Source organism: Salmo salar, chromosome ssa09 (genome assembly GCF_905237065.1).
Source record: "Salmo salar chromosome ssa09, Ssal_v3.1, whole genome shotgun sequence".
NCBI classification, from domain to species: Eukaryota; Metazoa; Chordata; class Actinopteri; order Salmoniformes; family Salmonidae; genus Salmo; species Salmo salar.
The window spans coordinates 65,761,175-66,049,532 of NC_059450.1; the positions used below are offsets into that span (position 1 = coordinate 65,761,175).

At 42.5% G+C, this 288,358-nt stretch overlaps 10 protein-coding genes across 14 annotated transcripts; 5 read left to right on the forward strand and 5 right to left on the reverse strand.

Moving 5' to 3' along the window:
- Positions 1-9,755: 9,755 nt before the first annotated feature.
- On the reverse strand, positions 9,756-14,232 carry LOC106611630 (leptin receptor overlapping transcript-like 1). The gene is made up of 4 exons (XM_014212035.2): positions 13,941-14,232; positions 13,077-13,152; positions 12,775-12,961; positions 9,756-12,428 (listed from the first exon to the last, which is right to left on the reverse strand). Exons 1-4 carry the CDS (start codon positions 13,954-13,956, stop codon positions 12,312-12,314), a joined length of 396 nt encoding a protein of 131 aa, XP_014067510.1. The 5' UTR covers positions 13,957-14,232; the 3' UTR covers positions 9,756-12,311.
- Positions 14,233-14,357: 125 nt separating this feature from the next.
- On the forward strand, positions 14,358-24,449 carry LOC106611629 (signal recognition particle subunit SRP72). The gene is made up of 19 exons (XM_014212034.2): positions 14,358-14,527; positions 15,247-15,367; positions 15,519-15,642; positions 17,415-17,558; positions 17,679-17,790; positions 17,901-17,932; positions 18,062-18,186; positions 18,293-18,350; positions 18,503-18,634; positions 18,769-18,897; positions 19,436-19,508; positions 19,740-19,804; positions 19,914-20,009; positions 20,665-20,768; positions 20,873-20,950; positions 21,158-21,295; positions 21,407-21,447; positions 21,579-21,738; positions 23,644-24,449. The coding sequence occupies exons 1-19, from the start codon at positions 14,416-14,418 to the stop codon at positions 23,834-23,836; spliced, it is 2,037 nt and encodes a 678-aa protein (XP_014067509.1). The 5' UTR covers positions 14,358-14,415; the 3' UTR covers positions 23,837-24,449.
- Positions 24,450-27,085: 2,636 nt separating this feature from the next.
- Positions 27,086-32,974, forward strand: LOC106611631 (ADP-ribosylation factor-like protein 9). The gene is made up of 4 exons (XM_014212036.2): positions 27,086-27,460; positions 30,973-31,141; positions 31,341-31,516; positions 31,842-32,974. Exons 1-4 carry the CDS (start codon positions 27,263-27,265, stop codon positions 32,019-32,021), a joined length of 723 nt encoding a protein of 240 aa, XP_014067511.1. The 5' UTR covers positions 27,086-27,262; the 3' UTR covers positions 32,022-32,974.
- Positions 32,975-33,154: 180 nt separating this feature from the next.
- spmap2l (sperm microtubule associated protein 2 like) lies at positions 33,155-36,776 on the forward strand. The gene is made up of 8 exons (XM_014212114.2): positions 33,155-33,361; positions 33,522-33,552; positions 33,703-33,759; positions 33,962-34,096; positions 35,164-35,286; positions 35,793-35,934; positions 36,189-36,323; positions 36,555-36,776. The coding sequence occupies exons 1-8, from the start codon at positions 33,343-33,345 to the stop codon at positions 36,663-36,665; spliced, it is 753 nt and encodes a 250-aa protein (XP_014067589.1). The 5' UTR covers positions 33,155-33,342; the 3' UTR covers positions 36,666-36,776.
- A 2,814-nt stretch (positions 36,777-39,590) lies between these two features.
- On the reverse strand, positions 39,591-43,108 carry hopx (HOP homeobox). The gene is made up of 2 exons (XM_014212038.2): positions 42,521-43,108; positions 39,591-39,896 (listed from the first exon to the last, which is right to left on the reverse strand). The coding sequence occupies exons 1-2, from the start codon at positions 42,668-42,670 to the stop codon at positions 39,819-39,821; spliced, it is 228 nt and encodes a 75-aa protein (XP_014067513.1). The 5' UTR covers positions 42,671-43,108; the 3' UTR covers positions 39,591-39,818.
- Positions 43,109-51,939: 8,831 nt separating this feature from the next.
- On the reverse strand, positions 51,940-71,384 carry sec24b (SEC24 homolog B, COPII coat complex component). 2 transcript variants are annotated; one of them, XM_014212039.2, is made up of 24 exons: positions 71,101-71,384; positions 69,679-70,341; positions 69,392-69,541; positions 68,548-68,667; positions 66,617-66,700; positions 66,280-66,443; positions 63,690-63,874; positions 63,299-63,401; positions 62,354-62,480; positions 62,148-62,257; positions 61,836-61,948; positions 60,912-61,030; positions 60,499-60,554; positions 60,015-60,221; positions 59,775-59,898; positions 59,352-59,510; positions 58,578-58,751; positions 58,279-58,389; positions 57,944-58,119; positions 57,637-57,774; positions 56,726-56,830; positions 55,787-55,879; positions 55,161-55,264; positions 51,940-52,922 (listed from the first exon to the last, which is right to left on the reverse strand). In XM_014212039.2, exons 1-24 carry the CDS (start codon positions 71,144-71,146, stop codon positions 52,808-52,810), a joined length of 3,546 nt encoding a protein of 1,181 aa, XP_014067514.1. In that variant the 5' UTR covers positions 71,147-71,384; the 3' UTR covers positions 51,940-52,807. The 2 variants fall into 2 exon arrangements, with proteins under 2 accessions (XP_014067514.1, XP_014067515.1); XM_014212040.2 differs by lacking the exon at positions 68,548-68,667.
- Positions 71,385-71,626: 242 nt separating this feature from the next.
- LOC106611636 (thiosulfate sulfurtransferase/rhodanese-like domain-containing protein 2) lies at positions 71,627-77,740 on the reverse strand. 2 transcript variants are annotated; one of them, XM_014212045.2, is made up of 9 exons: positions 77,580-77,740; positions 76,327-76,598; positions 76,143-76,251; positions 75,938-76,060; positions 72,974-73,079; positions 72,739-72,854; positions 72,463-72,621; positions 72,204-72,342; positions 71,627-72,019 (listed from the first exon to the last, which is right to left on the reverse strand). In XM_014212045.2, the coding sequence occupies exons 1-9, from the start codon at positions 77,721-77,723 to the stop codon at positions 71,793-71,795; spliced, it is 1,395 nt and encodes a 464-aa protein (XP_014067520.1). In that variant the 5' UTR covers positions 77,724-77,740; the 3' UTR covers positions 71,627-71,792. The 2 variants fall into 2 exon arrangements, with proteins under 2 accessions (XP_014067520.1, XP_014067522.1); XM_014212047.2 differs by lacking the exon at positions 77,580-77,740 and adding an exon at positions 77,206-77,488.
- Positions 77,600-84,995, forward strand: LOC106611634 (nuclear cap-binding protein subunit 1-like). 2 transcript variants are annotated; one of them, XM_014212041.2, is made up of 22 exons: positions 77,600-77,864; positions 78,576-78,664; positions 78,813-78,913; positions 79,040-79,196; positions 79,326-79,433; positions 79,534-79,655; positions 79,839-79,908; positions 79,991-80,206; positions 80,332-80,429; positions 80,535-80,598; positions 80,694-80,804; positions 81,084-81,211; positions 81,323-81,397; positions 81,524-81,627; positions 82,033-82,155; positions 82,283-82,385; positions 82,602-82,695; positions 82,850-82,953; positions 83,149-83,266; positions 83,723-83,866; positions 84,079-84,192; positions 84,305-84,995. In XM_014212041.2, exons 1-22 carry the CDS (start codon positions 77,831-77,833, stop codon positions 84,416-84,418), a joined length of 2,391 nt encoding a protein of 796 aa, XP_014067516.1. In that variant the 5' UTR covers positions 77,600-77,830; the 3' UTR covers positions 84,419-84,995. The 2 variants fall into 2 exon arrangements, with proteins under 2 accessions (XP_014067516.1, XP_014067517.1); XM_014212042.2 differs by having other exon boundaries at positions 83,726-83,866.
- A 285-nt stretch (positions 84,996-85,280) lies between these two features.
- slc49a3 (solute carrier family 49 member 3) lies at positions 85,281-109,781 on the reverse strand. The gene is made up of 10 exons (XM_014212043.2): positions 109,451-109,781; positions 99,161-99,319; positions 98,431-98,647; positions 98,028-98,104; positions 97,788-97,925; positions 93,088-93,204; positions 92,813-92,965; positions 91,570-91,727; positions 91,347-91,459; positions 85,281-85,943 (listed from the first exon to the last, which is right to left on the reverse strand). Exons 1-10 carry the CDS (start codon positions 109,592-109,594, stop codon positions 85,783-85,785), a joined length of 1,437 nt encoding a protein of 478 aa, XP_014067518.1. The 5' UTR covers positions 109,595-109,781; the 3' UTR covers positions 85,281-85,782.
- Positions 109,782-115,323: 5,542 nt separating this feature from the next.
- On the forward strand, positions 115,324-159,274 carry LOC106611637 (polycomb group RING finger protein 3). 2 transcript variants are annotated; one of them, XM_045723883.1, is made up of 11 exons: positions 115,324-115,444; positions 124,345-124,458; positions 137,322-137,425; positions 137,758-137,875; positions 138,435-138,531; positions 141,761-141,816; positions 142,180-142,290; positions 146,274-146,365; positions 153,543-153,680; positions 157,946-158,026; positions 158,433-159,274. In XM_045723883.1, the coding sequence occupies exons 3-11, from the start codon at positions 137,411-137,413 to the stop codon at positions 158,478-158,480; spliced, it is 756 nt and encodes a 251-aa protein (XP_045579839.1). In that variant the 5' UTR covers positions 115,324-115,444; positions 124,345-124,458; positions 137,322-137,410; the 3' UTR covers positions 158,481-159,274. The 2 variants fall into 2 exon arrangements, with proteins under 2 accessions (XP_045579839.1, XP_014067523.1); XM_014212048.2 differs by lacking the exon at positions 124,345-124,458.
- The last annotated feature ends 129,084 nt before the right edge of the window (positions 159,275-288,358 follow it).

Sequence of the window (288,358 nt, forward strand, 5' to 3'; positions counted from 1 at the left end):
TGTTTTCACATTCAAACACAAATTCAACTCATAGCAAGTAATTGTAGTAGACAGGGTTCCAAAAGTGACTCAGAGGTATATGTTACTCAACACCTGGAATGACATATGGAGGGATGGGTACAACTCTATTGCACACAATTCCATAGTAAATCCAAAAGGATTATAACAAGCCAAAATGAGAGGACTAGAAATTCAAAAGTAAGGGAATCATACATTCCTGAGGGTCATATACATTCATGGTGACCTACAATTACACAACGGTTTTAACTTTAAACCTCTGAGATTTTTGTTGGGATCTCAAAGTCATAAAAAAAAACATCACATTCTCTTGTGATTTACCGACCATTTGCAAGAATATTGGCGATTTTTACACCTTAATTAACAATGAAACATGTAAGACGTCAAATCAAGCACTACTTCTTGCCAGGGTAAATAGCCAATTTTGCTAAAACTAGGCCTACGGTCCTCTGCATAACACGTAAAAAGCCCATCTGTCTTCTAGACACACTAAGAGTTGGAGGTGCGCTGACATACGTCTTATACAGCAGTAAACTGAGTCTTTTCTCCCCACCAGCTGAAGGTTGTAATGATCCATCCTACGTCACTTCACCGTGTGCACCCTGTGGCCTGGCTGCCTGACTAGCTGGCCCGTGGCGGGCGTCCCGTCACCCCCCGGTCACCCCGCCAGCTGTAAAATAAGCTGCTGCCACTCACCAACAGTGGAGGTCAACGGTGTGTCAACAATTCTCCACGTCGAGCCATGAGTCCCCACCAACCCCTTCTCTCTTTGCACCCCGAGCTCTGAAGGAGCCCCTATCCTCTTTGTTTGGAGAGCGCTCATTGAAGCTGGACAAAAGGGAGCTGCTGAGGTTGAGGGGCTGTGGGTGCTTACTAGCACACTGGATATCAACGCCACTACTATCCTCACTTGACAGAGCCACTCACTTGTTTTTACGGAGCAACTGTTCCGCGGGTGATGTCATTGTGAGTTTAAGAGTTTAAGACTAAGAATAACATCTTGCTTTCGGTAGTGTTGGTGCCACAGGGATGTTCGTGTGGAAGCATAGCGCTATGTGGGTGTCACAGTTTGGCCTGGCAGCCCCACTCCAAATCCCAACACCTAACCCCTTGTGTGTGTTTACACACTCCAGGGTTAAACATTTACATATCCCTCTAAACACAGTGTCAAACAACCACATCATTCCACTCTGTTTTGCATTAACATACAGACGACGACGTTTGTCTTTTCCTCCGAGAGAGACAGAAAAAGCCCCCCAAACATCCACAATAATGAATCTGGTCTAACCGAAACGTGAGACCTTTCAGTAAACAACTTTCACCTCGTTTAGGGTGAAACCTCATCCGTGAGATCGTGAGGAACCAGACAGGTCTCAACGTTCTGGCGATATTTTCTCTTTAATGAGCAAGAAACCTCTGCCAGGAGCCATATGTCTGTCGCTTGTTAGAACCAGAGGTCAGGAACGAGTTGAGAAGTGAAGTGTTTTCTGAAGAGACACATAGAGGCATTCCTTAACATGAACCCTGTGTCCCCCCGTAAAGTGGCCTATTTACAAACAATCAAACAACTCCCAGCCACTTCTATTTATAACTGCTAGGTATGGACTTCATACTTAGACAAGCAGCCGAATAGACAAACGCGCATTTCAGACACAGCAAAATACAAGTCTCTGGGTCTCACTTTTTTTTATTGGATTTATCCTGGTGTAAATGTACATGTGTTTTCCCTGGCTGCGACTAAGGTTAAACATAAAAATGCTATTCTTGTAATACTTATAATGATGCCATTAATAAACCCTATAAAGAGTGCTCTTAGAGGTTGGGTTCTGCATGGTCGGGTTTATAACTTTTTATTGTGTGCAAATTCAACGAGTTTCCAGCTGCCACACATAGTTAATCCTTGGCTACACCTTTGCCTTCCAGAACACCTTAAGGTCATGTGACTTTACACCTGGCGGTGACACGGCAGCTTTTGAATCCTCTTGTGGGTGACATGGAAATGAACTAGACCATGTCTTCGAAACAAACCCCTGGCGAATTGTGAATGAGAGGAGTGAACGTGCATCGGCACGTGTTGTTTTCTGCTCATCAGCTAGAGTCATCATCAGGATTGGCAGAGTGACAAGACAATCTCAGGTGTTTTTATACGTTTTTCCTTGTTAATTACTATGTTCCACCAGTGTGTCTGGAAATAGACAATGACAGGAAAGTGTGGCCAAATAGGAAAGCACTGTGCAAAAGACAATAGACTGTGACACAGCTGCTTATCACTCTCCAGTATAGTCATGGTCATGGAGTGCTTTCAAGACAGGTAGCCCAGCGGTTAAGAGCGTTTGGACAGTAACCAGAAGGTTTTTGGTTCGAATCCCAGAGACAACTAGGAGAAAAATCAGTCAATGTGCCCTTGAACAAGGCACTTAACCCCAATTGCTCCTGTAAGTTGCTCTGGATAAGAGCATCTGCTAAATGACTAAAATGTAAATGTCAAATGTACGACAGGTAAACAAACAAAAACAACAGAACGGTGAGGTTAAATGGTTCTTCACAACAGTTGGGTAGCAAGCAACAAACAGCCAAAACTGAGGAGTGCCTACGCTGGGTTGAAGAGAAAGAAAATATTTCATGGTTTTCTAACCTCAGGGAGGTTTTTGGTATCCGTCGACAGCGTGCCCCCTCTGAGAACGCAAAATAAACTATAGGTGAGCCCAGCCAAAGGCAATGAACATAAACCACACACACACACACCTACACAATTTACAGTGAGAAGAAAAAGCATTCTGGAAAATTCTACATCTGCTTTCTCTGCAAACTTTCATATAAGTAATGGTATGATATTTTTTATCTCCCTCAAATTTAAGAGTCACAACATGAGTCCGGTCTCCCGTGTGTGAATCGACCGTATAAATCATGTCAAATGGTAATAGATTTTAGCATGGTCGCTTGTCTCGCTTCCTATATCTCCAGCGGCTCGGCTAACTTCCTTTTCTCTCAGGCTCACTAGAGACTACACTAGAGGCGAAAGAAACGTACACCTATTTAGGCGAGGTGATGGCTAGCGGAGTAGAACATTTGAAAAACTAAAGGAGAGCCGCACACTCTAGGAGCTCAGATGCAAAAATGTAATAACCTAATGTCCAACGTTTCGACAGACAAGCTATCTTCATCAGGGTATAATGACAAACACTGCAGAGTGATTCGTTTATATGGTGTCAAAGGACACACACAGGTGTCTGTAATCATGGCCGGGTGTGGCCTGATATCATTGGATAATGCTCAGATATAAAAATAACATACCAAAAACATGAATGGATAGCATATGATCATAGATACAATTTGGCTACATAGGCCTACAAACATTTATAATAGCAAACTCACAATAATCACAAGAATGGCTTCAGATCAAAGTCTGCATTGAGACCGATAGGAGCAAGGGTCTTTAAATTAAAGATCTAGGCAACCTCTCATTTTAACAATAAATTGTCGAGGTCATCCCCACTCCTAGGGAGGGTGACATGTTCGATGCCGATATTACGAACGGATGAAATAGAGTGGTTTGCTTCCAAAAAATGGGCCGCAACTGGATAAGTCAAGTTTAGGGCTAGTCAGAAGGGAACAAAGCAAGGAGACCACTAGCAAACACCTACTCCAGTCATTAGTCATCACTTTCCACTGGTTTAGAAGAGCACCCCGTTGCCTGGAACACAGCAATACAGATCACAGACTGCCTGAGAAAACCAGAGAGATCCATGCCCAAGAAATATCCAAATTTACTTAACATAAGATTCCCTAGATCCTAGGCAGTCATATTACTCATGCCATGTCCATTTAGACCAGTGCTGCACAACTCCTGTCTGTAGTCAGGGTATATTAGTAGTACCTTCTCATTCATTCTAAACCTTGCAAGCGAACTAGCAGTCAAACTCATCTATTAGTAACACACAGCAAAAGGCAACTCTCTACAGCCCCTGAAGACTAGAAATGTGCAACCCGTGGCCCATGGTTTGGACAAAGGCAGTGTAGGCTATGCTTACTTGGTGGGGTGTGAACTGGCTGGGCAAGTCCTCATACAGCCCTCTCCATTTGTCTACCTGGGTTTGCAGGTCAGCCATCTCATCTGATTCCCATTGGGGAATTCTGCAGAATTGGAAAGTGAAGGAAACAAGTTCACATCAACATGTGTGACTGAGAACATCCTGTGTCTATAACCGCTGTTCCCAATTACATTAGCTATGTCTAAGATAACTGTTATGGGCCCTGTTTTGCTGTGTATCACATAACTGAACTGACTGTCAATGGTATGACCGAGGAAGAACAACTGATCAAAGATAAGTTGTTAAAGGAGGCCCAAGCTCATTGAGGACAAATTGCTGTTACCTGTCACAGTGCTGGCTGTCAGTGTCCACTAGGGGGCAGCACAGGATCTGGGTGTGGCTCTCTGAGCCCTGTGAGCTCCACCTCAACTCCTCTACCTCCTTCTCCAACCGGTTCACCTGCTGAAACAGAGCTGTCTTCTCCTTTGACAGGCAGTCTTGGAGTCTGGAGGTTTTACTCAGATATCAAATCTGGTGTTATGTACTTACTGTGTCTGTCCATCTGTCTGTCTGAGCTACATAACCAATGACAACAGAGTGATGGGTAGAGCATAGCTACCTCTTGACGCAGCACATCCAGTAGCGCTGCTGTTCACGGCCACTCAAACTACTCAGCCGCCTCCTGGAGCTTCCTCAGGCTGCCCTCGATTTCCCGCTGCAGTTCCTGCACCTTCCTCTGGTTGGCGCTGCACAATTTGTCATTGTCACACTGCAGTTCCTGACATTTCCTCTAATGGGTGCCGCGCAACTCCTCCATCTCCTGAGTGCTGGCGCCGTAGCGGCACTTGAAGCGCTTTCAGCTCCCATATCTTACTATCGGACAAAAACACATTAAGAGTGTTAAAAGTGAACTTATTAATAACCTCTATGGGATCGGTGTCGCCCCCCGCGGACGGTTGAGCTAACATAGGCTAAAGTGATTAGCATGTGGTTCTAAGTGTTAAAAGTGAATTTATTACGGTGCTATTTGCATTTAGAGATGTTTCTAATATGTGGTGTTAAAAAAATCTATTTTGCAGCATCCTTCCTGAATGTTGCATGAACAGCCAATATATCCAACCAACATGTTACCCCCCTGCTGACGTCATTTTCTTGCACTATCAATCATGAAAACATTATTTTTAGAAAGACTATGATTCCCCAGTTTATCTTTCACGGGCAAACAATGAATTTCAGCTCAAGGAAGGGTTTTGAGCTGAGCTCATGTGAAACTCCCCTCTCTCCATCATCCCCATAGTGCCAGAGTACCGCTAGAATCACGATGTGATAACGTATTCTGACCGTCAGCCAACTTTCCAAACTGGGGATTCGAAGTCAGCGAATTACGGCACAGCGTGTGTGTTTTCGCTGACTTAGAATCACAAATTCAAACTCAATGTTTTTCTTTGACGTGTGACAATATGACTAGCTGGAGATATGTTCGACATGTTTTTAAAACAGTGGGGTACGGCTTCACTTTGTGTTTGCAGGAGATGGTAATCAAAAGTTAGGAGTTTCGTACATTTTTATGTGTCTTTGCTTAGACTGGCTTTACTACATTATGTCCATTTGTACAGCTGGCTTAATACTGCTGCCATTTAAAAAAAAGTATGTCTTATGTGTTAAACATTCAGGGGGTTGGGTACACACACACAGCCATTTTACTTACCATTTCCCACAGTGCAGAGCAGTGTAGGCCTACCTGTACAGCTGCGCTTGAAGGCCCCTTCGTAAGTGCAGCCCTCTGCAGGGCCTCAGTGTGCAGCTCCTCCACCAGGCCTTGCAGCTGCACCTCCAAGCTATGCCAGTGCCATAGCTCCGAGTGGTGCTGTTCCAGCTGTAGGCCCAGCAGCGCAGCGTCTCTGGAGCTCTCCTACACCACAAGATGCACCCGTTGCTGCAAGAACACAACCAGCTCCTTGGTGAGGGCCGCATAAACCACGCACACAGAAACACAACACAAAAGATATGTATTCAACACATGCTATGGTAAAGACTCTTTCAGAAATGGGAGGAATGTTCATGACATTTCCCTCTACTGCACCATTAGTATTCACGTCATCCACTAGACAGATTCTGGAGGTGTTACTAGAGTATTTTCCATAAACACCTATAGATAAAGGTGGCTAGCGAGCCCATACTTAATAGTTGAAAATAATTAAGATTTGACAGGAATGTGTCAAGGCATTTTGTATTATAGCTTCGATTGCATCGGAATGTATTGTTTTTTGCATTGAGATTCTACGTTTTGCCAATTGAAGGTAGATTCTTAGAAAGATATACAAAAGTAAATGATTCCTAATCCATGCAATTAAGATCACTTTATTCATCAATTGTACACAATGTCGAACCTGTTCATGATAAATCCTGTAGAGCAGATGGTCATGTTTGAACATTAGCTATGTTGATCTGCTCCTGTTGGCAGAGCTGTGCGGACAGAGCCTCCTGCTCATTCTGCAAGCTCCTCTCTCACTGGGCACCAGGCATTCCCCCTTCAGCACTGCCATACCAAAAGAAGACGACCCTGTGACTGGAAATCTTATCTCCCCCTTAACCACCATCCCTCCACATCAGAGGACAACTTTCTCTTATGTATTCAAATGATTCTCTCAGTCACTATACAGTAGGTTTGGAATTTGAACACTAAAATGTGATAGTGCTTAACTAGAATATATATATATATATATATATATATATATATATATATATATATATATATATATATATAAATACAACACATTTTCAGTGCGGCCCATATACAGTACCAGTCAAAAGTTTGGACACACCTACTCAATCAAGGGTTTTTCTTTATTTTTACTATTTTCTACGTTGTAGAATAATAGTGAAGACATCAAAACTGTGAAATAACAGCTACAATAGTCATTTACAACATATCTATATATATATTTATTTATTTATTCGATAAATGTTTTGCACAGTATATTACAATACATTGCTTTTAATGCATCTCAATCACAGCCTGATACTTCTAAATGATTAGCCAAAATGGATCATCTTAAGTAGTTGACCTGTTAGTCCTAGTTACCATAGTTACCCAATAACTACCGATACCTACCTTATTCACTTGGTTGTCAGGTATTGGGTATGAAAGCAGTCTCCCTTATTCCCTTTCCTCCCTTACTGTGGTTCACTCACCCTAATTCTTCCAATTGTGATCATATGAGTGTTAGCAATAACTGTACCTACATGCCTATTTCTATGTCAGTTTGACATTCAGAGTGGTCTAGACCAGGGGTGTCAAACATATGGCCCACGGGCCAAGGGGGTCCAATCCGGCCTGTGGTTGTTTTTTTAAAACCAAAACAAAACTGTGTAGAAATGATAATGGACCTACATTCATACAGTTTCTTGACTGTTTCCAGATCGCTAAAGATCACGAAAATGAAAGCTGGACAGTCATGGAGTATCGGAAATTCAAAAAACGATGGATAGAGAAAAACTGTTTGCAGATCTTGACGTTGAGGAAATATAACACATTTTCAGTGCGGCCCATATACAGTACCAGTCAAAAGTTTGGACACACCTACTCAATCAAGGGTTTTTCTTTATTTTTACTATTTTCTACGTTGTAGAATAATAGTGAAGACATCAAAACTGTGAAATAACAGCTACAATAGTCATTTACAACATTAACAATGACTACACTGTATTTCTGATCAATTTGATGTTATTTTAATGGACAAAAGATTTGCTTTTCTTTCAAAAACAAGGACATTTCTAAATGACCCCAAACTTTTGAACGGTAGTGTGTGTTATATATATATATATATATATATATATATATATATATATATATATATATATATATATATATAAAAACTCAGCAAAAAAAGAAACATCTGTTTTTCAGGACACTGTCTTTCAAAGATAATTTGTAAAAATCCAAATAACTTCACAGATCTTCATTGTAAAGGGTTTACACACTGTTTCCCATGCTTGTTCAATGAAACATAAACAATTAATGAACATGCACCTGTGGAACAGTCGTTAAGACACTAACAGCTTACAGACGGTAGGCAATTAAGGTCACAGTTATGAAAACTTAGGACACTAAAGAGGCCTTTCTACTGACTCTGAAAAACACCAAAAGAAAGATGCCCAAGGTCCCTGCTCATCTGCGTGAACGTACCTTAGGCATGGTGCAAGGAGGCATGAGGACTGCAGATGTGGCCAGGGCAATAAATTGCAATGTCCGTACTGTGAGACGCCTAAGACAGCGCTACAGGAGACAGGACGGACAGCTGATCATCCTCGCAGTGGCAGACCATGTGTAACAACACCTGCACAGGATCGGTACATCCGAACATCACACCTGCAGGACAGGTACAGGATGGCAACAACAACTGCCCAAGGTACACCAGGAATGCACAATCCCTCCATCAGTCCTCAGACTGTCCAAAATAGGCTGAAAGAGGCTGGACTGAGGGCTTGTAGGCCTGTTGTAAGGCAGGTCCTCACCAGACATCACTGGCAACAACGTCGCCTATGGGCAAAAACCCACGGTCGCTGGACCAGACAGAACCGGCAAAAAGTGCTCTTCACTGACAAGTCGCGGTTTTGTCTCACCATGGGGTGATGGTCGGATTCGCGTTTATCGTCGAAGGAATGAGCGTTACACCGAGGCCTGTACTCTGGAGCGGGATCGATTTGGAGGTGGAGGATCCGTCATGGTCTGGGGTGGTGTGTGACAGCATCATCGGACTGAGCTTGTTGTCATTGCAGGCAATCTCAACGCTGTGCGTTACAGGGAAGACATCCTCCTCCCTCATGTGGTACCCTTCCTGCAGGCTCATCCTGACATGACCCTCCAGCATGATAATGCCACCAGCCATACTGCTCGTTCTGTGTGTGATTTCCTGCAAGACAGGAATGTCAGTGTTCTGCCATGGCCAGCGAAGAGCCCAGATCTCAATCCCATTTTGCACGTCTGGGACCTGTTGGATCGGAGGGTGAGGGCCTAGGGCCATTCCCCCCAGAAATGTCCGGAAACTTGCAGGTGCCTTGGTGGAAGAGTGGGGTGCAGTCCATGAGGAGGAGATGCACTGCAGTACTTAATGCAGCTGGTGGCCACAAGAGATACTGACTGTTACTTTTGATTCTGACCCCCCCCCCCCCTCCTCCACCCCTTTGTTCAGGGACACATTATTCCATTTCTGTTAGTCACGTCTGTGGAACTTGTTCAGTTTATGTCCCAGTTGTTGAATCTTGTTATGTTCATACAAATATTTACACATGTTAAGTTTGCTTTAAATAAACGCAGTTGACAGTGAGAGGATGTTTCTTTTTTGCTGAGTTTATATACGAATCAGCTTATGTATTGCTTTGTTTCATGTGTCAGTTTCTTGCCAGGTGGGGGAGACAAAGCACAGCTATTCCTTATTTGTTAGTACTTGATTGCCTGCTTCCATGTGAGGTTAATAAACATGTCAATCACTACCTTACATCACACACACACACACACACACACACGTGGAACATATAAATTAAACTGTTTAGAATCAATGGTCGGATCCTTGTGAGATATGAAGGTTCAGTGTTCAAGGAAGAACCATTAAATAACTGAGGCTCTTCAAAAGTCTCATACCGAATGCAACTTGGACGTGTTGATATTGGAGATTGATCAATAATTAATTTAATGACAAGATGTTCAAAAATGGCATTTATTTAGAAAAGAAAACCACCATGCTGACTTCTGCCTCCGAACACAAAACTCGTAGATAGAAAATGGCAATTGGACATCTACACAGTGTCTGCTAAAACGAATAAATAAAATATTTCAGGTCTGTGAAACAACACATCTTTCATAAAAGAGATCAGTGACAAACCCATCCCATGATTAGAATGACCTGATTCAGCAGTTCGTTTGTTTGAATTATATTGGAATTTGTTGGACATTTCTCAAACTTTCACTATGCAGTACTCGGTCTATAACAATCATTTTGTGGTTTAAAACAGTATGGAATACCTTAGATGTCCAAAAACTGTAGATATACCATCAGTGCATTGCTGTAGGCATAAACATACAGTATCAGTCAAAGGTTTGGAGACACCTACTCATTCAAGGGTTTTTCTTAATTTTTTACTATTTTCTACACTGTAGAAATAATAGTGAAGACATCAAAACTATGAAATAACATATATAGAATCATGTAGTAACAAAAAAAGTGTTTAAAAAAACAAATATATTTTATATTTGAGATTCTTCAAAGTAGCCACCCTTTCCCTTGATGACAGGTTTGCACACTGCCAAGAGCTTGCAAAGCTGTCATCAAGGCAAAGGGTGGCTACCTTGAAGAATCTCTCAAATATATTTATTTGTTTAACACTTTTTTGGTTACTACATGATTCCATATGTGTTATTTCATAGTGTTGATGTCTTCACTATTATTCTACAATGTAGAAAATAGTAAAAATAAAGAAAAACCTTGGAATGAGTAAGTGTGTCCAAACTTGACTTGTACTGTATATTTGATGTAATAAAAGTTCCAGTTTCAATTTGACTTACTAAAAGGATAACAAAAACACCATTTGCTGTGACATTACCTTTGTTAATTAAGGTAATAAATATTATTTAAAAGTTCAGCTAAACACAAAGGTGCAAAAGAGTTTTCATTATGATACAATTAATACAATCACTATCTTCACTGAGGTTGTGGTCTCTGGAAGACTGGAAATAAGAATGTGACAAACTTACTGACAAACTGAGTGACACAAAGAGATAACCGATTCATAAGCGCTTCCGGTTATTTCTGGAATATTTGTCTCTTCCAGAGACCACTTTTCACAAAGATAACTGTTTCTCCCGCAAAATAAAAAGAAAAGAAAGAGATCATAAACACTCAATCCTTCCACCCAGATGAACAAACCAGTGCACATGGGGTGACAGCTGCTTAATACCTTGGTTAGCTATGACTAATTCAGTTAAATGTAACAAACTCCAAAGCTGCAGCACTGTTCACTGAGACCTTTAACTAATGACAAACTACACTGAGAGAATGTATCAGCACACCCAATGCAGCATACAAAAACCACATTAAAAACTCGTTTTGGCCTATACGGCGAGCTCATTTCCTTCAACAAGAGGACGCGTGTACATTTTAGTGCAGCTGTACAAAATATAGGCCAAAATAGGATGTGACTTGGTAAACACTGGGGTTCATCCACATTTATCTTTGAAACATAATTACAGTGCAGCCTTTGTTTCCAGCTCCAGGTATAGAAACCAATAGAATACCTGGTAAATCCAGGCCTAGCAGTATTACCCATGGTTATAAGTAGCCTAGATCTTAAATTGGCCATGTTTCCACCGGCTAGCCCTAATCCTGAGCTGTCTAACGAAGGATTTTGATGATTTCTAAACCTTGCTCGAACAAATCAATGCTGACTTTGTTTTAGAGAGAAAAGACGACACTGGGTTACAATGATTTCTAGACATTTTTCAAAAGGGACAGAATATGCTACACTAGGCTAAACAACAAAGCACAAGAGGCCAGTATCAAATTAACTTATTTGAATAGCTAAGTCATTAGAATTGATCACTGAAATGGGCGACAGTGCATTGTATAATGTATTATATCAATATACGCTGTATGTACGTTAGTATTGAACGGTTTCAATCTGAGAGACTAAAGCTCACAGCTTCAATATGCTCTTCAAAAACAACACATACTCCATACAAAATATCCTGTGCTGTCAGCCCTTGGAGGGAGCAACTTACGTCAAAACTGACCAGCATGCTATTGTACACAGTCAATCCCAAAGGAGTAACAACATTTGTCAGTTAGATATCTTTTTCACAGGAAAAGCTTCCACCTTTCAGACAATCACAATCCCTCACATAGGTCAATCTGAGTCCAGGTTTACATTAAGTTTGACATTTTTGCATTTTCACAGATAAGATGGACAATTATGATTTCAACATTAGAAAGATTTTGACTCTCAAAAGATAAGTCTGTACAGTACATGAATGGAGAAGACTCAAACATGGAGCAAATAAAAAGTACAAATCAAAAAGTCACCACAACCACCTGAAGTCAGTCTGACGTTTCGCATGACAGTTAAATCAAATTATTGCACTGGTTTAATGTGTCTATGGATGGGCGGTCATAAATATACAACAAACAACAATAATAGTAATCATAATGACAATAATAACAATTCTAGTAATATAAACAGTTCAGACTTAGTCCCACACCCCCAATTTTACCACTGCTGCCAACTAAAGTCGTCGTTTGATCCGAAGACCAAGAAGAATCCCAGAATGGTTGCGAAGATCACTACATTGCCTGTTAACACAAGCGCACATGCTCCCCAGGCAATCTGTAAACAAACATGAATAACTCAGTCCGCACATGTTACAAAATTCTGCATTGCACACTTTCAATCTGTAGTTTGGACTGAGCAAAACAGAGTCCTTTTTAAACTGTTGTTTAGTAATGGAGTTCAGTAATGGAGCATTTATTGTTATTACACAAATGGTAGCCTATAACATTTAAAAGGAATGGTCCTTATTCCATTTGTGTAACAAGAAAAATGCATGCAAATAGAAAGCAATTACTTTAACAGCAAAGCTAACGCAATGTTGTAACTGCAGAGGTATAAGTGCAAAGTGTTGCCAAACACCACTTAGCCTACACATGCAAAAATCCCCAAAATGTGTACTTACGACATCAGCTCTGGCGAAAATGATTGGCAGGCCGAAAGCTGAAACCACTATGCCTGTTGTGAGAAATAAAGCCAGCTCTTTGCAGGCGTTGCTTGCCGAATCTGTGTCGTCAACAATTCTCCGGGAGATGCTGTAAGGGATTGGGGCGAGGATGTAGAAGAAGAGGAGGAACAAGGGCCAGTATTTACTGTGAAGAGAGAAGTTCCCATCAGTTATGACTGAAAAAATACTAAATCTGGGCAGCATCATATTACAAAGGCCTGCATCATGACAGTCAGGTTGAATATGATGGAGATACTTACTCATACACTGGAAGGGCACATCCTAGCATCAGGAACATGAGTCCAATGGCCCCACCAAAGGACAGGCTGATCAGAGCTAGAAATGAGTGGTAAAGAAACTAAGCAGCTGTGTGTGTGTGTGTGTGTGTGTGTGTGTGTAAGACTAAATCCTTTGGTCATAATTGATCATCTGACCGTTGGCCTAATGCTTGGGTGAGGGGATGCTTGATTTGTAAACTCCTGCATGTCATGTTATTTAGCTAGTAGCTAGCTAGCTGGTGAGGATTGAGACAATGCTATAGCTAGCTAGTTGGTGAGGAGAGACAATGCAATTGCTATCGAAGTATAGCTAATCTTAGCTTGAAGTCATCGTTGTATAGCTAGCTAGCTTGATAGCATCCTTAGTTTGTTGGCGCTATCTTCATTACCTGGCTTGACATAACAACCAATCAATCAATAACAACACAGGAGGTTTGGCAGGAAGGCAAATATCGTCTCATTTCATTGATTCAGAATGGCAATCATTAGCTAACTAGCTTAGTTGACCATTCGAAACTACGCTACCAGAACTAGCCTGGTGCCAAGCTAGCTAACATTAGCTATACTGCTTCTCTCGTTGATATGTAGCTAGCTAGCTAAGTGGCAAAATATGTATTTAGAAAGTTAGCTAGCTACACTACTATTTATCGGCCTGTCAAAGCTAGTAGACGTTAACTAGCAAATAATGGCGTTAGCTTAGCCGGCTAACTAGCTAGTACTCAGTTGTTAGCTTAATAGCTAGCTGCACATCCATCCTTTCAGCGTTTATATATATTTGTTGTATTTATTACTTTTGTTGCAATCCAGTTAATATATTATCTTAAAGTATGATAGTAACTTCCTCACCTTTAATTCCGGCCATTTCTGTAGAACATAAACTTGTCACACAGTCCACGACAACAATACACCCTTGCTACTGGATCAAACAGTCCGTGCATACGATTTCAAAGAGCTGTCTGTAGCTAGCATCGCGCGCATGTGCGAAACCCGTCACTCAAAACAAGAAATTTGACAAAACAAGAAATAGACAACAATCAATTTATCGCAGACAAAATCATCTGACTTATGCATTTGTATGCTTAAACCCCACCCTGTATCAGTATCTATACATTAGCTCATTATCCTTGTGTTGATGAGAGAGTTTATTCTTAATACTCTGTTAATATCAATGCCATTTTTAATAAGCTAGTATATTATGCTGTATTATGATGTTTGTCTTTGTAAATGCATGGGGATTCCTCACTTGTTTTGTTTTCTTTAGGTACAGTTGTGATTCTATCAACCCGGAAGAAGCACATTTTGCTTCCGGCTGTAGTTTCGCATGCTGCGAAACATGTCGAGTGGAGGAGGCACCGTTGCTTCGCTGTGGACTGAAGTGAATCGCTGTGGACAGAATGGAGACTTCACTCGGGCCCTCAAAGCTGTCAACAAAAGTAGGATTTTGCTCTTGTTCACATGTTTGTAACTGTCAAGCTATTATCTATTGTTTAAGGTCTGACTAGTTTGCTAGCCAGTTGGCTAACATAGCTAGCTACAGCTGTTAGCACTTAGCTAAAGCGTTACCTATGAGAAATAAGCAACTATATGTTACTCAAGCTAATCACTAACTAGTTTCTGTTTGAGTCATTTTACCAACTGACGAGTCGGAGTCTAGCGTAGATGTTGTTGAGGACAGTAATATCACATTTTGACCAACATTAATTATTCAACACTGTGACGTGTCCCAATTTAGCTAACTACTAGCTTAGCCACATTATTGCAACTACCGTGCTATACGCTTAGTTATCACCTTTTTTATTTATTTTACCTTTATTTAACTAGGCAAGTCAGATAAGACGGCCTACCGGGGAACAGTGGCTTAACTGCGTTGTTTAGGGGCAGAAAAACAGATTTTTACCTTGTCAGCTCGGGCTGTCCCAACGCTCTAACAACTAACGTTAGGCTGGCTACCTGCCGCCCCGTCAAACCTTAGGTAGCAGCCTTGTATCTACCAGGAAACTGTGATTAATAGATTTGAGCAAAAATATTTTTCCACGTACACTACAAATTGAGATTTTATTAAGTTATAGCTAACTAGTTTGATGGCGTTGACCTGAAGAAAAAGTATACCTTTTTATGTAAATTGTAATCCCGAAGTGCATTTCTTCCACAGTTTTGCATGAAGTCAAGGAAGACGTGACAGCTCTTCACTGTAAAATAGTTTGCCTGGTGCAGAATTGCAGCTTCAAAGAGGCACTGAATGTCATGAACACTTATTCAAAAGTACTTGGCAGGTATGTTGAATATGACAAATGACTGGATCATATTGTTACATTTTGATAATCTCGTAGCAATGCACAATCTATAAATACTTGACTTGGTCAGAGAAATTCCTGGTTGTACCCTTTTCCAATGTTGAACACTTATTTTTTTGTTCTTCCTCAGTGAGCTTATTGTGTTTGAAAAAGCATACTGTGAGTACCGATTGAACAGAGTTGAAAGTGCCCTGAAGACCATTGAAAGTGTTTCAGAACAAACAGACAAGCTCAAGGAACTCTATGGCCAAGTGGTAAGACTTTTTGAAAATAAGACATTACATGAGTTGTTGTTAACGCTGCTTGGCTGTCTACCCCTCAGTGGATAATCCTGCCAGCCACAGAAAACTGGCCCAATGTACTGGCCTCAGGTCATCACTAGTTACCTCAGCCACAAAGTAATAATTATCAAATCAAATTTTGTCACATGTGCCAAATACAACAGGTGTAGACCTTACTGTGAAATGCTCCCTCACCAGCAATGCAGTTCAAGAAATAGTTAAGAAAATATTTACTAAAATAAAGTAAAAATAAAAAGTGCCACAATAGAATTACATAACAATAACAAGGCTATATACAGGGGGCCCGGTACCGCATAAATGTGCAGGGGTACAGGTTAGTCGAGGTAATTTGTACATGTATTTAGAGGTAAAGTGACAATTCATAGATGATAAACAGAGAGTAGCAGCAGTGTAAAAACAAAGGGGATGGTCCGGGTGGCCATTTGATTAACTGTTCAGACGTCTTATGGCTTGGGGTTTGAAGCTGTTAAGGAGCCTTTTGGATCTAGACTTGGCGCTTCGGTACCGTTTGCCGTGTGGTAGCAGAGAGAACAGTCTATGACTGGTGTGGCTGGAGTGTTTGACAATTTCTGGGGCCTTCCTCTGACACCGCCTGGTATAGAGGTCCTGGGGAGAAGGTGTTGTCATGCCCTCTTCACAACTGTCTTGGTGTGTTTGGACCTTGAAAGTGTGTTGGTGATGTGGACACCAAAGAACTTGAAACTCTCCACCCACTCCACTTGAACCTAATTTATGTAAATGGGGGCCTGTTTGGCCCACCTTTTTCTCTAGTTCGCAGGCATCTTCTTTGTCTTTCTCACGTTGTGGGAGAGGTTCTTGTCCTGGCACCACACTGACAGGTCTTTGACCTCTTCCCTATAGGCTGTCTCATAGTTGTCGGTGATTGGGCCTACCACAGTTGTCATCAGAACTTAATGATGGTGTTGGAGTTGTGCTTTGCCACGCAGTTGTGGGTGAACAGGGAGTACAGGAGGGGACTAAGCACACACCCCTGAGGGAACCGGTGTTGAGGATCAGCGTGGCAGATGTTGTTGCCTACCCTTACCACCTGGGGGTGGCCCGTCAGGAAGTCCAGGATCCAGTTGCAGAGGGAGGTGTTTAGTCCAAGGGTCCTTAGCTTAGTGTTGAGCTTTGTGGGCACTATGGTGTTGAATGCTGAGCTGTAGTCACTGAACAGCATTCTCACATAGGTGTTCCTTTTGTCCAGGTGGGAAAGGGCCGTATGGATTGAGATTGCATCATCTGTGGATCTGTTGGGGTGGTATGCGAGTTGGAGTGGGTCTAGGGTTTCATGGCTACCGATGTGAGTGCTACGGGGCGTTAGTCATTTAGGCCGGTTACCTTCACATTCTTGGGCACAGGAACTATGGTGGTCTGCTTGAAACGTGGGTATTAGACTCGGTCAGAGCGAGGTTGAAAATGTCAGTGAAGACACTTGCCAGTTGGTCTACGCATGCTCTGAGTACACGCCCTGGTTTTGAGTTTGTTTTCCAGTGATTGCACGTTGGCCAATACAACCGATGGTAGTGGTGATTTACCAACTCGCCTACGAATCCTAACAAGGCATCCCAACCTTCTCCCTCGGTCTCTCCGCCTTTTCTTCACGCGAATGACGGGTATTTGAACCTGTTCTCTGGAAAGCAGTATATCCTTAGCGTCAGACTTATTAAATCAATTGTGGTAACTGGTGACAACCCTGGCCTCCCCTTTTGTTCTCACCTTAGCTGTACCGTATGGAGCGCTATGATGAGTGCAAGGCTGTCTACACAGACCTGATCAGGAACTCCCAGGATGAATACGAAGAGGAGAGGAAGACCAACCTATCAGCCGTGGTGGCTGCTATGAGCACATGGGAGAAGGCTTCTCCGGTGGGTCTTCTACACACAATTAGAACAGACTTCTATTTATAATGGTCCTCTGAGACACTTGGTTATTGAAGCCCTGGCATCCTTAATCTTCCCAAATGTCATTCCACCCTGTTTTTGCAGGATGACCTTGGCCTGTCTGAGACTACATACGAGCTGAGCTACAACGCTGCCTGTACTCTAATTGGTCGAGGCCAGCTCACGGAGGCTCTGAACAAACTACAGGAAGCAGAAGGTCAGGGCCACAGACATATTGCAATTCATCCTGCTACATAATGTAGCACTTAAGGTTTTTGTCCAGCCCTTTCGTGGTTAATGTTGACCATTTTTGTTATTTTTTTCCAGAGCTTTGTCGGGTTTTCTTCTCAGAGGATTCGGTGAGTGCTCTATGCCTGTGAAATGCATATGTTCACAATGTCATGGCTGAGCGTACAGACAGAAATGTCACCAACTGTTATTTCTTTTTTCAAGTTCTGATTCGTAATTGGCTTGTCTGGTTCATGCAGGATATAACTGAGGAGGACGTCGAGTCGGAGCTGGCTGTCATCCACTCCCAGATGGCCTACATTATGCAGTTACAGGGTCGGACAGAGGAGGCGCTGCAGCTCTATAACCAAGTCATCAAGCTCAAGTGAGTGTTTATCCAAAGTGGAATCAATTGTAACTGATGTGCAAATGTAGGCACAGGAAGAGAATAGCGGAAGAGTTGTCTCATTCATTTTTTTGTTGAATCCAAGGCCGTCAGATGTGGGACTTCTAGCTGTGACTGCTAACAACATCATTACAATAAACAAGGTGGGTTCATGCATGAACATTCCCTGTACTGCTAGGAACGACTAAACATTGAAACAGGCTTAGCTGTTATTGACCGTGTTCTCTTATTGTTTGAACCCATGGTTTTGATCCTGGGCCAGAGCTGTTGCTCATATCCCTTTTTTCTCCTGCAGGACCAAAACGTGTTTGACTCTAAGAAGAAGGTGAAACTGACAAATGCCGATGGCGTTGAGTACAAGCTGGCCAAAAAGCAGCTGCAGGCCATTGAATTCAACAAAGCCCTGTTGGCTATGTACACTAACCAGGTATCGGATTTGAGTACATTAACTCTTCAGTTGTATTTTGACACGTAGTTATACACACTCATGGCACAGTCTGAATAGGTTAGACTGGAAATCCAAACAGTCATTGATGACTTGCGTTACATTATACCCCACAGGCGGACCAGTGCAGAAAGCTGTCGTCAGGCCTCCAGTCCCAGAACCCAGGCCACCCGCGGCCAGTTTTGATCCAGGTGGCTCAGCTGTGCAGAGAGAAGCAACACTCGAAGGCCATAGAGCTGCTTCAGGTACTCACTGTGGGCCAATCCTAACTTGAGATACGTGTAGTTGATGTATGAATATAAATAGGACATTGAAAGCTCTTCCTTTGCCTCCCGAGTGGCGCAGCGATCTAAGGCACTGCATCGCAGTGCTAGAGGCGTCACTACAGATCCGGGTTTGATCCTGGGCTGTGTCGCAGCTGGCCGTGAACGGGAGACCCATGAGGCGGCGCACAATTGGCCCAGCGTCGTCCGGGTCAGGGGAGGGTTTGGCCATGTTGGACGGTGTTTCCTCCGACACATTGGTGCAACTGGCTTCCAGGTTAAGCGAGCAGTGTGTCAAGAAGCAGTACAGCTTTGCAGGGTCATGTTTCGGAGGACGCATTGCTCTCGACCATCGCCTCACCCGAGTCTGTACAGGAGTTGCAGTGATGGGACAAGACTGTAACTAACAATTTGGGTATCACAAAATTGGGGATAAAAGGGGGTAAAAAGTGCACACACACAAAATAAATCTCTTCCTTATCCTGCAAGTATAATGCTAACTGTGTGATTGTTTTTAAAGCGTTTCTCAGACCAGCACCCAGACAGTGCATCTGGTATCAAATTGACGATGGCACAACTCTATTTGACTCAAGGTAAACTTCTTTTTCCAAATCCCATTTTTTTTTGTCACTGGGTAATAACCCCAAAAATAGGCCTATTGAAGATAAATTGGATTAGATTAGTGCTAAACATTGCCTTTACTGATGCCTGGTACTGTTATCTTTTCATTTGTTTTGGCAGCATTTAGTTCTATTGTCTTTGCGCATATGACAGACTACAAGTTAACCTCATAATAAATAAATGTATCGCTGTCTTCTCCAAAGGTCACGTTACAAAAGCATGTGACATCTTGAGGTCGATCGAAGATTTCAAGCACAAACAGGGGATGGTTAGTTTTTATACTCTTTCTATTGTTCTTAATCTAATCATTAGATGTAACATTTTCTGAACAAGCATTACAAGGATCAAAAGACTAAGAAATTGACATTGTTTCACAGATCTCAGCTCTGGTATCAATGTACAGCCACGAAGAGGACATCGACAGCGCAATTGATGTCTTCAGCCAAGCTATTCAGTACTACCAATCTGAACAGGTATTATACCCCTTTGACATGGACTGTGACGTCTTGAAAGCACCTCGGCTATGGCATGTTTGTTTGTCTGAAAGGGTACACTATGGCTTTTTAAATGCCGCCACGAAACCTTCTCTGCAGATGGTTTTGAAGTGCCACTGAATGGACATTTAACTTGTCTGTAGAGGAATTCCACTTCTGAAGCGGGACTAACGTCCATCACTAGGCTACCTGTCAATCAAATGATCTCGTGCTGCCTGTGCTCACCCTGCTGCCTGCACGCAGACCACTCGCTCCTAAGAAAAGTACTTTGACGTTCGTTAAATACAGTGACTTAACAATACATTTAGTAGAAAGAAAACACATCTGTGTACCCTAACATAAAAAAAAAAACATTAATCAGCAAGGTTTATTGTTGTCAGGGGAACAATACTGAACATCCTATGCAGGAGCAGAATTCTGTTTGGAAAAGTTAGATGCTTCTGATGCGGCCCTTTTTTTAAATGTCTGAAAGGTTATCAATTGACGCTATCGACCCATTACTAGCGGCTTCCTATGTATGAAAGGGGTATCAGTAGACGAGTACCTTTTTTAGATTCATCACGAAGTCAATGTAACTTTGACAATGTGCTGCCATAGTAGCACTTCATTGTCAACTTGTCTTCTGCCATCCCAGCCTGGTTCCTCTGTTCACCTGGCGCTCGTACGAGAGGCCGCTGATTTCAAGCTGAAGTACGGACGGAAAAAGGAAGCCATCAGTGACCTGGAACAACTGTGGAAGTGAGCGATGTTCTGTTTCTGTTGTGCGGTGGTGACGCTGGTGAATGTTTTGCTTGCTTTACGTTTGGTATTCAATGTAATAACTAGTCCCCCTCGCTCCACAGGCAAAACACCAATGACATCCACACTTTGGCACAACTTATTTCGGCTTATTCTTTGGTGGATCAAGATAAAGCCAAGTCGTATCCTTTCTTTGCTCTCAGTATTTTAAACTACACATAAGTATGAGTCTGAGTATTTGAATGACTATCGCTGATTAGTGCAGTTTTAAATTCACAGTCGATGCGTTTTTTTATTTATTTTTTATTTTATAACCATTGTTATCATAAAGTACATAGAACTGCCTAGTAAATGGAAAGGCATGTTATATCCTTAGCCCGTTGTCCCAGCCTCAGCAAGCACCTCCCCTCCCCTGAAAGCATGTCGTTCAACGTGGACGTAGATGAGCTGGAGAACTCTCACGGAGCCAACTATGTCAGAAAGAAGGCTGCTAAAGTAACGGGGGAGAACCTACCCAAAGAACAAGGGTGGGGAGACGTGAAGCTTTTTAAAACACTTAATTAAGCTGCATACTACCTGTTCTATACATTCTGTGTACATAAGTTTTCTCTCACTATCAATTTTATCTCATTCTACAGCCAGGGGGATGTTAAAAAGAAGAAGAAGAAGAAAAAGAAGGGTATTGCAAGTTGTGTTGTATGTGAATATCTGCATGCTGTGTGACCCAAATAACTGTCTTATCTGATTTAAATAAAGTCAGCATCTCTGAATGGGATGGGGAATCACTGTTTTTCTCCTGCCTCTGTCTAGGCAAACTGCCCAAGAACTACGACCCAACGGCGAACCCTGACCCGGAGAGATGGCTGCCCATGAGAGAGCGCACCTACTACCGGGGCAGGAAGAAGGGCAAGAAGAAGGAACAAGTGGGTAAAGGCACACAGGGGGCCACGTCAGGAGCTGCGTCCGACCTGTGAGTAACGCCTCCGTGTCTCTTATTGTTGGTCACTCTTAATGTATATGAATCTAATAGTTTAATTCAGGAAAAATCAACGCAACCCTGTCTGATTCCCGATTTTGTTCAAGTGGCAGCTTTTTATATACAGTCGTGGCCAAAGGTTTTGAGAATGACACAAATATTAATTTCCATAAGGTTTGCTGCTTCAGTGTCTTTAGATATTTTTGTCAGATGTTACAATGGAATACTGAAGTATAATTACAAGCATTTCATAAGTGTCAAAGGCTTTTATTGACAATTAAATGAAATTGATGCAAAGAGTCAATATTTGCGGTGTTGACCCTTTTTTTTCAAGACCTCTGCAATCCGCCCTGGCATGCTGTCAATTAACTTGTGGGCCACCTCCTGGGTGATGGCAGCCCATTCTTGCATATTCAATGCTTGGAGTTTGTCAGAATTTGTGGGTTTTTGTTTGTCCACCTGCCTCTTGAGGATTGACCACAAGTTCTCAATGGGATTAAGGTCTGGGGAGTTTCCTGGCCATGGACCCAAAATATCTATGTTTTGTTCCCCGAGCCACTTAGTTATCACTTTTGCCTTATGGCAAGGTGCTCCATCATGCTGGAAAAGGCATTGTTTGTCACAAAACTGTTCCTGGATGGTTGCTCTCATAGAATGTTGGTACCATTCTTTATTCATGGCTGTGTTCTTAGGCAAAATTGTGAGTGAGCCCACTCGCTTGGCTGAGAAGCAACCCCACACATGAATGGTCTCAGGATGCTTTACTTGTTGGCATGACACAGGACTGATGGTAGCGCTCACCTTGTCTTCTCCGGACAAGCTTTTTTCCAGATGCCCCAAACAATAAAGGGGATTCATCAGAGGAAATTACTTTACCCCAGTCCTCAGCAGTCCAATCCCTGTACCTTTTGCAGTGTATCAGTGTGTCCCTGATGTTTTTCCTGGAGAGAAGTGGCTTTTTTGCTGCCCTTCTTGACACCAGGCCATCCTCCAAAAGTCTTTGCCTCACTGTGCATGCAGATGCACTCACACCTGCCTGCTGCCATTCCTGAGCAAGCTCTGTACTGGTGGTGCCCCGATCCCACAGCTGAATCAACTTTAGGATTGGTCCTGGCGCTTGCTGGACTTTCTTGGGCGCCCTGAAGCCTTCTTCACAACATTTGAACCGCTCTCCTTGAAGTTCTTGATGATCCGATAAATGGTTGATTTAGGTGCAATCTTACTGGCAGCAATATCCTTGCCTGTGAAGCACTTTCTGTGCAAAGCAATGATGACGGCACGTGTTTCCTTGCAGGTAACCATGGTTGACAGAGGAAGAATAATGATTCCAAGCACCACCCTCCTTTTGAAGCTTCCAGTCTGTTATTCAAACTCAATCAGCATGACAGAGTGATCTCCAGCCTTGTCCTCGTCAACACTCACACCTGTAACAAGAGAATCACTGACATGTCAGCTGGTCCTTTTTTGGCAGGGCTGAAATGCAGTGGAAATGTTTTTGGGGGATTCAGTTCATTTGCATGGCAAAGAGGGACTTTGCAATTCATCTGATCACTCTTCATAACATTCTGGAGTATATGCAAATTGCCATCATACAAACTGAGGCAGCAGACTGTGAAAATTAATATTTGTGTCATTCTCAAAACTTTTGGCCACGACTGTATAGTTAACCCGCCCTAATGTTGGAAACAAACATCATTATTATGTTGTCATCCAGAGTCATTATGTTCCTAGCAATAGCACACAATATTTTACTTAAAGCAGGTTTTTAAAGGACCAAAGCTGCTTCGTGTTTTCATTTTTTCCATGGGAAAAAAATGTAATACCGGTATTGTCACAGCTCTACTTTTTACCTGTACTGCTGTATTTGGCCGGTAACACATTATTCTTCTGTGTTTCCAGGGATGCCAGTAAGACTGCCAGCAGCCCCCCCACCTCCCCCCGGCCAGGGTCAGCCCAAGCCTCTGCCTCCACCTCGGCCCCCGCTGCCAGCAACGTGGTCCCTCCACGACAGCAGAAGCCCGCTACCACAGGGCCAGGGGCCCGCAAGAAGGCACCTCAGAAGAAGAAGAAAGGAGGCAAGGGTGGCTGGTAGACTGGAAGAACGCTGCAGATATGGAGCAACACATTGGCAACCACCACCACACAGCCCAGAACACACAGAATCATGTGCTTTGTCATTTAAGTTGATTAGCTTGTTTTTTTTTTAAACCACAAACATTGTCCAATTTGTAGTTGTTGAATAGGTTGTGATGAATTGAGTAATGGGCCTCAATTCCCTGCCTGGTTCCTTCGCGGTTAGATTTTTTGTTTTTATGCAGAAACAATTGTCGGCGAACTAATGGAAATGGCCAGAGACCTTATTTGTTTGTTGTAGGCAAGTGGGTTCTCTAGGTATAATTTGTATGTTCTGTGCATAGGAAATTCACAGTTTTTTTCTGTTCTCTGAGCCTGAGTTTTTGGAAACTGACGTAAACTAATTTCCTTGACTTGCCCACTCAAAAAGGGGCACACTTTGTATGCAAAAGTTAGTATATATTTCTTTCCTGCAATGGTTTCGGCTAAAGTAAAAATACATTTTTTTTTTATTATTGGGTAGCAGTACGTCATTTGCGTATTGTTTTAGGAAAAATGATGAAAGCAAATGATTTTGGCCAAAATGTGTGTCCCATTGTTATGTCTTAATAAATAGGCTCCCTTAACTGAAACTGATCTTTGTTAATTTGTCTTTGGAAAGTCTTATCAATTTAGATTTTTTTTTTTTACCTTTTTTTTACCTTTTTTTTTTTTACTAGCCAAGTCAGTTAAGAACAAATTCTTATGCGACAGATTTTTACCTTGTCAGCTCGGGGATTCGATCTTGCAACCTTTCGGTTACTAGTACAACACTCTAACCACTAGGCTACCTGCCAACCCATCAATGATGTGTATATACAGTGCTAATGGAAAGTATTCAGACCCCATGACTTTCAACATTTTATTACGTTACAGCTTTATTCTAAAATGTATTAAATATTTGTTTCCTCAATCTACACACAATAACCCATAATGACACAGCAAAAACAGTATTTTATGTATTTTAATGTAAATTTTATTACATACCTTATTTACATAAGTATTCAGACCCTTTGCTATGAGACTTGAAATTTAGCTCGGGCGCATCCTGTTTCCATTGATCATTCTTGAGATGTTTCTACAACTTGATTGGAGTCCACCTGTGGTACATTCAATTGATTGGACATGATTTGGAAAGGCACACCTGGCTGTGCAAGGTCCCACAGTTGACAGTGCATGTCAGCAAAATCAAAACCATTCGGTCAAAGGATTTGTCCGTAGAGCTCCGAGCCAGGTTTGTGTCGAGGCACAGATCTGGGGAAGTGTACCAAAACATTTCTGCAGCATTGAAGGTCTCCAAGAACACAGTGGCCTCCATCATTCTTAAATGGAAGAAGTTTGGAACCACCAAGACTCTTCCTAGTGCTGGCTGCCTGGCCAAACTTCACAATCGGGGGAGAAGGGCCTTGGTCAGGGAGGTGACCAAGAACCTGATGGTCACTCTGACAGAGCTCCAGAGGAGAACCTTCCAGAAGGACAACCATCTCTGCAGCACTCCACCAATCAGGCCTTTATGGTAGAGTAGCCAGACGGAAGCCACTCCTCAGTAAAAGGCACATGACAGCCTGCTTGGACTTTGCCAAAAGGCACCTAAAGGACTCTCAGACCATAAGAAACATTCTCTGATCGGATGAAACCAAGATTGAACTTTTTGACCTGAATGCCAAGCGTCACGTCTGGAGGAAACCTCGCAGCATCTCTACGGTGAAGAATGGTGGTGGCAGCATCATGCTGTGGGGATGTTTTTCAGCGGCAGGGACTGGAAGACTAGTCAGGATCTAGGGAAAGATGAACAGAGCAAAGTACAGAGAGATCCTTGATGAAAACCTGTTCAGGACAGCAGACTAGGGCGAAGGTTCACCTTCCAACAGGACAACGCAGGAGGAGTGGTTTCGGGCCAAGTCTCTGAATGTCCTTGAGTGGCCCAGCCAGAGCCCGGACTTGAACCTGATTGAACATCTCTGGAGAAACCTGAAAATGGCTGTGCAGTGACGCTCCACATCCAACCTGACAGGGGTTGAGAGGATCTGCAGAGAAGAATGGGAGAAACTCCCCAAATACAGGTGTGCCAAGCTTGTAGTGTCATACCCAAGAAGACTCAAGGCTGTAATCGCTTGCAAAGGTGCTTCAACAAAGTACTGAGTAAAGGGTCTGAATACTTATGTAAATGTGTTATTTCTGTTTTTTGCAAAAATGTCTAAGCAAAAACAGGTTGTCATTATGGGGTATTGTGTGTAGATTCATAATAGAAAAAAAACATTGAATCAATTTTAGAATAAGGCTGTAACGTAACATAATGTGGAAAAAGTCAAGGGGTCTGAATACTTTCCGAATGCACTGTATCCTGGATTTCTATCGTATGTATTGGCCAATGAGAGGCTTTGAAGCCACCGGTCAGATATATTGGCACTCAGAAGAAGCAGTCCTTCATAGGAATAAATGGAATTCTACAGTATTTCAATTCAATGTTTCAAGGACAAAAATACATGTATTGTTGTAGTGGGGACAGTAACATTAATACTTAATATTTTTTAAATCCTGTCAATTGTTTTTTTAATGTTTAGTTCACAATGTAATAAGTATGCATTAAAGGTGTCTGTACTAGAATAAACATGTCAAAAACAAATGTAGAGATTAATAAATGCATTTCTAAAGCTTCTAACTTATTTTTTTTACCAATAGAGTGCTAAGATGGAAGCAGGGTGGCTTCAACACAACCCACGTTAGTCATCTAGTGTATACATGTCATTCGTTTTTACCCAGTTTTTTGGTCATTGAACATCCCATCAGCATTGTACGCAGTGTGCCCTCTTCGAAATCCAGCGCTACCTGGTGGACTTACTATGGAACTGCAAACAAGAAAGAATAATTTAGCTGCATCATTCATGTTGCTGATTTTCTATCTGTTATTTTTCAGTCCTACTTTTGAAATTGTGATGCTACTACTGCGTTTAGACGAGCAGCTCAATTCGGTTATTTGTTTTCACTAATTGGACCAATCAGACCAAGGTACCTGTGCAAAGTCTCTACATGTCAATCAAACTGATGAGCCGAAACAACTCTCATGAGAAGATTAAGTCTTCTCGGCAGTTCGAGTGTAATGTAGCAGTGACTGGCTGCATTGTACAACGGTCATGTCTTGCGTTTGATGTTTTTTATTTGGAAAATGTATTATATTGTATCTATATATATATTCATATATTCTAGCTCCTGCAAACATTATTTTCTGTATGCGCCTTAACGTTACTTCCTGTGTGCTCTAAGCACCCGGATATCCCCTATCGCATTGAGAGCTTAATCTACTTGTTGAAACTGAGGGATACAATTTTATTGATACGTAACGATTATCACGATGTATAAAGACATGTGAAACAGTTCTTCAAGATTTCGTAACATTGTTTCGAACATGCCTGTTGTCAGAGAAGCTGCGGTCGTGGGTCTTGCTCTTGCAGTAACCGGAGGGGTTGCGTATGTCATCTGGACTTATGTGTCTTCGGGGGAAAAGCCAAAACAAGAACCAGTGAAAATAGAAAAGGAGACTAGGAAAGAAACTGCACAAAAAGCACCAGAACCCGCAAAGCAAACACCAACAATCGTAACAGAGGTACTTATTGTTCATATTGTTCTTACAAAATGTATATTTTGAGGCACGCCTACTTGACGTATGTTTGTGGTTGCTATTGGAAATTACCTCACCGCCACAGAAAAGTACTTGTGTACATATTAAACAAGTTAGACTTTTCAAACTAGAGACTTGCAAATATTCTGTGCAGTTTATAATAAATAGGGTCCATAGACAGGCAATATAGCGGTTGTATACAAGGGCGCCACTTTGGTTTTAGAAGTCGGGGGGCCGGGGCATAACCTGGTTGAACGTTTTTTGGCATCTAATGCTAATTTCCTGCGTTTTTACATAATCCAATATGCTGTCTCTATTTGAACAAAAAGTAAGCAGAAATGGCCACAGTCATCAAGCTAGGTAAGATATCATTATTAAATATGTTTAAGTGATTAATAAGACTGAACTAGGTCAATATTTTCTATTTTATTTCCAAACCTTTTCCTTGGGAATTGAAAAAAATGAATGGTGGGAACTGGGAAGGAAATTGTGTTGGGAGAGAGTTGAGTTATTGACTTGACTGGTGTGGGTCGGGCGTGCTGGCTGGTCGGTCTGGCTGAAATTTGATACTGAGGATCTCTTAATAAAAACAATCAAAAGTCTGTATTTTTTTCAAGTTATTCATTTGTTAGGATATTGGTTTAAAATTCACCTCAGCTCCATCACAAACTGGTCGTCCCTGGCTGCCTGACCCTGCTGAGACCCCTGTCACCATCTGATCTGTGTTCTTAACTGACTTGCCTAGTTAAATAAAGGTAAAATAAATAAAAGATGAAGCATGACAAAGAATTACCTTAGTGTACATTTATACATTATATTATCCAAGAATAGAATTAATGGTTCAATAATGGAAATGGCCATTATTCCCAGATCCTAGACTGTAGCTTTAAGCTTAAACTGCTGTCCTGTAGCTATGCCCATCAATTCAAGATGGAACTTTGTATCATTCACTGATATTGTTAATATACTGCAAAATTCACTTGAGCTCCGTAGACTGGTCTTCCCTGGCTGTGTGATCCTGCTGTGACCCCAGTCACCATCTGATTCTACTAAGACATGATGAGCAGTGTTGTGTACTGACTGTGCACTCAAGGTCTCCCATCCCACGGGATGCCTGCGGGACCTGCGGGTCCCGACAGAGATCATTGCGGCACGGTCGGCATTTTTCATGCTGTGGGCGGTCAGACAGATGACTTTTGGATGAAAGCATTTTTGTATCCACAGATTATTTGGAAACGGTCCTCTTTCTGCTTTGTATGCGATAGCCTACCTATTGTATTAAAAGCAAATTTTTCGCATTATTCACACACTCAGAATTTCCTGCTTCAAGGTCTGCCATCCTTAAGTGGCCTACCTCTCCTAGTTGATAATGAGAGTTCAATTACGCTTAGTATGTGTGGTCTCGTTAAAATAGAGTAGGCTGCATACCTATGCAGAGAATTACGTGGCAGTTAATTTAAATATGAAATTAACTTAAATATGATTAGACTAGTTTACTAAATTGTCTGTAAATAAATAGGCTTGATAATGGAGTGAAGGAGGGCGCTCAACCAATGTGAGTCGAAGTGCAATCAAAAAATGTAATCATCATTGAAAAAGAAAAGGCACATAAGTTAGGCTACTATGGTGAGCGAGCGTTGCACCTTTTCATTTTCAATATTGATTTATTAACCATTTTATTTGTCTCTGCCTGCAAATTGCCCTCCTAAAAGCTAGGCTGTATCCTATAAGCCTATGAAAAAATGTAGTAAGTGTCGCTGTCATCATTCTTGCTGCTTCCAGTTCAGTAGACATACCTGTGAGATCAGGTGTGGTCTCAATTAAATAGAGTAGGCTTATAGCCTATACATGGGCGGAGAAGCACGGGCAGTTATCTTTCCAAGGAAATGTACTTCCTAAATAGCTTACTACGTTGCCTAGAAATAGGCCTAAATATTGATCACATATTTCTCAGTCTGAAAATCTTCCCACTCCTAAAAGGTAACTATAAAAATAACTCAAGAGAATGTGGAAGTCTTTCCTACTCTGCTCTCTTCAAACTACATCTAGCATATTGACTGATTTGGCCCAGTAATACAGATAGCCTAATATAAGAGCCATGTGAGAATCTCTAGTAATTTAACTATTTCTTAAGTAATTTTTGCATTTGATATTGCCTATAGGGTGCAAAATTAATGGGACCATAGCTGGCATGTGAGCTGCGTCACATACGCCTAAAATAACATTGCGGGACTGCAGTTTGGTTTGGGACCAGTTCTTGGGGTAGCGGGTGGGAGTCAGCCAGAAAGCCAACAGCTGACGCGGATTCCAGTATGAAAAGCTGTGGATGGGGGCGGGAGCGGAATGAAGAAATCGGTCCTGCGCAGACCTCTACTGTGCACCATGACAGTGAAGCCTTTAACGTTAGAGCTGTTTATTACTGTGTCAGTGTGAAAAGTAAGGAATTAGCTCGGGAAACTGACAGATCAATAACGTTACATTGCCATACTGACTAATAAAAACGTACATTGCACTGAAAAAATGCCAGAATATCAATCTTCAATCTTTTGGCTGATGGTTCCATCATTTGATTCAGGTCTAGTGTGATTGAGGCAAAAATAATAGCTAACTTTAGCCAACTTTTTGCCAGCTCTCTCTAACTGTACATCAACTTCTGTTGAAACGGGACCAAACAAAGGACCAAACAAAGGCTACAAAACATTTCTATACAAACAACTGCTGTTAGCTATATGAGGTGGCTATTATTACTATCTATCTGACAGATAGCTAGAGGTTAGAGCTGACCTGGCTGTGCTAGCTAATAGCTAACGTAACTAATTGATTCACCTCAGTTGAGAGGGGATGAAACATTAGCTAGCGTTACATGTCAGTTACAATACTAGCTCAGCACTGCAAAAAAACACTCATTTTTGTGTTAAAAGTTAAACCTCAGTTACCTTGCCAGCTACATCAGTCAACTAAAGAGTATCCCGTTTCTGCTCTGCTTGCCTTTACAACTCGGCGAACGAGCGCAACACATACACACTGAACCATGCTCAACTCTCCCGTGCTGTTCCAGACAGCAGGATAGTTAATGGCGTTTTGTATAAGCTAACCTGTAACACCCAGTAAAGGTAACATAATGATCACACATCTGGTGTACAAACTGTAGCTAGGTCCAAGTCTTATCTTGACATTATAATCTTGCCACACTGTTTTTTCATACACTAGTCTATTCTTACTCAGGCAGTGGTTAGCTCCTACTGACCACATGCTGTTGTAATGTGACAGTTCAGTTAAGCCCCCTTCAGTCTCTTTGACTTCTATGTGATGGAAAACTAAGGCTGAAGTAAAGATCATTGTGGGCTTAAATCGATGGTTTAAGCTTTATAAATGTTCACATGATTCCGGATCAGCACTTACGGAAAAGTATTAATATACAATGTTTAAATATATTATTATCTGGGTTGTGTTAACTTGTGTATCTGATGTGCTTTTATTACTATGTGCCATCTTAGACAAAGGCCACAGGAAAGCAAGTCCTGGTGCTTGGCCTCGAAGGGGCAGGGAAGACCAGCTTGCTTCACTGCTTTGCCTCGGGGAGTCTGGAGCAGGATGTAGCCCCAACACAGGGGTTCAATGCCGTCTCCATCAATAGAGAGGACCTGCAGATTGAGTTCCTAGAAAGTAAATGCAACTTGCACATGACAATATTGAGTGCAGTTACTGATAATTATCTGGATGACCATGATATGAAGAACCAACATCAAGTTCATCACTACATATGCATTCACAGTATTTTCTTGTCTTTAATAAATGTTAAATGACTTACTGCTCTGATACCTTATGGTGAAGAAATGAACTAAAAACATGCCATCTATTGCAGTTGGTGGCACAGAGAATCTGCAGCCCTATTGGAAGAGGTACATGTGCAAGGCTATGGTGCTCGTGTTTGTGGTGGACTCTTCCAATGCCGCCCAGTTCCCTTTGGCTAAGAGGCATCTCCACGAGCTGCTCGAAACAGACCTCTACCTTCCCTTAGTGGTACTAGCCAACAAGCAGGTGAGACTGACATACTGATTTAGGATTTGCATCTCAATTGTCTTTCCTTGATTCCTCACGTCTTCTCCCCTCGCCTCCATCTCAAAACGCGTTGAAGGAGAATGTCAGAGGGGAGTAACCTTGGATCTTTTTCAAGCATTTTAAGAATGAGATGAGGAAGGACGTGAGGAACCCAGGACAGGTATGTGAGAACGAGCCAAGAGTTGCATTTCAATAGTCTTGTGGCGTTTCCTTTCCTCGTCGCCTCTTTTTCATCCTTGTGAGATACTGCACCTGCTCCAGTGTCTCACCTTGGGTTTGTTCCCGTTATTCCCCTTATCTCCAGGATAACCAGGGGGCCTGCAGTATCACAACACTCCATGAAGCCCTGTCCCTGGAGGAGGTGGGGGACCAGCGCAAGCTCTTCCTCATCGGCACCCATGTAAGGAAGGGGGACACCGAGGTGAATTCTGCTGTGCAGGACGCACGGGACCTGATCATTCAAATGGTGCAGGATGGTAGATAGACTCACTCTAGTCATCAGCTATGAATGACCCACTGGCTGAGAGGTGATAGGTTACTTTAGTTTCACCCCTGTCCTGGCTTGCCTTCATTTGTTTTGATAGCACTAGCTACAATCTCTACTGACAGACTGCATGATAGTGAAAGGCCTCATTCACATCCAAAGAAGCCATAAGCTGACAAGGTTCTTATGGTCAAACTCATTCACTGGCAATTGTATTAGCACAAATGAACAAAAGCACAGAGTTTATCATTTACTTGCCTCTGTAGTTTTTCACTTTCAGAGACAGTAATTCAAGGATGGTGTCAACATCCTTACCTATAGGGATTGAATTGATAATGCTTTGTTATCAAAGATTATTCTCTTAGAGCTATCTACAACTTGCAGAGCATAATGCAGGTTCATTTTAGACAAATGGCTGCTAGGTAGTATGTTGAAGACTCGATTGTGGTACATAGGATTATTTTTGTTTATATTTTGCATAGGAACGGGATATATTGACTATATTGTCTTAAAGGGACCTTGCTACATAGTTATATTTTCTTAAAACCAATGTGATATTTATTTAAACAAAGCAATCATCCCAAAAATTATTTTGAAGAACTGAACAATTCCAAAGTATCGTTTTTCACTTGTCTGGGCATTTGGCTAGCAATGTTTTGCCTTGGAGTAGGTTGAAGGGTTTACATGCACTAAGGAATAAATCTACATGTGAGCACAAAATGTGCTAGTCATTTTCATGTTCATCACTTGTAAAACTACCGGTATAATCTTGAGTAATAAGCAGGTATGAAGTGCACTACTGAATTTCAAAAACCAATGTAACAATTATTTGTATGGCATGACTATAACAGACCTCCAAACTGTTTCTGTCATTTAAGCATCAAATACCTCATTTTTTCCCACTCTTTCTGTTTTGTCACACCTGGTGATGTAAATAAAAACCTGGTTATAAATACCTGTGTGGCTCAAATTGTTGTCTATAGGCTTATGCTGACATTTAGTTCTCACTCCTCAAATATAAATGTCTACATGTTTATTTTTTGAGTTAAAATACAGCTAACCATAAATATGTATGTCATTGTTGACCTCAGATATCACTTTTCATTTGACATCCTGTATCAGAACTCTTAACAAAGAAGATGGACGCACTCCCAAGAGGGGCTTGTACACTCCGGTTTCAACCCGCCACACTCAAGTAGTCCAGTCCTGCCATGTGATAAGTTGCTAGGGACTCCCAATGCCATAGCAACAACACAGACCATTGTGACCCAGCAGGTGAATTCAACCGGGTACATTTATAAAGACTTTCCATCAGGCAGATATGGTATCTGGGAAAAAAGGTACGTATGGGGGGACCATGTTGCCCGAATGCTTATGTTGAACACAATTTTAATGTTATCCTTAAATGTTTAGTATTTAAACAAAATGGAATTTCCATTTTTATCATAAGGGGCTAAACCCAATTGCGTATTATTCTCTGAACAATCCTCTCTTTTGTAGGACTTGAATCCAGATCATGTCCATCAAACAGGTGCACATCTTTTCTTTATGAATTCCTTGTTTTCAGATCAAACTGATGTGCACAAAAGCAAGGTACTACAACTACTGCCCAGTTGTTGGTAGTCTTTGTATTGTCAAGATATATTTTAACAGGTAATAATGAAATGAAACATTCTTGTAGGATTCTGGAACTTGCACAACACAAAGAATACAAAACAGTGTGGGTCACAACACCTTGGTGAGTAGGCTACTTTTTGAGTATTGGTATTTGCAAATAATTGTATGCTCATTACATTTTTTTAATGTTTCTATGATAAGTAAACATTCAAGTACTTTTTTGTTTATATGTTAGCATTCATAGTGGAGATGTTTATTTGACCGATTTCCCCTATACAGTCTATGGATTTCCCCCCTGAAAGTTGATTTCCTCATTGATCTAGTCCAAAGCTTACCTGGGGCAATCAGGAGTCAATATGGCCTCTGTCTTACTCAGCGCTGGGTGCCGTTCCAACAGAGCGAATCCAATACCTAGCTAAGCACAAAAGAGACTTCTCTGCATGGGAGGACCGCCTGAGGTAATGTATACTAATTACACCCAGGCTGAACATTATTGATGACTCTCTCAAAAAAGTATGAGCCAACAGTTTGAAATAAAAAAAAGCACTGTAAGTAGTTATACTCGATACACTACCATTATATTGTGCAGTGTCACCACAAAACGGTGAAAATGTTTGCTAAGTCTTATATTGGTCTGCTCTATAAGCATGCGTAATATACAGTACATTTGGCTCTGAGCTCAAGCGCAGGAATGGTCCTCCAGAGTGAAAAGGGATGTAAAGGCTACTTGCCAATTTCCTGCGTCCTCATTGGAGGTGACTGCTACAGAGATGTCAATTCGAAATCGAGAAATGTTTGTTAGTCAGGTTCAGACAGACCTGTATTAGATAACCTACTTTTTTTTTGTATTATCATTCAGCTGCTAAGCTAAACGCGCAAGCAACATTAGACAAATCATTCAATCAAAATTCTTCTCAGGAAGCCCTGCCTTGTAAGCTATTTGTTGAATTGAAGCTATTTGTTGAATTGAAGAAGGCAGCATTTGCCAGTAAGTGAGAATGAATGGCCGGTTTGGCCACAGGCAAGCTGCCATCATTGTTTCTGTGCTCATTGAATTTATGTTTTAATGTGCTGCAGTTTGTTTTTTGTGGTTTTGACAGAGAAACAATGCCCAAGTGTTCCAAGTAGTTGTAGTTGCACCACATAACCTCACCAACCTACTAGAAATTGGAGACAGATATTTGGCATTCTTCAAATGTTCAGTTTATGACTAAACCATTAAGTCTAATGAGATTACGGAAAAAGTGAATTTAGCTGCCTGGGTGCTGCCTGCAGGCAACAGAGGTGGTATGTCACCCTCACAATGTGTCATGATCTATATCTCGCATAAATGTGAAATGAAATTGTTCAGTTTCAACACAGTCCGATCTGTCTATTCACCCCTCTAAAACGTTGCATCATTAGTGATGCATTTCATCCTTTCAATTGTCCATTGAGACAGGAGGTCAAGTTTTTTACCCTCTGGCATGATGAGACTTCTTTTAGCCCAAAGAAATGGACGGTAATTGCTTGTACTTTCCTGCAGGAAAGACGAGGAGGTGATCTCCTCCAGGAAGACACTACGTTCTTCCTCCAAGACAGCCCAGTACGAGCGCGTTGTCCGCCTGTCAACACCTAAGACCAGGTCCCGAAGCTCCCAGGAAATGGGGTAAAATCCACAAGAAAACGTGACTATAACAAAATGTGCCAAGTCCACATTGTTAAATACTAGAGTATACGCAAGCATGCCACTTGGCCCAGATCCTCCTTGGCCTAAGAAGCCGATATTTTGACATGTGTTATTTCAGTTGCGAGCTGTGGCTCTGGGAGAGAGAGGAGACGATGATGAGATAATAGGGGCTATTGTCCAAAGCTTAGGCCCCTGGGACATTCAGAGACGGCCACGGAAGTCTTTTAATAAATCTTAAAGCGCAGCAGCGCACATTTGGCCTCAAGCCTTCTAGAAAGGACTCTCAGGCCTGCACACTGGAGTGAATATAAAAAATAATATGCCTGTTTGTTTTCATGCCTCTGTGGAACACACTCCCATGGGAATGGTCTGAAAAGATGAGAGGTTTTAGTTCAGGGCAGAGGGCTATGTTGTTGTGTTATTGTTTGTTTTATGGTGATCTTGCGTATAGAAATAGAAATATTAGAATCTCTGTGGTTCCACAGGCCTCCTCACACGTCGTGTTGTGAGTACAGCTGCCCTATCTGGCACATAGACCCCAGAGTGAGAACTGCTGAGATCACTCCACGGCTACTACAGCTAGCCAATCCCAAAGCGAACCACCTCAACTTCAAAAGCGACAGGGAGGTAAGTGCCTAGAAATAAAAGTAAGTTAATCATTCAGTTCAATGTAATTGAAAGTGTTGCCAAAGGTGTATATCAAAGGTTTACAGTTGCTGTACCTTTGGATAACATTTGGAAAACTAATTCAGAACTGGGGGGAGGGGGAGGGGGTTGCCTTCAAGGGTTGAGGTCGTTTTCACAACTGCATGTTTGATTGGGAAACCACACATAAGTCGGTGATTCATCTTTTACTTCTTTACTTCTTTTTTTTGTTGAAGAAAGTGGAGACATACATTTCCTATGCTGCCAAAACGGCTCAGACCACTCATAGGCTGGACCAGCTCTCGCTACCCAAGTTGAGGGACAGTAAAATGTTCTTTGAGCGAGGACATCCAGAGGACTCCATTTGGCCAGTGAGCTCATCGCCTTTACTGTCACCCACACAACACGCTGGAAAACAGTTAAATTCCTAGACCTAGAATGATGCTCTGCACCAATGTGTAACATTGTCTCAATGTTGTTGTGATGTGAGATGTTTTTATTTTCTATCATTTGAAGAAAGATGTGACGTGAGAAAGAGTATGCTTTCATAGAAGTTTACTAGATCCTTGGAGAGAACTCACTGAAACATTCATTCTCAACAGGTGTCAAGGGGTGCCCGTCAGGCCACAGCAACTTTACGACTTCAAACTCTATCAGCTCCTAAGGGACTTAATAAGGACTACATCCCTCTGAGAGACCTGCCACCTTTATGAGCTTGCTTCTCCGTCAAGGTCCATGTTGGTGCACAATGTACTAGGAAAATGGCCGCTGAAAAAAGCAAAATAAATGGGTACAGAGTAGTACTCGAGGGGTCTCTAATAAGACAACGTCTTGTGCTTTTTAAAATCTGTTTGGCGCCAGGGCCGAGATGGGAAAACCGGACATTTTTGTCCCTCACTGGTTTTGCAATCATGTGCATTGAGATGTGTGCTTGGAGCTCTTTTTGACAAAATCGAAGCAATACATTACATTGTCTTTAGCAAACAGCCAAACCAAACTGTTGCTTTGCTCCAGTAGGCTCTCTTTCCAGAAGAATGTGTTTTCGTCTTTTGAAATGAGAGCAAAGGTATGATAAAAGGATCCACATGTGTTTCTACATTTCAATCACTCTGGGTTCTCTGTTTATATCAAAACCACCTGTTGTAAAGATTCCTCACGTGTTTTCCTTGAGATAGTGAAATCTCATAGATTGACTCAAAACCACATTCTCGCCCCAGGAGCTTTAAATGTCAGCCTCCCAGTCTATATGACCACTGTTTAATTTACAAAAGGCACCATGCCCTCTGTTTGAAATACACCGTAATCCCGGTTACACTACAGGCACATGTGAGCATTACCTAAAAGTGGACACAATGGCTTTCAATGGGGCCATGTGGATTTAGAGCGGTGCAGGAGGGTTGGTGGAGCCGCCATGAGTGTAGTGCCCGAGCGGAGAGGCGAACAGACCTCGGAGGCTAGACTTCAAATCAGATCCAAGCGTCCAACTGGGACCTAATCTTGGATAAGCCAGCAATGATCGTGACCTTGGACTGCAGGATAAAGAGGGATAGAGTGGAAGGTGGAGGAGGCCGAGGAGGAAGGAGGAGTGTAATGACCGTTGGTGCCTCCCACTGGTTGACTCACTTCCCATGGAGCACCTGTTCCTAAAGAGAAGCTCTGATCTATGCTGCTGGTTATCTGTCTGTGTGTGGCAGCCAGCTCTGACACATTCATCAAGCTCCAGCTGGCACTGATAGGCTCTGAGTGGGGTGGCTGTCTCACTGTCTGGATACCGCCAGTTAGATGAGATGTTGACGCTTGCAGAGTATTAGTGAGACTGATCTGGTTTTGGCAGAGAACTGCAACGCTATATTAAACTACACTTTTTATAAAGGGTTTCGAAATGGTCCGTAAGTAGTTTATAGACAGTTCATTATGGATGTAGTAATTGGTAATAAACTGTGTGTGTAAATATATCCCCTCTTTAAACACCTGAATGAAGATCACATTTTTAACTACTGAGTGAAACTAGCTACTTTCACATTTAGCCACTTAAACCCTTTGAAGAGCAGTCTGCACACATCTATTTCCTATCAACTCTTCACTGCCTCAATAGTTAAGTATGCAAACAAATGTCATGGTCCATTTTGTGTCTTATCGGCCTTGTTAGATCTTCTCATATTATCCTTGACTATTCAAGGCTTCACTCAAATACCCTTTGATCAAATCAAATCAAAACTATGTGGTAGGCCTACATCTTCAACCCCCCCCCCCCTTCCCCACACACACACACACTTCCTCCTAATGCAGGGATAACAACAAACCAAGACATCCTCACTTGCCCCTTTTGGTTGAACTTTAAATAAAGTGAAAATCGACAAGAAAATGTAATCCTTGTGAGAACTGTTGTCGCTCATACATTGAAGCACATGTGAATCGTATTAGTCTAGCAGCTTCTTGAGTCCTGGAAAGTGCGGTTTGGACAGAGTGCAGTTTGGACACTTCTGGAGTCAGTTCCTGGGGCCAGCTGGACCACTGAATCTTCCAGGCTCTGACGCTCACCAGTCTTGGGGTGACAGATTCCACACAGGCCTGCTAAGTCCTCTTAGCAACAGACAATGCAGGGCCCATTCAAATTCCCTACACACCACATTGGCCTCTTATAGAACGCTAACGGCCTTTCATTCCACTGAATTGTAGTTCGGAAATTACATAACAAGCGGTATAGCGTTATTTTCCTGATATATTTTCCAGCTATCAGTACATATCGATAAAGGTGGGGTATAATCTTTTCTCTGATCTTCAAATATCCATTTCTTTATTGGTTTGTTTACTTATTTTAGTTGTTTTGCAGCTGCAACACAAATCATAAGATGGCACGCAATGATTTAAGAGTGTCGTGCACAAAGGGACAATGTGCGTTCAGCTGGAACTTGATGAATGTTCTGCATTTGGTGTATTCGCTGCTCCACTCTCAACAAACTCACTTGTTTTTCCTCTTTGGGTGTGACTCTTTTTTTTACACAGTCAGCTGAACAGGCGAAACAAAACAGACCGGGACAGGAAGAAAAGTATTTACCACTGTGTGTGTGCAGTGTGTACAGCCAGGCCACACAGCTATCTGTTATAACACACTGTAAAACAGAGGGGAGTTTTGTTAGGACCAGAAGTACCTGAGTTAGTATACATTTTTGTTGGGCCTGTTATGTCGGCAGTTCCCACAATCAGTCCATCATTACCCTAAGTTTGTTGGCAGGATATCACTCCCTTCTCTCTTTCCTTCACCTGTTATTTCCCCTAGACAGATATTTAGAAGCTGGGACATCTGAACCGACAAGTAGGTGGCATCACCTGCTGGTGGTTGCTCTTAACCCCAGCTTACTTGTCGAAAGCCTTTCCCTCCAAATTTGCCATCGTCCCTGTTTACAGGGCCAGCTGATTCCGTTGAATCTGTCGTAAAATGAGTGCTGCCTCACATCTTTTATAGTCCTATGAAAGCCCAATGTTATCCCGCTCCCTGCTGAGAGACACACAAAACAAAGCCTCACAGCAATGTCCCCCCCCGCCAACTCTTCCCGTCATTGTACCCTACTTCCTCATTGCGTTCAGCAGCCCCCTTATACAGATGACATGAAGCATGAAAGCAGGCTACCATAACGTAAATTATAATATAATATATGTTTATTTATTATTATATGTAAACATGGCGGTTATATTGGCAAAAAAAACAATTACTCACATTACACTTTACATTCAGTAAATGAAAATAGCTTAGATACAAAAGAGAGAGAATGCTTCAAGGAAAGGGGGATTGGTCAGTAAGGGCGTGGTGGGCGGGTCGGAGGAGCAACGGGACGAGGGGAGAGGTTTCCTACGCCATTCCAATCTCAGTCTTTCACTGATCCCAGTTGAGCTGGAAGGCCCTCGGCCTGTCTCCACTGTGCGTTGCGTAGCCTAAACCATTTCTGAAACAAACAAAAAGAGCCCAAGGGAGGTGTCAGAGACAGATGACGGCACAGACACGGCATTGTTGCTATTGTTCAACCAGGTATTAGTTCCAAATACAATTATTATTGGTCAATTTGTTTAAAACCTGAACTGACCTGGGTGAGGTAATGGCGGGTTACAAACTCAGTTAAGTCATTGTGAATTGAATATTCCTGAGAAGTGACATTCTTCCCCTAGGTGTTTTTCCTTATGCAGGGCGATGAGGTTCCTAAAGCAACACCCAGGGCTGCTTACATCTAAATGTTCAACTGAAACAAACAAACTCTGATTTTTAGGAGGGAATTTCTGAAGCAGTATTTTTCCAGCTAGGTAATTGGGAGAGTAGTCAATTACACTCAGACAACGTTGTGGACAATTAGTTATGTCTGGAAACAGGGTTTGTGCTGTGTCATCGACTGTTAAATGCATTCTCAACTGTGATTTCCCCACTCTATCTGAATGATGCCATCATTGTTGTGGATTCTCTTGACAACTTGGAATTCCAAACAATGACAGAATGTCATGGATGGTCAAGTCATTAAGCAAAATCGTGGATGATGAAAATTGTTATTGTGGGCCAATATAATATTATAATTTTTTTTAGCAATAACCCAGTTGAGAATAATTGGTACATTTCCAAATGAAAACCTACCTATGATTCTCATTTGAAATGTCCATGCCCTAAAGTGATCAGAATAGCCTATATCAAACCTGTCACGGGTGCTCATTCACAGCTGACTATAAGTATTAATTGACACTGTATAGCTAAATTGTGCTTCATTTTTGTTCTCCCAGATGGATTACACAGAGAAATCACTGCAATAAACTCCACATGACCCCATTGCCTCCGTGTGCTTTAGAAAGCACAGAAGGTCTAATAATGAGGTACTGTATGAAACACCTTGTAAAGAGGTAGAAACATGTTGGAAATGTTCTTTATGTACGAGAGGGAGTGGTAACAGAGTGTGCCCTTTCCCTTAGGTGTACTGTAAGATCTATCAAACATCCAGTGCTTTTTCAAACTGTATGAGACAACAGTAGGTGGATAAAAACATCCGCTGTCAATGAAGTCAAAGGGCCAAGTACTCAACCTCACCCAAAACCACATTTGCCTAGTCAAGTTGGCTGGGTTTCTTCCAACTTTGTGCACTCACAATGGAAAAACTCAGTCACCAGCGGAGAGAGCAGGCCAAACCCGTTTGCGGAGGAGAGAGAGGGACAACCTTTTGAGAGTCATGTGTCATACTGGCTCCCATGATCTGTACATGTAGTTGTTGATGATCCTCCATTTGATCATGCAAATAATGTGCAGGACAAAATCTGCTCAAGGCAATGGGTTGGTTACGTTGTTCGCTGTCACACACACCACTGTATCTGAAACGTGCGTATAAAATGATCCCAGCTCACGTCTTCCTCCAAAACAACAGCAAATGAACGTATGTGAAGCCTAAAACGGATCGTGAACCTTGAAACTGAACATTGTTTCTCCGTCGACTATGCTAAAAGGACAATAAACAACAGAGTGCATTACAACAAGCATCCTAAATTCGGAATTATAAGAACTAGCCTCTGCGTAAGTGGAATGCTATTATATAGAGATGTCTGCATAACTTCACCATGTTCTTGACACCTTGGACTATCACTGACCCAGCCTTCAAGCAAAGGATAGGCCTTACCCTGAAACGCTGCATATGTTTATGTCATACTATATGGATACTCAATGGCTTGGTTATGGCATAATCAAGAGTCTTGTCCAACAACAAATGTTGACTCAATTAAACGTATGTTGTGACTGAATCCAAAACTGATCCAACTTGCGACGTTATGTAAGGACCACTGGTGTTCAGATTTATTATTAGAATGTTTGGAATTTCCGTGATAAGTAAATACTCTCTTTAAAACTGTCCTCCTCGCGTTATTTTGTGGACTGTGACATGGCATGCGAACCAAAGAGCCGTCACTGGACGCGCGCGCTGTCAGCACTGTCCGAATCACGCTATTCTATTTTGACATCTTTGCCACTGAACACAAAATATAGTTAGGCTACACATTTGGGTAGCCTAATAGATGTCGATAATATCTCATCAAAACAACGATCATTCTTCTGCCCACTCTCATCTGCGCGCCATTACGCATATTCAGTGAAATACCAATTGCCTCTCTTTGGAAATTGCTACATAGTATTTGTTCAATGGTGCGTGGAAAAAAAATTAGAAAAAACGCACACTGGGGTAGCCTGCGCCAGCGCAGAAATGTATCAATACTAAGTTATATGTACAACAACATTGTAGCCAATAGCCTATAGGTTCCCAAAAATGTGTAACTCTCTAAATGATGTTTCTTTTCAAGATAAACAAGGTATTCATTTGATTGTTGACATTATATTACACATTGAAACGACAGACACATTACACACGAACCTAATTTGAGTGTTGACAATAAATGCGTGTGGATCATTTTAGGCCGTTTCTAGCCAATTCACCCCATCCGCAGCAAAGTTTATTTCCTCGCAACATTGTTTGCATCATACAAAACGAATCTCTTCATAGAGCGTAACATTTTCATTGTTGAAACAACATCGAGAACATCATTGAACACTCACCGCTGTCTCTTCCTCGGTTAGTCCGCTTTCAGCTGCGATCAACATGAGCGTCGACTCGTCGGGATGCTTGCTGACTCTGGTGAAATTCTCCTCCAGAATTTTGATCTGGTCCTCCGCTAACTGCATACTTTCCATTCCATTTGAAGCCATGTTCCCTCTCCAAAAGAGCTCTCAGCCACAGAATTCGTTTTTATATGATATAGGCTCAAAATTACAGCAGTTCGTGGTATAAGCTCCAATGCAAATGACGTCCGTTTGCCAGTAAATACCAGTGGCAACTAGGAAATAATGCTGGAGATAAGGACCAACAGCAGTCGCTTAGCAATTACAGCCCCTGAAAAACTAACAACAAAAACGCATGTCACACTGACTGAATGTCGACCGTGTGAAAGCTCTACTACTGTCAACAGTGGCTCTCTCAGAGCGTTTAACAGAACACACCCCTTCTATATGAAATTCAATTAAAGTTTTACGCAACAGAGTATGAACTAGTTTTAAAGTGACATACTCATATATGAATACACATACAGAAGTTTAGATATTTCCACAAAGCTTCCTTTAGCTTATTTCTCTAAACTCAACTGCCGATAAGCCTGGTCTCTCCTCACTATATGCAAGGAATACATGACGCTGTGCGCTGGAGGTGCTGCCCCAGCTGCACCTGTAACCTATCTAAAGGGCCTGCTTAATGCATGGGCTTACCGGGGCTGAAGCCCCTGTGCCCAGGCCTGTGGGGGGCCCAAGAGACAAAAAATACATAAACAAAAAAGAACACAGTGGCCTCCATCAATCTTAAAAGGAAGAAGTTTGGAACCACCAAGACCCTTCCTAGAGCTGGCCGCACGGCCTAACTTCGCAATCGGGGGAGAAGGGCCTTGGTCAGCGAGGTGACCAGGAACCCGATGGTCACTTTAACAGAGCTCTAGAGTTCCTCTGTAAGGATGGGAGAACCTTTCAGAAGGACAACCATTTCTGCAGCACTCCACCAATCAGGCCTTTATGGGTGAGTGACCAGATGGAAGCCACTCCTCAGTAAAAGGCACATGACAGCCCGCTTGGAGTTTGCCAAAAGGCACCTAAAGACTCTCAGACCATGAGAAACAAGATTCTCTGATCGGATGAAACCAAGATTGAACTCTTTGGCCTGAATGCCAAGCATCACGTCTGGAGGAAACCTGGCACCATCGCTACGGTGAAGTATGGTGGTGGCAGCATCATGCTGTGGGGATGTTTTTCAGCGGCAGGGACTGGGAGACTAGTCAGGATCGAGGGAAAGATGAACGGAGTAAAGTACAGAGAGATCCTTGATGAAAACCTGCTCCAGAGCACTCAGGACCTCAGACTGGAGCGAAGGTTCACCTTCCAACAGAACAACCCAGGAGTGGCTTCGGGACAAGTCTCTGAATGTCCTTGAGTGGCCCAGCCAGAGCCCGGACTTGAACCCGATCAAACATCTCTGGAGAGACCTGCAAATAGCTGTGCAATAATGCTCCACATCCAACCTGACAGAGCTTGAGAGGATTTGCAGAGAAGGATGGGAGAAACTCCCCAAATACAGGTGTGCCAAGCTTGTAGCGTCATACCCAAGAGGAATTTATGCTGAAATCGCTGCCAAAGTGCTTCAACAAAGTCTGAATACTTATGTAAATGTGATATTTCAGGTTTCTTTTGTCATAAGTTAGCAAACATTTCTATAAACCTGTTTTTGCTTTGTCATTATGGGGTATTGTGTGTAGATTGATCAATTTTAGAATAAAGCTGTAACATAACAAAATGTGGAAAAAGTCAAGGGATCGGAATACATTCCAAAGGCACTGTATAGCCTAAGTTAACTATGTGCGTACTATCTTAGGACACCATAAACCAGGAGGACCATGTAGCAAACCCTTAAATCATTACAATGGAGGCTTCATTTATTTATTATTTCCTGAGTTTCCCTTTGAGGTGGTGATTTGGCAATAATTGCAATTACAACAGAAATTGTCTTGTGGTGTTGTTGATTTTCTCAGAGGAAAACAGTCAATACTGCCACACAAATGTTCACCGGTTTCAAAAGCAGGTTCCTTTTAATGCTATTTTTAGATTCAGATTTGGCCAATCATTTTAAGTTACTCTCACTGAACAGCTGGAAAAGAGGGACACAAACCCATTGATACGGCCCAGCCTTGCCTGTATATAGGTGCTAAATAGATTATTTATGTTGCCCATATCTTTAGTGTTTGCAGTACTCTGCACCTGTTAGGTCATATTTTATAGTGTAACTAAAATGCCTTGAAAAGTTATTACCGATAAAATCATGAGCAGCATTATTGATTGGCAAACAAAAATCTTTGCCTTGGTACCGACAGATATAAATGTTATGACATCAACCTGTCAATTTAGGACTATTATATCACAAGGCGTATATCCATATTTGTTTCAAGTAATGAAAGAGAGAGCTGCATTTGATTTGTATTACTCACTAGCCTGTTTGACAGGTTGTACAAGCCACAATCACTGATAAGTGAACAATTCAAATAGAAATAACCACCATGCATTTTGATAGGCAACAATATTGAACTGAGCTTTTTTGAATTCAGGGACACCAATGTACCCAGCCCAACAAGCAGTTTGTCCACTTCAGCAGGCCCACTGTAGATATGCAAAGATATGGTAATTGCTTTTGAGTTCAAAATGGATATGAGGCCTGTCTAAATATATCAGGGGTTAGGACCTCCCTGCCAGTAGAATGAGTTGTGTGCGTGTGACTAATAAGCATATCCTCTCCTGACTTACACAACAATGCCCTCTATTTTCTCAAATTCAATTACATTCAACTAAATGAAATGACATATCATAACGAAAATGATCAACTGAGACCAAAATAATCAAATCAAATGAATTAAAACAAATTTAAGTGGAATGGATAACATGAGCTTGATCCTGTGGTTGTGCTTAGTAGAAATACAGAGGTTGAGTAACTCATAGTCACACGTTACCGTCTTCTACTGGGACCAGAGTCATGTCTTATGGCTTGAAGCGAGACTATTGCTACATGCGGGTCAGAGGTAAGGTGTTGTTTTGAAACATAATTAGGGTGGCAAATTCCTAAGACAATCACCCATCACTGAGGACATAGACATGACTGAGACGGGATAACCCTTTAGTAGAGATGTGGGTATTTACTAGTGAATGAGAGGGTGATGTCACGTGACACAACTACAGTGGGGGGAAAAAAGTATTTGATCCCCTGCTGATTTTGTACGTTTGCCCACTTACGAAGAAATGATCGGTCTATAATTTTAATGGTAGGTTTATATGAACAGGGAGAGACAGAATAACAACAAAAAAATCCAGAAAAACACGTCAAAAATGTTATAAAATGATTTGCTTTTTAATGAGGGAAATAAGTATTTGACCCCTCTGCAAAACATGACTTAGTACTTGGTGGCAAAACCCTTGTTGGCAATCACAGAGGTCAGACGTTTCTTGTAGTTGGCCACCAGGTTTGCACACATCTCAGGAGGGATTTTGTCCCACTCCTCTTTGCAGATCTTCTCCAAGTCATTAAGGTTTCGAGGCTGACGTTTGGCAACTCGAACCTTCAGCTCCCTCCACAGATTTTCTATGGGATTAAGATCTGGAGACTGGCTAGGCCACTCCAGGACCTTAATGTGCTTCTTCTTGAGCTACTCCTTTGTTGCCTTGGCCGTGTGTTTTGGATCATTGTCATACTGGAATACCCATCCACGACCCATTTTCAATGCCCTGGCTGAGGGAAGGAGGTTCTCACCCAAGATTTGACAGTACATGGCCCCGTCAAATGATGCGGTGAAGTTGTCCTGTCACCTTAGCAGAAAAACACCCCCAAAGCATAATGTTTCCACCTCCATGTTTGACGGTGGGGATGGTGTTCTTTGGGTCATAGGCAGCATTCCTCCTCCTCCAAACACGGCGAGTTCAGTTGATGCCAAAGAGCTCCATTTTGGTCTCATCTGACCACAACACTTTCAGCAGTTGTCCTCTGAATCATTCAGATGTTCATTGGCAAACTTCAGACGGGCATGTATATGTATTCTTGAGCAGGGGGACCTTGCGGGCGCTGCAGGATTTCAGTCCTTCACGGCGTAGTGTGTTACCAATTGTTTTCTTGGTGACAATGGTCCCAGCTGCCTTGAGATCATTGACAAGATCCTCCCGTGTAGTTCTGGGCTGATTCCTCACCGTTCTCATGATCATTGCAACCCCGCGAGGTGAGATCTTGCATGGAGCCCCAGGCCGAGGGATATTGACAGTTCTTTTGTGTTTCTTCCATTTGCGAATAATCGCACCAAATGTTGTCACCTTCTCACCAAGCTGCTTGGCGATGGTCTTGTAGCCCATTCCAGTCTTGTGTAGGTCTACAATCTTGTCCCTGACATCCTTGGAGAGCTCTTTGGTCTTGGCCATGGTGGAGAGTTTGGAATCTGATTGATTGATTGCTTCTGTGGACAGATGTCTTTTTTACAGTTAACAAGCTGCAGTTAGGAGCACTCCCTTTAACAGTGTGCCCCTAATCTCAGCTCGTTACCTGTATAAAAGACACCTGGGAGCCAGAAATCTTTCTGATTGAGAGGGGGTCAAATACTTATTTCCCTTATTAAAATGCAAATCAATTTAACTTTTTTGACATGCGTTTTTCTGGATATTTTTGTTGTTATTCTGTCTCTCACTGTTCAAATAAACCTGCCATTAAAATTATAGACTGATCCTTTCTTTATCAGTGGGAAAACATACAAAATCAGCAGGGGATCAAATACTTTTTTCCCCCACTGTATGTTACCATGTTTGGTAACTAACACGCTGTACGGTTTGACTCTGACATGATTCCGCATAATGTTGTGGTAAGAAAAACAATGCTTGTGTGATAACATTCCATGACAATTACTACCAGCTGTTAGACTTACTGTTGATGAGTGAATGATTCAATTATTTATTCTCATAGCAGTCCCATGACATAGGACTGTCACGAGTCACTACAGAGATTTGTTGCATCAGACACTATTCTACTGTTATGACAGCCTAATGTTGACAGGTCTCTTGAGTCATCTACATATTTTTTTACTGCATACCAACACTTACACTAGATTGGTTTTGAGATGTATTGTTGTCTCTAAATAAATTGGACAAAAATAAGAAAAGCAAAACAGGATGTTCAACTATCCACACTGGCCCTACAGCACATCCTTACGACCACCCTTCTACAACAGGAGGGTGAATAAGGAAAGATACCCAAATAATAATAAAGGAAGTCTAAAACAAACACCAAACTCTATTTCCAGAAAAGGAAATATGTTCGTACAGTATGCAAAAAACAACAACAATAAATCTGTAGATGGACTGACATGTAGTAGGCCATACCACTACTAAATCTCTAAGGCCTCCGGGAGGTTGAGAAAACAGACCCCTGCTCATCTCCCCCTGGCTTTAACCCCCTGAGCCAAACATCTTGTTTCCATTAAAGAGCATCTGTAATGGCCTCAGAGTCACTCTGGAAGGAGCTCCTGCACAAGCCGGGCCGTATCACATGGGCCTTACATGACAGTATTGTAGTCCGGTTCTCCCCTCCGACTTCCCTCGTGCATCCCCCCTTCAGAAAAAGAAACATCTGGAAATTAGGAATCAAATTCGCCTGGACCTGGTGAAGGAAATGAGGCTGCTGAATTATGGAGGAGTGTTGGGCTGGGGACAGAGTGAGAAGCATTGGAGCGTGCTCGTTTGGTCTGCTCTCGGTGGTGGCACACTCAGCTCCTTCATGGAGGAAGCACTAAAGAAGGCTGCAATAAATCGTCAAGCTGGGAAGCCAGACTTTGTGGAAATGACAGGAAGTGACTTCCTGTGGTCTTAGTAAGCTGGCCAATGAAGAAGATGTGTATAAGGGTGGAGTGGCTCTGTTTTAAACAGTGCGAAGGCAGGATGTCTTACGCAATTGGGCAGCTTTATTCATTGTGATGTCAAGATGGGGCCAATATAGGCTACCGCTCTAGGCCCCAGGGTAGGGACCGAGTTGAGTCTTACTATTACTTATTCTGCTGGCCAAGCACAACAATAGCTACTGTCACACAGATGGAGGCAAGGGCGTCATGCACCCCAAAAATCTGAGGGGCACAAAGTACGTGAGGGGGGCTAGTTGGAGAATTTTGCAATTTTCCCCTGAAACACCAGTAAGTTCTCCTGCAATCTAGAGCCATAATCATTGTTTAATTGTAGGTGAAAAAAAATGTATATTTTTCTGCATATCTAAGCATACCTCGAGTGGTCTGTACCCACCAGACTGCTTCTCTGCATCTCTGCTTACATCTGGGTAAAATATGTAAGCACAGAGCTGTTGTAAAATATGTTTTACTGCTGCTCTTTAATTACTTGTTACTTTTATCTCTTATTCTTGTCCATATTTTTTAAACTGCATTGTTGGTTGGGGGCTTGTAAGTAAGCATTTCACTGTAAGGTCTACACCTGTTGTATTCGGTGCATGTGACTAATAGCAATTGATTTGAAGATGGAAAGGAATGCGTCTTATTCAGTAAATTTGTATTATTGCTTGCTTTTCTACCAACCTTGCCAGCAGGCATGCCAGCTAAAATAGTTAAACAAAATAGGTAGTCTAACTGGGCTAGCTAAAGCCAACATCATAAAATTTCCAAGTGGCTAGTAGTATTACAAAGAACAAACAAACACACTTGTTTTTTTAAAGGACAAATGGGCATGATGCCTCTGGATGGAGGCACTGCTATTCCTTTGCTGCATTTCCAAAACAAAGAAACAATGTAGTGTTTAATCCAAATGACATAGCTTTGAAATTCAATAAATCTTGGTAGGCTATCTATTCTGAACACTCAACTCTATTTGACTTACCCAAGCTGCCTTTCGTGAGAGAAATATTGTATTGACTGAGTAAGCAACAAAATTGATATACTCTGGGCCCCCATGTCTCTATGAGAGCCTCCTGCCAACAGCGCTATGGGAGTCTCTCACAAGTCGTTCTGCATATGGTTAATGTTTAGAAGTCAGGCCTGTTCAAGGAGTGCTCATCAAAATAAACTCCCAGCCGACTCTCTCTCTGACGGTTGGAGAGGTTGATTGAGGGGGGAGGAGGTGTTTGTGTCAAGCTGCGGGAAAGCTGAACAAACACTGTTGTTTGTACTGCCCATTAAACCATACACAAATAGAGGTGATGAGGCTTGCATGAATTGCATATGATGACCTCGATAACAGAGCGTCATGAGCTCCCTTTTGTTCACGGTAATGCAAACATTGAGTGTTGTAAAGAAGTTGGTTTGTGTATTTCAACCGCTAACAGCAGATGTGGAAGCGGTCTGTTCATTACCATGGAACAATAAGCTATTACTATGTCGTCAAGTCTATTACTTCACAATATGCTACCATGTGAAAATAAACAAGGCTCTTGGTTAGATGCTTTTAGCTGCAGAAGAGGTATAAAAAGGAGACTTCTGGGTATTATCTGGGGTTCAACTGCAGTTTTTCACTGGACTACAAAGAATACTTTTTTCTGTATTTTGACAACCACTACTGTCTGCAGTTTATCCTGTCAAACAATACTCCATTGTAAGATTACAAGACAAGCACAGAGCATACCTTTCGCTGAAGCCAAGATTACACCTCAAAACCATAAGCAGCGTATCACTAGTAGATAGTTCTTACCACATGAGATAAGGGGCCTGTGTGTGTAACAACTTCAGTTTGCTTTAAGGAGACAAAGTGGAAGAAAGGAGGGAGAAAAGCATATATTTAAACGGTGGTCTCAAATCAGGTGTACGTTTGCAGTAATAGCCACCACAGGGACATGAAGCTACTGTAGAAACTCATTTTCTGGATATCAAGATGGGAAAATGGAGTCATGATTCAAGGCTGAATGGGAAAACTGTGACATCATGCCCCATGAAAATATCTGAGGTACTGTGGTGGTGGGGAAAGTGGGTGTGTCCGGGGGCGTCCAGTCAAAACGGGTGTTTAAATATAGCTGGTCAACAGCAGTAGTTTGTTAGTGAGGGGCTCATGAATTGTGCTGTGACACCTCACTGAGTAGGTTCAGTTGAAAAGCAAAGGAAATACCATTAGACTTGATGTGCTTTTTCAAGAACTGTGTGTGTGTGCGCACATACTTGGAACACTGCAATGACGAAACATTTGTGCACTAATTGAATGGTCAAATTACTTTTTGCCATCTTTTTGATGCGTGAAAAGCAACAAGTACTGTATGTTCTATGTAAAATGATTTGTGGTTTGCCTCAAAAGTAAATGAAAAAAAACTTCATGCAATGGAGAAAAACATTATTTCCAGTTGGATGGTGATAAAGAAAGAGTATAATGTTGTTATTATGGCTTGCTAAAATAACTTAACCCCGTAGGAACCAGAGATGTCTGCAAATGGACCAGGAAGGCCCAAGGAGTCCGCGAGGGAGGCAGGACGGCTCATTTCTTTGTATATTTACAGTGTTATCTTTAGTACATCTGAGGTATGCCCCCCCCCTTTTTGAGTTAGTGTATTTTCCAAGACTAGGTTGACTAACTTTGAAAATGAGTCGTTTACATTGGTCTAATTTCTGAGAACACAAAAGGATGGATGTTAATACCGTTTCCTTTTCATGGATAAAGCTAAAGGATTCCTAGATCATTTTATACTACTGAGAGTGAGACATTATACATAGCTGGTGAAATAAAGCAGGGGACTTAGTAACAGAACTGCTTTTTAAAGTATGCAGCGCAGATACAAATCCTTATAGTGATTAGCAAAGTGGTTCATTGAATATGTCAAATATGTAACATTCCTAACCTTTCCATCAAGGAAACAGTCCATTCCATTTCTTTTAACCATTGTGGCTTTTCTCAGTAGTCCTCTGAACAAAAAAATGCAATATGCCTCTAATTTTCCTGTGATAGGCATCTTAGAGAAATCAGTAGGGAATGTAGATGTGTTTAGCCAAGATAATTCACTTAGCCAAAAGAAATGCAAAGTCCCTGCCAGTCACTTCACCATAGTTGTGTCCCCCAAAGCAAAACAGTTTGTCACATGATACAACTGTTAATATTCCCTACAAACCATGAATGAAACATTGATGAGCGCCCTCTAATGTAGCAGACAAATTCTGCAACACCTGAAGGGTAAACTACAAAGCAGGATTAATGAGTTAGCCAGATAAACAACCAGAAATAACTTGATTTTCTGGTTCATTAAGAAAGATAAACTTAGATATGTGTTTTTGGTTACTGAGTCATTAGACCATGCCCAATTCAAGCTTATATTTCTAAAGAATAAAAAGTCATTTCAGAATATTTCCACAAGTTAACTGGCTCATTGATCCTGCTTTCTAGTATAACTCATTGATCCTGCTTTCTAGTATACCACTCTACAAAATATGTGAATGAAAAATCAAGTGAAATACTGTTTCATTTTATTTAATAAGCTGGTAAATTATAAATTATCGCACATAAAATATTATTTTCAATAGTTACAAAGTGGATAGCAACGTCTGGTAGCGGATCAAAAAACAAGAGGGCGGCAGTTTACAAAGGTTTCAGTTTCATCTGACGACACAGGATTTGAACAGCTGGGAGAGGAGTCGAGGTGCAGAGGAGGGGTATTCAACCACTGTTGACTAGCATCCTGTTAAGCAGAGGGTAGCCAATTACCCGACTAGCAGCAGCAAACACAATGGTAACAGAGGTAGCTCCAGAACACACTGAAAACAAAGAAGGGGGATGCTGTACTCTTATGTCAATGAGTTTGAAGAGGGAGGAAATGGGAGAAGGATGTGGAGGATGTATGACAATAAAAATAAAAAAGTGGATCATACCACAACATGCGGGGGGCGCATCAGAGAAGGGTCAACTTAATCAGATGAGGAGGAAGTAGCATCTTTGGCTTTCCCTTGGAGAGAGATGCTACGTGGAGCTACGACAGCGGCTGAGAGACGATAGGGGAAAGGTTCAGCGAGCTGGTTGAAGAAGCAGCCCGTTCAGAGCGCACCACTTGATCTGTGAGTCCAACGGCCTATTACTTCACTTCAACTCCAGAAGTCATCTTCACTTTGTCACTGATTTTTCATTTTCTTTCTGGTCCTTCCACCTGCCTCCCCCGGGTCATAGGCCATGGTTGACCGGACCACTAGGGTGGGTGGGGTTGGGTTGGTTGTGTTGTCCCCTCTACGTTAAGTCTGAGGGAACTTCCTGTTTACCATGTGCCACGTTCATTGTTTTTTTGTTTTTTTTTTCTACACAAGGCCCAAAGGGCCTTCTGCTCTGTGTATTCTACTTGGACATCTGTTGCTGGATGTGGAGCAGGAACTCGTAGTAGGAGAAAGCTGATTCCGACCGGTCCTCTACCAAGTGCTGGAAAAAGCTGGTCTTAGCTGAAGCATCATCCCTACGGGGAGAAGTAATGAAATGAATAAGCATGTGAAATAAGAAGGAGCGCATATAGTCCGAATACATATACATTCTATTGAAATTACTTTGATACTCTAAAAAAGGCCTCTTTGAATTTGTAAGACTTCCATTTGGTATGAAGAATTGTCCTCTGGCCTGTAGACATTTGTAGCAAACAGATCCTCACAGCAGCGTAGAGGTGCTGACTAACGGTGAATAAACTGTAAGCAATAAAAACAAAGAGTCGCACACTATGTATAAATTACTGGGAGTTTATACATAGTGTGCAACACTCTGTTTTTATAGCTTATAGTGCAACAATGCACCAGCATGACGTAAGAACACCTGATCGTTCCATGACAGACTGACCAGGTGAATCAAGGTGAAAGCTATGATCCCTTACTTATTTCACTTGTTAAATCCAGTTCAATCAGTGTAGATTAAGGGGAGGAGACAAGTTAAATCTTTTTTAAGCCTTGAGACATGGATTGTGTGCAGTCGTGGCCAAAAGTTTTGAGAATGACACAAATATTCATTTTCACGAAGTCTGCATGGTGGCAATTTGCATAAACTCCAGAATGTTATGAAGAGCGATGAGATGAATTGCAAAGTCCCTCTTTGCCATGCAAATGAACTGAATCCCCAAAAAACATTTCCACTGCATTTCAGCCCTGCCACAAAAGGACCAGCTGACGTCATGTCAGTGATTCTCTCGTTAACACAGGTGTGAGTGCTGATGAGGACAAGGCTGAAGATCACTCTGTCATGCTGATTGAGTTCGAATAACAGACTGGAAGCTTCAAAAGGAGGGTGGTGCTTGGAATCATTGTTCCAAGCACCACGTGCCCTCATCATTGTTTTGCACAAAAAGGGCTTCACAGGCAAGGATATTGCTGCCAGTAAGATTGCACCTAAATCAACCATTTATCGGATCATCAAGAACTTCAAGGAGAGCGGTTCAATTGTTGTGAAGAAGGCTTCAGGGCGAACAAGAAAGTCCAGCAAGCGCCAGGACCATCTCCTAAAGTTGATTCATCTGCGGGATCGGGGCACCACCAGTACAGAGCTTGCTCAGAAATGGCAGCAGGCAGGTGTGAGTGCATCTGCACGCACAGTGAGGCGAAGACTTTTGGAGGATGGCCTGGTGTCAAGGCAGCAGCAAAGAAGCCACTTCTCTCCAGGAAAAACATCAGGGACAGACTGATATTCTGCAAAAGGTACAGGGATTGGACTGCTGAGGACGAGGGTAAAGTAATTTTCTCTGATGAATCCCCTTTCCGATTTTTTGGGGCATCTGGAAAAAAGCTTGTCCGGAGAAGACAAGGTGAGCGCTACCATCAGTCCTGTGTCATGCCAACAGTAAAGCATCCCGAGACCATTCATGTGTGGGGTTGCTTCTCAGCCAAGGGAGTGGGCTCACTCACAATTTTGCCTAAGAACACAGCCATGAATAAAGAATGGTACCAACACATCCTCCGAGAGCAACTTCTTCCAACCATGCAGGAACAGTTTGGTGACAAACAATGCCTTTTCCAGCATGATGGAGCACCTTGCCATAAGGCAAAAGTGATAACTAAGTGGCTCGGGGAACAAAACATAGATATTCTGGGTCCATGGCCAGGAAACTCCCCAGGCCTTAATCCCATTGAGAACTTGTGGTCAATCCTCAAGAGGCGGGCGGACAAACAAAAACCCACAAATTCTGACAAACTCCAAGCATTGATTGTGCAAGAATGGGCTGCCATCAGTCAGGATGTGGCCCAGAAGTTGATTGACAGCATGCCAGGGCGGATTGCAGAGGTCTTGAAAAAGAAGGGTCAACACTGCAAATATTGACTCTTTGCATCAACTTCATATAATTGTCAGTAAAAGCATTTGACACTGAAATGCTTGTAATTATACTTCAGTATTCCATAGTAACGTCTGACAAAAATATCTAAAGACACTGAAGCAGCAAACTTTGTGAAAATTAAAAATTTGTGTCATTCTCAAAACTTTTGGCCACGACTGTATGTGTGCCATATAGAAGAAGGTGAATGGGCAAGGCAAAATAATTAAGTGCCAGGCGCACCAGTTTAAAAAGGGGGTTACAACTCAATACTAGGAAGGTGTTCCTAACGTTTTGTACACTCACTATGTGGTCACCGATGGCTTCCTACACGACACGGACCCAGGCACTCACTAGCAACAAACACACATAAGCGTCAATGGATCAGACCAGGGGTACTTGACTTACTTCACGATGTGAAGTGTTGAGCTGAAGGTTCGCGAGTCCTGTAGCCAGGCGAGGAGTGCGCGTAGTCGTTCAGACAGAGGAGTTTCCAGCTCAGGAATTTGGGTCTGGTATTCATAAGAGACAAAGAAGAAAAAAACTAAGACCCACAGCTTTGTTTTTACTACTCAAGACAGTCTACACGGTGTGTGTCTGTGTGTGAAAAAACTAAAGATAACTAGTAGTTGGTTTCAATCCCAGATCTCCACAAGTCTGATGTGTTTGTGATTTAGTGAAATATGGAAGTGTGGTTCGGAATGTGAAGCAGGCCTGTGGTTTAGGGATGTGTTGGTCTTTTCCCGAAAGATGGAATCAAAAAAGCAAACAAAACCTCGACAATTGCTACTTGGCCTGTGTTTGGTTGTAACACACCCACGTTGTGTGGTATTACATTATTTAGGTAGCCACGGGCCTTTTGTCAAAAAAGTAGAACCAAATAAACAAACCGACTAAAATGTAAATTACTCCCTGGCTGAACTGACTAAGTACAGTACTATTTCATTGTGAAGCACCAGCTGGACACAGCACAGAGTTATACACAGCAATAAATGTGTCACATTGTGTCTAATGAATGTTAGTGCCCCACTAACCATGTTAGGGGGTATTGAAGCATGGTTTGGGCAACCCAGCACGTCTCGAATGAACATATCATTACAGCATTTCCCAATCCACAAGTAAAACACCTGGAGAAGAGAACAGAAAGGAAGTTAATGAAGAGTACATTTCTACACGGGACAGTAACAAGGATCCTTCTTCAAATACATGAATCTTTCCTCCATTCCCTTCCTTGAGGTAAACACTGATCTACACCGAGTGTGAAAACCATTATGGACACCTGCTCATTCCATGACATAGACTGACCAGGTGAAAGCTATGATCCCTTATTTATGTCACTTGTTAAATCCACCTTAAAAATCAGTGTAGACGAAGGGGAAGAGACAGGTTAAAAATAATTGCCTTGGATTGTGTATGTGTGCTATTCAGAGGGTGAATGGGCAAGACAAAAGATTTAAACAACAATCGGATAAAAAAAAAAAAAAAACGCAAAAACACGCGCTAAAAACCTATATGTAACATGAATCATTCCAGAATACCACAAGAACACACATCCTTAATTAACCTAATGAACGAGACAGGGGCGACATCTCCACCCATAATTCAGACACTTGAAAACCTGTTATCACAGATCCCGGCCGAACTCATGTCCTTAATTAACCAAACGAATGAGACGGCGACATCTCCCATAATTGCGACAGATGAAAATCTGTTATCACAGATCCCAGCCGAACTCATATCCTTAATTAAGTGCCTTTGAGCGGTGTATGTATAGTAGGTGCCAGGCACACCGGTTTAAGTGTGTCAAGAACTGCAACGCTGCGATATTGCCTTCACCGAGCCAACCTTGTCAGATCTGTTATCATCATGGAGGAACGGATGGAGGAGTTTATTGCTAAAAAGTCCTCAAACAGAGACGAGGTCCATTTTTTCAGGGACTTCAGTCATTTGACTGAGAACATAGCAGGACTTACGCTGCCACAGTCCATGAGGAAAGCGCCTTCTCTGGTCAGCTTCTCAGCCGTAAGGTGCAGCAGATGGGGCTGGGGCACTATGCAGTCGTTCAGGTGGAGCGCCCCCTGTGGACAGAAAAGGGTAAAGCAGTCTACCTTTTAGTATACCGTAATTTCCGGACTATTGAGCGCACCCGAATATAAACCGCACCCACTGAATTTTTTATTTATTTTGAACATAAATAAGCCGCACATGTCTATAAGCCGCAGGTGCCTACCGGTACATTGAAACAAATGAACTTTACACAGGCTTTAACGAAACACGGCTTGTAACAAAAATAAATAGGCTTTAACGAAACACGGCTTGTAACAACAACAAAAAATAATTAGCAGTAAACAGTAGCCTACCAAGAAAGTCATTGCTCCAGACCAAGCTCCCGTGCAGCAGCTCTATTTCCTTTTCCAACAGCCAGATCAATCGCCTTCAACTTGAAAGCTGCATCATATGCATTTCTCTGTGTCTTTGCCATGATGAGGGTGACAAAATGACTACCGTAATCAGAATGATGGGACGTTTGAGCGCACTCAATTTAATCTAAACAGTAAACAAAAGTTGTTTGACCTTAGACCAATGAAATTGCCGAACGGGTTAATGAAAGCTTCATGCCGCCAAAAAACTGAGCACGTCACAGAATGTTTTATTTTTTATAATTTTTATTTTTTAAAGTGGGAAGAATCCATATATTAGCCGCATCATTGTTTAAGCCGCGAGGTTCAAAGCCTGGGAAAAAAGTAGCGGCTTATAGTCCGGAAATTACGGTACTTGTGACCCACCAGGTAAAACAAAACCAACGTGTCCAGCTAGGAACCAGTGGAATGCTGGAGAGATGAATCAGTTGTTCAAAGCAGAGCGGGCTGTGTTGACCTCTCACCTGGTCTGAAATGGTGTCCAGGCGGTAGAGGTCGGGGTGGACCGTGCGCATGATCTGCTGCAGCGGCTGGCTCTTGAACTCGCACATGGCGAAGACGCGCTCGTCCAGCTTGGTGCTGGTCCCTGTGCGCAGTGCTTTCTGTTAGGTGGAGAGAAAGGAGAAGAAGGAAGGGGAAAGAGGAGGAGAGGAGGGAGCACAGATTCATGAGAAGGGATAGCATTGACAGCTTGAACGGCTTCTGACTAGTGACGGAGACATACGGCGCATACAAAAGCTCTGTGTGTGTGTGTGTGTTGGTCAGACAGACCTGTTTGAGTAATGCCAGCACGTAGAGGGGGAAGAGACAGAGGGCCGCAGGGGCGATGAGACCAGACTGCTGCAGATTCGAGACGGTGTTCTTGTACGCACTCAGGGAGTCCACCACCGCATTCACCAGGGCATCTCGGGCGTCCGACAGGCTTGACGATATCGACCGGTCAATGGCTGTTCATAGGAATACAAAATAAAAATGTATGAATAAAAAAAAACGGATCTCATGAACAAATGCAGCATATATATATATATATATATATATATATATATATATATATATATATATATATATATATACACACACACACACACACACACACACACACTCACCCATGTTGGCTAGGAGGCAGGTGATGGCCTGAACGTCAGCCCCGGCATATACATCACTCAGCTGGCTGACCACTGGCAGACACAGAGTATGGACCCTGATCCGCCTCTTCCCTAGGAGGACGGAGGGAGTGGGGGATAGGAGCAGAGATGAGGGTAGATGAATTTGTCTTTGTTAGGCGATATTAAAATAACAACTCTTTGTACTAGAACTGGGACTAATTATTCATTATTTATGTAAAAGTCGGGAATGACTTCTCCAAATATTTCCACAATGAATGAAACGGTGAGATGGTGTTCACCTTTGCTGGAGGTGTACAGCAGCGCAGCCTGGAAGCAGGCCAGTGAGGTGTCGGCCATGCTCTCCTCTATAGACATCTGCACAGCGAAGCCCGAGTCTGGGTTGACATTGGCCAGGGACAGCAGGTCCGTCGAGCGCACAAAGAAGTTCCCATGGAATGTGTGGATGGACAAGCCTGTTGACCAAGGAGACATACAAAGTAATGATGACCGCTAAATCGATCTAGAAATTGTCAAGAAATGTGTACTGTTTGGCCTCCCAAGTGGCGCAGTGCTCTAAGGCACAGCATCGCAGTGCTAGAGGCGTCACTACAGACCCGGGTTCGACCCCAGGCTGTGTCGCAGCCGGCCGCGACTGGGAGACCCATGAGGCATTGTCCGGGTTAGGGGAGGGTTTGGCCGGGCCGGGATGTCCTTGTCCTATCGCACTCTAGCGACTCCTTGTGGTGGGCCGGGCACAATGCACGCCGACTTCGGTCGCCAGTTGTACGGTGTTTCCTCCGACACATTGGTGCGGCTGGCTTCCGGGTTAAGCGAGCAGTGTGTGGCTTGGCAGGGTCGTGTTTCTCGACCTTTGTCTCTCACGAGTCCATACGGGAGTTGCAGCGATGGGACAATTGGATATGATGAAATTGGGGAAGAAAAACACGTAAAAAAATACTAACAAATTTGTGGAGTGACCTCAGTACCTTTCAGAAAAAGATTTAAAAAAACTACTCAGACAATACAAAACAAAATATACCATTTGAAGAAACAAACTAACAAAATAGACCTACCTTTGGTGCAGCGTATCCTCATGACAGCCTCGAAGCCAATCTTCCTGGTGAGGTAGCGCTCCAGATCCTTCTGGAACTTGTCCAGCTGGGCCGGGTTGTGAACGTGGTGCAACGAGGGGTAGTAGAAGATACTACCCGCTGAGTATTTAGACACACACGCTGGCCCGAGAAAAAAAAAAAATATATATATATTTTTTTTTAAAGAAGTAGAAAAAGAAAAGGATAGAAAGAAGGAAAGAAAGAAAGATAGAGGGAAAAAAAGAGAATGCGGTGTGTAGCCTTAGGTTGACTCTAATGACTGCTGTATTCTATTTTGCCAAAACCATTCTCTTTAAGACGCCAGTCTCTTTCTCAACTTTTAGCATTTTCCTAAACAGTAACCTGTCTATTATATAATCTAAGGAATGGACTATCACGTCTTACCTAGTGAGGCCAGGTCAGAGTACTGGGAGCTGAGGAGGAATAGGTCGACTCCTATCTGCTGACCAGAACAGTCCAGGGCCAGCTTCTTGTAGAAGTCTGTGGCTGGGCCCAGGTGTTGGACCCCCTATCACAACATAACATACAGAACAGACTTAATAGACAACTGGAACCTTACATTACAGAACCATATGTTCTGACAGTATGTGTGTCATGCCTGTGTGTGCGACTCAGCACTCATACCTTGGTGCTGGACCTCTGGTTGGGGTCCTCCCGGGACTGCAGCAGGCCGGCACCCAGCGTGGGTAGCTGGGTCTGGAACACGGAGACGCGGCCCCCTGTGGAGGACATGAGCTTGTAGGCAGCCTGCAGTGCCGGGCCCAGGGCACTGTGGGTCTCCCTGGTCTGGCTAAACATGCCGGGTAGGGAGGTCAACAGGACCCTCACCAGCTGTGAGGGGGAGTGGGAGAGAAAATGAGAGCGAGAAGAGAGATCAGAGGGAGAGAGAACAGTCAAAATGACTAAAGATGCACTCACACACCAGCATCAGAAAACAAATTGACTATCACACTAAAGCAACCATACATGGTCAGAAACACAAAGACTCTCACCCTCCAGTCATAATTATTATTACAAAAAAAAAAAAAAAAAAAAAAAAAATCAGCCTGTGATGACACTGGTAAACACAAATAGTTCCACACATTCTCAGTCAAAGAAAAACCTTTACCGCTCTGCTTTCCTTCAGGTTCACCAGTAGACTGTCGTGGGTTGGAATGAAGATATCTACAAAAACAGAACAAAGATAATTTACTGCATCACCACAGCTCACATTCCATGTCCTGGGATAATTCACTTGGAGAAATGACTATATTCACCAGCAGAAGGACAAGTCATTACATCTCTACAGTACACATTATTTTTACCATTAGTGAATAAGTGACATGTCGGTTTGAGGGAGAGGAGGGTGTAGTCAGTCTGCAGTCAACAACACCTTTGCCTTGCCAAGAGCTATTTGTTGTTTGGTAAGACAACGACATGTTGGCTCGAGCACAAACCGACTGGCACCCAGGCTGGGGATTTTTAGGCAGTGGACCTAAAGACGGAGGAGAGCTGACTGAAACACACACACAGAACACACACCGTCGATGTCGGAGACCACCAGCATCTGGGGCTGCGAGAGGCTCTCGTGAAGGTTGTAGAAGTGGATGGTGCTGTTGAAGGTGATGAAGCCCACTCGGGTACGCGTGTCCCCCGGCATCCTGAGACACAGAACAGACACCCCCCGGAGAGTTAGCCTAGCCGCGGCATGTAACAGTACTGTACAACGGAACAGGTCAAGAAAATGGCAGAATAACTCTCTGGTTTGAGAGATACCAGATGTGTGTGAGTGTGGAGTTCTGGTGAACTCTTTTTCACGTCAGAATGTGGGATTATGGAGTTCAAGTTGACGTGACTGAGATTTTCCAGACATCGGAACCAGCAGTGAACCTTCGTCAGAGCTAGTTTTGTATAGTTGCAACAAAGAACAGGATAATTTCCTGGGGAAAAACAGGAAGGACAGTCCTGCTAAAGTATTTCATGTTTCTCTTTTCTTTTTTTCTGGCAAGAGTTCAAGTATATACACTTCAAAATGGTTTGCTCCCTGTGGAACTGTCCGATTAAATTTGGATTTGACCAAATCTTATTGTTCACCATGTGTATGAATGTTGACGGACTTAACTACTAAAACAGAAAGCAACAGAGCGATCACCCTTTACTTTTATATGCCTCCGGTTCTTACGCACTTGCAAGCCGGCCAATACTAGTATGACTTTTATAGTAGGGCTTGACCTGTTTCACATTTGATCCATGGCTTTTATTAGTTGATTTTTCTTTGAAATGGAGCCTTGACTACTTAATAGTAGGAGTGTGAGCAGGAAAGGCCTTTGTCAGACACATATAAACTGACTGGAAAACTATAGCTTCTGCACCGGTTATCTAAGTGAATTTATCAGGAGTCAACAGTAGTGCTATAAGCAACTCAGATCATATTGAACACATGAATCCAGGTGCGAAGCTACTTACTTGTCCAGGTTCTCCAGTAAAGTCTGACAGAAGACGTCCAGGTAGCCTGCATCCACCGCATTGTGAGACACATCCAGCACAAACAGGTACACTGCAGGCTGAGGGGGCCGCAGCTGGGGACAAAACATGCTTTACTCAAAACATTCAACCAGTTCACATCTGCAGACTGACAGTCTGATATTGGAAAGCACAGTGCCTTGCCATTGGTGACTGCATGAATCTGATGGAGACCTGCCCTCTAGAGGATTGTGGGCAAACTGTTTCTGGATGAATGAACACTGATCTAAAAAAAAAATCAAAATAATCACTCACCATGTAATCTGAAGAGGCTATGAACTCCACAGTGGAGTTCTGCACCTCTGGCCTCTTGTGGGGCTCTCCATAGGAGCGGGTCACGGGATTGTACATGAACTCATCGGGAACTGCGAGGGTGAGAATATGCGCGTTCAAGTCATATTTAACGTCTCGCATTTTGGACGGTGCTGCCCTAAGTACACATTGAATAGAGGGATCCGTACCATCGTTGACCCTGTAGCAGAGGCTGCATTTCCATCTCCTCTGGTCCAGGAAGGAGACGAAGGGGTTAATGTAGGTACGACAGGAGCGACATCTCACTATGGTGCTGGACGTGATCACTGGGAGTTGCTATGGATGGAGAAAGAGAGAAAAAAAAATACTATTTATTTTTTTAACTAGGCAAGTCAGTTAAAGAACAAATTCTTATTACAATGATGGCCTACCCGGGCCAAACCCGGACGACGCTGGGCCAATTGTGCGCCGCCCTATGGGGCTCCCAACCACGGCTGGATGTGATACAGCCTGGATTTGAACCAGGGACTGTAGTGACGCCTCTAGCACTGAGATGCAGTGCCTTAGACCGCTGCGCCACTCGGGAGCCCAAAGATGAAGACGACTGTTGATTTGTGGTTTGTTACTCATTAAATGATTTATGAAAATGTGTTCTACATTCTACATCTGATCAAACCTGCGTCTGCAATCTATAGAAGAGGATTCCTTCTGTAAAGTCCTTATATCAACAGTCTGCTTTTTGTACTTTTACCACCTTGCACTTGGACACTTTCAATGAAACTAAAATCATGGCTTTCTGCACCTCCTCACCCTCCAGCTCATCCTGCCTTGCCTCCTGCTTTTCTGTTTCTGAACTCAGGTCAACTTCCTATGACATACTGACAGGGTGTTATTAAGGGGCACTGAACGCCAGTCAATATAAATAACCACTAAAGTGTCTTATTCCAGGATATTCACTCAATTCCACAACAAAACATTTGTGCTATGTTCAATGTAGCGTTTCAATTCAATTGCACTTCCAAGTTGGTAGCTTCCTGAAATGTCAGTTGCTTACACCTAACCAAACCTCTCAGATCTACACCAGCGCATAGGAGTTAGGGGCTAGAGGATGTTTGTGGACAGGGCCCGGGTATTAGGGCTGGGTGTCTTCTTACTGCGAGGTCTCTGAAGGGGTGCAGGAGGAGGCCCAGGGGCAGCCGGGCTTTATTCAGCAGGGCCTGGGTCTGTGGGATGTTGGTCAGGGTACACCTGAATGTGCTGTGGAGGCCAGAGAGAAGAGCTTTTAGCACAGCTTTGTAAAGGCATGAGCTAATAAGTTCAATTGAGTGAGCGGGGACTATGGAGGTACAATGCAGTGTGGAGATAGAGGAGAAGTACATTTGAAATCAACAAATGTTCCCAATATGCGTTTTGCTTGATCCTATAAATAAACTTGGGATCGCACTTGTCATTCCTAGTGTTTCAGTTTACACTGAATATTGTCCGTTAGTGTTGTGTCCAGATACCAGCATATCCTCAAACCCACAAACTTCCCCTGCCCCTTACTCCGGGCTGCAGTTGGCCTTCTTGAGGTCAGCGTTGAGGTTGGGTTCGGGGGCATCCAAGGGCCGGTGGGGCAGAAGGTTCCTCTCCTGCAGCAGGTTGACGGGCCGCAGCGCCTCCACCTCTAGCTCTGGCACACCGCTCAGTCCCCCCAGGGCCGCAGACAGCTGGGACATGTTAGGGAAGGGCTGCATGGACAAACAGGAGGTAGTTAGTCTAACAGTCACTAGGGACAGGTAGATCATTACCACAAGGGTCAGGTGTGGAGCAGAGATGAACACGATAGAAAGGAACCGATATCCACAACACTAATATGCCCCCAGAGAAATGTATTGACATGGAGTGTCTTAGTAGGCCAACTCCTTTTCATGCATTTCATGAGGGACCATATTAAAATTACACAATAAGGCCCGGGGGGGTGTGGTATATGGCCAATATAGCACGGCTAAGGGCTGTTCTTATGCACAACGCAATGAGAAGGGCCTGGATACAGCCCTTAGCCGTGGTATATTGGCCATACACCACAAACCCCCGAGGTGCCCTATTGCTATTATACAACTGGTTAGCAATGTAATTAGAGCAGTAAAAATAAATGTTTTGTCATTCCTGTGGTGTACTATAAACAGGGTGGTTCTAGCCCTGAACGCTGATTGGCTGACAGCCGTATACCATGGGTGTGACAAAACATTTATTTTTACTGCTATAAATACGTTGGTAACCAGTTTATAATAGCAATAAGGCACCTCTGGGGTTTGTGGAATATGGCCAATATACCACGGCTAAGGGCTGTATCCAGGCACTCCGGGTTTCTTCGTGCATAAGAACAGCCCTTAGCCGTGGTATATTGGCCATATACCACACCCCCTCGTACAGTGGGGGAAAATAGTATTTGATCCCCTGCTGATTTTGTACGTTTGCCCACTGATAAAGGATCAGTTTATAATTTTAATGGTATGTTTATTTGAACAGTGAGAGACAGAATAACAACAAAAAAATCCTGAAAAACGCATGTCTAAAATGTTATAAATTGATTTGCATTTTAATGAGGGAAATAAGTATTTGACCCACTCTCAATCAGAAAGATTTCTGGCTCCCAGGTGTCTTTTATACAGGTAACGAGCTGAGATTAGGAGCACACTGTTAAAGGGAGTGCTCCTAACCGCAGCTTGTTAACTGTAAAAAAGACATCTGTCCACTGAAGCAATCAATCAGATTCCAAACTCTCCACCATGGCCAAGACCAAAGAGCTCTCCAAGGATGTCAGGGACAAGATTGTAGACCTACACAAGGCTGGAATGGGCTACAAGACCATCGCCAAGCAGCTTGGTGAGAAGGTGACAACATTTGGTGCGATTATTCGCAAATGGAAGAAACACAAAAGAACTGTCAATATCCTTCGGCCTGGGGCTCCATGCAAGATCTCACCTCGTGGAGTTGCAATGATCATGAGAACGGTGAGGAATCAGCCCAGAACTACACGGGAGGATCTTGTCAATGATCTCAAGGCAGCTGGGACCATAGTCACCAAGAAAACAATTGGTAACACACTACGCAGTGAAGGACTGAAATCCTGCAGCGCCCGCAAGGTCCCCCTGCTCAAGTATACATATACATGCCCGTCTGAAGTTTGCCAATGAACATCTGAATGATTCAGAGGACAACTGGTGAAAGTGTTGTGGTCAGATGAGACTAAAATGGAGCTCTTTGGCATCAACTGAACTCGCCGTGTTTGGAGGAGGAGGAATGCTGCCTATGACCCAAAGAACACCATCTCCACCGTCAAACATGGAGGTGGAAACATTATGCTTTGGGGGTGTTTTTCTGCTAAGGGGACAGAACAACTTCACTGCATCAAAGGGACGATGGACGGGGCCATGTAGCGTCAAATCTTGGGTGAGAACATCCTTCCCTCAGCCAGGCTCATTGAAAATGGGTCGTGGATGGGTATTCCAGCATAACAATGACCCAAAACACATGGCCAAGGCAACAAAGGAGTGGCTCAAGAAGAAGCACATTGAGGTCCTGGAGTGGCCTAGCCTGTCTCCAGACCTTAATCCCATAGAAAATCTGTGGAGGGAGCTGAAAGTTCAAGTTGCCAAACGTCAGCCTCGAAACCTTAATGATTTGGAGAAGATCTGCAAAGAGGAGTGGGACAAAATCCCTCCTGAGATGTGTGCAAACCTGGTGGCCAACTACAAGAAACGTCTGACCTCTGTGATTGCCAACAAGGGTTTGCCACCAAGTACTAAGTCATGTTTTGCAGAGGGGTCAAATACTTATTTCCCTCATTAAAATGCAAATCATTTTATTACATTTTTTACATGTGTTTTTCTGGATTTTTGTTGTTATTCTGTTTCTCACTGTTCAAATAAACCTACTATTAAAATTATAGACTGATCATTTCTTTATCAGTGGGCAAATGTACAAAATCAGCAGGGGATCAAATAATATTTCCCCCCACTATACCTTATTGCTTAAATATACCAACGCTGTCAGCCAATCAGCATTCAGGGCTTGAACCACCCAATTTATTTAGAATATATATTATCTTTTAGTCATACACAACCAGGTGAGTTGTACCAGAATATCTTACCTGGGACAAATGCTGGTAGCCAGTTTGGTTGTACCTGCCGTGTGAGGGGGAGGAGCCTGTCCTGGGGGACGGCCTCTGCTGATAAGCTGGCTGCATGCTGGGGTAGCCATAGCCAAAGGGCGGGGCTTGTTTGGTCATGTCGGCAGAGGGGGGAATGGAGGACTCTAGAAATAGAGTGACAAGCATTAGGGTTGAATGTACCAATTGATAACTGCCTGCCCACTTAGTGCATTTAGGGTTGCGGTTGAGCAGAGAGAAATGTGGCAGCAGAAACATTCAATTGTGTCAAATGCCTCAAAGTAGAGCTGGATTTTTAAGAGCCGAGTACAGTATGTACCTGGGTAGCTGCCGCCTTCCAGGGAGTCGTAGCTGTTGGGCACCGGGGACGCACTGCCAGTGGTAGTTGAGGAACTATCACCACCTGACAGCGGGGATGGTGGGGGAAGGAAGAGAAAAACAGTTTTGAGGAGCTGCTCTCTAACTTTAAAAGTTTATTACAGCTCACATGCAGGCGGGAGAAAAATGACACATGAAAGATGGACAAGTTAGGCGTGTGTAAGCAGGGGAGGAGGACTGTGATGCTGATGAAATAGGAAAATAAGTGAAGCCATAGACAGACAGGCAGCAGTTCACCATCATCTCTCTAGGCTGTACACATCCAGCCTTCCCTTCCAGACCTCTGAGAGAAGACATTTTAGGTCTCGCCACCCACACCCACGCACTGGAAGCTCTGAACGAGTCGTTTAATCCAATTGGGCAAAACGGAGGGCTGTGACAGTGAACCAAGATAGCGCTGCCTCATTGGATGAGCTCCAATTATCACAGGCAGCTAAATCTGCCTGCCACCTCAGTGGATTAAGTGCTCTAGATATTAAAGAACCTGGGCCTGGGGAAACATGTATTATGACTGACAAGCCCTCCTACCACATGGGAATTCAGCTAATTAAACATATCAAAATGACAAAAAAAAGCTAAGTAGGCCTAAACAAAACGACAGCCAAGCAATGGAGAGTGACTGAATGATGATTGGCCAAATTTACAGAGAATGATAAGAAACCACTCGGGAAGAAATAGGACAAACAGAGAAACATCAGTGGCAAAAAAATTTGCATGAAAATGACATCCGAGGGCGTTTGGAGTGCAAGGGCAGAGGAGAAAGAGTTAAGGCATAGCACACTTAAATTAACCAAGTTGCTAATGAGTGTTAGCTGCTAGCGCTGACATGCCTCAGCCTCTACCCTTTTCCCATTGGAGACCAGTGAGCAGCAGAGAGCCTGTTGGCCCGTGGTAACAGGGGACATGCTAAATATAAAAAGCTGTTAACCTCTAGACAATAACACACTACCCAAGGGTGGGACCCACCAGCGCCTCTAGGACACTCATCAACACCTTCTCATTGAAACACTGCATGTACGCTGATAACAAAATATGAAATGTGGTATGAATAATATCATTATCAGGATAGCATAACTATGGAAGTTGCTAAGATTTCAGGTTCCAAACAAAGTGGAGGCTATTGACTGGCCCAGATAGGGGTCTATTGAAAATTGTGTTAAATGTTTAGAGCAGACATAATTTATCTAAATGCAAAACCAATCATGCAAAAATCTATTGTTTTTCAGGAGGATACAATTTGGAAATTCCAATGGGAAGCAATAAGGTTATTATTCATTCAGAGACCAGTTAGATCCCTTCCTGTAATTGAAATGCAGACAGACATTCCCAAATGGTTCGTGGGTGAGAGGAAAACTGAGGACATGATTGGAAAGGACAGGAACGAGTGCGTAGCCTGAATGTCAAGAAGACTAAACAGATTCTAAAACAGCTAATTTACTCTCAAACACTACACCGTACTCACATTGTTTGAACTTCTTTGTGATGAAGTTAGGATAACTGATCAGATGCTTCACACCATTCTGACTGCCATGCTTCTGTGATTTTAGTTACAACGAGCTCACATCACTAACATCAAATATCTATTGGGAACACTGTGATAATGTTGGGAGAAGATATGGCGTAGATGTTGAATGCGTGGACGCCGTCAGATGGGCAGCAGAGAGAGATGGATCTGCAAGTGGGGGGGCAGGCAAGCTGCTGGAGATGGGCAGAGGTGGCTTTGAGACATGAGTATGAATGCAAAGTGCCTGGGGTTGAAAGGAAAGTAAGTGGGTTGATGTGAGGGTCGGGTTGGTTGGGTGGTTATTGGAGTTGGGCTGGGATGAGGGGCGGGCGGGCAGGCAGGGATGGGAATAAAAGCTATAAGCAGACCTGCTTCCTCATCCTCCTCCTCATCAACATCCTCATCGGAGCTGGATGACAAGGGGGCAGCGTTGGTGGAGGCGTTGGCAGAGCTAGCGCCACTATTGGCTACATATCCGTAGTGCATGCCTGTAGAGGGGTGGGAGAGGGTACAAAACAGAACAACCGTCAACTATGTGGAGGGGAGGAGGGGGCGAGGACGGAGCCAGAGGACTGTGAGTTTAGAAAATCTGTGTCTGTGTGGTGGGAATGTTGGTGAGGATGCTTGCGATTCGCCTGTGGAAACATCACTTCTCACTAGCTTCTACCAAATTGAGACAAAAACAAATCATGGTAGGATTGTATCTATGGAGAAGAGAAAACGGACAGCGAGACAGGACAAGAACAAAAAGGAGATAGAGGACCTATTCAATTCACTTAGTTAGACTAAGCCTACAAGAACTGAGTTTGAAAGATGAAATACAGATCCCTTCATCAATCATTTAATGAAGGTCCTCAGGGTGAGGACGGAGAACCACACAAACGTAAAAATGCAGGAACTAGGGCAGGCAAAATTACCGTATAACTGACGGTTATGGATGAAGACCGTCATGAAAATTAAGTAACCGTCATAACTGTAAAAAAAATAAAATAAAAAAATAAATAATGAAAACGGATATTACCGCGGTCATTTACCATCATCCAAAATTCCATGACTGTCACAGCCTCGGCAGGATCCTCTTAAACTTGCATCAAAATGGCAGACATGGGCATGCCATTGAGGACTTCAATGCTGATGACCAAATATAGAGCTACTATAGCAATATGGAGGCTAATTCGAAAGTTGAAATGCCTCTCTTCTCTCTCCATTTACCTTGCTGATGCCCCGGGGAGGAAGTGAAAGGAGTTCCTGAAGGTGGTCTATCTCCGTCAGCAGCCCCGGTGTTGTGTGTGACTCCATAGTGGTCATGTGCCATGGCTGCCTGGTGGCTTTGGTCATAGTGCTGGAGGACTGGGGCTTGGACTGGGGAGAAGACGACAATTAAGGCAGAGGCAAGTATTTCAAATATTGTCATCACATAAATTGAAAAGAAAAGGGGATTGACAAGTGTCTCAAAATCGATTATGTACGGACAATCACAACAGTGCAGTCGACTGTACCTGCATTACCCTGGCCGTTGACTGTGGCTGGTTGGCCGGGTGGAGCCATGCTATGCCCAGAGGGAACTGCTGCAGTAGATGCTGGGTGACTGGTGCCATTTCCTGGGGGATACTGGTGGAGGGGAGCGCCTATCAGGTTGGAAACGGCTCCTGGGCCGGTGGGAGACTGGGAGGAACGCAAAGTGCCGTACTGGCTGCTTCCTGGCGCAGAGGGGTACGAGACAATGGGGTATACGGGAGTGCCTTGGCTGCTGGGGGTCGCTGACACCAAGTTAAGCTGCTGGGGATAGATTAGCGCTTGGGAGGTGAGGTACTGCTGCTGTCCATGGTAGGCCCCATGCGGTGCGTAGGGGGATGGTTGTTGGAATGGAGGTGCCTGTTGGGGGTTTGGAGGGGCAACTGAGGTGGGAAGGGTGCCATAGGGCTGAGAGGGAGGATGGGAGCCTTGGGTTGCTCTGTATGCAGAGGGGGCTACAGTAGGTGCAGCAATAGGCTGGTGGTGGCTGTTGTGGTGGTAGTAAGCACTGTGGTCATTGTTCGTAATAGGAGATTTGTTGAGGGCAGGGGCACAGTGTCCTGAAATGGTTGGGTAGCCCTGCTGTTGAGGCCCTGCTCCATAGTACCCCGGAGGATATGTGGATGGGTAGGTCTGTCCTACTGGACCTGTGGAGAATGACAGGTTGAGGTTAGCAAAACCAGGATTTATGTTAGAATTTTTTTTTAAGGAGTTTGCGGCCAATTTACATATTGTTGATGGATTTTTGATCATCAATGTGTAATCAACCATTATCAAAAGTATTACCTACCTACATTACTAAATATTATATAGAAGGGGTCAAACCTGTCAATGTCAGCTAAGCAGTTACTGACTTATTCAAACCAACAGTAAAATAATTTTGCTAACTAGCTACCGGTGTATTGTCCTACCAGTAATGAGATGTCAATACCCTAGTTAGCTAGCCTAAAGGTTCCTCCCCTCCATGGACCCTGGCTGCGTTAGTACAATAAGCAAAGAAGATAGATAATTGCTGGCGACATCCATTTGTGAACATAACCAATATTACTACAAATACTTTAGTGATGTGGTTGTTCAAGATAGCTTGCCAACTAGCTAGCTGGCTAGTTGCAAGCTTGAATGGATGTTAGCTAGAAAGTTTAGCTTTCTCTTTAACGTTAGCTAGCAAGCTAGCTACAGTACAGTTGCTAGCTGTTTCTAGCTAACGTTAATGCTAATTAATAACAAACAGACATTTGTCCGTTTTTACTAGCTAATAACGCTATAGCTTACGTAAGTTAGTTATCTAAGCTAATTGCCAGACGCAATATGTAGCCATGCAACACCCTTTCACACAGCCACTAGCTATTTCAACCACTGGCACTTGCTAGTTTAGCTAGCGGCCGTATCTCCACGGCCCGTTTTACCATTCTGAAAGGGGGGTGCTGCTCCACCATTCGGCGTAGAGTTCATGCTGTAACCGACAGGGGTTTTCAGGTTCGTCTCTTGGTCACGAATGCACAGGGTGACAAAAACACATGAAAGGTTGTCACCAAGGCAATATTCCCATTAGCTAGCTAGGTGTTGGCTGAGGATTCTGTGCCCCCTACTCCGATGGCTGTCTAGCAAAGACGACAAGGTTCATCCACTTATGTGAAGCTGCCGTTTCTATGCGACTAGAGATGGCATAACGACGCCACCTGTCAGTAGGCAGAAGTGCAAGAGCTGCATCAGTGTTGGAAAAACAGAGTATTTAGCTAGTCGAATCAGCACCAATTTTTTCTGTCTTTCTAAATATTGAATATAGAGGTTTTATTTATTTGCATTAAACAATAAACCAGGGGATGATATCAGGGACATATGATGTCTTATGTTTACTATCTAGTGTAAAATGTTATTGCATTTTTAACTCATGATGGTGAGTAATTAAAGGCAAACGAATAAAATAACAGATCTGTTGAGGATTTCTTTATTTAAAATAGGCACAAGCCGATTGTCACCACAATCACATTTGAGTCTATTGAATAAGGATTGACCATTTAAAATACATGCATGGGTTAAGCTCCTTGTAAGGTCTCTGCTTAGCGCTGTTGAACTTTTTTTAACTGGTTATGTCACATCACAATGCATCCTGGGGGATCCTGGGCCGCATGGCTGTGCACTCGCACTCCTCTCTCTGTGGAGGTGTGGCGGAGGACTCTTCTCCCTTGCCCTTGGTCTGGCAGATGGGGCAGCAGGCAGTGTGGCCCCCCTGTCTGCAGGCAGAGCAGGAAAGGACCAGCTGGCAGCAGAAGTGGGTGGAGCATAGCTGGTACTGGTCCCACGGAGAATTGCAGTACCTACACTCTGCACACAGGAAGGGGAGAGGAATGTTGATGAACAGGGCCTGGTTTCCCAAAAGCATCTTAAGGCTGCATTCATCGTTTAAAACCATATGTTGGAATGCTGGGTTTGCTACTGCTTACATAAAAAAACAAAAAAACATTGTGATGATCAAAGTCTTAAAGGGCAATTCACAGTTAATACAGACCTGAGATGATGTCACTGTTGGAGGAGATTGCAAAGCGCTCGTCAAACACAAACAGTTTGCCGCGATAGAAGCCCTCAGGGAATTGTTCCAGGTACTTATGAATGCCACCTTTCAGCTGATAAACTTCTTTACACACATGCTGGAAGTAGGAAAGAAACAAACACTGTTTGTTTAGGTTTCGCTTTTTGGTTGGATGAAGTGTGTTTGAAATGTTCCAATGATATACTGTCACTGTGCAAAACCTGAAAGGTAGGCTTACTTTTGAGCGGAGATAGGCTGAGCCGCGTTCACAACGAATGCCGCCGGTACAGTACATAAGGACCTTCTTGTCTCGAAAGAGGTCAAGGTTCTGGTCAACGTAATCGGGGAAGTAACTGAATTTTCGGATGTTAGGGGCCAAACACTGGCTGAACTGGCCCTGAAAACAAAAACATATTTAACCTGCCATTATTTTTATTACCCTATATGATAAATTAAAAAATGTCATAAAGAACAAAGTGGGATACAAACATATGCAGTCAAAAGCAATACTTACAATTCTACTCTCGTAGAAGTTCCGGCAGTCCAGCAGTATTGTATCATTGCAAGAGTCACCTTTTGACAAAAGTGCCTCCACTTCTTTGTGGAATTCTTCAGGTTCCAAGTGAGTACCTAAGTGGTAAAAACAGAAGCTTAACTCAGGGCCATATTCAACCATAACCACTTACTGGTTCCATCATGTTAAATAGCATATACAACGCAGACGTACACGAGACACACATTTTGTTTACCTGCTAGACTGTAAGAGAGGGCATCAGGGTCCACTCCCATTGGCACTATTTCCTTGTAGACTCCAACCCTCAGGTCACAAAAACACTCTGCGCCCCCATTGCTGGTCTAAGGAGACACAGAAAGACATATTGAGCACTGAAAACAACACTTGGTCGATTCCACGCCAGTACAGCCCGAAAATATTTTAGGTTTCTCAGATTGCTAAAACAATTTTCACATAACTTCATTGGGATAAAGAAAGTTTGACATGCTTTTTACAATTGAATCACAAACAGTTTGAGAAAGTCATGATGAAAATTGCCATTTAAGGCCCTTTTTAGACCTATACATGCATTTACATTTACATTTTAGTCATTTAGCAGACGCTCTTATCCAGAGCGACTTACAGTAGTGAAAGCATACATTTCATACATTTTTTTTTTTTTTGTACTGGCCCCCCGTGGGAATCAAACCCACAACCCTGGTGTTGCAAACACCATGCTCTACCAACTGAGCCACAGGGAAGACTTGCCTCCTGTAAGACCCTATGATCTGTGAAATGTACATGATACAGACAACATATTGGTGTCATTATACTCCTAACAAATGGAGTCTGTCTAGATTCAGAAATACACATTTTTATTCAACATTTAATAAAAATATTCAATATAAATTATAATTTCTCAAAAGTACCCTTTTTGACTTCATTCATGTCAATTTCTAAGCATTAAATGGATCAAATATTAAAGAACCAGAGAACCCATTCTGGAAATTTGACGTGTTTGAAGAGTATATGGTTCCAAACAATATGTAAAACATTTTTTTTTTAAATAAGCAAAATCAAAAAGGGTACTTTTGAGATATTAATATTTTTAATGTTGAATAAATGAATGTGAACATTTTTTTTTCCGGGATCATGATATACTCCATAGTTGAGATCACACGATAAAAGGAGTAAAATGCAATGGTGTAGTGGTGCCTGGAGAAGTGGGAATACTCACATTTTTCCAAAAATTTCCCAGACGGCCTGCCCGGCAAAGGAAAGGCACCTCGTGTGAAAAATTCTTTGACAAACAGAGACACGCACAACGACCTAACGTGATAAATCCCATATGGGTCTTTCACAGTCAGGCCAACCCAAGCTGTACTGTGCAGTAGGCTAATAATAGACCAACTATTGAAACATAAATTCGGCAATCAACTGTCATAAATTAATAGGTTTCAGATTTTCACTCTCAACAACAACAAAAAAAGATGTTAAAGCATTGTTATGGACTTAGAACCACATCAGGAGACCACTTTTGAGGTTTGGGAAAAATCTAAGACTTTTGTTTTTTCGAATGTAGTTACCCTTTAATTCAAGCGCACAGGCACCTAGCACTGTGGTTTGGTTAGATGTGTTTCTGTAGCACGAGTTGCAGTTTGCAAAACAAACAGCCACTGGATTGATTCTGCCAGGTAGGCATAGGCTACTTTGTAGCTAGTTAACATTTAATTGAGAACATTCTTGGAAAGCTTTTCCATCTACAAGACAATGGTTAGGCCTATTGTTGGTGTCGCTATATTGTTCCTGTTCTTTAATTGTTTAAAACTGGACATTTACTTCATATATTGAGGCATGTCTTGCCTTGCTTCAAAGAATACTTAGAAAAAATATAAAACGCAACATGTAAAGTGCTGGTCCCATGTTTCATGAGCTGAAATAAAAGAGCACAGAAATGTTCCATACGCACAAAAAGCTTATTTCTCTAAAATGTTGTGTATAATTTGTTTACATCCCTGTTAGTGAGCATTTTACCCTTTGTCAAGATAAACCATCCACCTGACAGGTGTGGCATATCAAAACGCTGATTAAACAGCACGATCATTACACAGGTGCACCTTGTGCTGGGGACAATAAGAGGCCACTCTAAAATGTGCAGTTGTCACACAACACAATACCACAGATGTCTCAAGTTTTGAGGGGCATGCAATTGGCATGTCGACCAGAGCTGTTGCCAAAGAATTGAATGTTCATTTCGTTACCATAAGCCGCCTCCAACATCATTTTTTTAGAATTTGGTAGTATGTCCAACCCAGAACCTCCACATCCGGCTTCTTCACCTGCTGGATCGTCAGAGGGATGGGGGGTGCTGAGGAGTATTTACGTCTGTAATAATGCCCTTTTGTGGGGAAAAAGTCATTCTTATTGGCTGAGCCTGGCTCCCAAGTGGTTGGGCCTATGCCCTCGCAGGCCCACCCACGGCTGCACCCCGACCCAGTCATGTGAAATCCATAGATTAGGGCCTAATTTATTTATTTAAAATGAACTGATTTCTTTATATGAACTGTAATTGTTGCGTTTATATTTTTGTTCAATATAGCTTATAGACAAAATCCCACCATAGAAACGTAGAGGTAATTATTTTATAATGACTTCCTTTCCTGTTCTATTGGTTCTTTCAAGTTTCTTTCATTGTCTAGCAGTTAAAGGCATTATCAACCCATGATAGTTGTTGCATCTTTTCTACATTTCTAAAGTAAATGTCCATCTCTGTCCATGTGCGGTGTGCATTTTATAACGGTGTTTACCCACAAATTGCATTTTTGAACATTCGCACTTAGGCCTACCACCATATGCACATTGCTGCGCCTAAAATGTGAAGAAATAATACTAGTTCAAGATTAAGCTAAACATTCTGATCGGTTCCATCAGCCTTGATACGGTGTATACCTCCACTACACTACTTTGATACGCATCTTAGGGATTAAGACGCGAGTATATACAATGCCCACTGAAAAACAAGTGGATATACAGCGTATACCCTCCACTACACTGGTAAAATGACACCAAGATGTCTGTATCATGTACGTCTCACGGATCATAGGGTCTCAAAGGAGGCACGTAAAGGTCTAAAATGGGCCTAAAAATGGCCCCTTTCATCCTGATTTTCTCATAAATTTGGGCAATAGAATTGCCCCAAACTGAAGCCTTTCTGTTTTACCTTAAAATCTTCTTTTTTCATTATATTGAAGATTGGATGGGAGCACATTGCCTTGATGTACAAGCTAGTCGCCACTTTTGTGCCTCCAACTGTTCCATTGATCCCCTCAGTTGCCACCCTCACCTGTAGAAATTGTATGATAACTGAATGTAAAAATATATACATCATCATCAGTTTATAAGCCAAGATTCTGTAATTCTGTTACCTTGCCAGTTAACTGGAGTTTTTCACAAAGGGCCTTTTGCCAAGCACAGATGAGCTGTGGATCTGCCAGCTGACAGTAGCAGTAGAGCAGAAGAACCTCGCCTGGGCCACTTTACAAGAAACAGAGCATGAGAAGCTATTGATTTCATAGAGTACCATACAGTCTAATGTAATAACTCCCATACTTGTGTAGCTGGTCACCAGTGATGTGACTGGTGTCAGGTATCCAGGAGGAAATGTCCACGGGCTCTTTCTCTGTTGATTGTTGTTGCGAAGTGGCTTCTTTCTCAATCTGGCTCAGTAAAACCTCAAATGTGGACTGGGTAAGCTGGTGAATGTCAGTGTCATGAGTCCTTGCCACATGTTTGTGGATGGAAGAAAGTTCCTTGAAGGTCTGGCCACAGCAATTCCAAACTGTTATTGAAGCTCTTTTGGATGCCACAAATGTTCCAAATGTCTGCAAGATTAGAGATACGTTTCCATTATGACATACAATAACCAGCACTTTAGCAAGCCAATAAAATAGACCGTTTGTTACACTCCAGTGCTCTACTGCCAATGACTGGAACGAATAGCAAAAAAAAAAAAAAAACATAGCTGAAGCTGGAGACTTATTTCCCTCACTAACTTTAAACATCAGCTATCTGAGCAGCTAACCGATCGCTGCAGCTGTACATAGCCCATCTGTAAATAGCCCACCTAATCTACCTACCTCATCCCCATATTGTTTTTATTTACTTTTCTGCTCTTTTGCACACCAGTATTTCTACTTGCACATCATCATCTGCTCATCTATCACTCCAGTGTTCATTTGCTAGACTGTAATTACTACGCTACTATGGCCTATTTATTGCCTTACCTCCTCACGCAATTTGCACACACTGTATATAGACTTAATTTTGGTATATTGTGTTATTGACTGTACGCTTGTTTAGTCCATGTGTTGTTGTTTGTGTCGCGCTGCTTTGCTTTATCTTGGCATGGTCGCAGTTGTAAATGAGAACTTGTTCTCAATTAGCTTACCTGGTTAAATAAAGGTTAAATAAAAAAAAATAAACACTCACCCTCCTCTTACAGAATGAGTAGTACTTTCGTAGAGTTGCAGAAAGTTTGAGTTTTTCTTGTTTAAAATCATAGGGGGCAAGGGTGTCAACATCTATGTTAATTAACTCATTGCAAGCCATATCATCGGTTGTCATCATGTCCCCTCTTCTTTCTGTGGCTAGACCTTTTCTAGAGTGATAACGTTATTTGCTAAGATGATAATAACGATGTTACCTAGCATGCAGTTGAAGCTAGCCCCCATGCCTTCTTTTACTTATGTCAGCAAATAAAACATTAAACGAAGCAAAACAAGCAAATAACCTTTGTACCCGAGTTTATCATCAAAACCAACAAAATGTAGCTATAAAGTAACAGTACTAGCTAGCTAACTTACGTTAAGACACACCGGTGATGACAAATACGGAACCAAACACAAGAAATTCGGAAGACAAATAAAGTACACAACCAAGTACTTCTGGTTAACCTCCACTCCGGATGTGCCTGACTTGAATCTGACCGCTATTATTTTCGCGACCATTGAAAAAATCTAATCTTTATAACTCGGTTACTTATTTCGAAAAATATTGTTGCCATATTCCAAAAGAAGCAGCACACAATTATTAATCCAACGGTGTCAACAATAAAATGTCGAGAAGACGGCACAGTGACGGAGATGATGGTAAGTTGTCGCTCGTTACTTCGTGGCTAACGGTATAACGTTTAGCTGAAGCCCGCGAGAGTTGATGCTGCTCGTTCTGTTTGTCAGTGTGTGCATGCTAGCTAACCACCTTGATTGCTAACTAAATCATTATAGCTAGTCATTTCAATTAGCTAACGATGACTGTATCGGTTCATACTTGTATGTGACACTTTAAAACAAGTATTTCGCAAGTCATTGGCAGTTTTCCAGCGCCCCGTGATTGGCTAGCTAGTTAGCCTGATGGATTAGCATAGCCCTTGCTTTTAGCCTGTTGACTAGAAATTGCCTAGCGAACTACCTTTCGTTCCCCATCACATAAAGCAAAAACACTTCTTTATCCTACCATAACGTTAAACATTTGACCAACATATAATGTGATATATAGCTAACGTTATTCTCTTGTTGTTAACAACTGTTAATATTATTTCAGACCTTGGGGGCGGCAACCAGTGATGCCAAAAAGTTGTAAATCTCGCTAGCTGGCAATGCTACCCCACAGACAGCGGATGTTCAAAATAATGATTAGTGAAATTAACTAGCTAGTAACTTGTTACACTACTGAAGGATAACGTTTTTAGAGCTAAGCGTATTTGAGCTAGCACAAAATACTACATTGAAGGAAGGCTTTATCTCAGCTTGTATATGTTCCATCTCCCCATCATCCGTCCTGTATGTGTGTCTGATTTCAAGGCGGCCAGTCTCACAAAAGAAGGAGAACGTCTGAGCCCATTGAGATTGAGGATCGCCTGGAATCACTGATATGTCGAGTGGGAGAAAAGGTAATAGGGCTTTGCAGTAAGTGTGGGGATGTTTTCTGCATGATACCCATGTGTGTATTTTCTCACTCACTATACTTTTTTGTTGTTGCCTGATTTGACCCCAGAAATCACCAGATATGTTGCCCTACAACAATTTCTTCATTTGCAGAGTACCTCTTCCCTGGAAAGCAATTTGGAAGGTCTTGCAGGTGTCTTGGAAGCCGACCTCCCCAACTACAAAAACAAAATCCTCCGCATTTTGTGTGCTGTGTAAGCTATTGGAAGTTATTCTTATACATTTGAAGGACTTTTAGTAAAAATAAAGAAAAACCATGGAATGAGTAGGTGTGTCCAAACTTTTGACTGGTACTGTAATTGTGTGTCTGGTTTTGACAGGGCTCGACTTCTACCCGAGAAGCTGACCGTGTACACAACATTAGTGGGCCTTCTCAATGCCAGGAACTACAACTTTGGCGGGGAGTTTGTGGAGGCCATGATCCGACAACTCAAAGAGACCTTGAAGGCCAACCTGTACACCGAAGCGCTTTACCTAGTAAGTGTTTGGTGCGATAAAATAATTAGTCCACAGGCTCACCAAGGCAATGTTCTTTCAAAGTAATTATAGATGCATTACAATCATGTTTAACGTTATGCTAAACAATGGTTTCCCTCTTTTCTCCAGGTGCGCTTCCTCTGTGACCTGGTGAACTGCCACGTGATCGCTGCTCCCTCCATGGTGGCCATGTTTGAGAACTTTGTTAGTGTCACTCAGGAGGAAGATGTGCCGCAGGTAACATCTTATTGATGCATTTTAAACCCTTGAATTGTATGCAAGTATATACAGTTTAGTTTTAGTATTGGTCCATTTTGACTGTTTTCCCTCTTCCCAGGTGCGCTCGGACTGGTTTGTCTATGTTGTACTCTCCAGTCTCCCCTGGGTTGGGAAGGAACTCTATGAGAAGAAGGATGTGGAGATGGACAGGCTCCTTAACCAGATTGACAGTTACCTCAAGTATGCTTTTTTTCCCCCCTCTTAGTTTGGTATTAACATGTCTTTCTGGCTCTTTCCTAGTTGAGGAACTGTGCATGATGTAATGCAACTGAAATTCATGAGTATTTTGAGGGAGACTCCTTTGTCAACTGCAGTCAATAGTGGTGAGACGGTCATGGTGACACCAATCTATGTTTTTTTTAGGAGGCGACTAAAGACTCATGTCCCCATGCTTCAGGTTTGGACAGCAGAGAAGCCACACCCACAAGAGGAGGTAAGTAAGAGATATGTGTTCATATATGTTAATCCTCTGTCATAACCATCATAACCATCACCTCTTCCTCGCTCGCCCTCAGTACCTGGACTGCCTGTGGGCTCAGATCCAGAAGCTGAAGAAGGACCGCTGGCAGGAGCGCCACATCCTGCGGCCGTACATCGCCTTTGACAGCGTGCTGTGTGAGGCCCTGCAGCACAACCTGCCACCCTTCACCCCGCCTGCCCACATGCCCGACTGCCAGTACCCCATGCCCCGCGTCATCTTCCGCATGTTCGACTACACCGATGCCCCCGAGGTACTGTGTAGTACTCCCTCGCTCAGACCAGTCAGAGAGTACATAGAAAGAGGAACGTTTGGGAATGGGGTGGCCTTTTTGGAATGCTCTGACTAGTCTTTCTCTCTCTCTCTCCCTGACCACAGGGTCCCGTCATGCCAGGCAGCCACTCTGTGGAGAGGTTTGTGATTGAGGATAACCTTCACAACATCATCAAATCCCACTGGAAAGAGAGGAAGACCTGGTGAGCTGCTGAACTTTCTAATTTACTTGTTTATGTGTCCTCTTGTTGTGCGACTGAGTCATTTCTGACTCGTAATTGAGCGAACAACTTATTATTTGTTTTCAGTGCTGCGCAGTTGCTCAGCTATCCAGGAAAAAATAAGATCCCACTCAACTATCACATTGTGGAGGTAAGCCCATTACTGCTTCATATCAAGGTTTCATATCAATATGAGGACATGACCGAAGTCGACGCTTCGCTTCCTCTTTCCCTCTCTTCTGCCAGGTGATCTTTGGAGAGCTCTTCCAGCTGCCCTGTCCCCCCCACATCGACGTCATGTACACCACACTGCTCATCGAGCTCTGCAAGCTGCAGCCAGGCTCCCTGCCTCAAGTTGTATCCTTCTCCCCACTACTGGGACTACCCATCACAGTCTAGTGAAGGTCACACTGAATGGGTGGTCCATCACAGAAATGCTTGTTTGAATACTTTAGAAATACATTTTTCTCCTATGCAACATCTGAGAATAGTGGGAAACCAAGGTACACAAAATGGCATGGGAAAGATCCTACTTTTTTTTTAATCAACAGATCGACCACAAGTCATTTTTTGTCAGGCTTGGATACTTGTTTTACATCAACAGTGAGCGTTAACCCCTTAACAGCCTCCTCCCAGTTGGCCCAAGCCACAGAGATGATGTACATGAGACTGGACACTATGAACACTACTTGCATAGACCGACTCCTCAACTGGTTCTCCCACCATTTGAGCAACTTTCAGTTCCGATGGAGCTGGGACGACTGGTAAGATCAGCTGTCTTTCACACAACTTTTCATTTTATTTTGTTGGAACCCCTACTTATTATATGAAATACTGATTTACTATTTAGAACAAATAAATGTTATTCTCCAAAGGACGGACTGTTTAGCGCTGGATGCAGACAAGCCCAAGCCCAAGTTTGTCAAGGAGGTTCTGGAGAAATGCATGAGGTATTTCCATTCAGATCCACTAATACTGTGTTGCACCCAGCTTGTTTTAAATCATACATGGGGAGGGATGTGTTATAGAGTCTGTCCCTGTAAATTGACCAATCGACTTTTGTCCTTGACCTCCAGGCTCTCCTATCATCAGCGAATAGTGGACATTGTCCCGCCCACTTTCTCAGCCCTCATCCCAGCCGACCCCATCTTCTTTTACAAATACCAAGATGAGGCCAACAGTAAGTACACTGCCTCACCAGGGGCCATTCTTTTATGTATTCCTGAATGTATTTCTGTAAACTTCTCTCTGTTGGCGCATCATAGCCTGGGGACTAAGATGACTCTAATGTGCTCGTAATTGGTCTGCCATTTATTTATTTTTTTCTGTTGGATTGTAAGAGTGTGATCACAAGTGGCAGCCTTTTGAGGGTAAAGCTCAAATAAACCCCAGGGGTAACACTTCACATTAGTGTTGTTATTCCAGTGAAACTGTAATGGAACAGATGTAATTAGCCTGTAACAGGAAAGTAGTTCACTCAGCGTAATCTAAGTAAATACAGTGTGCAGTTTTCCTTTTTCTTACTGTTGAACTCTTGACGTAAGCGCTATCAGAAATACAACACGACACCTCTGCCTTTATCCAGGTGCGCTGCCAGGCTATGCCGTGGCCATAACCGTGGGCAACGCCATCAAGAACCGGGCCTCCAACGAGGAGATCCTCACCGTGCTCAAAGACGTGCCAAACCCCAACCAGGAAGATGACGACGGTCAGTTAGCCCCAAAGCACTCACCTTCTCAGTGTTCCTATATCCTACATACACTCATTACAGTACTGTACACCATAGGGATATGTTCTGCTCATTTCTCACTCGCTCCTCCTTTGTCTGTTTCCAGATGAGGGCGAGGGCTTCAACCCCCTAAAGATAGAAGTGTTCCTGCAGACCCTTCTCCATCTGGCTGCCAAGTCCTTCAGCCACTCCTTCAGTGCCCTGGCCAAGTGAGTGCCTGTTATGCCGACCCACACCCTCCCTTTCTGTGCCCTTTTCTGTGCCACAGAAAAGGGTGGCATTGTTCAGTCTTGAGCCTTAGTGTAGCATCGCTATGATACCAGGCAGTTGAATGAATGGTGGGAATCCGTCGTCTGTTGATTTTTGCGTGTGTTGTCTGTGTGTACAACGCCTAAAGTACAACGCCTCCTGTTTCCATCTGCCAGGTTCCATGAGATTCTCAAGGTCCTGACGGACTGTGACGAGGGCAAGCTGCACATCCTCCGGGTGGTCTACGAGGTCTGGAGGAACCACCCACAAGTGAGACCGACCACCCACCTCCGTCACCTACACTAGAACCCTCATTTCCACAGAGTTAATATAGATTTTGTGAATTGTGATATGACCATAGGGTGTATGGAGAAAGGTGAGTCTGTGGTGTAACTGTGCGGTTGACCTTTCTCTGTCTGTGCAGATGATCTCTGTGCTGGTGGACAAGTTGATCCGTACACAGATTGTGGACTGTGCAGCCGTAGCCAACTGGCTCTTCTCCCCAAACATGGCTCATGAATTTACCAGGTGGGTGTTAAACTCTCTCTGTGTGTGCGCCCGCACATGCACGTTTGCTGTGTCTTCCTTTGCTGTAAATCAGATCATGCAAGTATCGCGATCAATAGTTATCAATTATCCTAATATGTACTACAGTATAAAAAATCCACTGTTTTGAAATGAATGAACTCATGGATACTCCATGCTTGGCCTTGTGGCGGGCAGGTTTTACGTGTGGGAGATTCTGCACTCCACCATCCGTAAGATGAACAAACACGTCCAGAAGATTCAGAAAGAGCTGGAGGAGGCCAAGGATAAGCTGGAGAGGCAACAGCATAAGAAGGTAGGCAGCAGGAGGGTGTCCTAGCAACCGCTGCTGTAAACACTGCCTCTTTATAGACTTTAAATGCACAAATCAACCAACAGCATTGCTCTGAATATTGTACTGATTGTGCCAGTAGTTTCTCTTCCAAGGTTTGCACAAGGTAGAATGTTCCCTTGTCTATATATAGTGTCCTTTTAGATTGTGCACTAGTTTTGCTTTCTAAACATGCATCACACGTGAATTATCAACCCAACAAATTGAATTTGGCCTTGAATGGACACACTGTCCCTTTCAATCATATTAAAACATTTTAATTAGTTTAGTCTGTGTTTGCTGGTAATAGACATTACCAGTAGATGTCAGTGCTGCTGCCATTTTTAAAGGGACGAGAGGAGCCAAATACGCAAATAAGATTGACTCTTTCTCTCCCTCAATCTCTCTCGTGTGTTTGTCTCTCTCCCCTCCCTCTCTCAGCAGAAGGACAGTGGCGATGAGGAGGACATGGAGAAGAACAGTGAGGATGAGGACGGTCAGCTGGAGGAGCAGATCGAGCGTCTGCAGGAGAAGGTGGAGTCGGCCCAGAGTGAGCAGAAGAACCTCTTCCTGGTCATCTTCCAGGTAGTGCGTGGGCAATAAATCTTTGTGAAGTTAAATGTACTATGTCGGCAACATGGTTTCCTGTTTTTGTTTTCAACTGTTCAGTGATGCTGAGGAAAGAGGACAGTAGACAGGATGTCACTCCAACGTGTTTTGTATGAGTCCATAGTACCCAGCCTGATTTCATCCTTTTTTCCCCCTTCTAATCTTGTCCCTCTCTTCTGTCTCCGCAGCGCTTCATCATGATGCTGACGGAGCACCTGGTGCGCTGTGAGACAGGCAGTGTGGACTTCAGCACGCCCTGGTACAAGAACTGCATCGAGAGGCTGCAGCAGATCTTCCTCATGGTATTAGCTACCCTTTCTCGCCCCGTTTGTCAGTCTGACGGGCCCTGTCCGTTCAATTCCATGTAATTCAAGTTCAACTGATGTTCATGTGGTTCTTTTGTTTTCTTTGTAGCATCATGTGACCATCCAGCAGTACATGGGGACCCTGGAGAACCTGCTGTTCACCGCCGAGCTTGACCACCACATCCTAGCTGTTTACCAGCAGTTCTGTGCCCTGCAGCTCTGAGACCCTGCACACACACACCATTACTTTACATATGCCATACTCTATATACACACACACACACTTGCATCAAGATGTCCCCATGACTTTTTTTTATTTTTACTTTGTATGTGAGAGTGCCATTGACGGTATTAACTATAAGAGACCATATTTGAAGGAGGATTTGTTTATTTGGGGAAGTAGTACATTTGACAGATGTTAGAATCTGTCTCTCGGGTCTTATGCCATTTCTTTGTGTGTTGTTTTTTTTCCCCCCCTTCATTTTGCTGTTCATTTTTACCACGCTACTCGTAGCCCTGTTAAGGTGGCTCTTTTAAAAACCTGAGGTTGCAACTAGGCAAAAGGCAGACGATGGCTTTCACTTTTGCTCAGGCGAGCCTGAATCCAGAGTGTTCTACTTTTTTTATATGTATTTTATGTGAATTGAAATTGGGGAAATGATTCAAACTCCTGTAGTCTTATCTGCCTGTATTGTCTGTATGGTGTCTCTACTGAGGGGAGTGCAGTTCTGTTGGTCACTGTAACACTTTGGAACAGTGATGAAATAAATGCACTGAAATGGCTTCCTTTTTTTTTTAAACCCCTGTCTCTCTCTTTTTTAACTTAGAACTTTTAGATAAATGGCTCATTTTATCAGCTGCCTGTATCTTGGTCGGGGTGTATGCATGTGGTAAACGGTACATAATAGTATCCCAGAGAAATGAAAGTCTTGACAATTATTCACTAAGTTGTATGTATTTAGAAGCGAATTAAACCAATGACTGACATGGTGGTTTATTTTACTATAAAGTATATTACAGGAGTAGTTTAAAATACCAAATTTACACAATTGAATATATAAAAGAATTTGGTACTGACAAAAATGTGCCATCATTCAAATACCCAGATTTTTTTTTTAATGAACTAGTCTGTCTACACCCCACAAGCATACATGTCCACCACCATCAGTTTAATTATGTTATTGGATTACTTTTGCATCATACATTTAATGTCCAATTTAACAGACCGAGCCGAAATGACCTCAACTCTGCTCCGCATCAGTACAAAAGGTGCATAAGATGCTATTCCTCTTAATACATACCTGTATAAAAGGAAAGCCCAGTTTCAAATTGAGTAACTTATGATCACTGTTTACCACCACCGTTTAAGCAATAGTAAATATTGCTATTGTAAAAACTGAAATCATTCACTTGGGACTAGAGAATGAAGCAGTATAGCAAAGGTAGAAATGAAAACCTAAATAATCTTTATAACGGAATGTAATGATAAGTCAATACACTTGGCCTCCTGTGAGAATTGGCGTGCTTCTGAAATGATGCCAGTGAGGTAGTGATCTCAAAGCAGTTCAGTTAACCCCTGACCTGTTCCTACTTTTGGTCAGAGTTTGACGTGCTGTCACAGGTTGTCAGAGTTGTCTTTTTTCCACCAGCCTGTGCCTCAGCATCCAGTCTCCTGTACTTCGTGTGGAAGAAGATAACGAAGCAGCAGGTAAAGACACTGAACAGGCCTGCCATCACCAGCACGGGCACTGTGGAGACGTACACAGGAAAAAGACAAATCAATGACTGGAGCTAAGTCATTTTTAGCCATTTCTACAGGAACTAATCACTGTGTGTGTTCTAGAATCACGCCGCTAGAGCCACAGCAAAGAACCAGACAATAACAATACAGGCTTGTTCCTCTTTATCAAATCCCGAGAGGATTTCATTATGTTATATTTAGAAATAAGAGTGGCAACTTAACTGAACATAACCTCCGGCATTACTGTGTTTTGGCCTTGGGCACGTCATTTATTTTTGGAGGGCAATATTTTTGAATGTATTCTTTGTAAAATAAACTATAGCTTGTCGGGGCACCTGTCCCCTCAATTTCAATGGGAATAATGCATTTGCAACATACAGTACCAGTCAAAAGTTGGGACACACCTACTCATTCAAGGGTTTTTCTTAATGTTTACTGTATTCAACATTGTAGAATAATAGTGAAGACATCAAAACTATGACATAACACATATGGACTTATCTAGTCACCCAAAAAGTGTTAAACAAATCAAAATATAATTTATATTTGAGATTCTTCAAAGTAGCCACCCTTTGCCTTGATGACAGCTTTGCACACTCTTGGCATTCTCTCAACCAGCTTCACCCGGAATGCTTTTCCAACAGTCTTGAAGGAGTTCCCACATATGCTGAGCACGTGTTGGCTGCTTTTCCTTCACTCTGCAGTCCAATTCATCCCAAACCATCTCAATTGGGTTGAGGTCGGGTGATTGTGGAGGCTAGGTCATCTGATGCAGCACTCCATCACTCTCCTTCTTGGTCAAATAGCCCTTACACAGCCTGGAGGTGTGTTGGGTCATTGTCCTGTTGAAAAAGAAATTATAGTCCCACAAAAAGTAAATCAGATGGGATGGCGTATCGCTGCAGAATGCTGTGGTAGTCATACTGGTTAAGTTTGCCTTGAATTCTAAATAAATCCCTGACAGTGTCACCAGCAAAGCAACCCCACACCATCACACCTCCTCCTCCATGCTTCACGGTGGGAACCACACATGCGGAGATAATCCGTTCACCTACTCTGCGTCTCACAATGACAGGGCGGTTGGAACCTAAAATCTCAAATTTGGACTCATCAGACCAAAGGGCAGATTTCCGCCGGTCTAATGTCCATTGCTCGTGTTTCTTGGCCCAAGCAAGTCTCTTCTTCTTATTGGTGTCCTTTAGTAGTGGTTTTTTTGCAGCAATTTGACCATGAAAGCCTGATTCACACAGTCTCCTCTTAACAGTGCCACAATACAGTGCCACTGACACGGCCCGCTACCAAAACCTGCGGGCTCTCCTTCACCGCAGACAACGTGAGTAAAACATGTAAACATGTTAACCCTCGCAAGGCTGCTGGCCCAGACGGCATCCCTAGACGCGTCCTCAGAGAATGCGCAGATCAGCTAGCTGGTGTGTTTACGGACATATTCAATCAATCCCTATCCCAGTCTGCTGTTCCCACATGCTTCAAGAGAGCCACCATTGCTCCTGTTCCCAAGAAAGCTAAGGTAACTGAGCTAAACGACTATCGCCCCGTAGCACTCACTTCCGTCAACATGAAGTGCTTTGAGAGACTAGTCAAGGATCATATCACCTCCACCCTACCTGACACCCTAGATACACTCCAATTTCCTTATCGCCCCAATAGGTCCACAGACGATGCAATCTCAATCACACTGCACACTGCCCTAACCCATCTGGACAAGAGGAATGCCTATGTAAGAATTTATTACAGCTCAGCATTTAACACCATAGTACCCTCCAAACTCGTCATTAAGCTCGAGACCCTGGGTCTCGACCCCGCCCTGTGCAACTGGGTCCTGGAATTTCTGACGGGCCGCCCCCAAGTGGTGAGAGTAGGAAACAACATCTCCACCCCGCTGATCCTCAACACTGGCGCCCCACAAGGGTGCGTGCTCAGCCCTCTCCTGTACTCCCTGTTCACCCATGACTGCGTGGCCACGCACGCCTCCAACTCAATCATCAAGTTTGCAGACGACACTACAGTGGTAGGCTTGATTACCAACAACAACGAGACGGCCTACAGGGAGGAGGTGAGGGCCCTCGGAGTGTGGTGTCAGGAAAATAACCTCACACTCAATGTCAACAAAACAAAGGAGATGATCATGGACTTCAGGAAACAGCAGAGGGAGCACCCCCCTATCCACATCGACGGGACAGTAGTGGAGAAGGTGGAAAGTTTTAAGTTCCTCGGTGTACACATCATGGACAAACTGAAATGGTCCACCCACACAGACAGGGTGGTGAAGAAGGAGCAACAGTGTCTCTTCAACCTCAGGAGGCTGAAGAAATTTGGCTTGTCACCAAAAACATTCACACACTTTTACAGATGCACAATCGAGAGCATCCTGTCGGGCTGTATCACCGCCTGGTACGGCAACTGCTCTGCCCACAACCGTAAAGCTCTCCAGAGGGTAGTGAGGTCTGCACAATGCATCACCGGGGCAAACTACCTACCCTCCAGGACACCTACACCACCCGATGTCACAGGAAGGCCAAAAAAGATCATCAAGGACAACAACCACCCGAGCCACTGCCTGTTCACCCCGCTATCATCCAGAAGGCGAGGTAAGTACAGGTGCATCAAAGCTGGGACCGAGAGACTGAAAAACAGCTTCTATCTCAATGCCATCAGACTGTTAAACAGCCATCACTAACATTGAGTGGCTGCCACCAACATACTGACTCAAATCTCTAGCCACTTTGATAATTAAAAATGGGATGTAATAAATGTATCACTAGTCACTTTAAACAATGCCACTTTATATAATGTTTACATACCCTACATTACTCATCTCATATGTATATACTGTACTCTATACCATCTACTGCACCTTGCCTATGCCGTTCGGCCATCGCTCATCCATATATTTATATGTACATATTCTTATTAATTCCTTTACACTTGTGTGTATAAGGTAGTTGTTGTGAAATTGTTAGATCACTTGTTAGATATTACTGCACGGTCGGAACTAGAAGCACAAGCATTTCGCTACACTCGCATTAACATCTGCTAACCATGTGTATGTGACCAATACAATTTGATTTGATTTGATTCGTTGAGATGTGTCTGTTACTTAAACTCTGTGAAGCATTTATTTGGGCTGCAATTTCTGAAGCTGGTAACTTTAATGAACTTATCCTCTGCAGCAGAGGTAACTCTGGGTCTTCCATTCCTGTGGCGGTCATCATGAGAGCCAGTTTCATCATAGTGCTTGATGGTTTTTGCAGCTGGACTTGAAGAAACTTTCAAAGTTCTTGAAATTTTCCAAATTGACTGACATTCATGTCTTAAAGTAATGATGGACTGTCGTTTCTCTTTGCTTATTTGAGCTGTTCTTTCCATAATAGGAACTTGGTCTTTTACCAAATAGGGCTATCTTCTGTATACCACCCCTATCTTGTCACAACACAACTGATTGTCTCAAACGCATTAAGAAGGAAAGAAATTCCACAAATTAACTTTTAACAAGGTACACCTGTTAATTGAAATGCATTCCAGGTGACTACCTCATGAAGCTGGTTGAGAGAATGCCAAGAGTGTGCAAAGCTGTCATCAAGGAAAAGGGTGGCTACTTTGAAGAATCTCAAATATAAAATATATTTTTATTTGTTTAAGCCGCTCGGATCAACATCCAGCGAAAAAATCAGAGCGCCATATTCAAAACCAAATCTAATCATTTCTGTTTCTCAAACATAGGACTATTTTACACCATTTTATAGATACACTTCTTCTGAATCGAACCACGTTGTTCGATTTCTAAAAGGCTTTACAGCGAAAGCAAAACATTAGATTATGTTAGGAGAGTACATCGACAAAAACAACCACACAGCCATTTTCCTAGCAACTAGCATGCATCACAAATACCCAAAACACAGCTAAATGCAGCACTAACCTTTGACAATCTTCATCAGATGACACTCCTAGGACATCATGTTACACAATACATGCATTTTTTGTTCGATAAAGTTCATATTTATATATAAAAACAGCATTTTACATCGGCGCGTGACGTTCAGAAAATATTTTCCCTCAAATACTGCCGGTGAATCAGCGCCACAATTTACAAAAATACTTGTCATAAACATTGATACAAAATTAAACTGTCATTCAAAGAATTATAGATGAACATCTCCTTTATGCAAACGCTATGAAAGATTTCAAAAAAGCTTCACGAGGAAAGCACTCTTTGCAATAATCTGAGTGCTGAGCTCAGAAAAATACACTAGGCTATACAGATAGCCGCCATCTTGGAGTCATCTAAAATCATACATTGCATTAGAAATATTCCCTTACCTTTGTTCATCGTCATCAGAAGGCACTTCCAGGCATCCCAGGTCCACAACAAATGTTGTTTTGTTCGATAAAGTCCATAATTTATGTCCAAATTACTCCTTGTTGTTCGTGCGTCCAGTAAGCTACTCCAAGAGTAGAAAGTGTGCGGACGATGTCCGTTCAAACATGTCAAACGTTGTAAAACATCAATCTTAGGGCCTTCAGAACGTGAAGATTCAATAATATTTCAACCGGACGGTTCCTGTGTCTTGAAAAAGGTTTTGGAACGGGAGGATCCACCCTCGTGAACGTGCCCCAAGAAGTGATGTCACCCCCTGTCTCAACAACTTCTCCTCCTCGGGCTCTGTTCATCGTAGAAGCTTCAAACAACTTTGTAAAGACTGTCGACATCTAGTGGAAGCCGTAGGAAGTGCACAATTATTACTACGTCACTGTGTATTCAATAGGAAAAGACTTGAAGAGAGCCCATGCATCCAGATTTCCACTTCCTGGTAGGATTTCTCTCAGGTTTTTGCTTGCCATATGAGTTCTGTTATACTCACATACACCATTCAAACGGTTTTAGAAACTTCAGCGTGTTTTCTATCCAAATCTCCTAATAATATGCATATCCTAGCTTCTGAGTTTGAGTAGGAGGCAGTTTAATATGGGCACATTTTTTACGAAATTGTCAATACTGCCCCCTATCCTTAAGGAGCTGTAAGAGGTTAACACTTTTTTGGTTACTACATGATTCCATATGTGTTATTTCACAGTTTTGTAGAAATGTAGAAAATTGTCAAAATAAAGAAAAACCCTGGACTGAGTAACTGTGTCCAAACTTTTGACTGGTACTGTATATTGTTAGCTGTGGCAAAGCATGTGTTGTCTAGGATGCCGTTTCAGCCAACATTTCGGTCCGCCATGTGCACCTTGTGTTATTTGCATACAAATGCAAAGTCTTAACCGCTAACAAAACAACCAATAGCTGTAATTGCCTACAGAAATGTAATGGTGGGCAGCCGATTGTACCTCAATTAGCATTCATATACTATTTTAATCCCTCCGATACACATGGTAGTTCTTGACTTACCCCTCCAACTCAAGGCCGCATCACCTCCTACAGAACAGGTAGAGAAGGGCGAGTAGGCCATTGGTTTGGTCAACCCCTGAAGAAGCAGTATATAGATAACTGACTGGATCTGTCTGGAAAAACAAAAACAAGAACATGCTTATTAACACATAGCCCTTTATTCAGAGTCTTGCTCTTTAGTCTATGTTCTTCCTGTATGAAACAGTGTATCAGACAGATGTACCCTGATATAAATATCAGGCCTGCTGAGGTGGCCTCCCCAACCGGGTAGGAGCACTCCACAGACAACTCCATGGCAACCGGGTAAATGGAGAAGCCGAAAAAGCCGAAGAGTGAACAAGCAACGGCCACAGCTATTCCCTGATTCCGCATCTGAGATACCTGGTAGGGGGAAACACACACACACAAGGATGAGAAGGTGTTAGACACAGAACTTCTTGGTAAAAATAGAAGATTGTAAAGAGGATAATGGCACCAACAGAGAGGGCTGCTGTGCTTCTAGCTCATAGGAACATTTGCAGTATTTCGTTTTTTATGTATTATTTTTTACATTAATAGACCATACATTTTTTTGTGTTATTACATACAGCCGGGAAGAACTATTGGATATCAGAGCGGCGGTAACTGAACAGCACTACCAGCATTACAACCAGGAATATGACTTTCCCAAAGCGAATCCTTTGTTCGCACCCCCCAGGGCAATTTAACTGATTCCAGAGGCCGACCCAAAACACTGCCGGCAGCGGAGAGGTACTCATCACCGGGGTCAAACTACCTGCCCTCCAGGACACCGACACCACCCAATGTCGCAGGAAGGCCAAAAAGATTATCAAGGAAAACAACCACCCGAGCCACTGCCTGTTCATCACGCTATCATCCAGAAGGCGATGTCAGTACAGGTGCATCAAAGCTGGGACCGAGAGATTGAAAAACAGCTTCTATCTCAAGGCCATCAGACTGTTAAATAGCCATCACTAGCACATGAGAGGCTGCTGCCTATAGACTTTAAATCACTGGCCACTTTAATAAATGGAACACTAGTCACTTTAATAATGTTTACATATTTTGCATTACTCATCTCATATGTATATAATGTTTTCTATTCTACTGTATCTTAGTCTATGCCGCTCTGACATTGCTTGTCCATACATTTATATATTCTTAATTCCATTCCTTTACTTAGATTTGTGAGTATAGGCTGTGTGTTGTGAAATTGTTTGGTATTACTTAGATATTACTGTAGTCGGAGCTAGAAACACAAGCATTTTGCTACACCCGCAATAACATCTACTAAACACGTATGTGACCAATTAAATTTGATTTGATACCTTGAAAGAAGAAAAACTGCAAATATATGCTGTTTTCTTCCACCCCAAACCTTAGTTTGGAACAAGCATAACTAATTCATCATCACATCTATTCATGAAGTACTAAACTGATAACCCTGAGGTTTGACCCCGACTCACCACTGAGAAGGCAATGCAGGCCAGCGCTGAGAGGCTCATGTTGACCTTGGTGACCTCCGTGAACTTCTTGGTCTTGTCAACGTAGAGACCCAGGAAGCCAGCTCCGACTATACCGAACACAATGAAGAGACCTCCGCACAGTCCTGCAAAGTCCTGCAACAAGAACACACATTGAAAATATTGCTCAGGAAACCAAATCATGGGACATATATTTTCATATTTTGCAATGAAAAACGAATCTTGTTGGTCCTTTGGGATCATTGATGGGTGCTTACATTAGTGTACCCTCGGACACACATAATCTGCTCCAGCAGTGTAGAGAAGCAGGTGAACACAGCGATCCCGGAGCCGAAACACAGCAGGAGAATCATATAGGCCTTGTTCCTCAGGAGCTACAAAGGAACAGGAGGCAGACAGGCGCATGTTACAGTGGGTTACAGATGCTCCTGTTAGAAGATAGCCATCAGGGATCATTCAATGCTGCAGAAATTTGATTTCAAGCAGTATCCAAATCCGTCGGATGTAGTGATCACAATATTATCCTTATCTAGGAAAATCAAAGTTCCAAAGGCTGGGCCTAATATAGTGTATAAGAGGTCATACAATATGTTTTGCAGTGATTCCTATGTTGATTGATGTAAAGAATACTTGTTGGTCCGTGGTGTGCAATGAAGAGCAACCAGATGCTGCACTTGACACATTTGTGAAATTGCTTATCCCAGTTACTAATAAGCATGCACCCATTAAGAAAATGACTGTAACAACTGATAAATCCCCCTGGAATGATGAGGAATTTAAAAATTGTATGGTTGTGAGGGATGAGGCAAAAAGAATGGCAAATAAGTCTGGCTGCACAACAGATTGGCAAACGTACTGCAAATTGAGAAATCTTGTGACTAAACTGAATAAAAAGAAGAAGAAACTACACTATGAAACAAATATAAATGACATAATGAATGATAGTAAAATTCTTTGGAGCACCTTAAATGACATTTTGTGCAAAAAGGCAAACTCAGTTCCATCATTCATTGACTCAGATGGCTCATTCATCACAAAACCCACTGATAATGATTTTTTCATTGACAAGATTAGCAAACTTAGGCATGACATGCCAGCAACAAATGCTGACACTACACATCCAAATATATCTGACCAAATTATAAAAGACAAGCACTGTAATTTTGAATTCCGTAAAGTGAAGGTGGAAGAGGTGACAAGCCACTGGGGTCTGACAACTTGGATGGAAAATTACTGAGGATAATAGCGGACGATATTTTCTTCAGTTTAAGCTTACTAGAAAGTGTGTGCCCTCAGGCCTGCAAGCGAAGCAAAAGTCATTCCACTACCTCAGAATAGTAAAGCCCCATTTACTGGATCAAGTAGCCGACCAATCAGCCTGTTACCAACACTTAGTAAAAATTGTGTTTGACTTGATACAATGCTATTTTACACTAAACAAATTGACAAAAGACTTTCAGCACACGTACAGTGGGGGGAAAAAGTATTTGATCCCCTGCTGATTTTGTACGTTTGCCCACTGGCAAAGAAATGATCAGTCTATAATTTTAATAGTACCTTTATTTGAACAGTGAGAGACAGAATAACAACAAAAATATCGAGAAAAACGCATGTCAAAAATGTTATAAATTGATTTGCTTTTTAATGAGGGAAATAAGTATTTGACCCCCTCTCAATCAGAAAGATTTCTGGCTCCCAGGTGTCTTTTATACAGGTAACGAGCTGAGATTAGGAGCACACTCTTAAAGGGTGTGCTCCTAACCACAGCTTGTTACCTGTATAAAAGACAGCTGTCCACAGAAGCAATCAATCAGATTCCAAACTCTCCATCATGGCCAAGACCAAAGAGCTCTCCAAGGATTTCAGGGACAAGATTGTAGACCTACACAAGGGTGGAATGGGCTACAAGACCATCGCCAAGCAGCTTGGTGAGAAGGTAATTATTTGCAAATGGAAGAAACACAAAAGAACTGTCAATTTCCCTCGGCCTGGGGCTCCATGCAAGATCTCACCTCGTGGAGTTGCAATGATCATGAGAACGGTGAGGAATCAGCCCAGAACTACACGGGAGGATCTTGTCAATGATCTCAAGGCAGCTGGGACCATAGTCACCAAGAAAACAATTGGTAACACACTACGCCGTGAAGGACTGAAATCCTGCAGCGCCTGCAAGGTCCCCCTGCTCAAGAATACATATACATGCCCATCTGAAGTTTGCCAATGAACATCTGAATGATTCAGAGGACAACTGGTGAAAGTGTTGTGGTCAGATGAGACCAAAATGGAGGTCTTTGGCATCAACTCAACTCACCGTGTTTGGAGGAGGAGGAATGCTGCCTATGACCCCAAGAACACCATCTCCACCGTCAAACATGGAGGTGGAAACATTATGCTTTGGCGGTGTTTTTCTGCTAAGGGGACAGGACAACTTCACCGCATCATTTGACAAGGCCATGTACTGTCAAATCTTGGGTGAGAACCTCCTTCCCTCAGCCAGGGCATTAAAAATGGGTCGTGAATGGGTATTCCAGCATGACAATGACCCAAAACACACAGTCAAGGCAACAAAGGAGTGGCTCAAGAAGAAGCACATTAAGGTCCTGGAGTGGCCTAGCCAGTCTCCAGACCTTAATCCCATAGAAAATCTGTGGAGGGAGCTGAAGGTTCGAGTTGCCAAACGTCAGCCTCGAAACCTTAATGACTTGGAGAAGATCTGCAAAGAGGAGTGGGACAAAATCCCTCCTGAGATGTGTGCAGACTTGGTGACCAACTACAAGAAACGTCTGACCTCTGTGATTGCCAACAAGGGTTTGCCACCAAGTACTAAGTCATGTTTTGCAGAGGGGTCAAATACTTATTTCCCTCATTAAAATGCAAATCAATTTATAACATTTTAGACATGCGTTTTTCTGGATTTTTGTTGTTGTTATTCTGTCTCTCACTGTTCATATAAACCTACCATTAAAATTATAGACTGATAATTTCTTTGTAAGTGGGCAAACGTACAAAATCAGCAGGGGATCAAATACTTTTTTCCCCCACTGCATAGGAAAGAACATTCAACAAGCACAGCACTTACACAAATGACTGATGATTGGCTGAGAGAAATTGATGATAAAAGATTTGTTAGACTTCAGTGCAGTTTTTGACATTATCGATCATAGTCTTCTGCTGGAACAATGTATGCGTTTTGGCTTTACACCCCCTGCTATATTGTGGATAAAGAGTTACCTGTCTAACAGAACACAGGGCATTAATGGAAGCCTCTCCAAAATAATCTAGGTAGAATCAGAATTTCCCCAGGGAAGCTGTCTAGGTCCCTTACTTATTTTTTCAATTTTACTAACAACATGAGTAAAGCCAGTGTGTCTATGTATGCGGATGACTCAACACTATTGTCACGTCCTGACCAGTAAAAGTGGTTATTTGTCATTGTAGTTTGGTCAGGGCATGGCAGGGGGTGTTTGTTTTGTGTGTTTCGGTGTTTTTGGTTTATGTTCTATATTTTCTATTTCTATGTGTATATCTAGTTTTCTATTTCTATGTTGGGTTTTTGGCAATGACCTCCAATTAGAGGCAGCTGGTTGTCGTTGTCTCTAATTGGAGGCCATATTTAGTTGGGTTTGTTTTCACTTGTGTTTTGTGGGTGGTTATTTTCTGTATAGCCTGGGAGCCTTATGGAACTGTTTTTCGTTTGTTTATTTTGTTTAAGTGTTTTCTTTAAATAAATTAAGAAGATGAGCACTTTACCAGCTGCGCCTTGGTCCAACCTTTATGACGCCCATGACAACTATACACATCAGCTACTACAGAGACTGAAATGACTGCAACACTTAACAAAGAGCTACAGTTAGTTTCAGAATGGGTGGCAAGGAATAAGTTATTCCTAAATATTTCAAAAACTAAAAGCATTGTATTTGGGAAAAATCATTCACTAAACCCTAAACCTCAACTAAATGTTGTAATAAATAATGTGGAAATTGAGGTGACTAAACTGCTTGGAGTAACCCTGGATTGTAAACTGTCATGGTCAAAACATATTGATACAACAAAAGCTAAGATGGGGAGAAGTCTGTCCATAATAAAGCGCTGTTCTGCCTTCTTAACAGCACTATCAACAAGGCAGGCCCTACAGGCCCTAGTTTTGTTGCACCTGGACTACCGTTCAGTCGTGTGGTCAGGTGCCACAAAGAGGGACTTTTTTGCAATTGGCTCAGAACAGGGCAGCACGGCTGGCCCTTGGATGTACACAGAGAGCTAACATTAATAATGTGAATGTCAATCTCTCCTGGCTCAAAGTGGAGGAGAGATTGACTTCATCACTACTTGTATTTGAGAGAGGAATTGACATGTTAAATGTACCGATGTGTCTGTTTGAACTACTTGCACACAGCTCGGACACCCAAGACATTCCTCTTCACAGTCCCAAATCCAGAACAGACTATGGGAAGCGCACAGTACTACATCGAGCCATGACTACATGGAACACTATTCCACATCAAGTAACTCATGCAAGCAGTAACATTTGATTTAAAAAACAGATAGAAATACACCTTATGGAACAGCGGAGACTGTGAAGCAACAAAAACATAGGCACAGACACACACGATAACATACACACTATACACACGTACACATGGATTTTGTGTTGTAGATATGTGGTAGTAGAGTAGGGGCCTGAGGGCAGACACTTAATGTGTTGTGAAATCTGTTGTTAATGTTTTGCAATGTTTTTAAAATTGTATAACTGCCTTCATTTTGCTGGACAGAGAGTAAAAAAGGAAGAGTATCTACTAATAAATACCAAATATACAATGCAATATGGATGCCGCTACCCCTCTCAAATGAAGTATAATGAGCCTGAACCTCAGTACCATCAGGAGTGAATTAAATGTTGAGGGGGACTACAAATGTTATTAGTACAGTATTGTCATTCTTTGTGTGTATAACTCCTCACCAGCTTGATTCCCTCCAGGAAGGGCTCTGAGTTGGAGCTTTCGGCACTGGCTGAGGGGGGCGTTGGGGGGGCACTATCACGGATCCCCACTGTTGCTAGGAGACAGATAATAGCTGCTGGTACAGCATATATGAACAGCTGGGAAGATCAGTGAACACGGAAAAAGTATTAATGCAGTGATAAATATATATGCAATCTAAAGTCAAGACAATCTGTTTTACTATTTCTTCCTTAACTCACCAATAAAGGGATGTTGTTGGTAGTCCCCACAATCATAGGGGAAAAGATGCTAGCAATGAGAATCCCAAGGGGATTTGCTGAAAGGAGAAATAGAGAAACACAACCGAAAAATGTAAAATAGGCCGCCATGATATTGTCCTTTATTTGGAGCATAAACGAACAGACATTTTGGACTTTCTCTTCCTACTTTTTAGGGGATCTCAGTTCCTGTGACTGAAAAGCTGACTGAAAAGCTGACTGAAAATCTCTCAGAAAGCTGACAGAAAGAGGAGCAGTTGGCAATTCAAAACATATATGGCAAGTGGTGACTAAACCAATAATGCTAACTTGACACAGGTAGTTTTAACAGAGTAACTGATAGGAAAATCTGTGGTGGACAGGACAGCAACCATAGCTCACTCACACATGGAGGCTATCATATTGGCGGTAGCCCGTTGGTGCTCTGGGAACCAGAGGGCTGCCAGCTTGGTGGGAGTGAAGATAACCAGGGGCTGGGCCAGGGCACACAGAGTTTGGCCCCCCATCACCACGGGGAAATTGGCTGCACTTGGTAGGCTCCTCATGATGCCCACGAAACGCAGCACAGCTCCCAACATGTTGAGCCAGGAACCCAGCACCAGCTATAGAACAGTCAGAAAGGCAAAATGTCACAATGGGCACGATTTAGTAAAAAAAATCAGAGTGCCATCTGCATGTGGGCAGCTTCCTCTATCACTGACAGCAGACTTCATATCCAAAGCCCACACACTTTCTATCTGAGATTTTTCCAGACAAACTCAAACATTCACACTTTACTGAATGTCCCTCTTATACCTCTCATCCATATCTCTTTCATGCATATCTCTTTCATGCATATCTCTTTCATGCATATTTATTTCATGCATATCTTAAAGGAACAGTCTGTATCTTTCATTTCAAGTACTGGACAGACTCCCCTCACAGGTTTGTTTTCAGTGTGTACACAGACTTGTAAACAAATATTCTGCATGATACTGTAGGCAAGGCAGGTTTAATGGAATCTGGTCTGTTTTATTTATTTAAACTTTATTTGCCCAGGAAGTCCCATTGAGGTCAGGAGACCTCTTCTACAAGGGAGACCTGTGTGTGGTCTACCTTGACCAGACTGTACATACTGTGATTCGGAGTCCTAAGGTGTCCAGCATCCATGTGGTCCCAAAACTGAGAGGAATGGCCACTACCATGTAGATGATGGACAGCCAGTTGATCTGGTCCAGGGTGACACCCATGAACTGGGCTGAATGGTCTGCCACTGGAGCAAAGGTCAGCCATAACTGAGGATACAAGCACAAACACAAAGGAAGAGGGTGTTTTAGGATCATTTGATTATATACAATAAATGTGTTATTACATTATTTACAACTTACTGCTTGTACACAAATGTTCTTCACTGATATTTCCTCAATCATTCTATCTGCCCAATGTTACAATGCAGTGACACAAAAATGTCTGATAGGACACGATCTGTTAATATTCCAGTCCAATCAAGACATCAACCAATGAAAAAAGCTTGATATATTCTATTTAACCTTTATTTAACCAGGAAGTCCTATTAAGGACTGAATACCTCTTTTCCAAGGAAGATATGGCAAAACTGCATGACAAATGCAACCCACTGGTATACATGTGATCATGTGATAAAAATATACATCACTAAGCAGGAAGTAAATCACAGCCTTGCCTTGTGGAACTCCAAGTCACGTGAAAACAGAAGCAATGACTCACAAGGCACTAGCATATGACCCAGCTTTAGGCCGGACTATTCAAACCAGAGGCTACTATGGAGTGTTTACATAGGCTTATTTGCAAATAGTCTGGGTAGCCATTTGATTAGCTGTTCAGGAGTCTTATGGCTTGGGGGTAGAAGCTGTTTAGAAGCCTCTTGGACCTAGACTTGGCGCTCCGGTACCGCTTACCGTGCGGTAGCAGAGAGAACAGTCTATGACTTATATTGGCATTCATTGGTCAAAATGAATATGTAGAATTCCTATGCTGAGAAGAGAGACCAACCATCCCAACCTAATAAACAGTGATAGGCCTATACCATCACAGCATGTTAACCATATACAGTTTGAACCCTGTGCCCTCCCCTTCAAAGATTAACCTAACTTTAACCTCTTAGATGTTGTCCCTTATATAGGAGATTTTGAGCGGTTATGGACCGGTTCCAACTTACATTTTGGTGTACAAAACCCTCTGTGAACGTTGCAGGGTCCAGTACCTTATAGTGCCAGTACTTTCCACTACTTCTCAATCAGCAGAGCTTACTTGAAGTGTCAGGTTTCACACCCAACATTTGCATAGGGAGTGACGTGCCACCTTTTCTGGCCTATCCAGACAAAGTTTAAATTTCATCTGCCTCTGAGCAATAGATTCCAGCCTACTCAAGAGCGTGTTGTGTCTCAACCGATGGCGGGCACAACACTAAAACCTCAGATGATTTAAAGTAAAGTCTAAGCTACAACATGCAAATATGAAGGCACGAATTCATTCCTTCAATTCAGTACCGATCTTCACCGTGCCCAGAACTGGCCGAACAGGTGTTCATGGCCGAACAGGTGTTGTACCTCCTTTCCCTCCTTCATGGAACAGTAGTTATAGTCATAACTGTACGTTCCCTTTCAGTCACTCAACTCAGTACAACAAAGCTATGGGGACATGAAATCACATCCCAGGCCGACCCCAGGGGACACCAAATGAAATTGCCAATGGCAGACCACTCAGAGTTCCAACCCGATAGGAAAACCTGCGGTACCCGGGTATTGTGCCATCTGCATGCTGCTTAATGACCCTCTCCTGCCCCAGCGGTAACCACACTGTTGGCTACACTGGAGGCAATGAAATTCGAGCAATAAAACCTCACAAAAATGTTTGGTAATGCCCAACTCGCCGTAGAACAGATATCTCCTGAAGGCAACCCTTTAAAGAACACCCAAGACGTTGCCAAACCCCTGGTGAAATGGGAACGTACACAGTTAGGTAATTCCTGCCTTTTGCTGTCATAGCGGACCAGAGAAATAGCCCCTGAGGTGCAGTCCGGATTAGCAAAACAGACAAAAAGATGGACACTCAAACGTACACCCCTAGCCCGCTCAATGTACATGCGTAACGCTCATACGGATACAGGGCATGTAACCTCCACTGCTCCTCAGAAGCAAATGTAGGAGACGAAAAGGGAAATAGCTCAAAGCTAGAGAGACCTGTAGGACATAGTCATGACCTTAGCAGCAAAGTGTGCAATAGGACGCAACGTCAGACGCAAGAGTCAACAAGGGCAAACTTTATACAGGAGGGGTGAATGGATAACACGTGGGTATCTCCAACGCATTTGGCCGAGGCCAAAGCCACGAGCAGGGCGGTCTTGTAGGAGAGGATATTCTTATCCAATGACTCCATTGGTTCAAAGGGGGCCTAACAGAGCACATCCAAAACCAAAGCCAAATCCCAAATGGGTGCAATAGGTTTAGAAACCGGGTCGACGCCTAAAAGGAGAATGATCTCCGTGAACCAATGTTGTTTGGGCCAATGGGAAGCCACAAGGATCAACGACAATCCCTCCAGATGCACCCTTTCCAGTGTGGGCTGAATCAGGTCCACAGGGGGAAATGCGTCAAGGAGCACCCAGAGCCCTTATCGAGAAAACCAGCCAACAACGCACGTTTTATTGTGATGCGTAAAGATCTACGTCATCCTTGCCAAACATTTCCCATATCTGGGAGATCCCAGAGAACTGGGGCACCCCTGGATAGCAGATCCACACCTGTATTGAGGCACCCGGGGAGATGCATCGCCCGGAGTGAGGGAAAGGGCGCGCTGCTCCACAGCAGTAGTGAGTGAGCCAAGGATCAGATGGTTAGAGACGGCACCCTTCCCTGTCTGTTGATGTATGCCAGCAACCCAAATGTAGCTGCCCTCAGGGGATGTGTCTGTCGTGATCACCTTGCGGGATATAACTCATCCCATGGGGGTCCCCAACAACAACAAAGCCCATTGGCATAACGGGGCCACCCAGAGTGACCAATTTAGGCGGCACGATGCGTCCATGTGCCTATCACCCACCGCTGAAAAGGTTGCATCAGCAAGCCACTGTTACTGACACCGTTCCTTCGTCTCGCACACAAGCTGAGCCGAGCAGGGGCAGCAAGAGTATGCACCGCGCCGAGACATACCAGAAAACAAAATGTGAGTATCTTTTAATTTATTTGGGCATGGTCTTGAACCTGAACCGCCTTGTTAGCTTTCGTCTTTTTGGTTGCGTTAACCATCTTACTCAGCCAGGCTAAACAGGCAGAAGAATAACTAACAAATTGGGAGGGAACTTCACCAAACTAGCTATTAAACTTTAATATACATTGTCCAGAAGGATTTTTTATTTATCCTTTATTAAACTAGGCAAGTCAGTTAAGAACAAATTATTATTTACTATGACGGTCTACCCTGGCCAAACCCTATAGGACTCCCAAACACAGCCGGTTGTGTTACAGCTGGAATCAAACCAGGGTCTGTAGTGATGCATCTAGCACTGAGATGCAGTGCCTTTAACCCCTGCGCCACTCGGGAGTCCGAGTATGTGCGCCCTCTGGGACAGTTAAGTTGGAGTAAAGCCTGATACATTTTGCATTACAATATTATAATTTTATAAGAAATGTGTGAATTGTTCTGCTCAGTTAGAGGTGAAGAGTGGAAGAATTGAAGGAATGTGGAAGGTGGGGCTTCCATTGACATAGTCAGGGGTGATTTGCCCTAAGGCACACATCCCCTATTAAAGCAATAGCCCCAGGGGTACATTAGCTACATTCTCTGAAATATTAGGGTGCAGCATATGGCAGATACCTTCACAGTACCCTTGTAGAAGTCTGAACCAAATGCATTTTGACTCAATGAGTGATATGCTGAAGGGGTTCATGATGACTCCTGAAACGTCACTATAGGCTGCTAAGCTACTGTATTTCATAGTGAAGGGTAAACACTAATTTTGGATCTACAGCAGTCTGTCCAAATCAAATTGTATTGATCACATACACATGTTCAGCAGATGTTATTGAAGGTGTATTGACATGCTTGTTTTTCTAGCTCCAACAGTGCAGTAATATCTAACAAGTAATAACTAACCATTTCAAAACAATACACACAAATCTAAAGTAAAGGAATGGAATTAAGAACATAAATATTTGGATGAGCAATGTCGGAGCGGCATAGACCAAGATACAGTAGAACAGAATGACTTCCTGTGACATCGGGTGCTATAGGTATCCTGGAGGGCAGGTAGTTTGCCCCCGGTGATGCGCTGGGCAGACCACACCACCCTCTGGAGAGCCCTGAGGTTGCGGGCAGTGCAGTTGCTGTACCAGGCGTGTCACGTCCTGACCAGTAGAGGGTGTAGTTGGGTCAGGACGTGGCAGAAGGGAGTAAGTGTTTTATTGTTTCATTTAATTTTGGCCGTGTGACTTCCAATCAAGCACAGCTGTAGAGGGTTGTGGTTGATTGGGAGTCACACATAAGTTGCCTACGTTTCCGTTGTGTGGTGTGGGTAATTGTGCTTGTCACTGTTGTTGCACCTGACAGGACTGTGTTGGCTGTCAGTTTTGTTGTTTTTGTTAATTGCATAGTGTTCGTAACATTAAAAATGACGAACCCTAACTCCGCCGCATTTTGGTCCACTTCTTCCGTAGACAGCCGTTACAGAATTACCCACCAAACCAGGACCAAGCGGCGGAAGAGGAAGGAGCAGCAGGACTACTGCGTTATGGACAAATGGACATGGGAACAGATCCTGGACGGAGAGGGACCATGGACTCAGGCTGGGGATTATCGCCTCCCGCAGTGGGAGATTGAAGCGGCGAGAGCGGAGAGGCGATACTACGAGGAGAGAGAGCGCAACGAGCGCGAGAGGCAGCCCCAATATTTTTTTGGGGGGGCACACGGGACAGTCGGTGGAGCTGAGGTCGGAACCAGAGCCAGTCGGGATGACATTGGAGGTGAGCGAGGGCTATGAGACAGAGACTGTGACGGGGTTAATGGGAAAATTAGGAGAGAGAGAGATGAGAGAGCTGCTAGTGTGGTGCATAAAGTACGGCATTCGCCCTAATGAGCGTGTCGTGGGTATGATGTCACCTGAGGCAGCTCTCCATACTCGTCCTGAGGTGCGTGCTGGTTGTCTGGTAAAGACTGTGCCTGCGCCCAGAAACAGGCCTCCTCCATGTCTTCCCAGCCCTGCACATCCTGTACCTACGCCCAGAACCAAGCCTCCTGCATGTCTTCCTATCCTGGTCAAGCCCGTGTCTCCTCCACGGACCAGTCCTCCAGTGGGTCTCCCTATCCTGGTCAAACCCGTGTCTCCTCCACAGACCAGTCCTCCAGTGGGTCTCCCTATCCTGGTCAAGCCCGTGCCTCCTCCACGGACCAGTACTCCAGTGGGTCTCTCTATCCTGGTCAAGCCCGTGTCTCCTCCACGGACCAGTCCTCCAGTGGATCTCCCTATCCTGGTCAAGCCCGTGTCTCCTCCACGGACCGGTCCTCCAGTGGGTCTCTCCACCCTGGTCTCTCCTGTGCCACCTCCTCAAGCCAGGCCTCCGTTATGTCTCCCCAGCCTGGTGAATCCTGAGTCGGAGCTGCCCGCCAGTCAACAGTCGTCAGAGCTGCCCGCCAGTCAACAGTCGTCAGAGCTGCCCGCCAGTCAACAGTCGTCAGAGCTGCCCGCCAGTCAACAGTCGCCAGAGAGGTCAGACTGCCCTGAACTGCTGGAGTGGCCAGACTGCCCTGAACTGCCGGAGTGGCCAGACTGCCCTGAACTGCCGGAGTGGCCAGACTGCCCTGAACTGCCGGAGTGGCCAGACTGCCCTGAACTGCCAGAGTGGCCGGACTGCCCTGAACTGCCAGAGTGGCCGGACTGCCCTGAACTGCCAGAGTGGCCGGACTGCCCTGAACTGCCAGAGTGGCCGGACTGCCCTGTTCTGCCAGAGTGGCCGGACTGCCCTGTTCTGCCAGAGTGGCCGGACTGCCCTGTTCTGCCAGAGTGGCCGGACTGCCCTGTTCTGCCAGAGTGGCCGGACTGCCCTGTTCTGCCAGAGTAGCCGGACTGCCCTGTTCTGCCAGAGTGGCCGGACTGCCCTGTTCTGCCAGAGTGGCCGGACTGCCCTGTTCTGCCGGAGTGGCCGGACTGCCCTGTTCTGCCGGAGTGGCCGGACTGCCCTGTTCTGCCGGAGTGGCCGGACTGCCCTGTTCTGCCAGAGTGGCCGGACTGCCCTGTTCTGCCAGAGTGGCCAGACTGCCCGGTTCTGCCAGAGGTGCCCGCCTGCCCTGATCTGCCAGGGTGCCCGGCCTGTCAGGATCAGCCCGAGTGGTCCTCCTGCCCTCCGGTCCAGCCCGAGTGGTCCTCCTGCCCTCCGGTCCAGCCCGAGTGGTCCTCCTGCCCTCCGGCCCAGCCCGAGTGGCCCGCATGCCTTCCGGCCCAGCCCGAGTGGCCCGCATGCCTTCCGGCCCAGCCCGAGTGGCCCGTATGCCTTCCGGCCCAGCCCGAGTGGCCCGCATGCCTTCCGGCCCAGCCCGAGTGGCCCGCATGCCTTCCGGCCCAGCCCGAGTGGCCCGCATGCCTTCCGGCCCAGCCCGAGTGGCCCGCATGCCTTCCGACCCAGCCCGAGTGGTCCGTCTGCCAGGGTCAGCCCGAGTGGCCCGTCTGCCCGGGCGCAGCGATCGGGCGCCAACAGAGTGGGCGACGCCGAAGGTGGAGCGAGGTCCACGTCCTGCACCTGAGCCACCTCCAGGATAGGTGGGTTGGGGAGGGAGGGTGTAGCACAGTGCCGTCGGTGACGGCAGCCACCCTCCCTTCCCTCCCTTATTGTTTAGGTGTTCCTTTTTGTTGGGGATTTTTTTTGTGTTTTCCTTTTTTTAGGTGCATCCCGGGGTCTGCACCTTGAGGGGGTACTGTCACGTCCTGACCAGTAGAGGGTGTAGTTGGGTCAGGACGTGGCAGAAGGGAGTAAGTGTTTTATTGTTTCATTTAATTTTGGCCGTGTGACTTCCAATCAAGCACAGCTGTAGAGGGTTGTGGTTGATTGGGAGTCACACATAAGTTGCCTACGTTTCCGTTGTGTGGTGTGGGTAATTGTGCTTGTCACTGTTGTTGCACCTGACAGGACTGTGTTGGCTGTCAGTTTTGTTGTTTTTGTTAATTGCATAGTGTTCGTAACATTAAAAATGACGAACCCTAACTCCGCCGCATTTTGGTCCACTTCTTCCGTAGACAGCCGTTACAAGGCGGTGATAAAGCCCGACAGGATGCTCTCAATTGTGCATCTGTAAAAGTTTGTGAGGGTTTTAGGTGCCAAGCAAATTTCTTCTGCATCCTGAGGTTGAAGAGGCACTCTTGTGCCTTTTTCACCACACTGTCTGTGTGGGTGGACCATTTCAGTTTTTCAGTGATGTATACGCCAAGTGTTACGAACCGGCTCTGAGTTCGCAACAAAAGGGAGACAACGTGGAGACAAGGAGTATCAAAATATATATTTATTAAATAAAGTAACCTAAGAACAATGAACCATGGTGTGTGTAATCAGTAATGTAAGTGAGTGTTTGCATGCATGAATGTAATAATGCAGGGTGTTGAAGGGTGCCAAAGCAAACAACCAAAAAACCACAACTAGCACAACCAAAAACAACAAGGTGTCTGCATGGAGAGAGTCTCCCCAATGACTGTGGAAGAGGTCTATTTATCCTGGGACACACCCGAGGCCAGGTGTTTCCCATGTAGCTGACGACCCTCCCAACTCCGCCCACCGGCATCCTAATAAGGAACAAGAGCAAAGAGAGAAAATACGGCAGACAGAGTGGGAGGGTCGTCACACAAGGAACTAGAAGCTTTCCACCTTCTCCACTGTGGTCCCGTCAATGTAGATATGGGGGTGCACCCTCTGCTGTTTCCTGAAGTCCCCGATCAGCTCCTTTGTTTTATTGACGTTGAGTGAGAGGTTATTTTCCTGCACCACACTCCCAGGGCCCTCATCTCCTCCCTGTAGGCTGTCTCGTCATTGTTGGTAAGCAGGCCTACTACTGTTGTGTCGTCTGCAAACTTGATGTTTGAGTTGGAGGCGTGCGTGGCCACGCAGTCATGGGTGAAAAGGGAGTACAGGAGGGAGCTGAGCAAGCTCCCTTGTAGGGCCCCTGTGTTGAGGATCAGCGAAATGGAGGTGTTGTTTCCTACCTTCACCACCTGGGGGGGCGGCCCGTCAGGAAGTCTAGGACTGAGTTGCACAGGGCGGGGTTCAGGCCCAGGGCCCCAAGCTTAATGATGAGCTTGGAGGGTACTATGGTGTTGAATGCTGAGCTATAGTCAATGAACAGCATTCTTACATAGGTATTCCTCTTGTCCAGATGGGATAGGGCAGTGTGCACTGCTATGGCGATTGCATTGCCTGTGGATCTATTGGGGCGGAAAGCAAATTTAAGTGGGTCTAGGGTGTCAGGTAAGGTAGAGGTGATATGATCCTTGACTAGTCTCTCAAAGCACTTCATGATGACAGAAGTGAGCGCTACGGGGCGATAGTCATTTAGTTCAGTTACCTTTGCTTTCTTGGGTACAGGAACAATGGTGGACATCTTGAAGCATGTGGGGACAGCAGACTGGGATATGGTGAGATTGAATATGTCTGTAAACACTCCAGCCAGTTGGTCTGCACATTCTCTGAGGACGTGGCTAAGGATGCCGTCTGGGCTGGAAGCCTTGCGAGGGTTAACACGCTTAAATGTCTTACTCACGTCGGCTACAGAGATGGAGAGCCCACTGTCCTTGATAGCTAGCTGCGTCGGTGGCACTGTGTTGGGTAGATTTTAATAGTCACAGTGGGTACATCTCCTATACATTTTCTGATAAACTCATTCACCGTATACATGTATTCGTCGATATTATTTTCAGAGGCTACCCAGAACATATCCCAGTCCCATGATCAAAACGATCTTGAACCATGGATTCTGATTGGTCTGACCAGCATTGAATAGTCCATAGCACGGGTACTTCCTGTTTGAGTTTCTGCCTATAGGAAGCGAGGAGCAAAATAGATTTGTGATCAGATTTGCCGAAGGGAGGGTGGGGGAGGGCCTTGTAGCCATTTCGAAAAGTTGAGTAGCAGTGGTCCAATGTTTTCTCAGAGCGAGTGCTACAGTCAATGTGCTGGTAGAACTTCGGTAGCGTTTTATACAGATTAGCTTTGTTAAAATCCCTAGCTACTGTAAATGTGGTCTCAGGATATGTGGTTTCCAGTTTGCATAGTCTAGTGTACGTCTTTGAGGGCCGTTGTGATAACGGCTTGAGGAGGAATATACACGGCTGTGACTATAACCGAAGAGAATTCTCTTGGGAGGTAATGCGGTCAGCATATGATTGTGAGGTATTCTAGGTTGGGTGAACAAAATAACTTGAGTTTATATATGTTATCACAATCACACTATGAGTAGTTAATCATGAAACATATACCCCCACCCTTCTTCTTCCCGGAGAGATCTTTATTCCTGTCTGCGCAATGAACTGAGAACCCACCTGGCTATATGGACTCAGACAGTATATCCCGAGAGAGCCATGTTTCCGTGAAACAAAGTATGTTACAATCCCTGATGTCTCTCTGGCAGGAGATCCTCGCCCTGAGCTCGTCAACTTTATTATCCAGAGACTAAACATTAGAGAGTAATACACTCGGAAGCGGTGGGTGGTGAGCGCGCCTGCTGAGTCGGATTAGGAGTCCACTCCGAATACCTCTTCTCCGCCGGGGGTGTTTTGGATCAGCCTCTGGAATCAGTTCAATTGCCCTGGGGGGTACGAACAACCGATCCAATTTGGGAAATTCCTGGACATAATGCTGCTCGAGAACATCTACATTTTAAAAAGTCTAATAAAACCATGTAATATAGCCAACATCACAATACATCCATTATTTATTCTAGACAGGTCTAAAGAAACACGATATGAAGTAAATGTAGTATTTTTCAGAAGAACAGAATAGCATAAATTGTTGCTATAAACTATGCCATATGGCTGTGGGCTACACTAGTTCATTTATCAAATGTGGCAGTAGGGAATCACATAATATACCATATTATATCAGGATCACAAACAATAGAAAGTAGAGGTCAGACTTTTCAAAAGTAACCTGTAGGCTACATGACAGTGTCACATGCTTCTCCAGTTCATTTACCTTTTAAAAGAATGTAGCAATATAGCCCTAGATATTATTACATTGGTGTAACATTGTAGCAATCAGAGAAATGGAGATTATTACATTGGTATAACGTTGTAGCAATCTGAGCCACAGAGTTTTACATTGCTACAAAAAGTTACAAAATCACACCATGAATGTATTGACAGATTACAGCCAAGTTAATGTATGAGACAGCAAATGATAATTAAAGCCACTTACTATGGAGTTTGAGCAATTTAGCAAGCACAGCACGAACAGAATGAACCATCTCCTCTTGTATACTTTGAATACAATACATATTTCGAGTACTGGATTGGGTTTAATCGGAATGACGTCGTCCCGAAATTCATCAACATCTTCCATGAGTAGTGTTGTATCCAGCCTGATGCAGTAGACTTTCAAATATCAAACGTGCATATTTGAGCCAAGGGTATAGTGCCTTTAAAACGTTGATTTAAACATATCCTACATTGTCATTCCGATAAAGCAACACAACCAGCCGGTTTGAGATCAACAACACCGCCCAGTGTTTTAGTGAGGACGGGTATTCATTACGGAAAGCAAAAAGACCAAACGTAACGAAACGGCGAGAGACCTACCTGAATTTGTCCAATAGAAACTCCCGTTTGCGTTTTCCGTTTGAAGTTAACAGAAAACGTTTTGTAATAGACGAAACGTTTTGCAACAGAATCGGCGTAATGACTACACCCCAGCAGGAATACTGCAATTCGGATGCCCCTCCCTTTGTCTATCCCTAAAAATTGAGTCATAGTGATAGTCAAGTTCAATGCTCATTCGGCTTTGGAGATCGAGGTAGAGGGTGTGCAGAGTTTTGTTCTAGCCCAGCACTAACACACCTAATTCTATTATTCAACTGTTCAATTATTATAAGTGACAAAATTCATGTTCATATTGAACATGAGGAGTTACCATCAGATAAATTATGTGAGATGAGATGAATATGATAGACTGTAGTGGAGGTCTGTGCTGTTTAAGATGAGGGATGACCATGATTTTTTTCATGAGCATGGCCTTATTAAGCAATAAGGCACAGGGGGGTGTAGTATATGGTCAATATACCACCGCTAAGGGCTGCTCTTTGCACGATGCAACGAGGAGTGCCTGGATACAGCCCTTAGCCATGGTATATTGACCATATACCACAAACCCCTGAGGTGCCTTATTGCTATTATAAACTGGTTACCAATGTAATTAGAGCACTACAAATAAATGTTTTGTCATACCCGGGGTATATGGTCTGATATACCATGGTTGTCAACCAATCAGCATTCAGAGCTCGAACCAACCTGTTTATCATTTCTATTATAGCATAGTGGATGACTGTCATTCATATTCCATTCACCCAGTTCAATGCAACATTGATAGGTTAAGGCTACTACATGATACTCAAATTTTCCCTATACCCATCATGAGGTTGCTACAACCTAGCCTATGAATGAAAGTTTGCAAGGTAGGTGCACACAGGTCAAGACAAACATTTGAGGAGACAGACAGGGACACATTCAATACTACCTGGCACACTCTGGCCTGCATCTGGCTGATCTAGGTTGTAATCTTTAGTCTAACAGTTGCAAACGAGAGTTTCTATTGGACAAATTCAGGTATGTTTATCCCCGTTTCATTCCATTTGCTTCCATTAAAGAAACATTTTTTTAAACAGAATTGGCAGAATGAATACACCCCTGATCACATGAAAACACAGTTCACCTTCATAGCAGCCACGTTATATTCCTTCTCGCATCTATGCGCTCTCCCCCTCTCACCTTTTCACTTTGTTTGTGGACTTCAATACACAACACATCAGCTGTATGTGACCAGGCAAAAAAACCTTTCCAAGCCAAACGATATCATATCTGCTACACACAGCCTACAGAGTTGTCACCATATTAGCTAAAGTAACATCATAGTCAACATAGCTAATAGAACTAACGTGTTAGCAAACCCGCTACAATCATGCAGTAATGTTACAGTGTATAGTCAGTAAGCAGTTTAGCAGTTTAGCAGTTTCAATGGCGGGCCCCTGTGGCAATAAATTAGTCAAACCAAAAGCTTATCTTCACTTGGAAGAGTTCCAGTGTTGTGTTGGATAGTCATAGCCAGCTAGGTAACATAGCCTCGCTCTGGTTGAGCAGGGTGTGAGTATGCTAAACTAGCTAGCTACATTTGCTAGCTAAGTAAGGGAAACAGAAAGTGAAAAGAAAATGACAATCTCTCTTTCTCTCCTGCTTTTGGAAGAAATTAATTTGTTCAAAACCGTTCACCTACTGTCTTTCTCTCTCTTTGAAACAACTACTCACATGTTATGCACTGCAGTGCTAGCTAGCTGTAGCTTATGCTTTCAGTACTAAACTCAGAAAAAAAAGAAATGTCACTTTTTCAGGACACTGTCTTTCAAAAATAATTCGTAAGAATCTAAATAACTTCACAGATCTTCATTGTAAAGGGTTTAAACACTGTTTCCCATGCTTGTTCAATGAACCATAAACAATTAATGAACATGCATCTGTGGAACGGTCGTTAAGACACTAACAGCTTACAGACGGTAGGCAATTAAGGTCACAGTTATGAAAACTTAGGACACTAAAGAGGCCTTTCTACTGACTCTGAAAAACACCAAAAGAAAGATGCCCAGGGTTCACATTCATCTGTGTGAATGTGCCTAAGGCATGCATGAGGATGTGGCTGGCATGCATGCAGATGTGGCCAGAGCAATACATTGCAATGTCTGTACTGTGAGACACCTAAGACAGCGCTACAGGGAGACTAAACGGACAGCTGATCGTCCTCGTAGTGGCAGACCATGTGTAACAGCACCTGCACAGGATCAGTACATCCGAACATCACACCTGCGGAACAGGTACAGGATGGCAACAACAACTGCCCGAGGTACACCAGGAACACACAATCCCTCCATCAGTGCTCAGACTGTCCGCAATAGGCTGAGAGAGACTGGACTGAGGGCTTGTAGGCCAGTTGTAAGGCAGGTCCTCACCAGACATCACCGGCAACAACGTCGCCTATGGGCACAAACCCACCGTTGCTCGAACAGACAGGACTAGCAAAAAGTGCTCTTCACTGACGAGTCGCGGTTTTGTCTCACCAGGGGTGATGGTCGGATTCGCGTTTATCATCGAAAGAATGAGCATTACACCGAGGCCTGTACTCTGGAGCGGGATGGATTTGGAGGTGGAGGGTCCATGGTCTGGGGCGTTGTGTCACAGCATCATCGGACTGAGCTTGCTGCCATTGCAGGCAATCTCAACGCTGTGTGTTACAGGGAAGACATCCTCCTCCCTTATGTGGTACTCTTCCAGCAGGCTCATCCTGACATGACCCTCCAGCATGACAATGCCACCAGCCATACTGCTCGTTCTGTGCGTGATTTCCTGCAAGACAGGAATGTCAGTGTTCTGCCATGGCTAGCGAAGAGCCCGGATCTCAATCCCATTGAGCACGTCTGGGACCGGTTGGATCGGAGGGTGAGGGCTAGGGCCATTCCCCCCCAGAAATGTCTGGGAACTTGCAGGTGCCTTGGTGGAAAAGTGGGATAACATCTCACAGCAAGAACTGGCAAATCTGGTGCAGTCCATGAGGAGGAGATGCACTTCAGTACTTAATGCAGCTGGTGGCCACACCAGATACTGACTGTTACTTTTGATTTTGACCCCCCCCCCCTTTGTTCAGGGACACATTATTCCATTTCTGTTAGTCACATGTCTGTGGAACTTGTTTAGTTTATGTCTCAGTTGTTGAATCTTGTTATGTTCATACAAATATTTACACCGGTTAAGTTTGCTGAAAATAAACACAGTTGACAGTGAGAGGACGTTTATTTTTTTTGCTGAGTTTATATTAATTCTCTGATTCTTTGATTTGGTGGACAACATGTCAGTTCATGCTGCAAGAGCTCTGATAGGTTGGGGGACGTCCTCTGGAAGTTGTCATAATTACTGTGCAAGTCTATAGAAGGGGGTGGGAACCATGAGCCTCTTAGGTTTTGTACTGAAGTCAATGTACCCAGAGGACAGAACCTAAGCCATGGGACTACAATACAGAGTGTGGTTGAGGCTACTTTAGACCTTTGTTGCGAAAGAGTGTTTTAATCAATTATTTGGTGACGTGAATATATTTTGTATAGTTTTATCTAAAAAGGATAACTTTTTTAACGTTTTACCGTTTTTATTTTTATGAAATTCACTGAAGGGGGTGGTCCACCCCTTCCTCCGCTGAGGAGACTCCACTGATAGGCTGTCACATGTGTTGTCACATATGGATTTGGTTACGTCAATGTGTAGGCCACTGGAGTGGCTATTCAGGTTAACACAATTGATTAATAGAGGCTTTTCATTCTGGTGCTTGATTGCTCATGTTAAGGATGTGTGTAGGAATACCTGTAAACTGTGTACCTATGTTGAAACATAATGAAAAAGCAAATCTTCTCTGATAAGGTTTGACCTAGTCTCCTGGCATTAGCCCTTAACCTCCCTCTAAGCAATTGGGTCCTTCCAGGAAGAGAGTGTCTTTTGCGTCCCTTTGATATATGGAGTTTCAACCCACTTAGTGCAGAAATGTCCCCAAGTTTTACCACCATTGTAAAGGCTAGGTTACTTTGTTGCTTTGACAGTCATTTTTGAAGATTCATATTTATTTAACACAATTAGTGATTAATTTACGTTTGTCCCTCATTTTAAGGTCAACCCTGTTACGTGAACTAAACTGTCATTTTAATATGGTGAAAATATTCCTTTTTAAATGATTTTTTCTAAAGAAACATTGAACATGTAATTGTCAAAGAGTATCAAAGCAGGTGAGCTGGTTCTACTCTTTTTGGCCATTTTCTGGTGTTACGTGGAGGAAAACTGAGCAGGTTGTGCATAGGGCTCCCGAGTGGCGCAGCGGTATAAGGCACTGCATCTCAGTACAAGAGGCATCACTACAATCCCTGGTTCAAATCCAGGCTGTATCACATCTGGCCATGATTGGGAGTCCCATAGGGCGGGGCACATTTGGCCCAGTGGTGTCCGAATTTGGCTGGGGTAGGATGTCATTGTAAATAAGAATTTATTCTTAACTGACTTGCCTAGTTAAATACAGATTACATAACACATCAACCATGCTACTTATAGATAGATAGGCTAGAAATGTTTTAATAATTGCTATTTTTTGTGAAGCTTGCATTCAATTGCTCCTCCCAGTTGCACACAACATTCTATTACCCCGTCCCAAGGGGAGTTATGGCTGATTTAAGATGAACTCCAACCCTGTTACGGTCAACCCTGTTACTTTAATTGTCACCTTTTATAGTAATTTTTCTTAATTTAACCTCTGGAGATGTGAAAACATGTTTTTTATTAACTTGAACATGTGCTCTTTATGATAGAATGTTAAATACAGATTAAATAAATTGCTTATCTTAACCAAATAGCACTACCCAACTGGCACTCTATTGGTGGAATGGCATAACGCTATTATGAGTTATTGCCTGAATTAATAAAATGTTTGATTAATATGTTAAACTTGTTGGAGGACTTTTAAAATCTCCCCAAATGAGCCTGGTCCTACTTATAAACTCAATCCACATTGAACACATCTCAAACTTATTGGAAGTGTGACCACAGGGCCATTTATAAACACCCTATCTTGCAGTAATATTAAATAAATATTGCTCTTTTTGTCAACATCATTCTACATCAGGGTACATTTTAGCACAAGCATCCACCTTTTACTTTTGACATCCTAATGTGCTACATCTCAGACATCAAACGTCTTTTGTGTATAGTGTTACCATCATCAAATTGACTGTGATGACATACATAACTCCTAATACAGTAGTGGGCTATTTGCAAAGAAACTTATTCTGACAACATAGTCACCAGGTCTTGCCCACAAATCACCCTTCATTTCATTGTGTGTTTTTTGGGGGGAATTTCCCGGAATTCTAAAATGTATAGAAATGTATCAAAATAGTGAATTATTTTAAATGAATGGGGCGCTCCCTACAATGTTACCTATTCGTCTACTCTCGTTCAACCCTCCTCCCCCTCGACTAATCAGCGCATGCTCAGCAAAGCTCCAAATGGTGTTTCGGCCTGTTTCGGTATTGCCCGGACATTTTCGCCTCTTTGTTTTACCAATAGTGCATTTAACTCGCGTTCAACCCAATATCCAGCGGACTGTACTGTTCCCAAACAGGTTAGTTCGTTTAACTTGAAATATTTTAGGCGTATTAATGCATTAATGCGTCTTTTATTGATTTATGCCTGCGATTTGTATTGTTCTTATTCATTTGTGTCTGTGTCTTTTCCGCTTGGTGGTATGGACATGCCATACGTGTTGTTGTATGTGCCAATGTTGTAGTGTATGGCGGCGCCGGGCCCTGCAGTTAGGCACCGGGATCCTTTTCAAGGAAGAGTGCATTATACGGGAGGGTTTGGATAGCAGCGAAGCACGCTTTTTGTTCTTTAGGAAGGGAGCTCTCGTAGACGCTCACATGTCTCCCATAATATTTGTGTTGTTTGGAGAGACCAATCTTTCCCATTGCCTGGAATGTTCTTGAAAAACCATGGTCCAACATTAACGTCTTCGGGTTTCGAAAGTTCGGTGTTAAATGCACGATGGTGTAGTTGTCGCCACATGATTTAATCTAGACAAAAGAAAGTTATTGCTTTTTAGGGGCTATTACGGCCCCGTCTGACTGTATGGAGCTGTTACATTGTGGGGTTTTGGTGAAGGGTCGAGCCAACAAGTCTCTCTTTTGGTAGATTGTCTTGTAATCAGGGACTGCAATATGTAAATTACTCAGTGGGACATGGCACAATATAGCAATATAAGTGGCTAACAAGCTTATTAACATAGGTGGGTTTTCCTAGCTTCAGACTATATGGATTCAATGGTTTATGACTTGTATAATAGCACAAGGCAGATCACAAAGGCAGACAGGAACAAAATGACTGAACTTTTATTGTAGCATTACCTACTTTACTTTTTAAGTAATAAATATATCTAAACATGAACAGCTTCTTCATTCCTGGTTGTCTTAAATTGATTGATCAGGGAAAAATTGCAGAGAGCCATTGGCTGTTTTCAATATTGTTGGTCATGAAACCTACCTTAGACCAATTAAGAAGGCTGTTCTTCTCTTCATAACAGCCTTTGTTATGTACAGTAAAATAAATAAAAAACACCCACTCACACTTTACAAAGAACTACAGTAGCCATACAAAGATTCCACATGTTGATGGCCCCTTGACAGTGGTGTAACTACTGGCCATTAGGCTACAGCTTTGTGGCGGTCTCTCTATCCATGATGCTATGGCTACTATGCCTGGCTGTGTATAGAATAGCCCATATGTAAAGCTGCTCTTATACCTGTGGTAACGCTGTAATTAGCCTACTACCACATCAACCTTGTTGTTACATTGTAGTGATTACATTGTAATGTAGTTTAGTTCGTTTTGGTCACAATACAAGTGTTAGGGCTATAAATAAGTGTTGCTGAAATGCCAAAATACCAACATTTTTGGGGATTTGGTTCAATTCCATTCAGTTCCATACCACCTTCTTTGTCAAGGTGTGTTGACTGTTGTTAATGAGAATCGCTGATCAGTGACCAGCAGAGCAAAACAACAGATGGACAAGAAACCAGATATCACCTCTTTGAACCATATCCCACTTCATCCCTTCTTGAAATTATCTCATCATATGCAGACACATGAAAAAGGGAACACCCGATGTTGTTTATAGACCTTGTGAATGTACAAATCCTATTCATTTTGAGAATAAGACTGGAATCTACTCAGCATTCTGCACTATGTGTAGGAGTTTCTCTAAACTCGTGAGTGGATTACACCCATAGAGGGAAGTAGGTCCTAACTGTATCAGTTACTACCCTGACTGTTGCTGTTGTATGCCAACATCCTGAAAAACTGGTTCACACAGCCGATTGTGCTAATCCAGTGGTTTTTACTCACTGCACACACGCACGCACGCACGCACACACGCACACACACACACACACACACACACACACACACACACACACACACACACACACACACACACACACACACACACACACACACACACACACACACACACACACACACACACACACACACTCTGATCAAGATTTAGGGAACCAAGATTTAGGGAACAAATGATCCACTGGCTGTTGCTTTCTGAGTTTGACAGATGGGGCTAGTTAGCCTGTTGATGCTTACCCAGGCCATGGTATATGGCCTATCATTCATGCATTTAGCAAAATCTCTAAATTCTTGTTAACTGATGGGCACTGGACTGAATCCAGGAACACTTGCCAATTTGAAAGTGGTAATAGGAAGGCTTTGTGAAGCATTCAAGTAACCCAATCCCAAACCACCCACTATACCCTACTTCCTATATTCTTGTGGACGTCTGAGAGGAGTATATTTTCAGTGTGTAACTATAACTTGTTACCCCATTATTGCCATGTTATTACCACTTTAGTCTGTGTTGTAATGTAAAGTACTACCCTAAATTCTGTAAGGATACATTTCAACTGTGTGTTAGATGGGCTTTCAGATGGGCTAAAATTGTCAAATTAAGAATGTTTAGGCTGTGTTCATGAACCGAATAGGCGGTGACTTGCTTATGTAGTGCCACTGCCAACCCTAGTTGTGTAACGGCTGTTAGTTAAGGTTCTGTTTTAGGATTTGTTAGTTTACAACTAACTGCCTTTTAGTCTTACGTCTGAATATAGCTTTGTGATTTCTTTAAACAATGACAAGAAGGCTGCCCAAAATCATTACAATATTTACACTAGTACACTCCTGTCTACAGTAGGCCTATTTGTTTCATCCTGTGTAAAGTGATGCCTTATCAATGATGCAAATCACAGTCTTATTGCACTGTTTACATACAACACATTTTTTCTTTCCTACTCTCAAAGAATTTATAGAACCTTCAAATGGCTGTTTGCTACTCTCTCTCTTTGCTCTCATTGCTTCAAACCCCCCCTGGCATGTACTTTGCTGATTAAAATGAATTCCATGTCAGGAAATACATCAATGTTTTGTACTATTTGTAAGTTGCTCTGGATAAGAGCGTCTGCTAAATGATGTAAATGTAAAATGTAAATGTACTAGAAGTCATTAAAATTCCTAGTTTTTGAAGTGAGGTGAAAGTTGTATTTTTCAAATGGTTTTTGGCTGCATCTCCAAATTGGAGACTGTTGATGCATCGTCCACCTACCACCTCACGCATAGTGTCAAGCCTATACCAGCCCCCCCCCAACTTACAGATTCGACAGTATATGTTTTAGTTGAAAACTACAAAATGTGCTTTATGTCAAGACTCAAAGGTGAAAACAAGCATGCGCTTAGGGATCGCTCCATGAACCCCTGATAGAGCCTAAAGGATTTGGGAACGTTATTGAAATCCACACTGAAATACAGAGGCAGTAGCACAAGACACATTATGAGAGCTTTGTTATAGACTGAACATGTAGGCCTAAGTGTAAATTGCACTATGCTGACAACTTGGACATCCTCTACAAGACACATTTAAAGACAAATAGGCCTAAGCCCAGTGCCTCTGAAGAGGGCCTCTAGCTATCTAGCAATGCGATTCAAGGGAAACCCAACCGCTTGACCAAAGTTCACCTTAACCAGAGGAAAGGTTATCGGTATATAAAACAATAATAGTTGTTCCTGATAGGTGATAGAGTCTAGTGTAAACAAACGGTGTTAGCTGAAACGTTGTTAGCTGAAAAGTTGTTAGCTGAAAAGTTGTTAGCTGTGCTTCTTAGTTAATGAAAGACAACAACATGGCTCAACAGAACCTGAGGGAACCACCTTTCCTTGTTTACTCCTTGTCTCCTCCTCCTGTTGCAGTAGTCTGATGCAGCTGCTGCTGATGATAGGGTTTATTCACTAGCTCCTTAACTATGTGTGTGTCCCTGTGCACTACCCAAGATCAATTTGTCTCAATCTACAGCAGTCACTGTCCATTGCATTACCCCGTACCTAAACTGGCCAGGGAATCAGCGAGGGCCTAAACACACTACACTGTTTGACAAGTGTGGTCAATTCTGAGAATTTCTTCATGCTAGTCCATGTCATATTGCATGCATGTTTCTAGCTGTGTTCCACCAATCAGGCAACTCCATTTCACAAACCAAAATGGTCACACCATTTTCATAACTCGTTATTCCGATTTGGCCACTGCATGACACATAACAACACATAAGAAGGCTTTCTGGCATCGCATCACATTAGTGCAGCTTGCTTCACATTTGAACACTTGTATGGTCTGTCTATCCCTCCTGGCACCAACTCTCATTCATGAGTCAGTTGGGACCATCAGAGAGCATTTAGAAGGGTAGAATATACAGTGTGTGTGTGTGCACGTGCGCCCGTGTGTATGTGTGTTTGAAGTGAATCCAATGCATCAGCCACAACAAGAGTGTTCTCCTCCTGGCTGCCTCTGCTGATACAGGCCTCAGTGTCTGACTCTCAGGCTGTCACCCAGTCTACACTGGACCCAAACACTCCACTGCCCACAGGCTGCCAACAGGGGCTCTTTGTGATGCCTGCGTGTCTGTGTGTGTGTTTGCATGTGTGTGTGTTTGTGTGAGTATGTGTGTAGCCACATTTCAATTGAGAATTTACCACAGTGTTTTACCCAAAGGCTCAGACTTTTCTGTTTCCATCTATGCCGGCCGGCACCCGTGTCTCACTGGGCCATGATTCCGGCAGACCTGCTCTAAGTTGGAGCCAAGGCAAGGCCCTGGGTACTTTTCAGCTTTCATTTACATAAGAAAGGCTAACTGTGAACTTTAACACCTTCTCACAAAGCAACAGTCTTGAATGATGGAGAGGTTGTTGATTCTGCTCGCCACAAGTCTTTAGTGTCACACTCCTGATGGAAACACAATAACAATAAAATACTTAATTCTTACTTTAAAATATGGTGGTGGATCTTTGATATTATGGGGCTATTTTGCTTCCACTGGTCCTGGGGCCCTTGTTAAAGGTCAACAGCATCATAAACTTTACCCAGTACCAGGAACCCCGTCCATTCAGCCAGCGGGGTTCTCTGTCCATCATGCTGATGGGAAGAAAGAAGTCTTAGAAAGAAATAAAGGAGGATGGGTTTGTTTCATGATTAACAACTCATGGTGTGATTGTAGTAACGTACAGGAACTCAAGACCTTTTGTTCTCCTGATCTGGAATACCTCACCTTCAAATGCCGACTGCATCACCTTCGAAGAGAATTTTCTTCGGTCATCGTCACTGCCGTGTATATTCCCTCCAAGCCGACACTGCGTTCACTCTCAAGGAACTACACAGGACTATGTTGAAACTGGAAACCGCATATTCTGAGGCCGCATTTATTGTAGCTGGGGACTTTAACCTCTTACATCTAGACGTTCCGCTAGCGGAACACCTGCTCCAATATCCAATGATAGGCGTGGCGCGAATTACAAATTCCTCAAAAATACAAAAACTTCCATTTTTCAAACATATGACTATTTTACACCATTTTAAAGACAAGACTCTCCTTTATCTAACCACACTGTCCGATTTCAAAAAGGCTTTACAGCGAAAGCAAAACATTAGATTATGTCAGCAGAGTACCCAGCCAGAAATAATCAGACACCCATTTTTCAAGCTAGCATATAATGTCACAAAAAACAAAACCACAGCTAAATGCAGCACTAACCTTTGATGATCTTCATCAGATGACACGCCTAGGACATTATGTTATACAATACATGCATGTTTGTTCAATCAAGTTCATATTTATATCAAAAACCAGCTTTTTACATTAGCATGTGACGTTCAGAACTAGCATACCCCCCGCAAACCTCCAGTGAATTTACTAAATTACTCACGATAAACGTTCACAAAAAACATAATTATTATAAGAATTATAGATACAGAACTCCTTTGTGCAATCGAGGTGTCCGATTTTAAAATAGCTTTTCGGTGAAAGCACATTTTGCAATATTCTGAGTAGATAGCCCGGCCATCACAGGCTAGCTATTTTGATACCCACCAAGTTTAGCCCTGACCAAATTCCGATTTACTATTAGAAAAGTTTGATTACCTTTGGTGTTCTTCGTCAGAATGCACTCCCAGGACTGCTACTTAAATAACAAATGTTGGTTTGGTTCAAAATAATCCATAGTTATATCCAAATAGCGGCGTTTTGTTAGTGCGTTCAAGACACTATCCGAAGTGTAAATAAGGGTCACGTGCACGACGCATTTCGTGACAAAAAAATTCTAAATATTCCATTACCGTACTTCGAAGCATGTCAACCGCTGTTTAAAATCAATTTTTATGCCATTTTTCTCGTAAAAAAGCGATAATATTCCGACCGGGAAAGCGTGTTTACGTACAAAGAAAGAGAAAATAAAAGCATGGGATCCCCTCGTGCACGAGCCTGAGTCTCATAGTACTGTGACCGGCCACTATCCAAATGCGCTAATGTTTTTCAGCCAGAGCCTGCAAAGCCACGATTCAGCTTTTTGCCGCCTTCTGAGAGCCCATTTGAGCCGTAGGAAGTGTCACGTAACAGCAGAGATCCCCTGTTTTGGATAGAGATAATCAAGAAGGCCAAGAAATGGTCAGACAGGGTACTTCCTGTACAGAATCTTCTCAGGTTTTGGCCTGCCAAATGAGTTCTGTTATACTCACAGACACCATTCAAACAGTTTTAGAAACTTTGGAGTGTTTTCTATCCAAAGCTAATAATTATATGCATATTCTAGTTTCTGGGCAGGAGTAATAATCAGATTAAATCGGGTACGTTTTTTATCCGGCCGTGAAAATACTGCCCCCTAGCCATAACAGGTTAATAAAGAAAATCTGAGGAAAATGCTACCGAAATTCTATCAACACATCTCCTGTGCTACATGCGCAACATGGACCCTGGATCATTGCTAGTCTCCCTTCCGGGATGGCTACAAGGCCCTCCCCCAGCCTCCCTTCAGCAAATGATATCACGCTTCCATTCTGCTCCTCCCCATTTATAGGCAGAAACTTAAACAGGAAGCTCCCGTGGTAAGGACTGTTCAATGTTGGTTTGACCAATCGGAATCTATGCTTCAAGATTGTTTTCATCACGTGGACTGGGGTATGTTCCTGGTCACCTCTGAGAATTGTATCGATGTATACAGTGACTCGGTGATGGGGTTAATCAATAAGTGCATAGAGGATGTTGTTCCCACTGTGATGATTAGAACTTATCTAAACCAAAAACCGTGGATAGAGGGTAGAGGTCGACCGATTATGATTTTTCAACGGCGATACTGATACCAATTATTGGAGGACCAAAAAAAGCTGCTACCGATTAATCGGCCGATTTTTATATATATATTTGTAAAAATGACAATTACAACAATACTGAATGAACAATAAACACTATTTTAACTTAATATAATACATAAATAAAATCTATTTAGTCTCAAATAAATAATGAAACATGTTCAATTTGGTTTAAATAATGCAAAAACACAGTGTTGGAGAGGAAAGTAAAAGTGCAATATGTTCCATGTAAAAAAGGTTTAAGTTCTTTGCTCAGAACATATGAAAGCTGGCGGTTCCTTTTAACATGAGTCTTCAATTTTTCCAGTTAAGAAGTTTTAGGTTGTAGTTATTATAGGAATTATAGGACTATTTCTCTCTATACCATTTGTATTTCATATACCTTTGACTATTGTATGTTCTTATAGGCACTATAGTATTGCCAGCCTAATCTTGGGAGTTGATAGGCTTGAAGTCATAAACAGAGCTATGCTTCAAGCATTGCGAAAAGCTGCTGGCAAACGGAGGAAAGTGTGGTTTGAATGAATACTGACGAGCCTGCTGCTGCCTACCACCGCTCAGTCAGACTGCTCTATCAAATATCAAATCATTGACTTAATTATAATATAATAAACACACAGAAATACGAGCCTTAGGTCATTAATATGGTAAAATCCGGAAACTATCATTTCCAAAACAAAACGTTTATTCTTTCAGTGAAATACAGAACTCTGTTCATCGACTACAGCTCAGGCTTCAACACCATAGTGCCCTCCAAGCCCATCACTAAGCTCAGGGCCCTGGATCTGAATCCCTCCCTGTGTAACTGGGTCCTGGATTTCCTAATAGGCCGACACCAAGTGGTAAAGGTGGGCAACTACACCGCCGCCACGCTGAACCTCAGCATGGGGCCCAACAGGGGTGTGTACTCAGCCCCTCTTGTACTCCTTGTTCACCCATGACTGCGTGGCGACACACGTCTCCAACTCAATCATCAGGTTTACTGTCTACACAACAGTTGTAGGCCTGATTACCAACAACGATCAGACAACTTACAGGGAGGAGGTGAGAGCCCTGGCGGAGTGGTTCCAGGAAAATAACCTCAAACGAAGCAGCTGATCGAGACGTCAGAAAGAGCAGGCCCCCATCCACATCGACGGGGCCACAGTAGAAAGGGTCAAAAGCTTCAAGTTCCTCGGTGTGCACACCACTGATAACCTGACAAGGTCTCTTCACACAGACAGCGTAACAGACTGAAACAGGTTTTGCTCTAGGATTTTTCCTGTGCTTAGCTCTATTCCGTTCCTTTTTATCCCCCAAAAAATCCCTAGTCCTTGCCGATGAGAAGCATACCCATAAAATGATGCAGCCACCACCATGCTTGAAAATATGAAGAGTGGTACTCAGTGATGTGTTGTATTTGCCCCAAACATAACGCTTTGTATTCAGGATATAAAGTTAATTTCTTTTCCACATTTTTGGCAGTTTTACTTTAGTGCCTTATTGCAAACAGGATGCATGTTTTGGAATATTTGTATTCTGTACAGGCTTCCTTTTGTCATTTAGGTTGGTATTGTGGAGTAGCCATTCAACTCTGTAACTGATTTAAAGTCACCATTGGCCTCATGGGTAAATCTCTGAGTGGTTTTATTTCCTCTCCAGCTATTGAGTTAGGAAGAACGCCTGTATCTTTGTAGTGACTGTGTGTATTGATAGACCATCCAAAGTGTAATTAATAACTTCACCATGCTCAAAGGGATATTCAATGTCTGCTTTATTTTTCTTTATCCATCTACCAATAGGTGCCCTTCTTTGCGAGGCACTGGAAAACCGCCCTGGTCTTTGTGGTTGAATCTGTGTTTGAAATTCACTGCTTGACTGAGGGACCTTACCGGTGTGTGGGGTACAGAGATGAGGTAGGCATTCACAAATCATGTTAAACACTATTATTGCACACAGAGTGAGTCCATGCAACTTATTATGTAACTTGTTAAGCAAATGTTTACTCCTGAACTTATTTAGTCTTGCCATAGCAAAGGGGTTGAATACTTATTGACTCAAGACAGTTCAGCTTTTAATTTTTTATTCATTTGTAAACATTTCTAGAAACATAATTCCACTTTAACATTTTGGGATATTGTGTGTAGGCTGGAGTATTGAAAACAGGGGATCCAATACCTTTGACCCCTATCTTTTTTAGATCTTTAAATATTACTTAATTAACTAAATGTCTTTCTCTGAGCAATTGTATTGGTATAACCTAATATAATTAGTAAATGTTTTGGAGCATACACTACAACTCAGTATTTGTATTACTTATTTTAGTATTTTTTGCTCATCTTTATCAAGGGATCCAATCATTCCGTACCCCACTGTATATTAGGCATAGCCTTTATTTGTTTTTGCCAAAATAAAGAAAACACTGGAGTAAACACTAACTTTTAAGCACCAGCTGTCAGAGCAGCTCACAGATCACTGCACCTGTACATAGCCATTGCCCGTCCAACTACCTCATCCCCATACTGTTTACATTTACATTTTAGTCATTTAGCAGACGCTCTTATCCAGAGCGACTTACAGTAGTGAATGCATACATTTCATGCATTCATACTGTTATTTTTTATTTTGCTCCTTTGCACCCCAGTATCTCTACTCGCACATTCATCTTTTGCACATCTATCACTCCAGTGTTTAATTGCTAAACTGTAATTATTTCGCCACTATGGCCTATTTATTACCTTACCTCCTCACGCCTTACCTCCCTTATCTTACCTCATTTGCACACACCGTATATAGATTTTTCTATTGTGTTATTGACTGTATGCTTGTTTATTTCATGTGTAACTCTGTGTTGTTGTTTGTGTCGCACTGCTTTGCTTTATCTTGGCCAAGTCGCAGTTGTACATGAGAACTTCTTCTCAACTGGCCTACCTGGTTAAATAAAGGTGACATTTTTTTATATTTTTAAATGAGGCATTCAAAGTATATTTAAAGCAAGTGATTCCACACAATATAAGGTGCTTCCACACCTGATTTTTTTTAACTTTAAAAGTATGCCAAACAAAATCCATTGATTGCAAAGTTAAACAACCCATACAACTAACAAAGACTACTTTTAACAATTTCCACTGAACATTTTATAAAGACCCATTTACTCGAAGAACAGTGCAAATGTAAAGTTTGGTAACAGAATGACAGTAAAATCTCCCTTGGTCTTATGTGACCACGTTTTCCAAAAACGTAAATATTTACTCCGAATTAAGATTCAAAGATGTTTTGCAGAAAGAATATGGTGTCAGATATGATATGACACCTTGAGTTTGAAAAAATATCTCTTTTGATTATTGAACTACAGTAAGTGAAGTGGATTAACTCCCGGTAACAATGTTTCTACTGGTGTCTTCGCCCCAAGACGTTAGTGAATATTGCCCAGTTGTTTGTGTTAGAGATGTGAGAATACAAAAATCTAAGCCTCGTGTCATCACAAAGAGGAACTTTAAAAACATCAGTGAATAGGCTTTTTTACATTCTTTATTTTAGTCACCTTGATTGTATTTCGGCTATCCCTGAACCTGATTTAGCTTTCAGCCTTTTTGCAGATGTCTTCAGTACTATTGTGGACAATCATGCTCCCTTCAAAAAATTAAGGGTTAAAGGCAGATCGAATTATCAGAAGTCATTTATAAAAGAGATGATGCTTGGGTCAACACAGACTTTAAGCAACTGAGGTATGATTCTGTAATACAAATCAGAAAGGCTAAATCTGATTATTATGTAACCACTCTTTCGGATTGTAATGGGAACCCGGTTAAATTCTGGAAAACTGTCAAATCCCTGAAGGGTTCTACTTCCTCCTCTCTGCCACAACAAATTAATTCAGACACTGGCCTCATTACGGGAAAAAAATGCTATCATTGATGCATTTAATCACCATTTTATTTCAGCAGGCTATCTCTTTGAAATAACTTCTAAGCCTATTCACAATGATATTGGGCTGGATACTGATAGGGGAAACTTGCTGAATGATCAGCGAAATGATAGTCAAAGCTTTTCTTTTAGGCTATTTACAGAAAAAATAAGTCCTGGATGCTTTACTAGCAATAGATAAGAAGGAATCCACAGGGGCGGATTAATTGGATTCCGGTCTGCTTAAGTGTAGCGCCCATCGTTTTTTTGCTCAAAACTCCACATTTTTTATTTCAAATTGTTATCAGGAAATATTCCAAAAGTATGGAAATCAGCTCTTGTGCTGCCACTCCATAAGGATGGTGATAGTAGTGATCTTCATAATTTTTGCCCCATTTCAAGGCTTCCTTGTCAAGATAAGATTCTTGAATCTTTGGTAAGTGTAAAACTTTGCTCTTTTTTATCTGAGAAATGTATTTTGAATGTGGTGAACATTTTGGCCTGGGCATAGCACTATTACAGCAACCACTTTAGTTGTTAATGATCTTGTCAATGCTTTAGACATTACAATGAATTGTGCTGCTTTGTTTGTGGACCTGTCAAAAGCTTTTGATACTGTTGATCATGCTATTTCATTAAATAAATTGACCTCGATAGGCCTCATGGCCTGTTCATGGTTTCATGATTATCTTAGTGACAGAAATTCGGCCATCGTTATTGATGGAGTTAAGTCTGAATTTCTTGAAGTACATAATGTTGTACCACAGAGGTCAATTTTGGGACCAGTTCTCTTCACAAGAAATCATGTAGTAACCAAAAAAGTGTTTAACAAATCAAAATAGATTTTAGATTTTAGATTCTTCAAAGTAGCCCCCCTTTGCCTTGATGACAGCTTTGCACACTCTTGGTATTCTCTCCACCAGCTTCACCTGGAATGCTTTTCCAACAGTCTTGAAGGAGTTCCCACATGTGCTGAGCACTTGTTGGCTGCTTTTCCTTCACTCTGCAGTCCAACTCATCCCAAACCATCTCAATTGTTTGAGTTTGGGTGATTGTGGAGGCCAGGTCATTTGATGCAGCACTCCATCACTCTCCTTCTTGTTCAAATAGCCCTTACACAGCCTGGAGGTGTGTTGAGTCACCGTCCTGTTGAATAACAAATTATAATCCCACTAAGCGCAAACCTGATGGGATGGTGTATCGCTGCAGAATGCTGTGGTAGCCATGCTGGTTAAATGTGCCTTGAATTCTAAATAAATCACATAGAGTCTCACCACCAAAGCACCTCCACACCTCCTCCTCCATGCTTCACGGTGAGAACCACACATGCCGAGATCATCCATTCACCTACTCTGCGTCTCACAAAGACACGGCAGTTGGAACCAAAAATCTCAAATTTTGTAACGGCTGTCTGAAGAGAGAGTGGACCAAAACGCAGCGGAGTTAGTGTTCATCATATTTAATTCTTAAACGGAACACTATACAACAACAAAATAAGAAACTGACAGCCAAACAGTCCTGTCAGGTGAAACACAATGACAGAAACAATTACCCACAAAACCCCAACGGAAAAACATGCACTTATGTGTGACTCCCAATCAACAACAACGAACGTCAGCTGTGCCTGATTGGGAGCCACACACGGCCCAAAACAAAGAAATACAAAAACATAGAAACAGAAGATAGAACGCCCACCCAATGTAACACCCTGGCCTAACCAAAATAAAGAACAAAAACCCCTCTCTATGGCCAGGGCGTTACAAATTTGGACTCATCAGAACAAATGACAGAATTCCACCGGTCTAATATCCATTGCTCGTGCTTCTTGGCCCAAGCAAGTTTCATCTTCTTATTGGCGCCCTTCAGTAGTGGTTTCTTTGCAGCAATTCGACCATGAAGGTCTGATTCACGCAGTCTCCTCTGAACAGTTGATGTTGAGATATGTCTGTTACTTGAACTCTGTGAAGCATTTATTTGGGCTGCAATCTGAGGTGCAGTTAACTCGAATGTACTTATACTCTGCAGCAAAGGTAACTCTGGGTCTTCCTTTCCTGTGGCGGTCCTCATGAGAGCCACTTTCATCATGGCGCTTGATGGTTTTTGCGATTGCACTTGAAGAAACTTTCAAAGTTCTTGACATTTTCCAAGTTAACTGACCTTCATGTCTTAAAGTAATGATGGACTGTTGTTTCTCTTGGTATATTTGAGCTGTTATTGCCATAATATGGACTTGGTATTTGATCACATAGGGCTATCACAACACAACTGATTGTCTCAAATGCATTATGAAGGATTGAAATTCCACAAATGAACATTTAACAAGTCACAACTGTTAATTGAAACACATTACAGGTGACTACCTCATGAAGCCGGTTGAGAGAATGCCAAGAGTGTGCAAAGCTGTCATCAAAGCAAAGGGTGGCTACTTTGAAGAATCTAAAATCTAAAATATATTTTGATTTGTTTAACACTTTTTGGTTACTATATGATTCCATGTGTTAGTTCATAGTTCTTATGTCTTCACTATTATTCTACAAACAATAGTAAAAATAAAGAAAAACCCGTGAATGAGTAGGTGTGTCCAACCTTTTGACTGGTACTGTACATGTAGATAGGTGTAAAGTGACTATGCATAGATTTATTTTGATTTATTTCACCTTTATTTAACCAGGTAGGCTAGTTGAGAACAAGTTCTCATTTGCAACTGCGACCTGGCCAAGATAAAGCATAGCAATTTGACACATACAACAACACAGAGTTACACATGGAATAAGCAAAACATACAGTCAATAATACAGTAGAACAAAAGAAAACCAAAAGTCTATATACAGTGAGTGCATATGAGGTAAGTTAAGGCAATAAATAGGCCATGGTGGCGAAGTAATTACAATATAGCAATTAAACACTGGAATGGTAGATGTGCAGAAGATGAATGTGCAAGTAGAGATACTGGGGTGCAAAGGAGCAAGATAAATAAATAAATACAGTATGGGGATGAGGTAGGTAGATAGATGGGCTGTTTACAGATGGGCTATGTACAGGTACAGTGATCTGTGAGCTGCTCTGACAGCTGGTGCTTAAAGCTAGTGAGGGAGGTAAGAGTCTCCAGCTTCAGTGATCTTTGCAGTTCGTTCCAGTCATTGGCAGCAGAGAACTGGAAAGAAAGGCGGCCAAAGGAGGAATTGGCTTTGGGGGTGACCAGTGAGATATACCTGCTGGAGCGCATGCTACGAGTGGGTGCTGCTATGGTAACCAGTGAGCTGAGATAAGGCGGGGCTTTACCTAGCAGAGACTTGTAGATAACCTGTAGCCAGTGGGTTTGGCGATGAGTATGAAGCGAGGGCCAACCAACGAGAGCGTACAGGTCGCAATGGTGGGTAGTGTATGGGGCTTTGGTGACAAAACAGATGGCACTGTGATAGACTGCATCCAGTTTGTTGAGTAGAGTGTTGGAGGCTATTTTATAGATGACATCACCGAAGTCGAGGATCGGTAGGATGGTCAGTTTTACGAGGGTGTGTTTGGCAGCATGAGTGAAGGATGGTTTGTTGCGATATAGGAAGCCGATTCTAGATTTAATTTTGGATTGGAGATGCTTAATGTGAGTCTGGAAGGAGAGTTTACAGTCTAACCAGACACCCAGGTATTTGTAGTTGTCCACGTATTGTAAGTCAGAGCCATCCAGAGTAGTGATGCTGGACGGGCGAGCAGGTGCGGGCAGTGATCGATTGAATAGCATGCATTTAGTTTTACCTGCGTTTAAGAGCAGTTGGAGGCCACGGAAGGAGAGTTATATGGTATTGAAGCTCGTCTGGAGGTTACTTAATCTTACATCTAGACGTTCCGCTAGCGGAACACCTGCTCCAATATCCAATGATAGGCGTGGCGCGAATTACAAATTCCTCAAAAATACAAAAACTTCCATTTTTCAAACATATGACTATTTTACACCATTTTAAAGACAAGACTCTCCTTTATCTAACCACACTGTCCGATTTCAAAAAGGCTTTACAGCGAAAGCAAAACATTAGATTATGTCAGCAGAGTACCCAGCCAGAAATAATCAGACACCCATTTTTCAAGCTAGCATATAATGTCACAAAAAACAAAACCACAGCTAAATGCAGCACTAACCTTTGATGATCTTCATCAGATGACACGCCTAGGACATTATGTTATACAATACATGCATGTTTTGTTCAATCAAGTTCATATTTATATCAAAAAACAGCTTTATACATTAGCATGTGATGTTCAGAACTAGCATTCCCACCGAACACTTCCGGTGAATGTACTAAATTACTCACGATTAAACGTTCACAAAAAACATAACAATTATTTTAAGAATTATAGATACAGAACTCCTTTATGCAATCGAGGTGTCCAATTTTAAAATAGCTTTTCGGTGAAAGCACATTTTGCAATATTCTGAGTAGATAGCTCGCCATCACAGGCTAGCTATTTTGACACCCACCAAGTTTGACCCTCACCAAACTCAGATTTACTATAAGAAAAATTGCATTACCTTACCTGTTCTTCGTCAGAATGCACTCCCAGGACTTCTACTTCAATAACAAATGTTGGTTTGGTTCCAAATAATCCATAGTTATATCCAAATAGCGGCGTTTTGTTCGTGCGTTCAAGACACTATCCAAGGGTGACGAAGGGTTACGCGCCCGATGCGTTTCGTGACAAAGAAATTCTAAATATTCCATTACCGTACTTCGAAGCATGTCAACCGCTGTTTAAAATCAATTTTTATGCTATTTTTCTCGTAAAAAAGCAATAATATTCCGACCGGGAGTCGTTGTTTTCGTTCAAAGACGAAAGAATAAAAACATGGTGTCGCCTCGTGCACGCGCCTCCAGTCTCTGTTCTCTGATCGACCACTATCTAAATGTTCTAGTGTTTTTCAGCCAGGGCCTGCAAAGCCACCATTCAGCTTTTTGCCGCCTTCTGAGAGCCTATGGGAGCCGTAGGAAGTGTCACGTTACAGCAGAGATCCCCTGTTTTGGATAGAGATGATCAAGAAGGCCAAGAAATGGTCAGACAGGGTACTTCCTGTACAGAATCTTCTCAGGTTTTGGCCTGCCAAATGAGTTCTGTTATACTCACAGACACCATTCAAACAGTTTTAGAAACTTTGGAGTGTTTTCTATCCAAAGCTAATAATGATATGCATATTCTAGTTTCTGGGCAGGAGTAATAATCAGATTAAATCGGGTACGTTTTTTATCCGGCCGTGAAAATACTGCCCCCTATCCATAACAGGTTAACACAGTGTCCAAAGAGGGGCCAGAAGTATACAGAATGGTGTCGTCTGCGTAGAGGTGGATCAGAGAATCACCAGCAGCAAGAGCAACATCATTGATGTATACAGAGAAGAGAATCGGCCCGAGAATTGAACCCTGTGGCACACCCATAGAGACTGCCAGAGGTCCGGACAACAGGCCCTCCGATTTGACACACTGAACTCTATCAGAGAAGTAGTTGGTAAACCAGGCGAGGCAATCATTTGAGAAACCAAGGCTGTCGAGTCTGCCAATAAGAATGTGGTGATTGACAGGGTTGAAAGCCTTGGCCAGGTCGATGAATACGGCTGCACAGTAATGTCTCTTATCGATGGCGGTTATGATGTCGTTTAGGACCTTGAGCGTGGCTGAGGTGCACCCATGACCAGCTCTGAAACCAGACTGCATAGCGGAGAAGGTACGGTGGGATTCGAAATGGTCGGTAATCTGTTTGTTAACTTGGCTTTCGAAGACCTTAGAAAGACAGGGTAGGATAGATATAGGTCTGTAGCAGTTTGGGTCTAGAGTGTCACCCCCTTTGAAGAGGGGGATGACCGCGGCAGCTTTCCAATCTGTGGGAATCTCAGACGATACGAAAGACAGGTTGAACAGGCTAGTAATAGGGGTTGCAACAATTTCGGCAGATAACTTTAGAAAGAGAGGGTCCAGATTGTCTAGCCCGGCTGATTTGTATGGGTCCAGATTTTGCAGCTCTTTCAGAACATCAGCTATCTGGATTTGGGTGAAGGAGAAATGGTGGGGGCTTTGGCGGGTTGCTATGGAGGGTGCCGGGCAGTTGACCTGGGTAGGGGTAGCCAGGTGGAAAGCATGGCCAGCCGTAGAGAAATGCTTATTGAAATTCTCAATTATAGTGGATTTATCGGTGGTAAAAGTGTTTCCTAGCCTCAGAGCAGTGGGCAGCTGGGAGGAGGTGCTCTTATTCTCCATTGACTTTACAGTGTCCCAGAACTTTTTTGAGTTAGTACTACAGGATGCAAATTTCTGTTTGAAAAAGATAGCCTTAGCTTTTCTAACTGCCTGTGTATATTGGTTCCTAACATCCCTGAAAAGTTACATATCACGGGGGCTATTCGATGCTAATGCAGAACGCCACAGGATGTTTTTGTGCTGGTCAAGGGCAGACAGGTCTGGAGTGAATCAAGGACTATATCTATTCCTAGTTCAATTTTTTTTGAGTGGGGCATGCTTATTTAAGATGGTGAGGAAGGCACTTTTAAAGAATAGCCATGGATAATGGATAATAGATCATAAACATTGAGTAGCAGCAGCGTAAAAAAAGGGGAGGTCAATGCAAATAGTCAGGGTAGCCATTTTATTAGTTGTTCAGCAGTCTTATGGCTTGGGGGTAGAAGCTGTTAAGAAGCCTTTTGACCTAGACTTGTCGCTCTGGTACCGCTTGCCGTGCAGTAGCAGAGAGAACAGTCTATGATTAGCGTGGCTGGAGTCTTTGGCAATTTTTAGGGCCACTTTCTGACACCGCCTGGTATAGAGGTCCTGGATGGCAGGAAGCTTTGCCCCAGTGATGTAATGGGCCGTACGCTCTACCCTCTGTAGTACTTTGCCGTCAGATGCTGAGCAGTTTCCATACCAGTCCGTGATGCAACCAGTCAGGATGCTCTCGATGGTGCAGCTGTAGAACTTTTTGAGGATCTGAGGACCCATGCCAATTTTTTTCAGTCTCCTGAGGGGGAATAGGTATTGTCGTGCCCTCTTCACGACCATCTTGGTTTTGTTGGACCATAATAGTTTGTTGTTGATTGTTGATGTGGACACCAAGGAACTTGAAGCTCTCAACCTGCTCCACTACAGCCCAGTCGCTGAAAATGGGGCGTGCTCGTCCCGCCTTGTATACACAAGTAATTATGACAAAAAAATAAATTCAGAAAGGTTATGTGTTGCAGTAATGAGAAATTACAAATATATATGTTCAATTACATTTTAAATGTATTTGTTTTCAGTGTTATGCTTAACTCAGGCCTTTTCATTTGTTGAGCAATGTCAAAACATATTAGCAATTGATTTGTTTATTACTTTTTGGGACATTGAAAACTATTATGGTAATGAGAATGTTTTAATTGGTAGTTGTGGAAATTGTGGTAAAATGCATAATATCTGATCAATAAACATAACAATAAATATGAAATAGATACAGTGCCTTCAGAAAGTATTCACACCCCTTGATTTTTTCCCACATTCTGTTAAAGCCAGAATTTTAAATGGATTAAATTGAGATTTTGTGTCACTGGCAAACACACAATACCTCATAATGTCAAAGTGGAATTATGTTTTTCAATTTTTTTTAAACAAATTAATCAAAAATTAAAGCTGAAATGTCCTTCCAACACATCACTGACTACCACCCTTCATATTTTCAAGCATGGTGGTGGCTGCATCATGTTATGGGTATGCTTGTCATTGACAAGGACTAGGGATTTTTGGGGGGGATAAAAAGAAACAGGATAGAGCTAAGCACTGGAAAAATCCTAGAGGAAAACCTGGTTCGGTCTGCTTTCCAACAGACACTGGGAGACAAATTCATCTTTCAGTAGGACAATAACCTAAAACGCAAGGCCAGATATACACCAGAGTTGCTTACCAAGACGACATTGAATGGCCTGAGTGGCCTGGTTACAGTTTTGACTTAAATCTGCTTGGAAATCTATGGCAAGACTTGAAAATGCCTGTCTAGTAATGATCAACAACCAACTTGACAGATTTATATATATTTAATATTGTGCAAAGCTCTTAGATGCTTACCCAGATGTATTGACTCAGGGTTGTGAATACTTATGTAAATAAGATATTTTTATATTTAATTTCCAATAAATTTGCAAAAAATTCTATAAACATGTTTTCACTTTGCCATTATGGTGTAGTGTGTGTAGATGTGTGAGAGGGAAATAAAATTCAGGCTGTAACACAACAAAATGTGGAATAAGTCAAGGGGTTGAATACTTTCTGAAGGCACTATAACTACAGATCTTAATCTTAGTGATCCAAGAGGAATTATAGTTCCAGTTTTGTGATGTTTTGTCATAAAAGATCAACGTTCTCAGATTCATGATCTGCAAAAAAATAAAAACATTTCACTCAGGATGTTCACGTTTTTGTTTTCACAATGATGTGACGTCCCGAGAGGAACAGCTTTATTCATTAGCACCTCCGATACACCGTAAATATTCTGAATTGAAAAGAGCAACTTAAAACACCATAGCTCAACACTAATTTCAGAGGATACAGAGTACCAGTTCCAGCATCAATCACATTGCATGTGCATTAAGGAGGACAATAGTTATAGGCTTAGTTCATGCAGACCAGTTTGGACAAGCATGTCATCTAGACTGTCTGGATTGGCTAGAGTGCCTTGCCATTGGTGTGTCAATGTGATGCACTGAGTCATCCTGTGTCGTGTTGAATGACTGTTCCTTCGTCAGAAACCTGCAGGTGTTTGGAACCAAACCTTCATTACCTTCTTATATTGTAATGGAAAAGTTGTCATCTTGATTATGACAGTTTAACATCTTAGCTACTTTGAATTGTTGCACATTCATTAATGAAGCACTCTTGTTCAGTTGTCTCTGCAAGTCATCCCATCTGAAATGAAATACATAAAAAACAATGGACATGGTGATTGACTTTCGAAGGAACACTACAATTCACACACCATCACTGATAAAAGGTGTGCCCATTGAAATAGTGGAGGAGTTCAAATACCTTGGCCTAGTCATTGACGACAAGCTGTCCTGGGATCAGTGTACTGACGCTATTTTTAAGAAGGGCCAACAGAGACTGTATTTCCTACGGAAACTGCACTTTTTTTAATGTTGATCTAACCATCATGGTTCTCTTTTGTAAATCATTCGTTGAGAGCATTCTGTCCTACTGCTTGACCTGCTGGTTTGGGAATATCACGGTTGCACAGAAAAATAGGTTGGGCAAGATAGTCAGGACTTGCGGGACAACGGCAAAAACTGTCATCTCTCTACCTGGGCAGAGCCGTCCAGAAGGCGAATAAAATAGCGGTTGTCTCTTCCCAACCGCTCCACCCTGAATTCCAGCTCCCCCCCTTTGGCCGCAGGTACAGACTAAGGTTAAAAAAAAATAGGGCTAAGTACTCTTTTATTCCAAATGCAATTCTGCAACTTAACAAAATGTTGGACTAATTGCACTTAGCACTTGCATTATGAAACTGCACCTATTTGCACGTAAATATCCTTTGGTATTTATTTCACAGGGTTACAACACTGGGTCATGTTGATAAGGCTTTTTTTTTGCACCCACCATGCGTCATGTCCGCAACGGTCATGTGAGGTGAAATGTGTATATTCTGGGATTTGAACACTCAGTGTGTTTGACCTGACGAAGATCCGTTTCGGATCGAAACGCCGTCAATAAAGCGGTGAATTGGGAGCTTTAACAGTGTGCGGCCTTGTTCTGTACTAGTATTCTTTTATTAGCCCAGCATTTATGTTTTTAAGGATGTGCGTATGACCACAAACTTTTCTATAAGGCAGGTAAACGCGTCCTGTCAACGCACTTGCAAGTGCTCTGCAACTGAATGCACTTGTTCAACTCGACAGTGTGGCAACTGTTACAACAACTCTGATACATGATTTTGTATGCAGCTCAGGTTTGAACCCAAACAGCTCATGCTGCATTCTAATGCTGCATTCTAATACATCCTCAGCGGCTCTTCTTCACTCATCTCAATGGAGTAAGTGGGCTATTTTCATGATCTGATGAGCAGACAAAAAGACTCTTATTGTCCAAGACAAGAGTGAAAGAGAATGCACATTTAGGATCAAGAGGCCCCCCCCCAAAAAAAGTGGTGGGAGTAGTGGGAGCCAAGTCGAAGAGGTTTTTCGAGCTCACAACTCAAAGCGGTCTGCCTCGGACGAGTAATGAATCTCTAGGCCTATGTCTAATGGATTGACTAAGTACTGCAGTACGTCATTCCTTGAGTCATGTGGGGACACCACTTTTTCTTGTTTATTTTTTTTAAGGCTTTGGTGGATGTAAAGTTACTTTAAATATGTCTCTGGTTCTTATTTTGTTACATTAATTCAGGGACATCTCCACTCCATACAATGGTCTCATTGTGTAAATGTTGTTTCAGATACGAATGCACTTTTTACAGTAGCAATGGCATGTGCAGTCAGCACTTCCCAGTTTTATTTGAGTTCTGCAGAGCAGTGTCTCAAAGAATGGTGGGTCACAGCCTACTCCTAAGAGTTTGCGGTTCAATATAAGCCTGAGATCAGACAGATTTATTCTGTTCTGCAACATTTGTCTGGTTTTAGGTTAGTTCATGATTATGCTGAGGCTAGAAAAGCCTCTCCAACTCCTGTCCTGGAGAGCTACTGGGTGTGTGCAGGCTTTTGTTCCACACCTGTAACACTGCTCTCCAGGATAAGGGTTGGAGGACCCTGGGCTAGAAACACTGTTTTATTCATCTGGAGGATCTTTGTTGGTTCATCATGGCACAAGGAACTTTGGGGAGCCACCACTGCTGTAGAGCACAATTCATTCTGACTATGTTGTTATCTGTGTTCTCCCTTTAGCCACATGAGAGGGCATCCATGATGAGGAGTTAACACCACTGCGTGCCTGCAGGAAGAGACGTGGCTGCCAAATCATCCTCAGTCAACACATGGCGTCATTAGGGGTATGCCAAAACAAGCATCCACCATGAATAGAATTTTATGTCTTTGCCTGCCTGCCTGCCTGCCTGCCTGCCTGCCTGCCTGCCTGTCTGTCTGTCTGTCTGTCTGTCTGTCTGTCTGTCTGTCTGTCTGTCTGTCTGTCTGTCTGTCACTCTCTCTCTCTCTATACTAAGCTAAAAGGTACTCTGCATAACCTTGAAACCAATGAGTTGGACAGTTGGCATGTGTCTTTATCCTGTATTCTTTTGTCAAAAGTGAATTGAGAGGTTACCCTTAGAATGTGCAAAATGCACAAAACAGAATGAATCGAATTGTTTGTCCTCCTTCTCCCCAGAACCCCGAGATGCTAACCAGGAAGATCAAGCTGTGGGACATCAACGCCCACATCACTTGTCGCCTGTGCGAGGGGTACCTGATAGACGCCACTACTGTCACAGAGTGCTTACACACCTGTGAGTGCCTGCTGATGACACAAGCATGCACTCATACACCGACACACATCATTCACATATTAACACTGATCATGTATCTTTATGAGGGCTTCGTGCATGTGGCTTCATACAGCAATAGATATTTTTGTTGTCTCATTAAAGTTCAATTATCACAACAATCAAGCAACCCTCCCCCACAACGTAGGCCTAGTTGTACTAGAGATAGAGAAGTCTGAGTAAATATCAGCAGCAGCGCAAGTAATGTAATCGGTCAGTCATGCCCTAGAGGGCGCCATTGTACCATATGTGGAAAGTCCTAGTTGACCAAATGTCAATGTAGAGTGGAGAGCTTAAATCGCAATCCTCAGGTGGAAATGACTTTCTCTCACACCCCCCTCAGAGATTAAACAGAGAGACTCACATCATGTCTGGATAGCTATCGGACACATCGTAGCGAGGCTGGTCTCTCAAAAAAGCAACACTTTTTTTTTTTACAACATAAAAGATAGAACAAGAACCCATATTGCTTATCGTGTGATTGACATGTCTCTCTCTCTCTCTCTCTCTCTGTGTCTTCCAGTCTGCAGAAGCTGTCTAGTGAAGTACCTGGAGGAGAACAACACCTGTCCCACGTGCAGGATTGTCATTCACCAGAGCCACCCACTGCAGTACATCGGGTGTGTAGGCAGCCTGGACATCAAACCACATTCCCCTTACCAGCGCAGTTGTTTCATCAGTGTGCAGAACAGAGAGCCACCACTACGGGGCAGCAGCACTGTCCAAAAACAATACCGTCGAAGGAGAGGGGAGCAGAAGGGGAAAACTAAACAACATGAATATTCGAATCAAATAAAAACATACATGCATATTTGCTTAAATGCGCATGTGCGCACTCACACACACACACACACACGTTTGTTTTACTATCCTTGTGGGGACCAAACAATTGATTCCCATTCAAAGTCCTATTTTCCTGAACCCTAAACTTAACCATAACCTTTAAACTAACCCTAACCTTAACCATAACTCCCAAACCTCACCCTTAACCTTAATTCAAACACTAATTGTAACCTTAACCCTAAACCTAACCCCAAGCCTAAAAAAGCCTTTTTTCTTGTGGGGACCGGTGAAATGTCCCCACCTGTTCGAATGTTCCTTTTTTTACCCTCCTTGTGAGGACTTCTGGATAGTCAAACCAAACACACACACACAAAGTAAAGGGACTCTGTTGTCCATCTGCCCTATGAGGGCTTGTGCAGTAGTGTCTCATTAATAGTACAGCCAATGGGGATGTTCGCCAGCCTAAATGTCTACCAGCTATTTAGTCATAAGCATTTTGCAGGCCAGAAAAATGTCCCTATTTTGATGGAAAAACCAATTTCGAACACATTTGAAATGCGCTGCTCTCTTCATTTCCCTCTTAGTTGTTTGTTCAAATGAAAATAAAAAGCGAATAAATGTGCCAAACGAAAACATTTAAACAATTTGAAACATAAAACAATGAACAGGTTCAAACTAGGTGTGAGATGCTGAGATAAAAACCAACAACGAGTGCTGCTACTACTACGGCCTGGTGCTGAGAAGATGAAAACACAAGCAATCGAACCGTATTCCAAGTCATACATCATTTAAGGGTTATGATAAGCTTGTATACACTTATCCTTAGTGTTTCAAGACTAATAAAACTTGAAAGATTCATGATAAGTAAACTAGGATTTGCCAAAATCATCAACGAGCATTAGGAAATCTTTCAGATGGTATATTTAAACGAAAAGCTAATTGAGCCTCGATCCATCCCCACACTCCCGTGCATCAAGGGCCCTGTCAATAAGGCGTCAGTGCTCGCTGTGTTTGGGGCGAAGCAGAGTTTGGCTACCGCAGTGGTAAGTGGTCAGCTCTCACCTGCCTCAGGGGTGAGAAAATCTGCTAATTATGGTCTTGAGCGGTGGATAGGATAGAGAGAATGACCTTCACTCCAGATGGAAGAAACACCACGTCTTTCCAGGATTCTCGTGCAGTACACCCCACTGAGTTTCGCTAGTCACACTGCAGGCCCAGGTGTTGCAGTACAAAGTGGGCGTCACAGCTGGGTAGTGGACAAATGCGCTGTGTTTTGATGTCATTCATGCTGTTATATGGTAAACATGGGAATTCTGAATGTCAAGAAGCATGTGCTGCTGACATTAAGGAAGTTTGTATGTTTTGTATATACAGTGGCAAGAAAAAGTATGTGAACCCTTTGGAATGATTTGGATTCCTGCATGAATTGGTCATAAACTTTTATCTGATCTTCATCTAAGTCACAACAATAGACAAACACAGTCTGCTTAAACTAATAACACACAAACAATTATACATGTTCATGTCTTTATTGAACACACGGTGTAAACATTCACAGTGTAGGATGGAAAAAGTATGTGTATCTGTAGTTGCGGATCAGACCTGCACAACGGTCAGGAGGAATTTCGGACCATTCATCTTTACAAAACTGTTTCAGTTCAGCAATATTCTTAGGATGTCTGGTGTGAACAGCTCTCGAGGTCATGCCACAGCATTTTAAATCGGGTTGAGGTCAGGACTCTGACTGGGCCAGTCCAAAAGGCTTCTTTTCTTCTGTTGAAGCCATTCTGTTGTTGATTTACTTCTGTGTTTTGGGTCGTTTCCTGTTGCATCACCGAACTTCTGTTGAGCTTCAATTGGCGGACAGATAGCCTCACATTCTCCTGCAAAATGTCTTGATAAACTTGAGAATTCATTTTTCTGTCGATGATAGCAAGCTGCCCAGGCCCTGAGGCAGCAAATCAGCCCCAAACCATGATGCTCCCTCCACCATACTTTACATTTGGGATGAGGTTTTGATGTTGGTGTGTTGCACTTTTTTTTCTCCACACATAGTGTTGTGTGTTCCTTCCTTACAAACAACTCAAATTTAGTTTCATCTGTCCACAGAATATTTAGCCAGAAGCGCTATGGAACATCTCGGTGCTCTTTTGTGAACTTCAGACGTGCGGCAATGTTTTTTTGGGACAGCAGTGGCTTCTTCCGTGGTGTCCTCCCATTAACATCACTCTTGTTTAGTGTTTTACGTATCGTAGACTCGTCAACAGAGATGTTAGCATGTTCCAGAGATTTCTGTAAGTCTTTAGCTGACGCTCTAGGATTCTTCTTAACCTCGTTGAGCATTCTGCACTGTGCTCTTGCAGTCATCTTTGCAGGACGGCCACTCCTAGGGAGAGTAGCAATAGTGCTGAATTTTCTCCATTTATAGACAATTTGTCTTACCGTGGACTGATGAACATCAAGGCTTTTAGAGATACTTTTGTAACCCTTTCCAGCTTTATGCAATTCAGCAATTCTTAATTTTAGGTCTTCTGAGATCTCTTTAGTTTGAGGCATGGTTCACATCAGGCAATGCTTCTTGTGAATAGCAAACTCACATTTTGTGAGTGTTTTTTATAGGGCAGGGCAGCTCTAACCAACATCTCCAATCTCGTCTCATTGATTGGACTCCAGGTTAGCTGACTCCTGACTCCAATTAGCTTTTGGAGAAGTCATTAGCCTAGGGGTTCACATACTTTTTCCAACCTACACTGTGCATGTTTAAATTATGTATTCGATATATACAAGAAAAATACAATAATTTGTGTGTTATTAGTTTAAGCACACTGTGTATGTCTATTGTAGTGACTAAGATGATCAGATCAAATGTTTTGACTAATTTATGCAGAAATCCACGAAATTCCAAAGGGTTCACATACTTTTTCTTGCCACTGTATGTCTATCATTAATGGCTAAATTTCCAAACAAGACACAGAATAAGCATGGTACAACATGTCATCAGCTATTAGTGATAATAAATGTAGCATTGTCAGATTTGTAATTTTTAAAAATCTCTCTCCCCTTTAGCCATGACCGAACAATGCAAGACATTGTCTACAAGTTGGTGCCGGGACTACAAGAGGGTAAGTGTCTCACTTTGGTTTCTCTTCTTCCTTGTCCCCTCACCAAAAATATTTAAAAAATATTTGAATCTGCCCATATACATTTCCAAACCAACCCCAGTTTGCCTTTAATCTTTTTTTTTTCAGTGAGATTGGGGCTGAATGACTGAATAACAAACCTCCCAAAGCACATAGCCCTGAAATATCTATGAAGGATTTGACTTTTATTGATTTATGTGACAGACTGTAATGAGAGAAATCCTACTCCATACAGTATGCCATCAAATTTAAAGAAGCCCTAGTGACAGTTACCTTCAGCCAAAGCAAGGCCCTAATTCTCCCTTGTGTCTCTCTCTCTTTCATTCCCTTTTTCCCCTCCTGCAGCGGAGATAAAAAAACAGAGAGACTTCTATCAGAAGCTGGGAATGGAAGTGCCCGGGGACATCAAAGGAGAGCTGTGCAGCATGAAACAACATCTAGATCCTCAGCGCAATGGTACGGTCCACTCTCGCCCGCCAGAGCCTATGCACACACATCTTCCCCCCTCTATTTTCCCTACTTAGTATCAACTCTTTCCTGGATTCAGCCCAGGCGAATCAGAGTGTGAAAGTGGCGGCGCCTGTAAAGCATGGCGGCGTTGCGATCCAGCCCGACAATGAGGTGTAAACCCATGCCCAGAGAGTCGTCACAGAGCAGGCCTAATTGGTCGCTCAATACCCTTTCTGATTTCTTGTAATTAACGCTCAAATGGAAGTGGAACTGCTCTCGCCCCCCCGTTGGGCTGAGCTGTGGCTAACATCCTTACGAGGTCGTTTAAACAGAATCCTGGCAGAAATGGAACCCTTGTCAACACTCACTGCCCAGCAAAACAGAAATAGTGCGGAGCTTGTTGGCTAACAACAGGCGACAGCTCCTGCTCCTATATTTCCTGACAGCCGAACCCCGGAGTGGGGAATGACATGAGTGTGCTAATGGACAGCTTCTATAATATCACCTTCACTTCAAGAGCACAAAAAGTGGCTTTCATTCTCATTTTATTTCTGTCTATTCCTTTCTCTCATGTTCTATTTCACTTCTATCTCTCGTTCCCCCCCCCTCTCTCTGTCCCTCTCTCTCTCTCTCTCTCTCTCTCGTACCTCTAACATTCTATTTCATTCTCTTTCATTCTCTCTCCTATACACTGAGTGTACAGAACATTAGGAACACCTTCCTAATATTGAGTTGCAACCCCTTTTGCCCTCAGAACAGCCTGAATTTGTTGGGGCATGGACTATACAAGGTGTCGAAAGTAGGCTTGGGCGGGACACCGTATATACCGTATACCGGGGTGTTTGGATATAGCCACAGGATGGTTTTTCAATGCCGTCAATACTGTTGAAACTATTTATTTGAAACGTTTTTCAAAACATTTTCATATCGGTAGCAATGTTTTAAGTAAATACCTGCAGTCAACTAGTGCAATGCGTCAGGAAATAAAGCAGATTGCTTTCTTATTTCACCTGTCACATTATTTTACATTATGAAGCTTACTTAGTTCCCCAGCACAGTTGAGCCAGTCACGTGTTTGTTTGTAAAAGCACAACAGGAGATTGACGAGTGTGTATTGACGAGTCATGTTTTATATTGAAAGTCAACAGTGTTTTTTTGTTGTTGCTTCAAGTGTGATCAGGGACGTGCAACTATTGTTTTCCTTCACAGAAAATACATTAGTGCAACACATTCTAAATAAAATAGCTTCATTTTTATCAGATGGCAACAGAAGTGCAACGCTATTTGGCTGGCAGCCGCACAAATAAATGAGCAAAAATGAATCACGGCCATCATATTTCTAATGTTTAGGCCTATAGAAAGAATGTTGCCAACTACATTTCCTAATGTTTTGCTTAAAGTTAATCTTGCATTTTACCAGAGAAAAATAGGCTGGCTACACCAAGAAAAGTACCGGGGAGAAAATAATCGCTGTCTGCTGATAGAATGCCCTTTGTGAATTCTCATTCGAGTTTAGAAGTGCAACTGAAGCACAAAATGAGTCTGATGGGGAGCAGAAATTACAATAAGAAGCCATTTAGATCTGTGTTCACAAAACGGGGGCAAGAAATTATTTATGTGTTTTATATTTTTTTCCTTTGTGAAAAATGCTGAATTTTGTGTTAACACGACCCTTAAATTTAACTTGCTATCTAAGCAAGTGGCTGGATTAATGAGGTGACGGGGCATCATATTGTGTAAGCTTTCTGTCCTCTTTGAGAAGTCAAAGCCCCTTGGATGAGTTATTTGCCAAGGCTTTCTTGATTTCCTTATGTTTTTTCTCCTCCGTTCTCGACCTGACTGCTCCTCCCCCCTCTCTTCTCTGAGCAGAGCAGGCAGGCCCGTTGCCCTAGCGACTCCAGACTTCACAGTCCACTCAGACACAGTGTGTAGACATGCTGCTGGAGAGCCAGTATTGCATGCTTCAAAACTTTGTTCATTTGCATAATGTCTCTCGTTCACATTCACTTGAAAATGTTCAAACTCACCAAAAATGACATTCGGTAGCTCCTACCTATATATGTATAACATTATGAACTGGATTGCCTGTCTTTGCAATTTGTTTATTTTCGTTTGAGCTCGTTAGCGTATTTAGCTAGCAGCCTCCATGCAAATTCACTATTACTTGTGCTGATTTTGTTAGCATTCTAGTAATAGATGCCCAATGGGCTTTTTTTGCGTTTTTTCGCGCCCTCTTGTGTACTAAACCGGTAATACTGTAAATCCCGTGGTGAGAGAAGGACGGTATGACGATACCGCCCAACCCTGTCGAAAGCATTCCACAGAGATTTTGGCCCATGTTGACTCCAATGCTTCCCACAGTTGTGTCAAGTTGACTGGATGTCCTTTGGATGGTGGACCATTCTTGATACACATGAGAAACTGTTGAGCATGAAAAACCCAGTACCGTTGCAATTCTTGACACACTCAAACTGGTGCGCCTGGCACCTACTACCATACTCCGTTCAAAGGCACTTCAATCTTTTGTCTTGCGCTTTCACGCTCTGAATGGCACACATACACAATCCATGTCTCAATTGTCTCAAGGCTTAAAAATCCTTCTTTGTTTTGTACACTCAGTGTGCATTAATGCCAAAGTCTCCATAAAGACCCACTTATGTGAAGAATCACATTAGTATTTTACATGCCAGCTCTTTATGACAATGTCCTCTGTGAGGGGTTTTTCAATGGTGAACAAAGCTGTATGCTATGTAGAAGCTAATGAAAAAGAAAATGTTCTGTGACATATAGGTCTCAGATTAGCCCACTAGTTTCTTGTTTGTAAGACTTGATAATATCAGTGTCTTATTCCTAGAATTGTTCCAAAATGGAAACAAAGTCTACCTTATACTTAGTGTCATTGAGTTATTTTCAGGTTGGCTGAAGGTGTATCATAACCAATTTGGCCTCACTTGAACAGTAATCACTCTGCTTACTCTTGAGATTAGCTCGGGCCAGTACAAGAGTGCTCTCAAGCCTCACTGTCAATCCCCTTTGGGATGTACTGCGGAGAGCAAATGGGAGAACAATAGAAGATGGTTGGGCCCCAGTCCCATCGCCAATCATAGAGAGGGAGAAAATGTTTGTCTACAAACAAGGGGCTACCTAATCAACTGAGCTCAGATAATGGCCCCTCGCTTCGCCGGGACGGAATTGAAAACTCAGGGTATTGGGAGATTCTCCAGGCCCTCTCTCCCAAGGTCTTTTCCATCACAGTGAACCAAACATCCGGAGCCAACAGGTTTATTTAACAGGAGCTAGCCTCCCTCTCACCGCTCCAAGCCTATTTTCCTCAGCTTAGCTATTTCGCTGTGTGGAGAAGCCTTATTTCTCTCTTCCTCTTGCCAGTGACCATCGGCCCTTACTTTATAATGGCCTCTCTCCATCTCAATTTCCCTATTCCTCCATCTTTGCTCAAATGGTTCCCCAAGGCCAATTAAACCAGAGAAGAGGTTTGATTTTATCCCCCTGCAATCACAGAGGCAAAAGATCAGTTTGCCTTCATTAAAAGGCCCCCTGATTTGGATGACCGTGCTCAGACGGTGGACAAATCAAGTAAACTGCTTGACGCTTTGGGCCACGTAAATTCCTAATAAATGTAATTCTACGGTTGAGTGGATACAGGCCATTTGGTTCATTAGGAAAAAAGCATGCCCTGTTTCTTGCCATCAGATGAGCATTGCTTGTGTTTAGCTAATAAAGAGAGCAGGTATGAAAGTAAATTATGTCCAGTCGACTAGATTAAAGGTTGAACACACTCCGAGTGATCCACTCTTGTCATTCACTCATAATTGTCTGGTAATTTTAGGTAGAGCCATGGCTGTATGAAGTAATATTCGTTAATGTGTTAAAACATTGAAATGATGAATACAGTAGATGGCAACTAAAATAAAGTCTTATTAGGCTTTCTTTGACCACTATCTGTCACTTCTCTCATTGGTTGACAACAGGTGAGGTGAAAACGGAGGACACGGCAAATAAGGAAACAGCGGAGGAGAAACCGGAGGAGGAGGAGAATGATTATCACCGCAGCGACGAGCAGGTAGGTGGACATCCACCACACGCCGCCTTCATTTCCTGCAGGACAGGAAGGAGTCATCCCTGAGCTCATCTTTCATTTCCTCTGTCCGGGTGCCATTAAATTACGAGCCCCACGCTTTGTCTGCTCAAGTGGAAACTCATAAACATTATCCTTGGTTATAGGGGAATGTATTTTATACCATCTATTACATTTTGCCTCTGTCATTGCTCATCCATATATTTATATGTATATATTCTTATTCCATTCCTTTACTTAGATTTGTGTGTATTGGGTAGTTGTGGAATGGTTAGATTACATGTTAGATATTGCTGCACTGTCGGAACTAGAAGCACAAGCATTTCGCTACACTCGCAATAACATCTGCTAACCATGTGTATGTGACCAATAAAATTTGATTTGGATTTGATTTGATTTAGGTGAACTATTTTGTAATGACCAGTTCACCACATGGTAGGCCTATAGTTGTTTTCATTCGTATATCCACAAGTCGACAACCCAGCATGCCCCACATACAGCTCATTTAAAATACGGAAGGGTTTATACATGAATTTCGTCTTGATGATCATTTGTATTCCAGTACATTCTCAGCTCTGTGGATGATATCAATAATGCAGAGAGTTTTTATTGTCTCTGCTCGTCGCCATCATATTCACAAACAATAATTCCCAGAAAAGAGCCGACGTACACTCGTCACCACTATATAGCTTCAGGTGATTGGCTGTTTAACACGTAGCTATTGTCTCCGCAAAGAAAAGATCAACATGTTTTTGAAAACACGCCGTGTCGACACGCAGCCGAGCGCCACGTCCTCTCTACTTGGCCGGGAGATTGTACCAGAGGTCAAAGGTCCCGCTCTTTTGGTATTCAGCAGAGGTGTGGAGTGTGGAAAGAAGAGCTAATAGAGCAGCTAAGCTTTGTGAACAGAATACACGGAGGGGAGAACTGCTGTCAAGCGTCATGTGAGGCACGGGAGAAAGGGAGCGGGTGAAAAGGAGACAGTGGGGGGGAGGATGTGAGAAAGAGATAAAAGAAAAAAAGGATTTGGAGGGTCGAGATAGAAGCCCTTTAAGTCACCGTGGGTGAGAGAGTCTGCTAAAATGACATGGCTGCTATGAAATTGTGGAGGAAATGTAGAAGAGCGTGAGTGAAAAGGATGGATAGAAAGTCAAATCAAATTGTATTTGTCACATACACATGGTTAGCCGATGTTAATTGCGAGTGTAGCGAAATGCTTGTGCTTCTAGTTCCGACCGTGCTGTAATATCTAACAAGTAATCTAACCTAACAATTTCAGGTGAAGAGAGGAATGAGAAACAGAGAGATCAGGTTAATGGGGAGAGAAAGAGAGGACACAGAGGAGGGAGGTTATGCAGAAAGGGATGAATTGATAACCGAAAAAGAACAGAAACAAAAGATGGCGAGGATGGATAACTAAATTGTCTTATAGGCAGTGTTGGGATTCGTTACTTGGAATAGTAATATTTTAAATATTATTTGTTATATTAGTTATTTCTTTACGCTGTCCATTCAGTACCGATAAGCAAACTTTTAGATTTACTTTGTGATTTTCGCCATTCTTTGGTTGAGTTTGTTTTATATGCGTCCTTAATAAGTAATCCCTTTGATTTGATGCTTTATATTTCAATGCATTATTATGTGCAGGATCGATCTGAGAATTTGCATTCGCCGCCATATAACCCACTAGTCATTTGAGTTTTGATGTCAGAATTTGAAGTCGGCCTTGTTGTGACTTGATAGCCGGCATTTAATGGCTTTAATATGTATATTTCGTTTCGTAAAGATGCCAAAATGTTTATGGGCAATATTCCTTTGATGTGTTAGATTTATGAAGACGGAATTTTGTTGTGATGAGAGACATTTTTCTTGCTGTTTTGAATTGCATTTATCAGACATTTCTATTGTTTTTATGGACATTACTATAGAACACTTGGAAACATTATTTATGGATATTTGGTTATTATAAATGTATATATGTCTCCTCTTTCACACAATTTTGTGGAATAATTCCATTTCAAAATAGGTTACAAGCGTTTCTCCATTCAGTGTTTCAGAACATGATTGGAGAATTAGATCAAAGCTGAATGTCTGCAAGATCACATAATAATAGTGTTCTACATAATCTAACCGAATAGTATAACGTTACTGTAAATAAAAAAACACCACCTTTTTTTATGAGATTGTAAGATGATTGTGCGAATGGTCCGATTTTTCACTCATGCATCCAAAACTGAACAGTACGTGACACAAGGCAGAATAGATTGAAACAAAACACAAGTAGGTGACAGTTTGTTAACTGCATGCCAACCATTTGATCTCAATCAGTTTCATGAGAATATGCATTTAGATCTTGAGTGATGTCTCATGAATGATGTTGCATGGACGTTGCACTGGTAAAACTTGAAGAATAGGCCTGTCATTTACGATTGACAGTGATAAATGTGAATGGAGGGTGAGCACATACAGTTAAAGTCGGAAGTTTACATACACTTAGGTCATTAAAACTCGTTTTTCAACCATTCCACAAATTTCTTGTTAACAAACTGGAGTTTTGGCAAGTCGGTTAGGACATCTACTTTGTGCATGACACAAGTAATTTTTCCAGGCTAATTGACATCATTTGAGTCAATTGGAGGTGTACCTGTGGATGTATTTGAAGGCCTACCTTCACACTCAGTGCCTCTTTGCTTGACATCATGGGAAAATCAAAAGAAATCAGCCTAGACCTCAGAAAATAAATTGTAGACCTCCACAAGTCTGGTTCATCCTTGGGAGCAATTTCCAAATGCCTGAAGGTACCACGTTCATCTGTACAAACAATAGTACGCAAGTATAAACACCATGGGACCACGCAGCTGTCATACCGCTCAGGAAGGAGATGCGTTCTGTCTCCTAGAGATGAACGTACTTTGGTGCGGAAAATGCAAATCAATCCCAGAACAACTGCAAAGTACCTTGTGAAGATGCTGCAGGAAACAGGTACAAAAGTATCTATAACCACAGTAAAATGAGTCCTATATCGACATAACCTGAAAGGCCAGTCAGCAAGGAAGAAGCCACTGCTCCAAAACCGCCATAAAAAAAGCCAGACTACGGTTTGCAACTGCACATGGGGACAAAGATCGTACTTTTTGGAGAAATGTCCTCTGGTCTGATGAAACAAAAATAGAACTGTTTGGCCATAATGACCATCGTTATGTTAGGAGGAAAAAGGGGGAGGCTTGCAAGCCGAAGAACACCATCCCAACTGTGAAGTATGGGGGTGGCAGCATCATGTGGTGGGGGTGCTTTGCTACAGGAGGGACTGATGCACTTCACAAAATAGATGGCATCATGAGGAAGGAAGATTATGTGTCTATATTGAAGCAACATTTCAAGACATCAGTCAGGAAGTTAAAGCTTGGTCGAAAATGGGTCTTCCAAATAGACAATGACCCCAAGCATACTTCCAAGGTTGTGGCAAAAAGGACAAGAAAGTCAAGTTATTGGAGTCGCCATCACAAAGTTCTGACCTCAATCTTATAGAAACTTTCTGGGCAGAACTGAAAAAGGCTGTGCAAGCAAGGAGGCCAACAAACCTGACTCAGTCACACCAGCTCTGTCAGGAGGAATGGGCCAAAATTCACCCAACATTTTGTGGGAAGCTTGTGGAAGGCTACCCAAAACATTTGACCTAAGTTAAACAATTTAAAGGCAATGCTACCAAATACCAATTGAGTGTATGTAAAATTCTGACCCACTGGGAATGTGATGAAAGAAATAAAAGCTGAAATAAATCATTCTCTCTACCATTATTCTGACATTTCTCATTCTTAAAATAAAGTGGTGATCCTAACTGACCTAAAACAGGGAATTTTTACTAGGATTAAATGTCAGGAATTGTGAAAAACTGAGTTGAAATGTATTTGGCTAAGGTGTATGTAAACTTCCGACTTCAACTGTAAGTACAGGTAAAGAAACCGAGGGTATAACATGCCAGTAGAGATTTGATTCTGAAAGTAATGTTACTTGAAAAATTAACTGTAATAATGTTACACTATTTGAACACAAGTAACTTGTTATATTATTCATAAAAGTAATATATTACTGTAACATGTTACCCCCAACACTGCTTATAAGTGTGACTTTTGAACAGCCACTCAACCCTAGTTGGTATTAGTAATAACAGCAGGAGAGGGCTTTGCATGGCTGGTTTTTGGACTTCTTCCGCCATGTCTGCTGGGTGACCTTCTAAAGGTTGACCTTGGGGTGGGAAGGAAAGCCAAGGCAGGCTAATGAGAGCAGCACAACATTGAAATTGGAAGGAGGAAGAACCATGAAAGCAAAATTTAGCAGAGTAATGAATGTCTGCTCACGTTGGCAGAGGCACAAAGGTTTGAATTTTCCCATCCAGGATTTACAGACAATGGAGTGAGTGTATTTGGTGTCAGTTATTTTCAAGTGAAATGAGCTCCCAATTAAAAAAGATACAAGGACACTGCTTGATAATGTGATAAAATGATTTTTAGAAAGACATGACATCAGAATATATAACTCCATGTTCTTGTATAGTGATTTTGGGATGCTAAATATGGACATACAATTGAAGTCGGAAGTTCACATACACTTAGGTTGGAATCATTAAACCTCGTTTTTCAACCACTCCACAAATTTCTTGTTAACAAACTATAGTTTTGGCAAGTCGGTTAGGACATCTACTTTGTGCATACCACAAGTAATTTTTCCAACAATTGTTTACTGACAGATTATTTCACTTATAATTCACTGTATCACAATTCCAGTGGGTCAGAAGTTTACATACACTAAGTTGACTGTGCCTTTAAACTTCTTGAAAAATTCCAGAAAAGGATGTCATGGCTTTAGAAGCTTCTGATAGGCTAATTGACATCATTTGAGTCAATTGGAGGTGTACCTGTGGATGTATTTCAAGGCCTACCTTCAAACTCAGTACCTCTTTGCTTGACATCATGGGAGAATCAAAAGAAATCAGCCAAGACCTCAGATAAAAAAATTGTAGACCTCCACAAGTCTGTTTCATCCTTGGGAGAAATTTCCAAATGCCTGAAGGTACCATGTATATCTGTACAAACAATTGTATGCAAGTATAAGCACCATGTGACCACGCAGCCGTCATACCACTCAAGAAGGAGACACTTTCTGTCTCCTAGAGATGAACGTACTTTGATGCGAAAAGTGCAAATCAATCCCAGAACAACAGCAAAGGGCCTTCTGAAGATGCTGGAGGAAACAGGTACAAAAGTATCTCTATCCACAGTAAAACGAGTCCTATATCGTCATAACCTGAAAGGCCAGTCAGCAAGGAAGAAGCCACTGCTCCAAAACCGCCATAAAAAAAGCCAGACTACGGTTTGCAACTGCACATGGGGACAAAGATCGTACTTTTTGGAGAAATGTCCTCTGGTCTGATGAAACAAAAATAGAACTGTTTGGCCATAATGACCATCGTTATGTTTGGGAAAAAAGGGGGAGGTTTGCAAGCCGAAGAACACCATCCCAACCGTGAAGCATGGGGGTGGCAGCATCATGTGGTGGGGGTGCTTTGCTGCAGGAGGGCCTGGTGCACTTCACAAAATAGATGGCATCATGAGGGAGGAAAATGATGTGGATATATTGAAGCAACATCTCAAGACATCAGTCAGGAAGTTAATGGTTGGTCGCAAATGGGTCTTCCAAATAGACAATTACCCCAAGCATACTTCAAAAGTTGTGGCAAAATGGCTTAAGGACAACAAAGTCAAGATATTGGAGTGGCCATCAGAAAACCATGACCTCAATCCCATAAAAAATTTGTGGGCAGAACTGAAAAAGCTGACTCAGTTACACCAGCTCTGTCAGGAGGAATGGGCCAAAATTCACCCAACTTATTGTGGGAAGCTTGTGGAAGGCTACCCCAAACGTTTGACCCAAGTTAAACAATTTAAAGGCAATGCTACCAAATACTAATTGAGTGTATTTAAACTTCTGACCCACTGGGAATGTAATGAAAGAAATAAAAGCTGAAGTAAATAATTCTCTCTACTATTATTCTGACATTTCATATTCTTAAAATAAAGTGGTGATTCCAATTGACCTAAAACACGGAATTTTTACTAGGATTAAATGTCAGGAATTGTGAAAAACTGAGTTTAAATGTATTTGGCTAAGGTGTATGTAAACTTCCGACTTCAACTGTAACTGTTTCACTGGAATATAAATGTAACATATTTAAAAATCTCCTTAAGCTATTGAATCTATTAAGCAATTTTTTGTTCTTAAGTAATCGATACCTGCTGTTCACTACAAAGCTCAAAAAGAGTGAAAAGGGGTGGTGCTTCAAAGACCTTCATTTAATCAATGCCTTACGCTATTGCATTAGTCATATCTGTGAATTTGCTCCGAGTCATACCAGCTCGGCAGTTCCCTAATGATTCCACTAATGTAACGGCCCCGAAGACTGCTGCCGAACTACTATTAACTCTCAGTGCCTCACTCTCTCAATGGGAAGCTTTTATTTGCATCATAATGTTTCCCTCATTGCTCGTTCCATTGAAAACCAGCCATTTACACTTTCCAGCAGTCTTTACACGTTACAGCGGTCTTTACACTTTACAGCAGTCTTTGCTTTCGATAGGTTCCATTGCTGCTGAGTATTTATTCGCAGATGATTTTCCACATTTGAGCATAACTCTGGAGACCCTTATTTTCACTGTCTCTGATGTTTTCGGGAGAAAGATAGGGGTTGCTAATACCATCTGTTTCTATTAATCCCTCCCTGGGTCTCCAGAAATCACCTGAAAATGGCAGTATAAGCCACTTTACCAGGGCACTTTGTCTGTCTGTGTGCCAGTCAGAGGGAGAGGCCTGATACTGGTACAGTCTCCGTTTACCATGCTCCAAAAGTGTGCCACTCTCCATCTCCTGGCTTCTTGAGACAATGCCATGGCACACAGTCACCATGGAAGACAGCAAGTCTCATGTGGAATGGTATTTTCAATGTAGTGGTTGATATCACTTTCATGTACAGTATTTGCAGCACATGATAGTTTAGGATAGTTCATCTGGTCTGCCTTCATGACAGTACTGAGAAGCCTGTAAGGAAAATTCAAGTGCCACCTCAGTCATTTTTTAAATGCGTGTTCATTTGTCTTCCCTCCTGCAGGTCAGCATCTGTTTGGAGTGCAACAGCAGCAAGCTCCGTGGCCTGAAGCGCAAGTGGATCCGCTGCTCGGCGCAAGCCACGGTCCTTCACCTCAAAAAATTCATCGCCAAAAAGCTTAACCTGACATCGTTCAATGAGGTATGGCTAACCCACTTTAGGGGGGATTTTCCTGCAGTTAGACGAAATTGAGCTTGTCTGACGGAGGCCCCAAGATGTTGTTTTGGGTAGCTGTCTCTTTAAGCCCTTCCCCATGCACTTTAAACTGAAAGTGATCCCTTTTAACAAAGCATTCTTGGTTCTCTCAAGGCAGTGCATTTGTTTGCCTCATCACATACACTATCCAAGCCTCTTTCTCCGCCATCCACCATATGTTCTGGGGAAAATATGCCCTTGTAATATAATTTGCTTTCTGTCATGTCATTGTGAGTCGCCTGTCACAACTGTATGCGGGAGATGTGACATAACTTTTAGGCCGGTGTTCAATTCGCTTTTTATCTCGTATCTGTCTGTCTTGAAGATGTGTGTGTGTGTGTGTGTGTGTGTGTGTGTGTGTGTGTGTGTGTGTGTGTGTGTGTGTGTGTGTGTGTGTGTGTGTGTGTGTGATGTCTTCAAAGCGTACGTTTCCATCACCAACGTCCGTGACGCAATACAGCTGTCAGCTGCTCTGTTGTTGTCTATTGAATATCAAGAGCCGTTCTTCATTGAAAACATACAGGTGTAAGTCAACAGTCCCCGCTGTGTCAAAGCACAGCGCGTCGCTTTCCCATGGGTTATATTTATATCTATAGGATAATTGGGGCATCCATCTTGATATTTCAGCAGACCAGATGATCTGAATGCGTTGAATCACCCACACCTGTCACGTCCTGGCCAGTATAAGGTTAATTGTTTTTGTAGTTTGGTCAGGACGTGGCAGAGGGTATTTGTTTTATGTGGTTCGGGGTGGTGTGTTTGTGTAAAGGGTGTTTGATTTAGTATTTCTGGGTTTTTGGTTGATGGTCTATGTGGTTGTATTCTATGGTTAGTCTGGTGTGTGTGTTTCTATGTTTGGTTAATTGGGGTTGGGACTCTCAGTTGAAGGCAGGTGTTGTCTATCTGCCTTTGATTGAGAGTCCCATATATTAGGGTGTGTTTGTGTGTGTGATTTGTGGGTGATTATTCTGTGTATAGCCTTGTGCCTTACCAGACTGTTTATTTGTCGAGTGTTCGTTTTTTCGTTATTTTGTATGTTCATTTTTGAGAGTAATTAAAAATCAAGATGAGCATTCACGTACCTGCTGCGTTTTGGTCCTCATTCACCGACAACAACCGTGATAGAATCACCCACCACTCAAGGACCAAGCAGCAGAAGAAGGAGCAGAGGGAATTCGAGTTGGACTGGCGGGAGAAATGGACCTGGGAGGAAGTTCTGGACGGGGCCGGACCTTGGCACCAGGCTGGGGATTATCGACGCCCGCAGTGGGAAATTGAGGCAGCCAAGGCAGAGAGGCGGTGGTATGAGGCCAAGTACGCGCTGAAGGAGAAGCACGAGAGGCACCCCCAAGAAAATTTTTGGGGGGGGCACACGGGTAGTTTGGCTAGGCGTAAGAAGAGCCGGAAGCCAGCTACCCGTGGTTATATGGAGGAGCGTATGGGGTGGAGAGCCCTATGTTTCGCTGAGGAGCGCACTATCTCACCCATACGCACGCACAGTCCGGTGCGCGTTATTCCAGCCCCTCGCAGGTGCCGTGCTAGAGCGGGCATCCAGCCTGGTAGGAGGATGCCTGCGCAGCGCATCTGGTCGCCGCTACGCCTCCGAGGACCAGGCTACCCAACTCCCGCTCTACGCACGGCTACCATCAGGCCCCTGCACAGCCCAGTCTGCCCTGTACGGGCACCCCGCTCGTACAGGGCTACTAGTTCCATCCAGCCAAGACGGGTTGTGCAGGAGGTAAGATCGAGACCGACTGTGCGCCTCCATAGCCCTGGGTTTCCAGCTCCTGTCTCTCGTGCGGACCCGGAAGTGCGTCAACCCAGTCCGACTCGTCCTGTTCCCGCTCCCCGCACTAGCCTGGAGGTGCGTGTACATAATCTGGTAAGCCCAGTACCAGCACCACGCACCAGGCTACAAGTGCATCAACCCAGCCTCGCCAGTCAACAGTCTTCATCAGAGCTGCCCGCCAGTCAACAGTCATCATCAGAGCTGCCCGCCAGTCAACAGTCATCATCAGAGCTGCCCGCCAGTCAACAGTCATCGTCAGAGCTGCCCGCCAGTCAACAGTCATCGTCAGAGCTGCCCGCCAGTCAACAGTCATCGTCAGAGCTGCCCGCCAGTCAACAGTCATCGTCAGAGCTGCCCGCCAGTCAACAGTCATCGTCAGAGCTGCCCGCCAGTCAACAGTCATCGTCAGAGCTGCCCGCCAGTCAACAGTCATCGTCAGAGCTGCCCGCCAGTCAACAGTCATCGTCAGAGCTGCCCGCCAGTCAACAGTCATCGTCAGAGCTGCCCGCCAGTCAACAGTCGTCAGAGCTGCCCGCCAGTCAACAGTCGTCAGAACTGCCCGCCAGTCAACAGTCGTCAGAGAGGTCAGACTGCGCTGAACTGCCGGAGTGGTCAGACTGCGCTGAACTGCCGGAGTGGCCAGACTGCGCTGAACTGCCGGAGTGGCCAGACTGCGCTGAACTGCCGGAGTGGCCAGACTGCTCCTGAACTGCCGGAGTGGCCAGACTGCCCTGAACTGCCGGAGTGGCCAGACTGCCCTGAACTGCCGGAGTGGCCCGAATGGCCAGACTGTCACGAATTGCCAGACTGCCCAGACTGCCGGAGTGGCCAGACTGCCCTAACTGCCGGAATGGCCAGAATGGCCAGACTGTCCCGAATTGCCAGACTGCCCAGACTGTCCCGAATTGCCAGACTGCCCAGACTGTCCCGAATTGCCAGACTGCCCCGACTGCCCCTCGGCGATGCCAGAGTGGCCCGACAGCCTGGAACGGCCGGAACCAGAGCCACCTCCAGAAATAGGTGGGTTGGGGAGGGGGGGTGTAGCACAGTGCCGTCGTTGACGGCAGCCACCCTCCCTTCCCTCCCTTTAGAAAAGGGGAAAAAATTTTTGGGTGTTGCTTGGGGTTATTTTTTAAGGTGCTTCTGGGGTAGCACCTTTAGGGGAGTACTGTCACGTCCTGGCCAGTATAAGGTTAATTGTTTTTGTAGTTTGGTCAGGACGTGGCAGAGGGTATTTGTTTTATGTGGTTCGGGGTGGTGTGTTTGTATAAAGGGTGTTTGATTTAGTATTTCTGGGTTTTTGGTTGATGGTCTATGTGGTTGTATTCTATGGTTAGTCTGGTGTGTGTGTTTCTATGTTTGGTTAATTGGGGTTGGGACTCTCAGTTGAAGGCAGGTGTTGTCTATCTGCCTTTGATTGAGAGTCCCATATATTAGGGTGTGTTTGTGTGTGTGATTTGTGGGTGATTATTCTGTGTATAGCCTTGTGCCTTACCAGACTGTTTATTTGTCGAGTGTTCGTTTTTTCGTTATTTTGTATGTTCATTTTTGAGAGTAATTAAAAATCAAGATGAGCATTCACGTACCTGCTGCGTTTTGGTCCTCATTCACCGACAACAACCGTGACAACACCATGTGTTTCATAATTTTTAATTTGTTTTCAAACTTGTTGCCATGTCCCTCAGCCCCCAACACATGTACGCATGGGGAGAGGGAAAACTACATCTTTGGATATTGTGTCCATTTTTTATGTTATTAATGACAATATTAATAATTGAATCAATACTCTAATACATGTTGTCTATTATTGCTGTAACTCTTGCTGTGGCAAGATGGTTTTACTCTGTTACCAAGGTAAAATAACATCAAGGCAAAAGCAATGTTTCTCAGTTAGAAGGAAGAGCCAGCTACCAGTAGGTGCTGCTGTGGCAGTGCTGCTTCACACTGGCTTCCTCTCCTCCTCTCTCCCCTTTCCCCCTCAGCCCCCAGTGTCTGTGTTGGGGAGAGTATTGATTGGCCGCCTCACAGAATATCAATGTTTAATCCACGGAGGAGGAGTGGATTGGCGAGGAAGTCTTTGATTCTATTGGCTACAAATAAGGTTTTTGTGCTTTTCCAAAAGCCCCCCATGCGCAAGGTGCTAAGGGCCCACCGTCAAATATACTTTTCCGTCTTTGTTTCCTCTCAAAGAAATGTAGATATTTTGACGGCACAGAGAGAACTCAAGTCTGAATCAGAAGGACAATATATCAAATATTATCAAAGCAGTGCATGTTTCTGACCGTGTGGGTGTTACAGCGCATGCATTACACACTCCTAAGGTTAAAGGTATTTATTCTCTATATGCAGTGCAGTGCAGTGCAGCATTTCTCTTCCAGTGAATTGTTAATAAATGCAGCATTCTTGTATCTCCCATTCACAGCTGGACATTTTATGCAATGAGGAAATCTTGGGAAAGGACCACACTTTGAAATTTGTTGTCGTGACAAGATGGAGATTTAAGGTAATACTTATAAAAGAGAATGGGGAAGAATAAGTCTACTAAAATATTGCTTTTCAGGTTCTGTTGAATCTATGTTTTCTGCATAGATCATCCACAGAGTTGCATGCTGATAAACTGTGCACACACAAGTCTCGGTGGAGAGAGCAGCTTGCTCTCCAGAACTATTTAGAGACCTTTTCTCTCATGATGTGCTATGGTGACATAAAACCCAGAGATTAATGGAAGTGAATGTTACGATCACAGCTTGTCATTTTAAACCCCGATGTTTTATACTAGAGGCTATGATAAGGATATAATCAAAGTAGTGGCCTATCCATCTCTGTCTGTGTGTAGAAGGACATTTTTCCAGCTGTATTGTTTTCAGTCAGTTAGTCTTTATTTGTCATTTGTTTTGTTTGCATTCCAGAAATCCCCCCTCCTGCTGCATTACAGACCCAAAATGGATTTGCTGTAGTCGGACAGAACGGTTGTTTTGGCCCAGTGGCCCAGAACTGTGCAACGTACTATTTATGCAGAGACGATCAATCCCAACACCAAGCAAACACACCAGATCAGAAGTCCACACAAGCCAGCAAACAACAAACCCCAGCACAGATACTGCACCACTGGCGGGTTTAGATCAAAAACAACCTTTTTTGTCCGCTATACATCCTAGATATGTGAAAGATTTGAGAAAAAAGCATATATTTATACTTTTGTACAGATGAGACATGGAACCAAGACACTACTGGTGCTCTGTTTACACATGAACAAGATGTCGGGGAATCGTGTGCCCATCTTTTTTGTTTTTTCGACAGACTTCACTCCTCCGACCCTCATTGACTGATAAAAAGGCGAGGACGAGAATTTTTAACAGTTCATTTTATTTTTCAGGTTACACTCAAACGAGTCTTGGGAGCAAAGAAAGTATATACATTTATATAATAAGACATTGTTTCGAAGCTGTTTATTGCGTTGTTGTATTGTCCTCTGATTTATTTTTTTATTTTACTTAAAATTTGCTTTGGGTTTGCTGAAGGTTGATTGTGAATAGGGGGAAAAAAATGTGTGTACTAATTTATGTTCTATATACCAATATTGTACATAAAATGTCATTATGAGAGAGATTGAAAGGAGTAAGAAAGATACTTAAGATTGTTAGGAAAGGTTCACAGAAGTGCTTCTGTACGGTGCATTCGGAAAGTTTTCAGACCCTTTGACTTTTTCCACATTTTGTTATGTTACAGCCTTATTCTAAAATGTATTAAATAAAAAAAAGTCCACATAAATCTACACACAATACCCCAAACAGGTTTTTTGATATTTTTTGCATATGTATTATAAATAAAAAACAGAAATACCTTATTTACATAAGTATTCAGACTTGCTATGAGTCTCGAAATTGCTACAGGATTGTGTCGAGGCACATATATGGGGAATGGTACCAAATTCTGCAGCATTGAAGGTCCCCAAGAACACAGTGGCCTCCATCATTCTTAAATGGAAGTTTTGAACCACCAAGACTCTTCCTAGAGTGGGCCGCCCGGCCAAACTTCGCAATCGGAGGAGAAGGGCCTTGGTCAGGGAGGTGACCAAGAACCCGATGGTCACTCTGACAGAGCTCCAGAGTTCCTCTGTGGAGATGGGAGAACCTGAAAGAAGGACAACCATCTCTGAAGCACCGCACCAATCAGACCTTTATGGTAGTGTGGCCAGACGGAAGCCACTCCTCAGTAAAAGGCACATGTCAGATCGAACACTTTGGTCTGAATGGCAAGCATCACAGCTGGAGAAAATCTGGCACCATCCCTACAGTGAAGCATGGTGGTGGCATCATAATGCTGTGGGGATGTTTTTCAGCGGCAGGGACTGGGAGACTAGTCAGGATCGGGGAAAGATGAACAGAGTAAAGTACAGAGAGATCCTTGATGAAAACCTGCTCTAGAGCGCTCAGGACCTCAGACTGGGGCGAAGGTTCACCTTCTAACTGGACAACGACCCTAAGACAACGCAGGAGTGGCTTCGAGACAAGTCTCTGAATGTCCTTTAGTGGCCCAGCCAGAGCCCGGACTTGAACCCAATCAAACATCTCTGGAGAGACCTGAAATAGCTGTGCAGCGACACTCCACATCCAACCTGGCAGAGCTTGGGAGGATCTGCAGAGAAGAATGGGAGAAACTCCCTAAATACAGGTGTTTCAAGCTTGTAGCATCATACCAAGAAAACTCAAGGCTGTAATCACTTGCAAAGGTGCTTCAACAGAGTACTCAGTAAAGGGTGTGAATATTTACACTAACGTTCAAAAGTTTGGGGTCACTTAGAAATGCCCTTGTTTTTTAAAGAAAAGCAAATTTTTTTGTCCATTTAAATAACATCAAATTGATCAGAAATACAGTGTACACATTGTTAATGATGTAAAAGACTATTGTAGCCGGAAACAACAGATTTTTAATGGAATATCTACATAGGCGTACAGAGGCCCATTATCAGCAACCGTCACTCCTGTGTTCCAATGGCACGTTGTGTTAGCTAATCCAAGTTTATCATTTTAAAAGGCTAATTGATCATTCGAAAACCCTTGTGCAATTACAGTGGGGGGGAAAAGTATTTGATCACCTGCTGATTTTGTACGTTTGCCCACTTACAAAGAAATGATCAATCTATAATTTTAATGGTAGGTTTATATGAACAGTGAGAGACAGAATAACAACAAAAATATCCAGAAAAACGCGTGTCAAAAATGTTATTTTAATGAGGGAAATAAGTATTTGACCCCTCTGCAAAACATTACTTAGTACTTGGTGGCAAAACCCTTGTTGGCAATTACAGAGGTCAGACGTTTCTTGTAGTTGGCCACCAGGTTTGCACACATCTCAGGAGGGATTTTGTCCCACTCCTCTTTGCAGAGCTTCTCCAAGTCATTAAGGTCTCGAGGCTGACGTTTGGCAACTCGAACCTTCAGCTCCCTCCACAAATTTTCTATGGGATTAAGGTCTGGAGACTCGCTAGGCCACTCCAGGACCTTAAAGTGCTTCTTCTTGAGCTACTCCTTTGTTGCCTTGGCCGTGTGTTTTGGGTCATTGTCACGCTGGAATACCCATCCACGACCCATTTTCAATGCCCTGGCTGAGGGAAGGAGGTTCTCACTCAAGATTTGACAGTCAAACGATGCGGTGAAGTTGTCCTGTCCCCTTAGCAGAAAAACACCCCCAAAGCATAATGTTTCCACCTCCATGTTTGACGGTGGAGATGGTGTTCTTGGGGTCATAGGCAGCATTCCTCCTCCTCCAAACACGGCGAGTTGAGTTGATGCCAAAGACCTCCATTTTGGTCTCATCTAACCACAACACTTTCACCAGTTGTCCTCTGAATCATTCAGATGTTCATTGGCAAACTTCAGACGGGCATGTATATGTATTCTTGAGCAGGGGGACCTTGCGGGCCCTGCAGGATTTCAGTCCTTCGTGGCGTAGTGTGTTACCAATTGTTTTCTTGGTGACAATGGTCCCAGCTGCCATGAGATCATTGACAAGATCCTCCCGTGTCGTTCTGGGCTGATTCCTCACCGTTCTCATGATCATTGCAACCCCACGAGGTGAGATCTTGCATGGAGCCCCAGGTTGAGGGATATTGACAGTTCTTTTGTGTTTCTTCCATTTGCGAATAATCGCACCAAATGTTGTCACCTTCTCACCAAGCTGCATGGCGATGGTCTTGTAGCCCATTCCAACCTTGTGTAGGTCTACAATCTTGTCCCTGACATCCTTGGAGAGCTCTTTGGTCTTGGCCATGGTGGAGAGTTTGGAATCTGATTGATTGATTGCTTCTGTGGACATGTGTCTTTTTTACAGGTTACAAGCTGCAGTTAGGAGCACTCCCTTTAAGAGTGTGCTCTGAATCTCAGCTCGTTACCTGTATAAAAGAGGGGGTCAAGATTGAGAGGGGGTCAAATACTTATTTCCCTCATTAAAATGCAATTAAATTTATAACATTTTTGACATGCGTTTTTCTGGATATTTTTGTTGTTATTCTGTCTCTCACTGTTCAAATACACCTACCATTAAAATTATAGACTGATCCTTTATCAGTGGGCAAACATACAAAATCATCAGGGGATCAAATACTTTTCCCCCCCGCTGTATGTTAGCACACCAGAAAACTATCGTTCTGATTAAAGAAGCAATAAAACTGTCCTTTAGACTAGTTGAGTATCTGGAGCATCAGCGTTTGTGGGTTCGATTACAGGCTCAAAATGGCCAGAAACAAAGAACTTTCTTCTGAAACTCGTCAGTCTATTCTTGTTCTGAGAAATGAAGGCTATTCCATGCGAGAAATTGCCAAGAAACTGAAGATCTTGTACAACGCTGTGTACTACTCTCTTCACAGAATAGCGCAAACTGGCTCTAACCAGAATAGAAGGAGGAGTGGGAGGCCCCGGTGCACAACTGAGCAAGAGGACAAGTACATTAGAGTGTCTAGTTTGAGAAATAGACGACTCACAAGTCCTCAACTGGCAGCTTCATTAAATAGTACCCGCAAAACACCAGTCTCTATGTCAACAGTGAAGAGGCGACTCCGGGATGCTGGCCTTCTAAGCAGAGTTGCAAAGAAAAAGACATTTCTCAGACTGGCGAATAAAAAGAAAAGATTAAGATGGACAAAAGAACACAGTCACTGGACAGAGATATGGCTTTTTCTTTGCATCTCTGCCTAAAGGCCAGCATCCCGGAGTCGCCTAGTATTTGCATATCTCAAGGGCAGTACAGTATATCTAGAACAAAGCACTTGTTTTGATAAAGACAAAATTCCCCATAGTTCCTTGGAGTACGGGGGTCATGTGCCATGTCGATACAATTTGTAAGTCGCTCTGGATAAGAGCGTCTGCTAAATTACGTAAATGTAAAAAAAAAATTAAATGATACATTTAAGCGTTGTATTGTGTGTAGATCGATGAGGGGAGAATTTTTTTTTAATCCACTTTAGAATAAGGTTGTAACATAACAAAATGTGGAAAAGTCAAGGGGTCTGAATACTTTCCGAATGCACTGTATATTGTTGGGCTACTTGTATATGTAGTATTGGGTTTTTAATGTAGAGAAGACTCCTTATCAGTATATAGAAAGGCATCTTTTAGTTGTCTGAGAGAGAAACAAAAGAAATATATCAAATCTTCTGCCGTGTAAAAAAAGAAAATAGTCTGAAATGACGTTGCATTGCTACATGCACAAGATATGAATTTGAGACAGTCTATGAAAGCATCCCGCTTCTAGACTATTCCAGTGATTGCTACATCTCAATTGCATTGCCATCAAATACGATTTACCATTAAATCAACCTGGTTTCCTCTAACAGTATAATCAAGCTAGAACTTGGGAGTATTGTTCGAAACATCTGTGTCCAAAAAGCCTGCAAGATAATATTATGCAGCTACTGTTACTCTTGCTATCGACAGGAGGCACTTGTATTGATTTATTCTCTTTAGGTATTCATACCACAATGAATCCGTCCTCGTGTTTATTCGACCACTCTTCACAGCTCCCTAACCCTGCATATTGTTTCGAGAGATGAGGAAGTGCACCCACAAGAGATGGCTGAGCACCCAGCAGCTGATAGCATTAGCATCCCAGTCCTTAGTAGAATGTATTCCTCTGGGTTACCTTTAGGTACAGTGCAGCATCCCACCACTTCTTCTATCCCTGTGTCATTGCTACCTTTATTGCCAAAGGCTTGAAAACCCCCTTGACTTGCTCTTGTATTTCTGTGTGGTCAGCTATATGAAAGTCAATGAGATTTAATCTATTTCACAGCAGTATGGGACCTGAGATAAAAAGCTGTTTGGAACAGATAGTCAAATATGAAACAGTTAAATTTGAGACGTTATTAAATTGACAAGAGCTTAAAGTTTTTTCATTATGTGAAAGAAGCACACTCAGATATGAAAGATTAATACTCTTTTGAGCATATGAAAAAAATGCATTTTTTGATATGATAGTATCAAAATCGATTACTTTTGTACCTTTTTGAGGTGGCTCTAATTTTGGTGCTTATTTGAGCGTGTCTAATGAGAGTTTGGGGAGAAAGTACTTCAGAGATTAATGGCTCAACTGTGTATTACAGGAACCAAGGCACGGAAGGACAGAACAGTCTTAATTCATAGTCATGGCCACCTTTTTCTTCAGTGCAACTGAAATATTCTTTCCTTGAACTGGAGCATAAATTAACATTTCAGACCTCACATAGCATTACCTCACTGCACTGTCAATATTTCTGTCAATCATTTTTGATTCCCCTCCTTGTATTTATGCAAGGAAAGCTGTCAGTCTTGTTCACACACAGTCCAAATAAGGTCTTATAGGTGCATATTATATAAAAAAAATACTTTCATACATGTCTCTACCAAACCAGCTTAACCAAAACTCATTTTTATTTGGTTAACGGTCACCCCATCAGTAAATGCATAAATGCTATTGATATAAATACTTTAAAAAAATGATTTCCATACTTCGACCATATTTGTTAAGATGTCTTACAGTGTGATTTTTTTTTTTGTATGCATATGGCAACACAATATGTGTAAAGTCTGTCTGGCTCATTTCCTGTTGTTTTTATCAGTACCTTCTGCCTTTGACCTTAGCTTACCCATCCAAGAGCTGAAAGATGTGCAAGCATATTTGTCAATATTGACCGCTTGTCTCCTGTGTGAATGACATATTAATTTTGTGTTACAGGCCCCATATATTTACATTAGCTTTGTTTGAACAGCATATTAGCCATGTAATCATTACTTATCGCAAAAATGCTATCCGAGAAAACAATTAGGTAACTATTTCCCAGCAGTACCTATGTCTTCTTAAGAACTGGTATAATTGGAACAAAGGCATGTTACATGTTTTTTTTTTAATATGATTCAGATGTTCTTTTCTCTACTTGTTTTGTATGTATGCGAGTGCTGTTCAGGAACCCTGTGATGTGATCTCTGGGACATAATGGGGGGAGGGGCTTTGTTTTGGGGGCTTTGCCACTGTGAAGGCTGGTGCCTTCTCTTCTTTTCTCTCTTCTTGGAGCTGAGTACGGTGCTAACATCTTTTCTCTAACTCTAACTCAGTCTGGTTCAAATCAGCTTCAGAGAGTTAAAATGAGTGCTGTGGATTCCGCGGCCTGTAGTAGTTCAGTCACTCACTAATCGGGCTTCGTGACAACGTGCCTAGTGCCTACATGCTGGAGTCCAGGGGTGTGTTGTGGTGTCGTAACTGTCTCACTTTCTCTCTGTGCAGATGGAAAAAGGTGCTGTTTTTTTCTTGTTGATTTGTTTGTTTGCTTTTCCCCGCGGTCCGGGCTTGCTCTGGAAAAACGGAACAGAGAGAATGGTAAATGAAGTTTTGGACCGTGAAGAAGTTGCTGTTATTGAAAGCACACAAAAAGCGGAGAAGCTGGGGTAGGTATATACCTGAATGATTCTTCTTCATAGAGAAAGAGTATTTATTTTGAGTTATTTTCATGTGACTCACAGTAACCTCAGTGAAATGCTTCGGGATCCCAGTTCTAGGTGTAGTTAGGCATCAGTGTCGCTACACTTGACAGCTAGGCTAAGAGGCTTACATGCTTCCCTATTCTTCTCACTGCTGACTGTGGTTCATATCCAGACTGAACCGTTGCCAGTGTGGAGACCATGACATGTCAAGGCCTCAACTCATAAACTCCTCTTTTCTCATTTTCAAGACTCTTATCCTCTTGTTATCTCCGAATTATCCACACCGCGGTTGGGGCGAGCTGTACGTAACTGATAGTCTGATTGCCTGAACTTGACTACCAGCTAATTGAGATGTCATAATGCTACTTATGAAGACCAGAATAAGCCATGGTACCTGTGGAGGCTTTTAACCTAGTTTTTTTAAGAGTAATTAAGTCTTAATAATATTTTCATGAAACAGCAGTAGTAATTTTTGAATGGATACCCTGGATAGACACCAAAGTATTCCAGGTAGTCTCAAAATGGCCCAGTGTTTAGGTTCCTGTAATAACAGTCTCCACTCTGAGCGTGTGATGGCTCTTTTTCACTCTGGCCTCTTGAGCTCTCCTGTAAAGCTCTGTAATCACCCAGGTGACCCCTACGTCTGACCGGGGTCACTCAGGTGGCTAGTCTGGATGAAACACACTCCAAAAATACGGATTGTCTGGCCAGGGCAGCACTGCACCACTGCACCCACTCAGAAAGGCAGCTTGGCTCTTGATGGTGCCATGCAGTGAGTCACAATCCCACAGGTGGTGCCGATTGAGGGGCAACTGTCTGGAATTGGCTTTCATTTCAACATGATATTTCCATTTCATTTGTCTATTTCAAAGGCGTTAAACTATCATCTGCAACTTGGACCTGACTCTGGGAATGAGGAAAAGAGATGTGGTCTGGATGTCATAGTGAGTTCATTAGCCTGATAAATGTTACAGTCATATTTTCCTTCAAAACAAAGGGAAATAAGTCCACAGTAACCAACCTTCACAGTGGCAATGGTCATCGATTTAATCTGTCTGAATTTTGTATTATTATTATTTATTTATACTGTAAAGTTATGACTCCTGCAGTAGCTTTTTGTTTTTGAAAAACATACAGAGATTTGATATCCTTCCCTGTGTTCATTATTTTTTATTTTTGTTTTGTTTAAAACATACAAGATTTACAACATAAAACATACATATGATTTTATGGCCTAAATTATGAATTTATAACTGTGCTCCCTCCTTTGTATTGTAAGTGATGACGTCTGCTCAATGCTCTCTGTGTACAACCAGCACAAGCTGTGCTCCTCTTTGGGTCAAGGTCTGGCAAAATTAAAACTAATGTAAAACTGGCAATGTGGTTAATTGTATTTGCAAGGAAAATGTGCAATATCCTTTTCTCAGATGGTTCCAGGTTTCAGCGTAAAAATTCCATTTAACGTATTTTTGTTGGCTTTCCAGTCAATTCCTCAGGTCACAAAAATGCCTTCCTGGTCTTGAGGGTGACCAGGAATCTCAGATCACACTAATGCACCCGGATATGAAATGGCTGGATTTTATTTTGGTCTTGTCGCTCTTGTTTTTTTTTTATGCCTCTGTTACACAAATTTCGTCCGAAAAAAAAGTTCTGGGCACTTATTCAGGTGTCCTTTTCCTTGTTCTCTTTTTTGTATTATGATTATTTATTTCCATTGCCACATTAAAGGAGTTTTTGGTAGAGAACTGGGCTGGAATTTCTTACACACAATATTAAGGATGTTTTTTGTCAAAAACGTAAGTGTGTATTTCATCAATAAATGCCTTTAAAAGTGGCTGTAATGCCTTGGTGTCTTTGATCTGTCTGATCCCAAAGAGATGGCTCACACAGCCTGGTCGCTCAGAATAGATGTAACATAGTAAATGTACATTTGTAGCCCTCCAGATAGTATGATATGTTACGTTTGGTGTGGTTACTAAAGACAGAGAGTTACTTAAGACAGAAACGATAGGGTGGAGGTTGGTCAGGGAGGATATGTGGGCGTATAACGCTATCGTCTAGCAACCCAACGGTTGCATGTTTGAATCACATCACGGACAACTTAGCATTTTAGATGATTAGCAACTTTGCTACTTCTTTTTAAGGACTTAGCATGTTAGCTAACTCTAACTTTAACCTCTTACCTGCTAACCATAGCCCTAAACTTAACCCCTTGACCTAACCCTAAACTCTAACCTAGCTAGCGTTAGCCACCTAGCTAACCTAGCCAACGTTAGCAACAACAGATTGTAATTCGTAACATATCATTCAAATAGCAAGTTGTAAACCTATTATACGAATTGGAATTTGTAAAATATCAAAGGAAATAGATGTTGACATCCACAATTTATGAAAAACAGGACAAATGATTACAGCTATGTCTTTCTGGCTAAGTCTCAGCTTTCCACACCTGGATTGTGCAACATCAAATCAAATTTTATTGGTCACATACACATATTTAGCAGATGTTATTCCGGGTGTAGTGAAATGTGTTCCCGAGCGCCAACAGTGCAGTAGTGTCTAACAATTCACAACAATACACACAAATCTAAAAGTAAAATAATGGAATTAAGGAATATATACAGTGCCAGTTTGATACTGTACACACCTACACATTCAAGGTTTTTTCTTTATTTTTACTATTTTCGAAATAGTACATTTCGAAATTTGTAAAATAATAGTGAAGAACTATTAAATAACACATATTGAATCATGTAGTAACCAAAAAAGTGTTAAACAAATCAAAATATATTTTTTATTTGAGATTCCCTATGCCTTGATGACAGCTTTGCACACTCTTGGCATCTCTCAACCAGCTTCACCTGGAATGCTTTTCCAAAAATCTTGAAGGAGTTCCCACATATGCTGAGTACTTGTTGGCTGCTTTTCCTTCACTCTGCAGTCCAACTAATCCCAAACCATCTCAATTGGGTTGAGGTCGGGTGATTGTGGATGCCAGGTCATTTGATGCAGCACTCCATCACTCTCCTTCTTGGTCAAATAGCCCTTACACAGCCTGGAGGTGTGTTGGGTCATTGTCCTGTTGAAAAACAAATGATAGTCCCACTAAGCGCAAACCAGATGGGATAGCTGATTGCTGCAGAATGGCGTGGCACCCATGCTGGTTAAGTGGGCCTTGAATTCTAAATAAATCACAGACAGTGTGTCCAGCAAAGTACCCCCACACAATCACACCTCCTCCTCCATGCTTCACGGTGGGAACCACACATGCAGAGATCATCCGTTCCCCAGATGGGATAGGGCAGTGTGCAGTGCAATGGCGATCACATCGTCTGTGGATCTGTTGGGGCGTAAAGCAAATTGAAGTGGTTCTAGGGGGTCAGGTAAGGTAGAGGTGATATGATCCTTAACTAGCCTCCAAAGCACTTCATGATGACAGAAGTGAGTGCTATAGTGCGATAGTCATTTAGTTCAGTTACATTTGCTTTCTTGGGTACAGGAACAATCGTGGACATCTTGAAGCAAGTTGGGACAGCAGACTGCGATAGGGAGACATGTAATTTCTCCATATTCACTCCAGCCAGCTGGTCTGCACATGCTCTGAGGTCGCGGCTAGGGAGCCGTCTGGGCTGGCAGCCTTGCAAGGGTTAACACATTAGCCTTGCAAGGGTTAACACGCTTAAATGTCTTACTCAATTCGGCCACGGAGAATGAGAGCCCACAGTCCTGGGGAGCGGGCTGCGTTGGTGGCACTGTGTTATCCTCAAAGCGGGCAGAGAAGGTGTTTAGTCTCTGAATGTCCTTTAGTGGCCCAGCCAGAGCCCGGACTTGAACCCGATCAAACATCTCTGGAGAGACCAGAAAATAGCTGTGCAGCGACTCTCCACATCCAACCTGACAGAGCTTGGGAGGATCTGCAGGGAAGAATGGAAGAAACTCCCCAAATACAGGTGGGCCAAGTTTGTAGCGTCATTCCCACGAAGACTTGAGGTTGTAATCGCTTGCAAATGTGCTTCAACAAAGTACTGAGTAAAGGGTCAGAATACTTATGTAAATGATATATCCGTTTTTTATTTCAAATGAATTTGCACAAAATTCTAAAAACCTATTTTTGCTTTGTGATTATGGGGTATTGTGTGTGGATTGATGAGGGGGGAAAAACAATAGAATCCATTTTAGAATAAGGCTGTAACGTAACAAAATGTGGAAAATTCAAGGGGTCTGAATACTTTCCGAATGCACTGTATATTGTTGGGCAACTTGTAAACTCAGTAAAAAAGAAACGTCATCTCACTGTCAACTGAGTTTATTTTCAGCAAACTTAACATGTGTAAATATTTGTAGGAACATAACAAGATTCAACAACTGAGACATAAACTGAATAAGTTCCACAGACATGTGACTAACAGAAATGGAATTATGTGTCCCTGAACAAAGGGAGGGTTAAAATCAAAAGTAACAGTCAGTATCTGGCGTGGCCATCAGCTGCATTAAGTACTGCAGTGCATGTCCTCCTCGTGGACTGCACCAGATTTGCCAGTTCTTGCTGTGAGATGTTACCCCACTCTTCCACCAAGGCACCTGCAAGTTCCCAGACATTTCTGGGGGGAATGGCCCTAGCCCTCACCCTTTGATCCAACAGGTCCCAGACGTGCTGAATGGGATTGAGATCCGGGCTCTTCGCTGGCCATGGCAGAACACTGACATTCCTGTCTTGCAGGAAATCACTCACAGAACGAGCAGTATGGCTGGTGACATTGTCATGCTGGAGGGTCATATCAGGTCGAGCCTGCAGGAAGGGTACCACATGAGGGAAGAGGATGTCCTCCCTGTAACGCACAGCGTTGAGATTGCCTGCTATGACAACAAGCTCAGTCCGATGATGCTGTGACACACCGCCCCAGACCATGACGGACCCTCCACCTCCAAATCAATCCCGCTCCAGAGTCCAGGCCTCGGTGTAATGCTCATTCCTTTGACGATAAATGCGAATCCGACCATCACCCCTGGTGAGACAAAACCGCGACTTGTCAGTGAAGAGCACTTTTTGCCAGTCCTGTCTGGTCCAGCGACGGTGGGTTTGTGCCCATAGGCGACGTTGTTGCCGGTGATGTCTGGTGAGGACCTGCCTTACAACAGGCCTACAAGCCCTCAGTCCAGCCTCTCTCAGCCTATTGTGGACAGTCTGAGCACTGATGGAGGGATTGTGCGTTCCTGGTGTAACTCGGGCAGTTGTTGCCATCCTGTACCTGTCACGCAGGTGTGACGTTCGGAAGTACCGATCCAGTGCAGGTGTTGTTACACATGGTCTGCCACTGCGAGGACGATCAGCTGTCCGTCCTGTCTCCCTGTAGCGCTGTCTTAGGCGTCTCACAGTACGGACATTGCAATTTATTGCTCTGGCCACATCTGCAGTCCTCATGCCTCCTTGCAGCATGCCTAAGGCACATTCACGCAGATGAGCAGGGACCCTGGGCATCTTTCTTTTGGTGTTTTTCAGAGTCAGTAGAAAAGCCTCTTTAGTGTCCTAAGTTTTCATAACTGTGATCTTAATTCCCTACCGTCTGTAAGCTGTTAGTGTCTTAACGACCGTTCCACAGGTGCATGTTCATTAATTGTTTATGGTTCATTAAACAAGCATGGGAAACAATGTTTAAACCCTTTACATTGAAGATCTGTGAAGTTATTTGGATTTTTATGAATTACAGTGTCCTGAAAAAGGGACGTTTCTTTTTTTTCTGAGTTTATATGTAGTATTGGGAGATGTATTGGGTTTTTAACGTAGAGCAGACTCCTTATCAGTACATAGAAAGGCATCTTTTAGTTCTCTGAGAGAGAAACAAAACAAATAAATCAAAGCAGCCCACTTCTAAACTATTTCTACATCTCAATTGCATTGCCTTCAAATACAATTTACCATTAAATCAACCTGGTTTTGTCGAACAGTATAATCAAGCAAGATCTTGGGAGTATTGTTCGAAACACCTGTGTCCAAAAAGCCTGCAAGATAATATTATGCAGCTACTGTTATTCTTGCTATCGACAGGAGGCAGTTGTGTTGATTTATTCTCTTTAGGTATTCATACCACAATGAATCCGTCCTCGTGTTTATTCGACCACTCTTCACAGCTCCCTAACCCTGCATATTGTTTCGAGAGATGAGGAAGTGCACCCACAAGAGATGGCTGAGCACCCAGCAGCTGATAGCATTAGCATCCCAGTCCTTAGTAGAATGTATTCCTCTGGGTTACCTTTAGGTACAGTGCAGCATCCCACCACTTCTTCTATCCATATGTCATTGCTACCTTTATTGCCAAAGGCTTGAAAACCCCCTTGACTTGCTCTTTTATTTCCGTGTTGTCAGCTATGTGAAAGTCAATGAGATTTCATCTATTTCACAGCAGTATGGGACCTGAGATAAAAAGCTGTTTGGAACAGATAGTCAAATATGAAACAGTTAAATTTGAGATATAATTAAATTGAAAAGAGCTTGAAGTATCTTCATTATGTGAAAGAAGCACACTCAGATATGAAAGATGAATACTCTTTTGAGCATATGAAATAAATGCATTTTTTGATATGATAGTATCAAAATCAATTACTTTTGTACCTTTTTGAGGTGGCTCTAATTTTGGTGCTTATTTGAGCGTGTCTAATGAGAGTTTGGGGAGAAAGTACTTCAGAGATTAATGGCTCAACTGTGTATTACAGGAATCAAGGCACAGAAGGACAGAACAGTCTTAATTCATAGTCATGGCCACCTTTTTCTTCAGTGCAACTGAAATATTCTTTCCTTGAACTGGAGCATAAATTAACATTTCAGACCTCACATAGCATTACCTCACAGCACTGTCAATATTTCTGTCAATCATTTTTGATTCCCCTTCTTGTATTTATGCAAGGAAAGCTGTCAGTCTTGTTCACACACAGTCCAAATAAGGTCTTATAGGTGCATATTATATTAAAAAAAATACTTTCATACATGTCTCTACCAAACCAGCTTAACCAAAACATATTTTTATTTGGATAACGGTCACCCCATCAGTAAATGCATAAATGGATAAATGGATAAACGGAACAGAGAGAATGGTAAATAAAATTTTGGACCGTGAAGAAGTTGCTGTTATTGAAAGCACACAAAAAGTGGAGAAGCTGGGGTAGCTATATACCTGAATGATTCTTCTTCAGAGAGAAAGAGTATTTATTTAGGGTTATTTTCATGCGACTCACAGTAACCTCAGTGAAATGCTTGGGGATCCCAGTTCTAGCTGTAGTTGTCCTTTCTGTTCTATGGAATTGGTACAGAAATCTCTTTATCACTACACTTTCACGACTTCTAGCAGTTAGACATTCGCCGGGTGCATAGTGCCGGCACAGGTATTGTTGTTCGAATGTTTCCAATGTTAAATCATACCCCAGGAGTCATTGAAAGTATGCCTGGGAGTGGTGTGGAGTAACGCGGGGGCAGGTTCCACCTCCAGAGCACTGGATTGGATTGATCTTCACACTTTTATCAGCCCTACGTTGAGACATCAGTGTCGCTACACTTGACAGCTAGGCTAAGAGGCTTACATGCTTCCCTATTCTGCTCACTGCAGGCCGTGGTTCATTTCCAGACTGAACCGTTGCCAGTGTGGAGACCATGACATGTCAAGGCCTCAACTCATAAACTCCTCTTTTCTCATTTTCAAGACTCTTATCCTCTTGTTATCTCCGAATTATCCACACCGCGGTTGGGGCGAGCTGTACGTAACTGATAGTCTGATTGCCTGAACTTGACTACCAGCTAATTGAGATGTCATAATGCTACTTATGAAGACCAGAATAAGCCATGGTACCTGTGGAGGCTTTTAACCTAGTTTTTTTTAAGAGCAATTAAGTCTTAATAATATTTTCGTGAAACAGCAGTAGTAATTTTTGAATGGATACCCTGGATAGACACCCAAAGTATTCCAGGTAGTCTCAAAATGGCCCAGTGTTTAGGTTCCTGTAATAACAGTCTCCACTCTGAGCGTGTGATGGCTCTTTTTCACTCTGGCCTCTTGAGCTCTCCTGTAAAGCTCTGTAATCACCCAGGCGACCCCTACGTCTGACCGGGGTCACTCAGGCGGCTAGTCTGGATGAAACACACTCCAAAAATACGGATTGTCTGGCCAGGGCAGTACTGCACCACTGCACCCACTCAGAAAGGCAGCTTGGCTCTTGATGGTGCCATGCAGTGAGTCACAATCCCACAGGTGGTGCCGATTGAGGGGCAACTGTCTGGAATTGGCTTTCATTTCAACATGATATTTCCATTTCATTTGTCTATTTCAAAGGCGTTAAACTATCATCTGCAACTTGGACCTGACTCTGGGAATGAGGAAAGAGATGTGGTCTGGATGTCATAGTGAGTTCATAAGCCTGATAAATGTTACAGTCATATTTTCCTTCAAAACAAAGGGAAATAAGTCCACAGTAACCAACCTTCACAGTGGCACTCGTCATCGATTTAATCTGTCTGAATTGTGTATTATTATTATTTATTTATACTGTAAAGTTATGACTCCTGCAGTAGCTTTTTGTTTTTGAAAAACATACAGAGATTTGATATCCTTCCCTGTGTTCATTATTTTTTATTTTTGTTTTGTTTAAAACATACAAGATTTACAACATAAAACATACATACGATTTTATGGCCTAAATATGAATTTATAACTGTGCTCCCTCCTTTGTATTGTAAGTGATGACGTCTGCTCAATGCTTTCTGTGTACAACCAGCACAAGCTGTGCTCCTCTTTGGGTCAAGGTCTGGCAAAATTAAAACTAATGTAAACTGGCAATGTGGTTAATTGTATTTGCAAGGAAAATGTGCAATATCCTTTTCTCAGATGGTTCCAGGTTTCAGCGTAAAAATTCCATTTAACGTATTTTTGTTGGCTTTCCAGTCAATTCCTCAGGTAACAAAAATGCCTTCCTGGTCTTGAGGGTGACCAGGAATCTCAGATCACACTAATGCACCCGGATATGAAATTGCTGGATTTTATTTTGGTCTTGTCGCTCTTGTTTTTTTTTATGCCTCGGTAACACAAATTTCGTCCGAAAAAAAAAGTTCTGGGTTAAACACAGGCACTTATTCAGGTGTCCTTTTCCTTGTTCTCTTTTTTGTATTATGATTATTTATTTCCATTGCCACATTAAAGGAGATTTTGGTAGAGAACTGGGATGGAATTTCTTACTCACAATATTAAGGATGTTTTTTGTCAAAAACGTAAGTGTGTATTTCATCAATAAATGCCTTTAAAAGTGGCTGTAATGCCTTGGTGTCTTTGATCTGTCTGATCCCAAAGAGATGGCTCACACAGCCTGGTCGCTCAGAATAGATGTAACATAGTAAATGTACATTTGTAGCCCTCCAGTTAGTATATGTTACGTTTGGTGTGGTTACTAAAGACAGAGAGTTACTTAAGACAGAAACGATAGGGTGGAGGTTGGTCAGGGAGGATATGTGGGTGTATAACGCTATCGTCTAGCAACCCAACGGTTGCATGTTTGAATCACATCACAGACAACTTTAGCATTTTAGATAATTAGCAACTTTGCTACTTCTTTTTAACGACTTAGCATGTTAGCTAACTCTAACTTTAACCTCTTACCTGCTGACCATAGCCCTACCCTTAACCCCCTGACCTAACCCTAAACTCTAACCTAGCTAGCGTTAGCAGCAAGAGATTGTAATTCGTAACATATCATTCTAGTAGCAAGTTCTAAACCTAATATACGAATTGGAATTTGTAAAATATCAAAAGGAAATAGATGTTGACATCCACAATTTATGAAAAACAGGACAAATGATTACAGCTATGTCTTTCTGGGTAAGTCTCAGCTTTCCACACCTGGATTGTGCAACATCAAATCAAATTTTATTGGTCACACATATGTTTAGCAGATGTAATTGCGGGTGTAGCGAAATGTCTTCCTAGCTCCAATAATGCAGTAGTATCTAACAATTCACAACAATAAACACAAATCTAAAAGTAAAATAATGGAATTAAGAAATATATACAGTACCAGTCAAAGGTTTGGACACACCTACACATTCAAGGGTTTTTATTTATTTTTACTATTTTCGACATTGTAAAATAATAGTGAAGAACTATTAAATAACACATTTCGAATCATGTAGTAACCAGAAAAGTGTTAAACAAATCAAAATATATTTTATGTTTGAGATTCCCTATGCCTTGATTACAGCTTTGCACACTCTTGGCATTATCTCAACCAGCTTCACCTGGAATGCTTTTCCAACAATCTTGAAGGAGTTCCCACATATGCTGAGCACTTGTTGGCTGCTTTTCCTTCACTCTGCGGTCCAACTCATCCCAAACTATCTCAATTGGGTTGAGGTCGGGTGATTGTGGATGCCAGGTCATTTTGATGCAGCACTCCATCACTCTCCTTCTTGGTCAAATAGCCCTTACACAGCCTGGAGGTATGTTGGGTCATTGTCCTGTTGAAAAACAAATGATAGTCTCACTAAGCGCAAACCAGATGGGATGGCAGATCGCTGCAGAATGGCGTGGTAGCCATGCTGGTTAAGTGGGCCTTGAATTCTAAATAAATCACAGACAGTGTGACCAGCAAAGCACCCCCACACCATCACACCTCCTCCTCCATGCTTCACAGTGGGAACCACACATGCGGAGATCATACGTTCCCCTACTCTGCGTCTTACAAAGACGAGATTGGAACCAAAAATCTCACATTTGGACAGGTTCCACCGGTCTGATGTCCCTTGCTTGTGTTTCTTGGCCCAAGCAAGTCTCTTGGTGTCCTAAGCAATGGTGTCTTTGCAGCAATTCAACCACAAAGGCCTGATTCACACATTTTTTGGGCTGCAATCTGGGGTGCAGTTAACTCTAATGAACTTATCCTCTGCAGCAGAGGTAACTCTGGGTCTTCCTTTCCTGTGGCGGTCCTCATGAGAGTCAGTTTTATCATAGCACTTGATAGTATTTGCGACTGCACTTGAAGAAACTTTCAAAGTTATTGACATTTTCCACATTGACTGACCTTCATGTCTTAATGTAATGATGAACTGTCGTTTCTCTTTGCTTATTTGAGCTGTTCTTGCCATAATATGGACTTGGTATATGGACTTGGTCTTTTACCAAATAGGGCTATCTTCTGTATACCACCCACACACCCTACCTTGTCACAACACAACTGATTGTCTCAAACGCATTAAGAAGGAAAGAAATTAACTTTCAAAAAGGCACACCTGTTAATTGAAATTCATTCCAGGTGACTACCTCATGGAGCAGAGAATGGCAATAGTGTGCAAAGCTGTCATCAAGGCAAAGAATCTCAAATATAAAATATATTTAGATTTGTTTAACACTTTTTTTGGTTATTACATGATTCCGTATGTGTTATTTCACAGTTTTGATGTCTTCACTATTATTCTATTATGTAGAAAATAGTAAAAATAAAGAAAAACACTTGAATGAGTAAGTGTGTCCAAAGTTTTGACTAGTACTGTATATATTACGATGAGCAATGTCGGAGTGGCATTTACTAAAATACAAATAGAATCGAATACAGTATATATATATATATGAAATTAGTAAATCAGTATGTAAACATTATTAAAGTGATGATCTTTTTGGCCTTCCTGTGACATCGGGTGCTGCCTGGAGGGCAGGCAGTGTGCCCCCGGTGATGCGTTGAGCAGACCGCACCACCCTCTGGAGAGCCCTGCGGTTGCCAGCAGTGCAGTTGCCGTACCAGCTGTTGCGCCTTCTTCACCACACTGTCTGTGTGGGTGGACCATTTCAGATTGTCACTGATGTGAACGCCGAGGAACTTGAAGCATTCAACTTCACCACTGCGGTCCCATCGATGTAGATAGGGGCGTGCTCCCTCTGCTGTGTCCTGAAGTCCAGGATCAGCTTCTTCGTTTTGTTGACGTTGAGGGAGAGGCTGTTTTCCTGGCGCCACTCCGCCAGGGCCCTCACCTCCTCCCTGTAGGCTGTCTCGTCATTGTTGGTAATCCGGCCTACTACTCTTGTGTCATCTGCAAACTTGATGATTTAGTTGGAGGCGTGCATGGCCACTCAGTTAACAGGGAGTATAGGAGGGGGCTGACCATGCAAGGTTGTGGGGCCCATGTGTTGAGGATCAGCGAAGTGGAGGTGTTGTTTCCTACCTTCACCACCTGGGGGTGGCCTGTCAGGAAGTCCAGGACGCAGTTGCACAGGGCAGGGTTCAGACCCAGGGACCAAAGCTTAATGATGAGCTTGGAGGGTACTATGGTGTTGAAGGATTAGCTTACATAGGTTTGTCCAGATGGGATAGGGCAGTGTGCAGTGCAATGGCGATTGCATCGTCTGTGGATCTATTGGGGCGTAAAGCAAATTGAAGTGGTTCTAGGGGGTCAGGTAAGGTAGAGGTGATATGATCCTTAACTAGCCTTTCAAAGCACTTCATGATGACAGAAGTGAGTGCTATAGGCCGATAGTCATTTAGTTCAGTTACATTTGCTTTCTTGGGTACAGGAACAATGGTCGACATCTTGAAGCAAGTTGGGACAGCAGACTGGGATAGGGAGAAATACAATTTCTCCGTAATCACTCCAGCCAGCTGGTCTGCGCATGCTCTGAGGTTGCGGCTAGGGAGCCGTCTGGGCTGGCAGCCTTGCGAGGGTTAACACTCTTAAATGTCTTACTCACGTCTGCCACGGAGAACAAGAGCCCACAATCCTTGGGAGCGGGCTGTGCAGGTGGAATTGTGTTATTCTTCATTCCTGTCTGCGCGACGTACTGAGAACCCGGAGAGAACCATGATTCCGTGAAACAGAGTATGTTACAGTCCCTGATGTCATTCTGGAAGGAGATCCTCGCTCTGAGCTCGTTTACTTTATTGTCCGGAGACTGAACATTAGCGAGTAATATACTCAGAAGCGGTGGATGGTGTGCACGCCTACTGAGTGTGTACGCCTCGCCGAATACCTCTTCTCCCCCGGCAGCATCTTGGAGCAGCCTCTGTGATAAGTTAAATTGCCCTGGGGGGTACGAACAAAGGATGCAATTCGGGAAAGTTGTATTCCTGTTCGTAATGCTGGTGAGTTACCGCCGCTCTGATATCTAAAAGTTATTTCTGGCTGTATGTAATAACACAAAAAACATTCTGGGCTAATAATGTAAGAAATAACACACAAAGAAACAAAATACTTCAAAGTTGCTTAGAAGCAGAGCTGCCATGTCTGTTGGCATCATCTTGTTGTTGATCATTGGTAGACAACCATTTTCAGGTCTTGCCAAGCAGATATGTCAAAACTGTAACTCGGCCACTCAGAAACATTCACTATCATCTTGGTAAGCAACTAGTGTAGATTTGGCCTTGTGTTTTAGGTTATTGTCCTCTTGAAAGGTGAATTCATCTCTCAGTGTCTGGTGGAAAGAAGACTCAACCAGGTTTTACTCTACGGTTTTGCCTGTGCTTAGCTCCATTCCGTTTCTTTTTTTCATCCTGAAAAACACCCGTCCTTAACGATTACAGGCATACACATAACATGATGCAGCCACCACTATGCTTGAATTATGGAGAGTGGTACTCAGTAATGTGCTGTATTGGATTTGCCCCAAACACAACACTTTGTATTCAGGACAAAAAGTTATTTGCTTTGCCAAATGTTGTTGCAGTATTACTTTTTTACCTTTATTTAACTAGGCTGGTCAGTTAAGAACAAATTTTTATTTTCAATGACAGACTAGGAACAGTGGGTTAACTGTCTTGTTCAGAACAACAGATTTTTACCTTGTCAGCTCAGGGATTCGACCTTGAAACCTTTCGGTTATTAGTCCAATGCTCTAACCACTAGGCTACCTGCCGCACTTTAGTGCGTTATTGCAAACAGGAAGCACATTTTGGAATGTTTTTTTGTTACGATGAGCGAAGGGGGGGAACCCAAGAGCGGACTCAGAAGAGGAAGCCGGGATGAATGCACAAAAAGGTTTATTGATCACAGAGAAATGGGGAGTGCAGAACCGGGGTAGCTCAGATGAGTTGCAAAAACCAGGAGCGTAGAGTGAGGATGGAGTTGGCTGAGTAGAACTAGGGAACAGGTCCTGAAGGGAATCGAAGGTAATGGTGGTGAGTGATATCCAGAGCAAGGTGATTGGTGGTGAGATGTGGAACAGGATCTGCTCTGACTCCAACCACACACAGACAGAGACAGAGAGACAGAGAGACAGAGAGACAGACAGACAGACAGACAGACAGACAGACAGACAGACAGACAGACAGACAGACAGACAGACAGACAGACAGACAGACAGACAGAGAATACACAGGGGGGAGAACTGCAAGTTAGGACGACACCGGATGGACACCAGAGGGTGTAGTGGGAGCAGATGTGACAGTTTTTATTATGTACAGGCTTCCTTCTTTTGACTCTGTCATTTAGGTTAATAATGTGGTGTAACTACATTGTTGTTGATCCATCCTCAGTTTTCTCCTATCACAACCATTAAACTCTATCAGTTTTAAAGTCACCATTGGCCTCATGGTGAAATCCCTGAGAGGTTTCTTTCCTCTCTGGCAACTGAGGTAGGACGCCTGTATCTTTGTAGTGACTAGGGGTATTATTACACCATCCAAAGTGAAATTAATAACTTCACCATGTTCAAAGGGGTATTCAGTGTCTGCTTTTTATTATTTTTTACCCATCTGACAATAGGTCACCTTCTATGCAAGGCATTTGAATACCTCCCTGGTCTTTGTGGTTGAATCTGTGTTTGAAATTCACTGCTCGACTGAGGGATAATTGTATGTGTGGAGTACAGAGATGAGGTGTGAGTCTATGCAACTTATTTAGGCTTGCCTTAACAATGGGGTTGAATGCTTATTGACCCAAGATATTTCAACTTTTCATTTGTAATGAATTTGTGAAACACATTTAAAAACATAATTCCACTTTGACATTATGTGGTGTTGTATGTAGGCCAGTGACACACAATCTCAATTTAATCAATTTTAAATTCAAAATGTAACAAAAAATACTTTCTGAAACCACAGTGTAACCGAGTCCAGGTTGGCTCACAGGGATGTCCATCCATCCAAATACTATCTGTACTAAATGCTGACACCGATATCACACCAAAAACTCTGCAATCATGTCTTTCCAATGAAGACTTGGTTAATGATCCAATAATGTTGTCATACCCTCTCTCATTTCACATCGGACCATTTTATCTAGATGTACTGGAACCGCTGGGATCTAATGAAGCATTGAAAATAAACAAAGCACTTCATTGCAAATGGAAGCATTTGTATTCTAAGGATGGGCATATGGCTTATGTGTTTCCCCACTGGCAAGTGAACCTTTCTTTAGTTTTCGATGACTACTTGACTAGAATTAAACGTAACTGAACAAATGTATACAAATATCTTACCCAAATCTTAACATCAACATCAATATCCATTCCACCATAATTATGTGAAGGAGATAATATCATTGTCACGCCCTGACCATAGAGAGCCCTTGGTTCTCTATGGTGTTGTAGGTCAGGGCGTGACTAGGGGGTGTTCTAGTCTTTTCATTTCTATGTTGGTGCTCTTAGTATGGTTCCCAATTAGAGGCAGCTGATGTTCGTTGTCTCTAATTGGGGATCATACTTAAGGGTTCCCTGTTCCCTCCTGCTTTGTGGGATATTGCTTGTGTTAGTGTGTTTTGCACTACGACTTTCAGATTTGTTTTATGTTTGTTTATTGTTTTGGTAGTTTCACTATATAATAAAGTATGTGGAACTCATCTCACGCTGCGCCTTGGTCCATCTCTCCTCACGATCGTGACAGAATATCCCACCAAACAAGGACAAAGCAGCGTGCAACGGTGGGAAAAGTGAGTTGGACCTGGGAAGAGATCATGGGAGGATGCGAGACCCTTCCTTGGCGGGAGTCGCCAGGAAATCAGGAAGGACAGCGACAACGCCGGGGACCGCAGCCACAGAAACCCCAAGATTTTCTTTTGGGGGGGGGCACGAGGGGTGGTCGGCCGAGCCAAGGAGAGAGCCAGAGCACGCCTGGGAGTTGATGGAGCAGTGTGAGGAGGGATATCGGAGAATGATGTTGGCTAGGAGTATGCTGCAGCACAGGCGTGCTGAAGAGTGTGACACCAGTCCGGTGCCATCTGTGCCAGCTCCCCGCACTCGCCCTGAAGAGTCAGAGACCATCAGGGAGGCAATGGAGAAGTTGGGGGAGAGAGAGAGGAGAGAGATGTTGGTCAAGTGTGTTCTACTCAACATTCGACCTGAAGAGCCTGTCAGCAGTCTGGTGAAGTCTGTGCCAGTTTCACGCTTCTGGCCTCCAGTGTGTCTCCCCAGTCCGGTATGTCCTGTGCCAGCTCTCTGCACCCTCCCTGAAGAGCGTGTCACCAGTCCAGTGCCACCTGTACTGGCTCCATGCACCAGGTCTCCAGTGCGCCTCCCCAGTCCGGTACGTCCTGTGCCAGCTCCCCGCACTTGCCCTGAAGTGCGTGTCACCAGTCCGGTACGTCTTGTGCCAGCTCCACGCACCAGGCCTCCAGTGCGCCTCCCCAGCCCGGTACGTCCTGTGCCTGCTCCCCGCACTCGCCCTGAAGTGTGTGTCACCAGTCCGGTGCCACCTGTGCCGGCTCCACGCACCAGGCTTCCAGTGTGCCTCCCCAGCCCGGTACGTCCTGTGCCGGCTCCACGCACCAGGCCTTCAGTGCGCCTCCCCAGCCAGTATATCCTGTGCCTGCTCCACGCACCAGGCCTGAAGTGCGTGTCACCAGTCCGGTGCCACCTGTGCCGGCTCCACGCACCAGGCCTCCAGTGCGCCTCTACAGGGATATTGACAGTTCTTTTGTGTTTCTTCCATTTGCGAATAATCGCACCAAATGTTGTTACCTTCTCACCAAGCTGCTTGGTCTTGGCCATGGTGGAGAGTTTAGAATCTGATTGATTGATTTCTTCTGTGGACAGGTGTCTTTTTTACAGGTAACAAGCTGCGGTTAGGAGCACTCCCTTTAAGAGTGTGCTCCTAATCTCAGCTCATTACCTGTATAAAAGACACCTGGGAGCCAGAAATCTTTCTGATTGAGAGGGGGTCAAATACTTATTTCCCTCATTAAAATGCAAATCAATTTATAACATTGTTGTTATTCTGTCTCTCACTGTTCAAATAAACCTACCATTAAAATTATAGACTGATCCTTTCTTTATCAGTGGGCAAACCTACAAAATCAGCAGGGGATCAAATACTTCCCCCCCCCCCCACTGTACATGCCCGCCTGAAGTTTGCCAATGAACATCTGAATGATTCAGAGGACAACTGGGTGAAAGTGTTGTGGTCAGATGAGACCAAAATGGAGCTCTTTGGCATCAACTCAACTCGCCGTGTTTGGAGGAGGAGGAATGCTGCGTATGACCCCAAGAACACCATCCCCACCGTCAAAGATGGAGGTGGAAACATTATGCTTTGGGGGTGTTTTTCTGTTAAGGGGACAGGACAATTTCACCGCATCAAAGGGACGATTGACGGGGCCATGTACCGTCAAATCTTGGGTGAGAACCTCCTTCCCTCAGCCAGGGCATTGAAAATGGGTCGTGGATGGGTATTCCAGCGTGACAATAACCCAAAACACACGGCCAAGGCAACAAAGGAGTGGCTCAAGAAGAAGCACATTAAGGTCCTGGAGTGGCCTAGCCAGTCTCCAGATCTTAATCTCATAGAAAATCTGTGGAGGGAGCTGAAGGTTCGAGTTGCCAAACGTCAGCCTCGAAACCTTAATGACTTGGAGAAGATCTGCAAAGAGGAGTGGGACAAAATCCTTCCTGAGATGTGTGCAAACCTGGTGGCCAACTACAAGAAACGTCTGACCTCTGTGATTGCCAACAAGGGTTTTGCCACCAAGTACTAAGTCATGTTTTGCAGAGGGGTCAAATACTTATTTCCCTCTTTAAAATGCAAATCAATTTATAACATTTTTGACATGCATTTTTATGGATTCTTTTGTTGTTATTCTGTCTCTCACTGTTCAAATAAACCTACCATTAAAATTATAGACTGATCATTTCTTTGTCAGTGGGCAAACGTACAAAATCAGCAGGGATCAAATACTTTTTTCCCTCACTGTAGTATTCTCACAGCTCTGTTTGCCCTGTAGGCCACTCATTATCTGGCATAGGATCATACAGTTTTTCACCACCAACAGCAACTGGTTGCCGTAAGCAACCTGCTCAATCAACCTATTCTCCTCCCCTTCTGCACAAGTTATTGAATGTATTGTGTATGACTCAATGTATAATATACACTGAGTGTACAAAATATTAGGAACACCTTCCTAATGTTGAGTTGCACCCCCTTTTCCCTCAGAACAGCTTCAATTCATCACGGCATGAACTCTACAAGGTTTCGAAAGCATTCCACAGGGATGCTGGCCCATGTTGACTCCAGTGCTTCCCACAGTTGTGTCAAGTTGGCTGGATGTCCTTTGGGTGGTGGACCATTCTTGATACACACTGGAAACTGTTGAGTGTGAAAACCCAGCAGCATTGCAGTTCTTGACACAAACTGGTGCACCTGTGTCATGACTGTCCTTTGAGGATCCAATGGGTCAGATCAGCTTGGCAATGGATGACAGTAATCAGACCTCCTCTCACCCACAGTGAGAGGGGGTTGGGGGTTTGACAGTTCAAGCCTTGTTGTAAATTACAGGAGAAGTGGACTCTCTTTTCCCCTCCAGTATGAACCAAAGGAATGTCTTTGTTAACAGCCTTTTACATTTTTGTACAGTTTTAGTAGACGCTCTTATCCAGAGCGACTTACAGTAGTGAATGCATAGATTTCATACATTTTTTTCCCCGTACTGGTCCCCCGTGGGAATCGAACCCACAACCCTGGCGTTGCAAACACCATGCTCTACCAACTGAGACACATGGGACCACACTTTTCCCACCGAAACTCTAACACGTTCAAAAAGTGAATACTGGAACAATACTGCTATCATAAGAATGTGGGGAATGGTCGTAGATGATCTATAGAAAACTAATGTCATATTGGTTTTTATTTTGTGATGTCATTAAAAAGGTTATAAAGGAAATACTGTAACTTGGAAAGTATATCCCCTTTATCTGTGAAGTTTCCATCCTTAACATTGTATATGAAATTTGTAAAATTATGAAGTTATTTTTGTTAAGATAGGAATGTGATTTTAGGAACCATAAAATAATCTATCTCCTATAAACTTTACACAATAAGTAGCCACGCCCCGAGGTCAGGGATCGTGTCAGACTGACGGAACCATCCCCTTCGGCCAGAGTGCATAAAAGGATTGGTGGAGAGATTTACATTAGACCAGAAAAACATGGAGCGTAGCTACACGTTTGAAATGGTTGGAACTTTGAACTTGAACACGAGGTGAAGAAAATAAAAACACCTCCCAGATTAGACCAGAACATCGCCAGGCTGCATCTGCGCGTGTAACGTGGTTCAAACTCTGACTATCAACACAAGGTGGAGAGAGGAGAAAACTCCCCCCTCGGACAATCACTAGTACGGCTGATTAGCTGTTCTGAGTCAAATATCTAGAAAAGCGAATTTAAGTGGCACCATCCTTCTTACTTCAAACGGGCGGTGTTTCATGTGCAAAGTACATGATCACTGAGAATAGTTTCTAAAATGTATCAACAATAAGCGTCTCTCTTTTTCTCTCTCCCTCTCCATGTCGTTGTGTAACAAGCCACCATATGTTGTGTTGGTCTGCTAGGGACCTTTTTCTCATGTATTAAGTGTGTATGTTTATTCTGTGTTATTATTTAGTTAGCTAGTGAATAAATAATTAAACCAATTTGTGCAGAACTGAATCATGAGTAAGGCGGGGGTATTTGCAGATCCAAGAAGGTCACGACGGTTCAGAATGATGATATGATAAGAGGTTATAATTAATACGTTGACTGTTTTATGGATGTAATAGGTAAAGACCTTTAGAGTTTAATTTGGGAGATGGTAACTCTTGAAACAACCGCTCTCGTGGTGCCTCAAATTCCTATTGAGTTAATTGTTACATGATTCATTTAATTGGGTAACAATTAAACATATTTAGTTGATTCAATAAATAACAGTCATCAGATTAATGAATGTAAAGTCACGACACCTGGCACCTACTAACATACCCCGTTTAAATGAACTCACATGTTTTGTCTTGCTCATTCAACCTCTGAATGGCACACTTACATGATCCATGTCTCAATTATCTCAAGGATTACAAATCCTTCTTTAACCTGTCTCCTTCTTTAACCTGTCTCCTCCCCTCTATCTACTCTGATTGAAGTGGATTTAACAAGTGACATCATTAAGGGAGCATAGCTTTCACCTGGATTCACCTGGTCGGTCTATGTCATGGAAGGAGCAGGTTTTCAGAATGTTTTGTACACTGTATGTATGTCCAAACCCAATATCAAAAATAGCACATCGGCAATAAAAAAATAAATAAAGCAATAGTGGTAGTGGTGTAGTGGTGTCAGAAGAGATGTGTAAAACTAAGCGCTGGATGTAAATCAGTGTCCAGTGTCAGTCCTGGTGAACTCTGGGTAACAACACCCAGGGGAGCTGTGGATCATCTTCAGTGCCACGGCGTAAGTCTAACTGCGGGAACGCCTGTCAACACTCCCACCAAACTGCAGCAACACTTCACACACCTCTGGACTGGAGGGAAGACACTCAGCGTTGTTACAATTAGGAGCGGCACATAGAAGTTTACGAGAGTCTCACACACCTCTCATAAATCTCAGTAAACATTGCATGCAACTCATCTACTATTCTCTCCGACACCTTACTGTGCTGCAAATTATTACTGTGTTACTGTGTCTCTTACCCGAGGCTACGGTGATAGGTACTGGTCAACCTTTTCACACTTAATAGATTTCCAACGCAATCAAATTCCAAGCTGTCAGTAGGTGTTTCTATTATCATACAGAGGTTGACTGTAACTCGGGTTACATGTCTAACGTGCTCTTCTCTGCAATTACTGTAATTACTGTTCATAGCACATAACTATAGCTTACAGTTTCGCTAGAGAACATGCGCATTTTCCAACCTCTGAGTTATTACAATGCCGTTATAGATAGTTACCTGCATGTATTCAGATAACTTACACACAGGCATTAAATGGTATTATACTATAATTTGGAGGAACATTTGCAATGTAATTATTTTGTTATAGTATTTTGAAGGTACAATGGGCTGTATAGGATTAAACAACATTTTATCAGCAACCACTATGCTCAGTTAATTTGCAGTAGACTGCAATTCAGGTATGACTGAAACCATGATACTCATTTCCCCAAGGGAGGAGAGCCATTCCATCTCACACCAAAGACATCAGACATTTCCTTTGAACTCCATGATCTCCTCAGCGCCGGCCCTTTTTGTTGCCACTCTGAAGGAAAAGACATCAATGTAATGAATCAGCTTTTATGTTGCGGCTATTGATTCTGTGATCTTAACAACTCTTTATCGATCCACCGGTTTGTGATCCTATCGTCTGACCAGTACTTCCACACTTTGATATTAAAGCAATTTAACTCTGTTGCACCACTCTACTTGGGCCGCCTGTAACAGTAGAGACGATGGCTCCAAAGCAATTTATTTGACAGCCCAGGACCCAATTGCACGAGAAGCCAAAGCTGCCAACCCACACAATAAAATGCAAAAAAAAAAACGTATTTCACAATGAGAACTATGCGTACTATATAGTGATGTCAAAGAGCGTCAACCATGATGGAGGCTATTTATATAACGTGACAACATCTAATACTCCGGCTGTAGAGGTTTGATCAGATAATTACTTTGTGTGTATAGTGAACAGTATCTAAATAATTGAATAGAAGAGAAATACGGGGTGTAAATGTTGCAAAACTATGTATTTGGATAGACATGAAGTAAGGTGATGCACGCATCAAAAATACCCCATTGTATCAGTTGTCTTATCAATATAATATTGATGATCTGCCAGGGGTGCCTCCTGGAGTGGAGATAGATTAGACAGCAATGTAGACAGATCACAGTCATTCTTCTGCATCACATCCGTCAATGTAAAGTAGATCCAAATTGACATGTGTCCGATTGTCCCTGTGACAGAATCTCAAAACCTACCATAATTTTCAGGGCACTAGACAGTTTTATTGTGAGACTACAACTATTTAAGATGGGCATGATCACTATGATCCAGAACTGCAAAACCATCTGTATTGAACTTTGTTATACTACATGTCAGTCCCCCTCATATCTTCCGCCATCCCTTCCTTCAATCTCTAAGCCTTTAAGGCACCCACATGCTAGATTTGGATGCCGATGACATCACGACATCCCGTCAAACCAACTTATTGAATGGCCTACTCTATGAAGTTGGCAGTTGGGTCTAAAAAACACTATTTTGCTCAAAACATTTATATTTTTTACCCTTTAGTGTATGTTCTTTACTGGAGGACATCTTTATGTCCAACTTTTTGGCTGCACTCGTGAGAATTTGGTACTCGCCGATCTCTAATGAAGAGAGAGAGAGAAAAGGCTGGATACAGTCCTTAAGTTGTGTATCTGTTTTGATCACGCTGAAAAGTATCCTTGAGGAGAATTATCTCAGTTGGTACTTTCAGCTTTCACATTTTTCTTCTCTGTTTAGAGCTTGTGGCATATCGATTTAAGATTTTGATCAAAATGTTTCTGGAACTAGAGGTGAGTTGCCTCCTAGATTTCGTTATGCACATTTTTTTACACATTACTACATTGTGCACGAAAATGTATTCCTCTGCTGTGGCTATCTGATAAGGTCCCCGTCAAGAGGTCAATGGGAAAAAAGGGTCATTGATTTAATTCCCAATGAGGCTTTCTCTAAAGCATTGAAAAATAAGCCTTATCAGTTCTTTGAGATGTGGGACCTCTTCTTAAACTACCTTGGCCAAAATAAAGCCAACATTTTAATTTCAGGGATGCCCTGGCTGGCCTGGCACTATTCTATTCTCTGTAGTCTGATGCTTGTTGTGTGTCTATGATCTGTATACTGATTAGTGTTTTTTGAATTTTTTTGTTGTTGTTTTGTCTGTCTGTTTGTTTGTTTGTCATCTGTATTGCATCTGGGTTTTTTTGTTTGTTTTTTTATCAATAAATTATGGTGTTTTTCTATTGTTATTTAGCCTTGTATTCTTGTATGGTATACAGTACCAGTCAAAAGTTTGCACACGCCTACTCATTCCAGGGTTTTTCTTAATTTGTGCTATTTTCTACATTATAGAATAATAGTGAAGACATCACAACCATGAAATAACACATATGGAATCATGTGGTAACCAAAAAAGTGTTAAACAAATCAAAATATATTTTATATTTGAGATTCTTCAAAGTAGCCACCCTTTTCCTTGATGACAGCTTTGCACACTCTTGGCATTCTCTCAACCAGCTTCATGAAGTATTCACCTGGAATGCATTTAAATTAACAGGTGTGCCTTGTTAAAAGTTAATTTGTGGAATTTCTTTCCTTCTTAACACGTTTGAGCCAATCAGTTGTGTTGTGACAAGGTAGGGATGGTATACAGAAGATAGACCAATTTGGTAAAATACCTAGTCCATATTATGGCAAGAACAGCTCAAATAAGCAAAGAAATGACAGTCCATCATTACTTTAAGACACGAAGGTCAGTCAATTTGTAAATATTCAATAACTTTGAAAGTTGCTTCAAGTGCAGTCTCAAAAACAATCAAGAACTATGATGAAACTGGCTCTCATGACCGCCACAGGAAAGGAAGACCCATTAGAGTTAACTGCACCACAGATTGCAGCCCAAATAAATGCTTCACAGAGTTCAAGTAGTAGACACATCTCAACATCAACTGTTCAGAGGAGACTGCATGAAATCAGGCCTTCGTGGTCGAATTGCCGCAAATTAACCACTGCTAAAGGACACCAATAAGAAGACGAGACTTGCTTGGGCCAAGAAACACGAGCAATGGACATTAGACTGGTGGAAATCTGTCCTTTGGTCTGATGAGTCCAAATTTGAGATTTCTGGTTCCAACCGCCTTGTCTTTGTGAGACGCATAGTAGGTGAACGTATGATCTCCGCACGTGTGGTTCCCACCGTGAAGCATGGAGGAGGTGTGATGGTGTGGGGGTGCTTTGCTGGTGACACTGTTTTGCTTTATTTAGAATTCAAGGCACACTTAACCAGCATGTCTACCACAGCATTCTGCAGTGACACGCCATCTGGTTTGCTCTTAGTAGGACTATCATTTGTTTTTCAACAGGACAATGACCCAACAAACCTCCAGGTTGTGTAAGGGCTATTTGACCAAGAAGGAGAGTGATGGAGTGCTGCATCAGATGACCTGGCCTCCACAATCACCCAACCTCAACCCAATTGAGATGGTTTGGGATGAGTTGGACCACAGAATGAAGGAAAACCAGCCAACAAGTGCTCAGCATATGTGGGAACTCCTTCAAGACTGTTGGAAAAGCATTCCAGGTGAAGCTGGTTGAGAGAATTCCAAGGATTTGCAAAGCTGTCATCAAGGCAAAGGGTGGCTACTTTGAAGAATCTCAAATATAAAATATATTTTGATTTGTTTAACACTTTTTTTGGTTACTATTTCATAGTTGTGATGTCTTCACTATTATTCTACAATGTAGAAAATAGTTAAAATAAAGAAAAACCCTTGAATGAGTAGGTGTGCCCAAATTTTTGACAGGTACTGTATTTATGTGTATCTTTTCCACAAAAGTTAATACAAGCTATATATATATAATGAAAATTTTGATTGGAAAGCTATTTTTTATTCATTTTTAATTAACCTTTATTTAACTAGACAAGTCAGAACAAATTCTTATTTACACTGCTATCCTACCAAAAGGCAAAAGGCCTCCTTCGGGGACCGGGGGCTGGGATTGAAAAAAAATTAAATATATATATATATAGGATAAAAACACACTTAACGACAAGAGACAAAACACAACACTCTATAAAGAGGGACCTAAGACAACAACATAGCAAGGCAGCAACATTGACAACACAGCATAGTAGCAACACAACATGACAATAACATGGTAGCAACACAACATGGCAGTAGCACAACATGGTACAAACATTATTGGGCACAGACAACAGCACAAAGGGCAAGAAGGTAGAGTCAACAATACATCACGCAAGCAGCCACAACTGTCAGTAAGAGTGTCCTTGATTGAGTCTTTGAATGAAAAGATTGAGATAAAACTGTCCAGTTTGAGTGTTTGTTGCAGCTCGTTACCATTGCTAGCTGCAGCGAACTGAAAAGACAAGCGACCCAGGGATGTGTGTGCTTTGTGGACCTTTAACAGAATGTGACTGGCAGAACGGATGTTGTATGTAGAGGATGAGGGCTGCAGTAGATATCTCAGATCGGGGGGAGTGAGGCCTAAGAGGATTTTATAAATAAGCATCAACCAGTGGGTCTTGCGACGGGTATACAGAGATGACCAGTTTACAGAGGAGTATAGAGTGCAGTGATGTGTCCTATAACGAGAATTGGTGGCAAATCTAATAACCGAATGGTAAAGAACATCTAACCGCTCGAGAGCACCCTTACCTGTCGATCTATAAATTACATCTCCATAATCTAGCATGGGTAGGATGGTCATCTATATCAGGGTTAGTTTGGCAGCTGGGGTGAAAGAGGAGAGATTACAGTAGAGAAGGACAGTGTACCATCTAGCCATACTGCCAAGTACTTGTATGTGGTGACTACCTCAAGCTTTAAACCCTGAGGTAGTAATCACACCTGTGGGGAGAGGGGCATTCTTCTTACCCAACCACATGACCTTTGTTTTGGAGGTGTTCAGAACAAGGCTAAGGTCAGAGAAAGCTTGTTGGACACTAAGAAAGCTTTGTTGTAGAGTGTTTAACACAAATTCCGGGGAGGAGTCAGCTGAGTATAAGACTGTATCATCTGCATATAAATGGTTGCGAGAGCTTCCTACTGCCTGAGCTATGCTGTTGATGTAAATTGAGAAGAGCGTGGGGCCTAGGATCGAGCCTTGCAATCAATGCTATTTTCTCCTTCATTGTATTCAGTAGCTCCAATCACACATCTGTCATAGACAGACAGGGAATCTCCAATCACACAACATCTGTCATAGACAGGGAGCATGGCGAATAGTGGGGAACCGTACTCTTTATAAGGCACCATGGTCCCTCCCTCTAACTTTGTTATCAAGCATAATGTTTTCTTCCTTATGCAAAGCATGAAGAGAAACGCTGTGAGAGACCTCATATCAGAGAACCGGGGTTACGCAAGTAACCTTAAGTTCTCTTTCAAATACTCGTTTTGGTCTCTCACTGTGGGGATATAGCCAACTCCCATAGCGATCATATACTCTCCGAAGCCAGGTAGTCTAGACAAAATCATCCCTTAGAAGCCCCCGACACTGAGGACCGTACACGCCAACGAGGGCGCAGTGACATCCAGTCGGTAGAACCTCATGAAGGTATGGGGTGTAGCCCCACATGCCGCATTACAGATCTCTAGAACAGAGATGCCTTTTGGCAATGTCAGTGATGTAGTCATACCTCTGGTGGAGTGGGCAACCAACCCCTGCTATTATATGCCACTATAATAGCCTCCACTACCCAGTGGGATAGACGCTGGCGACAAATCGGCCTCCCCGTGCAGGGAAGTGCCCAAGAGGCAAAGAGATCTCTTTCACAGGGCTCTCATTCTGTCCATGTAGATGCGCAAAGCACACACTGGACCCAAGCAATGGAGACACTTTTATTCCATAGAGGAAAAAGGCAGTGGGTGAAAAAGCTAACAGCTCTAAAGTGAGGCAATTGTGAGCACTACTGACTTTAGCCACCGAAGAGTGTTTAGGATGTTGGTAAGAGATATTATTCATTTTGGTAATCAAAACAACAATCCAGGACACTCTTGAAGGCTCTTGAAGACTCTTGAATGCTCTCCCCCACGCTCGCTCCATTCTTGGGCTCGAGATTGCGCGCGAGACTGACATCAACCTCAGCCTTGTCATCCATGTAGCCTAGCTATTGCTAGCACACTGCTAGCTAAAGAGAAAGCGCGTTCTTCGGTGAGCTAGTTAGGTTAGTTTTGCCTTATAGCTTGGGCTAACCGAATCTAAAAAATCTATGTTCCTCTCTTCCACAGTGGTGGGAAAAAAGCAGCACGAAGCGGGCTGCTAAGTGTGCTGGCGGGGTGAAGGCTAGCCTTGTGGTGCTAACTTTGGCCAGAGACTGAGAAGTAAACTTTTCCTTTCAGTAAAAGTACTCAAACCTCTCAACGAGAGGCTGATATCTACACTCGGCGGCGAGTGCAAGCAGTTCACTTGTGAACAGTTAAGCACGGAAGAAGCTCCAATCACACAACGACTATCATAGACAGACAGGGAGTGTGGCGAATAGTGGGGAATCCCACTCTTCATAAGACGCCACGGTCCCTCCCTTTGTGGTTCAAGTCTTGCTGAGGAGAGTCAGGTAGAGCTTGCGTACCTCCGTAAGGAGAAAACAATAATGAAGTTAGAGGGAGGGACCGTGGCATCTTATATAGAGTGGGGTTCCCCACTATTCGCCACGCTCCCTGTCTGTCTATGACAGATGTTGTGTGATTGGAGCTTCCACGTAGACTACGCCCCCGAGGGAATCCCCATAGCGAGAGACTGAAGCAAGTATTTGAAAGAGAACAAAGAAACATCTACTTACCTCCTATGGGTGTAATTGTTGTCTTGCTGTGATCTCCATGTGCTTGAGAATGAATACTGAATGCCTTGCTTTTTTAGATAAACAAGGGACTATAATTGGGGACATTAATTTGCTTTCGAAGAAGGCAGTATCAACTCCACATTAAAATCACCAGAGGCTTGATTGCAAGAGCATTCACTCACCTAGGTGTGTAACAAAACAAGGGAGCGAGCTATGGGAATTTCACAAAAGGATGAGACTTAACGCCTCATTACTGCATGCACATGATGTGTCAATGGAGACATGTCTAGCATTACTTTCCCTGGAAATGGACCAATCAAGGTATCACTAATCACTAGTTAAAGTGTCATTAGAGGAAGAAGCTCAGCGTTTAATATCTGTTGCACCGTTTAATATATCTTTAGAAAATACTTCTGCAGGTTCTTTACCCAGTGTTAAACACAATATAGCAAGGTGACTAGCATTTTTCTTTTTGGCTGAAATGCCACACCTGCTTTAGCTCAATGATTTACAGTGGGGGAAAAAAGTATTTGATCCCCTGCTGATTTTGTACGTTTGTCCACTGACTAAGAAAGGATCAGTCTATAATTTTAATGGTAGGTTTATTTGAACAGTGAGAGACAGAATAACAACAAAAATATCCAGAAAAATGCATGTCAAAAATGTAATAAATTGATTTGCATTTTAATGAGGGAAATAAGTATTTGACCCCCTCTCAATCAGAAAGATTTCTGGCTCCCAGGTGTCTTTTATACAGGTAACGAGCTGAGATTAGGAGCACACTCTTAAAAGGAGTGCTCCTAACTGCAGCTTGTAACCTGTAAAAAAGACACCTGTCCACAGAAGCAATCAATCAATCAGATTCCAAACTCTCCACCATGGCCAAGACCAAAGAGCTCTCCAAGGATGTCAGGGACAAGATTGTAGACCTACACAAGGCTGGAATGGGCTACATGACCATCGCCAAGCAGCTTAATGAGAAGGTGACAACATTTGGTGCGATTATTCGCAAATGGAAGAAACACAAAAGAACTGTCAATATCCCTCGGCCTGGGGCTCCATGCAAGATCTCACCTCGTGGAGTTGCAATGATCATGAGAACGGCGAGGAATCAGCCCAGAACTACACGGGAGGATCTTGTCAATGATCTCAAGGCAGCTGGGACTATAGTCACCAAGAAAACAATTGGTAACACACTACACCGTGAAGGACTGAAATCCTGCAGCGCCTGCAAGGTCCCCCTGCTCAAGAATACATATACATGCCCGTCTGAAGTTTGCCAATGAACATCTGAATGACTCAGAGGACAACTGGTGAAAGTGTTGTGGTCAGATGAGACCAAAATGGAGCTCTTTGACATCAACTCAACTCGCCGTCTTTGGAGGAGGAATGCTGCCTATGACCCCAAGAACACCATCTCCACCGTCAAACATGGAGGTGGAAACATTATGCTTTGGGGGTGTTTTTCTGCTAAGGGGACAGGACAACTTCACCGCATCAAAGGACGGGGCCATGTACCATCAAATCTTGGGTGAGAACCTCCTTCCCTCAGCCAGGGCATTGAAAATGGGTCGTGGATGGGTATTCCAGCATGATAATGACCCAAAACACACGGCCAAGGCAACAAAGGAGTGTCTCAAGAAGAAGCACATTAACCTGTTAGGGCTAGGGGGGCAGTATTGACACGGCTGGATAAAAAACATACCCGATTTAATCTGGTTACCACTCCTACCCAGTAACTAGAATATGCATATACTTATTACATATGGATAGAAAACACCCTAAATGTTCTAAAACTGTTTGAATGGTGTCTGTGAGTATAACAGAACTCAAATGGCAGGTCAAAACCTGAGAGATTCCTTTACAGGAAGTGGCCTGTCTGACCATTTCTTGAACTTCTTTTCCATCTCTATCATTTACTAAGGATCTCTGCTCTAACGTGACACTTCCCACGTCGTCCATAGGCGCTCAGAGCCCGGGAAAAAAACAGAATGTCGTCATTCCAGCCCCAGGCTGAAACACATTATCGCCTTTCTCAAGTGGCCGATCAAGGGACACTGGCCTTATGCGCGTGACCCCGACCGCCCCCGCCTTTGGGATTTTTTCCTCTGTTTGCCGAAAAGGAGATTCCCTGTCGGAATATTATCGCTTTTCTACGAGAAAAGTGTCGTAAAAATTGATTTTAAACAGCGGTTGACATGCTTCGAAGTACGGTAATGGAATATTTAGAATTTTATTGTCACGAATTGCGCCATGCGCGCGACACTTCTTTACTATTTCGGATAGTGTCTGGAACGCACGAACAAAACGCCGCTATTCGGATATAACGATGGATTATTTTGGACCAAACCAACATTTGTTATTGAAGTAGCAGTCCTGGGTGTGCATTCTGACGAAGACAACAAAAGGTAATCAAACTTTTATAATAGTAAATATGATTATGGTGAGTGCTAAACTTGCCGGGTGTCTAAATAGCTAGCCCGTGATGCCTGGGCTATGTACTTAGAATATTGCAAAATGTGCTTTCACCAAAAAGCTATTTTAAAATCGGACATATCGAGTGCATAGAGGAGGTCTGTATCTATAATTCTTAAAATAATTGTTATGCTTTTTGTGAACGTTTATTGTGAGTAATTTAGTAAAATGTTAGCGAATTCCCCTGAAGTTTGCGTCCCACCTAGCCCATAGAGGGTCCTGGAGTGGCCTAGCCAGTCTCCAGACCTTAATCCCATAGAAAATCTGTGGAGGGAGCTGAAGGTTTGAGTTGCCAAACGTCAGTGTAACGGCCGTCGTTGAAATGAGACCAAGGTGCAGCGGAGGATGTGTTCATCTTGTAAGGTTTTTAATGACCGAAAGAACACTATACAAAAATAAACCAAAAAGAACAACCAGCAACAGTTCTGTCAGGATACAAACTCTAAACAGAAAACATTCACCCACAAACCCCAAAGGAAAAACAGGCTGCCTATGTATGACTCTCAATCAGCAACAACGATCTACACCTGTTCCTGATTGAGAGCCATACATGGCCGAAACAAAGAAAACCACCAACATAGAAAAAGAAACCTAGAACGCCCACCCATGTCACACCCGACTCTGGCGGCTCCGGACAGGCGGGCGACTCTGGCGGCTCCGGACTGGCGGGCGGCTCTGGCGGCTCTGGCCCAGGATTCACCAGGCTGGGGAGACATGCAGGAGGCCTGGCTCTGGGCGCAGGCACAGGACTCACCAGGCTGGGGAGACCCACAGGAGGCCTGGTCCGAGGAGGAGACACAGGATGTACCAGGATGGGGAGACCCACTGGAGGCCTGGTCCTGGGAGGAGGCACAGGATAGACCAGGCTGGAGAGACCCCCTGGAGGCCTGGTCCTGGGAGGAGGCACAGGATAGACCAGGCTGGAGAGACCCACTGGAGGCCTGGTCCGAGGAGGAGGCACAGGATAAACCGTGCTGTGGGGGAGCACTGGAGTTCTGGTGCGTAGGCTTGCCACCCATACTCCAGGCTGAATGCCCACTCTTGCCCGGCACGGGCGGAGCGCAGGCATAGGACGAACTGAACCCTCCCAGCGCCCCGGAGACACAGTGCGCAGCGCCGGCGCAGGATAGCCTGGACTGAAACAGCACACTGGAGACCAGACGCGCTGAGCTGGCACAATCCGTCCTGGCTCGATGCCCACACTCGCATGGCACTTGCGGGGGGCTGGCCTATAGCGCACCGGGCTATGAGCGCACACTGGAGACACTGTGCGCTTCACAGCATAACACGGTGCCTGACCAGTACCATGCTGCTTCCGGTAAGCACGGGGAGTTGGCCCAGAATTCGATCCTGGCTCTGCCACACTCCCCGTGTGCCGCCCCCAACATTTTTGGGGGGGGCTGCCTCTCGTGCCTGTTGCGCTCCCTTGCATCATACCATTGCCTCTCCGCTCTCGCTGCCTCGATCTCCCACTGCGGGCGGCGATACGCCCCAGCTTGAGCCCATGGTCCTGCCCCGTCCAGTATTTCCTCCCATGTCCACGATTCCAGATAGCTCCTCTCCTGGTGCTGCTCCTTCCTCCGCTGCTTGGTCCGTTGTTGGTGGGTGAATCTGTAACGGCCTTCGTTGAAATGAGACCAAGGTGCAGCGGAGGATGTGTTCATCTTGTAAGGTTTTTAATGACCGAAAGAACACTATACAAAAATAAACCAAAAAGAACAACCAGCAACAGTTCTGTCAGGATACAAACTCTAAGCAGAAAACATTCACCCACAAACCCCAAAGGAAAAACAGGCTGCCTATGTATGACTCCCAATCAGCAACAACGATCTACACCTGTTCCTGATTGAGAGCCATACACGGCCAAAACAAAGAAAACCACCAACATAGAAACAGAAACCTAGAACGCCCACCCATGTCACACCCTGGCCTAACCAAAAATAGAGAACAAAAAACCCTCTCTATGGCCAGGGCGTTACAGTCAGCCTCGAAACCTTAATGACTTGGAGAAGATCTGAGTGGCTCAAGAAGAAGCACATTAACCTGTTGGGTCTAGGGGGCAGCATTTGCACGTCTGGATAAAAAAAATGTACCCGATTTAATCTGGTTACTAATCCTACCCAGTAACTAGAATATGCATATACTTATTATATATGGATAGAAAACACTCTAAAGTTTCCAAAACTGTTTGAATGGTGTCTGTGAGTATAACAGAACTCATTTGGCAGGCAAAACCCTGAGACATTTTCTGACAGGAAGTGGATACCTGATGTGTTGTATTGACTTTAAACCTATCCCATTGAAAAACACAGGGGTTTAGGAATATTTTGGCACTTCCTATTGCTTCCACTAGATGTCACCAGCCTTTACAAAGTGTTTTGAGTCTTCTGGAGGGAGATCTGACCGAACAAGAGCCATGGAACGGTGATGTCCCATTAGACACCTGGCGCTACTTCATGTTGGGTACCCTCGTTCCAATACGTTATAAAAGAGTATGCATTCGTCCACCTTGAATATTATTCATGTTCTGGTTAAAAAAGGCCCTAATGATTTATGCTATACAACGTTTGACATGTTTGAACGAACGGAAATATATTTTTCCCCTCGTTCATGACGAGAAGTCCGGCTGGCTTACATCATGTGCTAACGAGACGGAGATTTTTGGACATAAATGATGAGCTTTTTTGAACAAAACTACATTCGTTATGGACCTGTGATACCTGGAAGTGACATCTGATGAAGAGAATCAAAGGTAATGGATTATTTACATAGTATTTTCGATTTTAGATCTCCCCAACATGACGTCTAGTCTGTATCGCAACGCGTATTTTTCTGGGCGCAGTGCTCAGATTATTGCAAAGTGTGATTTCCCAGTAAGGTTATTTTTAAATCTGGCAAGTTGATTGCGTTCAAGAGATGTAAATCTATAATTCTTTAAATGACAATATAATATTTTACCAATGTTTTCTAATTTTAATTATTTAATTTCTGACGCTGACTTGACTGCCGGTTATTGGAGGGAAACGATTTCCTCAACATCAATGCCATAGTAAAACGCTGTTTTTGTATATAAATATGAACTTGATAGAACTAAAAATGCATGCATTGTCTAACATAATGTCCTAGGAGTGTCATCTGATGGAGATTGTAAAAGGTTAGTGCATCATTTTAGCTGGTTTTATGGTTTTGGTGACCCTGTCTTTGACTTGACAAAACATTACACACAACTCTTGTAAATGTACTGTCCTAACATACTCTAAATTTATGCTTTCGCCGTAAAACCTTTTTGAAATCGTAAAACGTGGTTAGATTAAGGAGATGTTTATCTTTCAAATGGTGTAACATAGTTGTATTTTTGAAAAATTTGAATTTTGACATTTATTTGGATTCAAATTTGCCGCTCTTGAAATGCACCTGCTGTTGATGGAGTGCACCACGGGTGGCACGCTAGCGTCCCACCTAGCCCCAAGAGGTTAAGGTCCTGGAGTGGCCTAGCCAGTCTCCAGATCTTAATCTCATAGAAAATCTGTGGAGGGAGCTGAAGGTTCGAGTTGCCAAACGTCAGCCTCGAAACCTTAATGACTTGGAGAAGATCTGCAAAGAGGAGTGGGACAAAATCCTTCCTGAGATGTGTGCAAACCTGGTGGCCAACTACAAGAAACGTCTGACCTCTGTGATTGCCAACAAGGGTTTTGCCACCAAGTACTAAGTCATGTTTTGCAGAGGGGTCAAATACTTATTTCCCTCTTTAAAATGCAAATCATTTTATAACATTTTTTACATGCGTTTTTCTGGATTTTTTGTTGTTATTCTGTCTCTCACTGTTCAAATAAACCTACTATTACAATTATAGACTGATCATTTCTTTGTAAGTGGGCAAACGTACAAAATCAGCAGGGGATCAAATACTTTTTTCCCCCACTGTACATATGCTACTAAACCACTGTTGGAAAAAGTAACCTATTTCCTTGCTAGCTGCAATGCCGTGCACAAGCTCAGGGACTATCCAAAAGCGGTGATAACCCCAAGCACTCAGCTACTTTTCCACAGTGAGATACATCTTTGCCTCGTCACCTCCATGTGCTAGGGCTCCTGGAGATTCATTATTTGGAATGTATTCAGCTGCTGTTTTCATAAGTAGTCTTTAGATAAACATGGGCAAAGGAGAGAAGGATAGCATTCTCACAATGGAAATGCATGGTAATTAGCAAATGTTTCATATAGCAGCCGTGGGAGATGCAGTAGTAGCCGAGTCAATTGGCTGTCATTCAGAGTTTATTTTGACTGTTGATATCTCATAGATAGCTCTGGGAATCGATAACTTTTGATTGGGTGCTTAGTTAGTTCCTTCTCCCAGTGAACGGACATGAATCCTATGGAGCACTTACAGAGTCCGGCCCCATTCCTGTTCCATGTTGCTGACACAGAGAGTTTAAAGAGAATCAATAAACCCATCAACTTTAGGACGCACTTGCATACCATACCCTAAATCCCACATGAAAGTGGTATTTACTGCGGTGTTTTTGCTGACTTTACTGTGGTATCCAGGCTGCATCACATCTGGCCATGATTGGGAGTCCCATAGGGCGGCCAAAATTGCCCCAGCATCGTCCGGGTTTGGCCGAGGTAGGCCGTCATTGTAAATAACAATTAGTTCTTAACTGCCTTGCCTAGTTAAATAAAAGGTTAAATAAAATAAACATTTAAAAAATTCACTGTATTTTTTTGCGGAAATAAATTCTGTAGTATTAACTTTAGTTAAACATTTTTTGTGTTTTTGCGGACATTACTGTAGTATTTACTATAGTATTCTACAGTATACTACAACATTCTATATTAAGTACTATGCATGTTAGAGGGATACTCCACTGTGTAGTATAGTATTCTACAGTATACTACAGTTTTCTATAGTAAGTACTGTAGTATTTTAAAGTAAACTGTGGTATGTTTTCATGTGGGTAATACTCTGTTTAGATTTTTCAAATCTATGTGCATTTTGATTCACATGCTTTCAGAGCTTAGCCATATGAAAAATGCACTTCAAAGCCTGTTTATTAGAGTATTTTAGCTTGCCAGTGTAGTTGCATAGCAACCATGTGAAATGTGTTGACCTGTTTACCCTCTTCATACACAACGATAACACTCACTAATGCCAACTCTCCCAACTCTGTGGATAAGTATAATAAAACCACTCTGTCCCATGCAATTTACAGAAATGCAGTAGGCTGTGCCTAGTTTTGAAAGATTCTAATCTAAGCATGCATCACATTTGCATTTGTGTGTGGGAGGAATCCTAATTAAGACCATTTCCAACATGACATTGAGGACAAGTCAACACTAAACTATCAAGGTTACCGTCTCAAAAGAAAAAACGTGGAATAACCTGAATTGGGCTACATGTGTGATCCACACACACCTTTGGAAGTGCCGCATGTCTGGTGTGCGAATCCAGCTCAGATCACAAGCACAGCTTACAGGGTCTCCAGGCATTCATCCAAAAATAATGTAGATGCCTGTCTTTGTATGCCACGTGTACGGTGGCAGCCAGACAGGCTCCACGGGTTTCAAAGTTGACAGAATATACTTGGTGAACAGATAGGTACACGTTTCGCCTTGCTGTCCACTTTACGGACTAGGTGTAGTGTATTACTGTAATTATGTTATCATATTTTCATCTGGGAACACATCACTGCTACATCATTGCCCTGATTTACGGGATGCATCACCAGATAATATACAAACATAGTTATACAATTACGCCACAGGGAATTTATTGTTTTCATTTATTTTCTAGAAATGGTATGATGTAACGATCCAATTAAATATTGACTGGATTTTATTTATTAAGAAAGAGAATGTTCATTTTAATATAAATTAAATGATGCATTATTTATTAGCTTAATGTTTTGATAAACAGTCAATAAGTTGGCCCCAGTAAGTCAGTTGAGAATCAGTGCTCAAATAACTGCGATTAAGAGGAACAAGTATTCATAAAATGTGCATTTCTCATTAAATGTATAATTCAGGCTTGGGGGTTAGCATGCTGTCTGCCGCTAATACAACCCACGTTTTGCCCAATTGACAGTTATGGGTTCATTTAAATAAATAATGAAATAATACTGATCATTAAAATATGCACTTACTCTTCAAAGAAGGAAAATGAAAGTGTTTGATTTCTCAACAGCCTAAAGACAGAAGAATGCTTTCTCTGAGCAATTGTAGGGTGTCAATTATTTTGGAGGTGACTATCTTATTTACATTTACATTTACTCAAGTATGACAATTGGGTACTTTTTCCCCACTGGTTATAAAGGTGTTCTTCACGACTACCATTTTACATTAAGAACTAACACAGAGCGAGGTGAATAGAAGAGGAACATTGAGCTCCAGAAAGGTCATTATTTAAATCATCCTCTGAATCGTTTCTCAGCAGAGAAAGCCAGCAGCACAGAGCTCTATTGGAATAGGCTGATATTTTTTAACCATGTTTCTAATCTTTTTCTCCTTCTCTCTCAAATGTTGAATAGCTCATTCTATTCTGTGGCGTTCCTTTACCTTTTGTTAAAAGACACATTTAGACAAAATCAAATCCTATTCAGTATTTTACATTCAGGGGAAGGCCTCCATATAATCAAATCAAATTGTATGTCACATGCACCGAATACAACAGGCGCAGACCTTACCGTGAAATGCTTACTTACAAGCCCTTAACCAACATTGCAGTTCAAGAAATAGTTAAATGTAAATAGTCCGGGTGGCCATTGGATTAAATTGTTCAGCAGTTTTATGGCTTGGGGGTAGAAGCTGTTAAGGAGCCTTTTGGTCCTAGACTTCTCTGCAGTAGCAGAGAGAACAGTCTATGACTTGAGTGACTGGAGTCTTTGACATTTTATTTGGGCCTTCCTCTGACACCGCCTAGTACATAGGTCTTGGATGTCAGAAAGCTTGGCCCCAGTGGGCCGTACGCACTACCGTCTGTAGCGCCTTACGGTCAGATGCCAAGCAGTTGCCATACCAGGCGGTGATGCAACCGGTCAGGATGCACTCGATGCTGCAGCTGTATAACTTTGAGGATTTGGGGACCCATGCCAAATCTTTTCAGTCTCCTGAGGGGGAAAAGGTGTTGTTGTGCCCTCTTCACAACTGCCGTGGTGTGTTTGGACCATGATAGTTTGCTGGTGATGTGGACACCAAGGAATTTGAAACTCTCGACCCGCTCCACTTCAACCCCGTCGATGTTAATGGGGGCCTGTTCAGCCCTCCTCTTCCTATAGTCCGCGATCAGAGTTACAATGGCAAAATGCATGACAAAGTTCATAAAAACATACAGTATTAAGAGTAGTAGTAAAATCAAAGCAGTAAAATAAGGATTTAAGTAGAGCTCCAAGTCTCAAAGTCAAGACTCTAATCTCAATGCCGAGTGAATGAGGGAGTTCGGCTTTGGGGCCATTCATCTTTAAGGATGCTCTCTACTGAAGTCTGTAGTGCATCTGGTAGCTTCAATTAGTTGTTGACGTTGCAACACCTCTTTCCATAGCCAAACCGTGTCTCGAGAAACACTCCCGATTTGCTATGGGCGTATTTGTTAATCTTTAATCATCATGTATTTTAAACGAACCACACTACTCTTGCAGTGAATCTAGAGGTTCCATTACCTTGAAACACATGGTTTTTACTGGAAGGGCTGAGGTTTGCCAATGCTGTCCACTGAATTGCATCATATGCAAGCATATTGGATTCATTGGTTCATACGTTCTTGCAGTGAGAAATAAGGCGGTCTGCATAATGATACGCTGTGGGATCTAAGCCCTGAACAGAGATGCTAATGCTTTAATTTAACGATTCCCCTCCTGCAGCTGAGGCATATTTCCAAGATATAATGAATGCATACGTGTGGATATCACTGATTAATATCGGAGAGAGGAAAACAAGCAAATGTATTAAGGCAAACTATATATTCTGTGAAGATCGACGCTGGAGACAGGAATCAGGTACAGGGAGAACATTTAATAAATGGAGGACAGGAAACAGGACAGAAACAGCATCTGGACAGGGGACAAAATAACGACATCAGTGCTGACACAGGGAACAAACTGAAGAGCAGACAGATGTAGAGGGGGTAATCAACAAAGTAATGGAGTCCAGGTGAGTCCAATATTGCGCAGCTGCGTGTAACGATGGTGACAGGCGTGCGTAATGATGGGTAGCCTGGCACCCTCAAGCGCCAGAGAGGGAAAGCGGGAGCAGGCGTGACATATTCACTGCTCAGTTGGAGCTGAAGTAGGACTTTTAGATAACTAGTATAACACATAGCCTGTGGTTCTCGGAGTTAGACGGTGGAATTTGCCATGCATCAAGATGATTTGTCATGTGCTAATTATGTGGAGTGTGGGAGAATGATTTGTTTGGTGTTTCTTACACGGCACTTTTAAGAGTGAAATAGTGATTTAAGTCCTCTCCTAAAAGATTTTGAGGGCATCTATAGATTTAGATTTCTTCACTTGATTTAAATATTTCTTCACTTGATTTAAATATTTCTATGTGCCCAACCTATTTCTGTAATATGAGTCATGTCTTTAAAATGGACTTTATCATTCAACATCACCGGGCTGACCTCTTCATTCACTGAGCTGAGGATAAGTCTAAGTGGAAAGACTAACCTGTCTCGCAGTCTCATTTTGATTGAGTGGCATAATTCATGCTTTCATCACCTGGTAGACATAATTCCCAATATTTCGAGAAAGGTTACTGCAATAGAGAAATGAGCTATGGAAAATGAAAACTGCGCAGTGATTTTCAGTAGATGAGGAATAAAATCTACTCTGTATTCCTGAGCTATAGTTAGTTCATCACCTGTGTTCTTTCACACAGACACAGTCCTAAGCCCACACATGACAACACCACACTGAGACTAGAACACATTCTCCAATTATCGGCGGTAGAATTCAATTGATCTGAAATAAGGCTTTATAATTGCATCTTTGATGTGGGGTGTTTGGATTCTGTGGCTGAGGATTACTCCGACTCCAACAGACACCCACGTGTGGAAGCCTCACTCACTCAGCTGTGAGAAAACCTTCCACCACATCAAAAGGCTCCCTATCTACTTAGTCCACATACTGTACACCACCAGAGACCAAGACATAATTATTACTTGCATATTATTGCATATTATTACTAATATTGGTGTAAAAAGCCTCAGTGCTATAGGCAAGTTGAAATGGCTGTGCATACAACCTCTGAAGTTGAAGTAAGTCACGATGTAGATATTATTTTAAAATATGCCTATATCAGATGCTATGCCCTACACTCTGTCATAAATCAAGATGGCAGCAGTGTATGTGCAAAGCTTCAGATGGATAACTTGAAGTATGAGCGAACTACATGACAGTTAGTGTGAAGTCACCCAGGTACATTTGGGCAAATCGTGAAGGAGACATTTGCATTCATATTACATTTTTCTGCAAGAATATCGTCAAATCTGTATACTTGGACTTTGATTTAGCTTTTCCAGTATTAGTAGCCATATTATAAGTTCAACATTTGCAAAACAACCAGTTTTCATAACTTCATAACTCGGGAGTATTCTTATAATTTTTGTCCAAAAGGAAAAGGCATGCTGTCGCACAAGGTTAGCAGGTACATTTTGCGACAGATACAGGGTTTCCAGATACTCCCGTAAATCCGAGCTCATTGGCTATCTAGCTAGCTTTGTTTGACCCCAATTGGTGCTTATTTGACAAAGTTAGAGTCGATCAAGTGAAGACCGCCCGCGTCATCGGTGTCCCATGAAGTCGTCGCTCTCTGACCAAATTTGGTGTCCTATAGGATATGCTACACCCCAATGATATAGTGAAGTCTGTTTACGTTCTAGTATCTTTGAGGAATACATATGAACGTGATTTGACTGGTTGAAACAACGTTTAGGGTTAGGTTTTCACAGATTTCTTTCTTTGCAAATTGAACGAGTGGAAATTCAAAATCGATCGTGCATGATATATGGACATTTTTAGGATATGAAAAAGGATTTTATCTAACAAAACGACACTTCATGTTATCTCTGGGACCCTTTGGATGATAAATCAGAGCAAGATTTCAGAATGTAAGTACAGATGTCACCTTCAGAGGTGAATTTACCAAACCTATCGCGGTGAAAAAAGTGTTTTGTTGTTAGGAGCTCTCCTCAAACAACAGCATGGCATTTTTTGCAGTAATAGCTACTGTAAATTGGACAGTGCAGTTATATTAACAAGAATTTAAGCTTACAGCCGATATAAGACACTTATATGTACCGACATTTGTTGTTTCTCTGAAATCTGCATAACTCGTGACACAAGGCGCTGCATGATTTACAACTGTCCCGTTGACAGGACGGCCTATCCCTAAGAAGTTTTTAAAGTGGTGCTCAGCCAATTGTGTACTACTGTACGTCATTCATTTCGTGTGATATGTTACGAATTGTGCAATTTGTGTGATATGTTACAAATCCAATTTGTGCAATGTTTTACAAATTTGTTGTGCTTAAGATCTCGGAGTGCATCTTCCTATAAGGCTACACCTGTACTCACAGCTTTTCATGTCCAAGGTCTTGGTTTCTTAGCCAACAACAGGTACAACAACAGTAAGCCCAGCAGAAGTCCACTCACCTAATCAAGCCCAAGAATCACAAACATTTGGCACAGAATTGAATCGTGGTGGAGTCATGCCGGCTTTCGAGGACCCCAAGCCCAGACTGTCTCAACAGCCAGATGGTACCATCAGCTGTGGCCTCCTCAGAACAAAAAAATGTATGCCTATGTCTCCACTCAGCTCCCTTTGTCGTCTAATACCTCCTTGGATTCCCATCAACCTGTGTCAGCTGGATCACACGGAAAATCTACATGACGATACATGACGATGCATGGTGCTGTGTCCCCCCACGTCTTCAAAAGACCAGGGCTTCTCCAACTCTGTAGCCTCTCTCCTTACAACTCAAATAGCCTTAATGGAATACCTTTGACTGGAACAGTAGTTCAAGATGGCATCAGATGAGAAGTGTTCTCAGCATGCCCCAATGTACTTCCTGTATCTCAGATTATTCCTTAGTTTATGTCGTTGTGACCAATTAATAGCCCACGTACAGTATCATACCTTATATGGAAGCAATGAAAACCTTGCTTTGAGTTTTTAATTGCATTATAAATATCCAGCTTGACTGAAGTTTGATACTGATCCCTAGTGGTATGCAGTTTCTGTGGTTGTTAACATGAAGTATTAATTCATAACGGTCCTTATGCAGTATCACAAAGTGCTTATACTGTATGTACAGATGTAGGTTCTTAATTTGATCACCCTGTTGCAGGAGAACTTTCCAGCAATCCAGGACATTTTTAACTTGGATGTATTTGAGATTTTCAAGGCTTCTGAAGTTTGTAATTTACACTTAGAAATTTCAGACTTGATTTTCCCTTATGAAAAATGTATCAACCCCTACAATGTCCATTAATTATAATCCATATAATAATTAACATTTCCTGTTGCTGCAGGATTATTTTTCCACTGCAGCAAACTGGCTTAAATTAAGATCCTACATTTGTATATACCGTATACCGCAAAGTATTGACACCCCTTGACTTTATCCACATTTTGTTGTATTACAGCCTGAATGTAACATTTATTCAATTGTTAAACAGCCTGAATGTAACATTTATTATATAAATGCAACATGAAACAATTTCAAAGATTTTACTGAGTTACAGTTCATATAAGGAAATCAGTCAATCTAAATAAATTCATAAGGTCCTAATCTATGGATTTCACATGTATTTTTATTTTATTTCACCTTTATTGAACCAGGTAGGCTAGTTGAGAACAAGTTCTCATTTGCAACTGCAACCTGGCCAAGATAAAGCAAAGCAGTTTGACACATAAAACAACACAGAGTTACACATGGAATAAACAAACATGCAATCAATAATACAGTAGAAAAATCTATATGCAGCATGTGCAAATGAGGTAGGATAAGAGAGGTAAGGCAATAAATAGGCCATGGTGGCGAAGTAATTACAAAATAGCAATTAAACACGGGAGTGGTAGGGTGTGCAGAAGATGAATGTGCAAGTAGAGATACTGGGGTGCAAAGGAGCAAGATAAATAAATAAATACAGTATGGGGATGAGGTAGATTGGATGGGCTATTTACAGATGAGCTATGTACAGGTGCAGTGATCTGTGAGCTGCTCTGGCAGCTGGTGCTTAAAGCTAGTGAGGGAGGTAAGAGTCTCCAGCTTCAGAGATTTTTGCAGTTCGTTCCAGTCATTGGCAGAAGAGAACTGGAAGGAGAGGCTGCCAAAGGAAGAATTGGCTTTGGGGGTGACCAGTGAGATATACCTGCTGGAGCGCGTGCTATGGGTGTGTGCTGCTATGGTGACCAGTGAGCTGAGATAAGGCGGGGCTTTACCTAGCAGAGACTTGTCGATGACCTGGAGCCAGTGGGTTTGGCGACGAGTATGAAGCGAGGGCCAGCCAACGAGAGCATACAGGTTGCAGTGGTGGGTAGTATATGGGGCTTTGGTGACATGAATGGGAATAAAGATATGCATCTGTTAGTCACAGATACCTTAAAAAAGAAGGTAGGAGCGTAGATCAGAAAACATGAGCACCATTTGCATCATGCAGCGCAATACATCTCCTTCGCATAGAGTTGATCAGGCTGTTGATTGTGGCCTTCTCTTCAATGACTGTTTTCAAGTTACACGCTGTCGTACACGTCGATCCAGAGCACCCCTAACATGCTCAATGGCTGACATGTTTGGTGAGTATGTAGGCCATGGAAGAACTGGGACATTTTCAGTTTCCAGTAATTGTGTACAGATCCTTGAGACATGGAGCCGTGCATTATCATGCTGAAACAGGAAGTGATGGCAGTGGATGAATGGCACGACAATGGGCTTCAGGATCTCGTCACGGTATCTCTGTACATTTAAAATGCCATCTATAAAATGCAATTGTCTTCGTTGTCTTTAGCTTAGACCTGACCATACAATAACCCCACCGCCACCATGGGGCACTCTGTTCACAACGTTGACATCAGCAAACCGCTTGCCTGCGAAAAGCCATATGACGGTACAGTTGAAACCTGGATTCATCCATGAATAGCACACTTGTCCAGTGTGCCAGTGGCCATCGAAGGTACGCATTTGCCCACTTAAGTCGGTTACGATGCCAAACTGCAGTCAGGTCAAGACCCTGGTGAGGATGACGAGCATGCTGATGAGCTTCCCTGAGACAGCTTCTGACAGTTTGGGCAGAAATTCTTTGGTTGTGCAAACCCAGAGTTTCATCAGCTGTCAGACAATCCCGCAGTTGAAGAAGCGAGATGTGGAGGTCCTGGGCTGGCATGGTTACACATGGTCTGCGGTTGTGAGGCCGCTTGGACGTACTGCCAAGTTCTCTGAAACGACGTAGGAGGCAGATTAAGGCAGAGAAATTAGCATTACATTCTCTGACAACAGCTCTGGTAGACATTCCTGCAGTCAGCATGCCAATTGCACACTCCCTCAACATTTTAGACAGCTGTGGCATTGTGATGTGTGACAAAACTGCACATTTTAGAGTGGCCTTTTATTGTCCCCAGCACAAGGTGCACTTGTGTAATGATCATGCTGTTTAATCAGCTTCTTGATATGCCACACCTGTCAGGTGGATGGATTATCTTGATAGGAGAAATGCTCACTAACAGGGATGTAAACACAATTTGTGCACATTTTAGAGAAAATAAGCTTTTTGTGCATTTGGAACATTTCTGGGACCTTTTATTTCGGCTCATGAAACAAGGGAGCAACACTTTGCATTTATATTTTTGCTCAGTGTACAACACCCCATAATGTCAAAGTGGAATGATGTTTTTAGACATTTTTACAAATTAATTAAAAATGAAAAGCTAAAATGTCAGGACTATTCAAGTATTCAACCCCTTTGTTATAGCAAGCCTAAATCAGGAGGAAACATTTGCTTAACAAGTCACATAATAAGTTTCTCTGTGTGCAATAATAGTGTTTAACATGATTTTTGTATGACAACCTCTTCTCTGTACCCCACACATACATATAATTGTAAGGTCCCTCAGTCGAGCAGTGAATTTCAAACACAGATTCAATCACAAAGACCAGGGAGGTTTTCCAATGCCTCGTGATGAAGGGTATCTATTGATAGTTGGGTAATAATACAAAAAGCAGACATTGAATATCCCTTTGAGCATGGTGAAGTTATTAAATACACTTTGGATGGTGTATCAATACAAATATTTTGGATCAATACACCCAGTCACTACAAAGATACAGGCGTCCTTCCTAACTCAGCTCCCGGAGAGGAAGGAAATTGCTCAGGACTTCACCATGAGGTCAATGGTGACTTTAAAACAGTTACCATTTGTGATAGGAGAAAACTGAGGATGGATCAACAACATTGCAGTTGCTCCACAATAGTAACTTAAAGGATAGGGGGCAGTATTGACACGGCTGGATAAAAAACGTACCCGATTTAATCTGGTTACCACTCCTACCCAGTAACTAGAATATGCATATACTTATTACATATGGATAGAAAACACCCTAAAGTTTCTAAAACTGTTTGAATGGTGTCTGTGAGTATAACAGAACTCATTTGGCAGGCAAAAACCTGACAAGGTTTCAGGCAGGAAGTGGCCTGTCTGACAAGGTGTCGTTCTTCTTGTCTCTGTTTATTGAAGAGTGAGGATCTTAGCTGTCCCGTGACACTTCCTACGGCTGCTATAGGGTCTCAGAAGGCGGCAAAAAGCTGAATCGTGGCTTTGCAGGCTCTGGCTGAAACAAAGTAGCGCGTTTGGGTAGTGGCTGGTTACAGTACTGTGAGATTCAGGCGCGTGCCCGCGTCGACCGAAAGCTTTGTTTACTTTCCTCAGTTTAGCTAAATGGACATTCCCGGTCGGAATATTATCGCTTTTTTACGAGAAAAATGGCATAAAAATGGATTTTAAACAGCGGTTGACATGCCTCGAAGTACGGTAATGGAATATTTAGATTTTTTTTGTCACGAATTGCGCCATGAGCACGACCCTGATTTACCATTTCAGATAGTGTCTGGGACGCACGAACAAAACGCTGCTATTCGGATATAACGATGGATTATTTTGGACCAAACCAACATTTGTTATTGAAGTAGCAGTCCTGGGAGTGCATTCTGACGAAGACAACAAAAGGTAATCAAACTTTTATAATAGTAAATATGATTATGGTGAGTGCTAAACTTGCCGGGTGTCTAAATAGCTAGCCCGTGATGCCTGGGCTATGTACTTAGAATATTGCAAAATGTGCTTTCACCAAAAAGCTATTTTAAAATCGGACATATCGAGTGCATAGAGGAGGTCTGTATCTATAATTCTTAAAATAATTGTTATGCTTTTTGTGAACGTTTATCGTGAGTAATTTAGTAAAATGTTAGCGAATTCCTCCGGAAGTTTGCGGGGGTATGCTAGTTCTGAACGTCACATGCTAATGTAAAAAGCTGGTTTTTGATATAAATATGAACTTGATTGAACAAAACATGCATGTATTGTATAACATAATGTCCTAGGGTTGTCATCTGATGAAGATCATCAAAGGTTAGTACTGCATTTAGCTGTCTTCTGGGTTTTATGTGACATTATATGCTAGCTTGAAAAATGGGTGTCTGATTATTTCTGGCTTGGTACTCTGCTGACATAATCTAATGTTTTGCTTTCGTTGTAAAGCCTTTTTGAAATCGGACAGTGTGGTTAGATTAACGAGAGTCTTGTCTTTAAATAGCTGTAAAATAGTCATATGTTTGAGAAATTGAAGTAATAGGATTTTTAAGGTTTTGAATATCGCGCCACAGGCTTCAAGTGGCTGTTACGTAGGTGGGACGAATTCGTCCCGCCTAGCCCATAGAGGCTAATTGACAGAGCGAAAATGAAGCCTGAACAGAATAAAACTATTCCAATACATGCCTGTTTGCAATAAGGCACTAAAGTAATACTGCAAAGAAAATGTGGCAAAGCAATTTTGTCCTGAATACAAAGTTTTATGTTTGGGGCAAATCCAATACAGCACATTACTGAGTACCACTCTCTATATTTTCAAGCTTAGGGGTTGCTGCATCATGGAGCTAAGCACTGGCAAAATCTTAGACGACGTTGAATGTTCAGTTTTGACTTAAATCTACTTGAAAATCTATGGCAAGACTTGAAAATGGCTGTCTAGCAATGATCAACAATCAACTTGACAGAGCTCAAATAATTGAAAGAATAATGTGCAAATATTGTACAATCCAGGTGTGCAAAGCTTTTAGAGACTTACTCAGAAAGACTCACAGTTATAATCCATGCCAAATGTGATTCTAACAGGGTGTGAATAGTTATGTAAATGCGATATTTCTGTACTTTATTTTCAATATATTTGCAAACATTTCTAAAAACAAGTTTTCACTTTGTCATTTTTGGGTATTGTGTGCAAATGGGTGAGAGAAAAATAGATATTTCATTCATCTTTAATTCAGGCTGTAACACAACAAAATGTGGAATAAGTCAAGGGATATGAATACTTTCTGAAGGCACTGTATAGGCCCATATACCAAAGTGAAACTGAGCGTGAGAAAGCATAATAATTAAAAATAACTTATTAAAAAATTTGCCACAATCTTGAAAAGGCAGGCTCTCTGAGCTCTTGCTCTCTAATGAGAAGAGGTGTTTGGTCAGAGGGAATACAAGCTTATTTCGAGAGCGGAACTTTTCCCTGATGTCAGCCCCCTGGGTGGCACGGATGAATAGCATCACTAATGACAGCCACTACTCTATCAATGGCTCATCACTCATCCTGACCGCTCATGAAAATGTCAAGTGCCGTATTAAACCACACTGATTGCAACTGGTATAAGTTCGAAGTTCAGCGGAAGTCACTTCAGTTACTACGAAGGCACTGCAGTTGGTGAGCTACACCAACTGTACACAGTCGTTCAATTATTTCTAAAATTCCTAATGGTCCTAGTAGTTGTTAATAAATGATCATTTGTAAGGAAGGTGATTAATCATTAAAGAAAGTGAGGTCAAAGGTGAGCGTCTGAGTTATTCAGCTCTTCAGCGTCTTCCTCCACTTCCCCATGCTCTATTTCCCATGATTTCCATGACCAATGCCAGGAACAGAGTTATCAGGCGAACATACTTCTTACAACACCTAAAGGCAGCTATTCACGAGGCGGTGTCATGAACATCAAGAGAACAACATCAAGGCAATATGAATATTCAAATCAATTCAAATGTTCTCTATTTAAATATTCAGGCATAAAACATGCAAAATGATGTATGCTAAATTCGCACCTTGCACATACAATTCCATGCGCCAAGTAATCAGTGAAATAGAGTCTGATCAGGATCTTACAGTTGAAAAAAATAATGTCTTGCAAAACACAGGTAAAATGAAACACCAACATAAAGTTTCTTAATAGGGTGTTGGGCCACCACGAGCCACCAGAACAACTTCAATGCGCTTTGGCATAGATTCTACAAGTGGAGGGATGAGACACCATTTTTCCACAAGAAATTCCATCCTTTGGTGTTTTGTTGATGGTCTCAGGCGCCACTCCAGAATCTCCCATAAGTGTTCAATTGGGTTGAGATCTGGTGACACACACACACACACACAATGAGAAATTGAGATTATGTGTGCTACTGATTGAACTCAGCCAGCAGCTCCTGAAGAGGAAGATCACCATGGTTGGCACAGTTAGAAAGAACAAGCCTGAGCTCCCCCCTGCACTCCTCGCGACAAGGGGGGGAGAGGCCTTCTCATCAAAGTTTGCCTTCACCCCCACCACCACTCTAGTTTCTAACCTCCCAAAGAGGAACAAGAATATGGTCATCCTGAGCACACTGCACAAAATGGCTGAGATCAGTGATCGTGAGGACAGGAAGCCAGCCATCATCCTGGACTACAACCACAACAAAGGAGGCGTGGACAACCTGGACAAGGTGATTGGAACTTACAGCTGCAGGAGTATGACTATCCGCTGGCCCCTGGTCATCTTACATAACATCATTGATGTGTCCTCATACAATGCCTTCGTGATATGGAACAAGATCAACCCTACCTGGATGCCTGATAAGCGGAACAAGAGGAGGGTGTTCCTGGAGCATCTGGGAAAGGCACTTGTAACCCCACACATTCAAAGAAGGGAGCCTATGCCGCACTTGTGTAAGTTGTTCAGGGGTGCTGAATGTTATCCTGATCCACCTAAGGCTGCAGCTGGGGCAGGCAAGAGGAGGAGGTGCCAATTCTGCCCCCCAAAGAAGGACTGTAAAACAAATACCATGTGCTGCACATGTGCGAAATACATCTGCAAAGTCCATGCACACACACTTGCAAACTGTCCTACATGTGCAAATTAGAGTTGACTGATTTATGTTATTCACGTTTTTGATTTGTATCTATTATCTTATTTTATTCTTATTTATTGTTGTTGTTTATACACCTTGTGCGTGGGGGCAATGGTTAAAAAAATTGGAGAAGACTAGTATTTTGTAGTTGAATTCCTCATTGTACAGTATATTCGAATATATCACTGTGTTGCCAAAAAAGTTCAAGACTGTAATTGTTTCCCTTCAATTAAATGCATTCAAAACTACTTTCTGCACATTTCTACTACTTTCTTAGGCTATACAAGTGCTATCTCTTGCTAAAAAATGAATGTTTATACCTATGCAGTACCTTTAGCAATTATAATAATAATAATAATAAACCTCTACTTTACTAAAGAAAACGATTATGACAGGTGTGTTGACTGACAGGCTGTTTCTTCACGCAAAATAGATTTGGGGTTTAAAATTCAATTAAGCTGCTTTATTTTAGGTGTTTAGTGAAGGTGGGTCATTTTTTACCCTTAGGACAAGGGGAGTATACTGTCACGCCCTGACCTTGGAGATCATTTATTCTCTATTTTGCTTAGGTCGGGGTGTGACTAGGGTGGGCATTCTAGTTTATTTATTTCTATGTTGGCCTGGTATGGTTCCCAATCAGAGGCAGCTGTTTATCGTTGTCTCTGATTGGGGATCATATTTAGGCAGCCATTTCCCCACTATGTTTTGTGGGATCTTGTTTGTGTATAGTTGCCTTGAGCACTGCATAGCGTCACGTTCGTTTTGTTCTTTGTTTTTTTGCTGGTTCACGTAATAAAGATGATGAACCCAAACCATGCTGCGCTTTGGTCCGAGTATGCTTCCAACGACGTCCGTGACATATACAGAATGTTAAGACTACACAAGGGTTAAACCAACCTTAATACCATTTCAGTACTCCTGAATGTGTGTCTTAACTTGTTGATTTGAGCGTTCTGACCCCCAGTCAAGCACCCAAGCTAATGTTAGCTAGCTTGCGAGCTACTTCCAGACACAAATGAGACCACTCTGACCATTTTATTCACCCTAGCAGAGCTGGTTAGGCAGTTTTCATGTTATCCAGAGCATTGGTGACTGTAACTGTGATGCTGGCAACAATTTAATTATGCTTTTTGCTGAGGTTTACTGACACCGGCCATATTCAATGGGTGTTGAGTGCTCGTAAAGTCATTATTCTGCGCTCAGATGAGAGTGCTCGGAAATCGGAGTAGATAGCCAGAGCGAATTTACGAAATGTCCACCCGAATATCCATTGAGAAAACACAACGACTATACCATTTAGCTAACCAGTCATTCTTAAATAGTGGGGCGCACCCCCCTTGGGGGGCTCAGAGCGATGCCAGGGGGGACGTGTGGGACCCCGGGGAAAATGCTTTTTTTTGCCGCAGGGAGTAGGGTTTTTCTACCCCGAACAAGAGCACACAGCATAGGGCAGGAGATATGAAGTGCAGATAACAAACCCTTAAGAGACACCATGGAAAAATATTTAACAGGGATGAAAAGAAAGGCAGAGCGAGACGGAGATAATGAAACAAACGTAAGTCTCCCGAAAGCTAAGACGAGGAAATATGACGAAGTGTGTGTAGCGCTTGGCTTCACTGTGACTACGGTGGGAGACGAGGAAAGACCGGTATGTTTACTGTGTCTAAAAATGTTGGCAGCGGACAGCATGAAGCCAAATAAATTAAGGCATCACTTAAAGACATTACACCCGAATCACGCTGATAAGCCGCTTGAGTTTTTTTCAGCGAAAACGTGCCGAATATTGCCAACAATCGTCCCGCTTTGTGAATGCTACTTCAGTAAACCAGCGAGCACTGTTAGCATCATATAAGGTGGCGTACCAAATTGCTCAGTGCAAAAAACCCCACTCCATAGCAGAGGAGCTGATACTGCCTGCAGCATTAGACATGGTCTCTGTCATGCTGGATGACGCAAGTGCTGCAAAAATAAAAACTATCCCTCTGTCCAATGACACTGTCGCCAGACGTATAAATGACATTGCTAACGATCTTAAAGAACAGCTGGTAGATAAACTCAAAGACAAACGTTTTGCCTTACAGTTCGATGAAGCAACTGACAGCAACAAAGACTTTTTGTTTATCGCTTATGTACGTTTTGACACGTCAAACTCCCTGTGTGAGGATCTACTTTTTTGTAAATATGTCAGAGACAGAGCCACAGCTGAAGAGCTATTCAAAATGCTGGACTGCTTCCTGACTGAGAATGGGCTAAAGTGGGAGAACTGCATTGGTGTTTGCAGTGATGGTGCACAGACCATGGCAGGGATGAGAAAAGGACTTTGGGCACTCATCAGAAGGCCTCACCTAATGCTGAGTGGACACACTATGTTACACACAGAAGCACTGGCATCAAGGCACCTTTCCTCTGAATTAAGTGAGGTTATGACTGACATTGTAGGTGTAGTCAATTTTATAAAGACCAGACCACTAAAAACAAGAGTCTTCTCTGCTATCTGTGAGGAGATGGGAGCTGAACATCAAGCTGTGCTGTTTCACAGTGAAGCAAGGTGGCTGTCACGAGGAAAAGTCTTGTCCCGAGTTTTTGAGCTCAGAGAGCAGATAAGAATGTTTTCGGAGCAGGAGCACAAGTATGACCTCGCAGAAAAATGTAGTGATGAGAACTTCCTGGCAAAACTGGCCTACCTGAGTGACATATTTGGAAAGCCAAATGAACTAAATCTACAGCTTCAAGGGAAAGATAAACACCTCCCTCAGGTCATAGACAAGATCAGCTCTTTCACTCGAAAGCTTGCAATGTGGGGCAGGCGACTTGAAGGAAATACTGATTCATTCGAGAACCTGCATGAATTTGTTGACACTACTGACTATGATGCCACATCAGTGATTCCATATATTAAGGAGCATATTTCATCAATGATGGGATTCTTTAAAAAGTACTTCCCTGAAAACAGTTCCCAATATGACTGGGTGAGAGATCCTTTCAATGCACCAGCTCCAACTGGTTTCAGCTCTGCAGAGGAGGACCAGTTCATTGATATGACGTCTGACTCCACATTGAGACTGAGGTTCACATCACAGACACTGAGTGAATTCTGGCTGAGTGAAGAGAGGCAGTATCCACGATTAGGGCAGAGGGCCATGGGCATTCTTCTTCCTTTTGCAACATCTTATCTTTGTGAGACTGGCTTCTCTGCTGTTGCTGCACTGAAGACCAAGTACAGGTCCCAGCTAAACATTGAGCAGGAGCTGAGAGTTGCAGTATCATGCTTCAAACCCTGCTTCGAAAAGCTGTGCTCTGCAAAACGTGCTCATTGTAGCCATTAATCCTGCCTTCCTCATTTTGATTTAAAAAAAATCAGCACAAATTGTTTTATTCATTTTTGTTTTATAGGTCAAGGTGTTTCACATATTGTGCTCCTGAGTTAATGTTGCTGATCAATTTGAATTTTTTTATTATTTATTGATTATTTTTAAATTTCAGGCAAATTGATGCACTTTAAGTCTTTTGTGTTACAGACTAAAAAACAATGTTAATAAAGTTATTCTTTGTTGTAAGTTGATCTATATTTCTTTATTTTTTATTTTTTGTTTTCTTTAATGTTAATAAGGATACAATGTTATGCAGAGGTGTACTTATAACAATTTTATAGACAAATGATACTATTTACAGGCGCGGCGGAGAGTTGGGGGGTGCGAAATGTTTACTTCTTCCTGGGGGGGGGGCGTAACAGAAAATAATTGAGAAGCACTGAGCTAAGCTAAGAATGACAGAAATAATCAAGTCAATAAATGTTTGGTAGTTAGTCTATAGTTAATACACTGGCAAGTTTGATGTATAAGTAGCCAACTAACGTTAGGTAGCTAGCTAACATACAGCTATGATATGTGGTTTGTAAGGACAGTTTAGCTAACAAATTGTTAGCCAACATAACATGTAAGGTAACTTACTTGAAAAGTCATTCCTTTATTACATTGCTCAACATTTTCATAACATTTGCCATAGTTAGTTAAAGCAATGCATTTGTATTCGCTCTTGTTGTACTTGGGCTGCATATTTTCTGCCATTTTCTTCAAATCTGAAAACGATGTGAAGCCACTTCCTGGACAATTGCATTATGGGCCCTAAAGTACGTAAATAGTGTCCTTTGGGTGTATATTTCCTATTTTGGCGAATTTAGTATGACATCCGGGAACTTTTGGCATATTAACTAAACTCAGCAAAAAAAGAAACTGTCAACTGCGTTTATTTTCAGCAAACTTAACATGTGTAAATATTTCTATGAACAGAACAAGATTCAACAACTGAGACATAACCTGAACAAGTTCCACAGACATGTGACTAACAGAAATTGAATAATGTGTCCCTGAACAAAGGGGGGGTCAAAATCAAAAGTAACAGTCAGTATCTGGTGTGGCCACAAGCTGCATTTTGTACTGCAGTGCATCTCCTCCTCGTGGACTGCACGAGATTTGCCAGGTCTTGCTGTGAGATGTTACCCCACTCTTCCATCAAGGCACCATCAAGGCACCTGCAGGTTCCCAGACATTTCTGGGGGAAATGGCCCTAGCCCTCAACCTCTGATCCAGTATGGCTGGTCCCAGATGTGCTCAATGGGATTGAGATCCGGGCTCTTTGCTGGCCATGGCAGAACACTGTCATTCCTGTCTTGCAAGAAATCACGCATAGAATGAGCAGTATGGCTGGTGGCATTGTCATGCTGGAGGGTCATGTCAGGATGAGCCTGCAGGAAGGGTACCACATGAGGGAGGAGGATGTCTTCCCTGTAACGCACAGCATTGAGATTGCCTGCAATGACAACAAGCTCAGTTCGATGATGCTGGGACACACCGCCCCAGACTATTACGGACCCTCCACCTCCAAATCGATCCCGCTCCAGAGTACAGGCCTCAGTGTAACGCTCATTCCTTCGACAATAAATGCGAATCCGACCATCACCCCTGGTGAGACAAAACCGTGACTCGTCAGTGAAGAGCACTTTTTGCCAGTCCTGTCTGGTCCAGAGATGGTGGGTTTGTGCGCATAGGCGACGCTGTTGCCGGTGATGTCTGATGAGGACCTGCCTTACAACAGGCCTACAAGCCCTCAGTCCAGCCCCTCCCAGCCTATTGCGGACAGTCTGAGCACTGATGGAGGGATTGTGCGTTCCTGGTATAACTCGGGCAGTTGTTCTTGCCATCCTGTACCTGTCCCTCAGGTGTGATGTTCGGATGTACCGATCCTGTGCAGGTGTTACACATGGTCTGCCATTGCGAGGACAATCAGCTGTCCGTCCTGTCTCCCTGTAGCGCTGTCTTAGGCGTCTCACAGTACGGACATTGCAATTTATTGCCCTGGCCACATATGCAGTCCTCATGCCTTCTTGCAGCATGCCTAAGGCACCTTCACGCAGATGAGCAGGAACCCATGACATCTTTCTTTTGGTGTTTTTCAGAGTCAGTAGAAAGGCCTTTTCAGTGTCCTAAGTTTTCATAACTGTGACCTTAATTGCCTACTGTCTGTAAGCTGTTAGTGTCTTAACGACTGTTCCACAGGTGCATGTTCATTAGTTGTTTATGGTTCATTGAACAAACATGGGAAACCGTGTTTAAACCCTTTACAACGAATATCTGTGAAGTTATTAAGATTTTTACGAATTATCTTTGAAAGACAGTGTCCTGAAAAAGGTCTGTTTCCTTTTTTGCTGAGTTTATATGCATACTATGACCAATAAGCATACTATATACTCAATTCACGTCACCATAGTATGGTTAGTATGAGAATTTGAACACAGTTACAGTCTCAAATTTAATAATCAGAATTTGTTTAACAGGTGAAAGCCTTATATATTTGTATTTTTTGTTGCTTCCCTGAAATGGGCTTAAATGCTTTTGGAGGGCCGTAGTCAACATATTGCCAACCACTTTTCCTTGCCCCCCCACTGCTTGCTTTAAGTGTCTCTTCTCTCTCTCTGATCTCACCCTCTCTCTCTCTCTCTCTGTTTTCTCTTCTTTCTTTATCTCTGCACTTTCTTGTCCTCGCTCTTCCCCCTCTCTCTACATCTCTCTCACTACTTGCTCTCTATCTCTACTCTCTTCCCCTCTCCCCCTCTTCTCTTCCCCTCTCCCCCTCTTCCCCTCTCCCCCTCTTCTCTTCCCCTCTCCCCCTCTTCTCTTCCCCTCTCCCCCTCTTCTATTCCCCTCTCCCCCTCTTCTCTTCCCCTCTCTCTCTCTCTCTCATTTCTTCCCCTCTCCTCCTCTCTTCCACCCCCTCTCTTCTTCTTTCAGGGCACACACAAGTGCTTTTCCAACACATATACTCGCCCTCCTGTAAAACAAACAACACAGATACAGTGATTGCATTAAAATATGCAGTCTTGTTCACATTGCTTTACAGCTGTTAGATGTATAATGAAATTGAATTATTTTAATAACAGAAAAAAAGTGTTGACTTGGTCTTGACATATGGCAGTCAATACTGTATCTTGCATAAGATAAGAGTAGGTAAAGGTCTGGGTCCAAACTTACTTCATATTTACTCCTGAAGTCTGGGGTGACATTAGTCTCAGCTTTGTAGAGTTGTCTTTAGCTGTGTATGTAACAAAAGTACAATGAACTGGAAATGACTTCAACAGGTTACTAAAAGTAGACGCAGTGATTCCTCCACACTTATTTGGTAGTGGCGGCCCGAAATTAGATTTGCTCCATTATTTTCCTATCATATCATTTCAAGAGAAAGGCTCATAAGTATTATTGAAATGAAGAGATCGTTAGCTTTCCAAAAGTGTCTCCGTTTTCTTTCAACTTCCAATAATTAATTAAATGCGACCTGTTAAAGTCATCGGGGTCTGTACACTGTGCGCAGAGAAAAGCGCATCTCGTTCATTGGCGGATATGCGGTTCAACGGAGCGCTCGTGCCTCTCGCTACTCTCTTGAATGCATTGTTTTTCTTTTTCTCATATTTTTTTATGAAAACTGCCCCAACTGTTACAAAGAAATCCAGGAGGAAACACTGAGTAGACCTGTACAGTGGTACAGGTTTCTTCATCTAAGCAGACAAAACAAAAAGTGAAAATGACCGCTTATATTTAATGATGATGCCCCATCCCACAGAAGTTAGTCAGCAGTTAGCTAGCTACCTAGTTTGATACTATGAAATTTGCCAGCTTTTTAAAATAGTTAATTTACGTTACCTTTCATTATTCATCTCCATGTCCATTTTTACTACTTACACATTCACAAGGAGATCTGTTCGCGCACCTGACGTCACTAGTAAAAAATAAAAAATAAAAAAACTTGCGCTTGTGTATTTCGCAAAAAGTGCTGTGCCATCATTAGTCGAAAGGATGCAGTATTTTTCAGAAGCGCCATGTGTTCCTTAATCGGCACTTAATCTGAAAAGTTAAGGATAAACAAAAACAATCTCAATGAATGTAAATATGTATATATCCCTTAACCTCTCCTTAAACCAGAAAAGCAAAGGAGCTATCAAACATTTTGTAGTAAAATAGTATTAAGGATAAGTTTCCTGATATCCTTGATATGCCTTTAAATTGAAAAATAAAGGGCACTGACCAAAACCTTGAAATTAAGGTATGTCTATTTGGTCCCATTTTGCCTTTTAAAATTAAGGGAAATTCAAGAGGCCAATTTTTTTATTTATTAAGGACGATATAATTCATATTAATGTTTAAATGGAAAATGAAGGCACATTTAATACTAATTGAAGTCAGTTCTGTTTCCTAGCGTACGTGTATGAGCTGTGTAGTAATATTATTTGTATCTTAGAAACCCATTTGCATTGCTAGTTATAGCTTAATGTTAGCGAGCCAGCAAACATTGAACCTAGTTGGTTAGCTTCTTTCACATGCATTGCTTGCTGTTTGGGGTTTTAGGCTGGGTTTCTGTACAGCACTTTGAGATATCAGCTGATGTACGAAGGGCTATATAAATACATTTGATTTGATTTGCTGCCTGCAGATTCATGCATGGTGCACGGTAGTATGGGTTGGGATTATGGGTCTAAACAAGACTCCACTATGCAGGTATCCAATTCACTGTACTGTTTACACCTTTTGTATCCTGTGCATGTGACAAATAAACATACACTTTATTTGATATAGTTTGTGTTTACCAGAGATGGTAATGTGAAGAACACAATGACCCGAAGAAAAGTCTGATTAGGACATAGGCCAAGGACTAGATAAAGTTTATTTATTTTTGCTTCTACTTTCACCACTTTTAGTCTTTGGTTGTTTACTACTCTACTCATTCTGTTTAGCACATGGCCTCACACGTGAATCCTTAAAGAGATGGGTGGGGCTAAGGCTTAAGAGGGTGTGAACGATGCTGAATGGGTGTAGACAAAGAAGAGCTCTCCAGTAGGTGTACCAAAACATTCACGGGCCATTTTCTCAAAAGTGGGGTTACAAGTGTATCAACTACTTTCCCATTGTTCCTCAACTGCAGTGTATATACACCATTTTCTAGCTCTGAGTCTCTACTTTTATCCAATGTAAAAAAAACACAATTTCAAATTTTGCTACATAGGACTGACTCAAGGTGGTGGGTCACATGACATTGAATGTTCCTGAGTGGCCTAGATACAGTTTTGACTTAAATTGGCTTGACAATCTATGGCAAGACTTGAAAATGGCTGTCTATCAATGATCAACAACCAACTTGACAGAGCTTGAAGAATGTTTTGAAGAATAATGTGCACATATTGTACAATCCAGGTTTTCAAAACTCTTAGAGACTTACTCAGAAATACTCACAGCTTTAATCGCTGCCAAAAGTGCTTCTACAAAATGTACTTATGTAAATTAGATATTTCTGTATTTCCTTATCAAAATGTCTAAAAACATGTTTTCACTTTGTCGTTATGGGGAATTGTTTGTAGATGGATGAGAATTAAAAAAAATATTTAAACCATTTTGAATTCAGGCTGTAACACAACAAAATGTGGAATAAGTCAAGGTGTATCAATACTTTCTGAAGGTACTATACTTTATGTTTACTCAAGTGTTTCTTGTTACATCAGAATACTTTATCCATTTCTGTGTTCTATAGCATGGGAGTTATTTTTAGGAATATGCAGATGGTTAATTACTGAGTCTTTCAGAACATTGTGTGCATGCTTTGTTATTTAGATCAAATCAAGAAAGTCTAAATACAAAGGGAAAGATTAATGATTCTATTTTTAGAGAATACCAAATCACTGTCATATGCTTAAAAGGCTACATGACAGTCCATGTTGATAATCATTGACAATTAACTTCTTTGTTGACAAAGAAAAATAAAACACTATGCATAATATATCACCCAATACTATACATTTATCACATCACTTAGACACATCAACAAATTTATTTGTCATAGGCTACGTAAAATTACTTCAGCAAAGGAGTGAATGTTATAGAATACATTCTCTCAATCCGCAATTGTGCACCCCAATACATGTCAGACATGTTTTTAAGTAATGTACCCAGTAGGTCTCTCAGGTCCTCTGACACTTGCCTTTTAACTACCCCAAAGCCTACGAACAAGAGGAATGGAGAGACAGCCTTTAGTTACTATGCCCCCCAGCCTCTGGAATAGCCTGCCAGAGAACCTGAGGGGGGCTGAAACTGTGGACATATTTAAAAGAGACCTTAAAGCACACCTTTTCAGCTTTGCTTTTCATTTGTTCAGTTTTTATTGTTATTCTTTTGTTTTTTATCCTCTTATGTTTGTTGTGTAGTAAATATTTTAGTTTTCATCGTTTTTATTGGCTTTTTCCTGTGAAGCACATTGTGTTGCATTTCATGTCTGAAATGTGCTGTATAAATAAAGCTTTATTTAATATGATTTGAATGTCAAAACATCGACAAAAACCACCTGCCCCCCTCCCCTTTAGCTCAAACATAGATGTTTGAGCTAAAGAAGACATGACAATCCTTCTGACTGTGTGCCGTCTACCCAGATCATACAGCAATTGGGTGGCCACTGCTCTGTGTCCAGACCTGAGGAGAAAGAATCAGGAGGGTTAATGACACCATGATATTAATCAATACAAGTGGACTCTGTTTGTCCCAGTGGTACAGTATCTGTCACAGCCCAAGTCCTGGAGCCCCCGCGCTGTAATGAGCACAAACTCTGGGTGATGATCTTATCGATCTGGCTCTTGGGTGGTGCAATAAAGACATCCAGGGCCGCCGCTTGTCTGCCTCCCCCTTATCCTGGTCAGCTGCTAATTAGACCCCACAAGTAATGGGGATTATAGGAATTAGAGTCACATGATAGTTTGAGAGTAGCAAGGATATCAATCGAGCCTTTACCTCGATTTGATCTTTAGAGACTGGTTGCCTTATGTTAGAGAGCAGCTGGATACGATACATAGCATTACTGGGAAAACACACAGTCATAATGTTATACATGGTGGTGTACCACCAGGCACATACCTCTCATTACCTCCGTTCTCACACTAACTAATGAGTCTGCCAAGGGTCGGCTGACCTCTGTGGCTCGAAACAATGTGAAGACACACTCCATTGGTTTCACATTAGCACGCGCACACAACTAGGACGAGGTGTTCCCATGATGGGATGCTAAGTGGAAAACGAACATGTTTTGCGGTTTCCCATTGTGTAAATGATGCACTTTGAAGTGTTTGGATACCCATAGATACCAACCTTGAAAGTAGCTTGAAGGTTATGCTGTCGGTAGCATTCCCTTTAGTTCTTGAACAAGGCTTGAATATTGATGATCTGAAAGACTGAGTTATAATCTCTCCATCTAAACAGATGACCAGCAACGACAATACAAGAACCCGAACCATGATTGTTTTAAGTTTAGTAAAATTACCCGAAAGGATTGTGCAGCGCATAAGACATTTTGGACAACAAGTTGGCACATTATATGTGTCTCACTTCCTAACATTATAATCAGCGGGAGACCCATGGGAGCCTTTTCCATGTAATTTAATACACAGCAGTCTTAATAAAAAAAAGGAAGTTTAGTGTTTAGTATTTATTAGGATCACCAATTAGCTGCTGCCAAGGCAGCGGCTACTCTTCCTGGGGTCCAAAACAGGAAACAACATAAGAAATAAAATACATAATATCCATAAATATATATAGCACTACATTGATATTACAATTAAGCCATTCAGCAGATGCTCCAAACCAGAGCGATCCACAGTTAGTGCATTCATCTTAACATTGCCAGGTATGACAACCATATATCACAGTCCTATCCCAACCATGTATCACATACAGTGCCTTTGGAAAGTACTCAGACCCCTTAACTTTTTCCACATTTTGTTACATTACAGACTTATTGTAAAATGGATTAAATAAAACAAAATCGTCAGCAATCTACACACAATACCCTACAATGACAAAGCAAAAACAGGTTTTTATAAATGTTTGCAAATGTATTTCAAGTAAAAAAACAGAAATACCTTATTTACATAAGTATTCAGACCCTTTGCTACGGGACTCAAAATTGAGCTCAGGTGCATCCTGTTTTCATTGATCATCCTTGAAATGTTTCTACAACTTGGCTGGAGTCCACCTGTGGTAAATTCAACTGATTGGACATGATTTGAAAAGGCACACATCTGTATATTTAAGGTCCCACAGTTGACAATGCATGTCACAGCAAAAACTAAGCCTTGAGGTCGAAGGAATTGGCTGTAGAGCTACGAGACAGTATTGCGTCGAGGCACAGATCTGGGGAAGGGTACCAAAAAATGTCTGCAGCATTGAAGGTCCCAAAAAACACAGTGGCCTCCATCATTATTAAATGGAAGATGTTTGGAACCAGCAAAATTCTTCCTATAGCTGGCCACCCAGTCAAACTGAGCAATAGTGGGAGAAGGTCTTGGTCAGGGAGGTGACCAAGAACCCGATGGTCACTCTGACAGAGCTCTAGAGTTCCTCTGTGGAAATGGGAGAACCTTTCAGAAGGACAACCATCTCTGCAGCACTCCACCAACCAGTCCTGTAACTTCTTAGGGCTAGGCCCCTTTTTTCTTAATTTCCTGTCTGAATGGCGTGCCCAAAGTAAACTGCCTGTAGCTCAGGCCCTGAAGCCAGGATATGCATATAATTGGTACCATTGGAAAGAAAACACTATGAAATTTGTAGAAATGTTAAAATAACGCAGGAGAATATAACACAATAATATAACAAAAGTTTTTTTAAGAGACCATCCTTAGAAATGCAAGAGAAAGGTCATATTGAAAATTAGGTCCCTGGATGCAATTCCTATGGCTTCCATAGGGTGTCAGCAGTCTATGGCCAAGGTTTCAGGCTTGTAACTTCAAAAACAAATAAGAAATATGTTTTAGTAGAAGGACACATTCTTGAAATTCGTGTTTGCACTCGCCATGAAGACATTACGCACCTGCTAAAATCTGCGCACCTGCTAAAATATTCAATAGTTTCCTATTGAACATACTTCTTTCCGATATAAATATTATAGTTTGATTACATTTTAGGGTATCTGAGGAGTAAATAGAAACGTATTTTGACTTTTTGAAACAAAGTTTAGGGGTAGATTTTCGTATTCCTTTCTCTGCAAGTTGAACGAGTGGATAACTCAAATCGATGGCGCCAATTAAACAGACTTTTTGGAATATAAAGAAGGATTTTATCTAACAAAACGACACTACATGTTATAGCTGGGACCCTTTGGATGACAAATCAGAGGAAGATTTTCAAAAATTACGTGAATATTTCATCTTCATATGTGAATGTATGAAACCTGTGCCAGTGGAAAAATATTTTGATGTGGGGTGCTGTCATCAAACAAACGCATGGCATGTTTTCACTGTAATAGCTACTGTAAATCGGACAGGAGTTAGATTAACAAGAATTTAAGCTTTCAGATGATATAAGACACTTATATGTACCTAAATGTTTAAAATCCATAATATTTATGATTATTTATTTGAATTGCATGCCCTCTAGATTCACCGGAAGTTGTTCCGCTAGCTGGACACCGATCCTTAAGAAGTGGCCAGATGGAAGCCACTCCTTTGTTAAAGGCACATGACAGCCTGCTTGGAGTTTGCCAAAAGGCACCTAAAGACTCTCAGACCATGAGAAACAAGATTATCCGGTCTGATGAAACCAAGATTGAACTCTTTGGCCTGAATGCCAAGCGTCACATCTGGAGGAAACCTGGCACCGTCTCTATGGTGAAGGATGGTGGTGGCAGCATCATGCTGCGGGGGTGTTTTTCAGCGGCAGGGACTGGGGGAGACTAGTCAGGATCGAGGCAAAAGTGAACAGAGCAAAGTACAGAAAGATCCTTGATGAGAACCTGGTCCAGAGTGCTCAGGAACTCAGACTGGGTCGAAGGTTCACCTTCCAACAGGACAACAACCCTAAGCACACAGCCAGGACAACACAGGAGTGGCTTCGGGCCAAGTCTCTGAATGTCCTTAAGTGGCCCAGCCAGAGCCCAGACTTGACCCCGATCAAACATCTCTGGAGAGACCTGAAAATAGCTGTGCAGCAACTCTACCCATCCAGCCTGACAGAGCTTGAAGGGATCTGCAGAGAAGAATGAGAGAAGCTTCCCAAATACAGGTGTGCCAAGCTTGTAGCTTCATACCCAAGAAAACTCGAGGCTGTAATCGCTGCCAAAGGTGCTTCAACAAGGGTCTGAATACTTACGTAAATGTGATATTTCAGTTTATTATTCATTTGCAAAAATTTCTAAAAGCCTGTTTTTGCTTTTTCATTCTGGGGTATTGTGTGAAGATTGATGAGGTGAAAAAAACGATTTAATCCATTTCAGAATAAGGCTGTAACGTATCAAAACGTGGAAAATGTCAAGGGGTCTGAACACTTTTTGAATGCACTGTACATAATACAATACATAATACAATGTAAAATACAATACAGAATGCATTCAAATGTCTGTGTGTTCAGTGAGTTTGCAGCAAGCGGTTTTGTTTTCGTTTAATTTTGGTCGTGGGCAAAAGTCCTATCATCTCACATGATACGATCTACAGACTGCCGTCAAACAGTCATACATCCTGTTTATGTTTTGGGGGATACAGGAAGGAGGAAACCCACTCGTTCTTATATCTTTTCCTATTATCGCCTCCCACTCTCCTGTTGGCTGGTGTGAGAGAGTTTGTTTAATTAAAGTGCTAACTCTTTCTGTAGACTGTCTGTATTTATAGAACTGAGATGTATTTACAGAACTGAGAGAATATAATCGGGTCACTTTTACTGTGACCTGATCGATCTGAAAGATCACATGGGATTTACTAATACAGTGATGTATCACAATGAGTAAGCACTAATTTACAATGTCTAACAGTGTCGGAATCCATATGTTTTTTTCATTATGAGAGAGGAGAGAGTGAGAGAGTTAGTGAGATCTTGTGGAGCTGTGAAGCCTGAAAAGGTTGTTGTTATGGTCACCTGAGTGTATCATTTGATTGTAACTCCCACCCCTAACTATATACAGTGTTTTCACATAGAAACAATGGTTTGACAACCCAAATGCTCTTAAAAACATTTTCTAACATCAGTCAATTAGTCTGATATACTGAATCCCCTTTAGAGTGTCCAAACATCCCAGCGTGTTTATTGAATGTAGAAGCTGAAGTTAATGCTAACTGGCAAGAGGTACTTCCCATTTGTCAGCAGACAGCTCCCATTCCTCCTAAGAAACGCTAAGGGACCTAGCCTGCTAAATGAATGTTGTTTTCTCATGCTATGGGGTTTGCATATTTTAAAAGAACACTTCATGGCAGAAAAAAGATAAGACATTGGCTTTTGAGGCAATTACAACAAAATGTGTTATATTTTCTCAGCTGTGATAATACACTATATATAGAAAAGTATGTGGACCACCCTAAAGGTTAGTGGATTCGGCTATTTCAGCCACACCCGTTGCTGACAGGTGTATAAAATCAAGCACACAGCCATGCTATCTCCATAGACAAACATTGGCAGTAGAATGGCTTTAATGAAGAGCTCAGTGACATTCAATGTGTCACCATCATAGGTTGCCACCTTTCCAACAAGTCAGTTCATCAAATGTCTGCCCTGCTAGAGCTGCCCAACTGTAAGTGCTGTTATTGTAAAGTGGAAACGTCTAGGAGCAACAACGGCTCAGCCACGAAGTGGTAGGCCACACAACCTCACAGAATGGGACCGCCGAATGCTGAAGCACGTAGAGAGTAAAAAATGTCTGTCCTCTGTTGCAGCACTCACTACCGAGTTCCTTACTGCCCCTGGAAGCAACATAAACACAAGAACTGTTCATCAGGAGCTTCATGAAATGGGTTTCCATGACCGAGCAGCCGCACACAAGCCTAAGATCATCATGCGCAATGCCAAGCGTCACCTGAAGTGGTGTAAAGCTTGCCACCAGCTTGTTCCAGTGAAGGGAAATCTTAACGGTACAGCATACAATGACATTCTAGACAATTCTGTGCTTCCAACTTTATTGTAACAGTTTGGGGAAGGTTCTTTCCTGTTTCAGCATGACAATGACCCTGTGCACAAAGTGAGGTTCATACAGAAATGGTTTGTCAAGAATGGTGTGGAAGAAGTTGACTGGCCTGCAGAGCCCTGACCTCAATCCCATCAAACGCCTTTGGGATGAATGCTGTTGTGGCTGAATGGAAGCAAGTCCCCTCTGCAACGTTCCAACATCTAGTGAAAAGCCTTCCCAGAAGAGTGGAGGCTGTTATAGCAGCAAAGGGGGGGACCAACTCCATATTTATGTCCATGATTTTGGAATAAGATGTTTGACGAGCAGGTGTCCACAGACCTTTGGTCATGTAGTGTATATAACGGACTGGTGTCACAGAATATAATCCCTTTAAAATCCTCTTAATGCTTTTTCTTTTGACAGGAAACATAACAAGCCTACTAGAAGTAAACATAGCTTATAGCTTTCTGACATAAAAAATACACACAGCCACCCCATTACATGTTGCTTGGAAAAGTAGAAGTCCCTCGGGTGTTGATTTATTTATTTATTCATGATGTGGGCTTTTCAACTTTGTTGAATTGAGATGCAGACTGTGCGTACCGAGTAAAAGGTCATACCATTATGGTAATCATACTAAATTCACAGCCAATCATAATATATTTTCAGGGCCAGATGAACAAATCGTAAACCCCTATTGATTCAGGACCACGGACAGTTACCTCGCAAAGAAAACAGGAGGGCGGCCTCCGCCATTTCAGCACCACCAGCGAGACAGAGCCTCTCTAGCGGACGAGCATTTAGCGTAATTACAGAAAGTGTCATGGTTTACCTTAAAACCATTTCCTCCTTGTTTTTCCGAGCAACAAAATCTGCAATGTCCTTGAAATCAAGTGCCCTGAGTACATCACTCTCAAGAGCCATAAGAGTCAAACGGTTCAGTCTTTCCTGTCCTATCGTGGATCTCAGTCTGTTTTTTTCTGTATTTTTATATTTCCTTCTCTGGGCCCCACTCAAGCCACTCTCACTTTTTCCCATCATAGTTAGCAATATTTGTTTTCTCATGATCACGGCAGACAACGAAAACCACGTTGTGTACATGTACACGTTGCGTACGTGTACAAATATGTGCCATATTTGGTTAACAGCTTTCTGATTGGATTATGAATCGACACATCACACAATTTACCAGTCGCATACTCCCATGTATTTATTATGCATTTTTTTCCAAAACGTATTTTGCATTAATCAGTTACCTAACCAAGGCAGGGCCCCCCAGTTACCCACGTGGGCCCCATATCTCCTCTCATCTCCCCATCTGATGATTATTTTGTATACTTCTGGCCCTTCTTTGGACACTGTTAACTAACCTCAAGACGAGCTTCAATGCCATACAACTCTTCTTCCGTGGCCTCCAACTGCTCTTAAATGCAAGTTAATCTAAATGCATGCTTTTCAACTGATCGCTGCCCAAAACCACCCGCCCGTCCAGCATCACTACTCTGGACGATTCTGACTTAGAATATGTGGATGACTACAAATACCTAGGTGTCTGGTTAGACTGTATACTCTCCTTCCAGACTCACATTAAGCATCTCCAATCCAAAATTAAATCTAGAATTGGCTTCCTATTTCGCAACAAAGCATCCTTCATTTATGCTGCCAAACATACCCTCGTAAAACTGACTATCCTATCGATCCTTGACTTTGGCGATGTCATTTACAAAATAGCCTCCAACAACTCTACGCAGCAAATTGGATGCAGTCTGTCACAGTGCCATCCGTTTTGTCACCAAAGCCCCATATACTACCCACCACTGCGACCTGTATGCTCTCGTTGGCTGGCCCTCGCTTCATATTCGTCGCCAAACCCACTGGCTCCAGGTCATCTATAAGTCTTTGCTAGGTAAAGCCCCGCCTTATCTCAGCTCACTGGTCACCATAGCAGCACCCACCCGTAGCACGCGCTCCAGCAGGTATATCTCACTGGTCACCCCCATAGCCAATTCCTCCTTTGGCCGCCTTTCCTTCCAGTTCTCTGCTGCCAATGACTGGAACGAACTGCAAAAATCACTGAAGCTGGACACTCATATCTCCCTCACTAACTTTAAGCACCAGCTGTCAGAGCAGCTCACAGATCACTTCACATAGCCCATCTGTAAACAGCCCATCAACTACCTCATCCCCCATACTGTTATTTTTTATTTTTATTTTGCTCCTTTGCACCCCAGTATCTCTACTTGCACATTCATCTTCTGCACATCTATCACTCCAGTGTTTAATTGCTATATTGTAATTATTTTGCCACTATGGCCTATTTATTGCCTTACCTCCTTTATCCTACCTCATTTGCACACACTGTATATATACTTTTTCTATTGTATTATTGACTGCATGTTTGTTTATTCCATGTGTAACTCTGTGTTGTTGTTTGTGTCGCACTGCTTTGCTTTATCTTGGCCAGGTCGCAGTTGTTAATGAGAACTTGTTCTCAACTGGCTTACCTGGTTAAATAAAGGTGAAATACATTTTTTTTATTTTATTAGCAGAGCGGCAACAGGTCATCTACCCTTATTGAGAGTGGGCTCCTGCGGTTGGCGATTGCAGATCAAAAAATTACCAATATTTACAGTGGGGTCCGAAATTATTGACACCTTTGATAAAGATGAGAAAAAGATGAGTCATTTAAATACTGAGCTACAGTATATTGTATGCTACTTTTTGTTGATGAAATTATATTATACCAATACAATTGCTCAGAGAAAGAGATTTTGTTTAACAAGTAATAATATATTTTTTTCAAAAAGGTAGGGGTCAAAATTATAGGACAATGGCATTGAGAATTTTTCTAAAATGTTTTATGAGATTGGAGAACACATTGGGAGGGATTTTAGACCATTCCTCCATACAGAATCCTTCCAGATCTGTGCTTATGGACTGCCCTCTTCAATTCAAACCTCAGGTTTTCAATAGGTTTCAACTCCGGAGACTGAGATTGCCATTGCGCAAAATGTAGATTTTTGGGTCCAATTAACCATTTCTTTGTGGATTTTGAAATGTGTGTCAAGTTGTGTATGGTTCACACTGCAGCTCTTTGCCCAAACTTGAAAAAGGCTTCTTTAAGGACTGAAGGACGCAAGGGACAACTCAATTTTCTTCTGATTTATTTTATTTATTTAGTCAGTTAGTTTGTTTTTTAGCTAGTTAGCTAGTTAGCTAGTTAGTTAATTCGTTAGTTTTTTAGGTTGATAACCTTTAAAAAGAAATATACATTACTTCACGTAAGGTCATTTCAAATTAAATATATAATCTCAATGTAGTCATATTATCTAAATTATACTATATACTAAATTAGACAATTGGTCTCAATTCTCAACACAAATAAACACCTAACTGGCAACAATTTTACACAACAATGTCCATGTGCCTACCGGTTGAGTCTCCAGAATCCTAAATGAGCTGAATGTGTATGAATGAGAGTCTCCTCTTCCATGAAGGACTTCCAGTGAAATGCTTTTCCACCAAACATTTCACCACCTGCTATCACAAAGGTGCACCAGTATATATGTTCCCCAGGGAAACACAAGCTAATGATGGCTTCCGCAATGCATACACTCTTTCGCCCCCTGCTGGTGTTTTATCTTTGAAATCAGTTGAAAATGTGAATGGCTTGAATATGAATACCTGTCTTTTGACGCAACAATGTGCTTGGGGTTATTGTCTTGCTGGAAGATCCATTTGCGGCCAAGTTTCAGCCTCTTGGCAGAGGCATCCAGGTTTTTGGCTAAAATTACCTGGTACTGGGTAAAGTTCATGATGCTGTTGACTTTAAAGGTGCTACACATTTATTTTTTAGGGCATTGTAATTTAAGAAAATGTTCTTAATATATCTGCAGTAACAGTGGAATGATAGCATTTCACAGTATTACTTACCCACCAGTGTTGTGTTTGGCTGTGATATTCACCTATTGATTTCTCCCGTTGGGTCGTCTTCTGTTGTCGAAAAGGGAGAGCTGTTTTGACTTTGTGGCCGTGTTATCTAGTGGAAAGCAGGGCAAGCGGCCAATGTAGAAATTGCTCTGTCATTTCCTGGTTGCTGAAATTCTTCACTGTTCAGTTTTATATCAGAAAACAATCACTGAATAGTGTAGGGACACATTGTGCCATCTAAATCATATATTTTCAATAACCAAAAATATTGTTTTTACAGCTGTTTGAAGCTGGTGGACCTAAACTAAAAGTAAAAGGCTCAATCTTTTGGGGTGGCAGGTAGCCTAGTGGTTAGAGTGTTGGGCCAGTAACCAAAAGGTTGATGAATCAAATCCCTGAGCTGACAAGGTAAAAATCTGTTCTTCTACCCCTGAACAAATCAGTTAACCCACTGTTCCCTGGTAGGCTGTTGTTGTAAATAAGAATTTGTTCTTAACTGACTTGCCTAGTTAAATAAAGGTACATATAAGCGTGAGTCTCTGAAAGGTGAGGGGGAGATCTGTTTTGAATGCAGTATAGCGCTGTTGCAATTCACCTAGCTTCCACATGGGGGAGAAATTCTGAGAAATTCTAAGTGTAATACCTTTAACAAAGTCCCCAGGACCATTGGAAGCACCATATTTTACAGTAGGGGTCATGGAGTTATTTTCTGATCATGCATCAGGCTGTTATGGTGACCGTACTACCGCCACACCGGCGGTCACGAGTCATGAAGGCAGTCAAATTCCACGTGACTGTTTAGTCACGGTATTTAGGCTTCTCCAAGCTCTGATGCTGCTCATGGTCATTAGTAGCCTACCAAACTTGCTAACTGCCTGGTACTCAGCACTCTAGTGTCCCTCTAATCACCTTGACACCAATGCAAATGTAATCGAAAATCTAATCAAACACTTCATGAGAGCCCATGAGCTCATGTTGCGCAACATTTGTATAGGCTATGTAATTGCGTGAGAAAACAGTGTTGGCCTCTACTAAATAGAGAAGGATCCCATCAGCTTTCTATAGGCTAGATCTACTATATTTATTTCTCAACATTCCTAATATTAAGCACATTTCTTATCTTTACAACAGGAGTATAGCCTACCTGGTTGGCATGAAAATTCATCAGGAGAAAAGCGTCCTCCATCCACTATTTAAGTGCATAGATTACATGTATTTTTTCCCGCTGCCCCTGTTTCGAGACAGGTGCATGATAATGGTCCATTCTAAATCAAAACAAATTTCACACATATATAATTTAGTACATGTAAAGACAAGATTAAATCAATAATTGTCTGATGGGTGACAATATTAGCCTATCACTTGTGAATTATATATTTTCACTTTTGAATGATGCCCAGCATAAGACTTTTTATAATCATAGTAGCACATGTGACGACCCTCCCACTCTGTCTGCCGTATTCTCTCTCTTTGCTCTTGTTTCCTTATTAGGATGCCGGTGGGTGGAGTTTGGAGGGTCGTCAGCAACATGGGAAACACCTGGAACCGGCTGTGTCCCAGGATAAATAGACCTCTTCCACAGTCATTGAGAGGATTCTCTCGATGCAGACACCTTGTTGTTTTTGGTTGTGCTAGTTGTGGCTTTTTGGTTGTTTGCTTTGGCACCCTTCAACACCCTGCATTATTACATTTCTGCATGCAAACACTCACTTACATTACTGATTACACACACCATTGTTAATTACTTAGTTTACTTTATTTAATAAATATATATTTTGATACTCCTTGTCTCCACGTTGTCTCCCTTTTGTTGCGAACTCTGAGCCGGTTTGTAACACACACCTCATATAGCCTAGCCCATAGGCTAAAGTGGCCAAAAAAAGTCTTAAAATTAAGCACATTACAAGAGGTTTAGAGCCTAACTGGCATACATAAGCAGCCTGGGAGTTTCAAGTTTGGGGAAGATAATTTTCACCATAAAAATGCACCTTAATAATAAAAGCATTACATGCATAATCACATTTGCGGTCACTTTTGATAATGGTGTTTTCCCGCTAATGAAACATTCCCGCTTATAGCCTACTGCCGTGTGCACATTGCTGTGCTTATAATGTGAAGGCATAGCATAATAGTTTATCATCATTTTAAGCTAAATGTTCTGATCTGTTGTGTCAGCCACATTGCATTAAAAAAAAATAATTTTTATGCTAGTGGTTGTATTAATTTGGGATCTGTTGCATCCCACAACTGTCCCTGATTATGTTTGGAATATTTATTTCTCGCACAGAATAGAATAGGTTGACTTTTATACTGTGGGAGATAGTAGATTGACATAGGCTAGTGCTTTTGCTGTTCGTTAGACCTACTCATCTTGTTGGCTGACGAAAAGTGAATGTGGACAGTTCTTCCAATATCTTCAATATGCACCTCGGAATTGGATAAGGACTTGCACAGTTGCGTCCTTGATGTGTCAGTCTTCACTTGTAGCCTGTGAGAAAGACCCGATCACGTGATGGAAAGCACGCAGCACTCAGGGAGAAGGGCACAACAAAGGCATGGATTATTTTAGGGTGCATTGTGGCCACAAAGGGGATACCGCTGTGAAATTCGAGGCATTATCAAGTGCTTGTCAAATTGTGAATGAGAGACTAATGAAGTGTGTACAGCTTGCACAAAAAAAACTAATCAGAGCTCATGCCTTTCAAGCGACTTTTTTCAAATCATCCCTAGAGTCGCATCATGCAGCCTTAAAATGTATTAAAAATCGAAACAGACAATTGAGAGTGCGTGCCGACACTGAGATTACCCGTTATATGGAAGAGAAGAAATCAGACACATCTGCTAACCCCCGTCATGGTGGCGGGATACCCACTCTCGTTTTCCTTTATTGGCTCTGCTTGCTAAAGATTAGATGTGCATTTGCGCTCCAGCACTGAGTCAGAGAGGGTGTTCAGCATATCAGGGAACATAGTTACCTCTCTTCGGTCTTTACTGAAGCCCGACAAAGTAAACATGCTGGTGTTTCTTAATCTGAACTTCATAGCCTAACTTTGGCTAGTGCTATAGCCTATGATAGTAGACTGAAACAATAGCCGTTATCGGCAACAGGCAGCTTAAACTTTGAACGCAAAATATGTATTATTTTCCGTTTGGCTTTATTTTTGATTTACATAATTAGAAGTGAATTATTTATTCCTCATGTGCTTTATAACCAACCCCCTTTTAAACAAAAAAATAGAAAATAAGAAAATTCCTATATGAATGCCGAATTAGCCTACAGGCACTATTTGTCGCAATGCTGATGTCACCATGCTTCATTTTGTTGCCTTCAGTAAAAAAAAACAAAAAAACACCATAAATAAAATTATGTGTATGCTAAATCATAGCAGCTTAATCATTATATAATGCTGATAATTGGCCATTTTAAATCTAAGCTAATTTCACACATATAAGTGTCACGGCCGTCGTAAGGATTGGACCAAAATGCAGCGGGTATGTGAATGCTCATAATACTTTTATTAGAACATTACACAAAACAAGAAAACAAAACAAACTAACGACAGTTAAACAGTATTGCAGGCTAACCATAGCAGTGCAAAAACAACTTCTAACAAAAGACAGGTGGAAAAAGGGCTACCTAAGTATGGCTCCCAATCAGCAACAATGATGTACAACTGTCCCTGAATGAGAGCCATACCAGGCCAACAAAGAAATACACAACATAGAAAAAACATAGAAATACAAAACATAGAACAATACCCAAAAACCCCGACAACACAAAACAAACACACCCCTGCCACGCCCTGACCAAACTACAATAACAAATAACCCCTTATACTGGTCAGGACGTGACACTACCCCCCCCAAAGGTGCATACCCCGGATGCACCTGAAAGAAAAACTAACAAAACAATAACCCACAACAAAACAAATCCCCAAAACTACAGGGGAGGGAAGGGAGGGTGGCCACCGTCACCAACGGTTCTTGTGCAACACCCCCCCTCCCCAATCCTCCTACCACGGAGGTGGCTCAGGCTCCGGCCTTAGTCCCCAACCTAACCTGTCCACCCCTGCTGAAGGCTCAGGGCTAAGGCGCGTCGCTGGAGACCTCGGGCTGATGCGCATCGCTAGAGACCTCGGGCTGATGCGTGTTGCTGGAGACCTCGGACTGGAGGGCGACTCTGGAAGCTCCAGACTGGAGGGCGACTCTGGCTGCGCCGGTTCTGGACTGGAGGGCGACTCTGGCTGCGCCGGTTCCGGACTGAAGGGCGACTCTGGCTGAGCCGGTTCTGGACTGAAGGGCGACTCTGGCTGCGCCGGTTCCAGACTGAAGGGCGACTCTGGCTGCGCCGGTTCCGGACTGAAGGGCGACTCTGGCTGCGCCGGTTCCGGACTGAAGGGCGACTCTGGCTGCGCCGGTTCTGGACTGTAGGGCGACTCTGGCTGCGCCGGTTCTGGACTGTAGGGCGACTCTGGCTGCGCCGGTTCCGGACTGAAGGGCGACTCTGGCTGCGCCGGTTCCGGACTGAAGGGCAACTCTGGCTGCGCCGGTTCCGGACTGTAGGGCAACTCTGGCTGCGCCGGTTCCGGACTGTAGGGCGCCTCTGGCTGCGCCGGTTCTGGACTGTAGGGCGACTCTGGCCGCGCCGGTTCCGGACTGTAGGGCGACTCTGACTGCGCCGGTTCCAGACTGTAGGGCGACTCTGGCTGCGCCGGTTCTGGACTGTAGGGCATCTCTGTCGGCTCCGGACTGTGGGCCGTCTCTGTCGGCTCCGGAATGTGGGCCGTCTCTGTCGGCTCCGGACTGTGGGCCGTCTCTGGCGGCTCTGGACTGTGGGCCGTCTCTGTCGGCACCGGACTGTGGGCAGTCTTTGCAGGCTCCGGACTGTATGACGTCGTCGGACGCACTGGACGGGGAACTGTCGCCGGAAGCTCTAGACGGGGCACTGTTGCCGGAAGCTCTAGATGGGGCACTGTCGCCGGAAGCTCTAGATGGGGAACTGTCGCCGGAAGCTTTGGACGGGGTACTGTCGTCAGAAACTGTAGGGCGACTCTGGCTGCGCCAGTTCCGGACTGAAGGGTGACTCTGGCTGCGCCGGTTCTGGACTGTAGGGCGACTCTGGCTGCGCCGGTTCCGGACTGTAGGGCGACTCTGGCTGCGCCGGTTCTGGACTGTAGGGCGTCTCTGTCGGCTCCGGACTGTGTGCCGTCTCTGTCGCCTCCGGACTGTGGGCCGTCTCTGTCGGCTCCGGACTGTGGGCCGTCTGTCGGATCCGGACTGTGGGCCGTCTCTGTCGGATCTGGAAGCTCTAGACGGGGCACTGTCGCCGGAAGCTCTGGACAGGGTACTGTCGTCGGAAGCTCTGGACTGGAGCTGCGCACTGAAGGCCTGATGTGTGGGGCTGGCTTAGGAGGTGCCAGACTATTTTCACACACCACAGGGCTAGTGCGAGGAGCAGGAGCAGGACAAACTGGACTGCGCTGACGCACTGGAGGCCTGGTGCATGGGGCTGGTACTGGAGGTACCAGACTGGAGACACGCAACCCAAGACTAGTGCGGGGAGCGGGAAAAGGACGTACTGGACTGGGCTGACGCACTGGAGGCCTGGTGCGTGGTGCTAGCTTTGGAGGCACCAGACTGGAGACACGCACCTCAGGGCTAGTGCGGGGAGCGGGAACAGGATACACTGGGCTGTGGAGGCGCACTGGCGGTCTCGAGCGCAGGACTGGCACCACCCGTACTGGATGGGTGCCAGCTTCCCCCCGGCAAATGCGGGACACTGGCTAACCATAGCAGTGCAAAAACAACTTCCCACAAAAGACAGGTGGAAAAAGTGCTACCTAAGTATGGCTCCCAATCAGCAACAACAATGTACAGCTGTCCCTGATTGAGAGCCATACCAGGCCAACAAAGAAATACACAACATAGAAAAAACATAGAAATACAAAACATAGAACAATACCCAAAAACCCAGAAAACACAAAACAAACACACCCCTGCCACGCCCTGACCAAACTACAAAAACAAATAACCCCTTATACTGGTCAGGACGTGACAATAAGCAATTACACTGCGACAAGAAATGGTGTATGCCTTTTTTCCAAATGTGTTTTTTACGTCATCAATATAGTGGAATCATGCAGCCCGTGTTTGTTTTGATTTCATAAGCCATTCCAAGGTTTATGCCAAATAACTCAAAATCAAGCATATAAACCTGTTACAAATGATCACTTTTTAAGCTGAACACAGAATAATCGCTCCATGTGTGCACTAGCTCAGATAAAATATCCCTTGCGTTTTATTCAGCGAAGTTCATCTTACTATAAAATCATATAATATAAAATAATGGCACCTCTTCATATTATAAAGTTGCATAGGAAAGACACCTGCCTAAAATAAGTCATGGATATATTGTGATGGTGTACAGACAATTCAATGGATTTATTACACTTTAGACTTTTAAAATGTAGATGTTTGGTACTTGGTATTTTATTAGGATCGCCATTAGCTGTTGCAAAAGCAACATTTCGTGACCACCATAGCCCTAATAATGCATTCTCATTTTGATGCCAAACCCTGACTAGTGTGCTTGGCCAATGCACCAGTTCCAATCCACGTGCCAATGCCGTTTATCAAACTCCAGGTGTTTACATTTGTTGGATGACATGAAAATAAAGATATTTGGCCATGCACACAAGTGGTGGGTTTGGCGTCGAAATGAGAACGTATATACAGAAAATAACCCCATACCCACTGTAATATATGGTGGTGGATCTTTGATGTTATGGGGCAATTTTGCTTCTGTCCTGAGGCCCTTGTTAAGGTCAACGGTATTATTAACTTTACCCTGTATCAGGTTATTTTAGCCAAAAAGCTGGTTGCCTCTGCCAGGAGGCTGACACTTGGATCTCAAGTGGATCTCCCAGCTAGACAATAACCCCAAACACACATCAAAATCCACAAAGAAATTGTTAATTGGCCACAAAATAATCATTTTGCAATGGCCATCTCAGTCTCCGGACTCCGGAAACCCATTGAAGACCTGTGGTTTGAATTGAAGAGGGCAGTCCATAAGTCCAGAAAAAGGATATCAAAGATCTGAAAGGATTCTGTATGGAGGAATGGTGTAATGATCCCTCCCAATGTGTTCTCCAACTAATAAAACATTTGAGAAAAAGGCTTAGTGCAGTTATCCTTGCAAGGTGTTGAAAACAGCATTACTTCTTAAACAAAATCTCTTTCTCTGAGCAATGTTATTAGTATTAAATAATGTAATTTCCCCATCATTTTGAGCATAGCTCAGTATTTTAATTATTTATTTTCTACAGTAATTTTTGCTCATATTTATCAAGGGTGTCAATAATTCCGGACTCCACTGTACATTTACATTTTTCTCGCTCAGGCCCTGTATGCCTTGCAAATGGACAAACATTCTAATACAGCTTCTTGCTGCAGACTAGCTTTTTCATTCTCATTGCATTCCAATGGGGTAGAAATAGCATCAGATTAAATTGAGCACTTTGATCAGAGTCACTATCATTGACAGTGCAGCATTCAGGAGAGTTCAACTCATTGTATACATGTCGAGCTAAATCATCAGTTTAAAGAGTGCCCCCTGAGGCTTTAATGCTCCACAGACACAAGTAAACAAATGTTATATTGATAAAGTGCCTTTATGATGCACTGTTGCTATTCAGACAGATGGGTAATAAATTACTATTTTTGATCAGCAGAAACACATTTACATCAAATTTGTGCTCTTTAGAATTATAAAGAATATGAATTGTTATGAGTAGTGGAACGCCATTTATTACAGTTTTTAATACATACAGTACTTTTCTTCAACAATCAATGTACAAAAAGTTGTTATTCAAAACCTAATGATTGGAACAGAAGACTGTCAACAAGCCTAAGTATTCATACAGTGCTTTAAGATCTCAAACTTGTCTGCAAAGCTATAGGCCTCTGAAAAAAGGTGCAATTAATTTAATACCTACAGAAACAAAGGCGACTGAAGTAAAAGGCTGTTCACTAGAGTGTTTGCTCGAAGCTGTTGTGGAAGTTGTTAGTAGAGAGAAACAAAAATAAGAAGTGCTTCTACATCTGCATTGCTTGCTCTCTGGGGTTTTAGGCTTGTTTTCAGTGTAAGCACTTTGATGATGTAAAAAGGGCTCCATGTTGTGGTAGAGAGGGAAAATAAGGAGTGCTCAGTAAAGATAGATATTTTTAAAAAAGTCTCAAAAAGGGTGCTCACTGGATTAGGGACATATTCAATTATGAGATATGGCTTTTGTTTTTGAATTGACGCGAACGTGTATATGTATGGTAAAAAAAAACAAGGCTTTAGGAAGTAGAAGACTGTAACACTTGTCTTCAAGAATGGACCAAGGCGCAGCGGGAATGTGGATACTCATATTTTTAATGAATCAGAGTAAAGCATCCACAGGAAAACCAATAATAACCAAGACAGCAACAGTTTTCCAGGCTAACTAACGCAGTGCAAAAACAACTACCCACAACCCCAAAGAAAAACACACACTACTATATAGGACTCCCAATCAAAGGCAACTCAACACACCTGCCTTCAATTGGGAGTCCAATCACCAACACAACACTTAACACACACAAAAACCCTGCCACATCCTGACCAAAACTAACACAATTACGCCCTCTGCTGGTCAGGACGTGACAGTACCCCCTCTCAAGGTGCAGACCCCGGAATGCACCTAAAAAAATAATTATTGGGGCTGCCTCTCGAGTTTACTTAACTCTTCCATATTCCTGGAAACGCTCATTCTTAACTCCACCCACGTCCATCCATCCATGCTGTTCTCCTGTGGCTCCCTCCTCTTCCGCTGCTTGGTCCTTTTGTGGTGGGTAGTTCTGTAACACTTGTCTTCAAGAATGGACCAAGGCGCAGCGGGAATGTGGATACTCATATTTTTAATGAATCAGAGTAAAGCATCCACAGGAAAACCAATAATAACCAAGACAGCAACAGTTTTGCAGGCTAACTAACGCAGTGCAAAAACAACTACCCACAACCCCAAAGAAAAACACACACTACTATATAGGACTCCCAATCAAAGGCAACTCAACACACCTACCTTCAATTGGGAGTCCAATCACCAACACAACACTTAACACACACAAAAACCCTGCCACATCCTGACCAAAACTACCACAATTACGCCCTCTGCTGGTCAGGACGTGACAAAGACATTCCTAATTGTGCGCGTACAAAGATGACGCTGCGGAAATGGGGAAAGAGATAAGCTGTAGTGTTTGAGTTTTGTATAAACAAAATAGCATGTTTACAAATATCAGAGGAGGCTGGTGAGATGGACACGCTGTAATGGCTGGAATGGAGTAAATGGAACGGAGTCAAATGTGGTTTCTATATATTTGATGGGTTTGATACTGAAATATTTATTCTATTCCAACCATTACAACGAGCTTGTCTTCCTATAGCTCCTCCAAACAGCCTCCTCTGATAAAACATGCATGTTTATAAAAAAATCAGCAATGTCACAGCCATACCAGGGAAGGACAGCGTGATAAATGTTTTAAAAAAAAGTTAATTAATTTCCTTTTTATAAAAGCATACTACGCCATATTACATATGTGCCCGCTCTTATTGGAAATAGTGATAGCGGACTCCAATTTCACCAGAATTTCACTCAAGAGCCATGTCCCTTGGTTGAGCAATCACAATGACTTGATAATTCTAGAAAAAAAAGGTGAGTTGTTGGAGAGAACATGACTGCTGATCACACAGACAGACTTCGGGATCTTGTTACTGAAGGTAAGAAAGAGACCGATGTAGTTTATTTTGTGGTTTAGTCAAGTGCTTATTGTCTGATATGATGGGGAGGATTAGTGCATGGCCCTTAAATCTGCCGCTTAGCCGCTGGACTATAGACTATGGAAGGCTGTTCAGACAATAACACAGCTGACACTTCTCTCTCCCCCGCTGAACACAACCAACAGAATCTACCTGTGATTTAGTATACTCACCTACATTCGTCTACTCCCTCACTGAGGTGTTGTCAATCTTTGTATGTTACTTTTCTTTGATATTTACATCTGTCATTGTCTATACTGTTTGATTACATGTGTTTTAAAAAAAATATTGTACGACCTAGTTTTCAAGGGACTGTCACCATGGCAATGATGTTGACCATCCTTCTCCCTCTCAACGTTGCCTTTGCAGGAAGAGAGACACCTTTACACCTCTAATTCATCCCTCCTTTTAGCTGTTGTATACTTGACCATTTCTAGCCCTGTTTGGAGCAAAAGTGTTGGAATTTAGCTATGTAGAGATATGTAGAGATGTGTTTTGTAGTGTCCGTTGAATCTTTTACCATTCTAAATATTCCATTCTAAATCTTGTTGTTCCATTCTAAAGATTCCATTCACCTTCCTAACCTGATACACTATGTATAAGTATTGAATCTTGTTTTTCTGGTGGTCTGAAAATAACATTGACACTTTGAATAAGAATAGTCAGAATTATGGTAGCCTAGTGGTTAGAGTGTTGGACTAGTAACCGCAAGATTGAATCCCCGAGCTGACAAGGTAAAAATCTGTCGTCCTGCCCCTGAACAAGGCAGTTAACCCACCTAGGATGTATTTTAAAGTAAAAATGTATTCTTAACTGACTTGCCTAGTTAAATAAAGGTTAAAAAAATACATTGTACCAATCACTCTTTAGCTCACGCTAATTCCCAGTGTGTCTCTAGACCTGTCCTCCAAACGTGATGGGCCCCAGTAATTACCATAATCTGTGGAATCAACAGAAAGTGAGAGGTCAGTGTGAAATCATTTGCTTGTGAACTCTCACTTATACATTGTAAAAAAAAAGAAGAAACATGTATTTAACCTTTCTGTTCACTAAGTAGTGACTGACATTGTACATTTGCACATTGAAACAAAGAAACATAAGAAGCCAGAAGAACGCTGGGCTATCACCTCTCCTACTCTCCTCTGCAGCCAAAATGGAAGCCAAATTATATTTCTGGGATGTCACTAGTTACCACAGCCACAAAGTCAAAATTGGCTATATTATCAAAATTCATGAAAACAAAACCAGCTTTTTAGTCTTAATTTAAGGTTGGATTTCGGCATAAGGTTAGCAATGTGGTTAGGGTTAGGATTAGGTTGAAAATCTGATTTTAAGAAGAGAATTTGTAGAAATAGGTGGGGCATAGCCATTTATGGCTGTGGAAACTAGTGACAACCCTGTTGTTGTGTTTATAAAGGTTTGTAAGTCTCAAAATAATGAAATAATATTGTTGACTAAAGGTTTCATACGTTTTATGACGATTTTGTATAGTTTATTTACCAAGTTGGAAAACGTGTTGACATTGTGCCAATGCTTAGCTATCTACGTTAGTGAAATATTGGGAAATGCTAGCTAGCTAGCTAGCTTTACCACCCTGTGTTAGCTAGTATGTTTTACTATCTAGTTAGTACATTTTACTAATAGATATTTGTCAAATCCATTAAAGAAAATTCTAACTGAAAATGTTTATCCTGTCTCCTTATTTCTCCTGGTTAGCGTATTGTCTGCGAAGGTTGTAACATTGGAAAAGTTATAAAAAAATGTCACTTCACTTACATTATGTTGCTTGCTCCTGGGTAAGTACATTGTAAATACATGTATATCCCTTGTAACAACATTGCATTTACAGAGTTGGTTGTTAAAGATTGCTACATTGTAAGTACATGCAACTTAAAGGGTTATACCTAATGTTCTCCTGTCTCCTAATTTTTAATGGTTAGCCGATTGTCTGCAAATGTTGTTACATTGTAACTACATAGTAATTATAAAGGTTATACCCTGCTACGTTAAGTTACTTGCTCCTGTGTAGGTATATAATTACAAGTATAGCCTATGTAACTTCATTGTTCTTATAGCCTTTGAGCCAGGTCATAACATAGAAATAAACAAATTGAAAGTGACCAGTAGTTAATGAAAGGGTGTGCCTTATGTGGATTCGATGGTAGTGGCACCATGTAGTAGTTACATGTCACAAAGTCAGATTTTAGTTTAAGTTATTAACATGGTAAATTACAGGTGACTTTCAAACGTGTCATTAAAACAACATATTTTAAGTGGAAAAACAAAAATAATTGGAGGTACTTATTCAAGAACGATGTATCACGTGTAATGTATCACAAAAATAAAGCGGATTGGATGGAAAATTGTGAAAAATGAACAAAAGTTTTTTTGAATCTTCAACATAGAAATGCTACCAAAAACAATTTACATAAACTCGTTACAAATGATTGAGTCATCCATGATTCACCAAATTAGATTTTGAAAGAGGAAGCAAAATATCTTAAGCATATGTTTTCTTTTCAGTCTCCTCCATTTTCACTGAATGATGTTAACTGTAAAGATTTCTTTCCTATTATTAATAATAATAATAATGTAAAATTAACAAATTTACCGAAAGACCTGTGTGAAGGCCAACTTACAGAAGAGGAACTTTTTGAGGAAATTACATCTTTTCAATCTAAAAAAACACCAGGGCTTGATGGTATACTATATACTATATATATATTTGAGCTCACTGTATCTCTGCTAGAGCTGACCTTATCTGCTATTGTCCCTTCTCAGTGTACAGGGCTTGAGAGGGATTCCTAAGGTAAAGCCAAACATGTTTAATGTTAAAATCTGCTACTCTTTTGGAACGCAGTATTGTCAAGATAACTACTTTTTACCGTGTGTAAAATTGCTTGTTTCATTTGAAAGCTTTTTATAAAAATACAAAAAATGCATGAAATGAAATGTATGCATTCACTACTGTAAGTCGCTCTGGATAAGAGCGTCTGCTAAATGACAAATGTAAATGTAAATGTAAATGTATACCAGTAGAGGTATATCAGACCTTTTTTGATATACTCAAAGATCCATTACTAACATGTTTTAATTATTCCTATAAAAATGGTAGACTCAGGTACTCAACAAGGTCTGATTTCATTACTACTAAAACAGGACCCAGGTGGTAAGTATAAAGATCCAGTCCATTTAAAAAACTGGAGGCTTCTTACATTTCAATGTTGTGATGCGAAAATCATTGTGAAATGCATAGCACAAGAAAATAAAAAAGGTTTTACCAGATATTGTTCATCCTGATCGGACAGGTTTTTTACATGGACGATATATTGGAGATCATATAAGACAATTACTTGAAACAATTGAACATTATGAAACATCAAAGATACCAGGCCTGGTCTTTATAGCAGATTTTGAAAAGGCGTACGACTAGAATTAAATAAAATGGCTGGTATACTTTAATTTTTGTGAAACTCTTATAAAATGGGTTAAAGTTACATACAGCAACCTCAGATGTACAATAGTAAATAATGATTACTTCTCAGAAAGTATTGAGCTTTGAGGAGTAAAACAAGGTTGTCCGTTGTCCTCATATTTATTATGGCCATTGAAATGCTAGCTGTTAAAATTAGATCCAACAAGAACATCAAGGGGTTAGAAATCCAGGGGATAAAAACAAACGTGTCAATGCATGCCGATGACTCAATTGTTTTCTTAAGTCTGCAATCTGGATCCCTGCACAGTCTCATTGAAGATCTTGATCACTTTTCTAGCCTCTCTGGACTAAAACCTAATTATGACAAGTGTACCATATTATGTATTGGATCATTAAAAGACAGTGTTTACACTACCTTGTAGTTTACCAATAAAATGGGCAGATAGTGGAGTAGACATACTTGGTATTCAACAATTTCAATAGAAAGTTTGCAAAAATAGATAAGATTCTGCAACCACGGAGAGGTAAATACCTATATATTTATGGAAAAATGACATTAACTCTTTGGTCCTATCACCGGTTATGTACTTACTTAATGGCACTGCCTACTCCAGACAACGTTTTGTAAAAATCATATGAGCAGCAAATATTTCATTTTATTTGGAATGCTAAGCCAGACAAAATTAAACATCCCTATTTATATAATGAATATGAGTTGGGGGATAACATTATTAAATGTTAAAGCTTTAAACCTCTCACAAAAAGCGTCACTCATACATAAGTTATTGTCAAGGCTGGCTCAAGGAAGCAGGAGAGGCAGAGTCAAGCGCAGGAGACAGAAAATCCGTGAACACACTTTTAATGAGTATCCACAATGTCCAAACACGGTAGGGCAGGGCTCATAACAAATAAATGCTCCAAAACCCCAGCTTAAACTAAGCAGGGACGCAGCCCACAAAACCTCTGCAGCAAACAAAAAACACAGGCAGAGGGAAAACACTCGTTCCTCAAACTACCACGGTCCTGACATAGAACAATCACGCACAAAACACAAACCTACCTAGCTAGACTAAATACCCCCCCCCACTAACAACTAAAACAAAACAGATGCGTGCCTAACCTAGACCTAACCAACAGAAAGTGAAACAGAGGATCGATGGCAGCTAGTAGGCCGGCGACGACGACCACGAGGAGGGGCGCCACCATCCGTCTGTGTCGTGACAGTACCCCCCCCGACGCACGGCTCCCGCAGCGCTCCGACGCCGGCCTCGAGGACACCCCGGAGGGCGAGGCGCAGGGCGATCCGGATGGAGGCTGTGGAACTTCCGGATTAGTGCTGGGTCCAATATGTCCTCCACCGGTACCCAGCACCTCTCCTCCGGGTCGTACCTCTCTCAGTCCACGAGGTACTGCAGGCCCCTCACCCCTCCCAGTCCACGAGGTACGCTGGGACCCCCCCGATGTCCAGGGGGGCAGAGGGACCTCCTGCACCTCATTGTCCTGTAGCGGACCAGCTACCACGGCCTGAGGAGAGACACATGAAACGAGGGGTTAATACGATAATAAGAAGGAAGTTGTAACCTGTAACACACCTCGTTTATTCTCCTCAGGACTTTTAATGGCCCCTCAAACCGCGGACCCAGTTTCCGGCAGGGCAGGCGGAGGGGCATGTTCCGGGTCGAGAGCCAGACTCTCTCCCCTGGGGTAAACACGGGGGTATCACTGCGGCGACGGTCAGCGCTGTCTTTTTGTCATCCCCTGGCCTGTTCCAGGGATTCCTGGACGGCGTCCCAGGTCTCCCTAGAGCGCTGGACCCATTCCTCTACCGCAGGGGCCTCCGTCTGGCTCTGATGCCATGGCCCCAGGACCGGCTGATAACCCAACACACATTGGAAAGGCGACATGTTGGTTGAGGAGTGGCGCAGAGAGTTCTGAGCCATTTCGGCCCATGCCAAGAACCTCGCCCACTTCCCTGGCCGGTCCTGGCAGTAGGACCGCAGAAACCTGCCCACATCCTGATTTATCCTCTCTACCTGCCCATTACTTACGGGGTGAAAACCTGAGGTCAAACTGACCGAAACCCCCAGTCGCTCCATAAACGCCCGCCACACTCGGGACGTGAACTGGGGGCCTCGATCTGAGACGATGTCCTCAGGCACCCCGTAGTGCCGGAAGACGTGTGTGAATAGAGCTTCCGCGGTCTGCAGGGCCGTAGGAAGACCGGGTAAAGGGAGCAGACGGCAGGACTTAGAGAACCGGTCCACAACGACCAGGATCGCGGTGTTGCCTTGAGACGGCGGGAGATCGGTGAGGAAATCCACCGCCAGGTGGGACCATGGTCGCTGTGGAACCGGGAGGGGCTGTAATTTCCCTCTAGGCAGGTGCCTAGGAGCCTTACTCTGAGCGCACACCGAACAGGAGGAGACATAGCGCCTCACGTCCTTCACCAAGGTGGGCCACCAGTATTTCCCACTAAGACCACACACCTTCTGCTCAATCTCTGGGTGACCCGAGGAGGGTAGCGTGTGCGCTCACCGAATCAAACGATCGCGAACACCGAGCGGGACGTACTTATGACGCACGGGACACTGAGGAGGAGTAGGTTACGCCCGTAAAGCCCGCTCGATATCCACGTCCATCTCCCAGACCACCGGTGCCACCAGGCAGGAGGCTGGAAGTATGGGAGTGGGATCGGTGGACCATTCCTCGGTGTCATGGAGACGAGACAGTGCGTCGGCCTTAGTGTTCCGGGAACCTGGGATGTATGAGATTGTAAACTGAAATCTCGTAAAGAACATTGCCCACCTGGCTTGACGAGGGTTCAGTCTCCTCGCCGCCCGGATGTACTCCAGATTACGGTGGTCAGTCCAGATGAGAAAAGGGTGACGCGCCCCCCTCAAGCCAATGTCTCCACACCTTCAGGGCTCTTACCACAGCCAGCAACTCCCTGTCCCCCACATCATAGTTACGCTCCGCCGGACTCAACTTCTTAGAGAAGAAGGCACAGGGGCGAAGCTTGGGGGGCGTGCCCGAGAGCTGGGATAGCACGACTCCTACCCCAGCCTCGGACGCATCCACCTCCACTATGAATGGCAAAGAGGGATCCGGATGCGCCAGCACTGGAGCATCGGTGAACAGAGCCTTCAGACGACTAAAGGCCCTGTCCGCCTCCGCTGACCACCGCGAACTGCACCGGGCCCCCCTTCATCAGTGAGGTAATGGGAGCCGCCACCTGCCCAAAGCCCCGGATAAACCTCCGGTAGTAATTGGCAAATCCCAAGAACCGCTGCACCTCCTTCACCGTGGTGGGAGTCGGCCAATTACGCACGGCCGAGATGCGGTCACATTCCATCACCACCCCGGATGTGGAAATGCGATACCCCAGAAAAGAGACGGATGGCTTGGAAAACTCACATTTCTCAGCCTTGACATATAGGTCATGCTCCACCAGTCGCCCAAGCACTTTACGCACCAGAGACACGTGCACGGCGCGTGTAGTGGAGTAGATCAGAATATCATCGATGTACACCACTACACCCTGACCGAGCATGTCCCGGAGAATCTCGTCCACAAAGGATTGGAAGACTGCGGGAGCATTCTTTAACCTGTTGGGGGTAGGGGGCAGTATTGACACGGCCGGATAAAAAACGTACCCGATTTAATCTGGTTACTACTCCTGCCCAGTAACTAGAATATGCATATAATTATTGACTTTGGATAGAAAACACCCTAAAGTTTCTAAAACTGTTTGAATGGTGTCTGTGAGTATAACAGAACTCATATGGCAGGCAAAAACCTGAGAAGATTCTGAACAGGAAGTGGCCTGTCTGACAAGTTGTTGTTCATCTAGGCTCTTTTTATTGAAGACTGCGGATCTTTGCTGTAACGTGACACTTCCTACGGCTCCCATAGGCTCTCAGAGCCCGGGAAAAAGCTGAATGATATCGAGGCAGCCCCAGGCTGAAACACATTTACGCTTTTGGCAAGTGGCCGATCAGAGGACAATGGGCTTAGGCGTGTGCACGAGTCGACCCCGTGCTTTATTTTCTTTCCTCTTTTCACCTAAACGCAGATTCCCGGTCAGAATATTATCGCTTTTTTACGAGAAAAATTGCATAAAAATAGATTTTAAACAGCGGTTGACATGCTTCGAAGTACGGTAATGGAATATTTAGACATTTTCTGTCACGAAATGCGCCGTGCTCGTCACCCTTCTTTACCCTTTCGAATAGTGTCTTGAACGCACGAACAAAACGCCGCTATTTGGATATAACAATGGATTATTTGGGACCAAACCAACATTTGTCATTGAAGTAGAAGTCCTGGGAGTGCATTCTGACGAAGAACACCAAAGGTAATAACATTTTTCTTATAGTAAATCTGACTTTGGTGAGTGCTAAACTTGCTGGGTGTCTAAATAGCTAGCCCTGTGATGCCGGGCTATCTACTGAGAATATTGCAAAATGTGCTTTCACCGAAAAGCTATTTTAAAATCGGACATATCGAGTGCATAGAGGAGTTCTGTATCTATAATTCTTAAAATAATTGTTATGCTTTTTGTGAACGTTTATCGTGAGTAATTTAGTAAATTTTTTGTAAATTCACCGGAAGTTTGCGGGGGGTATGCTAGTTCTGAACGTCACATGCTAATGTAAAAAGCTGGTTTTTGATATAAATATGAACTTGATTGAACAAAACATGCATGTATTGTATAACATAATGTCCTAGGTGTGTCATCTGATGAAGATCATCAAAGGTTAGTGCTGCATTTAGCTGTCTTCTGGGTTTTTGTGACATTATATGCTAGCTTGAAAAATGGGTGTCTGATTATTTCTGGCTGGGTACTCTGCTGACATAATCTAATGTTTTGCTTTCATTGTAAAGCCTTTTTGAAATCGGACAGTGTGGTTAGATTAACGAGAGTCTTGTCTTTAAAATGGTGTAAAATAGTCATATGTTTGAGAAATTTAAGTAATAGCATTTCTAAGGTATTTGAATAACCCGCCACAGGATTCCACTGGCTGTTACGTAGGTGGGACGGTTTCGTCCCGCCGACCCTAGAGAGGTTAACCCATACGGCATGACGAGGTACTCATAATGGCCAGATATGGTACTAAATGCAGTTTTCCACTTGTCCCCTCCTCGGATACGCACTAAATTATACGCACTCCTGAGATCCAATTTCGTGAAGAAGCGCGCCCCGTGAAATGACTCCACCGCCGTGGCGATGAAAGGTAGTGGGTAACTGAAACCGACCGTGATAGAATTTAGACCTCTATAGTCAATGCACGGGCGCAGACCTCCCTCCTTCTTCTTCACAAAAAAGAAGCTCGAGGAGATGTGTGAGTTGGATGGCCGAATGTATCCCTGCCTCAAAGACTCAGTGACGTATGTTTCCATAGCCACTGTCTCTTCCTGAGACAGAGACTTGGTCTGGACTCTCCACCGTAGTCGCACCGACGGAAACTCCTATGCATCTGCCTGAGAACTCCTTTGACCACCCCTTAAGAGCCCTCTGGCTCCACGAAATCTTAGGGTTGTGAGTGGCTAGCCAGGGGATCCCTAGAACCACTGGAAATGCTGGGGAATCAATGAGGAAGAGACTGATACTCTCCTCATGACCCCCCCGCATTACCATGACCAGTGGCACAGTGACCTCCCTGACCAGCCCTGACCCTAGTGGTCGACTGTCTAAGGCATGCACGGTCAAGGGTTGGTCCAACTGGACCTGGGGAATCCCTAACTTAGCGGTGACCCCACGGTCCATAAAACTCCCTGCCGCGCCTGAATCGACTAGCGCCTTAAGCCAGGAGTGAGGAGAAAAACAAGGAAAGGACACTAACGCATACATGTGACTGACAGGGGGCTATGGGTGAGGCTGGTGCTGATGTCAAAGGAGTGCTCTGCCTGCCTTCTGGACTCCCGGGTGAGCTTCTCCAGCACCGGTCCACAGTGTGCCCAACGCGACCACAGGAGGTGCAGGAGTGGACTCCCCCTCCAGTCTTCCTGGCTGCAGCCCCCCCTATCTCCAAAGGCGTGGGAGCAGGAGGGCTGGAAGGTGGAATGAGCAGGGCCTGGTTCGGATGCCCGTGGGCGGCCAGCAGATTGTCCAGTCGGATGGACAGGTCAATCAGCTGGTCCAGGGTGATGGTCGTGTCCCGACAGGCTAACTCCCGGCGGACATCCTCCCTCCGACTACACCGGTAGTGATCTATAAGGGCCCTCTCATTCCACCCCGCTCCAGCGGCCAGAGTCCGGAACTCTAGAGCAAAGTCCTGCGCGCTCCTCATCTCCTGTCTCAGGTGAAATAGCCGCTCACCCGCCGCTTTACCCTCCGGGGGATGATCGAACACTGCCCGGAAACGGCGGGTGAACTCCGGGTAGTTGTCCCTGGCTGAGTCCGGACTGTCCCACACGGCGTTGGCCCATACCGGGGCTCTACCCGTGAGACACGAGACGAGGACACTAACACTCTCCTCCCCCGAGGGAGGGGGACGAATGGTCGCCAGGTATAACTCCAACTGGAGTAGGAAGCCCTTATACCCAGCGGCCGTCCCATCGTACTCCCTGGGGGGGGGGGGCGAGTTTCACTGGGTGCTGTGGGTGCTGGCTGTGGCGCAGGCTGTTGAACCGCCGCGTTAGTGGGGCCGAGAGCGCTTCGGTCCCAACTCTCCATGCGTGCCAACACCGGGTCCATGGCGGTGCCCGGATGGTGGAGCAGGGTGGAGTGTTGGGCAACTCTTTCCTCCATGGACGGGACTGGTGCTGAAGCTCCTGCTGACTCCATTAATATTGGTGCGTGATTCTGTCAAGGCTGGCTCAAGGAAGCAGGAGAGGCAGAGTCAAGCGCAGGAGACAGAAAATCTGTGAACACACTTTTAATGAGTATCCACAATGTCCAAACACGGTAGGGCAGGGCGCATAACAAATAAATGCTCCAAAACCCCAGCTTAAACTAAGCAGGGACGCAGCCCACAAAACCTCTGCGGCAAACAAAAAACACAGGCAGAGGGAAAACACTCGTTCCTCAAACTACCACAGTCCTGACATGGAACAATCACGCACAAAACACAAACCTACCTAGCTAGCCTAAATACCCCCCCCCCATTAACAACTAAAACAAAACAGGTGCGTGCCTAACCTAGACCTAACCAACAGAAAGTGAAACAGAGGATCAATGGCAGCTACTAGGCCGGCGACGACGACCGCCGAGCGCTGCCCGGGCGAGGAGGGGCGCCACCATCCGTCGGTGTCGTGACACTTATACTTAAAATGGTTCTCCAGTAGATTATTAAGAAAGGCTCATCCTTTGTTGAAAAATTGCCCTTATACAGCTTACTTCTCATTTTCGAAACTAATTGAGAATTACAGTTTGTTTTAAGTATCGCCCTTTCTTAAACGAGCCATACAAAGCTGGTTACAATTTCAGTCTTATCCTCCAGAAAAAATAGAACAAATATTACAACAAAGGTTATTATCAGGCATCAAGGTCCCCAAGTGAAGACTGTGAAGTAACAATGTTTATTGTAACAGGGGCAGGCAAACGACAGGTCAAGGCAGGGGTCGATAATCCAGAGTACGTGCAAACGTACAGGATGGCCGGCAGGCTCAAGGACAGGCAGAGGTCAGTAATCTAGAGGTGGAGCAAAGGTACAGGACGGAAGGCAGGCTCAGGGACAGGCAGAGTGGTCATGCAGGCGGGTACAGGGTCAGGACAGGCAAGGGTCAAAAACCAGGAGGATGAGAAAAAGAGAGGCTGGGAAAAGACAGGAGCTGACAGGATAAACATGACGAACTGGCACAGACAGAAACAAAACACAGGTATAAATAGCCAGAGGATAAGTGGCTCCAAGTCTTGTGAGGACTACAAAGACCAGGGGACTCATGTCTTGTGATTGGTTTATGGACGACACCTGGAGGGGGTGGAGACAAGCACATGGACAGGTGAAACAGATCAGGGAGTGACAGTTATGGTTAAATTCAAATATACTTATGCATTGTTTTTGTTGTTGATGGTATTATGTATATTAATGATATTTTGAATAGAAACGGAGGAGTAATGTCACATATGCAGCTATCGAAAATATGTCTGCTCAATCCAAACTTACAACCAACTGATTGCAGCATTACCACAAAAATGGAGGAGGCAAGTGGAAAAGGGAGAAGGTAGGGAACTTGTTTGCCTGCCAAATATAAAAGATATAAATTGGCTGAAAGGAATTGGCATAAATAGAAAAATATACCAGTTTCATTTGAGGACAAAAATGTTGACAGCTGCACCATACAGGTTGCAAAATAAATGGGAAGAGATTTTCGATGTACCGATTCCATTACACATGGTTTATGAACTGGTTCAAAAAACAACACTTGATTCAACACTTCATGTTTTTTCAATTAAAATTATTATATACAATTCTTGCCACCAACAGAATGCTATATATATGGGGCATTGAACAATCTCAGCTATGTAGATTTTGCTGCGAAGAGATAGAATCATTAGATCATTTATTCTGGTATTGCCACTATGTAGCTTGTTTCTGGTCACAGGTTCAGCAATGGTTAAAAAATGACAACATTCACATTAAATGAACCTTACAAATAGCACTGTTAGGTGATTTGGAAAGCCATAGTCAGTCAATAAATAATATGATAATACTCACAGGGAAGGTTTTCATCTTTAGTTCACAATCTGTGGGCACTATATGATTAGAAAGGTTCAAAATGTATGTAAAACTTCACAGCACAATTGAAAAATATATGGCACATGGAAACCAAACGAGGGAGGTCTATGGTGATAGGTGGGACGGGCTGAGAGTGGCGGAGGGGTGGGATTAAAGAGCTTATGTTTGGTAATGTATTACTGTTATGTGACTGTTTTATATAAAAGTACCATGTATGTAAATCATGTTTGCAAAATGTGTATGTAAAATGTATTTATATGTAGCAGAAAAGCTGTAAAAAAAACAGCTTTTGTCCCCGAAGGGGATGGGTTAATAAAAAATGTTTTTATAAAAAAAAACATATTTCACTCCACCTATCCTGTGTATGTGACAATAAAACATGGGACCAGTATACTTAACAAAAATATAAATGCAACATATAAAATGTTGGTCCCATGTTTCATGAGCTGAAGTAAAAGATCCAAAAATGTTCCATATGCACAAAAAGCTTATTTATCTCAAAATATGCAGTTTTGTCACACAACAAAATGCCACAGATTGGCATGCTGACAGCAGGAATGTCCACCAGAGCTGTTGCCTGAGAATTGAATGGTCATTTCTCTACCAACAACGTTTTAGAGAATTTCACAGTATGTCCAACCGGCCTCACAACCGCAGACCTCTTCTAACCACTCCAGCCCAGGACCACCACATCCGGCTTATTCACCTCTGAGACCACCCACCTGGACAGCTGATGAAACTGAGAACTATTTCTGTCTTTAATAAAGCCCTTTTGTGGGGAAAAATCATTCTGATTGGCTGGGCCTGGCTCCCCAGTTAGTGGGCCTATGATTAGTGCCTAATGAATTGATTTCAATTGACTGATTTCCTTATATGAACTGCAACTCAGTAAAATCATTGAAATTGTTGCCTGTTGCATTTATATTTTTGTTCAGTATATATATAAACTCAGCAAAAAAAGAAACGTCCCTTTTTCAGGACCATGTCTTTAAAAGATAATTCGTAAAAATCCAAATAACTTCACAGATCTTCATTATAAATGGTTTAAACACTGTTTCCCATGCTTGTTCAATGAACCATAAACAATTAATGAACATGCACCTGTGGAACTGTTGTTAAGACACTAACACCTTACAGACAGTAGGCAATTGTCACGTCCTGACCATGGTAAGCTGTTATTTTCTATGGTAGAGTAGGTCAGAGCGTGACAAGGGGGTTTATTCTATGTGTTCTATTTCTAGGTTGTTAGGTTCGAGTTTTTGTATTTCTATGTTGGTTTGTTTGGAGATCATACTTAAGTAGGGGTTTTTCTACCTGGGTTTTGTGGGTGATTATTTTTGAGTAGTGTTTGTTTCTCCTCTGCGTCACGGTTTGTTGTTTTGTTTATTCAGTTTATTTATGTATGGCATAGTTTCACAGATTAAATAAAATGTGTAACGACACACACGCTGCACTTTGGTACTCTTCTCCTTATGACAACCGTGACAGCAATTAAGGTCACAGTTATGAAAACTTAGGACACTAAAGAGGCATTTCTACTGACTCTGAAAAACTCCTAAAGAAAGATGCCCAGAGTCCCTGCTCATCTGCGTGAATGTGCCTTAGGCATGCTGCAAGGAGGCATGAGGACTGCAGATGTGGCCTGCAATATCCGTACTGTGAGACGCATAAGAAAGCACTACAGGGAGACAGGACGGACAGCTGATTATCCTCCCAGTGGCAGACCACGTGTAACAACACCTGCACAGGATCGGTACAACCGAACATCACACTTGCGGGACAGGTACAGGATGGCAAAACAACTGCCCGAGGTACACCAGGAACGCACAATCCCTCCATCAGTGCTCAGACTGTCCGCAATAGGCTGAGAGAGGCTGGACTGAGGGCTTGTAGGCCTGTAAGGCAGGTCCTTACCAGACATCACCGGCAACAACGTCGCCTATTCGCACAAACCCACCGTCGCTGGACCAGACAGGACTGGCAAAAAGTGCTCTTCACTGATGAGTCGTGGTTTTGTCTCACCAGGGGTTATGGTCAGATTTGCGTTTATCGTCAAAGGAATGAGCATTACACCGAGGCCTGTATTCTGGAGCGGGATCGATTTGGAGGTGGAGGGTCTGTCTGGGGAGGTGTGTCACAGCATCATCGGACTGAGCTTGTTGTCATTGCAGGCAATCTCAACGCTGTGGGTTATAGGGAAGACATCCTCATCCCTCATGTGGTACCCTTCCTGCAGGCTCATCCTGACATGACCCTCCAGCATGACAATGCCACCAGCCATACTGCTCGTTCTGTCCGCAAGACAGGAATGTCAGTGTTCTGCCATGGCCAGCGAAGAGCCCGGTTCTCAATCCCATTGAGCACGTCTGGGACCTGTTGGATCGGAGGGTGAGGGCTAGGGCCACTCCCCCCAGAAATGTCTGGAAACTTGCAGGTGCCTTGGTGGAAGAGTGGGGTAACATCTCACAGCAAGAACTGGCAAATCAGAGTTCAAGTAACAGACACATCTCAACATCAACTGTTCGGAGGAGACTGTGTGAATCAGGCCTTCATGGTCCAATGGCTGCAAAGAAACCACTATTAAAGGACAACAATACGAAGGAAAGACTTGCTTGGGTCAAGAAACACTAGCAATGAACATTAGACCAGTGGAAATCTGTCCTTTCGTCTGAGGTGTCCAAATGTGAGATTTTTGCTTCCATCCGCCGTGTCTTTGTGAGACGCAGAGTAGGTGAACTGATGATCTCTGTGTAACCGGTGTGAAATGGGTATCTAGTTAGCGGGGTGTGCGCTAATAGCGTTACAATTGGTGACATCTCTTGCTCTGAGACCTTGAAGTAGTTGTTTCCCTTGCTCTGAAAGGGCCACAGCTTTGTGAAGCAATAAGTAACGATGCTTCAAGGGTGACTTTTGTCGATGTGTGGAGAGGGTCCCTGGTTCGAGCCCAGGTAGGTGCGAGAAGAGGGACGGAAGCAACACTGTTAAATCCGCATGTGCAGTTCCCACCGTGAAGCATGGAGGAGGAGGTGTGATGGTGTGGGGTGCTTTGCTGGTGACACTGTCTGTGATTTATTTAGAATTCATGGCACACTTAACCAGCATGGCTACCACAGCATTCTGCAGCGATACGCCATCCCATCTGGTTTGTGCTTATTGGGGCTATTTGACCATGAAGGAGAGTGACGGAGTGCTGCATCAGATGACCTGGCCTCCACAATCACCTGACCTCAACCTAATTGAGATGGTTTGGGATGAGTTGGACCGCAGAGTGAAGGAAAAGCAGCTTACAAGTGCTCAGAATATGTGGGAACTCCTTCAAGACTGTTGTAAAAGCATTCCAGGTGAATCTGGTTGAGAGAATGCCAAGAGTGTGCAAAGCTGTCATCTTTGGAAACGGTGGCTCCTTTGAAGATTCTAAATATAGTTTGATTTGTTTAACACTTTTTTGATTACTACATAATTCCCTATATGTTATTTCATAGTTTTGATATCTTCACTATTATTCTACAATGTAGAAAACACATTTAAAAAAAAGCTTTGAATGAGTAGGTGTGTCCAAACGTTTGACTGGTAATGTATATATTTTGTATTACAAAACGTTAGTTACCTCGTGAAACAAGAAAATGTGTTACAATATCAGTAATTACACATGTTGAATAACCTTTAGCAAGTGGATGTGTAATTATACATTCCTTATTCCAACTGTGTAATAATTGATAGCACTACAACCTTATTACCATATTATTATAAAGTAAAATATATGTAAATATTATGTTGTTATTACAGTTATTACTGTGTAGTTACATAGTAATTGAGGCAACTTAATGTAAAGTGTTACCACATATATTTGTAGGATCCTGTTGGTTGAGTCAGTTTTTGTGATTTTTCTCTATGGAACACAGAACGACTTCTATGGAACACAGAACAACCTCTATGGAACACAGAACGACCTCCAGGCTTCAGAGACCTCGGTAGTTCCACTTCATGTCAGTGTTCATTTCATCAACAATAACTATGACAAATAATACTTGTCAGAAACCTATTTAACAAGTCCTGCACGACTGTGCCACATCTTGTAATTTATGTATGTTTGCTAAGGTTATACAGTGCTAGATAATTACTGTATGGTAACAACTTGTATATATTGCTGAGTAATTAGTACCTTGTGCCATTGTGAGGACAAAGGGTGGTCTTGGAATGTGAGCAACAATTATGTAACATATAACGCACTAACAATATCTATCATCGGCAAGATGCCGTTTCTCTAGTCTGTTGCTATGCAGCAGACTTACTTATATTTACAATTGGTGCACCCAAAATTCTTATTATAGACTTTTGTGAGAGCAGTAGCAGATAATATGCTACATGACAGGAAAAACAGATGTTTCGAAGCTTGAAGCGGTGCCATTCTGGCATTTATGCTGACGAGCGGCACACCTGTGGGATAGACTATGTAATCAACATGTATTCAGCATTGATTGTTTAGGTTGAAAAGATGCACATCCAAATCAGTTGCAAGCCTTCAGTATAGCCATGAAAGACAATGTGTTGGATTGTTGGCACGTCACCTATTTTACCTGATCTGAGCGGAGGAGCTTGGAACAGTTTTATTTCAAACTTGTCAAGCATTGTGGACAGCTCTGTACCATGACATGAAGTAGTTCAACCAAATAAATCATTTAATCTTGAGCAGGGTAACAACTATATCAAATACAAGTGCCTGGATTAAACGTTAATTAGGTTTGTGGGAACATTGCCTTTAATAGCCACATTGTCGATAAAACGCAATCAGATTGTAGACATGGAGAGAAAGGAATCCTTTATATATGTCAGTCTGTCTCTAACCAAGGTGGTGGTTGAGACAAGACTAATAGATATTCTAAGACATAAACAGTGGTTGGGAGACCTCCTATGATGAATTGTGTACTGTAGGTGATTTTGGTATAAAAGGCATGGCGAGGACATTCTTTTAAGTCTGTCTTTCTCTTCGCTCCTCCATAAACGAAGGGGAGGATGCTGGAAGAGAGGACACAGAAAGCAACCATATTGCTGCCGACTTGGCTAGACGCAAGAGCCCCAGGGATGTACACATCTGCACCCTGTCCTCTGTGTGTGTGTGTGTGTGTGTGTGTGTGTGTGTGTGTGTGTGTGTGTGTGTGTGTGTGTGTGTGTGTGTGTGTGTGTGTGTGTGTGTGTGTGTGTGTGTCTGTGTGTGTGTGTCTGTGTGTGTGTGTGTGTGTGTGTGTGTGTGTGTGTGTCTGTGTGAGCGGGCATGTGCTTGTGTGTGTGTGTATGCATTTGTATTGCTTGATTAGGACACTGTGAGAGTACAATGGAGAGATAATCAACCTATTCAGTGTTTACTTCTCTTGAGACGAGTATCATGAAGAGAGGAAAAAAGCAGTCATCGAGTTCCATTACACCCAGGCTTTAGGGAAGTGTTGCGACTATTAAATATAGATGAGATGATTAATGCATATGCTCATTATTTTCATGCAAGGTGCTTCATTAATTAACCCACACCCCCGCCAGTGAGCGTGCTACTGCTGCTGGTGGGTTTTGGGTTACAGATGGTAGGGGAGCACTGGTAATCCAACACTCTATTTGAAGCGATGCGTCGGCGGGACTTGGCTCCCAGAGTTCCAGTTCTCATTTAAGCTGCGAGTTTTCACCAGAAACCAATAAATACTTGCTTAAAGACTCAAACTTCAACAAAAAAACTCGGGAGAAAATCGGGTTGACGTCCATGTTGTTTGTGGGGAGAAGATGACACCAGAACAAACAGGTTACAGTACACAAATAAGAGCTTTTTGCCTTCATAATAGAGCAGAAACTATCCAGAAGTCCAGATGGCATGCCTGCTAGTGTTGAGTGGTGTTAATGTTTCTCTGGTGAAGATGTGATATGATATTCTGAGTGACAGTTTCAGAGTTCTCTTTGAGTCACTAAAACAAACAATTCCTCTCCAGTTGACAGCATCTGACATGAATGGCCATTTAAATGAAAATCTCCATTGGGTACTGCTGTTTTAGATTTTCTGCACGTCTGCTTTCACCAAGTCATCTTCTACGTGACACAGAGGGTTGCCCCATGAGGAGCAAGTCAACAGAGGTCAGGCTGTGAATAGCTTACGTAACACAATTTAATGACTCACTTCAGCTCTAGTTGATCACTGGTCTGTAGCACTCTGGCTTGACTACACACACCTTTCATTTGGATAGCGTGCTTTTTAAATTCAGCGGATGGGTTTGTAGCTATCTTAAATTTTGCAGACGTTTCATAGTATGATTTGTGTAGAATTCTGTTGCTTTATTTTGTTGCCATGTAATCATCTGTTCCATACAGTAGTTCTAACTTGTGGTGATGAATGCTTCCACCAAGGAGGCAAAGGTACACTTCCTCAACCAACTATGGGGCTAAATCTGATGATTCTTATATTCTGGTAGTTGTTGTATTTGCCCAACACCCCTTATTTTCTCACTGTAATGGTACCTCCAAGTCACCCCACTTGTAGCAGCCAATCATAGTTCACCATTCCCCGTGCACCTCACTGAACCCAACTCCAGCCGTCAGAGTGAGATCCCGGTCATAAGAGAATGGACTCGCTGGACTAATCCTCATGTTCATTGTATTTGACCTGTGTTTAGCATGTGCATCTAATTGTAAGTACTGTCGGACATGTCACTGGGATTTTAGTTGGGTGTTGCTAAAGCAGTAGAGTATTTACCACATTTATAAGGTTTATAGAGTTATTACTTTTCCATGTGCTTCATGCTACTTCTAGCCAGCTAGCCAAAATGTTAGCCAGTCATGCTAGCTCGTAATGATGTGTGCCTCATGCCTCATGCCTCGTTTAGGATAGTCTATATACACTAACGTTCAAAAGTTTAGGGGCACTTAGAAATGTTCTTGTTTCTTAACTCTTACATCTAGACATTCCGCTAGCGGAACACCTGCTCCAATATCCAATGATAGGCGTGGCGCGAATTACAAATTCCTCCAAAATCCAAAAACTTCCATTTTTCAAACATATGACTATTTTACACCATTTTAAAGACAAGACTCTCCTTTATCTAACCACACTGTCCGATTTCAAAAAGGCTTTACAGCGAAAGCAAAACATCAGATTATGTCAGCAGAGTACCCAGCCAGAAATAATCAGACACCCATTTTTCAAGCTAGCATATAATGTCACAAAAAACAAAACCACAGCTAAATGCAGCACTAACCTTTGATGATCTTCATCAGATGACACGCCTAGGACGTTATGTTATACAATACATGCATGTTTTGTTCAATCAAGTTCATATTTATATCAAAAACCAGCTTTTTACATTAGCATGTGACGTTCAGAACTAGCATTCCCACCAAACACTTCCGGTGAATTTACTAAATTACTCACGATAAACGTTCACAAAAAACATAACAATTATTTTAAGAATTATAGATACAGAACTCCTTTATGCAATCGAGGTGTCCAATTTTAAAATAGCTTTTCGGTGAAAGCACATTTTGCAATATTCTGAGTAGATAAGAAAAATTGGATTACCTTTGCTGTTCTTCGTCAGAATGCACTCCCGGGACTTCTACTTCAATAACAAATGTTGGTTTGGTTCCAAATAATCCATAGTTATATCCAAATAGCGGCGTTTTGTTGTGCGTTCAAGACACTATCCGAAGGGTGACGAAGGGTTACGCGCCCGACGCGTTTCGTGACAAAAAACTTCTAAATATTCCATTACCGTACTTCGAAGCATGTCAACCGCTATTTAAAATCAATTTTTATGCGATTTTTCTCATAAAAAAGCGATAATATTCCGACCGGGAGTCATTGTTTTCGTTCAAAGACGAAAGAATGAAAACATGGTGTCGCCTCGTGCACACGCCTCAGTCTCATTGTTCTCTGATCGACCACTATCTAAATGCGCTACTGTTTTTCAGCCTGGGCCTGCAAAGGCATCATTCAGCGTTTTGCCGCCTTCTGAGAGCCTATGGGAGCCGTAGGAAGTGTCACGTTACAGCAGAGATCCTCAGTTTTTTTAAAGAGAGTGTAGAAGGCCAAGAAATGGTCAGAGAGGGCACTTCCTGTAAGGAATCTTCTCAGGTTTTGGCCTGCCAAATGAGTTCTGTTATACTCACAGACACCATTCAAACAGTTTTAGAAACTTTGGAGTGTTTTCTATCCAAAGCTAATAATTATATGCATATTCTAGTTTCTGGGCAGGAGTAATAATCAGATTAAATCGGGTACGTTTTTTATCCGGCCGTGAAAATACTGCCCCCTACCCCCAACAGGTTAATGTGTTTGAGCCAATCAGTTGTGTTGTGACATAGTAGGGGGGGTATACAGAAGATAGCCTTATTTTGTAAAAGACCAAGTCCATACTGTGGCAAGAACAGCTCAAATAAGCAAAGAGAAACGACAGTCCATTATTACTTTAAGACGTGAAGGTCAGTCAATACAAAAAAGACCCAGAGTTACCTCTGCTGCAGAGGATAAGTTCATAAGGATACATTCATTAGAGTTATCAGCCTTAGAAATTACAGCCCAAATAAATGTTTTACAGCGGTCAAGTAACAGACACATCTCAACATTAACTGTTCAGAGGAGACTGAGTGAATCAGGCCTTCATGGTTGAATTGCTGCAAATAAACCACTACTAAAGAACACCAATAAGAAGACGAGACTTGCTTGGGCCAAGAAACACGAGCAATGGACATTAGACTGGTGGAATTCTGTCCTTTGGTCTGATGAGTCCAAATTTAAGATTTTTGCTTTCAACAACTGTGTCTTTGTGAGAAGCAGAGTAGGTTAACGGATGATCTCTGCATGTGTGGTTCCTACCGTGAAGCATGGAGGTGTGATGGTGTGTGGGTGCTTTGCTATTGACACTGTCTGTGATTTATTTAGAATTCAAGGCACACTTAACCAGCATGTCTACCACAGCATTTTGCAGAAATATGCCATCCCATTTGGTTTGTGCTTAGTGGGATTATAATTTTTTTCAACAGGACAGTGACCCAACACACCCCCAGGCTGTGTAAGGGCTATTTGACCAAGAAGGAAAGTGATTGAGTGCTGCATCAGATGACCTGGCCTCCACAATCGCCCGACCTCAACCCATTTGAGATGGTTTGGGATCAGTTGGACTGCCAAGTGAAAGAAAAGCAGCCAACAAGTGCTCATTATATGTGGGAACTCCTTCAAGACTGTTGGAAAAGCATTCCAGGTGAATCTGGTTGAGAGAATGCCAAGAGTGTGCAAAGCTGTCATCAAGGCAAAGGGTGGCCACTTTGAAGAATGTAAAATATAAAATATATTTAGATTTGTTTAACACTTTTTTGATTACTACATGATTCCATATATGTTTTTTCATAGTTTTGATGTCTTCACTGTTATTCTACAAAGTAGAAAATATAAAAAAATTAAGAAAAACCCTTGAATGAGTAGGTGTCCAAACTTTTGACTGGTACTATATATATATAGTACCAGTCAAATATATATGTATATGTGTGTGTGTATGTGTTCATATTGTCTGTGTATGCATACCGTTATGTTTAATTAAGGACATTTATAATATTTATGTAGTCTCATTCTACTGCACTCTGTATTTAGCCTTTTGTAGAAACTTTCATGTGCCTTAATAACAAACTTGTATGCCATCTGTAAATACGAATACAATTATTAAATTACGAGCCTATTTGGTTTAGCCACGGAAAAAGACAGGAACCATCCCACTAGCCATGATTGGCTGAGATAATGGATGGGCTGGACATATCGAGAGATAAGTTCGGATTGGTAGGCCATGTAGCATGCTTCTGTCTATAACATGAGCTGCTTAGTATGTAGAGACTGATGGCGCCGACAGAGATGTCAGCATTGCGACTAGCTCTTAGGAAACTTAGCAGTTTTTGTTGTTTTATGTACTATTATTTACATTATTAGCTCAGGAAAAGTTTTGTGTAATTGCATACAGCCGGGAAGAACTATTGGATATTAAAGCGGCGGTAACTCACCAGAACTACCATCATTATGACTAGGAATACGACTTCCCTGGAGCAGATCCTTTGCTCACTCTCCCCAGAGCAATTTAACTTATTCCAGAGGCCGACCCCAAACAGCGCCGACGGAGTAGAGGCACTTGAGGCAACCTGCTGGTTCGACTTAGGGGGCGTGCACACCACCCACCACTTCCAAGTATATTACTAATGTTCAGTCTTTGGTTAACAAAGTTGATGAGCTTAGAGCAAGGATTCTTTCCAGAGAGACATCGGGGGCCTGTAACATACTTTGTTTCACGGAAACATGGCTCTCTCGGGATACTCTGTCGGAGTCAGTGAAGCCAGCAGGATTCTCAGTACATGGCACAGACAGGAATAAATATCTTTTTGGGAAGCAGAAGGGCGGGGGAGTGTGTTTCCTGATAAACGACTCATGGTGTAATTCAAGGAACAAACAGGAACTCAAGTACTTTGGTTCCCTCGACCTACAATACCTCACGATCAAATGCTGACCATATTATCTCCCAAGAGAATACTCCGTCATTGCCACGGCCATTTACATCCCCCCTCAAGCCGATACCACGACGGCCCTCAAAAAACGTCACAGGACTTCATGCAAACTGGAAACCACATATCCTGACGTTGCATTTATTGTTGCCAGGGATTTTAACAAAGCAAATTTGAGGACTAGGCTGCCGAAGTTCAACATATCAGCTGTACTACTCCTTTCGGCGAATCTGACAAAGACTCCATCTTGCTCCTCCCTTCCTGTAGGCAGAAACTCAAACAGGAAGTACCCGTGCTAAGAACCATTCAACGCTGGTCTGACCAATCGGAATCCACACTTCAGGATTGTTTTGATCACGTGGACTGGGATATGTTCCGAGGAGCTTGCGAAAAAAATCTAGATGCATACACGGATACGGTGACTGAGTTTATAAGGAACTGTATTGGAGATGTAGTACCCACTGTGACTATTAAAACCTACCCTAACCAGAAACTGTGGATAGATGGTAGCATTCGTGCAAAACTGGGTCAAAAGTAAAATGTTTTGGGTAGCCTTCCAAAGCTTCCCACAATAAGTTGGGTGAATTTTGCCCATTCCAACTGACAGAGCTGGTGGAACTGAGTCAGGTTTGTAGGCCTCCTTGCTCGCACACGCTTTTTCAGTTCTGCCAACACATTTTCTATAGGATTGAAGTCAAGGCTTTGTGATGGCCATTCTAATACCTTGACTTTGTTGTCCTTAAGCCATTTGCCACAACTTTGGAAGTATGCTTGGGGTCATTGTCCATTTGGAAGACCCATTTGCGACCAAGCTTTAACTTCCTGATTGATGTCTTGAGATGTTGCTTCAATATATCCACATCATTTTCCTGCCTCATGATGCCATTTATTTTGTGAAGTGCACTAGGCCCTCCTGTAGCAAAGCACTTCCACAACATGATGCTGCCACCCCCATGCTTCACAGTTGGGATGGTGTTCTTTGGCTTGTAAGCCTCCCCCTTTTTCCTCCAAACATAACGATGGTCATTACGGCCAAACAGTTCTATTTTTGTTTCATCAGACCAGAGGACATTTCTCCAAAAAGTATGATCTTTGTCCCCATGTGCAGTTGCAAACCGTAGTCTGGCTTTTTTATGGCGGTTTTGGAGCAGTGGCTTCTTCCTTGCTGAGTGGCCTTTCAGGTTATGTCGATATAGGACTCGTTTTACTGTGGATATAGATACTTTTGTCCTTTGCTGTAGTTCTGGGATTGATTTGCACTTTTCACACCAAAGAACGTTCATCTCTAGGAGACAGAACGTGTCTCCTTCCTGAGCGGTATGACGGCTGCATGGTCCCATTTTGTTTATACTTGCGTACTATTGTTTGTACAGATGAACGCGGTACCTTCACGCGTTTGGAAATTGCTCCCAAGGATGAATCAGACTTGTGGAGTTCTACAATTTATTTTTTGCGGTCTTGGCTGATTTCCTTTGATTTTCCCATGATGTCAAGCAAAGAGGCACTGATTTTCAAGGTAAGCCTTGACATTCATCCACAGGTACACCTCCAATTGGCTAAAATTATGTCAATTAGCCTATCAGAAGCTTCTAAAGCCATTTTCTGGAATTGTCCAAGCTGTTTAAAGGCACAGTCAACTTAGTGTATGTAAACTTCTGACCCACTGGAATTGTGATACAGTGAATTATAAGTGAAATAATCTGTCTGTAAACAATTGTTGGAAAACTTACTTGTGTCATGCACAATGTAGATGTCCTAACCGACTTGCCAAAACTATAGTTTGTTAATAAGAAATTTGTGGAGTGGTTGAAAAACGAGTTTTAATGACTCCAACCTAAGTGTATGTAAACTTCCGACTTTAACTGTATATAGTCTTAATTCATTCATTCTTAGATTTGTTGGTGTTGGGTATATGTTGTGTAATTTGTTTGATATTACTTGTTAGGTATTACTGCACTGTCAGAGCTAGAAGCACAGGCATTTCGCTACACCTGCAATAACATCTGCTAATCACGTGTATGTGACCAATAACATTTGATATGATTTGATGTGTATATAGTCTTTTCTACCGCAGCTTTTTTGAAAGCTATCATGAAGTACTGCAACAGTGTTGCTACTGCTCTCAGTTGCTGCCCTGAATTTAACAGGCGCTATCAACAAAGATCAGTCGGAAAAAGTTGTGATGGACTGCTTTCTGGAGGACGATTGTGCCGACTCTCTCTGACTGAAAATTCGTCAGACGATGAGGAATCCCTGATTTAGGTAAAAACATGTTCATTGAACCAGACATTGTAGAGTCTTGTCATGGGGAAGAAATGGCGATCAGCAGTGTTTTGTCACGGAAGAAGTTGACCGAGTTTTTAAATAAGTGGAATGCCCTGTGGAAGCAGAGTATTATTGCAAATGCGACGGGAGTCGAAAAGAGAAAACAGTAGGCTGTTGTATAAAACACCTGTCTCCGGATTACATCTTCAAACTAAGGGCAACCATGGCAGAGAGGGTGAAGCATTCATCCACATATGCCAGTAAGACTCTATCTACATTCTCAGATATAAGTTTCTAATTTTGTCAGGAAATTGTTTTCATTGCAAGTTAAAGCGTACTGTTAGCTAGCTAGATAAACACTTCTACATTAATGTGGATGGTACCATGATTATGGATAGTCCTAAATGAATCATGAATAATGACTGAGAAAGTTAGAGGCATAAATATATTTTCCAAACAGTATGCATGTTACAGGAGGTTTTTATTCTGTACAGTTTTCCTTCTTTTCACTCTGTCATTTAGGTTAGTATTGTGGAGTAACTACAATGTTGTTGATCCATCCTCAGTTTCCTCCTATCACTGCCATTAAACTCTGTAACTGTTTTAAAGTCACCATTGGCCTCATGGTGAAATCCCTGCGTTGTTTTCCTTCCTCTCCAGCAACTGAGTTAAAAAGGAAGCCTGTACCTTTTTAGTGACTGGGTGTATTGATACACCATCCAAAGTGTAACTTCACCATGCTCAAAGGGATATTCAATGTCTGCTTTTTAATTATTCCCCATATACCAATAGGTGCCCGTCTTTAAGAGGCATTGGAAAACCTCACTGGTCTTTGTGGTTGAATCTGTGTTTGAAATTCACTGCTCGACTGAGGGCTCTTACAGATAATTGTGTGCGTGGGGTACGGAGATGAGGTAGTCATTATAAAATCATGTTAAACACTATTATGCTCACAGTGTGAGTCTGTGCAACTTATTATGTGACTTGTTAAGCACATTTGTACTCCTGAACTTATTTAGGCTTGCCATAACAAAGGGGTTGAATACTTATTGACTCAAGACATTTCAGCTTTTCATTTTTAATTAATTTGTAAACTTTGACATTATGGGGTATTGTGTGTAGGCCACAATTTAATTAATTTTAAATTCAGGCTGTAACACAACAAAATGTGGAAAAAATAAAGAGTTTGAATACTTTCTGAAGCCACTGCACATGCTCCTCCCGGATCAGCCTTTAGTATTTTTCAACTACAGTAAAAGCTTGAACAAAGGGAGATTAGCTGGTATGTAATTACCACAACCATTATCTAGTTCCTATATATTCCACCTCATCCATCTTGTTCAGGTTTACACCCTCCCTCAGTCTAATGATAAGGCCTTGTTTCTTATTTTTGAAAATAAGAGTGGGTTGAAAGATCAGGGGAAGCATTTCCCAGTAGTGTCGCCAGGCAAAACATAATTAGAGACAAGTAGGTTAATGATAATAGGGTGTGACACATGTTAATAGCTTCTCATTAGGATGAATTTGGTTCTACTGGCGGCAATCTGAAGATAAGTGGGAATTGTTGGGGCTCAAACCTTAAACTGGACACTTTTGTCCAACGAGAAATTGTTATGTTGCCACATGAATGTGGCCAAGTGCATGTGATGTACAGTAACTGCCAAAAAGCACACAAATGATCGTTTTCTCAAAATTGTCCAATCTTTCATTAAGTGCACCTGCAGCTATTTCAGACTGAAAATGGCATGTTATAATGCTAGGCTGGTGAAATTAGATGGGAGCAGTTCTGAGGAATGTGTGCTCTGAATTGCCTTAATGTTTTCATTCAGATTACACCCAAACTGTTTGATAAATGAGTCTTGTGTTTTGCGATAATCATCAGAGCCATTTAGCACTGAGAAGAAAACGAGGTTTCCCTCCTCTGCAACTGCAAGGGTGAATAATGGACGTTTGCTATATGAGGACAAAAAATTAAGAATGGGCAAACCACAATGTCAAAACAGCAGTGTTTAGAAAGCACCACGCATGGTTCCCAAAAGACCATGTACAACTTGTTGAGCATGAGCCTCCAGTCATGTTACAGTGTAACCACAATAATGCATGTGAGCCCTGCTTTCACTAAGTATACCACAGAGATTAAAACAGGAAGGAAATTAGTTGAAGATTTATCCTATTTTCCCAACCCTTTCTTAGCCCAGATCCATCTTCAGCAGACTGGTAGAAAGGTAAAAAATATTTAAGGAGTCTTGAGGTGGGACGTCATGAGGTGGAGGAGAACATTGTCTGCTTTAGGATTCATGGCAGTTCTTAATCTATCCATCCATGCTGTGCTCATGTTTTTTCTCTGACCTATTGAGTTAACTACGAATATGGTTGTGGGTCCTATCCATTGACTCTGATCTTTACACAGGCTCCTCTTCCATGTAGTATCGTGATGGATAGTGTAGAGAGCTGCAGGTGTGGAGTATTACTACCCTGTGACTGTGAACTTGATTTGACAGGGTTGCCATGGGCAGGACATATTCTTCTTGTAATATCTTTTTGTGATTTCACATAAATGTGGAACTGACATACAGATGGCCTGCCTTTGTCTTTGAATGAACCATTTCCTGCAAGCGGGAACTAGCAATGACAATGTTCGGCTTGACTAGAAATTATAAGACTAGACTACACATGGTGGTCCTTTTAATGGACCAAAAAATACAAACTTGCCAATATTCAGCAATTTCTTAAGCCTTAAAGCACTATCATCTGGCGTGTCTTTTTAAAGCACACAAATGTTCTAAAAACGGAGGTTGCGGCTTTGTTTTCTTATGTCAGAACGGAAAATAACTACTCTAATTATTACAGAACACAGCAGGACCACTGTCTTCCTGCTGGCTGACATTTTGATTTGAGAGCGAAAGAGAAAGCAATCAGCAGCCAACCTTGAGTGTCCCACAGAGCTCCCAACCCCTTTCTGACATGTTTACCTTCAGTTCCACGTCCCTGTTTGGGTGATTATTCCACCACAGGGCATCCCAGAGATCATTAAGTTGACTTGACTTCCACGCGGATGTGAAAGGTCACTTACCATCATCGCTGTTTAATTGTCCGTCTTGTTAACACAGTAAACTAATGGGCTGCATGTTTTGTTTTTTACGTATTGTTTTCATCAAGTGGACATATTGCAGTTGAGACTTATATGGCTGACATTATAATCCTTATAATCCAAGATGGCATAGCAGTTCAGACGTCTTTGTCTTGTCGTGTCCTGTCCTGTGTATATATCCTTTTTTTCCTTCGTGTGTGTGAATATATATATATATATATATATATATATATAATATATTTATTTATTTTTTATTTTTTTTAACCTCAGTTTCAACATACTCACCTGCAACCCGCCTCACCCAATGTGGTAAGGATTTGCTATTTTCTATACTTTAGAACCGGAACGCCCAACAGAAGCTAGCCAGCTAACTAGCTACTAGCTAGTAGTCAGCCATTGCTAGTGGTCATCAGCTAACCTTAGCCCGGTCAACTCCTGCCAGTCTGCACAGCGCGATTCAACCCAGAGCATACCGGACTGCTTTTTCTTCACATCTCCATTTTCCTACCGCAAGCTCTGAACCTTTTCACCTGGATCATCGCAGCTAGCTAGCTGCTATCTGAGTGGCTACCCCCTGGCTAACGTCTCTGTCCCGAAGCAAGCACCAATGAGCCTGGAACTAGCCTTGTGCTAGGCACATCTCCCGGCTAGCTGAAGAGGTCCATCAGCCACTCCTTGGACTACAATACACATTTTGCCAATTGGCCCGGACCCCCTTTACTGCCAACACGGAGCCCCGCCGATTCCGTCACGACTGGTCTACCGACGTAATCCGCCCGAGGGGTTTCAACAGGCTCCTCCATCGTGATGTCCCTTGAAGGCCCATCCGCTAGCCTGCCAGCCGCAGCCCGCTAGCTCTCTAGAGCATATCGGACTGTTAGCTGAAGAGGACCATCAGCCAATTTCTTGGGCTACAAATACCTATTTTGCCTATTGGCCTGGACCCTTTTACTGCCTACACGGAGCCCTGCCAATCCAACACGACTGGTCTGCCGACGTAACCGTCCGAGGGGGCTACAACAGACTTCTTCCATTGCGAGACCCCCCTAAGCCCCTTCTGCTAGCCCCGGCCTGCTAGCTGTCTGAATCGCCGTGTCTCCAGCTCACCTAGCTACCCACTGGTCCCGATGATCACTCGGCTACGCATGCCTCTCCCTAATGTCAATATGTCTTGTCCATTGCTGTTTTGGTTAGGGATTATTGTCTTATTTCACTGTAGAGCCTCCAGCCCTGCTCAATATGCATTAGCTAGCCCTTTTGTTTCACCTCCCACACATGCGGTGACCTCACCTGGTCTAAATGATGTCTCTGGAGACAAAACCTCTCTCATTGTGACTCAATGCCTTGGTTCACCTCCACTGTATTCACATCCTACCATACCCTTGTCTGTACATTATGCCTTGAATCTATTCTTCTGCGCCCAGAAACCTGCTCCTTTTACTCTCTATTCCGAATGCACAAGGCGACCAGTTCTTATAGCCTTTAGCTGTACCCTTATCCTACTCCTCCTCTGTTCCTCTGGTGCGGTAGAGGTTAATCCAGGCCCTGCAGCACCTAGCTCCCCTCCCATTCCCTAGGCGCTCTCATTTGTTGACTTCTGTAACCGTAAAAGCCTTGGTTTCATGCATGTTAACATTAGAAGCCTCCTCCCTAAGTTTGTTTTACTCACTGCTTTAGCACACTCTGCCAACCCGGATGTCCTAGCCATGTCTGAATCCTGGCTTAGGAAGGCCACCAAAAATCCTGAAATTTCCTTCCCTAACTATAACATTTTCTGACAAAATAGAACTGCCAAAGGGGGCGGAGTTGCAATCTACTGCACAGATAGCCTGCAGAGTTCTGTCATACTATCCAGGTCTGTGCCCAAACAATTCAAGCTTCTACTTTAAAAAATCCACCTTTCCAGAAAAAAGTCTCTCACCGTTGTTGCTTGTTATAGACCACCTTCTGCCGCCAGCTGTGCCTTAGACACCATATGTGAATTGATTGACCCCCCCATCTATCTTCAGAGCTCGTACTGTTAGGTGACCTAAACTGGGACATGCTTAACACCCCAGCCGTCCTACAATCTAAGCTAGATGCCCTCAATCTGACACAAATTATCAATGAGCCTACCAGGTACAACCCCAAATCCGTAAACACGGGCACCCTCATAGATATCATCCTGACCAACCTGCCCTCTAAATACACATCTGCTGTCTTCAACCACGATCTCAGAGATCACTGCCTCATTGCCTGCGTCCGTAATGGGTCTGCGGTCAAACGAGCACCCCTCATCACTGTCAAACGCTCCCTAAAACACTTCAGCAAGCAGGCCTTTCTAATCAACCTGGCTGGGTATCCTGGAAGGATATTGACCTCATTCCGTCAGTAGAGGATGCCTGGTTATTCTTTTAAAAGTGCTTTCCTCACCATCTTAAATAAGCATGCCTCATTCAAAAAATGTAGAACCAGGAACAGATATACCCCTTGGTTTACTCCAGACCTGACTACCCTTGACCAGCACAAAAACATCCTGTGGCGTACTGCATTAGCATTGAATAGCCCCCGCGATATGCAACTTTTCAGGGAAGTTAGGAACCAATATACACAGGCAGATAGGAAAGCAAAGGCTAGTTTTTTCAAACAGAAATTTGCATCCTGTAGCACAAACTCCAAAAAGTTCTGGGACACTGTAAAGTCCATGGAGAATAAGAGCACCTGCTGCCCACTGCACTGAAGCTAGGAAACACTGCAATCACCGATAAATCCACTATAATTGAGAATTTCAATGAGCATTTTTCTACGGCTGGCCATGCTTTGTCAAGTGGCTACCCCTACCCCGGTCAACAGCCTTGCACCCCCACAGCAACTTGCCCAAACCTCCCCCATTTGTCCTTCACCCAAATCCAGATAGCTGATGTTCTGAAAGAGTTGCAAAATCTGGACCCCTACAAATCAGCTTGGCTAGTCAATCTGGACCCTCTTTTTCTAAAATTATCCACCGCAATTGTTGCAACCCCTATTACTAGCCTGTTCAACCTCTCTTTTGTATCGTCTGAGATTCCAAAAGATTGGAAAGCTGCCGCGGTCATCCCCCTCTTCAAAGGGGGAGACACTCAAGACCCAAACTGCTACAGACCTATATCTATCCAACCCTGCCTTTCTAAGGTCTTCGAAAGCCAAGGTAACAAACAGATTACCGACCATTTCGAATCCCACCGTACCTTCTCCGCTATGGAATCTGGTTTCCGATCTGGTCATGGGTGCACCTCAGCCATGCTCAAGGTCTTCAACGATATCATAACCGACATTGATAAAAGACAATGCTGTGCAGCCGTATTCATTGACCTGGCCAAGGCTTTGGACTCTGTCAATCACCACATTCTTATTGACAGACTCAACAGCTGTCAGGTAGTCTATGTGTAGCTGGTGTATAGGAGGCAGGCGCAGGACAGCAGATAAGAGTAAATAAACGTATTTTATACTTGCACATATACTTGCACAGTATCTCTACTTGCACATTCATCTTCTGCACATCTATCCCTCCAGTGTTTAATTGCTAAATTGTAATTACTTCGCCACTACGGCCTATTTATTGCCTTACCTCCCTAATCTTACCTCATTTGCACACACTGTATATAGATTTTTTCTATTGTGTTATTGACTGTACTTTTATTTACTCCATGTGTAACTCTGTTGTTTGTGTCGCACTGCTTTGCTTTATCTTGGCCAGGTCGCAGTTGTAAATGAGAACTTGTTCTCAACTGCCCTACCTGGTTAAATAAAGGTGAAATATTATATATTTTTTTAAATATGGTGTAAATGTCGCAGTTGAGATTTTTATGGTGTAAATATCGCAGTTGAGACTTATATGGTGTAAATGTCGCAGTTGAGACTTATTGTGTAAATGTCGCAGTTGAGACTTAACTCATTGCATTCCAGCAATGTTTATTAAACAATGCTATTTGTTGAACTAGTAATAGCACATTACATCAGTACATGCACGATATACTGTATGTATTTATAAAACTTGTTGTAATACTATTTATTGTAGATGTGCATAATATAAATGTAACTACCATGCTGTATGTTTATGGTATGTATTTACATATGCAGTATGTATACATGTAAACTAAAAACTAATTGTATAGTTGTTGTTGAGGCCACCACAAATGAGGACATTGTGCAATATTTAGATTCTAACTAATGTCTGAGTCTTTAAACGAAATTAAGTTCATGTATATATAATTTGATATACAGAAGAATATACATAACTGTCTTATGATTTATATTATCTTGTTTGATATTGTTAATTTAATTTATATTATCTTGTTTGATATTGTAAATTTAATTAAGTTCATGTATATATAATTTGATATACAGTAGAATATACATAACTGTCTTATGATTTATATTATCTTGTTTGATATTGTAAATGTAACTTGTTGTAATACTGTTTATTGTAGATGTGCATAATATAAATGTAACTATCATGCTGTATGTTTATGGTATGTATTTACATATGCAGTATGTATACATGTAAACTAAAAACTAATTGTATAGTTGTTGTTGAGGCCACCACAAATGAGGACATTGTGCAATATTTAGATTCTAACTAATGTCTGAGTCTTTAAAGGAAATTAAGTTCATGTATATATAATTTGATATACAGAAGAATATACATAACTGTCTTATGATTTATATTATCTTGTTTGATATTGTTAATTTAATTTATATTATCTTGTTTGATATTGTAAATGTAATTAAGTTCATGTATATATAATTTGATATACAGAAGAATATACATAACTGTCTTATGATTTATAATATTCTTGTTCGATATTGTAAATTTAATTTAAATTATATTATCTTGTATGATATTGTAAATTGTAATTGAGTAATGATTTGCCCTTTTTCTCGGCATCTGTCATTTTGTCTTTGACATGCTTCACCTATATTTCAGGATGACATTTTAAGAGAGGTTGTCTGTTTTTAATCAGAACTCTTTTTACAGAATGTAGTAATTTTATGTGAAAATGCATATCAAATGAGATTTTGTTTTACTACAATGTAAAAACAATTTAACCTGTTGGGGCTCGGGGGCAGTATTGAGACATTTTGAAAAAAATATGTGCCCATTTTTAACTGCCTCCTACACCAACTCAGAAGCTAGGATATGCATATTATTAACACATTCGGATAGAAAACACTCTGAATTTTCTAAAACAGTTTGAATGGTGTCTGTAAGTATAACAAAACTCATATTGCAGGCAAAAACCTGTGAAAAATAGATTTAAAAAAAAATGTGAATTTTGTGACTGTACTATTTAGTGTCATTGTTTTATAGATACCATAGTGAGAAAGGATTCATTTCGCAACACCTACGGCTTCCACTAGATGTCAACGATCTTTATAAAGTTGTTTGAAGCGTCTATGATAAACAGAGAGCAAATTAGAATCCAAGGAAGTTGACATGTCATCACTTCATTTTTTTGCGCCTGCGCATAAATCTGAGAAACGTGAGTTTGTCATCATTTTTATCTAGACATAGGATAGGTTGTGTGAAAATATTACTGATGTTTAACGTTAAAAATGGACCAAAAGATTAATGCTAAACAACATTTGACATGTTTGAACGAACATAAATAGATTATTTACTAGGTTTTTTTAGCTTTTCGGCGTGATTTTACCAGCCCCCCAACCACGTTTTGTGGGAGCATAATGAACGCTAAGTACTTGGTGTTATTTGGACATAAATTATGAACTTTGTCAAAAGAAACCACATTTGTTCCGGACCTGGAATGCCTTCCGGACCTGGGATCCTGCCTTCTGATGGAGATAATCAAAGGTAAGGGGGTATTTACAATGTTATTATCGATTTTAGATGATGCTAACTGTATAGCATAGCCTGTTGTTCTTAGCATAGCACCCCGTTTATTGCAAAATGTGATTTCCCAGTAAAGTTATTTTGAGATCTGGCCATTCGGTAGCAATTACGAGATGATAATATATTATTCTTTGAATGACAATATTATAATTTACCAATGTTGTCGAATAGTAATTTTGTTATGTTCACCAGAAGCATTTCAGAGAAGAAAAAATCTGAATTTCACGCTACTGTAAAATGCTGTTTTTGGATATAAATATGAACTTGATGGAACAAAAAATGCATGTATTGTATAACATAATGTCCTAGGAGTGTCATCTGATGGAGATTGACAAAGGTTAGTGCATAATTCTAGCTGGTTTCTGCTTTTGGTGACGCCTGACCTTGAATTGAAAATGGATGTTTGTACTTTTGTGGCTATGTACTGTCCTAACATAATCTAACTTTATGCTTTTGCCGTAAAGCCTCTTTGAAAATCGAACAATGTGGTTAGATTAAGGAGATGTTTATCTTTTAAATTGTGTAAAATAGTTGATGGTTTGAGAAATTGAAATTATTAGATTTTTGATGTTTTGAATTTCCAGCCTTGTTAGCAATCCCGACTCGGGGTTCATTGCTAACCTGTAGCCCCAACTTAAACTGAGCCATGTTGGTTTAAAAAGCTGACTCTTTCAAATGAAAAATTGATCACTCTTCCAAATGAAAAACAAACAACATATTCAAACAAATGGAGAGAAAAAAAATCTAAAACTTAAAAACACCAAAGAAATGGCAACTTAATACAAATCATTAAAATCCAGACAGAAAATATTTAAACAAGAAGCAGCCTAATATCACACAGTCAACCTCTCATTTCATTTAGTAAGTTCACCATTCTGCCATTCTCACTGTTAAACATCGCACAGTGTTCAACACAACAGATCTTAACGTGCCTCCCACGTCCATATGTATACATGTATACATGTATTTACATATGCAGTATGTTAACAGTGGGGTTCCGAAATTATTGTCAACCTTGATAAAGATTAACAAAAATGACTGTATAAAATAATTCAAATACCGGGCTATATTGTACGCAAACAATTCTATTATTTTATACTAATTCAATTTCTCAGAGAAAGACATTTTGTTGAACAACTAATTCTCATTTTGTCGCCAAACCCACCACCATGGCCAAAGAGCTTAATTTTCATTCATTGTCATCTGACCAAAGCATTGGTTCTATGTCATAGGCGTCGTAAGGATAGGAGCAAGGCGCAGCGGGTATAGTGCTCATCTTCTTAATTTATTTATAGATCACACTTAAACAAAATAAACAAAACGACGAAACAGTTCCGTAAGGCAACACAGGCTATACAGGAAAACAACCACCCACAACACACAAGTGAAACAAACACAACTAAATATGGCCTCCAATTAGAGACAACGACAACCAGCTGCCTCTAATTGGAGGTCATTGCCAAAAACCCAACATAGAAATAGAAAACTAGATATAAACATAGAACCAAAAACACCGAAACACACAAAACATTCACCCTCTGCCATGCCCTGACCAAACTACAATGTCAAATAACCCCTTTTACTGGTCAGGACGTGACAGTACCCCCCCCCCGCAAAGGTGCAGACCCCGAATTAACCTCAAAAACCCCACAAAATCAACCCCAAACTAATAGGGAGGGAAGGGAGGGTGGCCCTGTGCTACACCCCCCCTTCCCAATCCTCCCACTACGGAGGTGGCTCTGGCTCTGGGCGTAGCTCCCGTTCAGAAGACTCTAGGCTGGGGAGCATCGCTGGAGGCTCCTGACTGAGTAGCGTCGCTGGAGGCTCCGGGCTGAGGAGCGTCGCTGGAGGCTCCGGGCTGAGGAGCGTGGCTGGAGGCTCCGGGCTGAGGAGCGTCGCTGGAGGCTCCGGGCTGAGGAGCGTCACTGGAGGCTCAGGGCTGAGGAGCGTCGCTGGAAACCTGATGCGTGGGGCTGGCATAGGAGCTGCCAGACTAGTAACACGCACCTTCAGGCTAGTGCGGGGAGCAGGAACAGGACGTACTGGGCTATGGTGGTGCACTGGAGGAAGAGTACGCGGAGCAGGCACAGGGTACACTGGGTCTTGGAGACACACTGGAGATCTGGAGCGCACGGCCTGCACAACCCGTCCTGGCTGGATAGTCACTGTAGCCCGGCACGGGCAGAGCGCTGGCACAAGGCGAACTGGGCTGTGCTGGGGAATGAGGGCTGCCGTGCGTAGAGCAAGCGCAAGGTAAACTGGGCCGAGGAGACGCACTGGAGACCAGATCCATTGTGCCGGCACACTTCTTCCTGGCTGCTGGCCAACCCTCACCCGGCAATGCTGCAGAGCCCTTATTGGCCGTACCGGACTGTGCGTGCGTATGGGCGACACCGTGCGCATTTCTGCATAACAAGGTGCTTGCTTGATCCATCGCTCCCCATAATAAGCACGGGCAGTTGGCTCAGGTCTCCACTCTGACTCTGCCAAACTCCCCGTGTGCCCCCCAAATGTTTTTTTGGGGGGAGGATGCCTCTTGGCCTCATGTAGCTCCCTTAATTTCCTCTTCCAGAAACATTGTTCTTCCTCCCACGTCCGTCCTTCTCCTCGGTGCTCCAATCCCCGCTGCTTGGTCCTTGTTTGGTGGGTGGTTCTGTCATAGGCGTCGTAAAGATAGGACCAAGGCGCAGTGGGTATAGTGCTCATCTTCTTAATTTATTTAAAGATCACACTTAAACAAAATAAACAAAACGACGAAACAGTTCCGTAAGGCAACACAGGCAACACATTGCCAAAAACCCAACATAGAAATAAACATAGAACCTAAACCAAAAACACCGAAACACACAAAACAAACACCCCCTGCCACGCCCTGACCAAACTACAATGACAAATAACCCCTTTTACTGGTCAGGACGTGACATTCTAACCAAAGTGCCAATGCCGTTTAGCACACTTCAGGCGTTTACATTTGTTTGATGACATGAAAATAGAGCTCTTTGGCCAGGCACACCAGTGGTGGGTTTGGCATCGAAATGAGAATGCATGAGCAGAAAAGAACCCCATACCTTCTGTAAAGTATGGTGGTGGAGCATTGATGTTATGGGGCTATTTTGCTCCCGCTGGTCCTGGGGCCCTAAGATTAGCGGCATAATGAACTTTACCCAGTACCAGGACATTTTAGCCAAAAACCTGGTTGCCTCTGCCAGGAGGCTGAAACTTGGCCGCAACTGGATCTTCCAGCAAGACAATAACCCCAAGCACACATCAACATCCACAAAGAAATGGTTAGTTGTCCACAAATTCTACATTTTGCAATGGCCATCTCAGTCCATGGATTTGAAACCCATTGAAAACCTGTGGTTTGAACTGAAGAGGGCTGTCCATAAGCACAGCCAAAGAATATTACGGATCTGGAAGGATTCTGCATGGTGGAATGGTCTAAGATCCGTCCCAATGTGATGTCAAACTCATAAAACATTTTAGTAAAAAAGCTCAATGTCGTTATCCTCGCCAGGTGAGGTTTGAAAGGTATTAAAAACAAGGGTGTCAATCATTTTGACCCCTACCTTTTTGAGAATAAATCATTCTAATTCTAATTCCCTGAGCAATTTTATTACAATAACATTTAATAAAAAATGCATACAATATAGCTCATAATCTGAATGATTTATTCTATTACTGTCATTTTTGCTCATCTTTATCAAGGGTGTCAATCATTTCGGACCCCACTGTACATCATCTATCAATTCTGTGCAGATAGTACGTTGGCTGGCAAGGTCTTCAAAGTGGCCGTCGTCGGCTGAAGAAAAAAAAAAAGGTATTTTTTGCAAATGTTCACTGCAGTCCTGCTAAGTAGTAAACGTGCAGCTGTCTTGGCAACCAACTAGCTAACTGCAAACGATACATCTTCTCACATCGATACCAACCCAGTGGCTGATCAATCACCCAGGACATGGCTAAGAGGCACTTATATAGCAATGGATGGAGAAAAAAAGCTAATGGAAATGTTCTGGAGTGTTTAGAGAAACGTATAGTAGATAGGTTCTGTGATGGATGCTGTCCAGATGAAAGGGAAACTAATCACTCCCCGTGCCAGATAACATGTCGGATTCGATGGTGTCCACGTAAACAGGAAGAAGCTTGCAGTGGTGATTATTTCCACCACAGGCTCCTTTCCAGTCACTGGCTGGCTTTGCAGTGATGCATCAGAAGATACAGTAAGAGATATTGTTTGAGAAAGGGAAGGTCTTATTCATAGATTGAGCCCAAGCCTGTGTCAGGCTGAAAGGGTCGGGAGGGAGCAATATTAAGAGCCATCTGGACTTTTTTTAGACACACATCAAAATATAATGAAAGCTGCATAATATCATGATGGCTGTATACCCCATGAGGTCTACCCCCAATTCAAATGCCAAGATGCAGAAGTTTTCATTCAGCCCAAATGATGTGATTCATTACAACTTAACAAAGAGTGGCACAGATAGAGAACCCTGTATCACAGTACATGAGTAAAACAGATTAAAAGTGTAGGTTTAAACCAACTGAAGCACATCTAAATCCTATTTGAAAAGACAAAAACGACTCCTCGTCACTATTATGATGAGGGGTTAAATCTCAAAACAATCCAACGCTCAACAAGTCACTGTTTTAATTACAGCAAATTCATGTGCTCACCCAGAGATCACACAATGTGGTTCTTCACTGCATCCTTGCTCACTAAGACAGAATGCAGTGAAGAGTTGAGAAAACTCCCAAAAGCTTATTAGAGACAACAACGGTTGAAAATGAGCCGTCCTTGAATACTAAGCCCCTGCAACATGCTACATTGTCACAAATCGTTTTATTCAGCCAATTTTATTTGTATTTTGAGGCAAGAACCATTCCGAATTTATTCATTGATTCAGAAATTAAGCAGATGAATATTAACAGAGAGCTCAAACAGAGAGTATTAGTGTGCACCGGTCGTCCACAAAGTATTGCCATACATTTACTTAATGTAATAACTGTTTAACAGCACATTAATGAATTGACACCAGAAGAGGATACATTTCAGGCTGTTATCAATGATACAACACTGGTATTCTCTGTAAACCAAACCTACAAAGCCCAACTGAACCAAAACAATATCCTGCCAGCCCACCCTAAAGCACGCTGCGCAGCCTTACACATTGTGAATGTAAATTAGAGTCATTCATTACCACTACCATACACACCACCACTATGAGGGTATAACTGTAGTAATAACAGGGTATTACTCAGAGACAAAGAACACATGGTATTAAGCCTGGTTTCTGTTCAGAAGACGAATGGCCTTCAGCTGTCAGGGAAGCTTTTGTCAGAGAGGATAAGGTGAAGGGGTCAAGACTAGACTCCTAAACCTAAAAGGGTTCTTTGGCTGTCCCCATAGGAGAACCCTTTGGAGAACCCTTTTTGCTTCCAGGTAAAACCATTTTGGTTCCAGGTAGATCCCGTTTGGGTTCAATGTAAGATCCTTTCCACAGAGGGTTCTACATGGAGCCCAAAAGGGTTCTATGTGGAACCAAAAAAGGTTCTCCCTGGAACCAAAAAGGGTTCTATGGGGACAGTCAAAGTCACCATAGAACCATTTTCGAAGAGTGTAGGGCATCGGTGATACTGTAGATGGCCCTGGCTTTGTGCTGGCCATCTACAAAACCCACATTTATTCACATGTTTTTTTAATTTCCAAGAAGGTTCATTTCATTTGAAAGTTTATTTCTTAAGTCCTTTGTTGTAATAATGAATTCTTTAGTCATGTTTTTTCCCCCATCATATTTTAAATAACTTGCAGAAAAGCATTATGACCATCCTGTGTCACTTTACTTGGATTAAGAAAATACACTTCATGACACTGTCAAGAAGCATTATGACCATCATAATCATATAAGCCAGATAGGCCTATCACGTACATGCCCTTATGTAAGTCATCAGTCACAAAGAGGGTGTCTTGTCCTGTTCCTGAAATCTGCTCCTGCATTCATCCCAGTCATCAGCAACAGAGCATTGGGGTAGGTGCATGTCTGACATCAATGTGTGCACAATTACAACAATAATTAAATCTAGTCAATTTCAGAAAATGTTATATAACATAAACATACTGTTGACACGTAGATTATGGTGCAATGGAATGTTTTGCCTTGTGTGGTAGGTTTTGTGGGTTTTGACATTCTTATGGACACACCAGCCATAAAATAACACAATGTACTGTATGTCACAACAGGTCTAAATATATGTGTCAAGACATTGTTATGAACATATTATAACAGGTTATGACAAGTTATGTCAGCTGTTATGCCCTGTTATGACATGGTTATTACCGTGGTTATGATGCTGGGTGTCAAGTAAAGTGTTACCAAAAAACTAACACGTCTGTCAAAAGATGATTAGAATACCAATATCAATTATGTGTAATAGCCATAGCTTGACTTGGCACCTTACATCTAGATGTTCCGCTAGAGGAACGCCTCGCCAATATCCAATGATAGAGCGTGGTGCGAATAACAAACACCTCAAAAATCCAAAAACTTCAATTTTTCAAACATATTACTATTTTACACCATTTTAAAGACAAGACTCTCCTTTATCTAACCACATTGTCCGATTTCAAAAAGGCTTTACAACGAAAGCAAAACATTAGATTATGTCAGGAGAGTACCCAGCCAGAAACAATCACACACCCATTTTTCAAGCTAGCATATAATGTCACAAAAACCAAAACCACAGCTAAATGCAGCACTAACCTTTGATGATCAGATGACACTCCTAGGACATTATGTTATACAATACATGCATGTTTTGTTCAATCAAGTTCATATTTATATCAAAAAAGAGTTTTTTACATTAGCATGTTCAGAACTAGCATACCCACCGAAAACTTCCGGTGAATTTACTAAATTACTCACGATAAACGTTCACAAAAAACATAACAATTATTTCAAGAATTATAGATACAGAACTCCTTTATGCAATCGCGGTGTCCAATTTTAAAATAGATTTTCGGTGAAAGCACATTTTGCAATATTCTGAGTAGATAGCCCAGCCATCATGGCTAGCTATTTTGACACCCACCAAGTTTGGCACTCACCAAACTCAGATTTACTATAAGAAAAATTGGATTACCTTTGCTGTTCTTCATCAGAATGCACTCCCAGGACTTCTACTTCAACACCCAATGTTGTTTTGGTTCCAAATAATCCATAGTTATATCCAAATAGCTGCGTTTTGTTCTTGCGTATCGTGACAAAACATTTCAAAATATTCCATTACCATACTTCGAAGCATGTCAAACGCTGTTTAAAATCAATTTTTATGTGATTTTTCTCGTAAAATAGCGATAATATTCCAACCGGGAGACCTTGTTTTCGTTCAAACACTGAAAATAGAAAACGGAGTCTTCACATGTACGCGCGCACTAGTGTCATTGTTCTCAGAATGACCATTTTCCAAAAGCCCTACTGTTTTTTGCCCAGGGAACTGCAGAGTTATCATTCCCCGTTCTGGCACCTTCTGAGAGCCTATGGGAGCCTTAGAAAATGTCACGTTACAGCAGAGATCCTCTATTTTCGATAAAGAGGCTACAGAAGGCCAAGAAATGGTCAGACAGGGCACTTCCCATATAGAATCTTCTCAGATTTTGGCCTGCCATATGAGTTCTGTTATACTCACAGACACCATTCAAACAGTTTTAGAAATTTTAGGGTGTTTTCTATCCAAATCAAATAATTATATGCATATTCTAGTTTCTGGGCAGTTGTAATAACCAGATTAAATCGGGTACGTTTTTTATCCGGCCGTGAAAATACTGCCCCCTATCCCCAACAGGTTAAGACTCGGGACTGGACTTTGCCTTGAGACTAATGACTTTAAATTATCTATATTAACTGTTTGAGTTTTAACTGTTTACTTTGCAAGTTCACCAGCAATGGAGCATCAAGCAACAATTACAAGCTTAGACCAACTGGTCTTTTGGTATGTCAAAATACTCTATATATACAAAAGTATTTCAAAATATTTTTTAAGTATATCATTTACTTATGAAGCTTTAGAGAGCATTTGGAATTTTTTCAAATGAATTAATACGTCATAAAAATGTGGTGTAGACAAAATAATGAAAAGGGCTGTCTGGTAGCCTCAATAAATTGACAAAGATTTGTAGTTGAACAAGGAATTGCATGAATATTTGTATTTTTTTACTTGACTTGCTCTTAGAATGCACGACTTGGACTTGACTCCAGACTTGACCCGTTCTACTTGGGACTCGACTTGAGACTCGGACCTTCTGACTCGAGACTTCCCACTGGGCAAAAACTGGTTGAATCAACTATGTCTCCATGTAATTTCAACCCCCAAAAATCTATGTGATGATGTTGAATCCAAGTGGAAAACTAATAGGATTTGCAAAAAGTCTTTTTTTCATCCAACTTTTAACCTAAACCCAATGACATGGCAAAATGTTTTTATGATTTCAAGTTGAATTCAAGTTAGTTTACAACTCAACCAAATGTCAATCAAAACTATATGTTAAACTGATGTCTTTGCCCAGTGTGTTGCTTGTGACGCAAATTACTTGGTCCCACCTCTGGCTCAGCATCATAGCAAGGACAAAATGACACTGCAGAATTGAGTTGTATTGACTCAATACCTTACTATGTACAGCAACTGGACATTACAATAATGAATGAATTCCCATTGTCTGCTTTGTTGAGCATTGCCTTCTCGGGACCTGAGATATGTCCATTGTTCATTGAAACATACAGTATTTGTGAAAGAATAAGGATGAACGACATTGAAAGGTATAGTTGACCTACCTTCGTTTGAGCCAGTTTCACACAGCAGGAAAATTATCCTGCAGCAACAGTACATGTGAATTGTTATGAGGATTATAATTAATGGACATTTTTGTAGGGGTTGATCAAGTCTGAAATTGTAAAGTGGAAATTACAAACTTTAGAAGCCTTTTTAAACCTTGAATACACTACACGTTGCATTTCCTGCTGTACAAGAAAATCGCCGGTCTTCTAGCCATCATCGATCCACTTTTCATTTTCCATTTGTTTTGTCTTGTCTTCTCACACACTGTTCCCCCCATGTCTTTGTGTGGAATTGTTTATTGTAAGTGCATGTGCACGTTTTCCCTGGTGCGCGATGGGTTTTGTACCCATTTGTTTATTGTTCTGGTTTCCGGTGGTTTTATGAATAAAACTGCTCCGTTGATTTCCCAGTTTTGCTCTCCTGCACCTGCCTTCCCTGCCGCCAGTTACGCACTCCCTTACACCCGCTGAGAGGAATATTATATATTATGAATCCATTGTCATGCTCAGACACTCCCCTCTTTCTCTATCAGTTGTGTTAGCGTATCTTTTCCAGGCGACTGAGCAACAAACAGAACGGATTCTCTTTGTCCTGGTCTGGCTCTCTTTTGAAGGGCTGGACTGCAAATTCCAGACCCACTGTTCATATCAGTCATGCCAGGGAAAGGTCGAGTTAACCACGCACATTAGAGATGTTCTTTATGCATGCCGTGACAGGAAGGTGCTCGCTAAACAAATGCCATTTAACTTCCAATCCACCACGTTGTCAGATGTATAGGTAACTTCGTCAGACCAATGCTCCGAAGAGCAGATACATATATATAACACGATAGTTTGGGAACTATTTGTAAAGCACTTTTTCCTCCCACATTTGTGTCACAATAACAAGCATGTACATTCTTTATGATGTTGGTGTATTTGATCGGCTTGAAACAACCTTTGAACTTACGTTTGAAACTTTGTGACAGTCTGAATTCGTTGCCATCATTTTACCAGATGCTGCCTCTGTGCTGTCAGAGGAGACTCTCCTAAAATATTAAACAGGAGATTCTTTCTCAGGGCGCAGTAAGCCAGCATTCACAAACAGAGAGCAAGTATGAGTTAGAAGTTAGAACAAAAGAGGCCTATTCGGATTGAAGTGTAGCACCGCATAGTGGGGAGATGAAAGTGGGGTTTAACGTGTCTGACTGAAATGGCATGCAGTCTGCGAAAATGAAGTGCTCGGGGTATCCAGAGCATGCACACACACACACACACACACACACACACACACACACACACACACACACACACACACACACACACACACACACACACACACACACACACACACACACACACACATCAGGCAAACATGTGCACCAAGGCTCTCAGCAGGCTTTCTAACCACCTCTCGGCTAGATGGGTTTCTCAAAGAGCTCGCTCACTGGCTGCTTTATATAGAAACAAACAAAGACGGCTCCCCTGAAGGCTCAACATCCCAACAAAGTTAAAATGAGTCGAATGAATATATGCCAATGCAGTCTCAAATTTTTATCTACAGCATTCCTCTGAAGGTAGAATAATTTCTGTAGACACAAAAGTTCAAAGCAATTGAACCTGATAAAGAGAGTAAATTGAAGTTGGGGTTATTTTTTCATTCTTTCAAGGGGTTTCCATATGGAAATAACCCAATTGCACATCATAACACAATTGCAGGTTGCTAGTGACTTGCAATACTGAGCCTAGTGCTTGACTTGGACTGAAATAGGTTCTGGTACTCATTTTGGGTGCCAGTACTGTTTATATTTAGGTGCAGGAGCTCCACAATGCTTTTGAACATATATTCTATAAGAGGAACAGGAGCTCAATCAGTAGAAAATGTGAGGTGCTGGTACTCAGCTCCAGTGAGCTCCTGCCCAAGTCAAGCACTGATTGTGTCAAAATACTCAAGACAATTAACCCTGAACCGACAAGTTGCCTGAAATCTCTTTACGTGACATTTTATAATATTATTCACAATATTCAAATCAAATCAAACTTTATTTGTCTCATGCGCCATATACAACCTTACTGTGAAATGCTTACTTACAAGCCCTTAGCCAACAGTGCAGTGCAAGAAGAGTTAAGAAAATATTTACCAAATAAACTGAAGTAAAATATAATTAAAAAATAATAAAAAATAACACAATAACAAGGCTATATACAGGGGGTACCGGTACCAAGTCAGTGTGTGGGGGTACTGGTTAGTCAGGTTAGTTGAGGTAATTTGTACATGTAGGTAGGGGTGAAGTCACTTGGAACATGTTACAGTACGAATACAAGCTAGCAACCTGCAAGTGTGTTATGCTATTCATTTGGGTTATACATATATGGAAAC

Bases quoted from the DNA above. Each gene is read 5' to 3' on its own strand.
- LOC106611630 (XM_014212035.2), bottom strand. The intron at 12,962-13,076 runs GTAAGTATCTCC...CTCTCTTCACAG, and splicing joins TGTGCCCTTCCAGTGTATGA to TAAATACTGGCCCTTGTTCC. The intron at 12,429-12,774 runs GTAAGTACACAT...GTTTGTTTACAG, and splicing joins TTTTCGCCAGAGCTGATGTC to ATTGCCTGGGGAGCATGTGC.
- LOC106611629 (XM_014212034.2), top strand. From the start codon at position 14,416: ATGCTGCGAAACATGTCGAGTGGAGGAGGCACCGTTGCTTCGCTGTGG. The intron at 18,187-18,292 runs GTGAGTGTTTAT...GTTGAATCCAAG, and splicing joins AACCAAGTCATCAAGCTCAA to GCCGTCAGATGTGGGACTTC. The intron at 18,898-19,435 runs GTACTCACTGTG...TTGTTTTTAAAG, and splicing joins AGGCCATAGAGCTGCTTCAG to CGTTTCTCAGACCAGCACCC.
- LOC106611631 (XM_014212036.2), top strand. From the start codon at position 27,263: ATGCCTGTTGTCAGAGAAGCTGCGGTCGTGGGTCTTGCTCTTGCAGTA. The intron at 31,142-31,340 runs GTAAATGCAACT...CATCTATTGCAG, and splicing joins GCAGATTGAGTTCCTAGAAA to TTGGTGGCACAGAGAATCTG. The intron at 31,517-31,841 runs GTGAGACTGACA...CCTTATCTCCAG, and splicing joins TGGTACTAGCCAACAAGCAG to GATAACCAGGGGGCCTGCAG.
- spmap2l (XM_014212114.2), top strand. The intron at 33,553-33,702 runs GTGCACATCTTT...ACATTCTTGTAG, and splicing joins AGATCATGTCCATCAAACAG to GATTCTGGAACTTGCACAAC. The intron at 35,935-36,188 runs GTAAGTGCCTAG...TTTTTGTTGAAG, and splicing joins ACTTCAAAAGCGACAGGGAG to AAAGTGGAGACATACATTTC.
- hopx (XM_014212038.2), bottom strand. From the start codon at position 42,670: ATGGCTTCAAATGGAATGGAAAGTATGCAGTTAGCGGAGGACCAGATC. The intron at 39,897-42,520 runs GTGAGTGTTCAA...TGTTTGTTTCAG, and splicing joins TAACCGAGGAAGAGACAGCG to AAATGGTTTAGGCTACGCAA.
- sec24b (XM_014212039.2), bottom strand. From the start codon at position 71,146: ATGAACTCTACGCCGAATGGTGGAGCAGCACCCCCCTTTCAGAATG. The intron at 58,752-59,351 runs GTAGGTCTATTT...CTTGGTCAACAG, and splicing joins GAGGATACGCTGCACCAAAG to GCTTGTCCATCCACACATTC. The intron at 52,923-55,160 runs GTAAGTCAAGTA...TTCTCCCCGTAG, and splicing joins TCAACACTTCACATCGTGAA to GGATGATGCTTCAGCTAAGA.
- LOC106611636 (XM_014212045.2), bottom strand. From the start codon at position 77,723: ATGGTCGCGAAAATAATAGCGGTCAGATTCAAGTCAGGCACATCCGGA. The intron at 76,599-77,579 runs GTAAGTTAGCTA...CTAATCTTGCAG, and splicing joins CATCACCGGTGTGTCTTAAC to ACATTTGGAACATTTGTGGC. The intron at 72,020-72,203 runs GTCTGTATTAAC...TCCTGTGTGCAG, and splicing joins CAACAGTGACATCATCTCAG to AGTGTAGGTACTGCAATTCT.
- LOC106611634 (XM_014212041.2), top strand. From the start codon at position 77,831: ATGTCGAGAAGACGGCACAGTGACGGAGATGATG. The intron at 78,665-78,812 runs GTAATAGGGCTT...CTTCATTTGCAG, and splicing joins TATGTCGAGTGGGAGAAAAG to AGTACCTCTTCCCTGGAAAG. The intron at 82,954-83,148 runs GTGGGTGTTAAA...TGTGGCGGGCAG, and splicing joins ATGGCTCATGAATTTACCAG to GTTTTACGTGTGGGAGATTC.
- slc49a3 (XM_014212043.2), bottom strand. From the start codon at position 109,594: ATGGAAGATGTTGATGAATTTCGGGACGACGTCATTCCGATTAAACCC. The intron at 99,320-109,450 runs GTAAGTGGCTTT...TTGTATCCTCAG, and splicing joins TAAATTGCTCAAACTCCATA to TTATGGCTGACCTTTGCTCC. The intron at 93,205-97,787 runs GTGAGGAGTTAT...GTTCCTTTGTAG, and splicing joins TCCTGGAGGGAATCAAGCTG to CTCCTGAGGAACAAGGCCTA.
- LOC106611637 (XM_045723883.1), top strand. The intron at 137,876-138,434 runs GTGAGTGCCTGC...TGTGTCTTCCAG, and splicing joins CACAGAGTGCTTACACACCT to TCTGCAGAAGCTGTCTAGTG. The intron at 158,027-158,432 runs GTAATACTTATA...TTTGCATTCCAG, and splicing joins TGACAAGATGGAGATTTAAG to AAATCCCCCCTCCTGCTGCA.